General features: G+C 39.6%; 2 protein-coding genes across 30 annotated transcripts; both read right to left on the bottom strand.

Moving 5' to 3' along the window:
* Window positions 1–26,639: 26,639 nt before the first annotated feature.
* PARVA (parvin alpha) lies at window positions 26,640–92,926 on the bottom strand. Of its 2 annotated transcripts, none has more exons than XM_068685384.1 (14): window positions 92,908–92,926; window positions 92,361–92,570; window positions 51,256–51,345; window positions 51,086–51,156; window positions 50,347–50,449; window positions 47,978–48,118; window positions 45,884–45,999; window positions 40,337–40,395; window positions 39,268–39,287; window positions 37,840–37,901; window positions 37,071–37,139; window positions 35,178–35,279; window positions 34,329–34,401; window positions 26,640–31,599 (listed from the first exon to the last, which is right to left on the bottom strand). In XM_068685384.1, exons 1-14 carry the CDS (start codon window positions 92,909–92,911, stop codon window positions 31,523–31,525), a joined length of 1,197 nt encoding a protein of 398 aa, XP_068541485.1. In that variant the 5' UTR covers window positions 92,912–92,926; the 3' UTR covers window positions 26,640–31,522. The 2 variants fall into 2 exon arrangements, with proteins under 2 accessions (XP_068541485.1, XP_068541486.1); XM_068685385.1 differs by lacking the exon at window positions 92,908–92,926 and adding an exon at window positions 92,800–92,818.
* A 4,716-nt stretch (window positions 92,927–97,642) lies between these two features.
* MICAL2 (microtubule associated monooxygenase, calponin and LIM domain containing 2) lies at window positions 97,643–221,914 on the bottom strand. 28 transcript variants are annotated; one of them, XM_068685356.1, is made up of 39 exons: window positions 221,746–221,766; window positions 220,965–221,075; window positions 220,395–220,476; window positions 201,126–201,159; window positions 198,920–199,276; window positions 180,548–180,755; window positions 179,760–179,876; window positions 178,542–178,643; window positions 176,737–176,892; window positions 175,767–175,867; window positions 173,892–174,149; window positions 172,940–173,055; window positions 171,581–171,707; window positions 171,271–171,361; window positions 171,031–171,178; window positions 168,660–168,859; window positions 168,153–168,265; window positions 163,921–163,992; window positions 163,185–163,334; window positions 161,905–162,009; window positions 160,227–160,445; window positions 159,907–160,008; window positions 159,170–159,301; window positions 152,599–152,706; window positions 152,084–152,164; window positions 150,459–150,645; window positions 149,306–149,394; window positions 148,963–149,062; window positions 131,522–131,708; window positions 128,930–129,102; window positions 126,876–126,950; window positions 121,479–121,576; window positions 117,926–119,291; window positions 112,377–112,471; window positions 109,851–109,943; window positions 107,886–107,979; window positions 102,959–103,061; window positions 101,997–102,070; window positions 97,643–100,966 (listed from the first exon to the last, which is right to left on the bottom strand). In XM_068685356.1, exons 5-39 carry the CDS (start codon window positions 199,181–199,183, stop codon window positions 100,782–100,784), a joined length of 5,889 nt encoding a protein of 1,962 aa, XP_068541457.1. In that variant the 5' UTR covers window positions 199,184–199,276; window positions 201,126–201,159; window positions 220,395–220,476; window positions 220,965–221,075; window positions 221,746–221,766; the 3' UTR covers window positions 97,643–100,781. The 28 variants fall into 28 exon arrangements, 27 of the variants coding, with proteins under 27 accessions (XP_068541457.1, XP_068541454.1, XP_068541464.1 ...); XM_068685353.1 differs by lacking the exon at window positions 220,965–221,075 and having other exon boundaries at window positions 221,746–221,900; XM_068685363.1 differs by lacking the exons at window positions 201,126–201,159; window positions 220,965–221,075 and having other exon boundaries at window positions 117,926–118,711; window positions 119,006–119,291; window positions 221,746–221,899.
* Window positions 221,915–222,168: the final 254 nt, after the last annotated feature.

Raw genomic sequence — 222,168 nt, 5'->3', positions numbered from 1 at the left:
GCCAGTGAGCCCCAGGAAAAAAAAAAATAATAATAATAATAATAAAAAAAAAAACTTCTGAAAACTGAGAAAGGGAAACCGACAAGTATTGATCTTTCTTGCAAGAGGCTCATAGGCTCATATATCCTATGGGCTGTGATGTGATTCATTATCACATCAGACTGACAAACTTAAAAAAAATACATACCTGGAATCACAGTGAATTTCCAACAGAAAGAAATTGTGTACTGGGGAGATGGAGTTCTGCGTATTTTGACAGGTGAGGACTGTGGGAAGACAGCATCAGTATCGTCCAGCCCCTGCCTTTGTGCAAGCATAGGCTTCTTTGGAGGCTCTGTGGATGAAGGAGGAAGGGACACTGGAGGCACATTCGCACATAGTGAGCTTGCTCTGATGAGCTGCCTGCTTGGTGTTTATTGATGAATGGCTTTATCAGGCACACAGGTGCGCTGAGAATTAGAAAAGCTGAAGTAAACGAAGGGACATGGGGACGAGTCTGGACAGGGGCTTTTCCTAGGGACAAATGCTTATCTCAGCTAGAAAGGAGAATTACAAGTGTGGAATAGGGGAGCATAGAGTAAGACAGAGAAAGCATGAGATTCAAGAGGACACCAATCAAAAGACTTAAAGGAGAGAGGCTGAATAAAGAGAAGAGACACAGAAAAGATGAGAGAAGGGAGTGGGAGAGAAATATTTGTTATTACTGAAGGAAGGCAGGAAGGATAAAAAGAAAGTAAAAATAAAAAGGATAAAATGGAGAAAGGGAAACCTGCAGAAATAAAGGAATAAATAGAACAGAAAGAACAACTGAGGGGAAAGCCCTTGGACAACAGGGGTGACTGTAGTTAGGAGACGAAAAATAAGTATCAGAAATAGGAGATGGCAGTGAGGAAATGGGAGTAGTTTAACAATGGATGGAATAAGGTAAGGAAGGGTAGAATATGCCATTAGAGAACAAAGGTCTGTAATACTACCAAGTTTTGCACTTGTCGGTGAAATACTTGAGAGTGAGCCCTATTGAGAGTTGGGAGGAGACAAGTGTGAACATACATGTACTTAGAGATAAGATGGATGCTGTATTGCGGCATACATATAGGAACCGCTTTTACCTTCATTAATGAGACCACCGATAGTGGAGCCTAATGGAAGAGTTGTAGTTTGCTTCCTCCTTGCCATTAGGTGTGCTGGGTTCAGGACATATAACTTGCATTTCCCATCCCAGCCACCCAGATGATGCTTTTAAGTCTCCAAGAGATGAAATAGTATCCAAAGTTACAGGGTTAACAGAATAATTTACTTATTCCTGGAGTAATTAACTGGCAGGTGAAAACAAGATGGACTTTGCAAACATTAGATCCAGAGCCTCTTTTGGACTCGGAATGAATGTCAAAGTTCGACAATGCTTGGATACAGCATTTTGGTTACGAGCACTGAAATTATTTTAAAACTTTGTATTTGGATTGCAGTTCAGGTTAGGAAAATTGCTAACCTCAGGAACTGCTTAAAAGCAGCACATAGATTTGGGTTAATCTATAGTGTGCAAGGAATTAAATACCCAAATCAGTGCATTGTTGAACACGCCAACAAAAATGCTATGGGTGAGCTGTAATGTAATGAAAAATAGCTCTCCATATTATAAATCTAGCTGCTGAGATTTGTAAAGCAGCAGACAGTGCAAAGAATGAAAACAAGTAACAGTTTAATAATGAATTACAATAATTGAGTCAAGAGGAAGCCAGGACATTGACTACGGTTTCAGAGCCCAACTGAGTTAAAATAGTACAGAGAGTGGAAATATGTAATTTCAGACAAATCTGGTTGCTTATTTCTAAAGGTGAACTGAGAGCTTTTTAAAATTGCATGACCAGAGTCCAGGGTTGTCTATTTCTTTCACTGATGAAATCACTAACATCAAAATGGTGTGGCTCTTGTCCTGCTTTAGAGCAAACAATATAAGCACGGCAGCCTATTCCTTCTACTGATAGCAATAATTCTTAGCACCACTGATTGAAACAAATTACTGTGAGTACCAGTTGGGTGGCTGGGCTTTTAAAAAATAATTTGCACTACAAATTTTGTAGTGTTACAGGTATTTCCTGGTGGGGAAAAAAAAAAGGAGAAAAATCCTATTCAAATTCCCATGGAATCTCTTTCTTGATTCATCAAAATTTCAGGTATCTGAGCACTTCTTAGCCTACTTAATATGTAAATGGCCTATTTTATTCCTTCTCTTCACCTTGCCCCAGGTTTCTAATGGTATTTAGATGCCTGAAGATAGGCATAGGTGGTTTTTATCCTTCACTGTAACTAAGTGTCTAATTCCCTTTGATTTCAATGTTTTTAGGTAGGTAAATAGTCTGGGAAATCTCAATACTTATCCAGACAACCTAAATAATACTAGTAATAGTAATAACATAATAATAATAATAATAATGGTAATAACAATAAGAATAAAAGGCACCTTAATATTTATCCTAACCACCTAAGTGCTTTTATAGGTTTCCTTTGGATGGTGCTCAAAATCTACATCTAAGGAATATTTCAAAACACTTAAAAGCACCACCTGCTGTGAGATCTGTTACACAAGGCTATTCACAAACATTCATTCATCTCACCAAAATGACTCCACAGGTGATTTCTACGGGGAGAGGAGGGAGCCAGACTTCTTTCATTCAAAAATGAATGATTTCTAGGTAGAACTTCTGCTGTCACCAAGATAGACACACAAACACCATTCATGACATCAGTTTGTCCCAGCACACCCCGTAGCAGCCCAACCAGACCTTCCCTACCTGTGTGTGGTTTGGAAGCACCTTTCACAGACAGGCCTTGCCCTTGTCCCTTGTGATGTTACTGCTTCCAAATTATCTCGTGGCCATCTTGTCATCAATTCAAAGGGTCCCACAGCTCTAGCTCCCATAGGCCTGGCCTGGACATCTGTCCACACTATTTGTATGGAAAGAAGCATGTTGTGTGATGGTATAGTTATTAGTCAACCTGACATTTCCTATTATACTCATTTGAGTATAAGGTAATGCATTCCTTCTTGCAACTTATGCTTGAAGGCCAAGCTTACATGGCTTTTCAGTGAGAATTTTACAGAGTAATTCATAGCTGGTTGGGTAATGAAAAAAAAATTACCTAAAGCTGCTGGGAAATCATAAATGGTGCATGGGTACATAGTTGGATGAGAACTACTGAATGAAGTTTCTGGAATGATCATTACAGAATTTGTAGCAGTAAATATCACCATGTAAATCCCAACCTTTTTTCATCCTTCCCAGGGGAACTACAAATACTTTTTATCTAGCCTGTATTTAGGAAGACAGTTTTGGAAACAGGAGAAGGAAAAGTCATCTGGAGATGAGGAGCCACTGAGGCTAGTGAGTGCTCTAGTCTGGTCAGAATAGCAACCCCATTGTTAATTTTAACAAAGGACAGTCTTTTCTCTCACTGCTTTTTCTCTACCGTGTTTCAGCAATGGCAAACAGTAACTGAACTGACAGTGTTAGTTATTTGAAATTAAAACAACTGTTTAACACTCTTAAAATTCAGAGTTCTGCAGCTTTCCAAGGTCCATCAGATGGACTGGCTGCTGTGAAGCTTAATCCTGACTGCAAATGCTCTCTTTGTTCTGGGTTTTCCGCTCATATGCCCATGATGCATTATGCCCCACAGAGAGCTAGTCAGGAAGCATTGCCAGTGTCTGAAGTGCTCTGTGGAAAGGACAGACCACCTCACACAGCTGTGCTGCAAGACAAGAAATGCCTTCCAAAGGTGGGGAAAAAGAAGTGCACTAGTTTCATTTCATAACTGCACAGACTTAATAAATAGACAGTGACGATGGCAAGTCAGCCTAGACAGTGAATGCACAGCTCAGGGCTGTGTGCTGTACAACACACAGGACACACAAGGACACACACTCTGCCCACGGTGTATGTGACTGGTAAGGAGGACACGCAAGTAAATCTGAAATGCAGGTCCTCTAAATGGCCACTAAATAATTGTGTAGAAGCATGTCAAACAATGAGATGATGTAATAGACAAATGCTTATCATCAATGTAGAGAATCCTAACCTCATTTCACATGTGATTTCATCTTAGGTGACTTCACAAATACAATTACCCTACCACCTGCACAGCTTTGTATGTTTATGTGCCTCTTTTACCCCCCCAAATCCTGAAGAAATTAGCTAATTTGTTATTCTTCTTGATCAGTCCCAGATGGATAGTGTCTGTCAGAATTTTCTGATTTACATAACACTTATCATGTTCAAGTCACTTTATAAACACTAAGCAGTTGATCTTCACACCACCCCTGTGTCCTAAGCATTAGTACTTCCTTTTTACTGACTGGAAATTGTTACAGGAAGTCAAAGCAATACTCACAGTAGCTAAAGTAACACCAGAACTCAGTACCATCCATTATTTTAACTACTCCTTACACCTCTAGCACATCACACTTTCCTGATGCAAACACATCTACCACACTACCCTTCACTATTTCTTTTTTTCTGTCCCAATGCATGAGAAAAGGCAGGTACCTGAGATTAAGATTTCACCACAGGAAAATTTGGGATGTGTAGAACTAGATAAAAATGAGAGTTAGAGGTCTGCCCCATCAGCATGGAGACACTTTGTTTGGCATAGCAGGAGGTATCCTTCTCCTGCAATTCAAGCCCCAGCTACCACCACTGAGGGTACTTCTGCTGCTGCTTTTCAAAGTTGCAGCTGGCCTCCCTGCTTTACAGTGACTAGATGAGGAAGATAGCACTGCTGTTCACTGCCCTTCCCTAGTATAAAGGTATATAAGCTTTAGTGCTTCTCATCAAGGCTGAAGGAATTTGTGTTTAATGTCCTCCTCTGAGATAAACAATCCTCCAAGCCCCACAGAGAAAGCACTGCCTAGTAGCAGGAGGTGTCTCTGATGCAGAGAAGGGGGTTCTCCATTCATTGCATTTTACTGTACTCCTTGCAGAAAAAAAGCATTGGGTCAGTTCTAGCTTTTCTGGGCAAGATGCTACTGGAGGTAGCCCCCAGAACTGGGAACTGAAACAGCACACAATCTCTCCTTCCCTCAAGACCAGGAGCACGGACACCAGTACACCTTTTCAAACAGAGAAGTGAGATTCATCATTTTTGTGGCCTAAGTGTAGCCCAAGCAAAAATTTTTTGTTGGCTTCATCTGAACTAGAATTAGCCATTAACGCCTCTCTACCTTACACTTCCTGCTCATTCTGCTCCTTTTTGCAATAAAAGAAATGAAAGCTGAAAATGGGCCAGAGGAAAAGGGAAATACCTAAAGCCATTTGGTAGGGCCACCTGCTCAGGAGTGTTACCTGACTTTACATTTTGTATCAGGCATGCAGGTTCCTTCTGACTATGCATTATAGCAAAATGTTAGGGAAAATAAACTTGTGTAGAATCAAGTTTTTATTAACATGCAAATATTAACAACCTACATATATTAAATATCGTCCCTACCTTTTCGGTTTTCTCTTTGAGTGACTGTTGACTAACCTGTAGGTGTCTGAAGGAATCAGGTCAGTGGAAAACCACAAGTAAAAATGTTTGAGATATGGGTTTGTTCTGTTACCCACGTTTGAAAGGAATGAGATATTAGCTACATTTCATTCAATAATTAGCTCAGACGCACAAGCCAGATACAGTGGCATAGCAAGGCAATGCATATCAGCAGAGCTATGACTGTTCAGTTACATCAGAGCTCTTCATAGTATATATGTGAATCCTACATAAAGAAATTAGGCATCTAGGCTGCAGTACTGAGAAGGAAGTTTACTCCTGCCTACAAAGTTTTAATCTCCAAAAACATGAAAGGAAACATTATAATGTGAAATAGGAATGACTGGGTGGCACGTGTTGTGCTTCTATGGCACCACCATTAACAACTAATGGCTTAAGTTATTGGTCAGGAGAGTTAAACTATTAAAAGGCTAATTTACATCTCTTTCTTCACTGTGTGACTCAAACCAGTTTTGCAATCTGTTACAGGTTAACTAGCCAGGGTTAGGCAGGGTGGGGCCTGTAGCAGATTGTGAAACTGGTTTATTCAATTTACAGAGTGAGAAAAAAATCCCTAAAATAGGCATTCTAGAAGAAGACTGGATACCTTCCTGTCAATTATGGCACATCATGCAACAAAACAGGTTTTCAGGCCCCTCAGCTTTTGCTGCTGCACAGAGTGAGACACCACATGCAGGTCACATGCAGTCAAAGGCCATCCAGCACTGTGCTGCAGCTGAAGAGCATGCCTTTCTTTTAGCCTGGGGCAACGCTCAGAGGCATACCCTCACCTGCAGCCTCTCTCTTCACCTCCATAATTCTGTGCCAAGTGCAGCTGGATCACAGATCAGGCACACCAGCTGCTTCAAACATATGGGGTCGTGGAGGAGGGGAGCCTGGAGGGCTGCTCTTCAAATGGGTGATACGCAGGCCTGGAGCTGTCTGGAGATCAACAAGTGATTTCAAGTCGGGAAGCAAAGGAAAAGAGCTGTACTGTTTTCAGCAAGAGAGAAAGGGAATGCTGTCTCCTGCAGAGCTTTGCTCTCTCTGAGACAGTAGGATGAAATGCAGATGATGAGAGTTGCAGGCAATCCTCGTGGGGTAGGGCTTGTACAAATCACCATGGACATGTCACTACCACACAAGGTGGTGACACGGGTGTATTTGAAAGCTCTCTTTAGATCGTGAGCTGTGGAAGGTGCAATACAGAAAGCACTGGAAAGAACTATTAAATTCTGTCAAAAGACTATTGTATTAAAGTGTTAAAACGTGACAGATGGTTTCAGAATCTTGTACCCTCTCTTGGCATCAGTGCACAATTCTTTTTATTGCAGACAATTCATATTTTGGCACTGTGCAACACAATCAGAGAAGGGATGGAACATATATACTTTTCTTAATGCAGCCTTTATCATCATTGTCCTTGGGAGTTTTCCTAGACTACAGCCACAGAAAGATCATCAGAAACCAAGTGCCTCACTTTAGCTTACATTAGTGGACCCTTCATATTGCTCTGGCAATATAAAAGGGTCTTAAAGTTTACATTAAACCTAATGGGAATCTCACTTGAGAAACCCTTTATGTTGTCATGGCAGTGTAAATTTGTCCCTATATAAATGTAACAGAGCCATGTTCTGAATCTTTATGTTATTTTGCACTATATTGATGAGACCAACTGGGGAGGCACAGGAGCTTCCCTTCAGTGGAAGTTTTTGAGAAGCTAAGATAGTCATGTCAGGGTGGTCTGGGAGTATTTGATCCTGCCTCAGTGAAGGGTTAGACTGAATGATCTTCTGAAAGCTCTCACAGTTCTGCAGTTCTAAAGGTCTATGTTTCCTAAAAAGACAATTTCTTTGTGTGTCAGTCAGTGTAGTCTAGCCTTATCCCCAGAACATTACTCCAGATTTTTGCAAACGTTATCAGTTTACCCATCATTGTAGTGAAAATTAAAAAACTACATTCCTGAAATTGGCCTGTTTCCCAACAACATACCAAAGAAAAGCAAACAGAAAAGGTATCACGGATGATTTAGTTAAGTTTGCTTCTTTTGTGTTTGCTACAGTGTAAAAATATATTCCCTCCTTGTTCTCCCAAACTAGATTGTTAACTGTGACTCAAAGGACATTCAATTATTGTGCTTTTTAAAAACATAACTAAAATTGCCCCCTTTCATTTTTAAGTTCCCCCAAAGTGTTTCATGTCCTGCTCTCTCTAGAAGGAAGGCTATTTTTCCCCCCTCAAATACATCAATTTTAAATTGAAGCTGCTACCCTGGTAGACCCTATTTGTTTCTCAGCAACAGTTGGGAAGGGACCTTCATGATTCCTCTCCCCGAACCTCCAGATTTAAGGGTTATAACATCTAGAACCAAAAGTAACATTCATGTCAAGTGTTCATCCACAGCCCTCCTGTCCCCTTCTCCATGGAAGTGGCTAGTTTCAACCCCAAATTCTTTGAATTTCTTCATTCTGCTCTACAGAACAGGCATGTGAATACCTCCACGGCAACCTACAGTGCAGCAAAGAGCCAAGAAAGCAATTTGGCTTGGGTAACAAGAGTCACTTCACTGTCGTTCCACAAAGCTGCTGCACTGTAGGATAACTGGCCCTTGTGGTATTTTAGATTGCCGTGGCAGGGCTGCCTGTGGTACTCAAACAAGCTCTGTCATCCCCTGCAAGCTTGGGTACCTCTACAGTGCCAATGTAACCCTGCTACCAAGTTTGAGTGATGAAAAAGAAACTTCAGTTTGCATGTGCATTAATGGCACGTTTTTGTAGTGTCACATTCATGACAAGGACAACAGCCCCAAAGGAACTAGACTAGAGCTAGTATTTCCCTTTCCCAGAGTCAATGAAGCAGCTGTTGGTCAGAGCTGCGGTCTGGCTGACTGGTGTAACGAGGGCCTGCAGTCCATAATTTTGCACTGTGTATTTCCTCCCTAAGGAGTCGCATGGCTGGTTTATTGAAATCACACACAAAGAGGTCTTAGTGAATTTCTTAGTAGTTTATATCAGAAGAAAACTCAGATAGCCTAATTGTGAAATATGCTACTGTGACCTGCAGAAACCTGGGCTTTATTTCTGGCTTTTGACCAGTCTGAGGACTGACTTCAAACAAATCTTTTAACCCCTTTGTGTTTCAATTCCCCTCACCTGTAGAAGAGGGATGCACACCCCTCCTTGCTAACACTATGTGCTGGTGTGGGCTGAGCACATTCTGGGAGCAAGATTGGGCAAGCCTGTCCTGCTGCTGACCTCCAGCACCTGTTCTCTGGATAACTCTAGAGCTTCAGCTCCTGTGGCAGCCAACTAAGGACCTTTACCAGCACTCTACTCACTAAACAAACATGTCTTTTTATTATGTTGTTATTATTGCAGTTGGTTGACAGAAACCCCATAAAACTTGATGTTGTAAAAAATAATAAAAACATTTAACATTACAGAAAAGTGATTTTGGTACTAAACACCAAGTTGGCCTGACTAACAGCATAGCATCACACATGACAAAGCTACCAATGCTTCTTCCATTCAACAACAGGCTTAGGCCACTCTGGCCAGACTTCTTGGATCCCAACATCCCCTCACCACACACTGTCCAGGAGAAACCCTCAGCAGACCATTCACCTGCTTTCACTGGAGCTACTTCAGTAGTGGCTCTGGGCTGTGCTGCTCGACTCATGCTCTGGACCATGAGAATACCTAGCGGCAACACAGATGTCGCCTCTGTCCCTGTAATGGCTCTATCTGTTCAATCAGTGCAAACCATTTTGCACGCTGAGCTCCTAACTTTTAAAATGCTGTGCTGCATTTGATCTGCAGTTATTTCTTACCTTGGGAAAATCTGTGATAGCATGTAAAATATTTTGAAAATGAGCAATTTTGTGGGGCAATACAAATTTGCATTTGAGATACTTTAAAGTAAATACTTAAGAAAAATATAAATGTTATGTAAAGTTTAGTTTATCTTAACTTTTATGATTCTGGATGTCAGGACAGCTGTATTAACTGAATAAAATATATTTTTCAGGGTTAGAAATATATAGCCATCTGTTCAGTTCATAACATGTGTTAATGGGTATCTCAAATTTCAATTCAAGAAGTAACCGTCTTAATAAATAACATAACAGCAGGAAACCTAGGTTAACTAATGGAGACTTAGCCATAATGGTACTACATCTGTGTAACTTAGTCATTACAGAAATATTTAAACCAAAGTACTTGGTTTAAATCGGACCTTTAGCTAAAAAAAAATAATAATCAGAAAACCGCATTTCCTGGAAGTTTGGGACTACAACTAGGAAGACACCTTAGCCAAAAGATTTCCAGCTTTATGCTGACACTCTCATACATTTTACAGAGATGAGATCTTTACTAACAATGTACACACCCAAGTCTCATAAATTTCTCCTAAGGACTTGGTGTGCCAGAGATGACCCTTACAGGTAACTTCAGACCTGCCTGGATTTGAAGTTCAGACAGCTAGCTCTAGAGAATGAAAACCACCCATGCAAAATGCCTTAGTTAAGACCACCACTAAATTAATCTCCAGTTGTGCAGCCCTTGTAGAACAGCATCCTACTTAAACGGTCTCACTCTAGATAATGGTCAGCTCTAAATTTCATCTGAAAGGTGAGTTACTAGCGGACGATAGTACCTTATATTTGCATGTGTATCCATAAAGAAAGACAAATTACAAAATAAAGTAAAAGTTTGATCTTTTCATTTCCTTTCTGCTCCAAAATAACAGGCAGTATAAAAGGCTGTAACTCTACATCTTTGATTGCCAAGATGATGAAAATGTCACCCTCAAGCAGATGGTACTCCTGATGCAGAAGGTCACAGACTTGGAAATTCATTTATACAGCCCAAAACAAAACCAAGGGAATGATAGGGATAGTCCATTATTATCTTTGAACATTTAAAGGAGGGATGAAGATGCTCAGCAAAGAAACAAAAAAAAAGAAAAAAAAAGTTTTTCCTTGGGTTATTTATAGAAAATGCGTGTTTTTGTTTTTAAATAAAAGAACTAGAGGGAAACATAAGCCACTACATGAAATCATGGTCAGAGCCTTGGAATGGAGGAAGATGAGGATCTTATTTGAGTATGAGAGACCACAGAGGATGAAGCATTGCCATAATCAATGATCCTTCTGTCATTTCTCACTGTAGGGACACATTCCACTCCCCCACCAACTAACTGGATGCTGGAGCATTATAGTTGATGCTGTTACTGGTTCAGCCCTGAATTTAAAGACTGAGAAGCACAGACAACACTTGACATCCTCCTCTCCCATCTCCAGTTATCTTTCAACTGAAGGCTTTTAGCAGAATATTTAGAATATTGGCTCTTCCAGCTCAGCAGACTAGTGAAATCTGATCCTTTGTGGCTAGAAAGGGGCAGATGTCATATGCAGAAATTATAAGAGAAGGTTTGTGTGTGTGTGTGTGTGTGTGTGTGTGTGTGAAGTTATACTTCTCAGGAGTTGGAGGACTAACACTGCAGAAGTTATAAGAATATGACTGATTTCAAGAACATTCACAGGAACTAACTAGGGGGTAACTTACTAATCAAGAAACCTCCATGTTATGAATGAAATGTTAGTTGCTGTGCCAAGTGACTTGCATCAACAATTATAGTCATAAATGTTCCAGTTAAGAGCACACTTAATAGGACCCTTTCACAGGCTGTGCAGTCTCTATCACAGGAACAATTTAGTGTTTACTTTGTTTGTGCCAGCTACAGAAGGGCCTGGAAGATCGGTGATCTCTATTCAACTGTGACATGAACATGCACACACACAATCTTTCCTATTCATTAATCAATCCCCTCCCCAACATTTTAGCTCTTATGGCTGCGGACAAAATGTAATTCAAGCATATTTTGAAGCAGCAAGATCTGAGTTTTTGGAGAGCCTAATAAAATGCTTGTGAAGTGCCCTATTCGTATTAATCAGTACCTTCATGGATCTCACAGTCATGGAACTGATAATTTTTCAACAACATATTAAAATTCATTGAATTCTTCAGTTGGGCTTTGCCACAGTCAGAAGATATTTTACTTTGTCTCTGTGCTCTGATGGAATCTCTCAGCAGCTATTTCTATCCCAGCACCCTTCCCTACAAGCAGGAAATCTGTGGGATTATGGTACATCACTCCCACTCTTTCCACTCAGTTAGGCAGCTGCGTAACTCATCTTTGGCTCAGTCCATGGTAGTGTGGCCATGCTGAAATTACACCAATAATCTGGATCCCACACCAAAGCTGCATCCCCCAGCACACACATTATGCCTCTGTGTCTTTAAGCTTGCTTATGTATTGGTATTATCACATGATAAATTGACAAACCATCTACCTATGAAAGGAAAAAACAATCCGCATGTTGTATTTTTTCATGAACTCCTTATCACTAGCACAACTCACGAATATCTAAGCAGCTTTAAACAGCTGCACACAAGAGCATGCAAATCTCAAACACTTTCAAAAATGCACAGCCCCAAACACAGACATGATTCCTGCACAAATAGTCTTGTGTAGATCATCAGCAGGATTTGATAATTCTTGCAGACAATAAAAATCATGGAATTGGACCGGAAAGAACAGCTTTCCACCTTAATTTTAAAATACAGTAAAAAGCATTTTTATTTTCCATTCTTGGCTCTCTCTCAAAGACTGCATGGGAAGGGAAGGGAAGAGGAAGGGGAAGGGGAAGGGAGGGGGAAGGGGAAGGGGAAGGGGAAGGGGCATACACTTACCTTACAGCTTCCTAAAAAAATAAACTAGCTATTCGTGTGATATTTCCTACATGGTAATATTCAAGAACATCCAAAATATGATTAAAATATTATGAACTGCTTTTATGAGAGCTAAGTCATGCAAGGAGATTTATACAGCCCATTGCAACCTTCCTATCAACTGTAACTTTGCTTAAGGCTACTGTTCATCCTTTCAGAAAATACTGGAGATATCTAAGGTCTATGGCACCAGAGAAAAAGCAAAGGGAGACAAGCATCTGTCATGGTACATAGAAAATGAATCCTTCTGGCAACTCCTGCCCAGCCCCAGATTAATATGGATTTACAATTAACATCATCAGTGAATCAAGTAGCATTATAATTGTTTTTGCAGCTATTCCAAAACTTTCTTTTGCACAGACATAACCTAATTCTAACTTTGTCAGACAGAACAGCTTGACACATTTGTTATCTAAAGTCCACTTCAGCCAAAGAACATACTGAAAAAGCATGGGAACTTGACTCAGAAGCAAAGGCTCTTCTTTAATACTTGTTCCAAAAATAAATTAAAAAAAAAAAAAAAAAGCCTCTCCCCACTACATCCCTCATTATTTTTTATTCTTGAAACTCTAATTTTGCCCCAAGGACTGCTTTAAAAATACATTCTCTTTGATAGGATTGCTTAATACTGCCCTGTCAAGTAGGATTAGAGCCTTCTGAAGGAAAGAACATATTTCTTATTCATTTTTATGTCTAATTAGTAAAATGACTTTTGGAACCCTCCATTGTAGAAGTATCACTCACCTCTTCTTAACAGTGGGGAGGATTAATAAGCGGCGTGCATTCTGCTTGATGCCCAATAGCAGTTCTGCAGACGCCAGCCCGGAGCTTCAGGGGGGTGGCTACGGCTGCAGTCTTCATGCAGCAGCTCAGGTCCCACACGTGGCAGGAGCAAAGCTGGTAGACTCCTACTCAGTCCAATATGACAGTATCAAAGGCCTACTACAGTGAGTAGCCTGCTACAGGAGAATAACCAAGAGTAACCCTGTTCTGGAGTCATTCTTCCAAGTAGTCTTTAGCGAGAGAGATTTGAGTGAATGTTCTGCTTATGTACCACTTGAGGGTAGGGAATAAATCTGTGCCCCAACTTCTGGAAGTAAAATGACAGGAAGATGAGCGGGTACAGAGTAGACATGGCGAAGATTCATGTCACAAAGCAAATCTCATGTCCTTCCTTCTCCATGCTATGGCCAGGCAGAGCCAGTCTTATAAATATTCTGCTAAAAGCCTTTAAGTTTCTTCCCTTAAGCTGAATGAATTTGCAGAGACACACAAAGTAAACAGAAGGTCCCTGAATCACAATAAGCTCTTGGAAGCTGCTTCCATAGTTTGTTCAGCTATGGAGTTTAAGAAAAAACAACAACTATCACTAAGTGTGGTGCAACATTCTCACCGTGTATTACACCATCAATACACAATGGTATTGCTCCTTGTAACCATTTCCAGTAAGGGTGACACAAGATAAAAGCATAACCAAGGATCTAAAGAGCTCACTAATCAAAAGCATGATTGTTGTTGACATGCAAACAAAATAATAATTCAGACCTTAAAAATCCCAGATGTTGCTACATTTTATATATATATATATTTATTTAAACACTATTTAGAATTCTTTACATGGGTCCAAGCGTATGGATGGGACATTGCATTTGCTACTGTTGATTTGCTTGAGTGTTTTTATGGTCTGGTACCTAAAACTGTCTTCTCTTCTACATGATGTAGAAAAAACTACTGGCTTTGGGAAAGAGCATAAGATCAAACTGAAATGAACTTCTCAGCAAAGGCACAAGGGGGTTTTCTGCCAGCTGAGCCCTGCTGGAATAGCTGGGCTTCAAACAGCCTCCCAGATGTCTCACTGAGCCAAGAGGCCACAAACCTTCTCTTGACTTCCTCTGAAAACTGTATCTCTAACTTCACAGTAGAGCAGTTAATAAAATCTACTCCTCTATGGCAAAATGGGACCTGATCATATATTTTTATTGCTTATTTCTCTTTTCTGAAGCTCTGTCCTGAAAAACGTCTTCTGAGCTTGATAATAATATTGGTTCTGCTTGATAATATTTCAGTACTTTTGCAAAAACCCCTCAACTAGAGCTGAGCTATGAAAATTATAATTTTTCCAAAAACGCAGCAGAGTATGATGTGTTGCCATGTCCACCAACTGTGAACATGATTTTTCACCAGCTATACGGATTGATTTAATATTGCTGCAACTATGAAACTGAAAAGCACAATGGGACCTTCAGGACTCTGCAAGCCTCCACGATGCTTCAAGAGAAGCACCCTATGTCCAGATTTCTCTCTTAGTACTAAATCCACCACAAGAGGCCAAAAGGGATCTGTGAAAGCTTCAGAGCAATTCTGTTCCTGAACCAAGGTGCTGGCTCCAAAAAGGTGAGAGGAACAGGAGTTATTCCCTGATTTCAACATGCACAGCCATGACCACATCTGCAGAACAAGCATAGGGCAGAGCACCAGGCATAGATGCTACACATACCCCATACCCAACATGTTCAGCAGACGAGTCCCTTCGCCTGTCTTGCTTCACCAATGTTTTGGAACAGCAGTGAGGTGAGAAACACTGAGCTTGGGAGAGAGGTGGCTTTAAGGATATTTCTAGACAGGACTCTAAAGCCCTTTTCTTAGCCATGCCTCCATGGAAGTCAGTGAAGACTACTCTGAACAGTCAGTCATAATCATCCATCCATCCTAGGGGGCTGTTGGCAGGCCCTGGTTCTTCATGCGTGTATTAGACTAACTCAGGTGCATGTGGAGGGTGATGAAAGGGCAAGGATTTTGCAGAACACCTTATGAACATCATGAGGAGTTAAATGTTAGTGTGTGGAAATTCACAGGGCTTGAAGCCCATAGATGCTAAAGGGACAATCTAGAGGGCTATGAAGGAATGAAGGCTTAGTCCTCCCCAATTATTGGGCACCTACATACTTATTAGCAAGCATTAGGCCTTTGAGGATGTACGACAACAGTTCAGATTCACTGAGTCCAGTGCCCACCACAGTCTTAATGCTTCAAGTTTCTGGTTGACTAAGCCCCAGAACAAGGCAATAAGGAATGCCTTGCACTGGCAATCAGGTGGACGTACCTGACAAGTCCAAGTAAATTAACCATGGTCATTGTAGAAACAGAGTGATAATTTAGAGAAAAAAGTCATCTTATTGCCAGTGACATGGTTCCATGTCTTCACTATCTGCTGTGTTTCATTTCTGAAGTCACAAGTGGTGCTAACTGATGGACATAACCAATGCAATACTTCTCAGAATATTTCACTGATAATAATGTATCTATCTGGTTTGTTGCTGCAGCCAGAAGCAGACCTGTATAAGACTAATAATACGATGAATGGGTGGTACAAAATAAAGTTACAATGGTAATTAAACACACAGATAGATTTAGCTGTGCAGGTTTGGTTATTAATCTTCCAGGTAAGAGGCAGTTAAACTTCTGTATTTTGAATTTGATCTTGGTTTGCAATGGAATGAATTTGAAAGTTCCATTGGTGGCGTTTATCAAAAAACTTCCAGTCTGAAGTACATGATTAGCATAGGGCAAATGTTCTACATTGATATGCATTTGTGATTGCACCAAAGATTTTCTTTAAATCAAGATGCATTTATGCCCACACATTCTCTGTCTAGCCAATGAGAACCAGTCCTGTGGAGTCAGGTAAGTAACTTTGAGCTATCATATAGCAGAACAGTTTAATCTGTATTACAGCAAACTGCCAGGCTTTAGCGAAAAGCGGTTCTACCATGATGCATCCTGAACTACAGATATGCCTCAAATGATCTCTACAGATGTCAAAGCATGAGTAGCCTGATTCAGATATCCCATCTGTCCAAAAGTCTACAACATTTCTTCAGATCTTTGCGTCCATTTAAAAACATCTCTTTTGTTGCCTCTTTTCCCCTCCTCATCCTTCTCCTCCAACATATCTTCTTTAGCATGTAATGCCCACAAGTAAGTTCAGGACAGCTTTTACAAAGGAATCCAATACTGAATGCTGTTCTGACTCACCATAGAAATAATATTTCTCTCCCCTCCTTGCATGGTAGTTTGCACTCTTTATTTTGTAATGCAAAAGTCCTGAGCCAAATCCATCCCTAATGTAACTCTGCTGAAATAGATGAAATGATTCCAATGATTGGTTTGTCTCTCAGTTTGAATATCCAAAAAGCTCCTCATCCAGCATAAAGTAGAAACTTGGTACACACTTCTCAGTGTGTTAGGCAGCCTAGTTATTGCAGCACTGTATTTGCTTTTGAATAGATTTATTAACCATATCTGTGTTACCTCAAATCTGGATATTGCGTTTGCTATGCCAAGAAAATTAATTTTACTACTCGAGACAGTGAGTGCTGAGACAGCTGAGTTTCAGCATATGATAATAGTATGACTGTCCTCATTTAAAGAGATAGTCAAACCTCTAATCATTTTTTTGTTTTTAAAAATTTCCTCTACTAAAATACATGTAACTACCATGTACCATTGCCATCTAGTGGAAAGGTAAGTAAGAACGCAGGTTTCCTTCAATGTAATAGTTCAGACTTCCTACCCATGATGATCATTGATGATTATTTTAGGTAACTTGTAAAACCTCTAGAAGGCATGTTGTAAAGTCCATACATCTCTCAATTCCCTGCTCTCAGGGAAATCAACAGCTTCCCATCTAATTTATCTCTTGGTATGGTAAAAAGAAGTGTTTGATTTCTGTTAACAATCTTACTGATACAGTATGTTTCTTCAGAAAGAGAGGAAACTTAGTTTGTCTTCTTATCTTTGACTAAATACAACATTCACTAAATTTTAATATAGCATGATATAGCATGTTGGTGGATCGTATAATCATAAACTTGTATTTCGAGACATTTGCTGTGAAAGGGCAGTACAGCAGAAACAGAAATAATTCTGTATTAATGCATCTTCTCCTTGCCTTGTCTAAAACATAAAATTAACACAGCTTTTTGCAATTAAAAGCATATGCAAGATTTGGGCAGGCTGACAGATTAAGCATTAAATTGAGGAGCCTCTACACAAAAAACTCTGGTCAGGCTAAAAGACTTATTTCTTGTAGCCATTTGTTTAATGAGCTTACATCTGCTGTAACATCCAAAGAAGTCAGTAGAGCTCAAGTGTTTGACAGCAGCTGCTCTTACAAAAAAAAAAAAAAAAAAAAAAAAAAAAAAAAAAAGAGGATGCGCTTTGCTCATCTTCCTCACAGAGTTTAGATATGAGTGAGAAATGTTGCAGAGATTCCCTGAAAAGCCTCAAAGGCAAAATATACGATACCTAGTTTTACTAGATTCTTGATCATTTACAGTTCACCCTAAAACTCCCACACATTTGTTTCTTAATGTCCCTCATGCTCCGTTAAACCTCACTGCAGCAATGTTCCCATAGGAATGTGGCCACTTGCCAGACTCTCTCATGAACATTTCATTAATCTTCTTGGCTCTCATACAAACTACAAAACATTATTTGTTAGCAATTTAACTGTTTTGCTCCCAAATGTGCCAGAAATGTGATCTTTGCTATGCTTTCATTCAAGAAAACATGTGGATAATTATATAGTAAATGAAATGATTTTTTAATTATTATTATTATTATTTTTACATTTAGCAAGACACAATACCAAGAAAGGTAAGCTGATTATATCTCGTTCCTGGAATTAATTCTTATGCTATCCTAACCCTCCAAATCATTCTCAAATGTTAAGATCTAACTCACGTTTAGTAAAACACATTTTAAGTACAGGTTTATTTTAATATATTATACTATGATCTCTGAATTCTTTAATTATCCAGACCACATAATCTGCGTACTTCAGATAATAACTTAAGAGAAAATGCCAAACACTTCTATTTTCTGGAAGTCTGGCCTGATCCAGGTCCAGTGATGTTGAGATAACACTACCACTAGCTTTGCAATAAATATGAAGAGTCAGCATGTAATGCTTTGAAATCACACAAGTTACTAGAGAGGAGGAAAACAGTGATTTATAGAAACACAACTTCATCCTCTGCAGAGCAGGGAGGACTTCATTCTAAATATACTGATACATGACTTTCATTTCACAAGAGGAAGCTTCTGAGTGGTGACAGTGCCTAAAGCTGTCCTCAGGTACATACAGCACTAATAGTAAAGAAGCAGATTTTATCAATCCATTTCATTTGGGCTTCCAAGAAAACTGCATCATATGGAGAGACATGCAGATGCAATTCAGCTTCATGTGAGAAGTGCAATCTCTTCATTTTCCAATTTTGCAGCATATGCAAGTAATAACCATAATTAATATATACCAACTCCATGTTGGTGGGTTTTGGCATCTAATCTTTAAATTCAGTTAATTCCTCAAATCCCATTTTCACATCGCAACAATGTGATTATTTTCAACAATGTGCTTCCATGGCACATGCAAAGTGATATGCATGTGCAACTCTGGGCTGAAATGAAAAGTAAAGAGTGAATAAAGACTGTAACAATTTAAAAGGAGAGCATCACAGAACTAAAGGGAGAGAAATGAACAATAGCACATTTAGAGGTCTTTCTGTTTTCTCTTCTGACTTCTGTAAATGCACAGAAGAAACGAAAACACTTGGGATGTATCCAAACTCAGACACTTTTGAGGTTTTCCCAGCACTCTTCTGTCTTAATACTGTTCTGCAATGTAACAGGCAGAGAAATGTTCTCCATATTGTGCAGTCACTAAATTGCAGTCTGGGTGAACAGACACATATTTGACCAGCAATGAATGAAGCAATGGCCACAGGCTGTTTGCTGGGTCAAAATTTGTATTTTTTTTTTTCTTATAACAACCCTTAGAGGAGAAGAAAAGGCTTTGTAAATTTATATTGCAGAATATGCTGGATTATGGCAAAACCTGACTGATAAAACCTCACCAACTGTGGCAAAACCTGACCTGATTCATTCAGTCCTACCTTTTAAAATCATAGCAGAGAAAGAGTGGGTCTGTGTTTCAAGTGTGTTCACAGAACATGAGGTTGAGAACTTGGATGCTGGGTTGATCAAAAACATAACCAGGAAGAAGGAGCACCTTAAAGATGAGGTAGGTCATAAGGTACGGTCAGATGACAGAAGGTTTGGGAGCTGGGCATTTCTGGCAGGTTAAAGTAGGTAGGAAAAATGTGGTGGAAAGGCTCATATAAAATTTCATGACAGTCAGTGAAGGAAGAAATAACCAACGGAGGGGGTAAGACACCCAGGAAAGTATCTGTTGTTCTTTGACAGAGATGAGAGCTGATGCAACTCTTCTAGCATTGGGCTGCATGCACTCAACTACAGTGTTTCAAGAGTTAAAACCAGTTCAGAGACAAGCACATATGTAATTTGCCATTTGGAATGAGCATTCCCAATTTAGCTTTCAACTGGTAGCAAATCGTGTCATAGAGTGAGATGCCAAATATTAATTTAGGCAAAGCTACACTACTATACAGTCTTGGAAGCTGTATGATTAGATGTCAATAGAGTATAACTGACCTAATTTCTTATTTTCATTTCATAACTAAAAACAACTCAAGGGAACCCTGAACACAGAAACTTGCTCAACCCACACCATAATTGGACTGGTCGACTGAACTAGCTGGTTGGCTAAAATTGAATCCTAGTTAAAATGTAAGACTTCTTTTCCAAATGGCAAAGCTCTTCTCCCTGTAATTCTTGAGTCCCGTCCGAGAATTACAGTGTATAGAGAATACCAGACTGTGCACAGTATCAGATAGCCTCTGTTGTTCCCCCAAGTTATAAATAAATATAGGATACTTACAATGCTCTGTACTAGACAAAGACAAGATCAAGGCCAAGTGTCACAGTCCTCCCTGAAAAGAATTGCAGCATGCAATGTAATCCTACATACTCAAGCAATATGTAGTCTAAATAGAAACAAACAGGACAGCACGGGATTGCGGGTGGTAGAACTGTACCAGACACTGGGAATTTTATGTTAATTAAGAAACACTGATTAATAGAGAATGGGAAGTTTTAATAAGCCAGCAATAAAAGAGAGATTGTGTTTAAATTACAGGCGTGTCTTGATTCCCTGGAACAAATCTTATGATTTTTAATCAGGGGAATTCACCTAATGGAAAATTTTGCCAGACTTAAGCCAGCATGTTTTCTGTTGGTGTTACTCACTGTGGTTTAACTCCCAATTCCTGAGGTCTGCCTGGGTAGCTGGGCCATTGGGAAAGGGGACTAAAAAGTAGCAGAAGTTACAGTCTCAATGCCAAAACTACTGGGTAAAGTTGAGTCCTACTAGAGGACAGAAGAGAAGATCAGAAGACTTCTGGACCTTAATTCTCAAGGTATGTGCGAAAGACCTAGCAACACAAGATAGTCAAGCTTATTTCCTGAAAATGCTCAGAAGGACAGCCAAGGGTCTGCTAGCAAATGGAATACTACAGGGGCTGGGACTACGGTGCCCAAGTGAGATCCATCCTGTTTCTTGCATCAGGGTACAATTGCATTCAGCTTCAGCTTCAGGGGAACGCCAGGGGAGTTTTAGGTTAGATGTTAGGAAGAACTTCTTTACTGAAAGGGTTGTTAGGCACTGGAACAGGCTGCCCAGGGAGGTGGTGGAGTCACCATCCCTGGAAGTCTTTAAAAGACGTTTAGATGTAGAGCTTAGGGATATGGTTTAGTGGGGACTGTTAGTGTTAGGTTAGAGGTTGGACTCGATGATCTTGAGGTCTCTTCCAACCTAGAAATTCTGATTCTGTGATTCAGGGTACAATTGCATTCAGCTTCTTCCTGCTTCCAGTAGTACAACTACACCTAATTTCCTTAAGGAGGTACTGAGAGAAACTGACCGAGAGAAACTTGGCCATTATTATCCTATATTCACATTGTGCTCTGCATCCTGGTTGATCATACAAGACTTTGTCTACAGATTACATAAAGCAGCTCTGTTCAATGGGGAAATGTAATTGTATGCATAAAACAGCTATCCATCCAGTTTTGGTAACTGGACCTCAAAACAATATGGGCATAGAGAAACTACCATCTCAAATGAAGAATGAAAAGCAAAGTCTAGCTATCAGCAATGGAATTAAAAAAAATTAACACTCAAAACTTTCAATTGAGGAATATGTACGTTCTGAAAAGCAGGGTAACTGTTTAAAACATCAGTAGCTAAGTCTGTGCCCTAAATCTGCCTACTACCAACTTGTTAATTTCCCATAGTGATCTGAAAGTGTGTACTGTAGCAAATTTACTGCCAGGCTGTCTTTCTTGCACAGGGTGATAACATCCTTCCAAGACAGAAAAATCTCTGATCTGGACATAGAGCTCTGGCTAAATGAAACTGAGTCTGATACGTGCCTCAAATTTCTTTGCTTTGATGGAAGTCCTAATGTCACCACTTAGGCAATGAGAAGCCCAGTTAGGGCTTTATCAGGACTAACTGGTGGCAGGCAGAGTTGAAGGCATATCTTGATTAAGTGCTCTAACCAACCGGAATTAAACTGTGGGACTGCAGAGTCTAGGAAGTAGTGGTCCACATGCAAGTTTTCATTTCAGAGCCACTCGAACTAAGCCCCTTTTAAAAATCTGACCTTTTCCCTCCAGCTCTTTTCTTCATGCTACAAGTAAACCCATGGAACCTGCCAAAGTAGAAAACTAACTTATTAGTCACAGGACAGTTGGTAGCACATGGAGCATACTCCCGATTAATTTATCTGTCTAGGTTATCTAGGTTATTTTATGGCCACCTGGCCCACCCTTACTGTGTTATATGAGGATTCTGCAAACTATAAAGTATTTGTGCAAAGATATTTCTTTCTCTTCCCCTTACCCTCTGCTTTTATTCTGAGTTTATTTCTTTAGAGATAGATAGTGTTCTTGTGGGAAGGCTCCACCAAGTACCTGTGTGCCTGCTTCTCGTTTGCATTAAGAGTTCCTACAATGACACAAAGAAGTTAAGATTTAAGTTAAACAAGATTCAGGCCTTGATTTCTGTGAAGGTCAGACAGGCATGGGCTGTTAATGTGTGTTTTTTTTGTTTTGTTTTGTTTTTTAATTATTCCTTTAAAATTGCATAAATGCAGTTTGTACTGCTTCTGTTTTGAAAGGCTGTACTCAGTAATGGCTCAGATTACCCTCTCTGCAATTTACACACGAGAAGTTTATTTGGGTTTGGTATTGCTCTGTTAAGAGAGGGCACAGTGATTCAAATACAAGTACTGATAGGGATCCTGAGCTATTCAACCTTTACATTTGAGAGAAAAAGAATAAAAGTTCCCAGATAGCAAAATTATGAAAATCACAAAGGGAAATGCCATCTAATATTGCACTTCTGGGCTCCTCTGCTGAAAATACAACAACTATAAACATCTTTTCCACTCATCAGAATCAAGACTAGGTCTAATTTTTCAATGTGTTAAATTTGTGCATTTCTTTTTTTGTTTGTTTGTTCTCTTATAGTTTACGTGGTAAACAAACAAGATTAATTACAATATTTTAACAGTCTGTGAAATAAGGCACTTCTGTTGCTTATTTATTAAGGTAATGCATTCATGGGGATATCTTTCTGTAGCATTATCTCATAAAAATACACATGTAAGTTTAGTACAAACCATCATATACTTCATATATGTATCATATACTTCAGCTAATCTGGTATCTTTCATTTACAAGAAGGATTTGGGTGGAGGCCAAGTTAATTAGAACCAGAATAGAAATGCGTTCTATTCATGAGTCATATACCTCTGACTCACAATAGAGTCTGTGCAGCTAATGGGTTAATTTGTTCTGATAACACAAAAAAAAAATAAAGCTAAAGGTTATGACACTGTTTGAACTAAGCGCTGGTTTCAGGCAGTAGATGTAAAAGGTTTTTATGCAATTAAGGATACAGATCTGCTCCAATGATATTGTTTCTGTCTATTCAAGTGCCACTGTAAACAGTTCAGAAAGATCTGGAGGTCCGGAAGGCTTAGAAATCCAGGATTGACACCTTCAGTACTCTATTATTTTAACAATACACATGTTAAAGTGTTTGAGCTACTACCACATACGCAAAAGTCTAACTCACATATATGGACCTTGTAATGCTGTAAATTACCTCCTAGGTGATAGCCCTGCAGTATTTTCATGGGCAAAATTCCTCCCCAAGCAACCTAACAAATGCACATACTTATTTGCTTCAGTGACTTGATGCTGAGCACCTAGATATCTTTACCACAGGCAGTGTGGTAATCTTTTAAGCCTTTGTAACACCTCTTGTCCCTTTTTTCCTAAGGACTGGCATTCCACAAAAGCCTCATTAATAACTTTCTAGCTCCATTTTACACCACAACATAAAGACACACACTGGGTACTGAAAGAGCAACTCGATTCCTAATCCATACCTATCATAATCTTCTGTGTAAAGTACATTTATAGCTTTCCTCCTCCCACATTCCTGCAAGTCTGTGAGCTTTTCAAGTTGAGGACTGTATCATAACATACATTCACAGAACTGCTAGTGCAACAGACCCTGAAGGCATGGATATGAAACAAACAGCAAGCACACCTGAGTTATGTCTGCCTAAAACTTAGTGCCAAGGTTGAAAGCAGACAGCAGCATTCTGCTACTCTGCAACAGATTTAGTTATCTGATCTCCAAGGGCCTCACAAGACAAGACATAAATTATCCTAGTTTTTCAACCCTCATGCAGGTGAATCTCTTAATGAATACAAGAGTGGACAAGAAGCATGTATCTTTTATGAGCTAATTTACAAAGCGGCTGTCAGGGGTCCTTTGAGAAAAGCAGGCCTTAAAGGTAATGGTTTTGAAGGGGTAATTACATAGGATAGTGCTTAGATATGAAGACAATATAATGCAGGCCTCGGTGTAAATGAGACTGGGGCCTCCTACGGTGATACGGATATTTACCCATTTCTAGGCAAAACAGACTCCAAGAAACCACAGAGGACTTTTTTCACATATTTGGAGTAAATTTAGTATTTTCCTGAACTGAGGCTACAGCCTTCAGCACTTTCCAAATTTCAGACTGTGCACAGGAATATAACATACTCACCCCTTACCTAGGTACTGTCATCCAATACAAATAAATAAATGTAAATAAAAACAAATAAAAAAGGTTCTGGACACAGTGATTTCACCCTACCCTTACCCCTTGGACATAATTTAATAGTTCTCATCTGTACAACTAATATAACAGTTATAAGTTTGGCATGTGATCCAATTGACTAATCATTCAGAGACATAACTACAGTCAGTACCATTCATTCTTCCCAGTATCACAAGTCCTAAGCAGTAAATGGTGCTGATTAGTCACAGCTGAAGACTTTAGAGCCCCAACATGCTTGTTTAGTATTAATTTTCACTGACTTGGAATAGTGCAAACATCCAGGAGAGGGAGAAATAGTCAAAAGATGTTTTCAGGCTTGTACCCTATAATATTAAACTGAACCAAGTACGAAACAGTCTGTGCAGTCTGCCACAACATGGAGATCTCAGAAGGAAAGCAGAAGATGCTCTCCCTTGTTTCCCCAGTTCTCCCTTGTGTCCCCAGTTCATGTAAGCGGTGTGGCCCTAGGCAGATTTTCAGCTCCTCACACAGAATACAGGCACTAAAGTTGCGATTCTGGAAAATCTGTTCAAACACCACCTTCCCCTGAAGGCGTCTAAATTTGTATTTGAAAATTTCCTAGAATTTTATCTTTCACATGTTCCGAGCTGACCCAGTCTCAATGGGTCAGCTGAGTAGTTCTAGTTTTAATCTACCTGGAATCCAAAAATGAGATGCAGCACTCAATACAATACTTGCATTCAGAGAAGGCCCAAGAAACCTTAACTGACTTGACAGACAAAATGCAGTCATGTCTGTCAATTTCCTTAAACACAGCTTATGGATGAGGGAAGCAGTGGATGAAATTACTTGCTTTGGTGAGGAAATGCACACCTACCTCAGGCTGCAGGTTGTGCGGGGTAGCAATATCTTCTTGGGGCTGTTTTGCACTCAAAGTAACAGCAGAATCTTGTATGAAAATTCAGCAGTAACTTTCCATTGAAATAGACATGACGTTAGTTCTGGTCCCTCTTCAAAATATTTCAATATTCTATCACCCTTTAATAGTTTAAAATACAGGGGTAAGCTTTAGAGGAGGCTCTGAAGGTATGTTCTTCCCTCAAAACCTTTTCCACCTTTTCAACATAACCACCAGTTATGCTCCCTCTTCTGCACTTTTTCCCTCTTGCAGTTAATGTGGAATTATTTTATATATAAAGGTGCAACTGCAGCTTGGAAGTGAACAATGCCCTGCTACCAACATTAAAAAAAAATTATCACCTTAAATTCATATTGCAGGTTACAGTACTCTTCTAAAGAGGAGAAATTACTCCCGTGGGTGCAGAAAGGCATTGCAATCCATTCCATGTCTTTCACTTTCTAGGTGATTAACAATGAAGAAATTGAGGTACCTAGACCATCACCTTTTTATTGTACTGCAATATATGACTGCAAGTCTACTTGCTCTTCAGGACAAAACCCATAAAATTTGGGACAAAAGCTGGAAGTGCATATGGTGGGGCTTAAGACCGTGGATCCAAAGCAGATATACTTCTTTCCAGCTCTGAGTAATAGTGCTGGGATTGAAGAATGGCATTAAAACTCACCCTGTTGATTGGGCAGCTCTGCTTGGTAGTTTCAGCTTTACAAGCAGACTAAAGATCAAACACCTGCTTCTGGATTCATTCCAGTAATTCAGTGGCTAAAACTGTTGATCTGTGACACTTTAGATGCCTATAGTTTTGACTGGCTCCAAGTTCTGCAATGAAGCTCCTGCATTAAAGGATCACAACAAAAACAAGTTTATATAAAAAAAAATAAATATGTAAAATCTTCCTAAATACAGTTATTTTTTGAAATGGGCAGTTTAATTTTGATAATTTTAACATTTCACTAACATTTTGTTAAATTTTAAATAACAAAATTACCCTGAAGAAAACATTATAACCAGCTGAAAAATCCCCCCAAAGGAGCTCAACATAGCAATATTAAAGCAAAGGCATGCTTTGCCATTTTGAGTCAAATACAAAATTTTCCTGACCTGCTGCTGTTAATCATTTTGAGCATATGCTTACATGTCCGTTTCTGCCAACCCACTTTCAGCTGTCACCAGCCTCCACAGAAAATAATAATAAACACCAAGTACACCCACAAGGAGGTAACTGAGAATGGCTTAGATGAATAGAGAGGTCTGGAACTTCTGAGAACATAAAACCATACAGCCTTCCTAGCTTTTTTTCATATATGTCATATTTTGGCCCAACAACAACATACAGTGTTGAATTTCAGGTGCAAATTTTATTGTGGATCATAACAAAAGTTTCAGAAGAAAAAACACAGGAAAAATCAGCAGTGGAGTGTCACTTACAGAGTACATAAAAGAGATTCTGTGAAAGCTACTAACACTGTAGTTGAAAACAACACAGCTTAATTTAAACTAAGCATTATTTTCAGATACACACCTTAAGAAGTGAATTTTGCAAATATTTTTTTTTCTTGAATTTGATCTTAAGATTTGGAAGCAAGTATTTAAATGACACTAACTGCTGCTGTGTAGCACTAAACTATTAAACAGAAAAAAATAAATCATTATTACTAAAAGAAATAGGCAGACAGAAAATATTGTCAAAATACATAACATTAGCCCTAGTAAATGTCAAATGACTCAAAAAAATCTTTGGAATATCTGTGGTTGTTGAGGTATGCAGATTTTTTTTGAATTTTCACGCTACTATCTCAATTTTTCCTCTGATACAATAAAAATCATACTTAAAACAAATTATAACTTCCTACAATGGATTTATTCTGCCCTTACTTGTACTTCAAAGAGAAAATCCACATTCATTCTCATAGTAAAATGGCAAAGGTAACAGTACAGAAAATCCTGCAAGAGGTCTTTCAAGGCATTGTTCTCTTTTTGGGTGTTTGGCATACACACAGGCCATGGATGGTGGCTGTTACGCTGGGAAGACAAGAGCAAATGAAACTAGACCTAAAGCTAGTATATAGTATATTAAATATCGTAGATATTTTTCTCTAATGAAATGAAACCCATCACTTCTATAAGCCATTCTGTTTTATACTATCGTAAATTGCAGTAAGGTATCTGCAAAATTAAACTAAGATAGGAATTTTAAAACATACTTCATGAAAATGAGTAAGGAAAAAGGTCAACCAGATATCATTTATGTCAATCAATGCAGTTTGCCTGAATGCAAAACATTCTCAAATACTGTAACCCTCTGACAGATGAGGACCTTTTCCAGCACTTGCTGGTCCTGAACTATGTAGCTGCAAGGGCTTCTGCTCCCCCTGTAATAGGGAAATATCTACTGACTAAGAGATGTGAAGAACTACATATCCTGCAGTCAGCTCATTTAGTAGGAGACTCAGCGAGTCAATACTTCATCAGAAACACAGAGGACTACAATTGGGCCTGATGTGTGTGTCTCAGTTAAAATCATGCAAAGATTTCTTTGATACCTTCTTCTAAGGTCTGTTCTTTATGGCGCATAAAAGCCAGTCAGCTTAGAAAGAAACATGGAAGGAGCTGATCTTAAGATTTTGACATCTTTTTGATATACTTTAAGAATCTGTAGCTTCTCTTTGAAAAACTAATTTCTGTGTGGTTGACAGAGCACAAAAGAATCCATCAATAGGGAGATGTTGCCTGTCTCTAAACACAAAATAAACCTGGCTACCACACTACTGCAATGGCAAATAGATGGATTAGAAGTAAGGGAAGCACAGAAAAATGTTCTTTTTGCAGTTCCATAATGCCCCATGAACAGAAATGTTTACTGTCTTTCCGTTCCTCACATAAGGCTAACAACTTCTTGGTTTTCAAGGGTCTCAGCAACCTGTGGGCCTTCAGATGACAGGACACTACAGACACAATGGCTAGGTGCATGAGACCCAGATACCACCATGAGATCTTAAGGCAGCCCAAAGTGCTGAGATAGCACCCTCAAGATCAGAGGCTCCCTCTGAAGTCAGAGAAACAGGCTTCTCCAGGTGACTGTTGATATCTTATATGGGCTAAATCCATTGATTTGGATCTATTTAAGCATTTAAAGTCATTATAAATAAGACCAGGACTGACCTAAAACTTAAACAACTTCTATCCTAACATAAATTGTGAAAGCAATTCTGTAGTCATTTGTACATTGACATATATATACTGTGTAACGAGAATACCAAGCATCATATGTGTGAGCAGAATTTGGCCAACTAATGTAGTGTTTTAGTTCCCTGCAGGAAGGTGCTGGCCTACACTGATTGCTGAAGAGCCAACTACCTACAGTAGTATTCTATATTTCTATAATATTCTGTATCAAAGTAATAAATATTAGATATAATCTGTATATTAGATTTTATATTTATTTTATAGCTATTTAAATCTATACTGTCAAAATATAAGCAGTGAGCCACTCCTACCTGGCAGCATACACTATTTGTGTGAATGTGTTAAAATTATCACATGGGCCTATATTTACATAGGGCACTCTTGATTATATAGCACTTATAATTTACAGAAATTCTTAACATAGGACAGATCTTTGTGTAGAGGTTGGATGTTGTTTAAATGTTTCCATGGTTCTGCATAATTGCATTTCAGCATGAGGATTTCACAATTCTGTGTCAGTTTTATGTTTTTTACAGGTGGAAAATTGAGTCTAAGAGACTTCAAAATCTCCAATAATGTTACACCAATATAACACAGAAATACATGTTTTCAAGTCCAAGTGGAAAACAGTTTCACTGTTCCTAACTTTTTTCTTTTGCATACATAAATCTTCTCTTTAAACAAAGTGCACTCCTGAAAACAAGGACTATCAAAATATTTTGGCATTGCTAAGACTTTAAAGAGCATTTCAGCTGAGCAGGATTTGCAGGAAAAAAAAAAAATCACACATTTGTTAATGAACTACTACAATTACCATAATCTAAGTCTGCAAATGGAAAACTTACATGTCAGACATTGAAATAAGCTGAAATTGCTGCTGGTATACATGAGAAGCTCCATCTTGTTTTGCTCAAAAAATGTTTGGTTAATTCCTATTGTGCAGCTTTTCAGAAAGATCAGTAATATTAAAGATATAACTCATACGTTCATTTTGACAAAGGTCCAGTTATTTACCGATGGTAAAAGGCAAATAATCATTATTTTCTGTACCTCTAACTTCAGAAATGCAGTTAAAAAAACATAGAGGTAAACAAACATTTTAATTAAAATATTTAGAACATATGTGACAGTAACATATCAACTTCTGAGTTCAGAGAATATCCAGATATTATCCTTTGAATTAAATAATGAATTTTCTTTGTAAAAGTTGGTATTTCCTTATTGAGATTTATTTATTACAGAATAATTTCTGTAGCCCCCCAGCAGAAGTCAATATCATCTTGATATTTACGATAGTTGATGTTCACCGAAGACAAATGCAATTGCTTCTTTTCCCTTTATGCTAATGTTGCACTTGAAAGCACTAATTAAAAATAGAAGCCCTAAAAACTGAAAAATACGTTATGCTTTGTATAATAAGTAGCATACAGCTGTTATGTACTGTTCTTACCAGCACTACATTTCTTCAGACCAACAGTGTTAAGAGCTGACTGACAGACTTCCTTTCCCTTTCACCTATACCAGTTTTGCCATAATTGGATGACTATTCAAAAGTCTCTCTCCTACACTAAGCAGTCCAAAGACTTCTAAACAGTAGGCCAGTAATTTCTGCCTAAGAATTTTTTTCCTTACGGTGTAACCCAGGATTCCAAGAATCTGTGATTGCACTGAAACACTTCTATTAGAAAGGTATCTAAAACTAACATCAAGACTTCTAACAAATGATTAATTTACTCTTCAGCTTGTACCAGTGCAGTTTTTAATGATTGGTACTCATGCCAGGCAGTCTCTACAGATTCTTTATGGAAACATAACTGGTGCTTGACAGCAGTCTAAGGGAAGAATCAATTCCCATTTCTCTTTTATGTCTGTTAAAAATAAAAATAAAATTAAAACCAAACAGGTAACAGCTTACGTTTGGTCATGATTAGAAAAAAATATTCTTTATAGCCATATAAAATGACCAAAGAATCTTACACTGTAACAGAATCTTTGCAGATGGGAGTAGTTTTGACCTAAAAACAGTGCTTTTGTATCTGAAAGGCTACAGGAATGTTTCTGGAAAATATATATTATTCTTTATGTTGGACATCATGCAGCAAAATACATTAAACATAATTTCAATCAAAGGAACAGATTCTAAATCTTATTTAGCAATAAATTTAAATTTGAAACCTGGGAATCCTGTGTTCCAACAACTAAAAGAAAAACAAGCCATTCTTTTACTTTCTAATACTACGCTAATACAAATAACATGGGGAAACTATTATACAGGTGTGCTATCCTGAAATGTGTACTTTAGGAAAAAAAAAAGAGAGGACGAGAAAGATATATTCCTTGAACAAAATTAAGTGAACAAGCTGCAAAGTGTATTTCGTGGAATGTTCAATAATACATAGTTAAAGCAGAGTATCACATTATAGTAAGACTGAAAGAATAAGTAGCAACATCAGTTTGTACCCATAAAATTCAAACCTAACTAAATAAATTAATCGGATTAAGTGCTTGAATAAGTCTGTTCTTTTTAGCTGTGATGTGAACAGTATTTAACTGTTTCTCCCCATGCATATTTCTCATAATTAGAATGCAACCATCTTACCATGGACAGCAAATATTCTTCCCCTCCCCAGATTAGAAAAGATACACATAAAAACGTTAAAATAGATGCTTCATACAGAAAGTTCCTATGTTTGACTTCAAAGTCTAACTTGAACTAAAGTTACTAAATCTTTTTTCATTGCTGTTCCACCTATTACAAAACAGTGTGATGATGCAGTTATTATTGAGACATGGATTCTCTGAGAAGATAACCAAGTACCTTCCTTGAAACTTTTTTTTTTTTTTTTCATAATTTGTATTAGTGTTACATAGCCTTAGCTTTAAACCTTCTATGAAAATAGATGTGTGTGAATAGTCAATTAAAGATTCTTCAGATAAATGGTTTAGCTCCTTTTAGGACAAAGATGCAGAGGAATACTGATGAAAAATATGCTAGTTATGATGCTTTCTTTGTTAAGACGTCCCAAATTAATTCTTCACTCCACGTTCCTGTATTTGGTAAACAAGTTGTATAGTACTCTTAGTGTAGATTTCAAGTCACAATTTACAATATCTAGAAAAAGACAAGGAAAAAACTATTAGTAACTTCATAAGCCAAAACATTTTCAGATGAAGTGCCCCTTCTCTATTTCCTCTCTTTGCTCAGATTCATATCCATAAACATTAGAATCACAAAAATAGTAAAAAAGAGTAGAAATATAAGCAAATAACATGTAAACTGTCAACTCAAACATAATTTTCTCAACCACTTTCAGTTAGGAAAATAAATGGCTAATGCTGATGATGTAGAAATGCAACCATCTTGTTTGAAAATTTCCAAAGGTTCTAAAAAGCTAGGTATAAAAGTGCCCCTTGAAGACTTTTCTGAAAACGCTGATGTGCATGGCTGAATCAGTTGTTAGACACTCAACATGTAAGGTAAATGATTTATGTGAAACAAAAAGCTAATGAATACCTGCTGTTTCCAAGGGAAGTTGTTGAGAAAGTCAATATTATTATACAAGAAATCTATAAAACAAACTGACATGTACTACTATAGCAGCCTACATTAGTGCTTCAAGAAATATTCAGTCTCAAATAGGGACTTAGAATTGCCCGTCAGAAAGGCCCCATCTCTTTCTGTTGACTGTATAGGAACTCAGCCTCCTAACTTTGGTCCTTGGAATTGTCCACGAAGGCAGAGGGCAGATGGTGTGCATACTCCCACTGTTCTCAAAGCCTCCAAGTAAACCTAGTAAATTGTGTATGTAATCACCAGGTGATTTTGTCGGTTTTGCCATTATATTTATCTATACCGATGCTTTTCACAGATTGCAAAGGGGTTGTACTTTGAACAATACATCCAGTCAGAGCTATGCATGGTGTCCTAAAGTATGCTAACTGAAGGGCTAAAGATATTAGCCACATGGCACACTGACACCTGTGGACAAAATGAAAACAATCAAACCTAGATGTGATTAAATTATGTATGAAACCATGGTTTTGTGACTTTTAATAAACCAGATCAAAAATGCTTACTATAAAATGGAGAAAAAATGCTAAAAGCTACAGGAAGGGCATGTTGCCCTACAACATCATATTACACTCTGTATGGAACACTGTATATATCTCAGGAAGTTTCCTCTTTGATGCCAACAGCAAGCTGCATAACACCTCAATTTCCTAATACAGAACTTCAAATGAATGAAGAGATAAATTGACAGGTATTTGCCAAGTCACCATAAAATTCCACCACCACAACAGAATTCCACAGAAAGGTCCACACTAAAAAGCAGTATGCTCACAGAGGAAGATGAGTTATTTCCATTGCTAATTGTGTTTGACTAACATAAAGCATTTTACTGGTTGAAATTTTCAAAAAGAGAAACTTAAGTTTGGCTTTTCAAGAAGTAATCTGAAAAAACTCAAACTGCAAATGAATTTGTTATAGACTCAGTAGATTAATGTTCTGGCAATTTTTAAAGTAAGAGGTCATGGAAAGCTTTTTAAAACCCTTTCAATTATATTGCAAACAAGCCAAATAAACTGTTGACCCCATAAAAATCATTGGTTTTCATACTCACTTACTTAACCACATTCTTTTTTCCACTAAATATGTTTTTCATATTCTGAAGCACTTTTCAGCATTTTTTTTTCCCCAAGAACCTCAAAGAAACAGTGCAGGAATTTAAAGAGTATTTAGTGTATACTTCTGGGGTAAGATCCTTTTCAATACTCTTTAGCTCTCTGGAAATTTTAAGTATGGGCACTGTGCCCAATGTAACAACACATAAAACAGATGTGTTTTTCCATTCACATTGGGCAGGAAGTTTCATATTAAGTATTTCAATAATTGCACAAGAAATGTCTTATATATGCTGAAATATCCTTATGGCTTGATTTATACTGGAAAAATTAGCTGTCCCCTAGAGCAATAAATACCTGAAAAATTAAATGCCATAAGAATTTTAAACCTCCATGGGGAGTAAGGGATCACAGGTACTCTGTTTTACTTGGATCCATGGATTTCACTATTTCCCCCTTTTCTTTTTGATGATCTTGGAGGTCTCTTCCAACCTAGATGAATCTGTGGCTCTATCTGTGGTTCTATGACTTTTTCAAACATAAAAATTTGTGACACAGTCACCACTGGTGTAGTTATGCATGATTGTGGATAAGAGTTCAAGCAACCAATGAAAGTGAAAAAATGGGCTGAGTAAATCCAGATTAAATGCACAAGCAGCATAGGCTTAATCCTGAGACAATTTTTGTGTGTGCATGCCTACTGCTGTTAAGATGGAACACTTATAGCAAATCAAGGGTCTTATATCCAGCCTGAAAAGTTGGATTTAAACCTTGCATTTATGTGACTGAGGAGGAGTGGAATCCTGGTCCTGCTAATGTCAGCAACAAAACCTTCACTGAAGACATGCTTTACTTTCAGTTTCTAGCTCTAAATCTGATTTAAAATATGCATGTTTAGGTCCTGCACTCAAAGACAGTTAAGTGAACTTTTTAATTATTTTTTTTCCACAACACCTACATCTTTTAAGAAAATCGTGTACGTTACACTGGAATACATGTACTTGAGGTTTAGCATAAAGATGTGGAACGGGAAAATGGAGCAATTAGAGCAATTCATATTTGCAAGTGACACCGTTCACAATTACGTTCTTCTACTTTCATCTTGCCTTTCTTGTATTACCATTTTAACCTTAATTTATTCATATCACAACCCCATGAGAAAAGGTCTGGATCCAACACAAAGTTCTAGAGAAATACCAGGAAAAGTGGAATAGATACCTTCTGGTCTTGGCTTTGGTTTTTCCAATCCACTATCTTGCATTAGCTCAAATGCAAAGGATACATTGAGGACCTAGTAATGTAATATAAGAAGTCATTAGAATGATCTATAAACAGTATACTATAAATGTTCAAAAAAAAAAAAATGCTTCGAAGGGGAAAAAAAAATAAATATCAGGGCTCCACATATCAATTTAGACAATCCATTGTTGTTGTGTTTTTTTTTTTCTGTGTGGTGATGGTGGTTTCAAAAATACAGAAATAACTGAAAACTAACATCTGAACTAATATTTCACATAGAAAAAAAATACTTAACAATAAGAATAACTCAACTCCCCCAAGTTTAAAAACTGGAACGTGATGGCTCATGACGTGCTTGTCTTGAACAGACATTGGAATTGCTTGGATAGCAACAGACACTGCAGTAACGGTTGGTCTTAAAATGATGCATAGTACATACATGCCTTCATGCTTCCAAAAAACATTAAACCTTTGAAATGTCAAATTCTTTGATTTTTAGACTTAAAAAATCAGTTCTGTCATCAATTCATGTGTATGGTTCTTTACACAATTAATGGACAGTAAGTCTGGCTCAATGACAGCATCACACAATGGTTGCCAAAATCAGTTAATATTTGCTAGACACCCCGTCATTAATATAATTCTCCCTTTTATTCTGAATAACCAGTAACACAGAGATCTGAAAAATGCCTGGAAATGGTTATGAGGATAGCCCTCTTCTGATTTCAGCTATTTACATGAAGCCTGTGCAGGAAAGTTCGTATTATCCTTGTGCTACTAGACATTTTTGTTTCTTTGTTTTTAACAGGAAAAAAAAAATATAATTACCTTTTGTTCAAAACTATCAGGAGTCAAGAAAAAGCTGTGGAGAGGAACAAAATAGCCTTCTAGGAGACCCATTAGCAGGACTAAATACACACCATCTGCAAACTGTAGAAAAGATATTTCTCAATATATTTTCTGAATACACAATAAAGTTCCTGGAGAGAGCAGTGGTCAGTGGCTTTGATCTATGCTTTTGCTTTTTATTCTGCTGGTTGCAGGCAATCAGAAAAGACACCTCTCAATATATCAAATGGCATGCACTCCCTGAGCAGAAGGAAGCAGAATGAAGGTGCAATTTCATGACCACACAGAAATTCAATATGTTGAAGGAAATAAAGGAACAAATAATCATCTTCTATGTTTTATAAGTTTGTGTGAATCTAATTTTCAGTGTACACAATGATGTATAGAAGATAACTAATTGCTATGATACATGTTCATCTCAATCTAAAAATTAGAAACATCTGTAAGACTTTGTTAAAGGCATCTCACTATTAACCTTGTAGCATCAGGTCTATCAGTGCACTGAGATATTCTCATAATCAAAGAAAAAGAAAAAGCACCCTTTAAAAAAAAAAAGATGGAGAGCAACATTTTGCTCAGTCAGATAATGACAGGACAAGAGGGGTGATTTAGATTAGAGGTTAGGAGGAAATTCTTCACCCAGAGTGTGGTGAGGCACCGGAACAAGTTGCCCAGAGAAGCTGTGGATGCCCCATCCCTGGAGTTCAAGGCCAGGTTGGATGGGGCCCTGGGCAACCTGATTTAGTGGGTGGCATCCCTGCCCATGGCCTTTAAGGTCCTAGATGACCTTTAAGGTCCCTTCCAACATGAGTCATTCTGTGATTTGATAATTAGTGATGGACTTGGTGGTGTTATGCTGACAGTTGAACTTGATGATCTCAAGGGTCTTTTCCAACCTAAATGATTCTATGATTTGGCCTTCCTGAGGTAGCTCATTTTCTCTCAATTGATAGAAATACAGTCTCTCATCTTACAGAATGCTGTTTTGGATACATACTTAAGGTGTTTCTCAGCACATTTAAGTAATACATTTTTTTCCAAAGGTAAACAATGCAATGTACAGTCACAGTGATATCTTTCTGAAAACCCTTACACATTCTTTCCATCTAAATCTCAATTTTACCTTTGAATAGTCTCTATTGGAGTGATAGTTATTCAAATTAACCCTATTCATAACAACATGAAACATGACATAAAATAAACTGTCTTGAAAACACCATTTTTTTTCTGATAGTGTGGATGGCATCCTTCCTGTCTGACCTTGTAATTTTCTTATGGTAACTGCTGCAATTGTTCATATAGCGATTTATTAAAACCACAGAATAAATTTTTTCTTTTAGCTTCTTTCCACCCAATTTAGCAGCTTAGAACAAGAAAGAAGACTGTATACCACATTAATTCTGTGGTGCAATCTAGCCTGCAGACCAGCTGTACAGCTGCCTATACACTTGAGCAGGTTTAGTCTCACTAAATAGTCATTGCAATCCCATGGGATTACTGGCATGTGTAAAGGTAGGCAGGAAACAACTGTTCAGACTGAAATTGTATCAAACCAAGCAGACAGAGGCTGACCCAAACAAGCACAGGTTCTCCCAACAGCACTTACCAGCACCCAAGAGGTAGCATCTGTTAAATACATTTTATGCGAATGAAAGTAAAAAACTGCTCTAAGAGTAATTTGGCTGCCCTTATGATTTCTATGCTTAATTGTTGAGGGTTTTACTCATATGAACATATTTAAAATTGAAGGGCTTTCCAGTGAAGTAACATCTTAGAATCCTATCAATAAAAGGTCAATGGAATTTGTCAATAAAGATGGAGTCATAACAGTGCAGGTATCCCTCCCCTTCAACATAGGCTGTAAAATCCTACCTGGGTCTCCAGTTCAGTGACCTCCAAATTCAATTTATTGAGATGCTTGTTCACAAATGTGATGAGAGTCTGAAATGTGAAAATAGTTTAGTGAAGGTCTATTCAATAGGGCAGCAGTTCCATGCACGGAATGAACTCCACTCAGAACAGAACTTGCATGAGCAAAGAGACTGCAGTACAATATTTTTTTTAAGTTTTAAAGCTGAAATACTATATTAAAAAATCTTTTGTTGTTTTTTCTTGTGTTTTTTTTTTTTTTTTTTAAGAATGATGAACAGAAATAAAGTGAACATGATGTATATAAATACAAATTTCACTGTTTTGTAAAAGAGATAATAATAATTAAAAAAAAACTTGTGGCAGAGTGTAGGGAAGTGGGTAATCGGACTCCACTCAAATTAGACAGCAACCAAAATACTCTAGGTCAGACCCCTGGCAGTGATAAACTGTGTAACTCTTTGGCATCAGTGAACTTAATCAACCCAGTTGAGTTTTAATCAACATATACTTTGTGAGAACTCCTTTTTGATGAAAACTTTGATGATAACTGTATCTTTTTCTGCATTCCAAAGTTAATTTCAGGCTGCTAAATATTTACAAAAACTCACATTATATTCATGAATTTGTATTTTTCTTTCCAGCATAAAGCTTAGTGCTATTTAATGTATACAAACTATGTCAATGTTATATTACGTACACACACACACAACATATACTCACACAAGCATGTAGATACATATTATGTATTTTAAAAATAAATACTTCTAACCTTTTTTACTACATTGAGCTTGTCTGGAGCATGGTCAAATAAAGTGTCAAATGCATCTCTTTCTGAAAAAAATCAGAGATGTTAATGTACCTATCAGCAGTTGTCTAGATGCTGGATAAACACTTATTAAAGCACATGCTTATTTGAGACAAGACTCAGCAAAATGTTTCAATATAGTCTCTTTGTATTCCAAGTACCATGCATTTTGCATATTTCTCTCTTGCCCTATGTTGCTATTATTTAGGGAAAGCATGTTTTCAAGTATAACTCAAATTACCTAATTACCTAGGTAATTAGAGGTAACTAGAGTTACCTAGGTAATTTCCTAGGGTGGAATACTTATGCACAAAATCCTGAACAGCCAGATACAGGGAGTTAGGTAACCAGCTTACTTTGTTAAGAAGAACATGGGTTTACTTCTGGAGTCACATCTACAGACGAAAATTTTCCACAAGGGCCACAATACGTGGGTATCATCCAGTGGATTGTATTGTGGAGTGCTACACTGTATTAATCACCTCAGGCAAGCTTACAATTATACAGCTGCAAAACAATCTTTCTTATAGATGTTTTTCGACCATTGTGATAATGCAATTTCGTACATGATTATTAGGACAGGCAACATAGGGCAGAATGACTGCAACAGTACTGTGGTTACCTTCTGAAGGTGAAAAAAGAAAAAAAACAAAAAAACAAAAAAAACCTTTTCAGAGAACTGAGTGATAGAGAACGACTCAGAAAAAGCTACGTTCATATTCCTGAATGAAAACTGCTAAAGTACATCCAAAGGTTATTTGTAGAAGGGTGACTTTAAAGGAAGTAAGACTGCACTGCGATATCATGGGAAAAAGGTCATGCATGTAGCTTTTTAACTCAGCAGTAAAGCAATCGTAGAAACAATGTAAGAAGCAAATGCTACATTCTTGGTAGAACTCCATCTAAACTCCTCATATATGTTTTCTGTTGGCCAGGCGTTTGGCCAGTCTCAATACTAATCATGAAACATTCTAGGTACATGAACCTGCTGAATAACAACCCAAAGTCAGTAAAGTGTAAGTAGGTAACATATGCAAGAATGCCAACAAGTACAGCAGCTTGTTTACCATAAGACATCATTTCATATTATGCTGTGAACTTATGACCATTAATACCATTACAGTAATGCTCTGGATGTTAAACCATAAAGCATCTGCAAATTAACATGTGCTGAAAAGTACTGAAATGCGTTTTAAAGATAGTCAGACTGACTTTAATGCTTTTCTCCCTTTGTTAACTGTCACAACAGTCTGTGGCACATACATTCATATGTTTGTCAGGTCAATTATAAATCCTCTACTTCCTTGCAGGTTGATCAAAATGACCACCCATTGCAAAACTAATGTCTACTCTGGATGCCTTATGAAAAAGTTAACAATCAAATGAACTTACCGTGCCTTCCTGAAAATGCCCTAAGGAGAAAAAAAAAAAAAAAAGTTTACATATATGATTCTCTTGCACACGTCCTGCAAAATAAAACAGCATTATGTGGCCAGATCTTCAGCTTGGTGAAAACTGGTGGAGATTCATGGAATTAAGAAAACCTTCATTAAATTACTCCAGATGAGACTTCGGATTAGTCTGGAGACTAATCAGCATAGTATCTCCTGGCTTCACAAAAGTTTCATGGAAAAGCCAGATCTCAGGTTTCCTACTGCTGAACCAAATCAACACACCTTGCCAGTGAAGAATGCTTTTTCATGTTAATTTTCTGAAAACTTTCCCTTTGCTTTAAAGATGCATTTGTCACATGAGCTGCAATACAAATTGCAGCCAGAACAATACTTGGACTACCTTATTAAGAAGTACAGCATTTTGCTCTAGTTGATCCCTCATATAAATATTACACAAATAAATCCATAAAGGTTAATAAAAAAGTTATTAGTCTGGATCCTCTCCAATCTGTTAGAAACTAGGGTATTCTATGATTGCTTTCTATTGGTTTGGAATAACTTTTCTGTTACAAATGGCTTAATGAGATTGCATGTACAGGGCTTATTACTGTCACTTTACATCCCCAAAGTCCAAACAACTAAAAAATAGTCACATTGTACTCCTTTTTGACAGAATCAAGTTGTTCTCTATCAAATAATTACCAACATAAAAGAGATATATCTTTCTAGTTTGTTTGATGGCATTCTGAATACAATAATAAGAAATGCAATAAATGCAGAAATAAATAATAGTAAATATAAAATACAGACATTTTGAATATCTTCACCCTGTCTTCTCTTTTATCCTGGTCTCCTGCTTTTAATTCCCTAGCTCTGAATTTCCACATCCTTTTGTATTTTTAGATGCATGTTTGTAGCTCTTGCAAGGACTGAAATACAATCACTGGCTGATGCATCATCTTCCTTGGAACCCCAATACCAAAATCTAAATATCAGCAAATGGTTGAATTTCTGAGACACATCTGTATTCAATTACTAAATTGCTGGCAGAAGTGGTGTTGACATACTCAGTGTTACCGGTTATTTCCTCTTGGATTTGACGAGACTGGAGGATTCCTTCTCTTTTCTGGAAAAAAATAAAAAAGTAATATTTTTCTCAGTAAAGTTTAATGTTTAGGGTACAGTAAAAATATATTTGTGATGTGTTTGATTTGTATAAACATAATTAGATATGAAACCTACAAAATAAGAACTTTTTTAAACAAACTTACAGTAATGTATTATTTCTCCTTTCAAGTATTTCAAAAAACTCTCTTGTACAGTAACAAGAAACTTGAAACTCAACCTGTAGAAGGAAGTATTTCTTTTCCTTTTTTTATTGTTCTTAACTCACTTTTCTTTTAAAGACCCCAATTCAGCAAGATATTTGAAACACCTAAACACATATGCAAGTCTTTTAGTAGATGTGTATCCTGGTGAGTCGAATTAAACCTTGTATTTCAATCAATATTGTGGCAGAGGGTGCCCATGCTTCATCTTTGGTGAAATCTTGCCCCTAGGCTACCCGTTCTTTCTGCCCTGTTCATACACTTTTTTTCTTTTTTCTTTTTTTTTTTCTAACCTTAGCATTTTCCTTTTGTGACTTCTCTCAACACAAAAAATGTAGGATAATCCTTTCACTGCATGCTCCAAAGCCAGGCCATCTTTATGTTAACATAACAATGCTCTTCCAATGCAAGAAGCCCTTTGTACGTGGTGGTTAGCAGCCTGTGCATAGAAGTTGTGCACAAAATGGCAGAAGCCAACTCAAATGGTTGCAGTTTGTCACAAAACGAAGGAGTTGAAAAATGTGACATTGTTTCCAGGATGAAGATTATAGTCATATGGTGGTGGTATACATACCACACATATGTTTTGCCTCACTTCGTGTTCTTTCTGTTAATTCTGTTCACTGGAATTAGTAAAATTTTGCAATACAAAAAGAAATGCCAAGCAAATGCTGACGGCTGCATATAAAGTCTAGACATTAGGCAATTATTCATGATTCTTCACTCTGTGTCACACAAGGAAATGAGAAAAATAATTTTATTGTGGTCCTAGATTTGTATTCTTTGTAGAAAAGAGAAAAGCAGAATAGCATTTTGAAAAAGTCCTTCACGGCATGTGAACTGGAGCTACTGTTCTTACCTACTTTGAAGAAGATAATACATCCCTCACCAGAGGTGTGAGGGATGTATGTGAGGGTGTATGAAGTGCTGAGAATTTGGCCAGGCTTGTCTCAATTACTTCAAAAATGCATTAATAAAATATATATATATGGATATATAAGGATCACGCTTACTTTCAGCACGGAAGTCACACATAGCATCCTCTCAGTTACTTCAGAGTGGCACTTAGAACAATCTGAACTGTCCTTTTAGGCAGATGACAGTTTCAGGTGGGTTTCTTAATATTTTTTAAGCCCTGTTACTAAGTATCTAAATATCTAAATATCTAAATATCATATAGTTAAAACACTTTCAAGGAAGAGCTCTAAACATAAAGACAGAGAGGTGTCCTGTGTGTTACATACTGAACGGAGCATAGATCAGCTGCTGAGGCCCCTTCTGTCATATGTCTTGAAAGTCTGAAGAAAATTTGCATCATTTAGGGCTATCTTCATCTTCAGGTTGTGCAGACAACAAATAAGCATTTGTACTTGAAGTTACAGTCTAGTTCAAGTTAAAATTACACTCTGGCTTGTTTGTTTGTTTGTTTTTGTTTTTCTCTTAGCTGCAGGGTGGAGGGAAGATTTTATTCCTTGATGGTGATTCTGATGTGCCAATAATGGATTCTGGAGCAAAAGCCCTATCACTCTGCTCTCCTAGAGGGGGTGAGCATCACAGCAATGGCAATTGTATTTCTCAGTGCTCAGTCTGCTGATATTAGGGAAAAAAAAAGGCTTCTAAAACTCTACCTTCACTCTGCAAATGCCCAACATGGCCTAAAACATTCTCTAGTATCAACATAAAACATATTTCACTTTTTGATAAACTGATATTAATATGAACAGGAATTATGAACCTCTATCCTATTGTCGACAAAAATGGAATTTCCACATTACCCAAACACAACATGCATCTTCTGGACACCAGCATGTGTCAAGACAGACTTTCCTATGCTTTGTACTTGTAAGATGACTGGTGAAAATGTCCCAACAACATGAATCAACCTCAGAAATACTAGTCTAAGTACATTCTCTACGCAGGCTGCTTTCCATATATCTTTTTCACTTTTAAAAACTCTCAAATTCAAAAGTGACCCTAACACTGATGTCACTTGTTGTGAAATTGTTTTAAACTTGACAGAGAATTACACAATATTCCCCAGAATAAAAAGAAATGCTAGTGAGGAGTGAAAGGCTGCTCAGCAAAGTTCCATAAAGATAAAAGGGGCTAGGAACTAAAATAACAAACGATAAAAATGAACAACTACTATTTGAAACATACTGAGAAATAAGGCATGAATTCAAAGATTCCCCGTTAAATGGAAAACCTGGACTCACATTCCAGTGACCACAGAAGACTTTATTTGGATAGGCTTAACATTTTGCTCCCTCATAGCTGAAAGACTGCACACTAAAGGCCAAGATCTTCCTGATCACTTATCATTATAATTTGGCAACTACTCCTAGAATGACAAAAGGAAAAATCTGAAAGCTGGGTAGCATGTCTAGACATGGAAAGGATCTCTTCACCTCTATTTGCATCAACTGCACACCATCAGTTTTCTATAACTGAGGGCCAACTGCTTAGTTTCTCTCACAAAGTCCCACTTGGAAAATCTTCCCAATGTTTGAATGGGTTTTCCCTCTGTACTGTTGCTACGCATTTAATCTGGTGGACCGTGTTTTGTAACTGCCTCACCAAGACGAAGTGCAGAACCATTCTGGAGCTTGACACCATTTGTCATAGGTTCAAAAAAAGATTTCCTGGGAACCTGTAGGCAATGCTGCTCAGAAATGATTCAGACTCGATTTCAGAGAGGCTGTGGGATAAATGTTATCAGACTAAGCTTGTAAAATAGACCTTCCTCTGCTCCCATTATTTTCCTAGCTTTCCTTTACAGTGGTTTGTGCACCCAAGAACTGATTTCCCCAATATTCAGAATATATTGAAGCTACCCTGACTGCTCCACCATTGCGACTTTACACTCTCTGACTTCAGCTCTTGGACAAAATCTGTCATTTAACCATTTGAGGATGGCAAATTAGAAAATCAAGAATAAAAGAGACAAAAATGAAAGCAAGATCCAGCTCTCCACAAAAGCCCTCTCTTGTTTTAGTAGAGAAGTCCAAAGAAAGCCTGGACTTTGCTTAAAGTTATTCATTCTATCAGTATGGAAAGCAAGAAAAGCAATGTAGCAAAACAGCTACAAAAGGTCCAAGTATCATGGTTTTTCATAAACAGCTTAACACACGGATTTCATAGTACTCTCATCACTAACAGCTCTTGTACAAAACAGCCAAAGAAAATAAGCTTTCATAAGACATGTGCTGATTACCTGTTGGGCATCAACACGTTTTTTATTTCAGAAATATCTTTGTATTTCAGTAAACTATGCTCAGCCAACACAGCAAACATTTTTGGCATTTCTAGACCTAACAAAATCACAATATAAATTAAGGCAGACTTCCTGAAAGAATTCCTCAAAATTATTTCTTCTGTTACTTTTCTTTCTCTACCACTCCCTTTCTTAACTGTATAGGACTTAGAAGCAGCTACCAGAGTCTGTTGAGCTTCCCTAGGCATGACCTTACTTTACAGAATTGCGTGAGGGTTTATAATATCAAGTGTGAAAGTTTGAACACTAAATTAGGCTTTAGGTTTTTGATTAAAAGTTTCATTGAGATCAAAGGGTATACATGATGAATAATAAAGAACCAATCCCACAGGATATGAAAGACAGATTTTAAAAAATAAAAATAAAAAAAACACCCTCCATTAAAAAAATGAAAAAAGTCTTAAGCACAGTAATAGCAAGAATACTAGCTCCCATCCTCTGTTAATGGGAATCAGCATAGCCTTGGAGTCCCACTGATTGGCTTTCATCAAGGACTGGGTGAAATCTTCAACAACATAACTTGGATTTTATTCTGGTGCAACTGCTTTCTCTGCAATCCACTGGCGCCTGAGCTACAGCTGTGTAGCTAAGAGGCAAAGCACTGAGCCAGATTCTCCCACTACTTATTGTTTTTAAATCGGTTTATCTTTACTGACTTCAGTGGATTTGCTGTTGAACTACATTAGCTTATTAAACAAGATGAGAATTACGTCCATTGATTTCAATGGGACTTTTGTCTCGACATGTGGACAGAGAGCAGAATGCAAGATCTGTTTTTTTATTTAAGGACTGTGTTGTTGTTCTTTTTTAGGTTCTTATTCCAAAGATGCCCTGACTGGTGCACTCTTTCTTTCTTAAGCTGGTTTTGGTAGAACTTTGACATAAACCAGTGTAATTAATATATTTAAAATATCTAAAGGAAACTGTTTGAGAATTATGTTCCTCTAAAGTCTTAGACACATAACTGCAGATTTTCTGGGGTTGGGGTTATCTCTCATGCCTTGAAAACCACCAAGTAGAATATGACAGTCAGTAAACTGGTTTTCAGATGTCACTGATACGTGTACCAGAAACTCCTTCAAATTTCTCCCCAAAATACAAAACTCGTCTGCTGTGAATGCAGTAAGAAGTGGTTACTTTCTCAGATCTTGCCCACATTTTCAGTCACACAAAATTTGAGTAACAGCTCTTTTCACAAGATACTTACGGATAACACCAGTTAAAAATATAAATAATGACAGTTACAGGGTGAAACAGAAAAGCAAAATTAGTTGGAGAACAAGAAAAGCAAATTAATTGGGAAGAAGCCAAACAAGATAGAGAAAGCACAAATCCAACAAAGTAATATAATAAACAGAATAAATGAAGAGTTTGGATGGCCATGGCTCTAATAAGGAGACTCACTGACAAAAAAATTTAGTTGTAGGGTTTTTTTTGCATGCTTATGAGAAAGCTAACACTGTAATCAGAATAAATTAGCATGCACAAGGCTGAAAAAGAATATTTAGCCACCTAACGTGAATCTGAATGTAATAAACAGTGACAATTCATCGTTCGGTGCCAAGAATGATTTGAACCTCTACACAAGTGAGAAGACCGTCAAAAATGGGAAAAATTGTAATTCAAGATATGTATTGGGTGATAAGAAAATGCATTCCAACAATAATAATGTTTCATATATTTTTCATGTCACAGTCTGGACACTTCACAATCAAAATATGATATCCTGAACCACAGTTCAATTTGACAAAGCATTTCTGCCTTTTTCTGGTTGTAGCATTGTCAGCAGAGAAGACGTATGTGTGTTTCTTGTCAGCCATGGAGAGAGACGCATGCATGTCCAAGCAGAAACTCTAGTCTTTTTTTTTTAAAAAAAAAAAAAAAACGCAACAAAACAACAACAAAAACAACACCAACACCCAAAACAAACAAACAAAACAAACAAAACAAACAAACAAAAAACCTCAGTCAATTTCTCAATGCTGCCAGAAGCTATTTAATATCTCTCTTACCTGCACAACAACAACCTGAATGGACACGTGATCTGGGAGTCTGATTGGTGCTCGAAAATACTGTGATAATGCAACCAGAAGATGAAGTATTGCTACAAGACTTTTAGCATGAACAGCTGAAATAGATATTAAAAGTACAAGTTACAAACTGCAAGCAACTAGTGCACATATTTTTTACTTTTTAGATTGTATGGATTATACAACTCTCCTCTTGCCACCTGGAGCCAGGGGCACTTTTAAGGCACCTCTCCTTTATTTGTCTCCTCCTGTTCAACAGGCCATGTGATAGCTGCCCCGTCAGTAATATACATCAGCACCAAAGCACTAGTTTTTGCAATATGTCTGGATGCCATAGGCTTCACGGAAACCTACAGTTAAACCAAAAGCCAGATTTCATGTACGACACCTTAAGTGATCTCTATGCATTTTCCTTGCCTTTCTTTTTATTCCATTTATTTCAATAAGGATTTATGGACTATCAGAAAGATATTTTTGTATTCATAGCATGCACTTATTCATTTTTAAGTGTCACAAAGTCTGCAGGATGATAAATGAATCTGTTTTGGCAGAAGCCTTAAGCAATAACTTACTAAACTCAATGACTCAAACATTCCTCATGAAGTTGTTATAGTTCTTGTTACTGAAGCCTTTTCACAGCAGGTTTCATATGGGTAGTTAACACTAACATGACTTACAAGATATCAAAAGTCGTACTGTAGGAAATTTTTAATCAAGTATCAAACTACTGGTATCAAAATGAATCATAATTCTAATTCTTATTACGTTTTCTTTTCTTTTTTTTTTTTTTTTGATTTTGCACTCACAGCCTTCCACAGAGTAGTATTCCAAAACAATCTTTGATAGCTACAGTACAGTGAATTTTACATATGAACTAGCCAACAACAAGTACCTTACTTCACTGTACAGCATGATCAGATTCACTAACATATCCTTCCTTCCTAGTTATCGTCCATTGCAAGCCTCAACTACCCAGTAGAGATTTCTCCACCTATCCATACATATAAAATGTGACATCACTGTCAAATTTTTCTGGGGTGCCACTGGTAGGAAAGGAGGTGCCTTAGAAGAATGCTAAAAAGATGTCTGTCTGCCTAGCATCAATGTGTGCTCCAGCTGGCTCCAGCTGCTGCAGCCTATCCTTACTTTAGCTTTAAAAAACATGCAAAACATTAAAAGAAAACTAGAAGTTAAATTATCAGGCTGCTCCAAACACCCTGCATCCAGCTGTGTAACAGAAAATACAAAAAATGAAGGGGGGGAGGGGAGGAGGTTGCAGAGAGAAGGATGCAGAAAACTCAGTGGGACCACACAGAAGCAAATGTCAATGATGCCTAACGTTCATTCTCCCTCCCTGGAACTACTTTTATCCCTATCGTAGATTTGTTGTGGACAGAAAATAAGACACAAAACAGCTCAGCTAAGGACAGGTATAGGGACTGCTATATACTATTCCAGGTATTCAGTAGGGCGAAATGATTCCAGATACCAAACTTAAAACAGATCAAGAGGCCTAATTTTCTATAACTGTTGATAACCTGCTTTCTGCAACACATATCCATTAAAATGCCTTGTGTTGGTCATATCTATGTAGATATTATGATGTTCATTTCTAATAAAATAGAACAGGAAGTGGACAGTCCTAATCGTGATGGGGGTTTTGTAACCAAAATCAGTGGCTCAGATTTAGTCTTAAACGATCAGAAATATTAATAATATCTATGATGTACATCTTAAACAAATGCAGAGTCTGTAAATCTAACTTTCCTTCAGCCTAGTTACTACATTTATGTATGTTCTTACCCCTTTCAGGAAACCAATTTATTAACAGAAAATTTAAGCTGTTATGCATATGGACTTAAAAGTTTATTTAAATTGGAGATTAAGCAGCAGGAAAAAGGGCACAGTGTACTGTATGTGTTCACCCTTTTCTTTACCTCCTACTGAAGAGCAGCTCCTACAATACATACTAGGTTTCAGCTCTCCCATAGCATTGGATATTTACATATTCCAGATTGCAACTACAAACTCTCAGTTACCAACTAACGGGGACAGCATACAAAACAAGCAACTTACAGTCAACGTTCCACTTAATGCTTCTTGGCGGGAGTTTAAGGGTTTCATTGATCTTCTCAAGCACTGTCTGTAGCTTCTGTTTCTGAGCAATTTCAGATTGAGTAACTTCAGCAACATTCAACTTCTCACTTTCAAGTTTCTCTGAAGTGATAATAGAAGTAAAAACAGCTAGTTCATGAGGGACATCCATGAGGAACACAAAAACATTGCATGCAGCCAGATGTACATTCAAGGGGTATCAGACTTCCTAGTTTTAAAATTATCTGCTTTTGCTTCCAAAACCACTTTCCTGAACTCTTCTGAACTTCTAAAGACACAGTCCTTTATTTCCCCATTGCCAAGGGGAAGGCCAAATACTAATTAAGTCCACAGTACAGGCTAATAAAAGTTTTTTGCAAATCCCTTTACGGAACATCAGACTGAGAGGTAAGACCCATCGCTTTTATTAATACTGGAAAAAGAGTATTCTATATGTAACTGACTTGCACAGAAGACAATCAAACCTAGGAGAGACAGATACCAACTTTAAGAAGATCTGTGTCATCAGTCCAAGCCTCATTGGATTTTCGAGATGTAAAAAATTTACCTGGCTCACTTGTGATAGAATTGAACTGGCACCATATTCACACAGGTGAAAGAAGCAACCAAGAAATCTGAAGAAATATTTCTGGAGGAATGAAAGCAACTAAAACCTTGGGCAATTGATTTCTATGTAATCATAGCCCTTTTCTGCACTCAAAATTTGCAGTAGGTTTTAAATTATTTTACAATTTTTTTGTTAATAATTAGTAGAGATTGCTAGGCTTATATAAGCTCAGCCTAGATTGCTTTAACCAGATTTCAGAAAAATTTATAAATGTCTGGCATGAACTGTATCTACACAGTAGCACGTAATGGTTTAGATAGATCAATTGAAAAGTAGTATCTTTTTTAAACTACAGAAAATGTGAGCATGAAAAAGGTTTCAGTTAACTGAAGACAGATTCAGATGTGCAACAAGAAAACCTGTAACCTATTTGCACATGAAAAGGGAAGGATGTGATGTTTGCAATGACTCAGGAGGACACACCCTGCTCCATGGATTTAATGGAAGTATAAGAAGAGAAACAAGCTCCATTATAATGAGTATAAAAGACATTGCCACTGTTCCGTAAAACTGTCAGGTAACTCATAACCATTAATTAGGAAATAATGAAAATTTGGTGGTAAAAGTTTCCTCACAACAACACAGAGACAAAATGCTTGGTCACCTATCAATTTTCTTCTAGAAAATAATATATTATCAGGTTTGGTAAAAGTTGACCTTGCTCTCACTGAAGTCAATTGAATACCTTCCCAAAGACAGTGACTCTGGGCTATCAGCCTATGTATCTTGCCTAAAAAGCTGTGGATTTCTTGTGTCTCCACAGGAATCAGTCTGTGCAGTCTCACAAAACCAAAGCCTTACATATCATAGACCCAATCCATAAGAAATTAAGGATAATTGAAAAGATTCCACTGAAATCAGTAAGTGCTGGATCAGTATATACACATTTAGAGTCAGGCTGAATCAGCTACGCATTTGGGGGGGGAGGTGTTAGGTGAAGTCACTGAAGGTCTGTCTATGACAATCAAATTGCTTCATTCTACCACCTTATATCCAATAGCTTAACCATTCATAAAAGGGAATAGTCTACGTAGTCTTTATTAGAAGTGCTCACGTGATGTTTCAAGATTCATTTAAGATACTGAAAAGAAATTTACTGGAGACTTTACGAGCTGTAATAACTAAGAAAGTGGCTTCCAAGCCAACAGTTAAAAAAGCACATGCCAGCTCTGCATTAGCAGTTTCTTTTCTCCGTTTCTCAACTGAAGTTCAGTCTGCAGTCCGTTGGGTATCATTACCTCAGTAATGTTAAGAGACAGACATCAAATCAGAAAGCAATTCCAACTTTCCAGAGGAACTCCAAGATGTGAATAAACTACAGTATGGAACCAGCGCATATTAAAAACATCCACCATTGTACTGTTGTACTGAAAATACCCTTGCTTTTAAGCTTACTTTCCACTTGTAACATGGCTAAGTTTTGTACAGCACATATGCAGATAATAAAATCAGAGTGAATGTTGTTGCCAAGACAAGAACTCCAGCACTCTCTAGCACCCCAGGTAGGCTTTATGCTGTTCTCATCAACTAGAGCATCACACATTGCATTGTGGCTATGAGGACTGTACATACAGCCTATTGCTCTAGGGTCTCATAATACAATGCTATTTTTATATCACTTAGTGGCATAACTGTAAGATGATACCAAGGCTCCTAAGTAGGAACAAGTGAAACACTTATTGACAAAGTGTCCCGACACCATGCATATATATTTTTTTCTTACCAAATAATTTCTGCAATACTTGTCCATCATACAGGTCTTCAGCCAAGTCTTTCACAATAATCCTCTCTCCTACCAACACATCATTAATCCAGTCAATTAATACCTATACAGGAAACATAAATTTGGCAGAATTATACACTATTCATTTGCAATTTAAAACACATGTCATTTTGTACAATGGTGAAAATATTTAGCAGAAGGAATACCAAAGCTGCAATGCCTCAAAATACAATCAGTCTGAAATGCCATCAGAAGAAAATAAGGAGGACTCGGGAAGGACTTGTCTGAGGTGGCTACATCTATGTACCACACGGTCTAGACCAATTTAAGATTGAAGCATTGCTTTCTGAGGTGAAATCTGTCATTTGATTTCAGTAGTATTTTAACATTTTATTGTGTAGCTAAAGGTTTTGAAGCTGATTCTAATGAAGCTTCCTCCTGTAAGTTGTAGCCCCAGGAATTACAAAGACAATGAGGGAGGTCGATGTGATTTTACACTGCAGGGTGGGATAGGAGTAAGAATCAGAACTCAGGATTTTAATTCAAATCATTATTTTTTTTGTGCCATGTTTAGAGAAAGAGACCCCCAAAACTGACCTGCATTCACTGGGATATATGCACCACGTGGTTTCATTTAATTAATATCTAAACAAAGCTCTGAAGCACTCAAATGAAAGAGGCAGGGACAGCATTAAAAATAGTTTCACTTTCAATAAAGTGTTTATGTGCTTTTCATTACCTTCATTAGTTCTTGTAATTTTGGGTCATTTCTTGAATTTGGATCAACCATTGTTCGGACTTCATTTTCCTCTGGAAGGTTTAAAAGGAAGATATTAGAAGCTATTACAGGCATGACACTTTATTTTACATCAAGCTTTTATGTTGAGATGTAGAATTGTTGTGAATTACCTAGCATAGTGTCCTCAGGGTCTAGTTCGAATGGAATCGGACTGAGAGGTAAGTTAATGGCATTTATTCCTTCCTCCTGTAATTCAGATACTAGGAAATAAAAAAGAAGAGCTTGGTCAAATTTCAATTCGATTTTACTTTTACTATTTCACTCTCACTAAAAGTAGTATTAATTGTATTAATTTCTTTATGAGAACATGAGTCTATTAGATAAGCCACTGGGTGTAATTACAGCAATAAAATACAACTAACAAAAATGGGAGGCCCAGACAACAAAACTTCACTTGTTCAAGCATCATGGATAATGGTACTGGAATCAACATAATTTCCTCAAAGCTTTTTAAGGATAAGGCCCATTGTCCTCAAATTTTAAATGGCTCACTCACATTTTAATGGCCCTGACATTTTAACACTAACGAATCATTTTAGCTGAGGGAAATGATTATTGCTCTCAGCTATGTCACCGTTGCTCTGAAGGTGCTTCAAGTTTAGCTACTTAGAAGAGCCAGGTTTGGCTATATACCCACACGTGAGCTGCCAGGCTGAGTAACTATTTAGGACTGAAGGTGCAGTCACAGCTCGCTGCTCCAGGAACACAACTCCCTCCATTGCTCAGGTCAGAGACTAGAGCAGACTTGTGTCCTCAGGCTTTCTTTTGCAGAAACCACAGCAGCAGGACACAGGGGGAAGATGATGAACCCTCAACAGTACTGCCTTAGCATGGAGTCCAGACACAGGCTGGGAAAGAAGCTGCATGGAACGAGGAGGTAAACCAAAATCCCACAGTTTGGACACCCTCCACAACTGCCAGGAAATATGGACAAGTTCTTACACAGCCAAACTCCCCTAATGCTGCAAAAATCAATGCCTTCATGATGCATGCTCTGAAGACAAAGGAACAGAGAGATCCAGAGAAGAAGTAATCCTGCCATTAGTTCTTTACTGTAATCCGTTTTGGACCTGGTACAGTTCAGAGCAACTTCACTCATGCCTCTGGGTAACCCAATCTTTAATGGGTTCCAAAAAAACTACTCCTTCACTACCCAAAATGTCTCTAGAACAGAAGATAATAAAATCAAACAAGTCAATACACCGATCCTACAGCTATGGAAGGATGCATAGCACCATGCATGGAGGGTGCCCACTTTGGTGATCAGTCAAGTTTGCATCTACTTTGTAACCAAGGAGTCAGTGCAAATTTGACTTACAGAACCAGAAGAGAGGTTCACTGTCTTCTGAATGACACATAACTCAAGTTGCTTTGACCACTCATTCTGCAGTATACAGGTCTCTTCAATAGAACTGGTTGCTAGTATAGCTGATTCAGTCTGAGTTTGAACTTCCTAAATGTGTCCTAAAGACTCAAGTGACTGTACAACAGCCTCTTGACATGAACTGAAATACATTGTTAATGTGCAGATGCAGATTCACTATCTAACATTTTGGTTTTGAAAATGCCACACACGCACAACGGTTTGGAGAAAACAGAAAAGTAGAAAATAACAGTAGAGATCCTATGTTTTGTTCCTAGCCCTAAGACTGCCTAATAAGTAAGCTTTTGGAAAACTGATTTACCTCTCTGCCTTAACATCTCGTGTGCAAGAAGTATAGATCTCAGAACTGTTTACACTTAATGGCATTTTTTTGAAGTACTAGCACTCCTTGGAGAAAATCATGATTAGTTTTATTAACTACTTTGATTTTTTTTTTCATTTTGGTTCAAAATCGTTAGGTACATATGAACATCAGTAGACAGAAAACCTCCAGGGGGAGGTCTTTCTGTTCTGAAATGTTTAGTTCATGAAGGACGTCTGCACAAAGGTTCCCTAGGCAGAAAGCTTTTTTTTACATTGATCCCCAGAGGAAGCACAGTAAATAAAAGCCTTTCAAGCCAGCTGGCTCCACAGAGTTCTCCTATCCCAAATGGCTGGATGCTCTCCTTGGGCAAGAGCTTGGAGGAAGGAGACAACACATTTTCCTGGTGCAGGACTGTGGATGAAGTTTGTGGCTCCTCTCTCAAGGAGAAGAACCACTGGCACTTCTCCAAAGAGACTGAGCAGACCTTTCAGGGCTGAATGTTTTGTAAGGCATTCTTTACAATGTGGTCACCCACGGAAAGCCCCCTATTTTTGCCCTCCAACATGTACAACTACTACATTCTACTTCTAGTAACGTGAACATCATATTATCAGAGTTTCTGATAATAAACAAAAACCCCCACATCTTTGCATGAAAAGGGAATATAAAATACAAGTAAAATTGTCATAAATACATAGGGAACCCTAATACACTGATCTGTTCTAGAATGCATTGCAAGTGCTGCACATATGGTACATACGTGTACTGCTTTGCGGTACACAGGGACGCACAATTGGTGGACTTGTTCCCCTGAAATGCTCACCCTGATTGCAAATGTTTCTCGTGCCTGCCTGTGCTATATGCAGAACCTACCCAACCCAGTGCCAGATGATGAAAGATCCCAGGTAGATTGTTTACCAAACAGGACAGTGATACTCCCAGCTCTTCTCAGACACTGCCCTCTGCGGTGCACAACACATGCCCGAAGCTACCATTAGTCCTGCAAGGAAGACCCCTCCTGCCCTCCTACCCTCTGCAAGCAGAAAACATGATGGAGAAACTCCAACCCCAAGAGCATCTTTTTCATTTCTTTCCCAATACTGAAAACACCACAGATTAAGAGCGCTACTAAAAGAAGCAGGTAAGAACACGTGTATTATATTAAGCTGTACATAATGGGAGAGAAAAAGTATTATGTAACGCAACCTTTCTTTCTAAGAATTTCCATCAAAAAATTTCCATGACAAACCACTATTATACACTTAGGTGTTTATAGAAGAACCACAAAAATGCAACTAAGGTTAAAAGCTTGCATAACACAGTTTCAGCAGAAGAATCACATTTTCAACTGTTTTTCATTAATTTAATTATTTTTCATCAAAATCACTGAATTTACTATTTTAATCATCTCATTTTTTGAAATACTTTGAAGAGTGACTTAGAGCATCAGCAAAACTTCCTCTCTGAGTCTTACAGCATAAAGACTCAGACCCAGAAGGGAGAAGGGGACACAGCTACAGTGGTTCATCTCGACCACACCAGTCACCAGGAGCCAAACCAGCACAGGGGGACGTGGGGCAGCTCTTCTGGAGGAGAGCATCTACAGGGCTGTCCACTTGCCACACTTGCCATCAGGTCTGCTTGGCCACCACATGACCCCAGCAATCAGGAGTGACAGTGCTCTTCTGTTCTCACTGGCCCTGCAGCCCACATGCAGCCCAGTGCATCAGCTACCTTGGGACCAGTTGTGCTACTTAGACTGGCATGATTAGAGGCTTTATATTTGTGGACCTGAGAGGAAAATCCACTTTTTTTTTTTTTTTTAAATGACAGTGCTCAGTGGTTGTACTTTTAAAGCAAGACCCTTAAAAGCAAGGGATTACTCAAGGCTCAGACAAATCTCTGCAGACTGGCAATGGTGAAGGTCCCAGTTTTAACTCTGGATAAGGAATGGACACTTTTCTTCTAAGCCTTCTGATTAACTTCCGTGTGCCAAATCTGTTATGATGTAATCAAGCACGACTCCACTGCTATCAGCTGTCAACAGACTTCCTCATGTCATGTCAGCACCAAATTTGGCCCCAGAGCTGGGGAGCCCACAAGCTTATATCAACAGCAACTATGGCAACTATTTTAAGCTGGATAGAGTTCTTACTGTTTTAGATGCTCTAGGATTACAAGGTCATAAACCTATGCTATCAAATCCACACGGTTGCTCTGAGCCAGACTTTGCCTTTTGATGCACGCATCCAACTGCCATTGAGACCCTTGGAAGCTGAGCACATCTGAAAGTGGAGTACTGCCCATACGGTTTAAATTGGCTTAATTCCTCTAGTACATGCAGCCTGTTGATCCACATTGTATTTATTAGACGGTTTCATTTGGGTTTTTTACTTGTTTATTTTGTGTGCTGAAGGCTTTTTGCTGCCCTGTTTAGTATTCAGGGCTTAATGTTATTCTGATTTGAATAAAAAACATCTTATTATTTAACTGAGCGCAGAAATGCCACATCACCCAACGCACTCTGTGGTTTACATGTATTTTAGCATATCTGCCCAAAGAATCATAAAATAAATACAGCAAGATGCAGTGTTAAATGGCTGAAGCACTCAGAGGAGAGACCATGTCTTTCTCGTTAATTGATTCCATACTTGTAAAACTAAAATTACTCAAGTTCTGCAACACTAACAGATTCTGAAAGTTTGTGATTACCTAGAATTGAACACTAATGTTGAAGGAGCCCAGTGCCATAAGACTTCTAACCTCAATCTTTAAAAATAACAAAAAAAGAGATTTAAATATATGCACCACGTAACTAATTAATATATGCATATACACCACATAACTAATTAATCCCCACTTCTGCAGATCTTTAATTGCCTTATTTTTTTAATATAAAGGTTTTCCATTCAAGATCTTGTCTGCCACTTTTAAGATTGTAAATAGTTTTTTTGTTTGTTTTTTTGGGGCAGGGCGGAGCTGGGGTTTGTTGGTATTCACATTACTCCAGGAACATAAGTTTCATATAAAAAGTCAAAGGACAAACTATCTGATATCATAAACTACTATGACAGACTAACATGACTATGACAGACAGTGCAGTGTCTCTATCTTAAGCTACTTTTTCCTGGAACAAGCACAACTTGGAAGACCAGCTACAGACATCACATTGCCAGAGTAACAGTGGATATTTGCATATATACCCACATTCAAACATGCATGCACATGCTACATACATTTATGTGTCCAGAAATAACAGCCAGTTTAGAAACATGATGATTTTCAATAGGAAGTATCTTTACTGCTCTTGTTCAGAGTGATCTGCTCAATTATAGTTGAGCGAAATTTAGATGAATTGGTTTTGGTTTCATATTCTCTTCACTGGGTACAAGTTTCTGATACATGCTCATGACCTTGATGCCCTGCTTTTGTAACCACTTGTGCAGAAGAGCAGATTTTCTACTGACTTGAGAGTCTGCAACACAGACCTGTGTAAAAGAGTTTATGTGCACAAATTTCTGTGGATTTACCCTTTTTACACTAACTCACTGGCTCAGTGTGATTCCTATTCCCCCTCAACATACTCCAGTTTTATACCCTGATATAATTCCAACAGAGTAATTCTGACTCTGTACAGGCAAATACGAGAAGAGATCCAAATTACCTAAGATAGTCAGAGAGAGAAAAAAAGACAGTGACAACATTTTCAAAAAGTCCAAGTTTAAGCTTTTACAGAATGACACTGTTTTTTTCAAGCAAACTTATGCAATCGCTTTCTGGGCCATCTGAAATGATATTTTCTAATGTTTGTGTGTGTGCATCTTATAAATCCACAAAAGGAAAAGAAAATATTAATCTAAAATGGTACTGCCTAATTTTCTTGAATACATAATTCATCCAATATGGATTTTGGCAGCTCAGCTTTAACTCCGAAACAAAAGAAATCCACACAAAAGACAATAAATCTGCATAACACATGGTACTAAAATGATCCAATGGATTTATAGATGTTTACAAGTTTGCAGAGTGTGACACAACGTCCACCAGAAATTCAATATTCACAGCACAAAACATCATAAACATATGTCTGCAACTACAAAGGAACCTTTTTATGTGGGGATCATTGTTAAAATTGTCTTCAGAACATAAACCTTAAGTTGTAAATGCTACTCCCCATTTATTCTCCAAGACATAACAAATGAGGAAAGAAAAGCAGAGATATGTTTGTAATTGAAAATGTTTCTCAGGAAATGATCTGTACAGGAACATCATTCTCATTCCATTAACTGCTGACTCCAAGCCAACCATTTGTAAAAGTAAATAAATATGCAAACTGGCTGACAACAATGTGCCTGCCTTTAATGTTACTGCATTAGTACCCCATCTCCACAAAAGAATCTATTTTCTTTTCTCATTTCTCCATTAAACCAAACACAGCATATACACAAAAAGAATGGGATAAATGCTCTTCACAAAAAAGAATGGGAAAAATGATCCAATTTAATTTTCATTTGTGCAACACAAATTAAATGCTTATTGCCCTGAACTTCCTTGAAAGTCCAAATCAGCTCCAAAGTACTTCAGTGCCTACTTTGCTTCACCTTCCTTTTAACCAATTATCAGGAAAAGCACCCTCCATAGACTGACAGATCTCTGGCCTGAGTAGGTAAAAAACAACAGAATAGGGAGTTAACCCAATCCTTTTGAAGAGTGCATATGATTTTCTGTGCTTCGTCTCAAGTAGCTTCCTTAAGCCTTACATGCTTTCATATTTCATTTAGGATGAAAGAATTTTCCTGCAGTTTCTAACAAGTGGTGTGGTGTCAAGCTAAAGCAGATGCCGGTCATTCCATTCATTCCTTCAACACATCCTCACAAAACATATTTTAAAATACATAAGCAGCATCTGCAGATGTTTTGTAGCAACTCTCACCCTATAGAAGTTTTTTTAAATACAACTGAAAAAAACCCACAAGACTGCACTGTGAACAAAGGCAGACAGGAGTTCAAATGACTCTGCTTTTCCCCCACTGAATTATACATGTAAGCCATGCCTATAAGAAATGCTCTGACAGTTCCAAGATCTTAGCAGTACATGCTGTGCTAGATCTGATCTCTACCTGAGAACTCCTAAAACAGTCTCAGATACATTTGTAGGGTCCTTGATTCCTGCAAGTTGTTACCTGGTCTGCACCCAGTAACCCTCAATACATTTTTTTTTTTTTATTGAAACAAGTCCTTTGACACCTATGACTTCCAATTTATTGAGATACTGCACATCGCAAAACTATACAAGGTGGTTGGGGTTATATAGAGACAGAAGGGAGCATGTTTGTACCCTCCACACTAACTCAAGTCATTGGTCTATCTGGAGTTATAATAGATCTGCAGCTAGCAACATCCAGAAAAGAGTCAGAGTCCCCCTAACCAAGGGGAGGGGACTGTTCATCCTGTAAATTCACCAGCTTGCTACAACAGTTTTTTCAAACTATGGTGGAGCAGAGAAGCTGATTTTATAGGACTGACTGTTGCCTCATGTTCTCTCAATCATCGACCAGCTAATAGCAGCTCTTCCAACATCAACAAGAGGCGCTCATGCAGAAAAGACACAACCAAAGATCTGTTCCAAGAAGTCTTTCCCAGCTCGACAAGTTCTAGCTATTCCTAAGAGAAAACCCAAAAATAGTCCTTCGGAATGTAAGGGCACACTAGTAGCACGCTGAGGATTTCCTGAATTTCTTCTCTTTTCTTCTTGTGTGTGTAAGCCTCGTTTTTGAGGGAGAAAAACGTATCAGACCCATTGCATCTCACTAACCTAGATGACTACTTTTTCTTGGAAGAATTAAAAAAAAAGACTACATTCACTGAAAAGTTGAAGTTCCTTTCCAAGGACTTTTATAAAAGTTCCAAGGACTTTTATATTCATAAAAAAATGGACTGGATTTGGTGGAGTGCAGAAAAATGAAACCTTAAAATGAAACCTTAAAATGACAGAATTATATCTGATAGCATATACTGAAGAGTGTAGTGTCTCTTGGGGTTCTCGCGACCGGTGTGAAGGTTGGTGTGTATTGACAGCAGAAAAACTGTAGGCTGCTACAGAAAAGACTACAGAAAAGGTAAAGTTGTTTCCGCATCCTTATTTCATTTCAGTGTACATCATCGAGATTGGATCCTTCAGGTGATCCCTTTGACATGCAGAAGCTCTGACGTCTGACAATCCCTGAGAAGACGGAAGTCCTTTGATGACCTTGGTCAGCTTGCTGAGCATTTCACCTGACTGCAATTTAAGAAAATACCACAACCAACACTGGTGTGATCAATAGCATAGTTGTGGCATTCTCCTAAAATGTAGATACACAAAAGTGTGAGATAATCATGCAAAACAAGATTTTGGTAGCACAAACTGGAAATTACATTTCATAGCTTAGGAAAGCACAGGTAGGTAGTTCTCCATTTGCATAGGAAATCAACCAACTCCCACAGTCTAGGTTCAAGACCCATACTCTGAATTAATCAGCTGAATATCCCACCAACAGAAGAAAATAGCCTTATTCCTACTGTACAGCGTGGAAAGCAATGCACTTCTAGATTAAGGGATACACGTCTCCTTTCTAAAGGCACAAATTGCACTTGTAAAATGGAAGCTAGGCACTTCAAAATACAGCCTTAAAAACCCGTTTATAATGTTACAGGAGGCCTGAAGCAGAATGGACACTCATACCCTCTCTCTTGAGATTTCTCTCTACTACTCTTGATTCCCAAAGCCATGCTGTAGCAATGAAGTCACCCTTCCTTTCATAAAACCAGCAGTAATGATTTTCATCCAGCCTTGCCCTTGCCCTTCAAGGGCACTGCCTAGTACCCTCCTGTGCATTCCTGATGCTGCTCATTTCCTTATAAAACTCAAACAGCTGCTCCAACTTCCAAAAGCTCTGCCTTTAAAAACAAACAAACAAACAAACAAAAACCTTCCTGACCTACTCATCTAATTATGGTGTTCACATGTTGTTTATCACAAAAGGAGATGCAAGAGATGTAAGCACCAGCACTGCAAAGGTAAGCACACAGCTCTGAACTGCACATGCATTGAAATCATCTACTTGCTACCACCTGTCAAGCCTGGCAGACAAGAGAAACACATCTATATAGTGCTCCTACCTATGAAATGTATTGCATGGATCCTTGGCATGACCAGGTTATCAATTTTAACATGCAAAACGTTCATACCAGTAGTAGCTCTGGCACAGCATTTCCCACTTCGCATGTGAACACCACAAAAAATGCAATTCAGGAACCCAAATAACCTTCTATGGGTTTTCCTTTATAGCACCAACACATTTCCCATAAATACCATGCAGCCTTCAGTTGTTGATGTCATAAATGATCTTATGTTACTATTCCTATTAAAAAGTGTTTATTATTACAAAATTTTCATTTTATTAAGCACGAGTATTAAACTCACCTAGTGCATGGCACAGCCCACTTGAAAATTCCTATCTCAAACATGCTTTCGACTACAAACGACAATTTTCCCTGGGTGGAAATTCAGCTGATAAAAATCGCTATTTTCACACTGAATCCAGTACTACTTAAGGACTGAATTTGTACCAAACTGAATAGAAAGGCATATTCACATGAAATACCACTAGGCTGAAAGAGTTAATTAAATTACTCTCACATTGCAGAAATATTTTCAGAGAATGGCATTCAAAATGAACAAAATACTATTTTCTTCCTATACTACCCAGGAAAAGTGAAGTCTGACAAGAGCAAGAAGACGATAAACTCACAGTCTTCTATTCAAAATATTATAAAACATAAACAATTATCATTAGCAAAAATATAAAGTCAGAAGTAATTCTCCCTAGGTATCACGGAAACAAAGAAAAAACAGTTCACTGAGTCAGATCTAGTCTCCTACCTTTAGGGCAAAATGCTCCACAGCCCATCATAGGGTTGCCAGGCCACCCTCATAGTGCATCAGAGGGAGAACTGCAGTCTTTCAGGTGCTTGAAGCCACTTGTTCTGCAGGCCCCTTTGCTGCTGCTCTTCAGAGAAGCTGTTTTAGCTTCAGAGCCTGTTTTCTAACGGAATGGTCCAAGCAAATCACAACTCTCAGCTCAGAGCATCGCTTCAAAACAAGTGGCTGACTGCCTATATAATTTAATATGATGCCACATGAGACTCATAGACCATCTGCAAAAGAAGCTAAATCTGCTTTTTGCAGTGTGGTAAGTTGCATTCTGAGTGCTGGGATGCAGCTTTGTGTGCTTTTGTTATCTGTTATATAACTGAACAAAATGATCAAATGGCATGTATCAAGCACACTTTTTTTTACCGATGTTGTACTCAGCTTCTACTGTAGATAACTTGTTATTTACAATTCCCCTTAAAGCACAGGAAAGGTCTGGGCACACAGATGACAATATTGGAAGTGATTTTTTTTATTATTATTTTTTTTTTATTTTTTGAAACAAAGGCTGGTTGAAGACTGAATTCAACAAGAGGTACAGAATCCCTGAATCCTGTTGTTAGAATTGAGATGTGTGCATGAGGTGAGCAAATTCAGGTCCTGATCACAGTACTCTTTTCTCTATAATTACTTCCCTACTAAATACCAAATGATTAGGAGAACTCAGATGGAAGGAGATTAAGCTCTAAAATGGACAAAAACATATGAAAGAAGTGGAGGAAAAGATAGTCACAAGCTATTGAAAGAATAATAAACTACTGGTAAGACATGAACTAGTTTACGGGCTATGAATCCTTCCAAAGAGGAACAGCAATCAAAAGATAATCTAGAGCAATTACTTACTGAGGATAAAAATCAAATTGCTATGAAGTGGTTTACAAACTAAAACTTTTTGGAAGTTGTGAAGCGGTTAAGTGTCTGCTTCAAACTAGAGCCTAGATGAGGAAAGTGACACATCCTGGCTCACTTCTCAGCAGAAAGTGGTTACTTTTCTAGTTGCCAGCATCACTTAAAATACCAGTTGCAAAAGGCAAGTATGGAGAATCATAATATACTTAATCATCCAGGGTTATTCAGCTGTGCTAGACAACAATGCTTCCCCTGGTTTCATTTCACACATGATCCACTGAAAAAAATAAAAATAGATACTGAGCTCTCATCAGGGTCTTGAAACCCCACTGACTGCCGGTTTTGGAGAGTCTCCGATACACACTGATCTGCAGTTACCAGGTCACTCCTAAAAGTGACTTTCCCTCGCCAACAGCCCTATTTTATGTTGCAGTAGTTATGTACTACTCACAAATAGTAATGGGGCTCCCCACTCCTACTCCTGTAGCCCCATTGCTTTTCAGCATTGGGAAACTGGACTGCTGAACTGCTGAATAACAACAGCATTCAATTACAGGACAATACAGAGCTGGCAGTTCTTTACCAAGCTTTTCTTTTACTAATTTCTGAATAGAATCCTAAGTCTCCCACATGCCTCCCAGGCAGAATTGCCATAATAAAGCAAGTACAGTAAGGAAAAGCAAGTTCCACTTGAAACAATCAAGAAGGATGCTGAAGATATAAATATCTGTGTAAGAAATTTTACAGACTCTGAACCAACAGCAGTTTAGTGACTAATTATAAAGTGCCACTTTTTTGCATCAACAAAAATAGCTATTCTTTGAAAAATAGTAAATGGAAGTTGTTTTTTTTTACAAAGAGTTTTTGTACCTACAGTAGTAGCCAAAATACCATGCCCATGTTAACTTGTTTTAATAGGTATAGTTTCAATAGGGTAAGAAAGTTCTGAATTAGCTAAAGGAAAGCTGCTTTCTCGAAGGTCATAACCTGGTGAGAAGTCGACAATAGCAGGTCTGAAGCGCATAGCTTGGGGACACAAACACTGAGGAGAGGAATTTCTGATCACACTCTCTACAATCCATTTTCACTTGCCACAAACATAAATCCAAGTGGGACTTAATTTCTAACTCCTGTAATCTAACAACAACAGCAGCAACACAATCATCATTCCCAAAGTCTGTGCCTCCCCATTCCCTCAGCAGAGATCACTGCAGAGAAAAACAGCACATTGGTAAGATGTTTTGGGCCTAGCATTTCCCAAACTGCTCCTAAGGGTTTACTTTCAACCCCACAATTTTCAGCCTTGTAAAACCAGAAGTATAGCCAGGGAGGACTGAAGTCTTTTTCAAGTGGTTTTGGCCATCAATACAGGAAACAATTCAAAGGCAACATGACACTGATAGCTTAATTTGTGAAAATGGATAAATACCATATCTGCCACATAGCACATTAACCCATGTAACAAATAAATACAGAAATAGCACTGCAATGCTTGGTTAAAAGGTTTTGGTTCACAGAAGAGGAAATTTAATTAAAGCATGTAATGTCAATTACTGTCATTTGTAATTTTATTTTGCTTCCCTAGAAACAGTACAGATGCAGGATTCTAAAGCTACCTGCATGTTTGATGCAAATGGGATAAAATTATCTAGCTTCTGAGAAAATCCAGATAGTAGTAGGAAAAAAATGCATTTTTACCTAACCTCATTCATGGATCTTCTTCAAAGTGTTGATTACATGAGGGCTGACATGCCTCCAATTTAAATGTATAAGCGAACAACCCAGACTGAAACAAGACTTTTATGTTTAAAAAATTGTGTTAAGTCATCAGAAAGGTTGGGAGGAAAGCAGTGGCCTAATTCTCAGCTCCTGTAAATGGGCACAGCCTTACTGAAGACAACAGAAGAGCATTGATTGATATCAGAAGAGAATTTGTCTTACTGTTTTTACCGACTGATTTTAATAGGAAATTACAAGAACAGATCCTTAATGCTTCTGTCTCTTTCACTCTGCTCTATGCAAAAGTGACAGAGACCTAGGAGCTATGCGGAAGACTCCAAGTAGCTCACCACCACAGTAATAAACATTGCCAAACCTCTTCTCAGTCCCTTTTCTCCTTTGCCATATGCAACGTGCTGAAGTGTCAGCATCCACTTCTGCTTTTATACAAGCTGCTTTTCAGCAGTAAAGCACAGGGCTACACAGCAGTATGTTACCATATTCTCTTGAAGTTAGGAAAAAGTACCAGAAAAGGATGAGTGAAACTTACTGTCGGTGAAACATTAGATTTATTTCGACCTTGCAGAATATCATCTGAGCTACCACTAGCATCAGCAGAATATCCACTGTAGAGACCTCCATGTCATTTTCCTTTAAGCAGGACCACATCTAAATATGGCAAGCATACCACCATTCAAAATCCTACTTTCCTCAATAGTGTAGTACTACAGTAAAATGGTGATTAGAATTACAGTAAAGAGCTAACAAAAGAAAGAAGAAAGCAATCAGATACTTTAATATGTCTCCAAATGATACACATAAATTGCGTCTATCAGGTTTCCCCAGGCTATTTTAGGAGTATGCAGAACACAAAATGATGCAGATTTATTACAGAAGTCTAAATCTAATCTACTTGAACTTAAAATGCCAGGAATCACGTACATGAAGGATGAGAAGGCAGAACTCATATGTATAACAACATAAGCAGAAAGAAGAGTCCTACAAACTGGGCATCACATAAAGCGCTCAGTTACTGAGAAATTATGGTTCAGATCTGTTGCAGAACTCTATCAATGTGTAACTCCTGAGAGGGAAATGATATCTCCAAACAGGTTGTCTGCCTTCCCGAGTCCTCACTAAGATGATAAGAGGTTGACATCTGGGACTTCAGGGGTGGCTTTGGGGTATGAGTGACACCATTTTGTCATTGAAGGTCTCAAAGGTCTGCTACAATGTTTGAAATCCAGCTATTGAAGTCTCTGAAATATTCTTTGATTTTCACAGTCCACTTACATGAGGACACGTATGATATAAAACTTCTTGCATGCTGGGTCCACGTTTCACTATGCTGAGGAAATTCTCTGCTGTTCCAGCAGGCCTGCTTTAAGGCCTGTCCACATCACTTTCACAACCAGCACAAAATGCTACAAAATGAAGCCAAGAAGCTGCCCTAGGACAAACAGCCCTCTTTACCAGGGCTAAAATCCAGAAATGATTCACTCCAAAACAGACTGTGTAATGCAGAGGGATATGGAGGGTGAGGGGTCAAATATCTGAGTTGTATCTTTAGATGTGCAAATTATCAAACTGTGTTCCTCCCAGATAACATATGGGAACACCGGCAAATGTCTTTCAAAAGGGCCAAGTCCAGACAGACCTAGGTGACAACCGCAAAAAATTAGACTATTGATAAAAATAAAATACCATTGACATGACGCAGTTCACCTATATTATGACTGATAAACAGATTAAAATATTCTGACAAGCTCTTAGTGGGATAACAGCTCCCCCAGTATGTTACCATTATTTATAATGTACCTTGCAAGGTGTGAGTGTTATTAAGATTTTTCCTTAAAAACACAGGAAAAAGAGAATGATGTTATAGCTATAAATATACACGTCTTTATACCTTGTATCATAGACAGAACTCTTACTACAAACGTGTGCAAAGAAAATCTTATTATTTGGAAGGCCCAAGTAAGACAGCCTCTCTCTCTAAGAGGTTTCATTCCCTGCCATCAGATCAGGTTTTACTCAGGTCTAAAACTTTCACCTGGAGGCAGACTCACTAACTGTTATAAGCTCACATTTTAAACCAAATGCAGGAATTACTTTCCTTTCATTTTCTGTGTGAATTATGCTGGATCGAAATTTGAAGACAACAATGCTACTGAAAACAGAGAAAAGACTTCAAAGTCAGCAAAATTTCAGCACACAAAGCTCTTATGTAAATCATAACTCCTGCTGATTTCTCTCATGACACAAAAATATTACACAGCAAGAGTAATGGCAGCAGAATTAGCTACTGAATAGTTTGCTCAGTGTTATGACGTAGTATTCCCAGTGAAAAACTAGTGAACTGATTTACAAAGATGTCCAAAATCAGCTCAAAACTTGTGCCAGAGCAAGGAAAAAAATCCTTATTTATAGACCTGCATATTAACAAACCACTTTCTTTCTCTTGTCTCTGCCTTCCATTTAAGTCTTCACATTACTTGAGTTGGATTTCCTTTAGGTCTGGGTCCTGTTCACTAAACTGCATTAATACACCAATTCCATCTTGTGATCTCCTTTTCTAGACCGTTGCTAAGCTGGCAATATGGTTCCTGCGAGACTACTTTCCCTGACATGCAGTAAGCTATTTATTGACACACCACTGTTCCCATGCCGTTCTGCACCTAAGCAGTGAACAGGATAGAAGTTCCATATGTTGGAGCTGTTACATTTCTGTGGAAAATTGTATTACTTGGGTAAATAAAAAGGTAGGAGCAGCAGGAAAAATATCATAAAAATGCAGCTGAATTTGTTTCATCCTGCCTCCATCAGCAGTTTTGGTCTATGACCTCTGCATATGAGTCATGCAAGCACTTTAAAACTTGCAGTGATTTTTCTTTTCAGGATAGGAAGTTCAAGGCTTACATTTCAATTCCCCAACCATACATTATTTTTCTCCATACACAATTTCTTGATAATTATCTATGAACTAAAATACATAGGCGTCTTTTTTTGCCTAAGTTGTGGTGCAAATTAACCCAAACCATTCGTCTCAATAACCAGTCTCTGTGTTCTTGGCAGAATATAGCTGATGTGTAGGTTATTCCTGGAACCATACTAGGTAAATGCTCTCATCATAGTTTTAGTCATGGAAACAGGCTTCTACCAGGCACTGTTTGTGAAAAGGGAATTTCCCAGCATATCTGTCAGAAACAAGTAGTAGTACAGTACACCACTTTATAAATAAAAATTTTATGCAGCACTCATAATTTTTAATGCAGACCACAGTGTGTTCTACAAATCAAGTAACGCTTGTTTGAGCACAGGGCTCTTGTCCCACTGCGAAAGCACGTTCTCTATTCACAGTCCCTCTGCAGCATGGCTCCACTCCTCCAGTCCTACATTCACAAACAGATGAAGAGCAACAAGTCAAAATACCATATAGGCACCAGCAAAACAAAGATCTCCTCATCCATCACATGCATACAAACTACTGGATTTCACTCACAGTACCCTAACTTTCAATTAGCTTTGCAGATGAGTGTATCTTGTTAGCATATACCCCACCATTTGGTGCTGTCCTGGCAGTAAGCACCACTGACTCACTTCACTGAGACAATCCCAAATCAAGCAGGATTGTTTCTGGACTTCTGCAGGCCATTACAGAACTGCATGAAGGCATTTGTGAGATGTCTCCAAGAATTCACAGTGCTTCCATTATGTGGGCATACTCTGGAACGGCGAGATAAAAGGTAACTCTACAGCTCACTGTCAGAACTTGGTACTTCTTGTATGTATTTGAAATCTGAATTTTAATCCAAGAATGTTAGTGTCAGTGTTCAAAGCACATGGTCCGTTTGAGGACAATGTGACAGCACTTGGGAGACCTAACACTTCACTGCGTGGTCTCATTGGGCTCCTACTCGGATTCACAGTCTGCTTTGAAGAGACTACTTTTCAGTTTCTCTACACGTTATCTATCAGTTGGGGTGTCAGGTCCACAAACCTGTGTTTTCTGTGTTCTATTTGAGCTCTACCACAACACTTGAAAAACAAGATTAAGAGGAAGACCTCATAGTAAAGGATAAAAATCAAGCTACTACATCAAGATCTGTCATGTTGACTTTGACCTCTTCTTTTAGATTACCCTCTAGGGACTATGTTAGGAATTACTATAGTGGCTATGACTGCAACTAAGCACTCATTGCTTCCTGAAAAATTTAACAAATAATCCCTTCAGTGAGAGAAGATATTAAAAATAAATAAATAAAATATATCACTACAGCTAAATTCTATAGGGCCTGCATGTCCTCAGCATATTCCCCTAGGATATTTTATAACAAAATCAAACAGTCTAGCGTCTAAGTCCTGACTGTATGGGGTGCCACTGTTCTTCCCTTGATCTCTCTTCAGCTGGCCCTGCCTACATAACAAGAATGTTTCCCATCTTACTTCTCTAGAGTACTAACAGCAATCAATATTTCTAGTTTATCTAATGGGCAGGCTCTTGCAAACCACTTGTTTGCAGCTTAATCTAGATGGAAATCTGCGTTCATCCTTAGAAAGCCTTGCTTTAAAATTCCTTTCTGAAATGTACAGACAACCATCTGAGTATTTCTTTCTAGTCTGAAGGAGTTAAAATGCAGGTGAGAATCCCCTGCTGAATCAATGATCAGCTCAAGCACAAAACCTAATCCCTCTGACAGATCTGGACTCAGTTTTGGAACTCTCCTACATCTGTGAACAAATTAATCTTTGCGTTTTTTTTTTTTTCTTTTTTTTTTTTTTCTGTTAGCTCTCCGGATATAACCAGGGACCTGAAAGCTTCTGTTTTTCTTCAAATATGTCCATTTTCATTAGTACTACAGAGTATGTCAGGCAAATGCTGCCCTTCGTTACTTGTGCAGACCAACTGCAATTACCAAGTATGTTATAGTAACCAGGATGGTGTCTAAAGCCTTTTTCCATAGCTGTGCTTGCTCTGTAGCATTAATGGGAAGAAGGTAAAACCTTGCATTTGTCACAGAGGTAAGCGCATCTGTTGACTCCAGGCATAACAAGGGACGACAAATCTATGCTGTTAAAGAAGTACAGTGGCATTACAAGCCTCGTGATATCACTTTGATGTAGATAATGGTCATTATCACTGTTTTATGGATAACAAAACAGACGGAAAGGAGAATTTGCCTGCACCCTCAGAACAGAACCAGGATCAGCACTCCAGGGCTGCTGGCTCCCAAACACAAGCTTAGCCCACTTCAGCATCAGTCAGCTCCCACCTCTGCCTGAATAAGCTTCACCAACATGCCATGGCACCGCTTTCATCTCACCCCCTTTATCCTGATGCAAGCTGGATGCCTCCTGAACACACCTGTCACCTTGTCCATCTGTCCGTCGACCCCACCCCTTGTTTGTTGTCACCTTTCCACTCTCCCACCCCAGTGCTGCTGCTGCCACTTCCTCCCCACCTGTGCTTTTGTGGCTCCCCCTTCTCCACCATACAACTGAAGGCACAGAGCCAGAGCTGATATATCCAACAAATCTCCTTTTCCAGAAGGTTCCACAGGGAGCAGAACCAGAAATTAAACAGCAAAAAACAGTGCCCCGTGCTGCCAATTCAATTGATCAGATTTTGAATGTAGGTATTAAAAAATATTAAAAGGGCTGTTAAGTCCCTCATGCCCCACTTAGTGGCACCTTAAATTGACAAACTTTCTGCCCCAGAAGCCTATTTACTCCTCAAACGGAAGACGCGCTGACCGCTGACTTTACATTAGCAATGACACAGGTTGTGTGGTCCTCAGCATAATCTCAAGCCTCCCATGGTTCCTGTAAAATATCTTTTTCTGACCATTTTTTTTTAAAGTATTAAAAAAGTATTCAAAAGACAACTTGCTTAGTCTTGCTTCTAGAAACCAGTGGTCAGAATTAGGTTCAAAAGTACTGCACTGGCAAGAGAAATACACTTAGATTGATCAAGGCTTGAATGAAGGCTTCTCGTAATAAAGTGAAGATGTCACCTTTAACAGTAAGAGGAATCTACAATTTTGTTGAAGAGTACCCCCAGTTAGCCCATTTTCATGAACAAACATGAGATTTCCAGTTTCTGGGCCCTCATACAGTAAACCTGTTGGTTTATAATTACTACTCTCTTTGCTTTGCCAGGGCAGGGGGAAAAGGGCAGGCGAGATATTGTGCGCTACCACAGCAGCACCTGCATGCAAATGCAGAGATATCAGCTTAGGGGCTCCGAAGGGAGCCACTTGCTCTAAGTAAATGCTGTTTGACAGCAGCTCCTAATAAGAGGAAGGAAATGAGGGAGAGAAAGACAAGTGATAGGAGACAAAAGGACTTTGCAAAACAGGGCTTTATGGCTTTTTGTTTGTAGCATTTTCTCTTTGCTCTGTTTAAGCACAGCACCTTCCAATTCCAGATAGTGCACAAAAGAGATACCTGTCTAAGAAAGTTTATTTCAATCTGGAACTGTCTTGCAAGATGCCTCACAGACTCAGCAGTCCATTATTAGGAGTAACAATGAACTACCTCTAATTAATTTGGCACAGCCTTTGCTTCTGATACCAGTCAAATCAATATTAATGGGGACTTTGTGCTCTCTCATTACAGCACAAAATGGGTACCAATCTTCTCAGGAAGATTTTTGGACAGTAAACTGTGTTTGAGGTCAGTGTAGTTGGCTTCTTCCCACCCACCCCCTAATTTTTTAAACAGGATGGAAAAAATATATAATGATGTGCTATTTAGTACCTGGATAAAAATCTACATTCAGGCTGCCTACAATGAAAAACTGAAAACAGTTCAATAGGAAGAAATCTCAGGCTAAGAAAATAAAGATTTTAGTAGCTCACAGGGCTCAAATTAAACACTTAAATAGGTAACGCTAGATATTTCTCGTGCTGCCTCACATTTCTCTATTTATTTTTATCTGCAGGATCAGGCGTGTTAGAGAGAGAGGCCTGGTAAGAATTGCCTCAGCCATCATTCTTGGTTACTTACATCTGTGGTCAATTTTCCACACTTTCTTCCATAAAAGGTAAACGAGGCACTGTACTTGCAACAGGATAATCTAAACAATATGAACAATGTTACTGTTAAAGACCATCTGGCTCATCAAGCGCAGCTCCAGACTTTTAACTCCTTGAATAAAGTGTGGAACCCTGCAGTGTATTTTTCTTTTTTTTATCTAAAAATCATTTTTAAAACGATAAAAGTAGAGCTCCTGCAGACACATGGGATCCGGAGCGCAGGGAAAATTTATTTTCTTTTTTTATCCCTCTTGTATCCTACATATGCTGCAATCCAGGCTAGAGACAAACATTCAGACGTCACATTTTTCTACAAGAAAAGCTCTCAAGTTTTCTGCAAGAAACTTCTGTGTCTAGCTGGTATGTGTGGGGTTGCATTTCAGAGGGGAGACAAGAGGGTTAAGTATTTCATAATTCACTTCAACTTAATGGCCTGATCCTGCCACTTCTTAAAAGGTAACCAAAGTCAAAGAAGGGTCACCAGAAATTAAAAGAAAGAAAAAAAAATGTGGGAGGGATAAGGGCGAATGCAACCAAAGAAGGCTTTTAATTGTGCACAATTTCTTATATGGTAGATAAATTAACAAGTGGCTGGTCCCTGGGAAAAAAAAAAAGAAAAAAAGAAAAAAAAAGTTAAAGCAACACAGGAAAAAAATACCCTCAAAGAAGGCAAGCTGGCAGAGAGAAAACTTAGGTCCTCCACGAAGACCAAAGCACAGAGAAAGCCGGGGCAAGGAAGTGCTGGAGCTGACTGTACACAGGATACCGGGAAGCTGGGCCATGGCTGTGTGCCTCAGTTTCCCCCAGCCCAGGAGGGTGCTGTCAAGACTCACTCAGCTCTGGGAAGCATCCTGAAACACCAAGAAGCCACGTACCTGGTGCCTTGGAGCAGAACAGCTCCACAGACATGTAGGAGTTAAATATCCATACACATTTAAAAGTCTACACACTTCAAAATGCACTTTTTCAAACTGAACAACAGCTGGAATTAAATCTTGTCATCAGTCTTTGTTCACGTTTCTCTCAGCTCTAGCTCTGTAATTACCGTGCATGGGGTGGGTTAAACAGCTCTGCAGCCCCACATTGCTGGGCTCTATCAGAGGGCAGGGCTTTGGTCCTCAAGAGATTTTTTTCCCCATCCAAAGAAGTTTTAGTGGCTTTATTAAAATGTAACTGTTTTCTTGAAATACTTTAATGCTTTTTATTTATTTCTAAAAATATTTTTAGAAGGCAAAGAAAATGAAATAGATCATAGTTGTTTTTCTTTTAGGGTAAACAACACACAAATTAATTTTCATATTCATTGGTTCCTTACTTTAAATTCTGCATCTTGCTTTAACCAGAAACATCACCCTATCTGGTTTCTAGGTAAAGCGCCCATATGACTGAACCTTCCCCTACAGTCAAAGTTCTTCCAGCCACTCCCAGAAACATGTGCCCACAACCTTTTTTCAAAGTCAGAGTACTCTAATTTGGATCTAATTTTCACTGAAGCTATTTTATCATAAGCCCCCTGCAATATGTACTAAAATACATATGCTAAATTCTTTGCCTAAAAATGTTTTTAAAATGCAGTCAGGGCTTTTTTTTTTTTTTTGATTTTTAAAGAAAACGTATTTAAAATATGATCATGACTCATCAGTTAAAAAAAAAAATGTTACAGTAAGCAAGATAGGTCAGGCAGTTTTATGATTAATAGGGTCAAAAAGCTAGAATTCATATTTAAAACTTCAGCTGCTCATACTGAAAAAAATAACAGTCTAGTAAGCACCGACTACACACCAGCCAAAAAAAAAAAAAAAAAACAAAAGTAAAATTTCAGTGAGAAGCAGTTCTATACAGCAGAATAGTTACTCTGGTTCCTCCCCCCCCCACCAAAAAAAAAAAGAAAAAAGTCTAGATTTCTAGATCGAGAGGTTTTCTGGGCATAATTTTTCCATTTTTATTTTTTCCATTTTTATCCATTCAACATGGATATAAGACATCTTAATGGCTACTTTGCTGCAAAACTGCCTCTTCTCTTTTGTACCAACTCTAAAAACCCTTTCCCGCTACTAAAGCTAATACTAGGATTTCAAAAAAAGAAAACAGAACTCATTTGATCAAAAAGGAATCTCTTGTGAAAACCTCCGTATGTCAGTGATAACATCAGTTACAAAAGCATCTACCAATTATACAGTACTTATGAGGAAAAAAAAATCTTATTTTAAATTTCTTTTTCTGCTAACTTGACTGAGAGCTCATGATAATATGCATAAAATGCACTGTAAGTAACTACTGGACTTTAATAAGGAGCATTCCACAGGAACACTACTAACACGTGCTGCGTGTATATGTGCTAACACTGTTCTGCAAAGCCTTAAATTACACACTTCAATGCATTAGATTTAAATCTAGTAGATATTGGCACCAATTAATGGGATTATAACTCTCAACTAAATCTAGAAGTAGATTACTGGATTTCAAACCATTTCTTTAAGGCACACCTGTCCACTAATCTTCCCACCACATTCACACTCAACCCTTTCAATTTTTCATCTGGAACGCTCAAATGAACTTTCAAATGGAATTCTCAGCATCACTTCTTTTCACCTATCTGGAAACTGAGGCACACCACAATCAAGCATCCAAATCTAATGCAGGAACTTGTGCCATGAAATGACCACTGTTTTGAAAGAGGTAATCGTACCTTGTTCCCAAACTTATTGCTCATTCTCACTGCCACATGCTCATCATTTCTTGCACAAGCATTCGCAGGTCCTTATGGCAAATTACATCAGGAAAGACTTTCAGATTAAAACTAATCAACCAATCAAGAAAAAAAGTTACTTTTAACTTACATCAGTTCCATGATCCCAATCATTCCAGTCACACAAACACTTGAGTTGGATTAAGGCAGGGGACATCTAAGGATTTACAATCAGACAGGAAGACTCTGTGTGAGTGTAACACTAATGTAACTGTAACAGGATGAAAGTGGTCCTGCTTTCTAATGTCCTGCTGTGCACATGAAATCACACATCCTCAGGACCCCCAGAATTCTTCAGTAGAGAAGGTGAACAGGGAATAAATCACTTGAAAAACAATATTCAAAAAGATTACAACCAGCATCAACAGATAGATCTTCAAAAAGAAGTAAAACTGAGAAACTCCTTATGCAGCCCACTGAAGGTGTCAAAAACTTCATGCAGTTAAATGCCAGCTGGGAAAATTCACCCAAAAAAAGTATTTGGAGCGAGTTTTAGTAAATGTACATACAAAGAGTTGCCAATGACAAATTGTTGGAGGCTGGCAAAGCATTCTGAAGAGCTGTCACGTGTTCCCCCTCTGCTCATACTCCTCTCCAGCTGTACCTCTCTGAACAGTAAGTGCTGAGCTACTTTGGCCTTTGTTAACCCATTTTTATGTTAACTAGAGAAAGATAGTTGTTATTTTTTAAAAATGCCAATTAAGTGAAATATTAGATTAACAAAAGGAATCAAAATCTAACATTTCTATTTAGATGACAGCCATCAGAAAAGCACCAAATAATTATACTCATTGGTGTAATTCAGCTTTTCTTTCAAGACCTGGAACAGTAAGATTTTTCTGGAGCCTTTTCCTTCTCTAATGGAATACCCAGGCATTGTACCTGCCTTCAGGTCAGAGGGAACAGAAACCATTATGGGTCAATTCATGTGAATTAATACAGCTGAGTCTGTAGCCATTATTTAGGAGCATGCTCTAGGTGGGCACATCTCAGGTAGGGATTTTTCAGAGCCAAATAGTATACTTAGCAGCAGAATGTTTAAGTGCAGCAAAATTCTCTATTTGGCTTTGAAAATATTTGTCATAATGTTTGCATCTAATTGAAGAAAAAAGAAAGAAGAAAAAAAACCAACCAACAACAAAATAAACAGAAATTGTTTCCTCCACATCCAGGTCTATTCTCTACTTGAAAAAGTGGTTAATTACTGTTCTAAATTATGTTAAGCTTACTCATACTAAATCTCACCAAGAAACATCTGACCAACTTTGTATGAATTTCATATGGTAGTATATGCAAGTTTTCGTAAAACCTCATTCCCATGCTCCAGGCCAAGTCAGAGCTGAACACCTGCATGGCTGCTCTGCAAGGTCGAAATGCAGTGGAGACAAAGGGAGATCTTAGACGTGCGCTTTTACACCTGGAGTACTGTGTCCTGTCCTGGGCCTCCCAGTGCAAGAGAGAGCCCTGTAAAGGGCCACTAAGATGAAGAATAGCCTGGAGCACCTCTCATATGAAGAAAGGCTGAGGGAGCTGGGACCATTTAGCCTAGAAAAGAGAAGGCTCAGGGGAAACATCTGAAGGCATACTGTAATAAGGTTTGAGCCAAACTCTTCTCAGTGGTGTTTACTGGCAGGACAAGAAGCAGTGGGTGCAAACACAGAAGGTGTTCTGTCTGAACATAACAAAATGCTTGTCTACTGTGAGGGTGACCAAGCACTGGCATAGGTTGTCCAGAGAAGTTGTGAGGGCTCCATCAAAAGCCATGGAGACCTGACCCTGGACAGCTGGCTCTAGGTGACCTCCAGAGGTCACTTCCAACCTCACCCATTCTGTGTTTCTGTGACTTCAAGTACACAGTAGCTCAGCAGGGATGCTGGCATGAACAATTGTGAATGAATGGAGACATCACCTGCCTCACGTTACACTGCCTGTATAAGCCCAAAGACCCAAGGCCCACAGTGATTCTACAACTCTGAAATGCTCATGTGGTTCAACTCCTGATAGAAACTGGAGAGCAGTACAGTCACTGCAGGAACAAAGAACTGAGCAAAGAATTCACCAGGATATCCATGCCCTCAGCCATTATTTACATGAACAGACATCAAGTAAAATATCTCACATTAAGGAAATCTAAGCCATATACAAGAACACCTTTTTTTTTTTTTTCTTGAATTCCTACAAAGAGTTAGATTCATTTAGAATCCTGTTACTAAGTAAGAGTGGTGTTACACAAATATTCTCTAGGCATATTTGTTACATGGTGACAAAATACGGAGCACAGTAATGCGGAGCGCAAATATGCTCTGGGCGTATGATTTGTTAAAAACAGAAACTATTAAAAATTATTTCTTTTTCTCTTTTCTCTTACCTAATGTTTGATATCTTTCATTAAGCATGTGAAAATCCTTATGCACACCACAAAGCAAATGACATGGCTCCTTTAAGAAGAAAGCATGAAGCTAACATAGATCACTTCCAAATAAGAAGCAATCCTCTCCTTTTCTGGAGATTGAAGTTACAAAAACGAGTGGCCCACACTCTGTAGTAACTGCTGTGAAGCAAAAAATAAAAATGCTCACGTTGCTGCTTCCTCTGCAAAAGTGTCAATGATGGTTATGACAATGCACACGACACTTCTAAAGCCTGGTAAACTAAAAGACAAGAAGGGCTCTGCTAAACATAGAATCCACTGTAGAGTCTGGATGAAACAAACGAAAAAAACTTCTGTAGCTGATTGTGCTGTCTCTAGATTTTGTCATTCATTATTTAAGTTCAATGGAAACAGTTCAGCCTTGATGTAGACTGACTCATCCACTTTAACTTCCAATTTCCTGAAAACGATCCATTAGTTTTTGGCAAGTTTAGTACTGCACAGTACTTCCACGAAAATGGCAGTTCTCAAACTCCTCTGTTTTCTACAATGCCTTTTGTAGAGTTTTAGTAAAGGCAGAATTTGAAGATACGCATGTCCTTACAAAACTGAATGTAATTCTTACCTGAAGATGTCCAGCACACTAGTACCAAGGGCAAATGAATGACTTTGTTCCTAAATGTTCTCTTCAAACGTACTTGTTGAGACAAATCCTACTGGGCTATGCTATACTCTGCGTAAGAAACAGCAGGCATTTATTAAAGATCAGAAGCTGGGTTTAGATGTGTTAAGTTTTATCTGTCCAAGAAAACACAAAAATATTCGCTTACCTTCACTTCTTCAAAAAGTACAGTGTGTACTCTTGCACTTCTCTGGGTTTACAATGGCTGAAGTGAGCCACATAATAAGTAAATGTTACTTCTGCCGTATGCAACTTCAATTGTTTTTAAGTTTACCATTCCCTCCAAGAATTTTGTCACCGAGTGGTATCTGAAATATGTCAGTAATTCAAAATGGAAAATAACTGTGGCATCTCTAACGCCACCACTTGGTAATCATGGATGAATGTGGTCTAGTAAATGGTGACTAGTAAAATTCTTCTTCTTCTATCCCCAGGATATAATTATTTAAAAATGAGAAAGGAGAGCAAATCATTAATGAATATATGTGAAAGCAGCTTTCAAAGTACTCAGTAGGATTCCAAATCCGTAGGTGCTCTACTTCAGCTGATATAGTAGAAAAGCTTTTCCTCTTAAAATTGTTTTACTTAATTTGTACACCTTGCAGAGTGTGGGGCTGGAATCTTGTGTTTATCCGTGCTCTAAGGATGCTACAGCAAACAGCAGCACAGATTTCCTCACCTCAGCATATCGTATCTCGATCTACACATGGCAATCACGAACAAGTTGCAGTTTCATGTTTGTTCAGCTCCCTAGCCCTCTCTCCTGGGACTGTCAGCAAGCGCAGATAATTAACGGATATTTGCAAGATAGTATCTTTGTAAGAACTATCCTGATCTCATGCACAAAATTTTACTTAAGTGATACATGTACAGCCATCACATATGAATGGATTTTTGGCTGCTATGGGAATATTCAGATGTGACAAACCAGGTGCCTGTATCTCAGCTCATAAAGTCCACCAGGCATCTAATTCTCTAGTGCTGGATGTGAAGACAGCTGCTGAATTCAGACAGACAAACCTGTTTCAGAAAACAGTTGTTTGTTTGCTGGCCTTCTATCTCAAGCCAGTCTTTGCACAAGTATTTCTACTATAAACAAGGCATGCAAAGAAGATGATAGACCAAAATTAAAATAATTACTACCTACCAGAGGTTTCCTTACTTTCTGCACAAGCAAGGCGGTATTAGATATTTCAGAGCAATGCTAGTTTTCCTTATTTTCCTAGTACGTAGGTTACTATTGTTCAGTTCAGAAAGACCTCTCTATCTTGCTGAAATCACTGGGAAGCATCCCCAAAGACTTTTTAAATACTCAAACAACTAACATAACCTAACCCCTTCCTTCCTTTTGGGGCGTGGTGGAGGTAGATTCTAATTTACATATATTGAAAACGTCTCATTTCTTGAAGCTACGCTTAAGGTTCACTGTATCTGACAGATCATCTTCACTCTTTGTAGGACATTTTCAAGCCTTAATATAGTATGTACCTGTCCTTAAGCTCTGTGCTCTCTGGGTTGATTCATATATGCACCTCTTTAAGCACATGAGTAGTTTCTTATCTACTTGACTTGTCTACTTGAACACTTACTATTAAGCAAGGAATTAAGTGGTTTGTCAGACTGATCCCAAGTGCTTAACAACTGAACAGCATGAATTTTTACTCAGTTGGGTAAGAAAACTTTTCCCAGAGCTTCATCTCTATCCATGCTAGCTGCCTACAGAGCAATCTACTTTCCTGACAAAAGAATAAAACACAGACTTTCTTATCTCTCTGATAACTCTTTTTGTTAATGATACTGGAGACCACTGGTTTGAACCGGGGATCAAAATGAAGCAGAGCTGGTATACTAGTCATCTAGGGGTTAAGCTAATTTGTTAGTGCCCTTGCTGTTTCTTGCCATCAGCCACTGTGCATCCACTCTTCAAATTCTGAAAAGAACACCAACCTTTAATCGGTGGTATTAGTTCCTTTGACAAAATGGAAGATTATGTCTTTTTCCCACAAGCCTTCTTGCAAAGCTTAGCCAGCTTCCATCTGGTCTGGCTAATTAAATGTAAGTTAACATTAAGTTAAGAGCCAGCTCCAGCCCACAGACCTTCTATTCTGCGACTGCAGATTTATTAATTGGCCAAACTATCCGAGTATTTAATTCCAATTTTTGATTGCTTCTATTTTCTTTACTCTCTCATGAAAACAGGGAAATGTTTTTAAAGCCATATTTGCATAATTTCAACTAGAAACACAAAACACAAAGACATGCTAATAAGATTCTGAGCAGCCATAAATTTGTCATTATTTTCTCCTCTATTTGACATGTTAAAAAAGCACTGTCATAACAGTGTGAAGGATCTGCCTATTATGCACAAGACCTGGAATCACTGGAGCTGTACACTTTTAAGCTGGCTGTGACCCACAGTCTGGCCCTATATGTACTAAAACTAGGGCTAGTTGTTGTATTCCTTATTCAGTCAAAGCCTTCTTTGACCTTACAGGGCGTTCTGACTGAATGAAGAACAAGGGTTTAGATCTAGTACGGGGAGTTACTAATTGTATTCATGCCCACAGTTAACTTTTGGTAAAATTAATTTGGAAAATTGAAAACACAGAGAAACTAGTAATTCAAAACGATGTTTTGCACTTATTTTTAATATTAACTCTAGGTAGTAAAAGTAATTCTAGGTAACTTCTGTTGGTGTATTTAACATCAGGTTTTAGAGAAGAAAACTACAAGCTTTAAAACTTTTAAAATAAATAATACAGCAATTTGTTAGATACACAAATTTGTTTTAACATCTGACATTACTTCAAGAAAGATTGTTATTAAGTAAAACAGCTTAAACCTCTTAACCAAATCCTTCTCCTTTTTAATAGAGGAAAGAAGCTAATTATAAAGCAACATTTTTTAAATATATTAATCTAATATAATGCCTGCTGCAGCACTATATAAAGCAAATTAATATATATATAACCCAGAAATCTCCTGCCTAGTTCACACACACAAAAAAATTAAACACCAGATGAGCTTGTTTTAAAAAATAAAAAGATACACTTAAAATTTCAGTTTTGTATAAAACTCTAAACCATATCAAGACATGCAATTGAGACTTAAAGAACAACACTATAAAAACAAACAAACTAAAACTAACCACTGAAACTGGGAAATGGGAAGACTGCTCTGTTTCCATTTCTTAACCTTCAGAATATCACATAAGCAAATCGACTCATTTAATCTTTTCCTGCCTCAGTTTCTCCATGCAGACAAGTAGAGATAAAACAAGCACTTCCTCCTTCCTGTTGTCATTCAAAAATTCTCCAATGTTTAGAAAGGCTCAGACAAAAACATTCTATATAAGTAGACTGTCAGGAGACTATCATGCCAGCATGGCAGCAATGGCAATGCAATGGCAAAATAATTCATTTCTAAGAGACTCTGAAACAAAAAATGCTGTTGTTACATAATGCAAGACCATCAAGGGACATAAGATATTTTTTATTAAGTTTGGTCACAATATGGGATTTCTAATCAACTTATTCTGCTCTCTCCCTCACCCATCAGATTTTAATGACCCGCTTGCTAAGAACCTCCCTCATGAAGCTTTGAATCTCTGCTTTATCCTCTGCCTAGCTTATTTCTGTTCCACAACTGTACACACCAGCTCTCATTTCTCTGTAGTTCAGCCCTGGAACGATGGTCTTTACATCATCGTTGTTACCTTTTACTTGGACAAAAGCAATTTAGCTCAGAACATCTGATAAAGTCCACTGGGATAACTAGTTCAAAAATGAAATATGAGAAGGAAAATGCAATCTAAATTCAGTAGTCCTACCCTAGGGCCAGACACGGCCTTCTTCCAAAGACCCCTTAAGATTCAAATCGTATACAAAACAGCAGACCTGCAGTACAGCGAAATGCTGAGCTCGGTCCTGCCCCTCGAAGCTGGCTGCTGTGAGCCATTCGCAGCAGCTCCTCGCTCGCGCCAGCTTTCCTCGTCAACTGGAGCCACCTTGTGCCCTGCAGCGCACCTGCACCCTGACGGCCGCCTAGGAACAGGATCATGGAATAATCGAATACCCCGAGCTGGAAGGGACCCGTAAGGGTCATCAAGTCCAACTCCTGGCACCGCACAGGTCTGCCCAAAAGTTTAGACCATGTGCCTAAGGGCACAGTCCGGTCGCTTCTTAAATTCAGACAGGCTGCTTATTTACAAAACATGCTGGCATCCTGTGCGTGAGACAACTCGCCAAGAATATTCATTCAGATTCTATAAATTGTTTCATTTGGGGGTAACTGCTTCAAGTCAGTTAAACATCAAGAAAATAATAAAGCTGTAAAGCAGCTGGATGCTATTTTTTTTTTTCCAATCCAACACTGCAATAAGTTTTTAAGAAGTCTGCAAGACAGTAAGTCACTTTAAATATCCATGGTATAAAGAGGACCACCACCACTATTTTCCAGTTTATTATCAGTTTTTACCTATAATTCAGAATGACAACAAAGCAGTGACAAGAATCTGAGACCTTGAACTGTTTTGTTGCGTGTCTTATTTTGCAGTAGAACTATAAACTCTCATCTCCACAGTAATGAATTTGAGTATTTGAGTGCACAGCACACAGCCTTTAAATGCTTACAAGTACTACTGTTCAGATTTGGCCTCTAGCCAGAAAATTCAAATCCAGCTTTGAAATATCCCCAAAACTCACAGTTGATTTTTTTTTTTATTATTATTATTTTTTTAATCTACTAAATAGGGATCCCATGCATCAAATAGATCTGGCCTTATTTACAAATGCTACTGGGACTGCATTCTGACTCAAGGCCAAATCTACCATATTCACATTCTTATATGCTACTTCTAATAGGATCAATATCAAAAATGTTGAGGGTATGAGAGTACTAAGATGATACTTATTTCCTTCCCTTCTTAAAGTAAGGATAAATTTTCCTATTCCAAGTGGGGAGGACGGATGTGATCACACCTTCTTGTAAAATTAATACACATTTAAACGCCTGAGACCTGACATTTCTTCTTAAGCCTGAAAGCAAAGGCCACACAAAAACCTGAACTACATAGTTACAACAAAAACTGTTCTGTCTTTTACCATTCTTCTTCTTCATGCACTCTGACGACAAGTTAGGCATATCATCTTTTGAATCCAGTACTGCAATACATTATACTGCATTTACGCTGAGCACTCTGACATTATCATTATCTTCTTTTGTGCCCAACAGCAACTGCAGCTTCTGTAATGCCATTATTGTAATTAAGAACAATCTGAACCATTGACAGCATTGCCTCGTTTGCTCTAGAATCCCCTGCGCATTAGTGTTCTTCTAAACCAATATTTCACTATTAAGAGTTTGCTGCTTTAAAACCGCCTACGGTTACAAGAAAAAAAAATAAATTATTAGGCCTTAGCCTAACTCAATGGTTGAAGAAGAAACTTGTTAAAAAAAAAATAAAATAAATGAAAGGCTATATGCTGGCAAACCGTTATGCTTTTCTTTACACACATTGAAAATGGATTCACACCCTGCCAACCTATTCAGGCCGTTACCCAGGTGAGGAAGCTTATTTTGGCTTGCTTCAAAAGAGCCACCTGTACAGATACAAAAGAAAACATCTCTCTCTTCTCCTGCTAAATGTACCCAAAGTACTTCTCTGCCTAAACTCTCCCTTTCATTAATCCAGCTCACAGTTAGGTAAGTAGGGCACAGCAATTTAGACATTCTTGTCTGAGTAATTCCACCCTTAACACCCACATTTGCTGCATACGCAGTCTCCAGGCTGCCTGTACTCTTGTCCACTTATTATTGGCCAAGTATGATGCCTGCTTGTTTGCTGAGTCCCGAGGTGGTCAACCAGAGCCCTCTGATTGTTCAGTACTCAATTCTTAGCCTGTGTGCAATTCCAGGGAAACAATCAGTCATGAGCTCAAGTAGTGCAGACATAATTGGCAGCACCACGCTGGCACAACATGCAACTGTTAGGAGCTAGGGTCGGGAAGCCTATGGCCAGGCAAGAAGAAGCACCTCACATTGCTCCTCTGGGGTAAACGAGAAGCTAGAGCGTGAAGTCCTCGCATAAAAGAAACCAGCAGTCATGACCTGCACGCTATCTAAAGAGGTCTGTGTTGAAGTCTATATTAAACATCAATGGTAACATTGAGCCCCACAGATTTTTATTAGACCTGAACACAGAAAAGCACTAGCTACTATCTCCAAAGGAGAAAAACACACACAAAAGTATTTCACAGCTCCCTTTCTCCATCCCTTTCCTAGCATAATTAACTCCACCTGTATTAAGCGTTTGCTTGTGCACTGGTGCAGACACGGAAGCCAGGAGGCCAGCTCTAATTAGAGCACTTAAAAGTTTCTTACTCCTCCGGCAGGCAAAAGAGATTCAAGTACTACATGCTGCTTCAGTACAAATATCAGAGCTGTGGGGATGAATTTTTCAGATTGTGAGTATGCATTCTATTAACAAGCAAAAGCACCCTGTACTAAAGAACTATTCAAGAAACTATGATATTTAGAATACATTTAGGATTTGGGATGCTTTCAAAGCTTTTGCAGCACCAGATTCTCTTTTCATGTCTGGGAAATCTTTACCGGTCAGGAGATGGGCAGCTACTCTTCACTCTGCACTCCGCTCAGTTTCTGTTCAGAGCCTTTGAGGGGAAGCACCGATCACTGATAGTTTCTGCACCCCCTCTCAATTCCCTTTATCCAAGTGGAACTTCACAGGTTTCACTACAAGGGAAGGTTAATCTCACCCACCCGTGTGTTAGTGCTACAGACCGTTCTGCCACGCCACACAAAGGGAAGAAGACAGAACCAGCTCTAAGTTAAGCAGAAATCAGAGAAGCCAAAAGGACTTAAATATGGCTACAACTACCAAGAATGACCTGCAGAAATATTATAGGAATTTTCCTTTGCACGAATTATCTAAAAAAACAGTATCAGCAAGATATTTGTCAATAATATGTTGGTTAATACAAACAGCAATAATAAATTGTAAAGAGAAATGCAAAGACTAAAAGAAAAGCAATACTGCTAGCTTATAACCACCATGTTCTCCTGAATTTTATATTAATTCCACATACATGACAAGAATGTTTTACAACACCACATGAAATTATTTCACATGGACTACTACAAAACTAGAAGGAAAGCAGAACGTTTGGGAGACTATAGAGCCTTCTTACTAACCCTGCAAATCTTTAATATTTTGAGTAAGATCATCACTTGGTTGAACAGTGGCACAGCCTAGAGCCAGGTGCAGGATTGGGGTGAACAGATGGTGGCTAATCTTCCTAATACAGCTCTGCCAATACAACTCACTCTTGACCAGTCACATCCCTGTTTTTTTTTGTTTTTTTTTTCTGGTTTCTTGGTTTTCTCTGGCCTGAGCACAGGTTGTCAAGGGATAGTTGCATGGTAGGCTAAGGATTTGCATAAGGCTGTTGATTTGATTTTGCTGTTTGTCTAAGACATCTTTTGTTTGTATTTCAGTCTGGTCACCAATGTGAATTAACTCACTGGCTCACTCAACACAACATACACACCCAATCCCATGAGGGCTAAGGATATTAAAACAAAGCAATATTATCTATTAAGAAGAATTAGCACAGCAAACATAAAATGTATGACAATACCTATAAAGAGAATGGCTCCAAGAGTCCTTTCATAGAGCTGCATAGTGAAGAGCAGCAGGTTAGAAGTCTTCCATTCCCATATGCAGTGATATACTCGAAGCACGGGAGCTTATACGAGCTGGAGAAGGCACAAGGAATATACAGCGAGCACTCAGCCCCACCCCATCCTGCATTTAGAAGAACCGTGTGTGAAGCTGGGAAGTACTGCAAAATAGCTTGCCTTCCAGCTCATCCTCTCTCATGCAAAATGGCATCACACTGCTTCCAGCACAAGGGAAAGCAACAGTGCTTTAGCTACACCTCAAACACTGCTTTTGTAAAGCTTCACTTTATAAGGAACTGCGCCCCTACATCTACTGACTCCATGTTCAGCAACAGCAGAATTTTGCTGAAGACTGCAGAACTCTGTGGATTAAGTTAATAGGAAGCACTTACCTCCGTTGCAGTGAAGTAACAAAAGAATCAACTCCGTAACTTAGTCTCAGTGAGAAAAGCAGAAAGCCCCATTATAAACTATTCAGCCTCCATAGAGGACATAGTTTAATTGTTGCAGAAGGCATAAAGAGAAAGAAAAAAGAAAAAAACACATATCCCAGAGATTCTGTCTAAGGGACGCTCACAGAAGTACAGGCCTGCAGTCACACGAAGCTGGCTTTAGGCTGGAGGGTTTCAAGATGTAGAACCCCACACAGTAGTGATCAAAGCCAGTAAGGACTTTTGTCTTGGTCAGCCTTGGTCTTATCTCTTACCATCAGGACAGATTCCCTGAATGCTAAGGAAAATGCTGCCATTTTAAAACTACAGATTTTCTTAACAGCATGCTCACTTCACTGAGGATGAAAATGAGAATTTTACTGTCTTCTACTGCTTCACCGTGTTATAGCCATATTCTTGTTGAAGACAGAATACATGTTTTTTGTGTGTGTGTGCCTGGTATCAGGGTTAGTACATTTCAAATCTGAAGATGTAAACAAAAAACTAACATTGACATAAAGGCACATCAGGCTGAGCTGGTCTTTAGCCAGCTCTCTTTTCATGGTTCTGCTCTGTAATTTGGAAGCACTGGAAGCTCTTCACCCAGTTGCTTAATGTTGATTTTACTTCACCACTTTAATCTTTTACCTTTCATCTAGATAATTGACATGCATCTAGTCAACTACAGCAGAGACTGAAAAGAACTGACAGAGGATGCTGTCACCATGCCTTCGCCACACCTGGCCAGTCAGAGGCACCGGCTTGGTGAACCAGACCAGTCCCACTTTGCTCAGGTTAGATCCTGAACCATCCAATACCTGAATCTTTAGACGATCTCCAGAGGTCCCTTCCAGCCTCAACCATTTAGTGAGGCTGCAGCCTCTATGCTAGCATGGTCCAACTGGCAGCTCGTGGCCCACCACTCCTTCCCCACAGATGGGAAGCAGCTGCTGCAGCAATAAGCACTGCCGACACACTGAGCACCCCCAGCCATACCTGCTCACAGCACCCTGAAGATCTCAGCAATGACCACTGCTGCGACCAGGGCAGTACAAGGCAAAGGGGGTGCCAAAAAGAGGAGGGGAATGGAGAAGCACAACCACGGGGGCAGATCCACTCCCTCCCCCTGCTCTGTGGCCCCATCCCTCTTCTCAGTCCCACACTCTTCTCAGTCCCGCATCAGCCTCATGCTCCCAGCAGAGAGCAGCTGCTTTCCTTGGCCAGTCCCTGCTCTGATCCTCTCAACAACCCCCATCCTCTAACCTGTTTAGTGCAGATTTAGTTTTGTCCTGTATGAAACCTACAGAATTGCAGAAAATTAAGAAACTGCTGAAATGCAGAAAATAAAGGAAACGCAAGGTGTATTTCTGTAGCAGCTAACTCACCCACATAATCTAAGTCAAACGCAAATAGAGAGTTCAGCAGCTGAACGCCCACGTGCAGGTATTCCAAGACCAACTCAATTAGTGGCCATCACAGCAGCTCAAAGCCCAGGGTCCTGGTCCCTGGCAGTTGTCAGAAAGAGATTCTAAACAACACAAACAGGAAAAGGCAAACCAACAGACCTTTCTGTTGGTATACCTTCCTGATATTCACGGATTTCATGATAGGTTGTAACGATTTCTGAATCTGAAAATGTCTACTATGGCCCATGTGATTTGCACGTAGGCCAGTGCAGACATTTTTTTCTTTTGTTTAGAATCCACCTAACACCATTTCTGTCCCTCCCTACCCCCCCCACCACAAATAGATAAATAAATATATACAGACATTTCTGGCATCCAAACCATCCTGACACAGTGAGTTCAAGAGTCACACATGGCGTAAGCAAAAATCCTGTGTCACTTTTGATATTTCAAAAGCAGCTGGCACAACTTAATGATTGAGGGTGCAACAGGCAGGACAGCCAGGCTCTGCATCCTCTTCACACACACTCACATCACCTGCTGCATGTGCAGATCCTCCCAGCTCCAGCCAGACACTGCCAGGCTGTGTCAGTCTCAACACTGTCAGTGCATTTTACGTAGCCAGTGTTTTGCAGACCTTTGCGATCTAACCCCTTCACTGATGTTTGCACCTGCTAGGGAATACTTGCCTACAAATAAGTTCAGTCCTGCCAGGATAGCAATGCCTCTGGACATAGACTCAATAACCTCTCTGGCAAAAATGCAGATATCTGGGGGACACAAATTCATACTTTGATAGCTGTAGGTGATGCACATGGATCAAGCGTAATTGGATTGGGCCCTACATGAATATCTGGTTAAAGCAATGACATTTTTTAGAACAACTCAGGGATTATCTGTCACTTCTGAATGCATTTCTGAATCTCAGAGGTAATATTTCCACATCTTTCTCTGAACCTCCCAAAGCCTATTAAAAAAAAAAAAAGAAAAAAATCTGAGTCTCTCAAAACCAAACCCAAAGAAAATGCACTAGATAAAACAAAATTCCCAGTGAAATCACGAGTCCTTGCACAACTGAAATGCCAGAACTGTTGAGATGCAGATTATAAGAGGAAAAAAGCTAGTAAAATATGCAAGATATAGAGATAAAGAACTCTTTATTATTATTGTGCACAGGGGCTCTTTCCACTGTTTGTGGAAGTACACTGCCTGAAATAAGACCTGGCCCTCAATTTAGCCACGTATGAACAGTACCAAATGCTTGACAGTGTCTTACAGATAACAGCTAACTGTGCTGACTAGTTTCTGTTTCTTGCAAAGTGCAGTGCTTGTGGAAAGAGGAGGCCTAAGAGGCAGGAAGGCAAGAGAGAGGCAGACCCAAAAGGTACCAGAGGCTACTGCAGTTGCTCTTGCACCTGCACAAACCCAGCAGAGCCCAGTGTGGCTGGTGACACATATAAGCCCATCTGGAGGGCTACTGCTATGGCAGCACAAGCAACAGTTGGCTTTTCTGTCTACACTGACAGAGGCGTTTCAGAGGTCGGGATCTTTCTTTCTACCGGGCAAGCCCTTCAACCATCAGAGCAGAGGCCTCCCAGATAGCCCCTGATAATTTGGTTTCAAAAGATGGAAACAAACACCCAGTGCTCTCCTCCTGAGCAGTTTCTTCCTTTCTTTCCTTTTCTTTCTGAGTACTGCGGATGTGCTTCGAAACGCTCATAGCAATAGAATGACAACCAATAAGCAGGTCAGTCTTCCCTCTATTTTTCTTTCTGCTCCCTACGTTCCTCCCACTTATTAAAAATATTTCATCAGCTTTACAAAATTTGCTCCAAGGCAATAATTATTTCAAGGGCAGTACTAATAGGTTTGTCCAGAATCAGCTATAGGCTACCACGACTGTGGCAGTACAGCCACGGACCCAGGAATATGTAGCACAGTGTAAGAGGAAAGAAGATTATAAGCACATTTCAGTTGCTATGCACTAAGGTTGGAAGTAAAAGCACATTATGTCAGACATCAAAAACAACAGCTATTCTGATGGCACAAGAAAGACTAGGGTTGGTGTACTGATATGCTGCAGTAAAAATGGAAAGTTCAAAAGTACTGATAGAAGAGTGATGATAAAGCCTTCCCCGTGCCTTTTCTTCCTCAAAGAAAATACTACATGCCTCTCTGAAGCAGCAGGATGAAATTAGCACACAGTAGCCCATTTTCTTTATTTGTGCTACATTGATCAATTAATATTGATATTAACAAGCATGACAGTACAACATATCAGCTCTTCCAATCTGCAATTTAAATACAGAATCAAATGAAAGCAGCAGCAAAGAAACACCTACAAAGCACTTAAATTCTCTTTCAAAGCACTTAGAATCTCTCACACAAGAGACAGATGAGCAAAAGAAGTCTACTGATATAAAAGTACCAGTACTACTCAAAAAGTTGCTGAAACAGGTCTAAAGAAAATAATTCAAGTATCTCCATTAAAATTCTGCAGCATACTTCTTGTGTGCTAGGAAATAGATTTGATATTTAAGCACCCACAGCCAGATCAAGGCATGATCTCTTTGTTAGCAAGTCCCAAGGCATTTTAATCATAGATTCCAGAAAGACAAAATTTTTACTTTAAGTACCTCAAAAGCTCTAACACCCTATGCCTAGTCTTAATTTGCATGTTTAATTTGTTCAAATTTTGTATTATTATTTAAACCAAAGATTAAGAAATTGAAGAATACTATCAAGAAATAGTGAAGTCTACAGTATTTTTACACCGTTAACATACTTGTCCCTTGGGCACGCAGAAAAACACAGACTACTGTGACCTCACATACCAAAATGAAATCAAAACAGAACATACAAAAGAAGAAATATCCTGAGTGGAAGCTAGAAGAAAATTCATTCCTTCTCCTGCCCATCAACGCCAAATAAACTAGGAAGAAGACCAGTAAAATTACTGAAATTGATGTCACATCAATTGGAAAATTGACAGAGCCCATACAATAAGCAGTAATTGCTCTCTACTCAATTCATGGGCCCAAGCTGTCTGTTTCCCATCTGCTCTCCTATGCAATTTAAGCAATTCTGAACTTTGCTCTCCATTCCTGAATGTATCACAGATTTATTAGCATGTCAGGGGCCAATTCTTTAGATTCTCTACTAACGTAAGCTATTATAATGAGTGAAATTTTCTGCGCCTGCAATTGCCAAGCCAGGAAAATTCAGGGAGGACAATCACTCATGACCTCACTGAACCTGTCATGTAAAATTCATAAGATAACATAACACACATCTCTACATCTAAAAAATTAGGTCATTCTGTTCTCTCCTTGCAATTGCACAAAGATGTGCTTAACACACAACACAAACTACTATAAGGAGCTTACAAAAACTTGTAATTTGTGGTTGGTTCTGGCTAACACAGTGAGCTCCATCTCACACCTTACCTCCTGCTAGGTAAGGACTGGGATCCTTCAGAGGTATATACGATGTGGCTCAGTCTTTGAATGTTTTTCAGGAATGAAAGGGACCAGAATCTCACTATAAACTACAAACCATTTCTGCATACAACATTTCAGCTACAAACAGGTCATCAAATATTGCAGTAGTATCTCAACAATTTTTCGTAAGACAAAAATCATTAAAATTCAAAAAAAAAAAACAGTTAATCATTTGTAATTTTCATTACTGAAACAAAATTTAAATACGTTCTATAGTTGCAGCTGCTCACACTCCTACAGGAAAGACTAAGCTACAATGTTCTCATTCTTGAATTACAGCAGTGGAGATGAGATACTGTAAACGAAAGCCAAGCTAAGATCTTACATGGCAAGATGATTTGAGCAAATGTAACCCTCAAAGTTTAGATTTTATTAAATATTCTATAATGTTTAATAAAATGCACTTTAATTTACATCTTAATGTACAACTAATGTCTGCTTACATTATCTGTGGTATCTCAAGTAGTGGTAGCTCAGGTTTTGGTCAACAACTTGTACTGCATTATCAAAGAATTTATTCTACTTGTCTAGAATATTCTCACCTCTTATATTGGTGAAATATTTATTGCTTCCAAGAACTTTGAAGTTCATAAGGAAATGCTTGCTATATAAAGAAATACTACTACAGAAAATCCTTTTTATATTGCATTATTAACTACTTTTGCTGCATTTGAAACTATGCAGACTTTATAGTCTGCATTACTCTTCACCATGTCACTTCAGATCTTAATGGATTTGATTCAGTGAAGCATTTCAGGCACTATCTCTGTTGTTGCAAAACATAAAAATATGGTTTTGACAGTGATTAAAAAGCCTGTTGATAGCACAAATGCAAAAACTATATACCTATCATATATCATCTACAACAATTAACTATTTATATAGCACAGATAGTGCTAAAATGCATTAGTATACTCCTTACAACAGATAAAACATTTTTTCATTTTTTTTCCAAATGTCTATGACTTTAACATTTTTTTTAATACATTATGTGTGTTAACAGCTTAATAACCACATTTGTGCCTATGACCAAGACCTGCCTCTGTGGTGGACAGTCACTAGAAAGTTCAATTAAAACAGGAAAACCAAAGAATGTAGTCTAGATCAACAAGCAATCTGACCTCCTATATGAAGTCCATGGTTTGACTTCAAAGGCACCCAAAGCCCTACAAACTGTGGCAGCACAACTTAAAATGGAACCCATGTGTGTCATAGCCTACAAGAAACAAGTGGTCTCATGAACAGCTTGCAAATCTGTATTTAATTCTAGTGGAGGAAAAGTTAGGAAGCATGAAGAGGACAAGCTTCCCAGGAAGGATTCAAAGCCATGTGAATCTACTAAAAGCAAACCAAAAAAAAAAAAAAAGGAAGATAGCATAGTATTGATCTTACTAGTACATGTGCTTCCACTGAAGAAATAAGACAACTACATATATGTGGAAATAAAATAGATATTATTAAACTATAAAATACTTTTTCTTCCATCAGCAAATAAACTCCTCAACAAGTTAAAATTAATTTTCCAAACTACTGTTCGCTTTGAATAAATGTTAGAAAATTGTGAAACACAAAGGACAAGGACAACACCAATGTCATTCCAACTTTTTAAAAGGGCAAACATTAACACAATGAGATAATAAAATAGTAAGTGCAGATTTTAATCAATAAATTTAACACAGAGTACGTCTGAGAAGACATACAATTTCACAGAATACATCTTTTTTTGTAAGATTACAAGACTGTGGATAAAAGTAACTGTGATGCCTCTAACAACTTCCTGGAAAGATACAACTTAATGCTATCTGTCACTGAGGAAAAGGGCCTTGTTTAATATTAATACCACGTATACAAAATTAACTACAAATAGGCTAAATTAAAGATCTCTAAACATACCTACAATATGGCCTCAACACAGATTTTTTTCTATTTCAGTGCCACTAATATTATCAACACTAAAAGGATAACATAAGAAAGTGGACAACTAACGTAGTTTGCCACCATTTACCATTTTATCAACTTAGTCCATCCGCAAAAAAAAAAAAAAAAAAAAAAACAGAAAAAGCCAAATAAAGTGAACAGTCATGCAAAATGCATCTGAGAGAGAAGACATGGTAGTTGCTGAGTAAGGGGCTGTATTGTCCAAAGGGGTATTATCCTTGTCTGTAGCATAGGTGCTACTCTGAAATACTGTGCCTGAAGCAAGGATCTGTTGAGCATAATGCCCTTCTCATTTGCAAGCATGGAACTTGCAAACTTATATAAATAACTGTTTAGAAGTGACTACTACTTTGGTATCTTATTTAAATTAACATCAGCTGTGAAAACGATGGATGAGTAACACTAAATTCCAATTCTCTGTCTCATGGGGTTTTAAACAGGCAGACTCAGAAGGGGGTGGATATTAATTCACATGTATGGACAAATAACCAGACCAGTTGCTCAGTGTTCTTCGGAGCTCCATGATGGTAAGGCGGAGATTTTCAGCACAGCATAATAATAATAATCAGCCCTTATTTTAGCCTTTAAAGGAACGAGCACTATTATTCTGTGTGTGTTATGCTGTTTTCAGAGCAGCACGTTAGAGCATGCTGTATGCCACCATAAACCAACGCCTTGAAAGTCACTGATGCCACACACATCAAGCTTTGCGTGTTTCTTGCACAGCTCCTGGCGGGCTCCGAGGCGCGCAGCGTCCACGATCAGGTCAAACCCCAGGCCCGCAGGCCCTGCAGGCCGCCGCGGCGGGGACACGCTCCGCTCCGCTCCGCTCCGCTCCTGCAGCCTGGGCAGCCTCGGCCGCTCTGCCCCGCGCTCCGAGCTGGGCGCTGCCGCCGCTCGCTGGGACCGAGCTCCGCAGCCCCCCAGGCCCGCAGCGGGAGGGAGGGAGGGAGGCGTCTCCCGCGGCTCCCCTCCGGGACGCGCTGGCACCGGGACACGGCCCCGGGGCCTCCGCCCGGTGGCGGCGGAGCCGGGGGCCCAAGCGCGCTCCTCCCTTCAGCGCCCTCCCCGAGTCGGCCCCTTCCTCCCGCTGCCCCGAGCCCTTTCCTCTCCCCCCCACCCCCCATTTTAAGGTAACTCCGAGGACACGCGCGCCCCTGATTTTTTACCTTCTTTAGCTTTTTTCCTCCTCGCCAGCGTGCCGCCGAGCTTGCCCAGGAAGGAGTCATCTTTCTTTCGGGACGGGGGCGATTTCGGGGTGGGGGACTTAGGGGAAGAAGGGGACTTCTGGGGGGAAGTTGCCATGACGGCCGGGCCGGCGCTGGGGGATGAAGGAGACGGGTCCGAGGCCCCGATGCCGTGGGAGGCTGCTCCCGGCTCTGAACGGAAGCGGAATTATTTCAAGCATTTGAGGCAGCTCCTGCTTCGTTCTCCCGCTCCTGCCCTGCCTCCCGCCCGCCCTCCCTCTCGCTCGCTCGGCGCCCGCCGGGGAGGGCCCGCTCCCCTCACACGGCCTCCGCCGGCACCTGCCTCAGCCCAGCGGCCGCTCCCGCCCGAAGACCCTCGGCGCCCAGCGGCCGCTCGCGCCCAGCGATGCCCCCCGGGCACCTCATTTTATCAGCCTTTTGGGGAGGGCCACTCCCGATTGTCCAAACTGTCCTCACACCACCTCGCAGACGGGTTAGTCACCACCTCAGGCTGCTCTGTCAAACGCACCCATGTATGTGACCTCACAGGTGAAACCATGAGTGGATATCAGAAGTTTCGACACTGCTCCGAGAAGAACTCATGAAGGAATCAAGTGCCACCACATGGTTTTGTGCAACTTCAAGTTAATACATGCAGTTCAGTCTTGAGCACATGCTGCAAAGCAGCCCTGGAGGTTACCACTACATCTGTCATCAGAGGAAGAAGACATGGCGATGTCCATTTCTACACAGAAAAACAACGACAACAACAAACAGTTGTAGTAAGACCATTAAAAAAGCAGTGGGAAAGAAAGATGACCTAGCACAATAGATTGCCTATACCAATCCTTTTATTTGCAGATGGGTAGCTTAAGAGAGAGGCATCTTTAAAACAGCTAATTTGCTCCAACTGGTAGCTAGTTCATGAGGCATCCAGGACTGGAACAGCATTAATGTCATCTGGATGCACTACTTTCACTTACCACTTAATCACTCGATTAACAATTCAGGCAAAAAGCCACACACACTTCATGCAAATATCTAGCTATCCATTAGGCATAATAAGTAAAATGAAATTAACGTGAGGATATTTCTAAATCAGTTAGTAATTGTGTTTTTACAAGCTGGTAACATTGGTAAGCCGATGAGGAGTACACAACAATGAATATTTGTTGTATGCAGTTAGTATATGCCTTGGGGAGAAACTTTGTCTTTACAGACATCAGTTAAAAGCAGGAATGAACCCAAGCCACTACACCACTCTCATGCTTCCTTGCATTTGCACTGGCTCAGAGCAACTACTGCATCTCTGGACTGTTGTCTCTAGGACATGCACCGAATTTCACACATTAGTACTACTCACATACTGTATGGATTAGGATATGAACAGTTTTGAACATTTTTCAAGAAAATAATATAATATGAATAAAAAGATTTTAAAGAATATGTTAAAAGAAAAAGAAACCAACACGTCAAGTAATTTGTTAAATGCAGGTGAATCTGTCACATTTACAAATAGAGAAAAAAAAAACAACTGAATCTCCATGTGGACCCAAATGAATACACACAAATGTCAATATAGGGTTTTGTGGGCACAGCAGGAGAGAGAGCATTTTGGCAAGCATGCATGTGCTTGCTTTTGTACCACTAAATTTTGTGTTAAAGACAGAAAAAACAAACCAGACACACATGAACAGGAATGGGAGCTGGGCTGCACAGCAAAGTCAGAATTCAGCGTGCACTTGCCAGGTCTCACACAAAATAAATAAAAAGACCTAACATCTTTCTTTTACTGTTTCCTATTTCATTACTCTCAGCATATGTAAATTAGATGTCAAATGCAATACTACTTATTTAATAGCCCCATGAGCTATGGGTAAATGCTCATCACAAGGAGAAAGTACATTTCAAATCAAATTTAATGTTTAAAATCATCTCTATCAGATCTGGAAACATGAACACTGCGTGCCTTAAGTAATAATGCTAAGGGATCAGAAAAAGAGACAAACCTAAGTTTACCTTTTTTTTTTTTTAATGGGTTCCTTTCTGATTTTATTTGTAGTTCTCTTAGATGTAATATTGCAAGGTTTTTCTACTTATGATGATTCTACTTACGATGATTGTCTCTGAGGGCAGTTACAACATTTTTTTTTCTGTATCTTATATTTAGAACTACATATGCTACTTTTTCTTTTGATGTGGAAATATATGTGGACATATAATCTTCATTTAATATTGCATTCATCACAAAGGTTCTTATAGATATGCACAAAGTCTAACTTATGGCAGACATGGGAATGTTGATTTTAAATATCTGACTCATCTTTAAATAGTATTTTAACCACAAATAAAAGCTGCAGTAATATGAATTTAGTGGGGATTTTCGTTTGGCTAGATTTTTGTTCTGCTTCCCATCTGACAGTTGGATACTTTCATAATCATGCTCTATGATCCCATGCACAGGACACAACAGCATGAGGCTGCCATTCAGGCTGGCCCTGTTGTATCTGGCACATAGGAATCTGGAGCAGACCACAAGGGCTCTCACTGTGCTCTCTGTCAGCACCTCGTTCCTAAAGATAAGCCAGCCAGTAGCACATACATATTTGCATGTATGTGATCAGGATACAATTAATTGTATCCATACAATAAAAGAAGGCTAAATCACTATACTTCAAATGCATTTTAATTCACCTGCATATCTGTCTATGCACACGTGTTTTTTATTTCTTTCACTGCAGGACTCAGAATGATCAGGAACAGAATCTTGTTTCTGACTGAGGTGGAAGAGATAGGATACATAATAAGTATACCCATGATGGGCTAGGTCGCTAGGGCAAGAAAAAGCACTGTGTCAGCGGAAAGGATATTATACAATCATCATCTGAGAAGGCTGTCTCACAGGAGAGAGGTCAGCACTGATGTTGTATGTGGTTTTTAAAAGTACTCTTTTTATTTTATTTTATTTTAAAATAATGAACACACAAGCTTAAGCTAAGCTGGTTAAGGCCATGCAGTAAATTGTTTGTTTGTCTTGGAGTTCAACATTTGTCTCCTAAGTGTACATTGTGTACATCCGCACTAGCCTTTTAACTGCTTGGTCATTTTTGGTCATTTCAACAGTGGAAGTGGTATTTTCAAAAATGCTCTAGTGACCTAATGCTCTTCCTCTAATTGCTTACAGTGAAGAGCCAAACTCTTCACTGACTTCAGGAAGAACAGAACTAGACCAAAGTCTACCCTTTTTATTTTTTTACATAGTAAAACCCGGCTATCTACTGACCTGCCAATTCTACACAGTTAACTACTGAACATGCCCACCCACCCCTTGGCCCTGTGTAATAGTTAACAGCATTTTAAAAGAGGCTGCTTAGAAGCACAAGAAAGATAATGTATTATATACAACTATGGAGATTAATTATTTGTAAGGTTTCAAAGGAAATAAAGTGGTTTTGAAACTTCTCAGTGATATAAGAATATCATCCTGGCATTTAATGCTTCTGGCAACCTGTGGTTCTGTCAATCAGTTACCTATAAATACAAGTCCAAGTTTATATGCACTTACACCTGACCTTGTTGAGACAGTTTTAGAAAAAATCGGTATCGAATTTTTCTTAATGAGCATCCCTTGTACCACACACTTGTGCCTGTAATTTTGTACATCTGTTACACAAATATTCCAGCAAGAACATTGCTGGCATGCAGGGCCACCACATCTCTTTCAGTAGTTGATTGGAACCAGCAGAAGAAACTACCTGGAAAAAATAAAATTAAAAAAAAAAGTTCATAAATTCTGGGGGCAAAAAGAAATCCAGTCAATATCCTATACATAGGGTATTTGCAAAGATGTAGGTTCATGAGATGCAGCTGCTGTGAAGACTAAGGGGATAGCACTCCCCAGCTAACATGATAAACCCATTGTGCTGGACTATGTAAATAACTGTATGATCCATGCAGTACTCAGCAGAGAAAGCTTTAGGCCTTCTTAACAGTAACAAAACTTTAAAAGATATACAGAATCTCCAATCTACTAAACCACATCCTGGTATGTGCTTAAGCAGAAAATAAATCAGTATTTCTCTCTGGAAAAAGACTGCTAAACTAAAGTGAAAATTTTATTAGAAATCACATAATCCTTAAGCTAAGAATCAAAGATTTCAAGGCACAGGTCCTCAAAGTTTGTTGTGTGGACCCAGAGAAAGCTGTCCAAATAGCCCAAAAATGTGAGGCATTCCTTTATCTTGAGAGCGACCAGATTGATCTTGAGGCAAATAATGGCTTACAAAATCATTTCCCTGAACTTCCTGTCCAATCGGCTTTCTTTAGACCTATGATCTTTTGAAGAGGGGACATAGGGAGATGAATAGCAGTAAATTCCTTTACTGAGGGCATTTCTCCCCACTTCCTGCTCTGCGCCAGCAGGGCCCCCCCCAGCTGATGACCTGCTGACTGTAAAGTCAATGTGTCTGTAAGGTTTTAAACACAGATAAAAGTTTGATGTATTATTTCCAGTAACCCAGCAAGTAGGTAATTCCTGTGCAGTCCTGATAACTTAGAAGTGGTATCATCAGAGAAGTCACTGCCATACCTGTCTGCCTCTCAGGCATACAGGATTGAAGGGAAAGGTTGCGACAAAAGAAGAAAAACCTCAGTTCAAATGTGCCAAAAATTATTTTGAGCTCTGAAGAGAAGCTGCCATCTGTCTGTCATCTGATGAGGAGAGAACTATCAATTAGTTCAGAGTCACTGAGCAGAGGACAACAGCGTAGGTGCCCATATAGGCTGAAATCTTGCCTATCTGCTTCTCTCATCTCAAGCAACACGCTGTCTTGCTCTGTAAGGCTCTTCCACTGGCAGAAAGTAACAGAACAACAAGACCTAACATAAGTAAAGTTAAGATTTAAGTTAAGATCATCAATTCTCAGTGATCCAATCAGGGACACTTTTCCTTCAAGTCTTCATAGGCTGTTATTGTTTGTATGTCAGATCTTAAGAAATTAGGTTGTCAATTCCTGTGTAAGAACATAAGGAAGTCATTGATCTTATGGATTTCACACCTCATGTGTTAAGAGTTGAATACTGTCTAGCTTCAGGGTGTCATTATTTCTAAAATATAGAACGCATCTGTGAACTGCAAGACAGTGTAATTTACTTACCAGTATATGAATTAAGGAACTGATACTTCTTACCCACAGATTTTTCTTAGACGCACATTATTACACTACCAAGGGAGGGAAATTACTATGGAAATGACTGGGACTTCAGAGAGTGAGATACAATTTTATTTCTTCAAATACAAAGTTGCTCACATCTAGTCCATTTAGATATGGCCAATAGGTTCCAGCACATCACATTATACCCAACAATGACAGTGCCAAGGACTGAAAAAAAAAAATCCGTAAATCCATTATACGTTAGTGAGTCAATTTACCGAAAAGATTGAGCAGCAAGAACACTCATAACCAAATACTCTTAAATACATTTATAATAAAGTCAGCCATATTAAATTGACCTATGAACAGTGCACATAACTTTTCTTTTTCCTCCTCTACTCTCACAATACATGAAGATCTGCTTTAAATTGCAGGTGATTATTTATTTATTTATTTATTTTTAAATCACCTGCATAGTTCATTTTTGGATCTAATCTTGTGAGGTACACAGTATCAGTCAGGATAATGGTAGCCCAACAGGTTTTTACATGCAGGAGCAGACACACAAGACTTGCAGTTGTGGATGGAGTGTGTTATGGCACACAGAAAAGTATTTTTTTAGTAAATAATATTTTTGAGGTCCATAAAATGCTGATGGCTCTCAGCTCCTGTTGACTTTAATATTCTCAGCTCTCAATGGCCAAACAAGGATCTGCTATAAGGTGAAGTCTCAGGGCCTGTCTACAATGTGGAGTGACCTGAACCTGGGCATTTGCAGTGTGGCACCTTACCTGGGCAAGAGGATCAGACTTTGGCAGAGTATCTGCCCCTCAGGACAAGGTGCTTCATGTTCTTCTGAGGCTGCCCTTCCTCCCGCTCTTTGTACAGCAGCAACAGGAGGATGAATGGGCTTTTCTGAGAGTAGCAGTGAGGTGAAAAAAAAACAGTCCTTAATTGATATAACTGAGGGCTTCTGTGCTGAATTACCATCCTGTGCAAAGCACTAAGAAAAATGGTTGCTTTAAAACGTTAAAAAATTTTGTTGAAAATACTATGACTCTCAGTTTTCTACAGAGAACAACGATGGATGATCTAGACAGTATTAATCTACTGGACTACATGAGGCTTCTGGGAACAGTGGTAAAATCCAGAAATTTTCTCCACAAAACTGGAAATGCCAGAAGATTTCAACAGAGAAAATTTAAATATTTATTGCTGTCCTGCTTGCTTCTACTTTGTGTCAATCTTAAGTAATAGAGTTGGTTTAAAAAACCACTCACTGCAATCCATTTCAACAAAAAATGTAAACTGAAGATCAAAGTATGCTCAGCATATGAATGACAGCAGGAAAAAAAAACACCAAACCGATAGTAATTTTGACATATATTCAGGGATTCTGCTATTTCTTTCCAAGATGAAATACAAATTATATTGCTAAGGTCCTATATGTTATATTGAAGGGTATCCCACTAAGATATTGCTGTTTAAATCTAAATTCATATTTTATACTAATAATTACCAAATTGATAAAGCTATCTAGTCTACTATCCAGGCCTTTACCTATAAATAACTGTTAGAAATACACTTTTATTTATGGAAATTGCAGACAACATCCAAACTAGAAAATATGAGACACTTATCCTCTTTAAACCGGCTAATAAATAAGTATAAATACATAAATATTGCAGAACACTGCTATGTTCCTTGCACCAATAGAGGTATATTGTAAATCTGTGGTGAACAGTAAAATCTTGCTTTTAATTTTAAAAAGGATATTTTAAATTTCTTACAATACAGAAAAAAAAACATTCATAAATTATTGTGACAGGATTCAGTGTGTCCGTTACCCTACAAGTAGCTACCAAGAGGGTTTTTTTTAGCTCTTTTTTTTTTTTTTTTTTTTTTTTGCAACAAGAATGCTTGTAGCTTTGGCTGCAAGACAGAAAACTCTTGCAAATAAGCACCATTTTTGAAATAATGAGAACATCAAATCTTAGTCAAAGCATGAGGTAAAATGATATTCAAGAATAAACAGGTTTTCAGTTTCTCCTTTTTTTTTTTTTTTTTTTTTTCCGGTTTGAAAATGTAGTGCATCATACATACAGTTGGGAATGTTAGCAATCTTAAATGGCACAATTATCTCAGATTTAAGAAAGTACTTAAAAGTATGCTGAATACTAATGATAATTTCTGCACATCTGCTATGCCAATGTCTGTTTGTACAATGCATGTACAAAAAAATATAGCAGATACCTCCTTTAAGCAAAAAAATCTCCATATATACTTTCGAGCAGCAATATAAACGTAATTTAAGTATACTCACAACATTTTCTATTAAATGTTCCCATTACAAAACAATATTTTTGCAAATGTTTTGATAAATTATTCTAAGGGAGATTTGTAACTGCTACACTACTCATGACACCTATGATAATATTTGTGATATATTTTATGAAACAACTGTAAAATCTACCCTATAGATGCTAATCAGGTCTGGGTTTTAAAATTATCATTCAGCATATTTTAGAAAAGATCTTTATCTGTGCCATACAATAGCTATTTTGAGCCTATAACAGTTTTAAGGATAAGTCACCCATTTGATGATCCCTTACAAAATGCAGGGATTTAATATTGTTTCAACATCTTGTTCAAAAATACACAGTATTCTAAAACTTAGAAATACCTGAAAAATTAATTTCTGACATTGCATTTACAATAGCTTTAATGAGTGCTTATACATAGTTATTAGTCAAAAGACCCTTCCTCCACCAGAAATAAAAACTAATTATTTATTATTAAACAATTTTATACAAGTAACTTGCTTTTTGTCCTTTAAATAGTTCATCATTGCTTGGCTGTGCCAAAATATCCCCAAAACCACATACAGAGTCAGACAAACAGATGGAAAGTAATGCCATCTCAAAAATACTGGATGATGTCATCATGTTTCTCAGGAACTCTATTCTCAGCATTAAAATAAAATTCCAAGAAAACATCAGAGCTCCAATTTCCCTTTTACAGACCGTGATGCCCATCACACAGGTAAATCCAGTCCCGTTCTTTATTCTTGTGACCCTTGAAGCTGACAGTGAATTGACTCACTCGAGTGTAAGCAAAGAAACTGCTTAAGATAACAAGATGACCTTTCCCAAATAAGCTGACTTCAAATTTGGATTCCCTCATATTTCATAAGATAGTACCTCTGTGATTATGAATATTGCTGAAATCATGTTTATTTACATATGGCTGTTTAAATCCCACTCAGCTGATAGCCTCTAGATAAGATAATACTTTCAAAGTGCTGATCTTCTGCTTTTTCTTTCACTCTCTGCTCCTCTAAGGCAGACACAAGTTTGTCCCTTTCTTCAACCGTTTTCATCATCTCAGTAAAAATTTCATCCTCCTCATTTAGATCCATCTCATCTTTAAGGGTGTCTAAAAGACCATAAAACAAGAGGTTAGAATCTAGATCACTATATTGTTATGCTTTGCATTTTAACTGTTGATGTGCAGCATGAATTAATATTAGTCATCAAGAAATGAAGACAATGGCAGTTAATATTTTCTATGTTTGTGTTCAGGGAAAATTTATCCTGCATTTGGGCCATTTAAGGTTGCCCATTAAGGCCCCTAAATTCTATATTAGGACTTTTAGCAAAGCTTAGGCTGTGGAATTAGTAGTAAGAGCACTACGTATTTACAAAAACATTTATAAATGTTGCCTAAACATCACACCATAATTAAAATGTTATATAGCAGAAAGCACTTTACTATATCAGGAAATAAACTATAAGGTAACAACATTTATGTTGGATTTTAAATTGAATTTATAAAATTTTAAAAGCTTAGTTGCAAAATGCAGAATCTAAGTAAATTTATAGGGTTTGTTTGTTTGTTTGTTTTTCCCAGAAAAAAAAATATTGAAAATAACAGTAGTTTGCAATCCAGGTGCTTAGAACACAACAGGATATTTTGGCATATTCAGTGCTTTGCATTCCCCCCCCCCTTCTGCCTGCATTCCTACTCCCCACGCTCCATTTTCTAATAGTGAATGAAAGGACAAACCCAAACTGTAATCCAAAGTACATAAAAATAGTTCCAAAGTACTGCGGCAACTGGTAGCATCAGAGTTAACTGAACCTCTCTTGCATTATGTAGTTGAAGAAATCACTTCCTGTAGCTGCCCATCATCATGTTAGGTGTATGCTGCTGCAGGCACAGCACAATCAGGGGCATTAGGTGTGCTTCTGATCTAATCCAGTTTAAAAATTGGGCAGGTTAGCTCAGCTTTCTTTATTCCAAGTCAGGTGAAAAGATCTTACAAGTTGGATGTTGCTGGCTGAGCTGCACTCACAGAAGAGCACAGGAGGAAGAACATCAGCCCCTCTGCTCCTCAGAGCAAGGAGGGACTCACATGGACACAGTCTATGGCTGCAGGCTGGAACATGCTCCCTGCTTTGCTTACCATCAACAGCCATCTTCTCTCTCAGCTTCTGTTCCAACCTGCTTTGGTGGTCTTCCAGTTCTAGTTCTTGGGCTCTGGATACAATAAAAAGCACATTAAATAGTATATATATATTTAGTAAAGACATACATATATTAGTATTATTTCAACCAAGAGTTTGTGTATTGTTTATCCTCCTAATGGGCAGTCAAAGCTAAAAGCTTAGTCTCTGCACAGCAATGCCAGAAGCACCAATACCACCTTTTGTATTACGTATTGGATTAAGCTCCCTCTTACACCACAACAGTTGGGGCTTTGACCAGCTGTGCCTTGTTGGTGGCACTCAGAACAAGATTCTGGACCCTCCCATGAACTAAGAGCCCTGCCATAAGTGAGTAATGACTGCTGCAGCTCTATTCACCTTCCCACATTGACCAGAGATAGTGGAAAAAATATCTGGCAGTCACCTATGCCTATCTGCTGAACCTGTTTCAAACAAAGCAAGGTGAGGCAACTACAACCAATGTTGTTTCCATCAATCACAAACAGTGGCACTTGAGACAGCTCTTTACTGTCTTGGTGTATATACTTTTTCATCTCTGTAGGAGAAAAGATCAAGGAATTCACTATGTCCAATGAAAACTGAGATAAGCTTGTCAGACTATTTTTCTTCCACAGGACAAAGTGCCCAAGTGTTCATTACACCTACATAATTAGGCCCACACTACATAAAGGCAGAACACCTGTATGCTGTAGTGGTTTAGAGTATCCTATAGGATTGAAATAATTGAGCCACTGTGTGAGGGAAAGATGAGGAGGGCTCAGCTGAAAATCTGTGATCAAAACAGACTGCAGCTACTGCGGATGCATTTATTCTACAACAGTTCCAAACTCCATCACACAGAAGGGTGGGTAGATGTCATGTGAGTACAAGTTCTTGTCTCCCCTTCGCTTCTTTAGTGCTAATGCTCATTCTTACTTACACAATCAAAAGCTCAGACTCGTAACGCATTAATTTATTCTTCTCCAGGACCAGCTCAAACCACTCATGCAGCATCTGAGTTTCATCTTGTGTACCTGAATCTGCTTAAAATAGGAGAGTTGAATATGCATTACTGAGTTTCCTTCCAATGCTTTTGCCACTTAAGGTCACTTTAAATAGTCCTCATTTATAATGCTAGGTGAGCTCAAATGCAGATTTTTTTATTCTTTGTGCAACTAATAACAGTAACATCAAACATAACACATAACATTCCTGTTTATGCCGTTATGCTGTATTTTATTGCAGTTAAAGATGCATTAGCTTTCAAAGCACTATTGCTTTGGAAGTTAGCTTTTTTTGTTGTTTCATATATATATAAATATATACTTTAAATATAGTCACTCACTTTTAGTTCTGCCTTTGATAACATAGTTTCTTTGTTGACAGTGGACTCCAGAACTATATTTAGAAATTGATATCCCACTAACACAGTCAGATTTGGGATGTACTTGCTGGCAGATATCAGCCTAATCCCTGCTTCCAGTGGGCGTCACATGTACAATCTAATCCAGTAGAGATGTCCGTTCCTTTGCCAACTGGCCTCTAAATCTGTATTTGCTTTAATTGGCAGCAAAGGTTGTGGTACACAAAAAATCTATTATTCTAGGGTAGCTTTGGAACAACTGGGGTTAGGGCATCACTGGTAGACATTGTACAGATACAATAATAATACAGATACAATAATAAAATAATGAGATGGTTTCTCTCCCAAAGAGTTCACAGTCTGAGTCTATTTTGCTAAAGAGGATGAATTCCTCTTTCACCAGGTAAAGGCTTTTATTGCTCTAAAACAGAGCAATAAAGAACCCCTGGGTGTTTTTCAATGGCACGTCAGAGGGTGTTAAAGGGTTTGCGCCCTTTCACACGACCCTCCCCAAACATCCTTGTTCAGGTCTGTCCCATATGCTTGCAGTGTTTGTTGCATCAACAGGATGTAGTTACTGGAGGAGATAGTGACTTCCCTACCTATATTAATCAAAAATGGCATATTGATTACATATTGCTCTACTTTTCTTTTGCAAACCTATCTGTGAATGTGTAAGTTCATTTTACCAGCTGTATCTCAATCAAGCCAGTCAAGAGAATATCTAAGCCCAATGATATTCCTAAACAAGTTGAAGCTGTCCACCTTCCGAAGTGGACACAGTTATGGAGTTTTCTCGCAGATTTTAACATGCAACTTACTTCATGCTTTCCATCTTTTTTTTTTTTTAAAAAAAAACAAAACAAAACAAAAGCACTCAGCCACCCTTCAATGTGACCCCAGTACTGATGCAGAATTACAATCAGGCAGTGTCATCTCAGAGAGCCCAGGTCTCCTCATGCCAGCAATAGAATTGTGTGGGCCCCTGTGCCGAGGACAGGAGTCATGGTGGCTTGTACACTGGTGATTTCCCATTGGGATTTGCTTTGTTACTGTGAAACAGGATAGTAAAGCAGCAGGAGAGAAAAAGAGCAAAGAAATCTTGCTCTTATTGCTGAATGATTCCAATAAAGCTTGGCCATAAGGGATGTGTTCCTAAAGGATCTTCCAGGTCAGCAAGTGGTGATAAAAACATCTTCTCAAAGTGACTGCCAGAGCACATCTGGCTGGGATGTGTCAATGGTAGCTTGTCACAGATTCAGCACAGGGATATAGTGGTAGTATTCAGAGCCTTTGGTCTTCATGTGTCATCATCAGAAATTATCATCTGGAACTGATTGTCATAGAGTCATTAAAAACATTGCTATTGCAGGAATGTGTATGTCCTGCACATACAGAGATGACTATTTCCTGTTTGCTGTTTTCTTGATTAGGCAAAAATACATATATATTTTTTAAACATTTCCTCTTTACACTTTAAAACCTCTCTCTCTAATCACAGTGTATTGTAGCTTGATTGAGGTACACAAACAGAAATGTGCTTTGCAAAAACGTCACTCAGTGGAAGCTGAAATAAAAATAGCCTTTGTTTTCTTACTTGTTCATCTCACAGAACACTCCCCTAGTGTTCCCAGGGGCATTTTTCCTTGAGCTTTTCAAATGTTTCTTTCAAATGTTTCGTAATAACACTGTTAATAGTTGAGTCTGATGGACTGCTTTATGCCTTCCAAGGGCAAAACAAGCCACTGAAGCATTTGGCGTAAGGTAGTAAGACAAATATTTTTTAAATGTTAAAGGAAAAAACATTTGAGAGTCTGTTTTGTGAGCTATGCTGGCTTTTTGTTACAGCATTACTAAAGCAAAACTTTCCTTCTGGTTTGCCCAAATCTCTTGTAACCAAAATCCCACTTGAAAGTTCAATGCTCTAATTACATCATAGCCATTTCGATATTAATCGCTTCTGAGGGAAAGAGGCTGTAATGAGCTTTCACTGTCAAACTTTCATTCCACAGAGCAATGTTATGCTGTCCCTATGTACAGCAGTTACACAGTAAGGGGGACCCTGAGAATTTGCACCGCCTTGGGAACTTCTAGACCTCATATTCCTTATTCATCGAAGTTGTCAGCTGATCGCTTTGGACTCTGTTAAAAGTTCTGAGAAACCCTGGATATGATGCTTATAAATCAAAAACTACCCACAATATGTACAGAAGTTTGTTCACCTTCCAAAACACATACGTGCACAAACACACATATTTATTTTGTTTTCTCAACACAGAGTTTCTTCTTCACCACTATTCTTCATGATTTGTTTAGTCAACTGATAGGTTATGTCAGTTTCAGTGGAAAACATGTTAGGAGATTTTTATTTCTGTATCTTCCTGCAGGCAGATCATCTCTATAAGCCTCCACAAATGTCAATGGAAAACAAAGCAGTTGTACATTAATGATTTATTATTTGGTATTTAGAATCAAAATAAAGGGAATAAGGGCCATGAAAAAATACTCATAGAACTGATATTCTTTTTTTTTTTTTTTTAAATGCATGAATTGTTGTCACTACAATTAGAAGATCATCAAAGCCTCATTTTGCTCAACAGTCTTCATGGGAGTTGTTTCACACCCATGCATGTTCTCTTCTAATTCAGCTGAGGAGCTAATGAATAACTCCTCCTAACAAAGGGGCCATTCATCCCCTGCTTACAGAATTATTAGAGAGTTGCGCAAATGTCACTGAAGACTAGTGTTTGCAGACCTGTCTCTAAATTTGGTTATTCACAACCTTTCCAGCTCAATATTATTGCTGAACCGTGATTGTTTTCTAATTACCTTAATAATACCTATTAAACCACTTGAATTACATAAGCACAGACCTACTTAAATACAACTTAACCTAATAAACAGTGGTCATTCATTAAACAATAATGCCCATTATTTTTAAGAAGATTGAATGGAACATTATACTCACTGATTCTTGCATCATTACATGTGTGTTGTTACAAGCAACAAAGCACTCATGTTTTGTTTGGGAAACTTACAGAAACTTCATGCTTTTGCACCAGAATAGTTATTGAGACACAGTAACATCCTATATTTCAGTAGCTGCCCTATTTGTAACTGGCCACCTACACGCAAACAATCAACAGGGAGAAAAAATAGTACTTTCACCTTAATGAGGGCAATCCAATTACTAAGGATGGGAAGAGAATGAGAAGCATCAATCTCTTGGCAGACAGCCTTCTTTAGGAAATGCGATTGTCAAAACAGCAAAACCAAGAAGTAGCTCTAGACCATTTATCCTGGTATTCTGCACGTATCCCATGAGCTAGAAATCTCTTGCCCCCCATATTTTTGATGTCTCCATAAACCACTCACCTGTAAAGAAAAAAGCTAAAACACCAGATCCTCAGTCTCTTTAGGACACTTTCTCATAGGTGGTAAAGTGGGTGTTATTTGATAAATTATGTTTTCATTTAAGGGAAAAAAGATAATGCTAGCCTTTAAAATAACATTTGAAATACATTACCACTATTAGTTATAGGAAATCTGTTAATAAACTTAGAAGGTTGCACAAACACTCTGTTGTTAAACTGGTTAGCTTGGTGTTAGAATAAGAGTGATAACCGCTAAGAAATATGGCATTAAAACAGTCAGCATGTAGAGATTTTGCTGGGTTGTCTAGCTAAGATGACAAGATCAGGTGCCAAAACATACCTATGTTTGCAATGTTGTGCAACTGCCTGTCTCAAAAGCACAAGGTTCAGCTTTCTAAAGCAGAGGTAAATAAAGAGACATTTGCAATAGGTCTGTTGGCTCCCCAGAACCCTTTTGGCACAGAAACATATGCTCCTCTGAAGTCCCTCACACACACAGGCCTTTCCCTCACCCCCTTTGTCCTGTTCCATCCTCCTGCAGGAGGTCTCCCCAGCTTCACCCCACCAGCGTTGGGAGGATGCTGTGGACCAGTGTGTTGGCACAGTTGGTTCAGGTGAGTGAAAGCTTTGTCCCAGTCTGCAACCAGGACAACGTCCCTGCTCCATTCCACCCATCCAGGCGGTGGGACTGCAGGCTGCTATTGCTATATCATGGCCATTGCCCTCATCAGAGTAATGACATTTCACACACTGGGAGAAGTCATTAAGGACTCTGTTACTAGGCATGGTAACTGAAACACAGCTCCTGGGAACAGTATTGGTTCCCTCCCAAAGATGAAATTAAGCTCAATTTTTAAAAAATGGGTCAGGAGAGGGGGGGGGGAGAAATGCAGATTCAGTAGCATGGCAACTACTTCAAAATACGTGACAATCAACAGAATTTTATAATGTTCAGCCTAATGGTTCTTGAACTAACAGAGTTTGAGGAAAAGGGTAAACAAGGATTTTTGTCATTCCAATCACTGTTTCATTTCAAATTTTGCACTGGCACTGAACTCTTTCTATGACAATGATAAAACTCCTCGTATTAAAAAACAAAACCCACCACCAACAAGCACTGTGTCATTTACCTGATTCTCCTCTGAGTTCTCTCTCCAGTTTAACACCAAAAATCTCCAGTGCTCTCTGTCTTTCCTCCAGTTCTTCTAGTTGCCGCTGGACTGCCTGAAAAATTATAAGGTTATAAAAGCTGCAGACATAGCTTAAAAATTCAGAGACAAAAGATGGCCTCAGTGGTTAGAGAAAGAGCTTGAAAAGGTCTCTGAGGAGTTAAGAGATCTGCAAACTCACTGATTGTATTAGGCACATAAGCAATTTCTACTACAATTTCTACAAATTCTACTAGGTATCTATCCACATTTTTGTGTGGATAAGATCTCCGGTACAAAAACAACGTCAGTTCTGAACTCTAGTTTTCCCACTATTGAATGGGAGATGATGATACAATTTCTGTATCTTGCAAGGTGTGAAAACTGAACTCCTTACACATCCAGAGGTGCATATTTTAAGACGCTACAAGATTAACCTCACATAAATATTCAAGGCTTACAGCTAGAAATCTTTGCTAGCTATTTTTTTTGCCCATGTTTTTTTGCTGTTTGTTTTGCTCTTATATTTCACAAGCTTTTGACACAGGCAGGAAAAGGTCCAGTAACTAAGAAGTGATAATCCAGTGGCACAGAAACGACATCTAGATTCAGTGACCCATTCCCTTTGGCATAAGATTTTTTTACAAGTGCCTTATGGATAATGGGCATGAAATGCCTTTAGAAGATTGAATCATCAAGTGTAGATGCTCAGCAGTTTCCACTTCAGGCTGTGATAGGGCATTCCAAACCATACCTTCAGAACAGCCTAACAGACAAGAAAGATTGTTCAAAAAGTCTGGATTTGATTGTTTCCACAAAGCAGTAAAAGAAGAGAATGTTACATCATTTACAGTGCTCAGAATAAAAAAACAAAAATGTTAAGTGTTTTTTTTTTTCTTTGGAGTAGGTACATGGATTTTTTTTTCCTGTCACTGATTTTATAGAAATTGCTAGATACTAGCATTTCTACTGTCTGGTTCAAACAAATAAGTTCTATCCTTTTCAGTAATACATTTTGCCAAAGGAGTGATGTCTACATAAACAGATATCTCAATTTCACATCTGAAAAACAACTCAATAGCTTTCTTTTTTATATTTAGTAGTAGTACAGAAATAGCAAGTAGAAGCTCCATAGCTCTTACTGTCCACCTGGCATAGTAATAAAACAGAGGATGGTGGACAACTTCGCCTTCAAAAAACATTTATTAGACAAAATGCCCTTGCTATTTATTTTACTGCATGGGAAAACACACACACAAAAGTTAAACATCACATTGGAAACAGTGCAGACAACCCAAAGTCATCAGCTGATTTCTTTGGAAAGACAAAACTCTACTCTGCAGTCCCTATGGCATCCATGCTGCAATGCAGAGACTGAGCTAGTTCTGATCACATTAGCTCAGGTATTATTAGCAGCTGAGAAGGAACAAGACAGAAATCAGTGTGGGGTAAATTTTTTCTTGGGTTCAGATCAGGGTCCTACATGAAGTGAAGTGACTTTGCAACATTGAAAAACAAAATGGTTCACTTTCACTTTTATGGCAGAGAGGACAAAAGCCATCATTCTATTTTGCCAGTGTCCTATAGTACACTGGAGTGTTAGCACAGCTTCTTGCATTCTCAGGGGATGATATTTCCCCTTTCTCTCTCTTTCCCTAATGATCAATGTGTTCTACTGCTACTGTCAGTCATTACTATTCTTGGTCTTGCATTAATGCATAATTACAAAATTGTGACTATCAACTGGGGCACACTTGGATTTGTCACACACAGAGATGCAAGACCCTGTCACTAGCATCTTACTGCACCTGACATTTTGGGTGGATTTTAATGAAGAAGTCAGTGAGTCCCAGTGAGGAATGAGAGTGCATGGGCCACATTCACTACCCCCCTCCTCACCAGGCACTCCTGGGAAACAAATGGGGTATTTGCAAGCTACATTGTCACCTGTGCTTTGTGAAGCCTCTTCAGCTCCTCTTGTTTAATCAATTGCTTTGTCTCCTTCTCCAGCTTCCTTCTCCTTCTAAGAGACATTTTTGCCTGCCAAAAATATTAGAAAATGAAAAAAAAAAAAACCAGCAATCAATGTACACGTATGATATTAAATGTTACCACAAGTCTTCCCCAGAATCACAGAACCACTCAGGTTGGAACAGATCTGCAGAGACTGTTTAATCCAAGTCCCCTGCACAAAGCAAGGTGAGCTGCTGCATGCTGCTTTGGGCAACCTCACTGAAATGAAAATATTGATGTAGGAAAGTTTTCACACATTAACCTGTGTTGACTTTGAATCATTACAAGGTCTACTGAAATACTAAGTATACGTGAACCATCTCTATCAATAAAAAGGTCATCAAACCAGTTTAGGAAAACTTAACTCATTACTATTGCTGTAGCTGCTGGAGTAAAATAAAATTGCTTGAATTGTGAATAATTTCTTTGATGTTTAAAATGGGTATTATCCATAGAAATTTGTCTTACAAAAACTAGTTGGTTTGATCATAACGCACACCTGCACAGTAAGGCTGAGGGCAGGAAGGAAGAGCAGCTGGCATCAGCTGTGGTTCCAGTTCAATACCGCCCGGCCTGGCTTTGGGAGAGACCTTCTTCCATTCTGCCTGCTCCAGTTGAGGTCCACCCCCACTTCCAGCAGCAGCTCATCTGGGCTGCTTGTATTATGGAAGAAGGGATGTATCTGAAAGAAATGGCCGCCAAGCACCACTGCCAGGAACAGCAAGGAGCATGTGCTGCGGGGGAATATTTTCATCTAGCTCATGACCTAAACTCTCTAGAAGTGTTGCAAGGCTGTGGTTTTTCCACTCATGAAGAGACAGATTATATGAGTACAGGAGACAAGATGATTGAAAACCGACAAGCCAGGAAGCCATTAGATTTTTTCCCACCCAGTTTTGCCAGTGAAAAACAGTGGTAATGGCAAAAAAAGAGGTACTCAGAGATATCCAAGAGAGAGACAAGGGGGACGAATGTATCAAAAAATGAGCCACTGTAGACACCATGTGTGTCAGCCACTTGCCCACCCTTTTTCTCACCCCTATCCCAGCAGCGCTGCCTGGGCTGCACAATGGGCAGTTGCTCCTCTTCAGTTTTCTCCTGTATCTCATCTCTCCCTTTTCTCTGTCTTTTTTTTTTTTTTTTTTTTTAATTTAATTCACTGTAATATTAACTTATTATAGACCACCTTTCCTGTAACACTTCCCCAGTTAACAAAAAGTCTGTTGTTTTTTTGAATCTTTTGAGCTTGAAAGGACCTAAATATTGATTACTCTATTTTCTCCCACAATTTCAAGCAACTGTATTTCAAACAATACATTTATTTAAAGCATATTATTTGTAGGGTACTGTTCAAAATGGCTAAGCAAATGTAAGACTTACATTTGGCTATGTGGTGGATAGAAGAGAACTAAAAATGCCAATGTGTGACGAAAAATTTATTCTCTGGAGACCTTTTCTTAAAAATAAACTAAAAATGCTCTCGGGTAATGAAAAGATCCACACTTGTCGATAACTTTTCCAAAAATGCTACAGCTGCTCTGCTTCAAAAGGCTTCAGCAACTTCAGCATGTCCTTACCCAGGAGGGCTGGCAGAACATGCAGCCACATGTTCCTGCACTTCCCCCTCTTGGTGCTTCACTTGGTCTGGAGCTGCACAACTGCACTTCCATTCGAAGCCCCACTTAGATCTCAGCTTGGCTTTTCATAGTGTACTGGGCAGCCTCTTGCCTCCCCCCCCAGCCTCCCAAAGCAACAAATCAAAAGGCCACCTTGTACTATTAATTCCACTTACTGATATTCCCTTTATGGGAAAAAGGTAAACATATTTCTGTTGAGCTATTCAGGCAATAAAAGCTCTTCAATTCTCTTCAAATCAGATGGGTATCGAGAGTTCACTGGTGATTTAAACCCACTGCTCCAGTGAGACACATGAGCTGAGTTAGGGCTTAGAGATGTCGGTGTGCAGCAGGCCCTTCCAATGTATGTGATCTGGGTGCGAATTCATAGCTCATGCAGCCATGCTGATTAGGGTAAACACAGCATTTTCCATGCAATCTGCTTGTAGTACCTCACAAATGAAGTTGTATTTCCGTATGGGAAATCTGCATCTGTTTGGTTTAATTTTTTCAATGGTTTGCTTGTTGGACTACATATTAAATCCACTTATGAATGCTGCTTCAGAGTGGTTTCTGTAAAACATGTCTATTTGTCCAATTAAGACCTCCTCTGTCAACACTGGTACAATCAGGGGGAATTACAGATCCAAAGAGGAAAAAGAAATTTTGATATTCATCTGTCATAGTTTTAATCTATTTTTCTATCCAAGACACTTAACCTCTACTAAAAAAAGTTCCAGTCCCCACTTTGAGAAATCATGGTGTGTTTTAGATCTAAGTTTACGATGAATGTTAAATATAGTCCAACTGTGAAAATGTATTTTTGCTTCAGACTAAAGGTTACCTTATGTGTTAATGACGGTTTCAATTCAAATTCATCCTCGGAGGAAGAAGTAGAATACTCAGCAGCCTCTTTTCTGACAGTTGGATGTTCACATCCTAAAATGAAGGAACAAAACTATCAGAGGAAAAAAAACAAAACATAAAAATGTTCTTTAACATATACAGACTCTTTGCACCTGCCCTGAGTTCCACTTTGCAGCACCCAGAGCAATTTGGAAATTTGGTCAACTGTGATAATTAAATTTTGGTCACTGTCAAAAACTCTGCTTGTATATAATTGATTTTTTTTTTCAGGTATTATGGACAAATAAATTAATTCCTTGAGCCCTCTTCATGTAGCATGGTGTTCTGAATGCATTCAACATTCATTAAAATGTATATCTGAAGTTAGCCATATTACCCTAATGATTGTATAAGGCTCACTATACAGTGTAATTGAATGCAAAAAGTCTGAGCCAGCTCTTAAACAAATTACCCTTATGTGGCTTGTAGCATCTGGCACCCATTTTTACTACATGACATCTGCTCAGTGTAAAATAGTTGGCGTCAGAATGTCTGGTCATATAAAAAAATCACAAATGTAATCAGAAGCAAATGGACTAAAAGAACAAGGCTTTATCACACAGCCTCATGCAACATAAATATTTCATTAATTATGTCTAAACAAACGTCACTTATTTTTCTGCTTTAGGAATATTATCACATCATTGAACTGTTGATTAAAATGCCATAATAAGTCAGAAAAATCCATACATCACAACAATGCACTCCATAAGGAAAACTCAAAGGCTGCCTTTGGAAGAAACATGTTTTCAGAATTATAAATTAAATTACATTTAATTGCAGCAATTTCCATCATGCCTGTTTTCCCAGCATCTTGTTTCAACTGTGTGTAAATATTTGAATTTCTTCTTAATTTGTCTAATTCATAGATTCATTCTCTTTATTTAAGAAAATAAAACTGCCTATGCCACATCTGTCTCTATACTTCAACCTGCTACAGGGTTAATGATTAACAGCTGGGCAACATCTTGGAATTGTACATTATTTACAGCTAACAATGCCATTTTTCTTTGTAACTGCTAGGTAATGTTTGGATTTCTATGTGCAAGTTGTATTCAGATTAAAATCACTTCCCATTCTTTCAGTTTAAATGTTTCTTCGTTTCCTTGTACTGGATTGCAGCCCTGAAACAGGACTTCTGTCTTAAATTCTAATTTAAAACCTGGATCCAGGAAACACGTTTATTCCAGGGGGTAAAGCAATGAAAGCAAAATGGAAGTAATTTGTGGTAAGAAAAATATCTGGTTTTAGAAGCACCCAGTCCTCATGCTCAGTGAAGCTGCAAGCTCAAAGGGTCTTTTTGCGGGATGAGCAGGGACGGCCAGGCTCAAAAGCCTTTGCCAGTGCACAAGATGGAGGAAGGCATTGGGGGGTATCACAGTCACTATTTCTTTTGAGGAGTAAACTTACCTGCCTTGTTTCTCCCCATGTAACCAAACATTTGCAGTAAGTACCCTGCAGTCACACCACTGGTGAAATCAAATTCCATAATATGCAATCTGCAAACCTTCCAGGGAGCCCCAGCAGGGCTAGCCACACAAGCAATTACACACTCCCGTTTTTCTCTCAGCTCTGGGAATAAGCGATTGCTTCCCTGTGTCCTCCTCTTTGAGCAATATCAATAATTTAAAGAGCATTACAAGGTCTAGAGGAAAAGCAGCCTTCTGTAACACAAGGGCACCTGCCTCCTCCTTGGGACTGCAACTCAGGAGCTGTGTTCCTTTTTGTTACCGAGAGAGGGCCACTGACTTCTCCAAGGACTTTCAACAAGACCCAACTCACAAGCATGAGGAAGCCAATGTCAGGGCATGGAATTGAGTTATGTCCACAGCCCTGCCAGCGCCTATTGGTTATGGAGAACTAAGCATTAGCAACTTGCTCTGCAGAGAAAAGCCCTTTAAATTGCTCCAAAACAGACTGTTAAGGGATGCTGCACACACATTTCCAGCATACCTGACTCACGGCTGTCAAATCACAGGGAACTGAGCATTGGTATTGAATCCGACAGCATTACAGAATACATTTCAAAGGAGAAAATTGTAAGAAACATCCAATTCTTGATATTGGAGTTTGATATCTTCACATATATATGTCATGTAACATAAATTGCATCTGTAAATTACAGTTCCTCACACCTTGGTAATCTGAGGGTGGGTCTCAAAGACACTTTGCCTTGGTCTAATAGCCCTGGCACTGAATGCCATCAGCAGTAAAACCCTAGCTGCATTCTGTAGGAACAACTGAACCAAAGTCCAGTGCTTTTGCAAATCCTTTTCAACATATAAATCCAGGCTACTGGTTTTCCTAGGAAACTTGAGATCCTCTGAACAGAGAGGGAGGTGTCGTAAGGAAAGGTTTAAAAGGTTACGGCTTCTGTTGGAGGGAAATGCACTCCTGATTGTTCTGGAGATTTATAGGAAAAAACACCACTGGTGAAATGCTGTACATCACAGCTCACCTCTGCTTTCTGGAGTGGTTTTGTGTCACAGTAATGACTGCAGTCTAAATATACAGAAATTCTTGGAACGGGAACTATTTTTATAACAGCATTTTTATAACATGATGTTACATTAATCTGTTGGCTTTGTCTGTAAGTGTCCAGGATTGCATTTTTTTTTATAAGGTTGTTGGCGTTAATCATTGCCTAAGTACTTCAGTGTTTTACAGAAAAGAAAGGTTAAAGGACACATCTCTTAGGGCACTGGTGTCCCAAAACAGACGGGAATTTGCATGAAGTAGGAGATGAAAAGAAAGGCCTGTAGAAATCAATTGTCTATTTGGTTCCACATCTCCGCTTTTCCACAGGTTGTTCATGTGGTCTTAGGCATGCAATTTAATCTTGTAGTGTTTCAGTTCCCTAAAATATAAAATCACTGAAATAAGAGTGTCCTAGGTGACATGAATACTGCAGTCATGAAGACTTTCAATAGTACAAAGAGGCAAAGAGGCAGTAATGGGAAGCAGGTACAAACGTAAAATATTTGCAAGTAATCCCTAAAAGTGCACAAAACCAGCAAAGTGAGATCATGGAACATCTGATTTTCTTATCATCTAAACTGGTAATTCTGCTTAATAAAATGAGCCACGTAAACAACTGCAGTCATAAATCGTCATAACAACTCTCATCTACTCTAAGGAACAATTCTAAAAATGTATTCATATGACTTCAGCTCAGTCAGTGACAAAAAAATATTCCCTCTGTTTCTTCATGAGTGACAAAAAGCAAACCCTGGGTCACAAACAACTACCAATAAATCACCAGCTTCGTGAAACCACCACCTTCAGAAGGTCTGTCTGTGAGTCAAAGCTAACCTAAACCCTGGATCTACTGCTGAGGCTTATTGCAGATGTTACAGCTGGCTACCACGTACACAGAACACTAAGAGAAGGCAGACACTAAGCTGACTGCAACTCTCTCATGCAACCTGGTTTGGTTCTCTTTAAACCATTCCCCCCCTTGTGGTATTAAAGATTTTTAAGACAGCTCTTTGGCATTTTTATTTTTTTAATTTCAAAAGGGCAAGATGGCTTAAGTGAGATCAGTTAGTCATCCAATTGATCAATTTTATTGATCTTTTTTTAGATTCCACCCAAATTTAGATTTAGATTAATCTTTTTTTAGATTTCACCCAAAGGTGGAAACAAGCAACATCAATAAAGCCGCAATGATATTTCTGCAGCAAATCAAAAATCCAGTATTGCACCTACAAACCTCTGTATTGCTGTTTGGGAACACCTGTGTCTTCTACAGGCAAACTTACCTAGGATTTTTTTCAAATTAATCTCTCACTGAAATCAGTGCATGAACCCTCACTGCTTAAGTAAGAGTTGTCCTAGGTCCTGGACGCACAGGCAGTCTGTACAGGCAGATCTCTGCACAGCCCCAAATTTCTAAGCAGCACTGAGCAAAAGCCAAGCATGGGCAAATGGCTAGATCAAAGTTGTATTTTTTAATTTTGCACAGACTTTGCAATGTCCATATTCAATAACTATAATAACTTAATTCCTCTTTTGGCTTGCACATTATTAAATCATCTTTTGTTCATTTTTTTTTAAAATCTAAATAAAGTATAGTATTATTCAAACCTAAGAACATCTTCCACTTTAGTAGGAACAAAACATAACAGTTATTATAATACATTTACTTAAGAGCAAGTCAACTTGGCTTAGTCTATGGGTGATGACTTTTATAGGCTCAGAAAAAGCCTTTCGTTTGAGACCATAGTGTGAAAAGCGTGAACACTAGCAACTCCCTGTGGCTTCAGAGCAGTCCTTCGCATCCTCTGGCTCAACAGGAAGGCCTGGTTTTCCAAGTTGTTAGATAAAGAAGGCTCCAAGAACCTGATCCAAAAGCTCAGGAATAATAGTGGGAGTTATTCTATTTATTTCAATGAGTTTCACATCAAGTTCTGAAGCAGAAAGGTTACAAAAAGGATCTGGCAGCTCAATGTAAGCACTTCAGCAACTTCGTTTATATTCCATTCCTTGTACATGCATTATTTTACACACACATTGTTATTTTAATGCTGAGTTTGGGTCATAATTTAATAAAGTAAGGCATAAACAGGTATGCCAATAAAATTCAATAGGTTATTGAGTTAAAAAGCTGTGACTTTCTGTAGTGGGCTTTTGGAAAGATAGATTATAGAGAAAGACAGGTGAGTGTCTCTCTCATACCTCATATTTTATACCTTAAACTGTGCTGCACTTAATTCTTTCTGAGCCCATGCTCAGATTAATTTGGTTGCTCTTTGTATGACATCAATATTTCTTAGACTCATCTGCAACTTTAATATTAAGCTTGCTCTTGCAAACAAACATGAAAATCAGTACCTTTTAATCACTGCCCAAACAGACTCTCAAATTGGTTAGAGCAGGTTGGTAAGGTGCTAATTCCTTACAAACAAAAGACAAGGGGATATCAGTGACACCACATAGCTCCCAAAAGCATGCCTATATTTCAGTCACTACAGCAGCAGGCAGAACTGAAGAGACACCTGCTGAGAAAGCAGATACACAAAGCAAAGCTTCTTCCTACTGCAGCTTTATTGCTACAATATCTGAACTGGTCATGGAGAGGATAGCAAACATACTCCACATGGCACTGAAGCTTCCAGTGCTCATCCTTCCACTTGCCTGCTTTTCTCCCCTTTTCACAATGCACTTAGAGTCACAGGAACAACTGCTCTGTATCCCTTTCTGCCCCATTGCTCCTTCTACCTCATCAAGTACATTTTTCCTGTCCCGAACACATTTGAATACTAGTAAACAGCAGACCAAATTTGTGTCCAACATGCTGTCTGTGCTCTGCTCTGACAACACCTTTAACTTCTAATTCTTAACCAAAGATACATTTATTAAATCTTCATATGTAGACAGCAACTCTGAGTCAAACATGAAATACAATAGAAATGGGATTTGCATGATGGCACATCAATCTTTTAAATGTTAAATGCTTGCAATAAATAATTGCATTCAGGTCCTCACCTGCAGAAGGAAAATGTAGCCTGTCTTCTGCAGAATGGTCCCTCATGAAAGGCAGAGATGACACAAGGAAATTCCCTTCTCTTTCATGAACCTTACTTCTCAGTCTATCAAAAAGTGACCCAAGACTACTCTTCTGTGTGGAATCATCCAGATTGTCCCTGGGAACGTTCTTGGGTTCCCGAGATGAAGCAAGGAGGTACTTCTTGTTACAGGTAAATATATCACCCCTGGAAGCCACTGGAGGAGTTTCTTTAAACGTAAACTTTTCTAGGAGTCCTGGGACATCCTCCATCCTAGTGCAAGGTGATTTCTGAGGTATACCAGTGGTCTTGGAAGGCCTGCTTTGTGGACTGTAGACTGGGAAGAATAGCTCCTTGGTGTATTCACTTGGAGATATCTCTTCAGAGCTGACAGAAAAATTAGATGGAGTTGAGAGAGAATTGCAAGTTATTCCTAAATATTCTCCAGCCTGCTTCCCAATTTTAAGCTCCTGTGGCCGACTGTTATTTGCTCTGTTGTTATTACTGTTCCTTTGGCTTAGGGAATAGCCAGGAGTACTGGGGAAGCTGAAGTAAGTTTTTTCTGAAGAGGCTTTGGATTTGCTGTCTGAGTCCTGCTTTAGTCCTTCTGTAGATGAGGTTAGAGGCTCCAAAATGGACCTCTTGATTGCATTGGCAATGAGCCTCAGTGGTGATTTTGGCTGGCTGGCTGTAGGCTCCTTGGCAGCTGTATCTGGATTCTTCAGAGCACCTTTCATGTCAACTGACAAAGCCAGTGGTACATCATCTGCAAATAAGAGAGGCAAATGATGAGATTGTTTGAACACACCTTTTCTCCAGTCAGTATCCTTATCCTTCTCTGAAATCCCCAGCACTCCTTTGTTTTGATTCTGCAGCCTGGTTCCACCTAAGCCTACCCCATTTGAATCATACAACATAGGTTGCTGTTCTGTGCAAAGCACCAGCCTCTTTTTTGCCTCCTTTAATTCTTGCTCAAACTTTTCTCCTGGGTGCCTTGTATTTTTCTCATCTTTTTCTTTCAAACACAGACATGGCAGCACTTTGGCATTGCTGTTAAAACCTTGTGATTCAGAGGTATAATTCTGTTTGTTTTCATTCCAGCTCTGGCCCGTACATGTTCCAGTGTGACAATCTATATCTTCAGGCTCCAAAAAATCATCAGTCAGCGTCCCACTTCCACGAGGGATCCGTGGAGAACCTCTGGCCCTGCTCTGAAATGGACAATGAGGCATGTAGAGATGGACATCTTCATGCATCTCTCTGACTTTTTCTTTTCTTTGAGATACTGGGCTGTAGCGTTGGACATGTCCTCTTGTAACTTTTGGTGGATTCTTGTAAGAAGTCAACTGTCAAGTGTAAGGGAAAAAAGTTAACTGGTGTTAGAAAAATATAGTTTACTGTATCTTTTATTCTATATAATATTTCAATCAATTTAAATATTAACATGATACTAGTAATCATAATTTTTTATATATAGATACACACACATACATAGATGACAATACAATAAGAAAAAAAAAAGAAAGCTTTTCTCCCTAAAGGGATAATATTTACCTAGGAGAGGAGATCTAATATTCTATGGGAAGTTTTAATAGTCTGCAAACAACGTAATTCATACTAAGAATCTGTCATATCTTTATGAATCATCTTCAATGTTTTCCTTGGAAAGAAAGAGTCCTATCTACAGGAAAATTCACAAAGTCGATCTGCTCTATTCTCCTGCGTACATTTCAGTTGCATCACATTACAGTTTACAGCAAGCAGAGGAGGCCATAATCCATCCTCTCCAACCACTTTTATAATATTGTATGCTCACATGGTGCAGGTACAAATGAATGAAGTAACCCAGAAATAATTGTAAAATGCAAGATGGTAGTTTAAACAATTCAATTAGTTCTCTTTTATTATTTTTTTTTCCTTTGGTGAAGATTTAAATTAATTACTCCAACCACTAAAACATTCTGCTGTAGACAGTAACAAGAATAAGTGCCCACATTACCTAGCCAACAGACCAAAACTACAGTTTTTTTTTCTTTTTAAAAGGCGGGGCATTTTATCCTCAATGCTATGAGATAACGGATGGCTAGAAGATTTAATTCCTGTTTCCACTTCTATGCCAGATTCCCAAATTCACATGCGTAAAGCCATTAATCTAACTTCTCATTTCCTAGATGCATAGGAAGTCGCATAGGAAGTAAGGTAATAATGATTACTTTCTGCTTCGTAGTTGTATTTGATGACTGAAATTAACACTGGCCAGGATCTCAGATAAAAACATGAGAAACACCAATAAATGAATAAACACCCACTTAATATCTCTTTAGAGTAAGAGAAATGCTGCCAAGCGATATGTGTCAAGTGGAAATCGCAGCATGACGATCATCTCTCCTTGTGTGCAGCATGGCCAGGCAGCATTGTGCTGCTCTGCCCTCCAGGGACACTCCCTTCCTGGCCCTATTGTGCTGGACCGGATTTCAGCTAGCACCATGGATGTTGAAGACTCGATTTTTTTGGAACGCAGACCCTGAGGTCAAGCAATTTTAATCACTTTAACCCAAGGGTGAGGACAACAGGCTAGGACACAGAGGACTTGGCCTGGCTCATAGTCAGGAGGACGGATTGTGCTCTGCTCATGACTGTTGGTCATGACTTCTGCTACAGTGTTATGCTTGCAACAGGCCCACCCTTCCTCATCCTTAAAAAGCAGAAACTACAAAAGGAAGCCTAGGACTTGTAGGAACCTGAAGATGCTCACGAGCTGGGGGAGGTGTAGAGTCAAGAGCTTGCTGTGAATTAGGAAAAGAAGTCTTCTGCCCATCTAATGCTAGTGGTAAACATCAGACATGTACATCTAAGGGCACTAGCAGCCTAAAGTCTCCCCGTCTCCTTTGCTAGGTTTCCTCTGGCCAGTGCTATGCAACTGCTTGACACCTCACCTCAGCTCTCAGATCTGCTCTCTAAGACCAGTGCTGGCACTTGCCTCTCATCCCATAGCACAGCAACAGAGGGAGCATTTAAACCATCTGGATGTGATACCCTCTTACTGCCCCAGTACTGACATGTGTCCGTTTGCCCAACACACACCACCTGAAGACCCACCTCCCATCCAGACCTATGAGCATGTGGCTAGACCAACAGCTAGCTCAGGAGCACCAAGAGCCAGAGATCTGGGGTTTGCTCTCCTTTGAGAAAAAACTGTGGCACAAAGCAAATGCCAGTGGCAGCTAAGCCCTGTGTTGTGAAGGAAGCTTACATATTGGCTGACACAAGAGGTTAGTGTCCAAATCTCAGCATGATCAAAGTCTTAGTCTCACAGAAAGCAAATGTGACTTAGCCACGTGATTTGGGAATGGTTATACCAATCAGAGCAGAATCTCTTCCCTATGTATAACAGCATAACTCCAACTTTTGCTCGTTACTGAGAGTACCAAAACTATGTAAAAGAGCAAAGGATGCTCAGACAATCCTGCTGCAAGCAGGCATGTCCCAACAGTAGTAGCGCTAGTGCTACTCTGATCAATTCTCTTTCATACCTGTGTTTGGAACTGATCCTCTCTGAGATCACTTTGACAGCTGGCTGAGCTCTCCTTCCAGTGTAGCCCAGGTTTCTTGTTAGAAAGCAGAGGGAAATCTGCCAAAAAACACCACCACCACATTTTTACTATCATATTCACATTATTACCTTAAATAAAATTCACAATTAAAGAACGACAATAAAAAGTTAAAGAGTCATCTGGATACAGTTTTACCCTGAAGAGCTGACCTACAGTAATGAAGTTTATAGCCCCACTTGCATATGTATGCACACTATACAAAACACATGCTGACATTTTCAGCAGTGAAGCTGAATTTATTCTACTTTTTGTTTAAATGAAGTGAAGCATCTTGTGAGTTACAGGAAACTTTCTGGAAAAAAAGAAGTCAGCCTCTTTAAAGCACTTTTAGACCTTAAAAATAGAAGCAATAAAAACAACCATATATTTCTGAAGCCTTAGTTCTGAAAAATGAAGAAAAGTGGATGGGTTCTGAGAGGGCTGGCTAAAGAGAAAGAAATGAGAAACATTGGGCCCCTCGCTACAAGAAGGACATCGAGGTGCTTGAGCGGGTCCAAAGAAGGGCGACGAAGCTGGTGAGGGGCCTGGAGAGCAAGTCCTACGAGGAGCGGCTGAGGGAGCTGGGCTTGTTCAGCCTAGAGAAGAGGAGGCTCAGGGGTGACCTTATTGCTCTGTATAAGTACATTAAAGGAGGCTGTAGCGAGGTGGGGGTTGGCCTGTTTTCCCATGTGCCTGGTGACAGGACGAGGGGGAATGGGCTAAAGTTACGCCAGGGGAGTTTTAGGTTAGATGTTAGGAAGAATTTCTTTACTGAAAGGGTTGTGAGGCATTGGAACGGGCTGCCCAGGGAGGTGGTGGAGTCACCATCCCTGGAAGTCTTCAAAAGACGTTTAGATGTAGAGCTTAGGGATATGGTTTAGTGGGGACTGTTAGTTTTAGGTCAGAGGTTGGACTCGATGATCTTGAGGTCTCTTCCAACCTAGAAAATTCTGTGATTCTGTGATAACCATATACACGTAGTAAAAACAGAATTAATTCCCTTCTCTTAAATTGGGCTAAGGGACAGCATGCTGTAGGATCTTCAAGGATGAGGCAAGGTAATTCATTACTGTAGGCCTTAAACCAAAACTTAGTTGCTGGAAGAAAATACAGGTGAATAACTTGCACCTGAATGGAGTCAGCAGAACTCTAATATTTGTGAGAGAGTTGGATATAATAAATAGTCTTTGGATGAAAGAAAAGTACACCTCAGCCAAGACATTACCACATCAAGTTTTGACATGAGAAGTCTACTTATAGCTGAATTATCAACTCCAAATCCCAATTAACAGTTCTGAAACCCACAACGGTTCCCAGTGCAAACTCTGCTTCTTCTATTCAGAGAAAAAAGCTCCAACAGACAAAAAAAGCTCCAACAAAAGCTTCGACAGACAAAAGCAACACATCGGAAAGATAGAATTCAGCTCCTGCACATGGACTTCAGAAAGGGAAGCCAGGGATAGAGTCCCATTTTCCTTTCCTCTCACCGTTTTGTTCCCAATCTTGGTGCAATTTGTTACTCTCAGTCAAGAATTGAGGGAAACGATGAGCTGGAGTTCATTAAGGTACTCCTGTAGCAACTAGCATTGAGGGGTTGAACTGAGAAAAACCCAGCTTTGTCACTCGATTAAAAAGGATGCCACAACTCTGATCTGTTGCTGGTCTTGCTTTCTTTATCTTTTGGCAATGAGTTTTCAGGGAGAGAGCAAGAAAAAGAGCGTGAAAGTAAAAGCACTCTTCATATCATTTCAGACACATTGAGAAAGTCCAGTAATGGTCCTCTAAGAAAACATCATCAAACTTGAGCTCCTCCTTCTTCACTTTCACAGCCTACCTCCCCCTCCCCCGGTTCTCACTTCCACTACCAACACAACTCCTCCCCCTCCCCCCCCCCCCCCAGGCACCTGGTAGTGAGAGTGGGGGGAGAAGCAGCATCCCAGTGTGGCCTTTCCATTACCATGCGTAACAGAGGAAATTACTTTTTTCCTCTGTGCAGCCCCAGGGGTCTGTGGGACAGCAGCACACAGGGGTGCATTGCTGCACAAGGACAGGGCAGCACAAGCAAGAGCAGCACTTAGCACAGCGTCCCAGCTTGTTGCCTTGCACAGAGATTATTGACTTATTCCAGTTGAGGCTCTGAAGCTATATTTGCAGCTTCATGTTAAAAACATGTTACTATGAAAAACAATACAAAAAACAAAAACAAAAAAATCCTTAGGGCATTACCAAAATCTGCTTGGCCTTGGAGCTACTCGTGGTGACCAAGACAACAAATAAGAGCGTGGCGCTGTCTGTGGCTACAGAACAGGAATTACAGATTTTGAAAGGCAATATCCTGCCCTGAATCTTTCAGCCAATATAGAAAGGACACCAATTTCCTTTCTCTGGCTGCATACCTCGTGCTGTTTATGAAACATATGTGTTTTGGGAAATAAGTTTGAAAAGGAGACAGATTTTTCTTTAATGTGACTGATGATCATATGAATTCTTGTAACTAAGTATTAAGTGGATTAAATACAGAAACTAAGACTTAGTGTTCCTCCAGAGAGTAAAAAATGCCTTTATTCTGTTCCCAGTATATGCTGAATATACTTTACACATCATTTAAGAGTATACTTGAGGTTCAGACACATTCATATAGCATGTTGCTTTCCTCTCAAAGACTTCTAGCTCCCTCTAGAGCCCTTCGAAGGCACAAGGAAGGCTTTAATAAAATTATGAGAAAATTAATTGGCAAACAATTAAGTAATACACTTGCTGAGAACAAGCTGAAAATTAATCAAAATTACGAGTTACCCCTGGTCTTTCCTTCCACAGTCTGTCTTTTTTCCCCTCATATCTGGAATAAGCACTATTTTTATTAGATTTTTTTAAGAACTGAGATCAACTAAGGAACAATTTTAAATCTACCCTTTCAGTAAATCCAACACTTGATGTATAAGCCAATCCCCACAGTGTTTCACAGCGCTCAAATACAACACTGAGGCAGACAGATGCCACAAGATTTTTTGAGAGCACCCTGACCAGCTAGCCCATCTGGGGCAGAGGCATCCTCTGGGGTAGGATACCCACCTGGCTGCTCCAGGGAGGTCCTGCAGAGAGCAGCGAGTCCTTCTCTGCACCTTGGAGGTACAGCCAGTCCCAGGGAATGCCACCCCAACGAGGCCTTTCTGCCTGCCCATCTGCCACAGCTGCCTCTCCAAAGACACACGTACATCTAAGGGCAATAGCAGGGTGTGATGGTTTGATGAAGTCCAGCTTGGTGGGAACATCTTCTACAGACTATGAAATAGCTCCATGTATCCTCTACTGATATTTAGTGAGTTATCCCAGACGTGGCAACAGAAGCCTTCAAGGGACCATGAAGTCCGTAGTGAAAGTGCTAGTGTGCAGCTAAGGGCATCTGACTTAGTTGTAAGGCTGGTGCCAAGACAGAGATGCATCTTGCCCCCTTTTTTGAGACATAAAAAAAATCTTCCTGTAATGGATACTTGCAAATAATATTGAAGCTTCTTTTTGCAGTCAAACCAAGCAAGCCAACATACCTCTGCTTGAACATTGGTCCCATAATTAGCACAGGTGTCCTATGAGCTCTGTTCCCACGACAAGAAACTTCTCCAAAGGCAGCTGAGACTGAGGCAGCTGCAGAAATCCCCCACAGAGGGCAGAGTTGCAGAGGGAAGCTGAGGCCTGAGGTGGAGCAACTCTCACCACCAGTTCCCAAAAGCCAGCTGTCTGCATGCTTGGAGACTGTGGTGCTCAGTCACATGTACAAACCCCTTCTTTCCACCGCTATGTATTTATGCTTCATACTTACGGGCTGTCAACAACTCAGTCTAACAAATACAACTGTTTCTAAACAAGTTTTGGGTGGACTTGAGGTGCTGGTAAATGCATCCAGCTCCACACCGATATCAACAATCCTGCAGGTACCAGTGAGTCCCAGGGGACTCAGGAGAGGCACAGCATATAATTGCGGAGGGGCTGTGCTGAGGCAGGCAGGCAGCCCTGCTAAAAGCAACAGAGATGTGACTGGGAACACATCTGGCTCATCTCGGGGACACAGCTCAGGAGGAAGATCACTTTGACATCACCCTGGCTATGAGGAGTGACCACCCTGTGTTTTGCAAGTGAATCACACGCAGACCTGATTGCTATTGAGCTCAGTACATTCCTGTTTGAATCCCTTGGGCAGAGATGGGTCAGCCTAAATCAAGTGAAACTGTCAGAGGAGAAGAACCAGTAATGCTCATGTTGGGAGGGCTGTTAGTATTCTTTCCTCTTCAGCAAACAGAAACATCACCTGTTTTTTTCAGCAAACAGTAGAGGATATACAAATAGACACCTCCAGGAGCATGTCTGGTATGCAGTGCTCAAAATATTAGGCCTATTGATACACTGAACCAAAAGCAATCAGTGCACATAGGTCTAAGGGCAGAATACATGCTCTGTGATATAGGCACACCTTATTGGCTGATAAATTAGAGCTTAGCATACACAATTACGGCAGATATAACTTGCCAGCACTACTCCTTTTGCAGATGCCTATGCAGGACCATGACCAAGAGCACATTCACACAAGGCCCGAGCTGCTGACTTTCACAGCTCCCATTGTGGGAAATAGAATTGAAACGCCACTTCTGAAACCCCACCAGTGCTGAGCTCATCCAACACACACACACAGACTGCACCCACACCGGAGAGGGAACAGGAGCACTTGGCACCCCTAGCTCCTGCAGCCCCAGGCTCCATCCTTCTGGAGGACAGCTGCTGGGGATGAGGTGCCTCCACTCGCCACCTGCCTTTCCTCACCCACTCCATGTGGCCCAAAAGCTTAAGACTGGTTTGGGGCAGGTGTGTTGAAACGGCAGTGTTTGCATAAAAGCGCATATGGACATATATACAGTATTGTGAGGCTTTGTCTCTCCTGTACAAAAGCCTGGATTACATAGAGTTGTTAACTTGTCATAGAGTCATTGGTAGATTTACTTAATGGTTTATTCTCTGGGAGCTATGGTGGTAAAAGAGTAGGAGATATAATAGGAATTAGATATGGACAGATAGATGATATATGGATTACCTTATTAGTCACAAAGATAGGTAATAACCTATCACGTGACTAATAAGCAATCACGTGAAAAAGGAATTTGATCCTTTCAGGACAAGAAAATGAAAAAAAAAAAGAGAAAGATTTGTTGTGTTTTAGCTCTCTTGTCTCCTTACCTCATGAGTCAAAATCACAAAAAATGTTAAAGGAAAGGATAGGAAGAATTTGAGAGAAAAAAAACAGGAGATAGTGCAAGTGGAAGATGCAATCTCTTCTTGGGCTGTACTCACTTGTTTGGATTTTTCTTCTCCAATTCTGATACTTAGTTAACGCAGTGGAGTGAAAGCTGTTGGCTCTCTGTAGTGCTAAACAGAAACCGGAGAGGGATATCGTTAGCTAGCACAGCACAAGCCAGAGAACAAAACCATAGCTCCCCATTCCCTGCCAGGCTGTGCAGTGCCCGAGCAACATGACAGCACCAGAGCATCCCCAGGAGAGGCTCCCCTCATGCTGGTGCTGTTTTCCAACATGCCTGCCCGCTGCTCCTCATGTCAGCAAAGCAGGACAGGAGAAAGCCAGGGCTGGATTGTGGCGGTTCAAAAGTAGCACTCCAGACAGATGTTCCAAAGGGAAGCCTGGCTCTGCCTTTGAAACAAGGCCTCTTTATTCAGAAGTCCATTTAAATCACCTTGTAAAACCCCCCTCTTTTCTGTTCCGATTAGAATGCATATATGGGCTTGGGGTTGGTGGAGGACTGGAAGAAATGAATGCTGATGGCTCTTTATTGGAGCAAAATAATTTCTCAGCTCTTCCATCACTGCGGCACAGCCTGGCAGAAGGCTCCTTGTGCAAGGAAAGAAGCCAGATCCTTACAGCAGCCCTTTCAGTGCTGCCCAAACCTCATGCCAAGGCACTTTGGGTGATGATGAATCAAAGGACTTGGACATTTTAGCACCACCTAAAACCTCTTTTATAAAAATCTGCCAGGAATGCCTAGAACATTGTGGTGTTGAACGTCGCCCCTTTATTTTAAATATGAGATTAAGTCAGTATACCACATTGAAATCCAAGAACTCTATTCATGTCTAACAGTCTTTGGAAACTCACCCCTGTTCAGGCACCAGTGAGATCTGAAATAAAAGCTGGTTTCAACAAAGCCTTTTTCCACAGAAAAGAGGAGTGATAACACCAAATGTAATTAACAAATGCAAAATGCCATGAAGTTTCTCAGGGTCCAGCCATAAGCTGTCAGTGCGTGGGAGGATCTGAGAATGCAGACATAAATCAATGCTGCATGTAAGGCTGTAGGCAAAGAGCTTTTTTGGGGAGAACCCCAAAAAACAGTTTTGCACATCTGCACACACCGTCCAAACAGCTGCTCCCTTGCTCCACCCACATTTTGTATCAGCATGACTGCTCTTGCCCAAAAAGCAGAGAGCAGCTTTAGTGCAGGTCCGTGGCTGTAGCACCACAGCTGCCAGCTCAGGAGGTGCATGCAGGCCCACGCTGCTCTGCCCAGGGGAGAAACCCAGCAGACCATGAGCCTGGCAAAGTTTTGCGGATGCTTTCTGAAGCAGAAGGTTCACCATAGCTTCAACATGTTACCATATAGTCCTAAAACATGGCAGTCCTCACTTCCTGCAGATGCATGTCTTTGGTTGTTTTTAGTCCACCTTTTAGGCCTGACCTCCAGCTCCAGAAAGGAGTTTCCAGTTGGAGGCAGACTGCTCCTAAACCTCTTGCTGCCTCCCTACTAGCTATATCCTTTCCTCGGTATGCTTTCTGTAGACACGAATAGCTCAAGCAGCTACTGATAGAAATATAAACTGATCAAAGCAGAGCACTCCAGTGCTTCCAAAAATCACCCGTAGCCAACGTCACAGGTATTGCACAGGCTGCTAATAACATCCCAGTGTTTTACTGGTGGGAAAGCACCCACCTGGCACTGCAAGCTGGGCAGGAAGCACAGCTCCTCCAGGTTCCTGTGCACCATGACACCGCTGCATCAGCCAACGTGGGCAGAGCAAGGCACTGCTCCGGCAGCTGCCCGTGCCACAGGAGCAAACCACCCAGCGGTGCCTCTGAGCAAACTTTCACTCTGAGCATTTTAGTGCCACCTGCTGCATAAGCGTTTAAGATTCAACCAGTGAGTAAAGAAGAAAGGAGCCTGTAAAATACTGTTACATCACCCAAAAGGCAGAAATCCCCCCAAATGAAGACACTTAAGAGGTAAAACCTAGCCATATTGCTGACAGCTGCCTCCAGTTCAAAACCTCCCCCTCAACACTGACTTCAGCCCCCAGGAGAAGCCACTGGCATTCCCCCAGGCAGGGATACCGCTTACCATCAGCAACTTTGGATGCTTTGTGGCTTTCCTCTGGCACCACAGGGCTCCTGGAGAGTGATGCCCACCGCCGGGGGGGGCTTGGACAGGCAGGGAGCTCCAGCAGTGAGGTCTCTCCTTCACCCACCTCAGAGTTGGAGGAATCACCGTTAAACTCAGACTCCAGCTCAGAGCTACAGGGAAAAGAAGGAGAGATGGGAAGAAAGTGGGACATTTCAGAAGGCACACGTTCCTGTAAAATTTCTGCTACCCAGATTCATACCCATGTTCAGCACAAAACCTGAAGTCAACCTGCCACAAAGAGAGTACTCAGAGTCACACACATTTTGACCTTGCCTCTGGGTGGGACTAATAACCATCTGCAAAGGTTATTCTCCTTTTTTTCGATAATAAGGGATTTTTTTAAAGGCCAAACTGTAAGAAACACGCACTTTTAGGCCTTCTGACGTGACTGCATTCCCAGTATCATAAACAAGTCTGCCACCATATGACTTGGCCCATTTTTAATGAAAAGAGTACTGCTAAACCAATTCATAGATTTATTGAGATGATTAATAGCTCTACTTTGAAAAGAGGAGCTTATGCTCTGAGTAGTCCTGTTCGTGTGGCAGGAGAAAGCTGTGTCACATTTACATAGTGCTGCCTTGTAGAAAGTAAAGATTCGTTGTAACAGCCACAAGACAGAGACAGAACAGGAGGAAAAAGCGCTAAAGGAAAGGCAGTGGTTGGGGACCGCTGCCCACCAGCAGAGGCTGAAATAAAATCTCTCAGGTTAGGCAACAAGTTTCTGATGGTTTGATTTTGTGCCTGGAGCAGGGAGTAACCCTTGACCAGATCAGATACAGGCTGCAGACAGTATAAAGCTAGTGCACATGCCATACACGTAGCACTGACCAGTCCTGTACCTCTGCCTTACCCAGATCAAACTGGTACTGGGAGACCTTGGACTTAGTCTTCTGGTTGTGGCATGTACGTATATGTGTACACATACACACACACACACGCATATATATGAATCCTTTGATAGTTGAGATCACTTCCGGATTGTGAGATATCACACTGAGGTTGGGCAGAGTGCCACACAAAAGAAAAATACATTCCATTAGTGCTGATCGACACATTTCTGTTTTAAAAGAGTAAATGTTTATTTCCCTTGGTTGGCAAGGATGTAAGTGCTGTAGGTTGAGGCTTGTCCTCTGATCGCTGCTTGATAGGCAGTCATTATTCACAAGTACCTAAAGCATGAATTGAAAAGCTATTTTACCGAGCTAGTCATTTTTCCTGCCCTGTGCTCACTCAGACCTTGCAATATCATTTGTCACTTGCTATTTCACTCATCCCCCCCTTGTTAGGCAATGGCTCACCCGCAGGAGCAGCGCAAACACATAGTCCCCAAAAGAAGGCAGTGAGAGAGGCTGGCACATGCTATCCTGGTGACAGCGGCAACGTCAGCTTGGATAGAAAGCAGGGGCCTCTCTGTGAAGTACACAGGACTGTCACAGCTGGAGGGAATGGATCTGATCCCTCAGATCAGGGGGATTAGCTGGCTCCCATCTCTGCACACTGCCCAAGTGCAATGGGCATGAAGAGCCTCAGGGTATTAGTGTGGGTAGGAGCAGGCACTCTGCAGCAAGCCACTATATGGCAGCGAGGTCTCTCCAACAGGCAGGAAACATTTCCCCAAGCTCTCCTTTTCTTGCAGGGGAGGAGCCCCAGCAAAGAGTTATCCTTTCCCCAAAGAATATCCAAATGTGTGGTGGAGCACAAATATTATTTAAAAACTCCCACAGGGAACAGCATAAAGTTTAATTTCCAAAAATGTTACCTTCCACAACCTATACACAACACCATGAATAGGTGTTTGAAGGGCTTCCAGAGTCTATGTGAGTTTCCTCACAGAGTAATAGCTCTCTGTTTCTCTGTTTTCTCTGTTTGCAACAGCTGACTTTGGGTTAGCTTTTTTTTTTTTTTTTTTTTTTTTTTTAAATTCTCAGTAAGGAAAACTACTGTACTTGAAAGACACCGATCTAATCATTATTATGGCTGGAGTGAACTCCCACAGAATCCCACCCAGAAAACTAATATATTCTAAATTTACACAGAGATCAGACTTCCTCAGACAGCTCTCCAAGAGTCACAGGATTTTGGATGTCTTTGGGATGGGCAGGCCATCTAATGTCCAGAGTGGCACTCAGGTTGTGGAGCTGCCCCATGGTACCCAGGTAGCAGGCAACCACACCGCAGGATGCACCTTTGCCACAACACACCCAGTGCCCTAATCCATGAACTGACATTTTTTGGAAAAACAAATAGCTGAACCTAGGTTGATTGGGGTAAACATTTTTTTCTCTGACTCACGCCCCTGTGTGGGATGCAAATGTTTGAAGATTTCCTGCAAAATGAGTCATATGTCTTGGGGGATTTATGATTGTGGTAAAGAAAAATTGTTTTTTGTTTTTTTTTTTTCCTGAGAGGTTTTCCTTTTTTCTCTTCCCTCCCTCAGCTGTATGTGCTATACTTTTCATCAGTGCTGCAGAGAAAAAAAAAATCATTTTTTTTTGTTTTTAAAGGCCTATTAGTATTTTCAACTACCTGCTTGCATCACTGGTAACCATGACTCGAACAGCAAGGAGGTTGTGCTCTGTCATTTCCTCTTCAGGGATGACCCTCACGGTGGTCCACTCTGGAGAAGGTGACCAGTTCTCCAAGTTGTGGCGCTCCAGGATGCTCTTTGCCTTCTTTGGAGAGGTGGGCTCATTGGCCACGGGCTGGCAGCAGCCTAGGAAAAGTACAAGGGTGACAGCAGCATGTTAGGGGTAAGCCAAACTCAGGAAGCCCATGGGGAAAGACCTTGGCCTCTCCTTTGGGTGGTCCTCAGCCACTGGCAGTGGTTTCTGGGAGCATCAGCAGCCCTGCAGAGTGAAACCAGGTCTGAAAGTTGGGTTTTGTGGTACGACCCTGCTGGTGTTCACCAACTGGGACACAGATAGAAATGGAAGCAGCACAGGAAGCTTGGAGCAGCAATTCCCCACCCATCACTGCAGCTCTCCCTGGGCTGCCTCGGGGCAGACACATTGCAACCACACATCCAGCACTACACCCGCTTTGACCCTGGCCAGGTCGCTTGGCCTGTCCCTCACTGTCCCCTCTCTCTGCTGAGCTGTGACACACCAGGTTTCCAAAACAGGCTGTGGCAGCAGGGCTACACTTCGACTTTGCACAATTCAAGCAGCCGCCACTCTGTCCTGCCTCCCCCCACCCTCAGAAAGAAAACTGGTGTACTTAGCTTCTGTTGTGTTTTTTTGTTTGTTTGTTTGTTTTTGGTGCTAGCTCCCTTCTATATACAAAAATAACCACCAGCACCAGAAGCCCAGCTGCTGGTGGTGAGGATGTCTGCTGTACAAGTACCCGTCTTGTTGTGGCTGGCTGAAATTCCCTCGCTTGTGCTCACAGGATGAGCAAAATGGCTTTGCAGTGTTTTGTTTTGTTTTGTTTTTTTAATTTATTATTTATATTACTGTTTTATTGACTATGCTTCTCCCAAGCGCCACAGAGCACTGCACTTTTCAAAAGGCTGTGGTGAGCTCTGGGTTTTCATGCTTCATAAGAGCCAACGTACTTTCTTGGCTTGAAAACTCCTCAAGACTTCACTGCTCACAGGAGGCTCTCTTTAATTCTCCTGCATGGGAGCAGCTGGGCAGGCAGGAGGAGCAGCTCACTGTTGCAACACGATGAGAGGCTCCTGTGCCAAGCCCCCAGGGTGCGGGGGAGCTGCCCCAGAGCTGCTCTCCAGGAAGAAATCCTGCCAGGCAATTTGTAAAATACAGGCCTCCGCACGGCTCAGGGTAACCTTCTCCCTGAAAGCTGCTGCGTTAATGTGAAAATCAGAGCAAACAAAACCTAACAAAAGCTTGCCAGCTGTACCCACGATGGCAATAAGCAATGCCCAAGGTCACAGCAAGTGGCAATGGAGAGGTTTCTCTGTTCCTTCAGCAACCATAGCCTGTTCCATTAATCTCCTGCCAAGAAACCTCTTGCCATTTGCTTGTAGGCTCAGTGTGTGTTCCCTCCCCATCCCCTATATTAACGGTTTTCCCCCACCACAGTACCAGGAAAGAGGATAAAACATTTTTATGACTAATGCGCACAGCTGTAGAACACTAAAACCCATGGACAGACAGACAGACTACCCAAACCAACTACCAGTACAGTTCCTGAATACGTACACATTCCAAGCTAACCAGTCCCTTTGCAACAGCCTGCCACACACCCACGTTTTAAGTGACAAGTGCAACAGACACAGCTGGTGGAGGACCTCAGGCACCGTCACCTCTGCTGAGGGAGGCACATTTCTGTGCCACCTCTTCTAAGGCACCGCAGTGCTCTCCAGTTTGAATTGTGCAGCAGAAGCTGGCTTTATCAGGCATCTGCTAAATGGCTGAGTCCTTTCTGAACACAATAATCTTGCATTTGTAGCTGTACTAATCAGATTTAAGATTAGTCTTAAGAAGAAAAAACACTCCTTACTAATTTATTTAGTCAATGTTTGCACTGTGACATATGAAGCTGAATAAGCTAGGTTGCAGTCAACCCCATAAACCTGGGCTGTCTCAGCGCTTCCATGAACAGGACATCCACTCATGCGCGTTAACCCAAACGCTGGGTTACGAACCCCATGGGACATTTGAAGCAATGAGAGCTGCTGCTGCAGTTTCACATAGCAGGACTGCTCCTTGGGTAACCAATTGTATGAAGGCAAAGGGGCTCCAGATGTCCAAGGGTCGGGGTTCTGTAGGTTCTGATGGCACTACACAATTTTACTGGGCTCTCCTAAAAAGTAGCGCTTGGGCCCTGAACCTTGCCATGAGAAAATGCAGCCGCATGGAGTGCTTGGAGCTCTTGCACAGGGCAGATTTCAGTCCCAGAGAACAAAAAGGAACTGCGTACAAGCGCCAGCAACAAGCTGTTGGTGGATTCGTGTAAACACCATGGAGGGAGCGCAGTGGCCAATTCAAACAAAAGCCTGGACGCTGCACAGACCCAAACCCACATGTTAATTATTACCAGCACTGCCACAGCAACACAAACAAATCAAATGGGCCATCAGCTCCACCACTAAGGAGCTGTTGCTGTCATTAATTTTAAAGGAGTATCATAAAGAAGATGAAAATTATCTGAGACAGATTTTTTTTAGGGGGTTGGGGGGAGAGGTGGAAGAAGGTCTGTGTGAACAAATTTCTCCCAAGTCAGCGCAAAGGCTGAGTATTTACACAAAGGTGAGGCACACACTTGTGTTCCTGAGCAGATGCAAGGTTAGCAGCAGCAGCCCTCCTTGCGGAGCCTCATGGGAGGTTAGCTGTGCTCACTCCAGAGATCAACTGAATTGTTCAGCACTTCTGGGCCTGCAGCAGCCCCCCTTGTGCTCTGGGGAAACTCAAGCTCTTGCAGAAGGACTGAGGTGGACATTCAGCTCCCAATTCCAAAGTGAAAATTCCCACATGCGGCCCTGGATACCTGAATTTGCTAGTACTTAAAATCCTCTCAGAGACCCGCACCTGTACGCGCCACGCTATCCCACTTCTTCACTAGAAGAGATGAAAATGGCCTTACTGCCATTTCCAAATGGGAAGGGGCATGGGGGCAGACTAAGCCCTGTGCCTGGGGCAACTGGTGGGGCTGTGGGACCCCGTGGGCTGCCAGTGCTCCTGCTCAGGGCAGGCTTCCTCCTCAGGGCAGGAGACCTTCTACCAGCAGCTAAAAAATTGAGTCAGAAAAATTGAACTTTATAAGATAAACACACGCAATGCAAAAGCAACAGGGGCATCCGGTCTCCAGGATGGAAAAGGACACAGCCCCCACTTTCCTGCCAATGTCAACTGGTGCCGTGCCACTGACTTGCATTGGCTGCACCAGATGTTATCAGAGAGACAAGTCATCAGGAAACAGACTCTCAAAATAGCATTCACATCAGATCTGACTTCACTTCTATCACACTTACTTCAGATTTCCCAACATCCTTCCTACTATCTTCTGTTTCAGTGTAGCAAAGACCTCTAGCAGTGAGCATGCATTCTCCACAGTCACAGTTTAAGCTGTAGCCCTTACTAGTGCTTTGTCAAAACATTTAAATTTATCCAGGGGGTTACAGGCAAGCTATGCAAATGGAAGATGTTAATCTTGTGCTAGCAGACACCAAAGCAAATGCATCACATGCAGGGACAGACAGGGCACACCACAACCAGCCAGTTATAAGTGGAATTGTTCTACTGACTCATGTTATGCACTTAAGAGTACTTTAGGTGATCAAATTCCCTAAACTAGCCAGTGCAAGCAAGTCAAGGAGCTAATGTGCTATTCTCCAGCCCCTCACATGCCCTTTGGTGTTTATCTGTGAAGGGGCACAGGCAGGCAAGCAAGCGGGGCAGTGCTCCTGCCTCCACTCAGTGAGCAGCAGAAGGTGCTCTGCAGCATGCACAGCTGGACTGTTTGATGCCCTTACACAACAGTAACTTGCTGCCTGAAGGGCTGCTGGCATTGAGAGAATTTAAGTTTATGCTACTTTATGCTACCTTATGCTACTGTCATCCAGGCAGCATTGTCCTGGCACTGTTTTGTGACACCACCATCCTTGTCATTAACAAGGGCAATAGTATTCAGCTGTGCAGTTTTGGAGGCCAGGGACACCTTGGTGGCTTGACAGCCAGTGGTACAGCAGGGACCTGACCCAAAGCAAGGGTTTAGAAGGGCTTTGCTTGCCACAGCAGTGAGAGCAGCTCTGTGGTATCATGAAACCAGCCCACTCACACTTTCCTTTTTTTTAAACAGCAAGATGAAACCATATGCCACAAATTGAGTGGAGCCAGGCTTGGCTGAAGCACTCAGGCTGATGGCTGCAGTTTGCCACCAGCTCACAGCAAACACAGAAGATGAGGCTGTTCTCACCATTTACTGAGGGAATCAACTACTCTATGTGCTGTGGATGGCCATCTATTGGGAAATGTGTTGCCCACCCGGACAAAGACTGGAATGGATTTATTCACTTCAGTACCAAACTGAAGCCCAGCAGAACAAAAGCAATATTTTTGCCACTTCAGGAAAAACCTGACGCTATGCTCAGGTGATATGGATTCAGTTTCTCAGTTTTAAATTTTAGAGGAATTTTCCAAAAGATACAGAAGCCTGAGTCTAACTCAAAACAGTAAAACATCTATTTTAACTTCTCTATCTACTGCTGTCCCTCTTCACTACAACAATCCTCCTTTCCCTGCTTTTCCATGATTGCCAGCACAGAAGGCAGCTGGAGGCTTTGGGAAGTAGTCTTTTATGCTGAGTTACAGCTAGAAGAAACAATGCATTGATCTAAAGCCTTTCTATATGCAAAAGATTTTGCAATGCATTTTATAATGCAGAACAGCACTCAAAACACTGGTATATTAACTTCACCAGTAAGAGCTCCATTCAGATAATAATCCCCACACAGAGATGGCCAATTTTAGCAGCTTTGTGTCCTGGGAGCAGCAGCATCTCCACACACAAGCTCTACCGTTAGTGCCCTCAGTCAAAGCTTTTCTGATCAGAGTTCCTGACTGACTTGCATTGAGAGTAAATAACATGGCTGTAAGGCTGTTGTTGTTTTAAATACAAATGATACAATTTAAATTTTAAATACAAATGGAGACTAGCTGCCTTCAGTTATTTAAACAATAGTAATACAGTCAGCAACTGAAACGGACTAATTCTACATTCATCTGACCCTCCCACTCCAACAGGATGAAAAAATTGGATCAATTTCTCCTTTGTCTGTACTTCAAAACCTACCTCATCATCCCCACACTTGGAGAGAAACAAGTGTTTTCCTTACGGTGAAAGGATTTAGCTAAATTGCATGTCCCCACAGCTTGCTCTGAGGGCTCACAGCCAGACCAGTGCTCACTGGAAGGTCAGGGGTGGTAAAAACAGGCTTGGCCAAACAGTCCATGCAGACCCTATGGACAGATTCAATCTCTTTCCAGAAAACAAAAAAAACACTTCTACTCTCCATTAAGTGTCACGCCAGGTTTTCTCAATTCCATGTTCTTCCAGGCAGCCAAAGGACCAGATCACTCTTGCATTTGAAACAGCCCCATCAGTCTCAAATGAGTCTGAAGTACAGCTGGTGAAGGACAAAGACATCACAGCATCTCTGCAACATTGGAAGGTTTACAAAACGTGGATAGAGGCTTAACTTTAGCTCCACAGGAGTCAAAGGATCAAGGAGTACAAATACTTGTTATTTCCTCACAGCACCTGTAATCCAAACACCACAATCATTTAATAAATGAGAGTAAATTAGTGATAACATTGTGACAGTATGAGTGACCTTCAGAGCTAGTTCAGCCAGCTACTGGCTCCAGGGTGGTGGATTTGCAAGAATTCACCTTTCAGACCAGTGACTGTGGCTGAGCAGTCAGCAGGGCTGGTTCTTTGGTAGTGGCCTGTTTCTAGCTGGTTATCAAATCTGAGGAACAAACTGCAGCTTGCTTATTGCTCAGCAATAATTATGTTCCTCTAATCAGGAACATAACGAAGCTTTCAGAGCTCCCCATATGCAGCAGCACTGAGGAGAGCCATCCTGCCATGCCACAGGAGCAACCTCCCTGCATGCAAGTGCAGCATCACCAGAAGGTCACTGCGACTGTGATTCTCCCCACTACAGGCCTAAAATATTCAGATGCTTACGGAACATCCAGCGATGATGCCAGCACCACATCCTAAGAAACATTTGTGCCTTTTTCAGTTGCTTTTTGTAACAGCCTTCCCAGTGGCCTGGAAGGTTTTTGAAAACTCAAATTTCAGAGCTGTTTACTGCTATTCTGTGAGCAACAAAAAAACTAAGAGGTCCAAACTCAGGCAATCTCCCCTCTGCTACTGTAAAGCAAGTGAACAAGTCACTGTGTTTCTCTTTCCAGTCACAAAGGCTGTACCAACACAGCAGTGATTTCCATGTGGTGAGGGTACTGAGTTACGTGCTGGTGTCTCAACCATGTTGCGTCAATTCAGCTCTGCAGAGAGGCACAGACAACTGTTGCCATTTTATGCCAGCTAATGGTGAAACTGCAGTCTTGCTTCGCTGAGGGAAACACATCAGCCCTGTGACAGGCCCACATACGGAGCCCCTGCAGAAACCTATTGAGAACTATGTGCCACCACACACGGGGCAGAGGAGAAGCCCCAGAGGGGCCATCCGCACCCTCTGTGACTATCATTTATTAAGGTGTCAATCACTCCAGCATCTGAGTGTCCCCACCAACAAAGCCGAGGCCAACAGACTGGCAGCAGCAGCAGTTACAGTAGCACGTCCCATCTGACAGGGCAGCCTCGCTCTCTGCATGAGCTGTTGCTCCTGAGCCACCTGTCAAACTAGCACCAGGCAGAACATGTTACTGCAACCTGACAAGGAGATGACAGGGGCTCAGGGTCCAGCCAAATTTGGGCAGAGCCAAGTACCCGCTGTGGGTAGCTGGGCTGGACAGGCCATTCCCTCTCCCTAAGGACAGGGGGCACATAAATGTGACACTCACAGCAGCACAAAGCCCAAATAACAACCTCCTCCCCACAGACAGCATGGGGCCAGATTCCTCAGCCACCAGCTGGCTGCTAAGTTTTATTGGCTTTGCTTCAGAGCTGCTGCTTTGCATGTGCCTCCGCCTGTGTTGGACAAAAATGGTCAGATGTCCCACTGAACCCATCTGAAAAAAAAATCCAAACCAAGCCAGCTGCAGCAGCCAGCAAATTGAGTCAATGCTTTTGTGTCATAAACAACTGAAAGTGTTCATGTTTACCCGCCCTCCTCACCTTCATTTGGTCTTAAATTGTGAGAGGGAAATTCATTTTTAAGCAAGATACGACGGTATTTCTCAGCTAAAACAAGCCAGACCAAATGAGAGTCATGCACAAGCAGAAAGGGGAAGTAAGCCTTGCTGAGCTAACCGAAGTATAAATATGTCAACTTATACAAACTTGGGAAACATCCCTGAAGGCAGATAAAAAACAAAATACAGAATCAGACAGAAAAACTTTTAAATGGTATCAACCTCTCCTCTGGGGGCACAGAACTCCCAGTTTGCAACCAGCAAAAAAGCTCCTACAGGGAGCCTGGTCCAGAAAACACCTCGTGATTGCCCTGACTGCTCACATCCAGAGCAGTGATATCTTAGAACCCTGCCCATGTTGCGAATCTGCATGAGAACCTTGTTTGGGGGGAGGAAGGAGGAAACCTACTGGAATCAGGCGTCACAACCTGCATTTGGGATATGATGTATTGGCACCTCTGCCACATCACGCATTTGTGACTCACTGAAGCCAGTGGAACAGGAGCAGTACTTACCCAGAGCTGTCACAGCAATTCAGTAATGGCAAAGGGCTTTCAAACCTTCAGATGAAAGGCACCAAAATCCCAGGTGCTGCTGTTGTTATTGTGCCCAAAAGCACGAGCTACTGCTGCACTGTTCTGACAGGGACAAGGTTTGGGCAAGCTCAGCTGCATCACCTTGCCACCTGGTTGCCAGCCCTCCCAAAGCCAGGGCAGTAGTGCTCAGGGAAGAGTCCTTTCTCTCACTGAAGCACAAAGCTAACAGATAAAACACTTCACTGAAGAAGTAACCTGCATTTGCCCACCCCTCCTGCAAAAAGCACCCCATCTCAGCTTGCTCAGTGCTCCCCCTCCCTCCCCCCCTTAGGACCTCAGCCTAGCTTGCTGGCAATCCTGAGGCTTTTAGCCTGCCATTAAATAACTATGTCACCCTATAATTCATCCACAGGATGTGAGGACTCTGCCTGGCCTTGTATGGAGCTGCTGACTAAGGCAATGACATGAATAAATAATTTTGAAGTGGAGTTACTCATAAAAGTAGGCAGCTCCAATGGTGAAAGCAAATACCAGTTGGCACCAAAAACTGACATTAAGAAATTCAGTCAGCAGACCACAAATTGATTTGTAGCACACCCAGCACACATTACTGCCTCTCTAGCTTCTTACTGTATAATATACCCCCCAAAATTATTTATGGATCCTGCTTAGAATACATCAGTGCTTTAAGCAAGCTGCAGGGGCAGAAGGAAGGTGTCTTCAGTACTGTGGAAGCACAATTGAAATGAACTAAGCAAGCACAGGGATGAGATAGAGAAAAAAATAGTCACCAGGGAAGCCCAGCCCACGTGGGACTTTGAGATGAGAACACAACAAACTATGACACCTTCAGCTTGCTCAGGCCTTCATCTTGCTGTAATATGCTGGCTACCAGCCCACACTGGAGCAAAACGCCAGCTCAAACCTATTATAACCTCAGCTGAGCCCTGTTGCCTCTGCTTCAAAACATGCAAGGCTGAATGAGAGCATTGCCCGCATTAGAGCTCAAAACCAGACACATCCCATTGAGGTATTTCAGGTCCACCCTAGAGGGCTATAGGGCTTCTAACAGCACCCCCAAACTCGTGTCCTCTATTTATCAAACTTTGATTTTTCATCACACCCAGGAAAACCACCACCTAAACTTCTGTCCTTGAAAAAGGACTTCAGTAAGAGACATGTCTGACATTTCACAGGTTTCAGTTCTTCCCACCTGTCTATTCCTTTTTACTTGAGCTTGTTTCATTTGTCTATAGAATTCAATTACATGTTATGGCATCTAACAAATGGCAAAAAACAAAGCCAGCCTGCTTTCCTGTTTCTGTGGGGGTGCTTCTCAATAGAAGCGGGGCCAGATTACCTGACTGGCTTCCAATCACCGTTACCTGCAAATGCTTTTGTGCTGCCCCTTCTTCCCCAGGGCCTAGGGATGGGCTTTTCCACCACCCTCTCCTCCTGTCCCCACACCAGCAGTGCATCTTCTCCTCTCCCCCTGTGAGCCCAGCCCAGAACCTACACACGTTCTTCAACAGCAAAGCACTTTTTCAAAGCATCCATTACTTACTTGATGAACAGACACTTCTGAATTCAGGAACAAAATATAACCAGGGAGCTTGAAGAACAAAGCAAGACAGAGCCCAAAGAACACAACTTTTGAATGCATCCAGGATGGTGTGTGTTAACACTAATACAAACTATGCAAAAATGAATACAGAGATAATGGAAAAGGCAACTAACTGAAAACCTATTACATATACTGAATTTTTATATTTATGGAAATTTGCTTAAAAAAAAAAAAACAACAACAAAACACAGCAACACTACTGTGATAAGATTGTCTATAAATTTTAGATCAATTGTATATTTTATCAGAACAATTTGTGTTAGTCTGGTATATTAATGCATGTAATAATTGCAAATTCAGAGTGCAGCCTCAATGGTGTAAGTCTCTGTAGTGATCAGCAATTTAATGCCTGCTAAAATAATACTTTTCTTTACACAAAGATTCCAAACACCAAAAACCTTAGAATAAAATATGAATTAATTCCTGCAGAACAAATACTGAAAGAGCAAATGCAAGAACATAGTAGCATGCAAATTTCTTTGTAATTTCACATTTCAGAAGAACATATTGGAAATTCCAGTCATTTTAAATGAGTTTGGAGCCCACCACCTGATGAGATGAGATCAAAGCTTCTGTTCTTTTTATGTTAACACAGATCATGAAGAAAAGGAAAGAGGCTTGCGGAAATATTTATGACTAATACGTATACTTGGCTCAAGCCTTAATACATAATGTCTTCTGATCTTCAGTGATACGATCTTCTAGGAAAAAAAAATCAACTCATCTGCAAACATGTCATACTTCAAAAATCATAAATATTGATGCAGAATTCAGGGCATTTCAGAACGCATTGTCTTGATTGAAATGTGAGGACTTAGTGATCAAGAAGTGAATTAAAGCCAATTACAGTAACTAATTGCTATAATGTTGTGGGGAAACACAGATTGTAGCCCTTCATTGAGGTTGGAATACATAGAGAAGCAGCTTTCACTGGCCTTTTATTGCTGCAGCAGTCTAGAAGAAGCTGAGAGGAACAGAAATTATTCTTCTTGGTAGAGTTAATGAAAGACTGACATTTGAGTCCAAGTCATTTTAAGAAGGTTTGTCTGTACTTTTTCTCAAATAAAGTATGCTTAAAAATGGCAAGATCTTTTTCATTACAAAGTATTAGTATAATTATAAGAAAGGATAGTTACCTTTACGTAACTCTGGCATGTTTGCTTTTCATTAACTGATACCTAGGCAGGTAATGCTGTGATACTCTATGAATGATTAGTCTAGCTTTTCGAAAAAAGAAAAAAGCACTGCTTTGCATTTATTTCCAAACCAAATGGCCCTGGTGTCAACAGAGAAGTTCAGAACTGATTTGAACCAGTGTAAAGAGGAAAAAGAGTGCAGAATTCCCAAACCTGCCAAATAGAGCAAACGTCATCTCTGCAGTTTTAGCACTACAACAGTATCTATAACAAGTAGGTGTAAAATCTTCAAAAGCATTGACTATGTCAAGAGGCATCAGCATCACCTGTTCCAGACCCATGGTTTTTGGAAAGGACACAGTTCAGTTGCAGCTCAAGATCAGAGGAGCAACGTGTTTGCCCTTCCATCAGGCACAGCTGCCACTTTCAGCTACACACCAGGGCACAGCATTACTGCACTGGGGGTGTGTCTACAACAGCACGTGCTTGCTAGAGACTGGAAGCACCAGAGCTTTCAGAGAGCTCAGCAGAGGGGCAGTAGGAGGAACCAACCCTCCTATTCACAGGGATGAATGGCTGGAGGAGCAGGGGACTCCCAGGAATACCCAAATCTTGAACTAAGTTTGTTAAATTTGCTCGCAACTTAAGCCACCAGCCCCTTCCTCTAGCAGCATTACTAGGAGCAAACCAAAGAATAGTTTTATTGTGTAATGATTTTGACTGAGAATGAAGGAACTAACAGGAGCTTGCTTCCCTCACCTGCTCATTTTGTGAGCTTTATTCCTTTTCTTCCATCCACTGTGTCCTGTCCTTTCTGCTAGTGTTTCAGGGCATGGACTGTTTACAACTAAGTATATCCCACTATAGATAGGATTTGTTAGTGATTTGACTTTTGTGGCCTTCTCCACCACCACAAAAAAAAGACACAGTTACAACAGATCTAGACTCTACTGTTACCCCAATTTCAAGTTATTGTTCTGTTATTTTAGCAGGAATAAGTGAAACCGTTTACGAGCACAGCTTGAACATCTGATGCCTCTCAGAGCTTCAATGCCTAACAAGTAATCAACTTTTGCAGACATAAAAACCTCTTCTGATGTTTCCATGCCACTGCCTCTGCCCAAGATTATCAAGATGGAAAAAAAGATCCTGTCGTGAGACTCTAATTTGTATGAATAGTACATTTACTTTTATCTGAATTGCTTTGTCCATTGCAATTAAGGAAGTGCCAAGTACTGCCTTAAATTACATTTCCTGCACTATGTTTTCATTATGCAAATAATCTCCCCCTGGGACAGCAAACTTTCTACTGTCCATCATGGTTTTTGCTTTGGCAGAACAGACAGAATAGTTCACTGAGAATAACATTTGTTGTTCTTTTGTAATGTTGTCTCTACCAACGCTTTCAAAAAAATTCATTCCTATCATTCAAACATCTCTAGTGAGGCTCAGTTTAAATTGACTTTAAAAAAAACATGACACAATCTTTCCATTAAATAATTTGGACTATTCTTTCTGGCATTTATTTCTCCTTTGATACAAAGGCAGAAATGCTAACTTAAGAACTGCAGGGTGAGCAAAAGAAAGATGATGATGGGGAGCAACAGCTTAGAAAAGCTGTTTTGGAGAACCTGCTGTTTAAGAAGTAGAACACCAGATTTAAAAACTATAAAATTAAAAAAAAAATCATGGCAGAACAAAGGAAAGAAAACTAAGTAAATTAAATAAAAAAAGCAGGGCCACTGTTACCAAATAATAAGTCACCATTAGCTGCAGCTTCCAGGGCTCCAGAAGATAAAGGGAACTTGCAAGCAGCACTCCAGAGTCAGTAACAAATATGGAGTTTTTACCCCCAATTATTAATTGCTTTTCCTGTATGTGATGCAAGATTCCAGATGATTTTAACTTATTAACAAATGTCATAAAAGTCATGCTATGTAAAAAAAAAAAAAAATAAGGGGAAAGTAACATAAGGAAAAGTAATAGAAGGCAAAGAGAAGAGGACTAGTGTTGTTCGTGTATGCAATGCAAGCAGCCTCCACACTCAGCAACACTGATTTATCATTCCCGGGAAGGATAAACCACAGTACCAGGCAACTCCTGGTCTCAAGTAGAATAACTAGTGCAGAATATCATAGTCAAGGAACCCAGTGTGAAGGAACACACTCCTGATTGTAATATCACAGTGAGACCCCCTGGCCTTTGGGTCAGACCAATACAAAGGTACCACAACAGCATCCACCAGAAGAGGAATTTGTAAAACAAGCATGAAGTTACCAGGAATTATTTTTAAAAGGAAGAGATGAAACAAAGAGATTTACAAAGAACTACATTTATTTTTGTTTACAACAAATACCATAAATAAAGCTAAAACAATTTTCACTGTGTGCAAAATACAGAATTTCCATGTGAAAAATTAAACACAGCATTAAAAACTATTTAATAAAAATATTCCATTAAGATTGTAAAGTGAAGTCAAGACAGAAGATTTAGGAGAAGGACAGAATCCTCACTGGCCAGGAAGAGCTAGGAAGACTCTGCAATAGACGGTAAAAAAAACACAGCAATGGAAAGTGGTTTGAAATGGCAGACCTCTACATTACGACCTTCATCTCAAAGCAAGCTGAGCTTAGCAATAAAACATACGAAATCTGTAGGAAGCCATGTCCTAACCATTTTTCCAGGTCGTGATGCTTAGAATAGAGATGCTTCTGTGTGGGCACAGCAAGGAGACTTTCAAAGTCATCAAGACATTTTAGGTTACCCACACAAAGAGATGCTTTAATTGTGCAAGCATACAGGTCAGCAAGATAAGGAGCATTGGGCTCTTGACCTTGCAGCTCTTCTGCATTCCTGACTGAGGTGTTTGAAACAGGACAAGTGACACAGGATGTCTGGCCCTTCCTGCAAGTTGCTACTTAGGACAGTTCCCAATCACCCTTCCCTTTGAAGGGCATCCTCATCAGGAAAGGCTGCCATGGGTCATGACCATATCAAACAAAACCACAGAGCACTTGCTTTTCAGACTAAGCCCTTGGTTCTTCTTTGGATGCATTTCTCCTTTCAGATTATCATGTAGTTAACACATACTGGATCTTACATGCAAAAATACATACAAAATAGCTGCATTTATGAATTTATCATGGAGAGTATTGGCAGCCTCTCATGCAGCAAGACAAATATATTAATCAAAGGGCAAATGGGGCCTCATTAGAGCTGATATTAATCAACAAAGCAGCTCAAACCAAAACACTTTGGTTATTTAAACTTGGCATTTTGACACGGAGGACTAAAAATAGCATCTATTTCTGTTAGCCCTGCCCAGTATGTTATCTGGGATGGAGGAATGGAACTTGTGTTGCTCTGGCTGCTTTGTTCAACAGAACCTTTTTATATCATAATTTTCCTTTATGAAAGCAAAGGAGTACTTAGAGCCACCCTACTTAAACATTGCTTGCTCACTGAATATTTGAGCTCAATGGAAATTTGCTCATTGCGTATTTGAGCACAATGGAAGAAAGTGTTCATGCTAACCAGGAGAATCAACTAGCTCTTCTCCTGACCTTATTTTAAATCTTTCCTTGAAAGAAATAAGGCTTTAACTGTTTCTTTCAAGAATTAATTTACTTGCCTAAGTCGCCTGAAAGGCACAAGAAAGTGTACATGCACAGACACAGAGAGGAAAAACATTCTCTACAGAGAGAGCAGACATTAAGTTTTTTAGAACTATGAACTCAGCAACAGGTTAAATGATCATGCCAAAGCTCACATCCATTAATATACCAGACACACACAGTTTGCTCTAAAATGGTCTTAAAATAATACAACAAAACCCAACACAATTAAATGCTGTCAAACAACAGTGTTAGTTGCACAGTTTGTGAACTGGCAAGCGGAAAAATCACCTGAGAGCAGAAGGGCTTCAGCCAGTGAGCGGGTGCAACACCGGAATGATGAATTGGACTGAAAGTAATGAGGGAGATTGGCAGAGAGCAGAAAAAAACAATACATAACTTAGCTTGGTTATACAGAAAAGCATCAGAAAGATTACAAAGAAGAATTAGCCAAAACGAAAATGCTTTTTTCATTAAATCATGAATAAGGACAAATAGCTATGAATCTTTCTAACAGAATATTAAGATAAAGAGATTACAAACACATCTAACAATTAGATTGTTATATTCAAAAATCACCTGCAAAATTCCAGTGGAATATGTAATATAATTAAGATCCTTCAGGAAAATGGTTTCATTTTGCATATCTCTTTCTGAATTCTGCTGTGGGAATTTAGTGTTGTTTTTTTTTTTCTTCCTCTCCCCATTATATAAATCTATATATAACCATTGCTATCTTTAAAAAAGAAAAAAGAAAAATTTCCTGTAGTGAACAGCAGGAGAAAATTTCAGGAAAAAATGTTCCATGAGACTGCACTATTGACAAGCTGAAATTAAAATTGATGGTGAGTCTAACTTTATCAGTTAGCGGTTTGTTGTGTTGCAGGAGTAACACAGAAAATCACACTGCATTTTTTTTCCTTTTTAGAGTGAAACAACTACTGTCTTTAGCAAATAATTAAAAAGTATAGTGTTCCAAAGTAGAAATTTTAAAATGCTATAGAAGAGGTACAGATAAATTTCCTTGAATATATATAGATGCTTACCACGTTACTATAATGGTCACTGTGTCCAGTCTAGCAAAGTTTTTTTTGTTTGTTTGTTTGTTTTGTTTTTTTTACATGTTTGAGCATTAATGGCAATTGATTTCAAACAAATGCTACCTTATAACTAAACAATTCTTTCAAGCTTTTTTTTTTTTTTTTCCAAGTTCTGTGCACATACTTCACAAATTTTCCCCAGACAATATAAGGACTATAAAAAGTGAAAAGCTTTATCCTTGTAGTTGAAAAAAATTAAGTCAAAGTATCTAGAGGAAAAATCCAGTTGTCATTTATTTTAAACAGAACACACATTTCATTTTAAAACCTATGGAAGAAAACAACTTTAAACTGTCTTTTCCCACATTGTGTTAAAACAACCAAACAAAAAAAAAAAAAAAGAAAGAAAAAAAACAACCTGCCAGCTCATAAGTAGCACAGTTACTTAAGACCACTAAAAAGGTCATCCTCAAACTTTGGTACAAACTCAATGTAAAATTATTTCCTATTATTTAAGCCATATTATTTCAGCTAAAGTACATGCTACAGATATTTTTCATTTTAGGCTGTTCGTATTGTTATATTTATGTTTTTATCAATTTCCTGGTTAACATCTGAACTTTAAAGGACTTGTTAGTGTTAGGTCAGAGGTTGGACTAGGTGATCTTAGAGATCTCTTCCAACCTAGATGATTCTGTGACTCTGTAAACATTCAAGTATTTTTGAGGCATGGAGCCTGCTTACATCATTGGCTAACCAGGCTGAGAAAGGAAGCAGAATTTGGGATGTTCTCAGTGTCTCCTTGCTGTTAAATAGGTGTACTTAACCTGCCCCTGACATCTTTTGATGAAGGAACACCTTGATGAGAGATACTTGAAAAACTTATTAACAACTGCTCCAGATAACAGACTTTAATCTTTTTTGCCATCAGCTTTACACATTGAAATGAATTAAATAGTTGATTAAGAAGTAATATCCTTAAAATAAATTTGTAGGTTTTTGTAGTTTGTTCAAAACTTGTATTTGGAATTCTTTCAGAATACAACAGGACCAGTGCCTGTCTGGAGGCACGATAACCATAATTTCAGTAACATATGAGTATTCCACAACTTGATATTCCTCAAATCAGCTACTTAATGAGGAAGCCTTGAATTGAGGAATAAGGCATGTCTAGTTATACTACCAGTTTCTTTGGCATGCAGTTTCAATCAAGCTTTCACTCAACTGAGATTTGCTCTTTAGATTTATTTCAAAACGTTAAATAAATTAGTATTACAGATTATACCCACTATCAACAAGGGGTATCTATCACGTGAGAAATGTAAAAGGCATGACTAGGAGAAATATGAATTAAGGAATTAAGTACATGGTTTTCTTTTCTTTTTTTTTTTTTTTTTGAAACATTCATGCAAGTTATAAACCTCATAACCCAGAGGAAAGACGAAAACAAGAAGAAAAGGGATGTGCCGTATTCAGGTTTCAAAACCAAGTCATTTTTTTTTCCATAAATATTCCCCAAATATCTGAAAGAACAAAAATTCTTTCTTAGTCCAAAAAAAAAAAGTGAAGCAGGGAGAAGTGGACAAGAAAGGTTTTAAAATGTACCCACCCCCAATGGTCTTATCACAAACAAGACAAAACAGGAAAAGAAAATCTACAAAATATCCTTCATCCATCTCTGAGTTCCGGAAATGTATCTGGACACTGCCCTTCATGCAGTACATACTACATATGTACTCATGCAGTACATAGTACATACATCTAACATACAGTACATTTTATATTGAAAATTTTAATTGCACCTAGCTTGTATCAAAAGGAATCTATTCATTTTAGTTGCACATTAAATTGCAAGAAAAGTTAAAAAAAAAAAATCTTCAGGAAAATAGTGGGGCTGTTAATTTTGAAAATCTGAAAGGCACAACTGAGCAAGACACAGAAAAATTTAAATCCTATAGAACTTTTTTGCCCATTCAAGCACATTTTCAAGTGATAGCTCTGCTTCCCGGTACATATGAGTAAGTACCTCTAGAAGAGCACAGAGGAATGGCACACCAAGGCTCAAGAGTTCATACAAGTAGGTATAGTTATATGCATTGTCCCTGAAATGAAGATTGGTAGCGTGCAGAAAACCATGCATCCAGTTAGACAGGCGTCTGGGAATGTCAAGCAGATCCCTTGTCACCCGAAGGGGCCAACTTAGAGTGCCCCTAAAGAAGGAAGTCAGGATACCTGGGGACCTGTCCTCTGGATTGCTAGCAGTAGTTAAAGTGCTTTCTGTGGTGGTCTCTGTAGATTTGGGTTCTTCTTTCTTCCATGCTTCTGTTGCCTCCTTATAGAAAGCATTAAAAAATATATTAAACATACTTCTAAAAAAAAGTAGAAAATTCAGTTTCTGTTATTGTCTTCAAGTTTTTATATATATATTTTCATTTCCATTTATTCTCAAGTTCAACTTTATTTTACAAAGGAAGACCTCGTTTCATTTGAAAACCAGACTACACATGTATTGCACCCTGCTCCAGATAAAGCTGCCCCCAGTATTTCTTGCATTAGTAACATAACCCATACATACCTTTCCCTGAACCTGTAATGTTGCTCTTCTCTTTCTGTGTTTATTACTGATTTTGCAGTGTGTAAAATGAGGTTTACAGTAAAATTTACCTAAAAGAAAAAAAGTAAATGATGTAACTTTTTACAGTTGCATTTTCAATAGTGCATTGAAAACGCACTATTATGTCTATTAAAGAAAGGAATAGAAAACTGGCCACTGGCTCTGCGCATTGCCTACAGCTTTGAAAGGGTTTATTTTACAGCACGCAGATTTGCACATTTGTTAAATAAGATAAGACCTTTTATTCATCTATCAAACAGGTTTAGGATTAATATATAACACGAGCAAAATTCTATGAATACCAAGCCATAAACCAATGAAAGACATTAAGCAGCAAAGTCATATAACCAGTTCAAGAAAGTCTTTGCTGAAGACTCTCTGGAGTGCAAAAGAACCATCATTGGCCTTGAGATGTTAATCCTTCTGTGGAGGGAGATCAGGTTGATACTCAGATATACTCAAATCATTTGGAAATAGCAAGGGAATTTAGGTACAGTAATATTTTCCCTCTAAAGAAATAAAAGAAGCAACCAAACAAAACTAAATAATCCCCCGTCCACAAGCCCTAGGCTATAGGTGGCATCAGGAGCCCAAGATCTGAACCTCCTGTCCTACAGCTGACTGTAATAAATGGCACTGCTGCTTGGCCACTACTACCGACTTTCACCTCCTGAGCCAGAACATCTTGAAAGAAAGAATATTCACCTGTCTAAGTTTGCTACTGCTCTGACTTCTCTTTATCAAGTCACTTTATTTAATGGCTAGTAATAAGTGAGAGATAAGGATAGCCCTTTATTGTTGGCAGTCAGAGAAAAAACACCTTTCCACCCTACCCCCTGATTTTGACCTGTAATTGGACAAACTGTATTTTTGTCCCTTGACTTATTTTCCACTTCTGATTTCTTCATTTAAAGCTCAGGTCTGTCCCAGCCGGCTTCTTTTGAAAGACTAGAACTGCAAGTACAAGGCCTCAAAGATCGGCATGGACACAAACAACATTACTTGGCAGACCTCCTCCTGACTGAGCTACTTGGCCAGGCCTTTTGCCTCCAGTTCCATTAGAAGTATCAATACTCAGACATTTTAAAATATTCTTAAATAGCTCCTGTATTACCTTCTTCAACATCAAAGGCATAAATTCCTAAACGGAGTGTTGTAGAACATATTTCACACTTAAAGCACTCCCTGTGAAAGAAGTAGCCTTCTGCGCTCAGACGCTCCATAACATATACCCTTTTTTTGCAGAAATAACAGATGTCACTACCCCCAATAGACGGAGGGAATTCTTTTCGCAGAGATCCCTGTTAAAAGATAAAAATAAAAATGCATATGAAGCCATTGCACAACGCCCAGATAGAAATTCTTATTAAAGTGGGTAGCTGCTATAGATGCTTGAAGTTTTATGCAGCCCCCCCACCACACACACAATTAAAATAAGCATCAGTTTTTTATTTTTTTATTACTTTCTGGCTGCAATTCCATAAGTTTACACAGCAACTCATAAATCAGACATCACAAGGACTTGAAGGGGTGAGCTTGCAACTGGAATTGCACCTCATGTTTGTTCAGGTCCAAGAGCAGCATCAGCCCCACACGCTCACCCAGCAACCTGTGCCACACCGTCCCAGGTACTTCCACTCATGGCTGCAGGCTGCAGTGCTTCTCAAACAAAGGCAAAGGCAGACCTCGCTGGTCTTGAACAGAGATTCGTTGAAGCTAAGGAAGCCCTGAAGACTCAGTTCAGCTCAGTAGCACTGAGCTCATACCCCTAATGAAAATGTAGGCTTGTGCTTTAAAGTTAAGAACGAAAAATACGACAGTCTTTGATACTGGTGTCTGAACCACCACGTCCATCACCTGCAGATGTGCTTCCCCCACTCAGCCACGCTTCTTCTGAGACAACAGCCCAAGCTAGGGCTTGGTTTATTTTAAAAATCAGCTTCATTACCACCATGGACTTTCAGCATACTATAAATACATTGGATTTTAAAATATGACCCATATCAACAACATGAAATATTTTCAAAGTTTGTGTTGGATTTGGTCAGTTAACTTGATTTTCTTTTTTTTTTTTTTTTATTGCCACAAACCTTATCTTTTGTGGATAATAATACATGCAAAAGACACAGAAAAATGAATTAAATAGACTAGACACCATTGGGCTTCCCCTTTCTTATTAGAGACAGGTATGAAGAAGTTACTTTGTATTATGCATTCTACTTGTGTATAGGTCAGTACAGATGAGCATCCTGGCTCTACCACAGCTGCCACCACCTCCCTTTCCTGTCCTCACCTCGTGAGGGGTGCCACACTTGGGACAGTGGAGGTGCAAGCTTGGCAGAGCCCACTCACATACAGACACCAGCATGCAGCCCACACAACTCATCTTCAATCTGTCAGTGAAAGAAGGCCTCAGAACAAGTTTTTAATGTTAAGTTTAAGTCACAATTATCAATGTCATGAGTCACACTCTTGTGCTTAAAAACTGAGAATCCTAAACCAAACCTACCTTTAGTAATCTGATTTTGGTGTGCTGGATGATTCTGGAGCATGAACTACACAAAACTTTCCAAATCAACAACCATGCAAGTGAAAAAGCATAGAAATGCATTTTTCAAAATATGATGTTAACAGAACAGGTCAGATAGTTACAGTAAAGTGGAAGCAATCAGAGTTCAGTGCTGGCTAATAAGTAATTATCATCACTGCAACACACCACCTTACTTAGCTTCCCAATACCTGATGTCTCTGAGCAGTGGAGGCAGGAGATGGAGAATAGGGAATGGGGCAAGAATCTGAGGCTCTGTCCAGAGACTGCTTCTGAATTCAACACAGGATAGTGTCAGAGTATAAAAATAGCTTTCTTCAAAATGAAGCATGGTGATTCAGCATTTATATGTTAAAAATGATTGCATAAACATGCACTGTACAAAACTTTTTTAGAAGCCACCTTGATTAATAGCTACCATTTATTATTAGTTGTACCAGTAATTACATTTAATAAAAGTCTCCTGAAGTTTTATTTCATACAGGCAAGTAATAAAAATATAAATATAATATATTGAGAGCAACAATTCCAGCACATCCACATATGCATCAGCATGCTTTGTCAATATGCACTTGATTTCTTAATAAGTGTTAGACTAAGATATAACACTTGAGGTGCTCCACCACCAGGGTCTTAAGTCAGGATGATACTCTCGAAAACACTGTTTTTAAGTCAAGTTGTTGTTTCTTTGTGGATTTAGCCTTACCAGTTCAAGGGGGGGAATTTGTGGCTTAGGTCTATGATCATTCACATATAGATTGACAAGAACTTCTGCCATAGCTCCAATTGCACATGAGACCTTTCCTACAGTCATCTAACCGGAAAAAGGAAGAAGATGAAGAATTGAAGGAAGAGCTTGGTTATTCAAGAATTTAATGAGAAAAAGATGAGAATGAGTTGAAAACGTGCAAATGAATGCAAGCAATGATAGAGACAGGCTCTGAGAAAGAGCAGAGGCAAGTCCAGCAGAGCACAAACACATTCATACACGATCAGCACGGTCGAGCTGGTGGCCACAGGAGACTTCTAGGCAGTCCATACACATTTCTCCTTTCAGATGATGGAGAAATAGCTGCTAGGAGCCACTGCTGCTCCCACAGCACAAGGCTTCCTGCTGCGTCTGCAAAAGGCACACAGCAGCTGAGCTGGGAGCTACGGCCTGGCTATCAGGGATGGACTATTGTGTTAAATTAAAAAACAAATGAAACCACCACCACCACTTTGAATTTTTAAACCTTTGGTGTTATAACTCAGAAAGTTGAGGTGGGCTCAACTTCATAATGACAGACTTCAAACTGGCATTTCAAGAAACATTCTACAAACACCTACTAGAAGTCCCTCGCAGAAACAGTTTGCTGATGCTCAGAGAGGAATCTTTCTCCTCTCCAGTGACTCCTCTTAGCGCTGAGGAAAACTTCAGAAACCGTACTCATGCAGGGAAGACACCTCTTTTAACCTGTTTAGTCATACCATTACAGCCACTATTAAGTTAGGCTGTTTCTAACAAAATTTAACCAACAGGTCTGCAGGAAGATAGCAGTTCCTTATGCTGCGGCTCCAAACACTTCTCAGACAGACCACTGACTGTATGGGCCAGGTTTTCTAGCCACAAATAGGCCTGGGGGTGGAAAAGGAGAAAGCTACATGTACATGTGTGTGTGGCAGGTGGGTACTCTAGTTCTCTTTTCATGAAGAAGAGACTGTGAAGATCTCATAGATTTACATTAAGATTTGCTACCCTAATTCAAGTTTCCTGTAGTGATTTTATTTTTTTAATCAATATCCCACAATCCCTCTGCAAACCCAAAAGCAGCAAGAGCCATCCTGGTATGGCCAGGTATCTGATACTCTGCTTCTAAAGCTAGGACATTTTCCTTCCTACAGGACCCATGATCTCACATCTTACTCTCTATTTGCCTCCCACTGAGCCAAACTTTAAAGTCTCATGCTTCTCAGTGAAATGAGTTTTCTTCTGCCACCACAGTCTTGCTAATGGAGCGTTTTTAAAATGTCATAAAGTCACTCTGAAGAAAGGAGAAAAATATAAAATGCAAAAAAATGTAAATGCAACTGTGGGTATTTTTTCAAAAATTATAGTTAATAAAAATATTCATGCTAATGAAGAATTTAAGTGCAGGGACTTGGAAACATGTCCAGCCCCTTACAGCTCCCCTTATCTTTTGAGTGTTGTATCATAATTAGATTTGTCTTTATATCCAGGCAGATATAAAGGATGTACATGAAGACAACAAAAGCCATTTAAAGGACAAATTTCTGTACTGTTTGGTTTTGCTTAATATAAAAAACTATTAAAATATTATTTAATACCTGCACAACTTGTAGGAAAGTGGCAGAAAAGTATATACCCCAACTCTGTCTTAAGTGGTATATTAATTTAGAAACAGAGAGTAAAAGTGACATTACTTGCTACTATAGGAAAATTAAGTTCTTTTTTATTATTTAAAATCATAGAAGACAAAAACTTCCTTTCTAAAATATGCACCTCTGAACAACTTTTAGGCCACATACAACTTATTACCACAAGCTCCTAGGAAAAAGAAACCATTCAAAGTCTGTTGAAGCAGAAAGATTCCCTTGAGGTAGTGAAATGCTGCAGCATTCATCAGTTAAGCAGTAGGGCTACGCTTAAAGTGCAAGTACTTGCATTTCAGGGAAAGTATCCTGGAGCCTGAACTATACCTTACAATTCGTCAGGTTGGTTAATTTCTGTTCTCCACCCATTGGAGCAATCTGTGTCAACATTAAGGCAGTCAAAACAAGAAAATTGCATGTCTATATATACTGCTAAAAACGTTTTTAAAAGGAAATGTTCATGTAATGACTGTGAATTCACATTCCATGCAAAAGCAAATGGGATTTTAGTTCAATCTAGCAACCAAGATTGCTGTCTGCTCTTGTCTCCTAATCAACAACCACCAACACGAAGATTGTTGGTGCTGACCAGGAGGAAGGGAAGGAAGCAAATAGACTTGAGGACTGATTACATTTTACTTTAGAGAATATGGTTTATAAGGATACATTACTGGGAGAAGATTGCTACTGGTTTTCCTTAATGAATCAGAGAAGTGGGTAGACAAGAGAAGATAATTTACAACAGTTGCAGCACTGCACCTTTTAAGTAGCATTCAATCAGGAAATAAAAAGAGCAGGGCAAGGCAAGAATCTATAGGGGCAGCCCTGTGAGCACCTGCCATGAGCAGAAACCCACTGAGAAGCAGAGGGTCAGGGAGCACCTGACTCTTGCAGTTCTGTCTTGCAAGGCTCATCATCAGCCCTTGTATGACAACAGCATCACCACCAAGCCACCCCATGTCTTCTCTCAACCTCATCCAGCTTATGGACAATTATGGACAAGGACTTTGATGACATCCTCTCCCCTTCAATCACCCAAGCATAAGAACTCCAGTTGCAGAAGAGAAAGTCTGACCTCATATCTACATACCAGGGGCACATTCCTTTAGAGAACTTGTCAACTCTTACACAGCTTAGTTTTCTTCAACTTTCCCTGTTAACTCATAATTTTATACAAAATATGACAGCTGATTAAACTTAGAAGGGAGCTTTGATTATTACTGACTTGCATATACTTCTGTACAGAACTTAATTCTTAATAAGTTCAAAAGACTGTATGTTATGGTGCATATATTTAAAAGAAACTGGAAGAAACAGCATGCATCCATAGAATCACTTTCAAACGCTCCTTTCAGGATTGAGGCTTAACAACATGTCTCTGTAATAAGACAGTAAGTCTCCTCAGACACCATACTTAATACTATGCCAATAAAAACTCATCAGATACAAAGGATTGTCTTGTCTGATAACATAATCATCTCAGTACTCACTTGAGATTGAAATGACACTACTATTTAAATGACAGGAAGGTGCTGATATTTACAGGTCATATCTTATGAAGTCTTACTAAAATCAAACTTCTATTATCTTCTGTTCTTCTGCTGGGAAAAATAGGACACACAGCAACACATGGGAACTCTTCCTGTTGGTTTACGAGTCCTGAGGTCCCTTTCCATACTGAAGTCTACACTTAGCTAGTGATATCTCTCAGAAGAGATCAAGTACAAATTCATAGTCCTACAAACCCATCCTCAAGGTAACATGAACACAGACCATTACTAATATATTGTCACATCACAAAGGTCCAAACACGTTATTAAACTAGCATGCACACTATTTGAAAGTGCAGGCTGTGCACCTGAAATATTATCTTTTATATACATAGTTTTATATATACACACATATCTATGTATATATAATACTGCACATTTAGCTATTGTTTTAAAAAGCACAACAAAACTTTCATGCTCTGAAAACTGCATTCTTAACATACAAAATGCAGGAACATCAACTTAATCATGGAAGAGTACATATAGATTGCCTATTATGAAATCAAGACAGCAGCAGGCGTTCCTTGAAGATTTCATACTCTTACAGGAAAAATAACAGTAATAAATCTGCTTCTTCAAAATATTTTGCTTTAGAATTAACAAAAGGTAAGCCAAAATGTGGCCTGTGTAACTCAAAGAGACACAGAGCTGAAGTTAAGTTGCCAAAGAGGTAAAACTAAAGTAATGGGGTATCATAGGACTGAATTAGTTTCAATAACAGAGGATGAAGAACAACAGCTGGGCACATCCATAAACATCATCATCTGCACATCACTAACACAAAACCAGTCATGGACATAGACCCAAAGGGCTACTGAGTCCCTCCCCCATCCTCATGGCAGGATCAACATTTATTTGTGTAGTGTGAATGCACATTGGCATAACTTGCTCTGAAAGTTGTCCCCCAGCACCCTGCTCCTTACCATTCAAAGGTCCCTTATCTGAACACCCAATCCTGACCCCAATCTCCGTTTTCATGGTGACCCTTTATCATACCTGGCACAGACACGAAGCACAGGTACCCGCTCCTTACCTGCAGCAGCCTTGCCCAGCATCAGGGCTGACTGATCCTGAGCACCCTTCCCACCCCTTTAGTAACCCCTGTAGCAAGGGCAAGACCAGCAACATCACTTGCATTCACTGGCAACCTTGGAAAAAAAAACCTCAAGGGTTGGTGTTTTGTTGCTGCTGCTGTTAAATTACTACTTTTCCCACTAAAATATTTACAATAATCCATCATCAGTTGGGGTTCATTTGGATCAGTTTTCTATTATCACATCTGCCTCAGAGTGGGGGAAAGTAAGTGCTAGCCTGTTAATTACCAGGCTACTTGAAAATTCTCAACTATGCTGTGCTGAATGTGCTATATTTAAACATGTGCGGAGCATACAGTATACAGGAGGACCTGAGACTGTACAAGCCTGTGGAGCAATATACTAAGCATCAGCATGCCCATATGCGTAGGAATGCTACAGAATAAATGTAGTCCTACCTAACCAAGCAACAATGTACCAAATAAGATGAAGGTACATGTACTGTGCTGGTGACAGAACAAGCTTTTCTAGCCTCATATGTGCTTCACCCTGCCAAAAGCAGGGTTATAAGCAAAAACATTGCTTATAATGAGATTAAGAGCCTAGTTCTCATTTGCTAAAGCCTAGTTCACATTGATTTTTACTCTTTTTGTAGTGCCACAATTTTACTCGAGAACAGAAGAGCAACAGACCCCAATATTTTGAAAACCATTACTTTGCTTTAAGTCCATCAAATGTTATACCTCCTAGATCATAAAAAGTAAGAGGTGAATCTAGGCAAAGGAATGATTTTAAGGCTGAAGGGGATTAGAGGATTATAGTAGTTAGGCACCTGCTGGGCTTGCAATGTCCTTGAAGGGCTCGTAGCCTATATTCTCCTGGGGAATGAGAGAGGAAGAGAGTTTTTTCAATATACCTCCATCTAATCCAAGGAACATACTTTTGCAAACCACAGATCAGCTTAATAGCTACCTGCTCAGTTACTGTTGCATCGGTGAGCCCCATTTCCAACTAGCATCAACAATATGGTAGAAGACAACCAAACCAACACAGCAAACACAAAAAATAAACAAAATCCTAAAGTGATCTAGACTAATTCCACTAAATAATACTGCTGAACACCCTTCAGATAGGAAATCATCTTCAGCCTTGACTTACCTGAAGTTTGATAATACTCATGAATATTTCATAAAACTACTGTCATTTAAACACAAGAGCAGGCAGAATGCTTTGGCCTTTGCCCCAGTAAATGGAGACAGTACCTGATTTTGCTGAACAGCACTTCTGTGTGCCAGACAGCAGGGCCACCAGCTCCAGCAGTACCTACGCTGGGTCACAGCAGCCACCTCCAATGCTTCTAGAAACTTGACGTTTCCACCCTGATGTCCGCTCCAAGCCTAATCAATACTGTGGTGTTACCAGCCTGCTGCTACATAATCTGGGTGAAGTAAAAGGAATCTGGGCCTTTACCGTCCCTGAAAAGCCATGAATTATCCAACTTTCCTCAATTAAAATCCTGAAACAGAGGGAATTATCCAACTTTCCTCAATTAAAATCCCGAAACAGAGGAGTTAGAAGCCAACTCATAGATGACATCTCATCTTTCACAGATAAAAGCAACACTGTGTAAGTAGTAAGAGCTGAATACCTCTGATTTAAGTATTACTTAATTGCTTTCATTTCATGCACACTTCCTCTGTGTGAAGCCTGCTGTTACAAAGAACTATGTTCTGGCAATTAATCCTCAGAATAAAATTTAAAGTACAAATAAGCAAACAAAGAAAACAACATTAAAGTCTGCCCATGCCAACAAATGCTCATACAATTCTAACACACATCCTCTATTTAAAATAAGCAGTATGATCCAGGTTCTTCCCTGCAGGCCCAAGTGATAGTATTATGAAAAAGGAAAATAACCCACAGCACAATTAACCAATCCCATAACACGCAGTTATACACACAACATGGAACTCACTCTCTCCTACGTGTATCTGTGGTACTATCCAACAACAGATAATTACTGTTTATAATTTTAACATTGAAATAAGCAGTGATGCAAAAAATTCTGAATTTAGGTAAAAGTTTTCTCAAGTATTTACTCCGTTCTTCAGCTTTATACCCAAACTACTTTTAGTGTTGACTTTCGTCTTACAAACATGCGAAATTAGCAACAGCAAAGAAAGTAAAGTTTAATTTGTATGTGAGATACAAACTATCCAATAGATCCACCATGCAAAGGCAGTACCTTCCATCCAAGCTATTTCTCAAGCAACTTTAGCACAAGTTTGGATTTTACAGGAAAAATCTGTTAATAGAGTACCTGTCTAGAAGGAAGTGCAGGGGAAGTTGAACCTACAGATGACGGAGGACAGGCAGCAGCTGAATCATGAGATGGAAGGCAAGAGGGAGTTGGGGGCTGAGAATGGGATAAGCCTTTAGTAGGTAGCTTATTCTGTGTAGAGCAGAAACAGAGAAGAGTTATCTAACAGAGAGTGACATTAGCACAGGTTAAGACAGTAATTTCACAGTCATGCACCAAAAAAAAAAAGAAAAATAGATAATGACGACAATTTTCCACTGTTCTTTACTTCTTCATAGTGAGGAGCCATGGAAATCATCATGGCAAAACCTTCACATCAAATAGTATTACTGTACTCAATTTTCTTGCAGGCAGCAAGGTAATGTAGTGCTGGGAGAAAGCACAACAAAACTAAATGCCAAATTTTGCTGACTGAGAACTACTGCTTACCAGTTCCTTAGAAACTGCAAGCTACTTGCGTACACTTACACGCAACATGTGGTGTATTTTAAGACATTTCCCTTATACAAAAGTACTCTGACTGGTTTCATGATTTAGATTGTGTTTTACCTCAATTAAATTATGCAATAATATTTAAAGCTTTTTAGCAGTTTTCAGTGGAATCCAAATTACTCTTCAGATCTACCCAGAATGAAAGGAAAATTAAAAAAAAACAACATGGCAATCGTTTTCCCCCAAGGATTCTCAAATATGTCTTCTAACTCAGCAGTTCTGCAGGTGCAAAACCTAATATTCACCTTTGGAAACTCCATGTATCCAAACATTGAGGCAAGATGTGCCGCTTTCTCTTTAATGTTCTTTTTATGGAATTCTCTACTTGCTATGGTCTGAGCTCTTTTCTGCAGTAAGAGAGCAGGAAAGAGAGCAGGAAAGAGAGGGAGATTTCAGTCAATGTTATACATCTCACCAGAATACAGCAAGCATGCAAGAAGCATTTTTATTGTCTTAATATAACCTAAAAATCAACAGAGAAAATGCCAGCATACGCAGGGCAAATACAGTATATAGATTAATATATGTGGTTAAGAGAGAGAAAGGAAAATAATTTGCTTGTCACCTGTTTCATTTTTTCCTCCAGGTTCTGAAGACGCTCAAGCACTCCAGAGAGTACAAATGCAGCGGAACAGGCAGATGCAAGATTTTCAGAGGTTTCTGACAGACTGGGCTGGGTATCTGTTTTTTCTACAGTCTTTGGTCTCCTGGCCATATGATCAGAACCATTTAAAGACTGTTTGGGTTCCCTGACCTCGTGTGCAGTTCTAGCTACCACCTGAAACTGGGAAACACTTGAAGTGAAAAAAATAATCTGCTTTCTGCACTACCATGCAGTATATTCAGCTTTTAAGGATGCTTCCAAAAGCACAGCACAGTCATGCACGGAACAAGAAATGAAATGTTCTCCTGGATCTCATAGCACTCTCTCCACACTATCTACTGCAAGTGTACTACTCATGTCCATGCACTGAAATACATTGGTGCTACATAGCTTATGAAGGTCTTCACATCCTTCTTGAGTTTTGCCTCAGTTTTTAATGAATAAGTCCAGACTGCATTAGTGGAGAAGAACGCGACAACATCTTATTCTAGGGTTTTGTTTGTTTTTAAAGCAAAGTTCTGTTTTAGCATCATATCTACCTGAAACTGGTCAATCAAATTGTAAAAATACCAACAGTAGTCCCTGGCATAATCCTTGATCTAGTGTAGCATGAGTCGAGATAATGCTTTTCAGATTTGAAGCACTTTCTGAGGAGCTCAGAATGGGTCTCCGAATTTTTATCTTTATATATTTTTTGAAGTAAATAAAACAGCCAAACCAGTTCAGCTTTATTAAATTCAGTCTTAAAAATAACCTTCCAGTTGTTTTTTTCACGACAGTTTTCTACTTCATCCCATCGGTCCAAAATCTTCGGAATTAAAATTAAGAAAAACTAATTCTAATCAACTTGCAGTTTGCTCTTTACATTACAGAACAGCACATCTGCCTTTAAAATAATTCTCAAACAGTTCATGAATATGCAGTTTTCATCAAGCTGACCTGGAGATTTCCACATACAATACAAATGCAAGAGTGGTCTGTGGCAAAATTAGAAGACCACTACAGAATATTTACTGCAATTCAAAAATTGTAATTTAAGGTGAATATCAATATTATTTGATATAAAGATTGCTTGCTTTAGAAATGCTAAGAGAAAAATTAAAGTTCTCAAAAATTTTGCCCCAGGTATATGATGCTGCACAATGAAGTAGAAAACCTGGGCATTAATACGAGATTTTCCAATGCTCAAGCCTTTAGCTTAGTCATTTTTCCTTCTTAGAGTGGAAAACTCCTTTTGCCTTATCATTCATTACAACAGCACAAAGCATCAAGTACACACACAGAAAATTGTCAGCTATTGCTGTACTTTTCTTGCACACAAACACAACTTAAACACAACTTGGATACTACATGTGATAACATGGAGATCAACACCTCTAGGTTTTTATGGTTCTTTCTATGCACCTACTGATTCTTGCAAATACTCTTCTCACCTGATTAAGCAGGTATAAAAACCTTTAATGGTTTTTAAGCCTAAACTTTAATGCAGTTTTCACAATTCTCAGCTAAATGTATCTGTTAACTCTGCAGATCATATCCAATTATCATTTTATAGATTCTGTAATTACACAATAACATTGAGTTCCCAGCAGTAAGAGGAATGATATGATCTTGAGGTGTTATCTACATGAGTTCCTACCTGCCTTTTTGGTTGAGGTGAAAGAAGACTTGGATCCTTAGGTTTAGCAAAGCGAGGATTAACAGGAGAATCAGAAGAGACCAGGGCTGGTCTATCTATTTGCTCCTTGTAAAGCATTTTTAAATTATGAAGACAGAGTGGAGAAAAAAGAAAGACGGAAAGACGGTAAATAGGATTCTAAGATCTTCTGAGGCAGAAAGAAATAAAAGCTGTTTTTAAAGAAACAGTATTATAGAGCTTAATCAACATGCTTTGCAGATTTTTGTCCCCTACTCATTTTTATTAACCCTTTTACCATCAAAGATATACTTAAAATTCAAAAAATTCAGTGTTCATAGAGAGGCTATGATCAAAAGGTAATAATGCAACAAGGTTTCATTGAACAAGCAAAGTTCTACTCAGTTATGACATGCACAAATCTCAGAGCAAAGAGAAGTAGCTGGAAAGAGTGCAAACAGCAATGGTTCCTAGACTGGGAAAGTCACTTGACATCTGTAAAGCCTACACCTTTTGAGGACTTAAGAATGTAAACAGAGAAAATCATACAAGCACAAAGAATTAAGAAAGCCACCACCTTTGACAAAACTTTGACACCTTGCAAATCCTTCCTTCAGATCTTTCAGGTGAGAGATCTGAATTCATTTGATTTACCAAGCCATCTCACTGGCTCAAGTGTGATTTGGGGATTATCATTGTTACCATGACAGCACAGGATGATTTTAAAACACCGCCAGCATTAACAACAAACTATGAAAGTGCTGTGAAATGTTCAAACATATTCTACTATGCCTTCCTTAGGAATGGAAATAAAAGCTGTACATATCTTCCAAAAGATTAGGCTCCCTTCCTATGCTTTCTTTAAATGTTCTACAAAGAAAGAGTCTGCAGGGTATTTGGTTACCTTTACTCACAATGCACAGAAAGAAAAAAAAAAGTTATTCTGTAATATCACATACAGCCAACAGACTCCTACACCAAGGAGAAATTCTACAGACTGGTTTACAAGAGATTTCCAGTCTCTGCAATTCCACATGATATTACTATGCACTATAATACAGCATATTGAAATGCAATGATCTATATATTAGTTATATTTGTTCCCACAAAATTAAGAGGAATACCCTTTAATTAGCATAAAGAATTAAAAACAAGGAAAGAAAACCCTATCCAAACATCTAACAGATCCACCCCCCCCCCCCCCCCCCCGAGATCTGCATCACATTCACAAGGAGAGACTACAGCGTAATTTCAGAAATGACTTATTTTCATCAGTGACCTACCTGCCTCCTAAAAATTGTATTTGGAGCATTCTCTTCAAACTTGGCCAACAGCTGAGTTGCCATTGATTTAACCTTATTCTGGTTCATTCCTTCTTTACTATCATTCTGTTCTTTCCCAGCACTTGTTGCTTGGCTTGAAAAGCCTGAAGCCTGCAAGAAAACAACAGACAATGTTTTTCCTCAGGTTTACCTATGACACTTGTAAAGAGAGAAAATGACATCCTTATAAGCCAATGATGAGAGGAAATATAGTCCATAGCATATTAAAAATGACACTGCTTAGCATGCAAAATTCACTGAAAAAATATTTTCTTTGGCCCCAGAGCACAGTAAAAAGGGAACACGCATCAGTACTAGGGATGACAAAGCAGAGAGTCAAAAAGGTAACTAAATCAGAGAGAGCGTATCAGAAAATACAAACTCTTTAAACAGAAATTGTTCAAATAATTGAGTTGGGAGGAATAAAACAAACACACCTATACCTTAAACATTCTTGGGTCAGAAAGAAAACTGGTGTGACTGACATAATGCTCTTATCTCTGCAAAATGATTTCAGTAAGTTTAGCTTGTTTTCCACACAGAGAACAGTGCATTCAAAGTTTGAAGGTGACAGACTTTTTGTTCCTACCAAGCACAAGAGACCAAGCCCCAGTCCCCCAACTTCTGCTGCCTCCTCAGCACTGGTGCTTATCAAAGAACTGGATATGTGTTGACACAGCTCAGGCTCAGCACTAACCTCCTCAAAGGCACCAAAAAGACCTTTTCGACGTCTTTTGTTAGTCTCATTTTCTTCTGTTTTCCCTTCAACCTGAAACAGTAAAGCAAAACTAAGTATATGCATTACTCTAACAGCTACCAAATTTATTCAATCCTTTCTTCCCCAGGCATTAGCTCCACAAGCAGGCAAGTGTGGTCTTGTGGTCTGGCCTCTGTTAAATACCACGACCATGGGTAAGCAGTGCCAGTGCACCCCTCATTAGGTCCCCCAGCTCAGGAGGATTGCTCCTTGCACAAGAAGCCCTGCTGGCAGTAGTCATGTATGTAACAGCAGCCCTGACTGGGAGCTCCTACTGGGCTCTGCTAGGGAAAATCCTGCACTTTGTTCAACAGAGGACCTGCAAGCCTTGTGTTTGCCTATTCCTCCTTAAGTACTGATGACTTTGTAACTCATAAAGCATTAGCACACACTTGAAGAAAAAGGCATTTGAGCATCAGTTATTCTGTGAATTTTAATCTACACTACATTGGTTTCCAGATAAATATGGCAATCCAAGATGACTCACTCTTCCACTATAGCTCTGCATCTTTTTCAACTGCATGCAGACCATGTTTTCATAGTGCAAATGTGTCCCTTTTTTTGGAGCAATTGTTCTCTGCCTCAACAATTTCAGAAATATGTTATCCATCTCCCTTGCAGGGTTCTCCTTCCCAACTCTGGTTTTACACAGTAGTACTTAAGCAAGCAAACAGCCTATTTTGTGCTCAAGCTATACATGAAGCTACGCATGTATGCTGTCATTTTACTGGAAATTACACAAACAATATTTCTCACTCAGTTTGCATGAACTTGCAAAATAGTCAATACTTAAAAATTTGTGTCTTTTCTCATTAAATTCAGTCTTTAAAGGACAGCACAATTTGTGTAGTTATGACATAGGGGCTTTTTGTCTTGTAAATGTCATGTTAGTTTATATTTTATGAACAATAAACCACATTCCACTTATTTGAATTTGCCCACATTGCAGCTCAATGATTGCTCAGCGAATTAAAACAAACAAACAAAAAAGAATAAGGAGACAAAGATCAAAGAATACAGGCTTTCTTTTTACATATACACATTTATAATAAATCATTGTGCAGTGAATAGAAGTAATCTCAAACATATTTTGGGCAAGCACTGAAAGAATCAGAGGACAATATTTTGATTGCTTTGTATGCTTTGGTATACTGCCTTTCAAGCACCAGCTCTCAGTAATCCAGTTTTACACTACCTATAATCATTAGTCTACCAAGAAAAAGTGAACAGCAGAACAGCACAATGTATTCTGCATAATAATCTGTACCACATAAAAGCAGAGTTTGTCTAAGTGGATGAAGTAAAACAGATGTTGCCTTTCAGAAGCAACATAAAAAGACTTCTATTAACTTACTTACAAAGAAGTGAAAAACAAAGCAATTTAATTGCCTAGCAGAACTCCAAGAAAGAGGATTGTGCCCTTTGTTGTGTAAACACCTTGATTCATTTCTTAGTCTGGAGCACAGGAAATCTCAGTTCCTCGCAAACTCTGCTGACACCAGTAGGAAAATGGAAAACATCACCAAGACCTGCAGAGGCTGCCAGGGTGGCTACTGCCACACCAGCTCCAGCCTCTGCTTCCCGGTCTTTCACCAGCTGCACGCAGATAAGGATCCCCTGTCTAGCCAGATAAAAGAACAAACTGTATGGTGCAGAGAGTTCAGTAAGCGACACACGACACTATGTTACCCCATGTGGGTTTGGACTTTTCACAATACACAAATGCTCTCCTACTATCATACCTGGACAACGCTCAACACCACTCTCTGCAGGGCAAAGAACCACAACAACACAGCCACACTTTAACTCAAGCAGTTGCTTTCCAAGGAGCCTCGTTTCCCAGATAGTTTCTGACGGTTATGGCCTTTGCAAATCTCTGTCCCAACTTGAGCAGTGTACTTCTTGCCAAGCTTCATGTCCCGCCCATGACGAGGCTGCAAATCCTCATATAAAGTAAGCGGCCTTGATAGTCTCACTCCCCAAGCTGATTTGCAAAATATTGCTTCCCCTTCTCCTTTCAAACAAGCCCCTTTGGTGTGAAACCAAAGGGGCCCATCAGGCAAATCACCTCATGCTTTCATGTAGTGCCAAGAACTACACCTCCTGTTATGAGACAAGGCATATTTCATGACAGGAGGTTAGTCAGAGGGCTGTATGCCTTAGTAATGGAAAGCTTTCCCCACTACCAGAAGTCTATTTACTTCTGCAAATAGCTGAGAGAAAAATAACAATATTGTGGTGACAAAAAAAAAAAAAAAAGTTTTTCTTCTAAAGAAGTCACCCACAAGAAAATGCAATGTTTATTTTGCCTATTTAGTTTCTCACTGCTTGGTTAGCTGGGAAACATGTCACTTTGTTTTGTGTGTATGTGGGTGGCAGGGAAGAGTTATTTCCTCACAAGGATATATGAGGTTACTGGGCAGCTGACTGTCCACTGGTTTTGAAAATATGTTTGGGGATGGAAAAAATTTGAGATGTAAATTAACTCTAGGAAATATCTGGAAATTCTCAAGTAGTTTTTCAGACGATTGAGAAGAACAAAACACAACAAAAAAAATCAATCCACATTTCTACTACAACTGAAAAGGTAGGATAGCAACAAATTTAAAAAGCAACGTATTAAAAACATTGAGACATGTAGTACATACATGTACACCTGTAAGGACACCAACCACAAAAACAAGTAGGAAAATTGTATTTCTGCAGGCAAAAATTAAGAGTATTTGCACTTGTAAATACTGAGTGAAAGAAACAAAAAAAAAGACAACCACCACCAACCAACCACCCACCACCACCAACAAAAACAACTAATTTAATTTCTACATATCCCAGGAAACTCAAAACCTGGAACAGTTTTGCATTAAGTTGTATTTCAGAAAACACGGAAGTTAAATTCATTCTGGTGGAGGAGTATGGGCTGCTGTCTAACTCATGTTGGTTAATCTGCATCAGTTGGATTAGAGCAGTCTCAGAGAGACACTGCTGCCTCAGAGCCAAGTTTTGCAGACACTCCCCATTTAAAATGAAGTTAAAATGAAGATAGGTTTGGCTGTGAAAGCAAAGCCCCTCCTTAAGGTCTCCCTTCAGCAGAGGCCCAAGTTAATGAATAGACAGAGGGTGAAAGTTTATTACTGAATAATTTCATTACAGTAACTTTTAAATTAAATCATACAAAACTTTTGAAGTTATAATCCATTCAGAAATACAAAAACAATACTCCCACTGCACGCAATCCTATGTCAGACAGTATTAATTCCAGTCTCCATACCCCTTCAAAGCCCTGTAGTCTTTAATTACAACATGTACAGGCATGGATGTGTTTCATACAGGGACATAAACAGGGCATGTCAATAAGTTTTCATTAATATATGACAAGGAGAGAAAAGTATATGGGTATGTATGAATAGATCATTATTCTTGGTCATGTTAGTCAGTCTTGCCCACTGTTTGTCACCCTCGCAGGCTTTACATTTATATGCAGGGTTTGAAGGGCTCTATTTATATAGAAGGGTTTGAAGGGCTCTCAATAGCCATACCCAGGGAACTTGCAGACTTTCTTCCAAAACAACCAAAAAAAAAAAATCCAACCATCCACACAACAAAATATAAAACTTAGCATCTAGCATTACACAAAACCTCCTAAAATGCCTTTTGAAAAAATTCCAGAAAGAAAATACAAGAGACAATACAGGTAAGAGAGCCAAGATCTCCAACATTTTAAATTGAAAACTGCAATTTATAAACACACCAAATAAAACATCCTCCTCCCCTTCCTTTCATTTTTGCTGAAGAAAATTGACATGGAGAATTAATATGATTTCTCCCCAAGTACACACAAATTCTCACTGAGATTAAGTAACTTGCATTTACAGAGAATGCTTAACTGTGTTTATTATTAATACTTCAGCAGTTTGACACTGACAATAATTCAGTTCTATCATTACAAACACCATAATGACTGAGGACTGAGTATTCGTGTGTGTTACTTTAGATTACTCTGGAATCTTATTTTATTTTATTTTATTTTTTTTTTAATATGAACACAAAATCTCCTTCTACAGGTCTTTTAATACTAGGATATATAATCACCCCTTGTTTCTGAACCTGAAAGTTTATTTTTCATCTCTTAAGAAGACAGAAAGATATAGGGCAAGCCTTTCTTCACAGCTTACCTTTGGTACTCGTTTTCTTGGTAAAGTTAAATTGATGTAATTATTAAAGATGAAGTTTGATGATTTTGCTGAACAAAGATCATTATTTTCTCCATTTTGCTTGTCACCAGCTTCTGTTCAGAAAAAAAAAAATCATACAAGGTGTGGGGTGACTTTTTAAAAGAGGAAGAGAAATGCCAAGGAATGGGCATGACTTAGGCAGTCATCCTTACAAGAGAATGACTCTTAATGACCTGATACATTAACTTAATGATTTCAAGCAACAGTTATCCAACTGCTTCTGTTCTCTGAAACCACCAACAACCTCCAAAACCCTGTTCTCCCATCAAGTTTTTCCCCTCTTTCCTTTTCTAAAGGCAAGGTAACTATTGCAGATGCGTTCACGTGCCAGAATCACTCAGCTGGGAAGGGGCTCTTGGCTCAGAAGCAGTGCCTGTGAGCAGCCTGTATGAAGTGCTCCCATTCCCCGTACCTGGGAGAACTCAGAGCCATCTGGATTCAGCTTACCTACTGCCCGCAGAGGTGTGCCCCTGAACAGCTCATAAAACTTGGAGAGGTACATGACCATACTGAGCTTGTCAGGCTCCCCGGCTGATCCCACCTCCTTCCCTGTAGTCACAGGGGGGATCCCAAACTCCCGCTCAGCAACATCAAATGCCAGTTGGTTGTTTTTGACAACGTCTTCTTCATTCAGAGCATCAAAGTCTCTGTAGGGAGAACACACTTGCATCAGTGGCCGTTTGCTGCCTGCTGCCCTTAGAAACACAAAGCACTTCCTTGTGTGTTGGAGGGGTGCAGGACAGCACCACAGGAGAGGGCACGGTCATTTCACCAGGTTAAAGCTACAGAGTCTAAAAGTAAGAGAATCAATATGAGTTTTCTTATGAAAACGCCTAGCTTTGCCAGAAGTGTCATTTAAAGGCTATTTCACAGGACAGGATTTTGACGTAGTCTCAGAAAAAAAAGGACTCCTTTATTTATGAAAAAACGCAATTCTTCCTCCAAAGTGCTAATAAACCTCTTTACTCTCCAAATACAGCTGTGCTACTACAGATTTCACCTGTTGGCAACTGGTTCTTTGGTTTTTTTTAGTTTTATGAAGCACCAAAAGCCACGAGTAGTAAATTTACTCCAGCATTTTAGAAAACAAACGTGATATACACGTGTGCATGCACACAAACGCAGGCACTACATTTCTTTTTAAGGCGTTACACACACAGTTTGAATGAGGAGCTCCTGTCTACGTCAACCAGATTTATTAGTGCACTAAATAAGTGTATCACACATCTGGAACTGCACTACCCATTCTCTAATACATTTTCTATGGGACTTATTCTCAGACTCCAATCCCTTGAATGACTTCCAAAATTCATGATTAAAATAAACACGTGAATAAAGTACAAAGCTCCAGGCAGGGTAGTTTCTCTCTCCTCATAAGGAGTGTGAGCTTTTGAACCCCCCAAAGAATCTGTCTTCCTACCACCCCTCAAGGCCTGCTTCTGGAGCCAGGGAGTGCAGGCAGCCCTCTGCCCCAGCGCTGCCTCCTGCAGGGCCAGCCTGGCTCTCATCTGGCCATGTCCTTCAGCAGTCCTGTCTAACACAAAAAGCCAATGAGACCAAACACAATGTTAATAAAACAGCAGGATGTCTGTTAGCTCAGGAAGATAAATCTATCAGCTTTCTAGAGAGCAGTGCTTAAAAGGCATACTTTCCACATACAAAGATCAGTTTGCTTTCTACACTCTGTCTTCTGTGGCAACAAAACCATTCATAATCCTCATTTTTTAAAAATAACCTGAGGCAAAACAAAAACAACCAAGAAAATTTTCTTACAAGGCTAGCACATCCTCTGGCAAAGCTATACAAAGAAGTACCCTGGGCATCATTCCTTTTTTTTTTTTTTTCCCCCATCCCACACACTATCACACCTCATAAAAAGAGTTCAATAATTTCTTTCATTTATCCACTGTAAAGGGAGGCTGACAATAACTCATCCACAAGTTCTAAATCTGTGGGTGACTAACCCATATAGGAAAGCAAGAAAATGCATCCAGTGCATTTTGGAGACCCAGGACAGGACAGAAGAGTGACCTCACTATAGATATCATCAAGCAGGCCCAGTAACTCACTGCCAGCAATGGCCATTCCTGCCATCTGTCACACACCAACCCTCTTGTATCTAACTGAAAAGCCTTGTAAAATATTCATATATATGAAGTCAGGCCTTGTAGAGTGAGAACCCCTGAATCACAGTAAAAAGTCAGATGATAGCACAGGTTCAATCCCTAAAACAGGGAATTTTCAAGGGCCTGCACAGTACTCTTCTGGACAGAGCTGTGCAAAGCTGCCATCTCCCACAACACCTCTGTGGCCCAGGGTTTGCCTACACCACTATTGTTGCAACCACTACAGCTTGTCGAGGACAACTCATTTAAGACTCATCCAGGTATTTTTGTAACTCCTGACAGTGCCATTATGGCTGTGGTTTTAAGCATACCCTAAAAACCAGTCTTCAGGGACCTAGGAATACAATTCTCACATTCTGCAAGCGTTGCAATTTTTGTTTTAAATAGCCATGTAACTCCCACAAACATGATCAAAAGCCATAAGGTTCAAAGCCTTCCTGTTTTTTTAAAAGCATGTATATTTCATTTTAAATGGCATGCAAGGACATGCACAGAAAAAAAAAAAAGGCAAAACAAAACCAACCTCATTTTCTTGTCCCCCAACACTAGTCACGGTGTGCATTCCCTTGCAAAAAAAACAAGCAACAAAAGGAAACTGTACACTGTCATTGTTGTTCTGGCTGCTCTTACACTATACTTCTTTTAATACTTAATATACACTACACTTAGCAAAATCTACAGATGCCACTTACATGAGGTCAGGTCTGAAGCGATGGATAATTGCACACAGTGCAAGGCCACTTTTCCAGGAGGCAGTCAGGTCTGTGACGTTAACATTACGGTACCCTTCTGTCTGTTTCTGACACCAGGTCAACAGCTTGTTAGGCCGAACATCTGACTCTGCAGTTAGTCGAGATGAAACAATTCAATCATTTTTTTTATGCTCAGAAAACTCCAAATATTAAGCCGCACAAACATGAGACGTCACATACCACGTCTTGAGAGATTCACAGATCTTCTAATGGAGCTTACTCTTTCAAAAGGACATTGCTGTAACTCACTGGTAACATATAACTGTCTCACCTACAAATAGAAGTGATTTGTAACACATCAGAATTGCTGGAGGAAAAAAAGATAATTTATTTTTAGGTTAACTTTATTAACAGATGGATCTGAACTAAGGAGTCTCCCAAAAATCTTGTTTATGCACTACTTGTGGTTGTATATCTCCTGGGAAAAACAAAAACAAACAAACAAACAAAGGCATCTGTGATTTCACAAACAAGCCTTTTAAGCACTGACCTGGTGAGGTCGAACACAGCTTGAGTTCAAGTTTGGGTATCTTGTTCCTGGGTCAATGGTATACTGGTCAAAGTTCTTGTTAATATTTTCAGGTGTAGTCTGAGGCAAGAGTCGATAAATGCTTTCTCTTATAAAGAACAAATATGCAAAAGATAGTGATTATAACATACTTATTATGTTACGAGTATCTTATTTTTTTGCAGTTACCTGAACCTTTATTTTGATTCTGCCAGGACTAGTGCCATGCACTACACATACATGTATAATGCATCCACACCATTTCTTATCCCTGCTCAGCAAGAGAAGGATGCCAGACAGAAAAAGGACAACAAAAAGATGGACTTAGAACTTATATCCATATTTTCCTGAGACAGGAAGAGAGCAAGAAGACCAGAAAGAAAAAAAATTTAAAAGGAGGTTACATCATACAGACATCTGCTTTTGCTTTAACCTCCACCCAAGGAGTAACTTCTTTACCACATAACAGCACTAAATCCCATCATTCTGCAACTCCTATAACCACCACAGCCTTTTTTATTATGCTGTTCCATTTTCCATTTGGGACTATGCCGTGTTTGAGTCATCCCACAGGATTTCATCTTAAAACTCCTCAAAGAACTGTACTTAGTAATGCTCCTACTTGCATTACCACAACCATGACTTTCTACTCTCTATCTGCCCCTAAAACAGCCTGGGTAGCTACAGGAGAGCAGGGCAGCTGCCATAAGGACCCAAGTCAGCAACTTCATCATCTGACCATGGCCCCACCAGGATCACTGGTGTAATTAACAACAAGATTTTGCTCTGTTCAAAATAACATTACACAGAGAAGCTTATGATTTGGCATTACAGCAATTCATCTTTGCCATGTATTTATCAGTCAAAATAAAGAGAGTGCCAATTGCTAAAATGTAAAGTTAAAATCACAGATACCATTTATGAAGGCCATTGGTTTTAAAGTATTTGTTTATACATGTTTCAGGAAAAAACATTTTTTTCTAATTACAAATACAGGTGCTGAGATGGTTGATGGATTAGTGCTTGACAAAAAATAGCTTTGATTTTTTCCAGTCAAGTATCGTACTTAATTCTAGTCGTTCACAGTTTAAATTAGTGATTTAGGCCCACATCACACACACTGCTCAATCTCTGTATCAGTGTTCAGGAGCTTACAAAACAACAGCCTAGAGCCATTGTAAATTGTTAGTAACCTAAACGAAAAGATAATTTCAACCCAATGCCATTGCAGGGAAGCAAAATATTTCTGCTATTGGCATTTCATCTTCCACTGCCTTCTACCAACACTACAACTCCTTAAAATGCTATGAAAGCAATAGAGAAGACAAAAGCAGTACTCACCGTTCGGCAAGGATTTCTAACGGGGGTTTTCCTTGAGCCCAGCTCCGCACCATCCATGCAGTATCAAAAGCAGCTAAGAAGCCTCTTGCACAGCCAGTACCCATTGGCCAGAAGGGCTGTAAGAAGCATTTACATTTTAATTCCTTGTATTTCTTGAAGTCTTATTACAAAAGTAACTTGCCATGTGAATTTGGAGCCTAGGGTTTCATAGTGTCTTAGAAAAGCAGCTCAGAAAGAGTTAAAATAAAATCTAATCAACTCTTTTAGTTTTTAGAGGGTTCTCTCCATGTCTTTTTTAAGAAAATTTAAAAAATATGCTATATTTAAAAACAAATTTCTTAACTTCATAAGGTAAAGGCTGGAAAAAAAAAAGACTTGGAATAATCAAAAATCAGTTAAGCTAAAAAAAAAATAAAGGGGGGGGAAGGAAGGGAGAATGCCTTTCTTTTCATCTCCTAATTTCGATTTTAACTGATCTTTTCAAACACTTCAGGCTGTCAATGTTAGTAAAAGAAAAAAATAACTATATATATATATACACACACATTAGCTGTAACATACACTTTTCACTTCAGAAAGAGAACATATTGAGGCAAAAAGACTGCAGTAAAGTTTGGATTAAGTTTTTCCCTCTGATTAAAGTCGGGAGAGTTATGCCATGCACCCAAGCTGAGGACACACAGCTCATAGTTTTCAGACAGAAATAAAACTTGCATAAAGCAAAAAAGAATCTCAGCCAGAGACTGCCAGCCAAACATTAGTTACGTTTAACTAATTAAACATTAAACATGTTAACTACAGCAAAGAGAAGAGAAAGCCTATTCCAAAGAAGGTACCATTGTTTCAGAACATGTAAGAGAAAATAAACTTTATTTTGGAAGAAAGACAGAATGGCTAGATTTTAAAAACAGATAAAGGAAAAACACTATTTGGAAGATATCCCTAAATATACCTCAAGTAAACTATCTCCAACAAGCGCCACCAGGAGCTGATGTCTGTGTCTCTCTCTCACCAGTGCAGCATTCTCAGATGCGTACATACAGGTAAAATCAAACATTGCCACATCTGGTTGCCCATAATGATTAATTGCAAAATCCAAGGATGGCAGCTGGTAGTTGGTTGCAAAGTCAGCAGCTTCTCGGGCATAGGACAGCAAATTGCTCTGGTTCACATTTTCTCCACAGAGGAGCAATTCAGTATCAATATAGTCCTGCAAAACAGAGGCATGCTGAATTAGATACTCCAACCATCCTCTCTGAATTGCAGCATTGAAGTCTCGTAGCATAAGAGTGGCAACTGTACATCTCCTGGTATAGAGAACCATGGGAAATTTGTTACCATCTCTGAGAAGTCAGTACACAAACACAGGTTATTGTAGTACCCCAAACAGGAACTCTCTATGCCAACATTCAAAAGCACCTTTATTTACAATAAAAGATGATAGAACCTCCCAGCTCCTTGACTACAGGTTATTTTCACAACTTCTGTGCTATCAAGAGATGTTATCACCATCACCACAGTGCTTTTCCTATGTGTGTGCACCCCGTGTATGAAACCACATGGGAGCAGAAATACCTACATACTGATGTAATAACATGCTGGTCTCAGCCTGAAGGCTTGACTTGATGTTTCAGTAACAACAAATTTTAACGTGGACTATGGAAGTTTTTCTGCTCTTCTATTTGGGGCTGATTTTTTTATTATTATTATTATTATTTTTCCAGACAGTGTGGTAAAGGACCCTGCCTTTACAGGTCATTCTATTTAAAGCCAACAATTATTAATAAGGCAGTTTCTATTTCAGATTAATTGTGGACAAGACCTTAATCACAGGGGTGATGCCACAGAATTGCTATTAGCCCAACTGTCTTTAGGCAGATTGTTTTCTTCACTCACACATGAGTGACTCATGGAAACAACTTGCCAGGCCACAGCCCTTCCTCTCCAAACTCCTCACAACTCTTGTGAAGCTGTGCCTACAGGCACCAGCCCCTCAACCCCAAAGGCCACTTACTGCTCTCCCATCACCTCTGGGGTGGCCACCCTTCATCTCTCCCAGCCTGGCTGCTCTATCCTGGAAGCTGGCATCCTCCAAATATAACTTAGTTGCCACAATTTTCATTAAGTGGTCCCAACAGAAAGAAACATTTTGATAGCTCCCTACAAGCACTTCCTTTGGGAAATTATACTTGACTGTTTTGGCAACATCTAACTTTGCAAGAAAAATTGACTACTACTACATTTCCTGAAAGAGAAATTTAAACAGTGCCAAAACACTTTCTAGAAACAAAAGAAAACAACCTCCCCATCTTAGAGAAAAGGAAAAAGGAAAAAAAATGCTTTCCAAAAGGCCTCAGAAATTCCCAAGTACTTTTGAAAGTTAAGAACATTATATTTATGGACTCTTTTTATGATGTTTCATCAACTTTGGAATTGGCATTTTAGCCTTGGGTAGATCTTAACACTTCCTTGTTTGCCTCATGAAAACTGGACACAGCTGTGCTAGGTTAACCTTTAAATAAATTATTTTTTTATTTTCTGGTGTGATGAACACACCATGCATTTCCAAGATCCCATTTTGGTGAGTTTCAGAACTAATAAATTTAGGAAGTATCATTTTCATTTCTCTACAGAAATTTCGTGCTGCCTGAAGGGAAAAAAAAAAAAAACATCACTCAGAGTAAGATCTAAGTGATCTGAGCTTAATTAAAGTGACCCAGTAAGTCTACAAACACCTTCTACAACATGGAGCAACATTTATGCATATGTTCACACTTAGTTTGTGCCAAGTAACTAAAGTAAGATTTTACCCAGAATTTTTACATACGTTCATAATCACTCCTTTGTCCAGAAGACTCTGTTTTTTTGCTGTCATCACAAAATAATGAGTGCTATCTTTGTAGTAAACAATATTCTCTAGGTCAATTCCTGAAATATAACACATTTGTTATGAAGTACAATGCATTTTCTGTGACATTTACTAACAATGTGATTGATGCCCACAAATTCCTTCTTGGGATACATTCATTTTACCAAGGAAATTGGTCTTAACCCCCAGGAGTTTGCTCCCACATAATTTAAAGGTATCTGGCATCCTACTAAGAAATAGCCAGTTAACTGCAGCCTTACTAATCTTCTGAGGTAGAAAAGGGGAGTAAAGGGAACAACATGCTTTGTAGGTTGCTAGAGCTTTGGCTCTAACTAGGAATTTGAGTGTCGGTTGTAACAACAAAACTAACAAACAGTTGTAAATCAAGAATGGAGTTGCTTGTACTGCCAGTAGGTACATCTGTTCTGAAACCCCTTTTCATACAGCTGTATTTCACAGTTTATATTTTAAGTATTTATGGCAGACTCCCATCTAGTTCTTTCCAGTTTATCAGACTTACACATCAAAAACCAAGAACAAACTCCTCCCAGAAGGGCAAAGCCCTTTTCACAGGATTTAAGCTGTTCAGCATGTAAACAGATACAAACAAAACAAACTATGTCTTAAGGGAAAACTGTGGTCACTGAAAACGCTCTTCTGAAGTTGGACATAGCTGACATTTTTACAGTTGAGAAGAATTTAAACATTATAACAAGCTATGATGTGGCAATACCCAAGCTAAAAAAAATGCTACTGTACCATAAATGGACACCTCCCTTAGCAGCATTCTGACATCACTTGCTTTTAAATAAAATATATCCAAATTTATGTTAATAGGAATGGGAGGGTGGCCCTGCAGATAAAGACTTCCTCTACTGCCTCTTGTATTTATTTGTCAAAAAAAAAAAAAAAAAGAGGATCCACCCACCTGTTTCCTCTTTAAGGTCCTGGAAGAACTTCTGATTGAAGATGAAAGCAACACCACTGATTTCTTCTACCTTGGCTTCTGCAGTTGTATTTCTGTTTATAAAATTGGCAGTGATAGCTATAGCCAGCTTTCCACGAAACTCCTTTCTCCTAAAACCTGGTAAGAAAATAAAATAATTAAAAACACTGGAAACTTCACATCAGACTTTGAGGCAGTGTCAGCTGAAGGCAACTCAGTCTACTCCAACACTTAAACAGCATACAGTCAGCACATTTTGTTTTATTTCTAAATTCCCTTGAATGCAGAGTCTTTTCTCCCCAACTCCAGCTGCAAAAGTAGAGCTGTACCATATTGAAGATAGTCTCATTTAAAAAACAAACAAACAAACAAAAAAACAACCACTGAGGTTGGGAGGGGAACTATGGGAAGAAGTTGAACATGAGAAGTTAAGTACAAATGATGAGTAAAAAAAAAACAAACTAGAAATAGTGAAGTAAATTTAATAAGGGGAACATTTACATGCTAAATAACAAGTAGATTTTTTGTTAGATGGGTGGAAAAGTTTATGAAAAAACATGCAAGAAAACAGTAGTTAAAAGCAGCAGAGAAAAATCTGAAAAAATAGAAACCTCTGTAACAGTGCTTAGCTGCAACATGCTACTAACTAATGTGGCTTTTCAAAGATTGAGGGTTGAAAATTATTCAGTGCCTTAACTTTTATTTCTTATGCAAGCAGTTCAATGTGAAATTACGTGCATTCTCACTCCATCCTAGTTAGCTTCCCTTTCCAAAAAGGCCTGGTAAGCAGTAATCTTGCAATTTCACATTCAGTTTTTCCCTCTGTGTATTCTCCTTATCCTTAAGTAAATTGTGAAGTAGAACAGGTCTTTAGAGTATTTTTAGCCAATTGCAAATGGCTTTTCAGAGAATATGTACATTTTCTAATATGAAATCAATCACCTATAAAAATTTCTCTTTGTGCTTTTTTGGTAGGTTTTTGTTATTTCATTGGGATAAATTTAACATGAAAATACCGGCTTCTGTATGTAAAAAATCTTTAGTGCACCAAATAGGATATTGTGTTTGGCAGACATAAGAATAAACAGACAAACTATGAAGCTAACAAAAAAGGGAAATGGTGTATTTAGTGACCTGAAACTAACATGGATATAATTAAGGAAGGTGTATAATTAGATAAACAGGTTTGTTCATGTGATACAAGAGCAGTTTAACCAGTGTCTCACTAACAAAGACAGTTCAGGCAGTCCAGATTCTCAGCAATGTCTCAAGCTTATGGGGGACATGTTTTTTTTTTTGTTCTCCCCCCCGCCCCCCCCCGCTTACAGTAATTTATTATCTTTGCAAATTGTTTCCAAAGTAGCTGTTTCTGAGATTAAATCATCTTTACACAAGACTAATACCTCTGATGCCTTCATTAAATACCCAATTGTCACCTTTTGGTCTTTAGATCGAACATGTAGTAGAAATTTATGGCACAATAGTAAAGATAATGCATTTTGTCAGCCCCCTTCAAGTTAAATCATCGTGTAATTACTTAACATTGAAGCAAGCCCAATGGCATCATGATACATTTTCAAGGCAATGCAGATACAGATAGTTCTGAGGATCAGTAATGATATTTAGGTGATTATTCTGAAGAGAAGGTAGCACATTAAAAATTAGTTTTCATAGATATTGGTGTATTGAAAGGCAGCCTGTTACTTTTCATTCTCCTCTGACTTTCAGGTCTTCCAATGTACCCTACAAGAAAAAATTAGTATGGCTAAAAGCACACATTCACATACCCTCTAATGTGTTCCTGCGGCCATCTGCACCAATAACAACATCAAATTCATACTCTGACAAAGGGTGATCCACAGGGAGAAATTCAGCCCTCCAACCTATCTCTAAAAACACAAAACACAAAGAATAATATTTATTCATTCTTCGGGAATACAGTAGAGAAGTGTTTTCAGAGTTTGAAGAATAGGCATTGGGATAAATGGTCCATTTCTATTCAAACGGACTTGTATTCTGCCTCAGATCAGTGCAGGGAAGTTCTGCTGCACTCAAAGCTATTTTCATGCTGTATTAAGCAAGGTGTCAAGCTCATAAGCTGATAACAAAAAAAAAAGAAGCCCTTATTTGGATCACCTAATGCACTAAACTTCCTTTAAGACTGACATTACAAGACTACACATAAAATACTTCTCACAGAATGACCCCCACAATGACCCTATTAGGACTGTAAACATGTATAAACAACAGGAAGAACTGGGCTTTAAAAGAAGAAAAAGAGCATCCTATTCTTAATACTTTTAATTCTGTCTTCTAAACGCAAATTAACAAAAACATACCAATGCAGCTAAATTTAATCTTTGCATTAACACAAAACATTGTCTGAAAATGTTTGTATTGCCCTATTTTTTTTTAAAAAGCTATATAATATGCTTTAACTCCTTATAACATTTTGTTTGTTCTACCATTGCTACATGAACATTTACAGAGAAATAGCGGAGTATTTTAATGAATTAATTAAAAAATAAATCTGTTGCTACTACTCCCTAAGTTCTAAGTGAGAGAGATTTTTCTTTATTTCATAAAAAAATCTGCATAAGATAGCTGATAAGACTGTGCTCCAGTGGGACTACATTGAATGTGAAAGCAAAATGAGGCCCTGAGAGCTTAATCCATTTTCAACAATTATATTATCAATCAAAAATAGTTTTTTCAAGAAGATACCAGAAAACCACACCAGACTCCCTACAAAGCCTCAAACACTTGCCAGAAAGCATAATGGAAAACCTCAACTTTTCAAGCTGGATCGTATTTTAAGAATTATCAGAGCACTGTCACAATGATACTTATCACGCCTACAATTGCACGTAGCAAACTTTGCTAAATAAGAAGGGCAAAAGACTCCCATTTCTTTAAGCAGAATTCAACTATCTTGAGTGACTTCACATGAGACCTGACATAAAAAGAAGTTACTGTGTACAGAATCACATTATGATAATCAATACTTTGATTTTCTTGATCTTCAGGAGGTTCCAGGACTTTCACAAATTCTAGATTCACATGAATTTCAACTCCTAAAATAAGTGCAACTTTGAAGAGGATAAGTTGAAGTTGTCGAATACCTGCAGACAGTGAGAAGCAAAGATGTATTTAATATAGAAGCAAGCACAGCTCATCAAGTTGATACTCATTGTTAAGAAAAGTATATAGCATTATTATTTTCTATATTGTGATGAATTCAAGTATAGCGATTGCCACAAGATGTTCTCTTCTTTCTCAGTTTCCTCTTCTAACACAGTCTTATAGGTAATAAAACACTTCTGTGATTTTCATAAGCTTTTTTTGTTTAGAGCTTGCCTTCTTAATGATACTTAGAGGATCTGCATACCCAATACATTAACCATTTTAAGACTGAAAATTTTTACAGCACATAAAAATATTTCCCTGTAAAATATCACACTTCTTTCCTCATTACATTAAGGGGTGCATCTATCTTTAACATACTAGAATGAATATCAAGATTCTTCATACAGTGATAAAAAAAAAAAACTATTGCTTAGCAATTCCAGTCTAACAAGCTGCTCCGTAAGATTGTCATTTGTCCTACTGCCATTTTGCTTGAGACTTTTTTACTTTAACGAGTAAAAAAAGTCTCCTTTTTTTTTCCTCCTCTTTTTTCAATGTGCATACATGTTTAAGGCAGACGAGCTTTCTGACAATTCATGAAAGTTTCCATTAATCTGATCTCTGTGCTCATCTTATCTGAACGGGGTCCATACCCTCAAATACTTACTGATGTGATCAATAGATCCTGCACAGAATTTCCCATAAAATTTCTTTGCTCCCAGTCCCCGGAGGTCATGGATTGTAAATGGCCAGAGATGCAACACATTGTTTCTTGAAAAAGTGTCCCGCTTCTCCACAACGACAACTTTGGCTCCAAGGAAGGCAAGTTCTATGGCAGTCCGCAAGCCACATGGGCCACCTCCAATAATTAAACACTACCAAAGAAAAGAGGGAGTTTTACACAAAGTTTAGTACTGATTTCCAAATAACTTCTCACTTACTTTATTCGTATGACTTGGTATTCAATCGGACTCATGCTACTAAGAGTGTCTTCAACTATTTAAATCAATAAACATCCAAATTTGTTCAACAAAAAGATATAACAAACAACACTACAGAAAGCCAAACATCTTTTAGCATCTGCTTGTACATTTCTAACTCAGTTTTAGCATTTCAGAAGTGCTTGCAGTGAACAGGATTACATCTACATAAAAGGGAACGGAAATAAGTGATCTTGGTGCAGGCTTTATTAATTTCTTTTAAAGAGGGAATTGGTGCACAATTGCTAGAGTTGCTAGATAAGCCAGCAGTTTTATGGCATTAGTTACTCTCTCCTTAGAGCGAGGGAGCATCCTGAATTTAAGAGCCTAGTTCAGCCACTGCTGTAAGGCATGGCATGTCAAGAGAAGTCAGTAGACTTCACCAGAAGCGAAGAACTCAGCATGCCATTTCACACAGTGGCTCTTTACCTTCAGGAAGATCATGTTTGTTTTATAAGCTTAAATCTACGTTTGGGCATCCTCAGAAGAACAACTTAAACTACTACAGAGAATTCTCACTTAAGTTTTAGCTGAGAACTGTGACTTTTCATTGATTAATAAGCAAATGATTTCCAGAAAGCAACTAATTTAAATTGAAACATATATAATGTTTACATTTTCCTGACTGATCACTAAAAATTTAGTAGAAATAGTCTTAAAAGATGGACAACACCCGCTCCCCCTCCCCATTCCCCATAAAGCACACAGGCTACACAAAACCTACACCCATTCCAGTAACAGGCTTGGGCCAGGGAGAGACAAGGTGGGCACAAGCTGAGGGGTGAGCTCTGGCTACGAGACTAAGCCATGCTGCGTTATAAATCTGAGGCCGTAATCTCAGAGCCCAGACATGCTCCTGCACACCCTGCACACAAAGCCAGACAACGATTACAGTTTCCAAGCAAGCACAGACTGTATCTGGAGGCTTGTTAGATACAAGTCTGGTTCCCACTGCATTTCTTTCATAAAATGTGATCATTTATTTATATTGGTTTGTTCATTTGTTTTCAAGTTTAATATCTTAAAAATTATCTGGTACTGACTTTTGTCCAACCAAATTGTAAAAGCCTTGAATTAAAAATGTTTTTTTAATTCAATAATGTAAAGAACTCAAGTTCCTGATGAAAGAAAAGCTTCTGCAAGGTGTTTTTGTTGTGCTTTAAGCAAGTGTTTCGTTAGCTAGTTATTAAATAAGTCAAAGCCAGGTCGTCACATTAGCTATGTCCTTGGCTTTCTTCCTCTTAAAAGAGCATATTTGATTCATAATTCCAGAAGACTTCTCACTGCATGCTAAGTAGTAAGGAAACATCAACAGATACAATTATATAAAGGAAGAAAATAGAGTGCAGATGTTACCCTGACTGAAGAAGAGGATTGCTGGTGGAGCCTGGGTAAGCTCCTTCTAAACATACTTATCATGATTAACATGGGAACTTCGAGTTCTGACAAGTGACTGCCTTCACAGCTACACAAATTTCCAGCAATGTTTAGCAAGCACTTGGAAACATTTTAAAAATAAAAATCATACGTGGCTTGATAAGGTTTTTTTTTTTTTTTTTTTTTTGCCAAGTTTCTTGACATTCCTGTCACCATTTGCAGGTCAGTTGTCTTTTAATGGTGCCAGATCACCTCCTAAAAAGGTAAAGGTTAACTTGACTTTTCAAACTGTCTTCTGCAAATTAATCACAGTAACAGTGGATGATGGGAACTGATGAGGAGCTTTTGTATATTCCTAGTATGAACATGAAATAAAGAGAGAAAGACTTGTATAGATTACAGGGCATCTTTTCCCAGAATGAGCTGACAACCAGACTTCCGTGACCTGCCTGAAAAAATGAGTATCACATTGGATGTTAAATACTGCAATGCTACTTAGAGTATGTCATGTAGTACAAGGTAACAGTAGTGGCAGAAGACCGATACGCTATGAAGTTTCAGGGAGAAAACTGTTGATTTTCTGCTTGCAAATGTATGGAAATACTCCCTATGAAATGAGAAGCTTCATTAAATTTAATATCTTCCCCAAGAACAGGGCTTACATTAGAAGACAAGAGCAGGTGAAGGTGCAGAAAGAACAAATGAGAAGGAAGAAAACAATATGGTTACCCATTATGCAACAGATTAAATAACTGATTTAAAAATGCCTAGTTTCCTCCTTTATCCTGTATGAAAATAATGTATCCTCTGCACGTATTTCTCTCAAAGATCTGATAAATGCTTAAAATATTGAACACAGCCTCTTGAAGAGGAAATGCATGCACTGAGAAAAGGAGTCAGCCGCAACAAGGACCCCAGCCTTGCCACAGCCCAACACCGTGCCCAGGGGTTCCCAGCCCAAGGGAGGAAAGGTAGGCACCACACACACCCTGCGCACGCTGTGGCAGTGGCTCCCCCTGTTCAGTCACCCCAGCACCTTGCCTGCAGCAGGAGTGGGTAGAGTTACGTGTATTGGATTCCCTGCACCAGCTAGCTAGCCCAGGCACACAGTAGCTGTCTGCATGGAACAGACTACCCGTAAGCACTAACTCCGGAAGTCAACCATCAACACACGGCTTTTCATGACAATTTGATACGAGCTAAACTCACCTACAGTTCTTACAGATATCCTGGGTATTAATTATACAGATTACTGATATGACAAATGCAACAATTCACATCATAATCGTAAAACGTTCATTATCAAACCAGCACGCCCATTTACTTATGAGTTAAATTTCTACTAGAGCATTTTTAGAGTACTGGTTACAAAATTTCCTCTGAAGAGCTCTAATACAAATTTACAGACCAGTAACAGCTGCTTGGTGACAAACTTAGGCCTATTTCAGTTTAAAATTATAAATTTTAAGTAAGCCATGGAAATTCTTTTATTTAATAATAAAACACTAGTAAGCACATGTTTATTTTATAAAACTTGACTACGTAAGCTGCTGAGTTTCTATAGTACTGTTAAAAAGTACTGCACTTTTCTGTAAAGCATAAAGCATGGATTGTTTTCCAGGCTCCGTTAAAAGATATCAGAAAGTTTCCCATATAATAGAAACACATACAGGATGTATAATCAAGTTTGATTCTCCTCAAAGAAGGTCAGTCTGACAATTAGGGATGCTGCTTGCTCTGTGTGTTTTAGGATGACGGTACCTGGAAAGCCTCCAACAGATGTTTCAACACTGTGTAAGAACACATAGTGCTAAGCCTAATGACAGCATGAGTTACCTCTTCAAAGGCAGAACGACTTGTGTGCCAGGCACAGGTTTTCAGTTTTCAGTATGATCTCCCATATATTATGTACAAAATAATGACTTAGGAAATGGGAGGGGAAGAAGCGGAAAGAGGAAGGATGAGGAGTAGGGGCCTCTTGCAGCCCCTCCCATCCCCCACTACTAAATCCTCAGCCTGAGAATCCAGGCACCTATATCCCATTCTGGAAAAACCATATGCAGCTCAACAGCTGAGAATTTGCAGAATGCCTCCCTCCATCAGTTTTCACGCTGTTGTGGTTTAACCCAGCCGGCAGCTAAACACCACACAGCCATTCGCTCACCCTCCCCCCTCCCTCTTTGGGATGGGGGAGAGAAACAGGAAAGTGAAGCCTGTGAGTTGAGATAAAGACAGTTTGTTAAGACAGAAAAATAATAATGACAATAATAACAACAACAATAATGATGATAATAGTACTACTACTACTAATGTGTATGAAACAAGTGATGCACAATGCAATTGCTCGCCACCCACTGACTGATGCCCAGCCTAACCCCAAGCAGCTGGCCAGCCCCACCCCAGCCAGCCACCCCTATATATTGTTCAGCATGACCCCAGATGGGATGGAATACCCCTTTGGCCAGTTTGGGTCCGCTCTCCTGGGTCTGTTCCCTCCCAGCTCTTGCTGCACCCCCAGCCTGCCCGCTGGCAGGACAGAGCAAGAAGCTGAGACGTCCTTGGCTTGGTGTAAGCACTGCTCTGCAACAATTAAAACATCAGGGTGTTATCAGCACTCTTCTCATCCTAATCCAAAACACAGCACCCTACCAGCTACTAGGAGGAAAATTAGCTCTTTCCTAACTGAAACCAGGACACACGCAGTAAAGCGAGCTTAAAGAAACAATGTAGATTTTGAGAGAAAGGAAGGAGAGAGCAAGAATAGTAATGTTATGTTCAAAAACAAAAACTACACCAACACTATCTATCCAGTCACAAAAATCTCCCCCACATCAATCTACGAAGTTCAATCAAGGAATCTACCAGTTGGTAGCAGTATGTGGGTGGGGAAACACAACCAAACAGCACCTCTTTACACAGTTAAGAACAGACAGAACCCATTGTAGCTCGATACATTACATTCATATTGTCCAATTCCAAATCCCTCATTCCTCTCCTGCCTGAGGTACCCGAACATTAAATTAGTTCTGGAAAATAAACCAGTGTTTCATTATAACCCCTCTCCTACCCTTCCTGAATGTATTCCTGAGAAAAAGATGGAAGTTATAGTCACCCCAGGAACTCAGGATTTTCTCATTTCTACCTTTCAGCTGGTCAGAAGTGAAAAATAGGAGATTAATTTGGGCATGAGTTCAACTGCAGCTTGATAGACACAGAGAGTCCTTTTGTTCCAAGGTACAACAGTCAGAAGCACCACTTCCACTCTTCAGTAGAAATGTACACAAATGGTAGCGAGAAACTACTGAAAATCTTCCACCTAAATTATTTAACTTCTTGTAACTTATCTGTAATATTTACCCAAATCACCATTTGGAAAGCAAAACCCGTAGGGAAAGACCTTGCTGCTAGAAATGGGCACCAAGGGGGGCCTTTCCCCACACACGTTGAAGGCGCTGGCTGGTGCCACAGGTGCCCCCAGCAGCCATGGCCCCCACGCAGTGAATGGAGGCTCTGCCCGCACCCCAGTGGGGTCTCAGGTGCATTCATTGCTGCTGAGAGCAGGTCTGGGACCTCACATGGCCCTGGCCTTCGCGCAACATCAACAGTGCCAGGGATGCAGAGGATTACTTTGACTGACTCCCCAGGATTACATGCTACATGGATTTGAACAAGTGTTTATTCATGATAGAGCTAAATGGGATGTAACACAAGATAGCCATGAAATTTAATGAAACAACACATTTTCTGGATCAGCAATGACTGTTTCCTTGGAAAGGCTCCAAAGAAAAACAGCTGCATAAGCATCTAAGGCAGTCGGCTACCAGAAGCTGCAGCAGGAAGCTCTCTCCACCACAACGCTTTTCACTTCGCCCCCTTCACTAGATAGAAAAATGCTTCAGGCAAAAATAGGCCTGCTCAGTAGGACATTCCTGACTTACAGTTCATCTCACATTTGTAGTCTCAGATTTTATCACATAAATTTGTTGACAGACACTGGATACGAAAGTGCAGTCAAACATACCCTGAATCTACTGAATAGTCAATAGAGTTCTTAAAATTTGAGACATTATAATTCAAGTCACTTAAAATTTTATATGCTACTTCAGACAATGTTAAGAGTCGAGAACTAAAGCTTTATGAAAAACAAACAGGTTAAGCTCACTTAGGTATGATGCATATATGCATGATGTGTTTTTTCGGTCTAAACCATTGAGCCCAGTCTCACTGCAGCCCCAGTCAACCAAAGCATTTCAAAACGTGGTTGCTTCCCTAAATCCAACAACCCTATTCAATTCCTCACTGTTTCTCTAGACAAAGACCCCCACACAAAATGCTTGCCATCTCCCCTTCTACATGCCAGCCCAGACACCAGCACCAACAAAGGCCACGCTGCTGTAGAGGCTCAGGTACCAGGTGCATTCCAGCAATGCAAGTGTGGAGCTCTCAGCATTCCCATGCCCTGCATTGCATGAGATGCTTGCACTTGTTGCCTGTTGCTCAACTTGTGGAACACCGCCATACCTATACAACTGGTTTTACTAAAAGGTAACAGAACATGACCCTATCAATAACAGCAATGGTAACTGTAGATAAAGATGACTGATTTGGAAAGCGTAGATTGGACTAGATATATAGCCTATAGTCCTATGTGTATATATATATAGGGAGAGAGAGAGAGTGCTATATACAGAAGATGACAGTGCAAAGATAATTATTTTATTTGTTTCTGGTGTTTGTTTGTTTTTTTTTTTTTTTGAGAAACAGACAGATATCAAAACCCAAAATTCTGTGATTTATAGATCTACACTACACACAAACATTAAAGGAAAAAAAAAATCACTCTTCCATCAAAGTAAATGGGGGGAAGAAGTGGAGGAGCTAATTCAACCTGCCCTACAAAAATTAATGTTAACCTTACTAATGTTATAAGGAACTTGTAAAACATAGCATGATAAAGGAAAATATGCTTTTAAAGACTTTTTCATTTTACAAAAATAATATTTAGGTACATGTACTTTAATGACAGCTCCTAATTCTCCAAAGGGTTATGTGAACGCTATATTTAAATGCACTACGGATATTTCCAAAATCTACCTTAAAATACTGTTGAGACTAGCTGGATCTTGCGGAACAGACATTTCTAGACACCACAGAAATACCACTGTTGGGGAAGTTCAAAGGCAGCTAGGAACAGCAAGGCTTGTGCACCTCTGATTGCAACCAACCCCAGCAACAAAACCCCTGCCTGGCCCAGGAAGCCCAACATGACTATCCATTTCTGCTTTTGATCCCCCCAGTATTTTATTCTCTTTAACCTGAGCTGAGCACTCCACAAATCCACAGTTTTGACTACTCTTGCCAAAAGCACTTGTATCAGTCAGTAACTGGCAAAAATGGAGATGCTGCTATCTTTTTCCTTAAAAGACTGCGATGTGGATTGGAAGCTACCTGATCAAGGCTGATTTGGGGCAGAGCTCTTTCCCTCAGCACTGCGCCCTGCAATTGCTGCACTTGCAGTTGGACATGGTACAGCCCAGGGATCAGAAGAACTATCTTGATTGCTCAACTTTTTTCTTTGTACAAAATGCCAGACATGAAACAGTAGAACATTTATTGCATTCATTTGGCTCATCTTTACTAGGATTTTTGAAAGATAAGCTTCTGCATGGAAAAAAAAAACACATGCCTTCATTTTTCCTGGACAAATTCAGACATGCTTGTCCATCCACCCTGTCTCTAGGATATATGTACTAATATTAGATTTGTGCATAAAAACGTTTTCATAGTTTGAAATTAAAACAATGGCATGAAAAACATCTGAAACTTATAGCCTGCTATGCAACGCACTACTGAGTCTACATGTATTCAGTTTACTGGAATTTCAAAAGTTGCTTCACTGATGCATCGAAGCTGACAGGACTTTGTTTTATGGAGCTATTCTGAAGAGCTCTCTCGGGAGGCCTTGGTTGTATTTAAGTATGTTGACTTTATCTCAGAGATTTTATAACAATTTACAAAAAATAAATTAAAAAACAAATGCAGCTGTTGACATGACACAAAAAAGTATCTCTAGAAACTTTCACTTCCCCACCAAGACACTTAGAGTTTCAGAAGAAAACCTGCATAGCATCTGACAAGAAACCTTATACTGTTTTTAATAAAAGGATTGCATACCAGAAGTCAGGCAAGTGTTTTAATCTGAAAATCTCCTCAGAATTTTGCACAAAATAAACCCCTAACATCCTTCGGAATTAAGAGTGTATTTACTGTTTTCTCACCTGTATTTCTCTGTAATCAAAACAGGGGAAAAAAAAGGAAAAAAAATAAAAAGAGGAAGAGGTTGCTTTCCTTCCTTTTCTGGCAACTTTGGCTAGTCGCTTAAGCAATTAAAATGAAAACAAGATAAACCTTGCAGAAAGAATGTTGCCTGACTATCCTGGACGCGAATACAGTTCACAGCATTTACGTGCCTTGCCATTTTTGTAGGCTTACGCCTGTAACATTGAGATAATACTTTAAAGCTATCTTTAAAAATGTCAGAAAAAAAAATATGAATCCAGAAACAGAGAACTGGAGAACACAGATAAGAAGTGGAGGCACCAACAGCCGCACTCCTGTGCACAGCAAAGACTTCAGCAGAGACCAATGCTTCGAGTCCTGCGAGCCTTGTGGACACAGACACTAGTGAGATTGATAGCAAAATAAAATGAATCCTTTACATGGTTTCAGAGTTGGGGCTTAATGTCCAGCCACTAGATGACTTGTCTACAGACCTAGAGGAATGAACTTCTCATGCTTGATGGCATCCAAAGCATGCACAGAAGTTGGTCAGCAACCATGTAGCTTTACTGCAGGATGGTTGGCAATACACTTAACAGACAAGCACACAGACAAGCACTACAGTCTCATTTGTCTACAGAGCTGAAATATATATATATAGGTTCAGTGCAATTTTTTTTTTATTTTTTTTTTTTTTTAACTAAACAACAACTGCAACAATCTATGAAATCAGCTAAGCTTCAGCTTCAAAAATGGCTTCTTGATGCAAGTGGTAAGCCAAGTTATTTCACAGAATATTTTAAAATACGTTCTAAAATGCATTTTTATATTAGGCAAGTTATTGACCAAAACCCAATTAAGACCTGGCTTTCAGAAGCCAGGACTGGGTAAATAAGCTCACAAATGAACCATTAGGTCTGGGTCAGAATCCACATTTGCATTTAAATGATACAGACCTTTAAAAATAAGTAAATAATTCCATCATTTCTAACTTTCATAAGCAGAGCGACTGTACAGCACTGTACGGCAGCTCCAGGCAAGCACAAAATGTAAAGCTCTAAAAGCAGCCAGCAATTCTGGGTTCCTGGAGCCTATTTTCTTTCAAGTCATCATCATGCAGTCTTCAAAGACCTTCATTTTCCAGTGCTAGATCTCACAGCCACTTAATTAGTAAAACTAAATGCTGCTTTAACCAGTCACTTGCAAATGCCAATTTATCATAGGTAGACAATGCTTTTATTTTTTATGTTTTTATTTACAATTTTGGAATTTATCTACCACCAGCAATGCTTAGCACTATCTTACCTGATGGTGTTGACAAGGCAGATGGACTGGAACAGTTTGTGGAATTAGAAAATCCACCCTTACCGTAACAACTTTTAGGAGAGTTTCCAATAGCACAGAACATTGACAGCACTTTCACAGAAGCTACTAACCACCCTGGTGGCAGGATATACAACACAAAAATTAGGTTTTGCCACCCCTAGTTCTCATTTCCAGAACGTCTTCAGCTGAAACCAAAGGCCCATAACAGGGCTTATTACTGAAGGAAGGAGCCCTGAAGTATAAAATATTAAAAAGGTGAAAAAATATGAACAGGTATAGGCCTTGAAGCAAGGGGCAGAGTTGAAGATATAACAATTGGCAGCAAAAGTCTGTTTTACACCAGCAGCCAGTGCAACAGAAGGGGGATCAACACACAGAGCAGACTGGTGTTTGCTTACATGGCTACTTATTAATAACTGTTTTCATACTTGAGCCTGGATGATATGCAGACAGCAGCACCTTTCTGACCAGCTTCGCTTGTTCCGCCGCTCCCTGGTGCTGCCCAGCCACGGCCTGCCTGCACCAGCCACCACGACCCTGCCATCACAGCAGTCCACCCTTGTTGGGAAAGGCTTCCTGCCACCCGCAGCTATTTCCCATCCCACTGAGAACAGAAAAACCAAAAATGACCTGCAAGAAACGCCTTTGCCTTCTACCCAGCACTCACTGATCAGCATCACTTGTTATGAATTGTTTGGGTGTGCAGCCCTGGGCAAAAAGTTCAGTGCCACCCCCTGGCATGTTTTCTAATCTCAGCTCAGTTTCCCGCGGGGCTTTGTTTTATCTGCACTGTAAATCCAGCAGGGGTGGCAGGGAGTACAGGCAGGAAGGACAGTGGGCACTGCCCACAGAGGGGAGCATTTGCTGTTGCACAGGTCCTTTTAGAGCTGCTCTTGTAACCCATTCAAGAGGCAGTTGAAGTCAGCAACGTGACACTAATTCTAAGTGTGGCATAACCATGTTCCCTTCTAAATTTGGATCTTAGTCAAATGAACAAATCCAGTGAGTAATGCAAGATGAGCCAGGCAGTATCTCTTGGTCGGTTTCTTTGGCAGAAACAGGCATAACCCTGGGAAATACAAACTGTTCTCCAGTACTGAAATAGGAGCAGCAAACATCCAGGGCAAAAAGCAAGTTTTGCAAAACCAATCTGAATTGATCTAGAAGCATTAACTGTACTACTAGAGAAGGTGAGTCACGTAACACTTCACTTGTGCCCTAAGTAACTGTAGCGGCATGCTTCAGGTCTTCTTTAACACAGGTAAGTGAAGGTAGCTAAGCTACCAGGCCACGTCCTCTAAGCCCGAACTGTTACTGCTCTAGTTTATCTGCCTCTTACCTACAACACATACTCCAAATTGGGCAAAATATTTTAGCTGGGGGTTGACCTGCACCACTTAGAGGGGAAGGAAACCAGCCTAGCTCCTGACATACCACTGGCACCCAAGGTCAGCTCTCAGTGTGTTGGCACTACCCAACGGACCATCCTCAGTGTGGTACTGTAAGCAGCAGGTCCTTTTCTGCCCCATACACCCACCTTTAGCTGGCTGCTCCGTTCCTTTCCTAGTAGGGTCACAGTTCTACAATGGCTTTTAGAACTTGTATCCACCTGATCACAGATAATTTCAACTTTCCAAACTCTTAAAATTTTGATTCTGACTTTTAAAGCACCTACAGCCCATTCCATCTTGGCCACATCAGTACCCCCTCAATTCAGCACTGAAATTTTTATTAAGTAAGACTAATACTAATCAAAAATAGGAATCATTGAAATGACCCTTAATGCATTTCCCCAGTCTGTCAGCAAACTCTTGCTAGCATCGGTGTAAAACTGGTTCTCTAAACAGACATGGGAACCTCAGAAAGGACCTGAGCCACAGGAGACAGGAAATTGCTTTATTGTCTGAGCTCTGGGTTTTAGCAGCCAAGTGTTTAATCACTTCCTGGTAGCAAAAGTTATGCATTTCCTCACTGATCAGTACACAAACATTGCCAGAGCAGAGCTGGAAGCGTCGCTAACAACAAACCCGTAACAACCAAACCTGGCACCTGGGGCCCTCTCCAGAGCCAGGAGTTTCTGGGACCTGACCCAGCATGGAGGGGCTTGGGGGGCTGTGTGGGAGTACCCCTCGCCCAGCACACATCCCTACCTGGTGGGTGCACATGGTACGGCTGTTTCACACATGCAGATCCAAAAGTACTACAAAGCCCCAGCTGTGGGAACACGCCTGCCATCTGGCCTTTTGTTTCATTTAAACTTAATTAAGCCACTTGCAGTGACAACTGCTGTGTTTTGTGTAAAAGTAACTGGGTGCCACTCCCAGTGGGAATCTTTACAAAAATATCTAGGAAATCAGGTCAGGGTGGGACAATTCCCTTCTGTCAGTTCCTTTCAAAACCATTAGCAAGCGACAGAGGAATAGCATGCTGCTGTTAAGGGACAGATGTAAAGCTACTGTTATCCTGCAAGCAAAAAATCTTTAAATTCCCAAATGCCAGAAAAAATCTTATTTAGGCTGTCTGACTATGTTACTTTGGCCAGAGTTTACTGTTTTTCATGACTGATTAAGCTGAAAAACCGTGTGTTTGTGGAAGCGTCTGTAGGATAATAAAGTGATTTCATTACCAAATCACATGCCAAACATTTGCCTTTGCTGACGCAATTTGGCCCAATCTGACAGTTTAAAACACTGTTCAAGGAGTCAAATATTTTGGTTTGTTTTCAAAGAACGCTGTCTGCTGTGTCCTGTCATCACCCGAGCTTCCACTTCCGCTCTCTAAAAATCCTGAGAAACAAAGAATGTGTAGATAGTGTTCAACAACTGGTTTCGCTGAACAGCCAAAGGTGGTTTTCTGATTTTAGCCCCCACCTCAAACCAATCTTCCTTACCTCTTATATTCACATTACTCCCATATCTTCCACTACTTTGAAATATCTATAAAAGTTGCTTGTTAAAATTTCTAAAAACAAATTTACACTGGAGATCCAGTGCTAAACTTTAGGTGCCCTGTCCTAAAAGCCAAAAAGCAAAGAAGCACAATTACCAAAATAAGTAGCTTATCTTAGTATACCAAACACCCGAGTGCCACTTCAAGGCAGCAGAATACATGGCACTTAATATCCCCAACTGCTCAATAGTCCTGGATTCTAGTCTCTAAGCACTATGCATTTATACCCTGGTAAGGTTTAATACAGAAAAATCAAAATAACAACTGCCAGAAGACATAAGGCATAAAGGTGAGGAGGTTGCAGCTGAATGTGGTTTTGTGATAAATCACAAACTTTCATTCACTAAACTTCCTATAAATATGGTACTCAACTTCTAGTTTCAAGTTCTATGACCTTCAGAGGAATGCATTTTTATTACGATAAGGGAGTTAGCGATGCTACCTAATAAATCTTAGATAAGTTTGGTGCGTTCATTATGAACCCTAATTATCAGGTTTGGAAATCTCCCCATTTAAATTATTATTCTGAAGAGACTAGTATGTACAGCAAAAGGGATGTACCATCTGGATCTTTGTTCTTTAAAAGAATAAACAGGTTAATGTTTTCATTATAAGGATATTTTTGAGTTGAAGCACAGCTGGCACTCCCTTCTTTCATCTTACAGTTCAACGATGCTTTTCAGAAAGAAAAAAAAAACAAAACAGTATTTATTGCAAGGGCCACAATCACAATGTTTGAGCACACAACCTCATTGGATTCTCTACCACTATGTATAGCACAGGAGAAACCTGGCTGAAAATACGAGTTACTTCTGAAGGATTAACAAATGCCCATGCTTCAGGAAAAAATGTAGGAAGCCACACTACCAGCAGCTTTACACATGCTGGGTGATTTGATTAATGAAGAGAAGAGTATTTGTTTGGCACTTCAGAAGAAGTCGGAGAGAGGGGAGAGGAAGACATCCAGAAGCCAACCTGGTTCATTCACTACCAGTAACAAGACTACCAATTAGGATGTTTGTAAACTGAGGACTTACAGGAAGCCAACTTCTACTTAATAACAAGGAGAGAACCTGGTATCCACTCCTCATTCTGCTGCTTAGCCTACAGCTATGTAACATGGCAGCACCCAGCACAGCTTGAACTTACCTTTTGCTTTCTCAACTCTGTGGGAAGGAAAAAAACAGATGAAGAATGCTTTGAGAGTTAATAAAACCTACATTTGACAGTCTTTGGAAATGAGAACAATATGAAAAAGAACGGAAGGGGTTTGGCAGATAAAGACAATCCCATTTTATCATTTGCGCGTGTACCAGTGTGGTTAGTACAGGGAGACAAGGCTCTGAGCTAGCGCTGAGTAACGCACAAAACTTCCCGTCTTCATCTCCATTTCTGTCCCAAGCTTCTTCTCAGCTGACTCACACCCTGGCCCCCAACTCCCCTCAAGCCACAGGCTCTCCTTTCTTAAACCTCCTCACTAAACCAGCACCCCACCAGAGGAGCCCACAAAACCTTCACACACAGCAGAGCTACCAACACCACACCAAGGCTGGGAAGGATGGACAGCACATAGCACTACCTGAGAAGAACTACTGTGGTTTTATGCAAACCCTGGAAATGTAGTCATAAATAATTTTTAAGTCATGCTCTTGCAGTTAATGTCCCAACAACAGTTTTTGGACAGGACTATAATCTATTATAAAACAAGATTTGAAAGACCACATCCAGGAACAAGGGAAACTACTGAAGCCACCAGGGACAGAGTTCAAGATTGTTCCATCTGCTTTGCAGGAATCTGCATGCTATCTAAACACATATCCACACGTATACTTTTAAATGTACTTACATATATATTTACACACACAACACTTAAAAGTTTCTAGCTCAGTTTTATTTACTTGCTTTATGCTAACATTACTTACTTAGGCCTTAAAACCAACAGCTCAAATTGTACCGTCCTCTGCCCAGATAGTGCCAAACGTGGGGTCTGCAGCACTCAGGAGCCCAAAGCTGCACACAGGAGGCTGCTGCTACCCCATCCACATCCACCACCACCCAAAGCCAGGTTCACCCAGAGACAAATGCTACAAGCTACCGAGCCAACTGATAATTACAGAATAGCTCCTTAAACAAGCCTTAGTTCTTCTCAAGTGCAAGCATCTGTTTTGAAAAAACAAAACAAAAAAAAACACAGCATATGTACTTGGAGTAGAGGAAAAAGATACCACCACATCCACATGCTTTAGAGAATCAACACCTCCCTTCAGTGCAAGTCTGGGATGTTTTCACATCTCGGCTCTTCTCAAGCACAAATCTGCAGTCATGGGAGAGCCAGAATTTCAGGCACACAGCATAAACCAGGTCTTGCCCTCCGATACATATGCATACGTATCTCAAACATCAATTGAGGGCCTGCTTTATATGCACATGTTCATATCTGTATCATTTACACAGGTAAACTGCCAGTATATCAAGTGTTTGAAGTAAAGAACCTCCTCCATACCGAGAGGTTCAAAATCAATGTTTAGAGCCCATGTTAAATGTCATATCACTTTAAAAGGCTAGTGAATACACTCTGCAACTAGTTGGATGAACTTTTGCTTCTTACCATATCACTTCTTTCCGTATCATGTTGTATACGTTAAAAAATTTAGAGACATTCGAACTGCTAGCACAGTGAACAATATTTTTTTCCAATTGTCTAGCTATGTTCTACTTCACAAAGAAAGAAATAATAATTACAGATTCTGAATGCATTCCTCTGAATTTACTAGTAAAAGGTGAAAATCATGGAGAAACTTTACCTGGAGAATAAATTTTTGCTCTTTTTCCAGATAGATGTGAAAAATCACAGAAGGATTTCTAGTTTTGGCTACCTAGCACAGATTTCTCTTTTCCAGTAATACTGGCGAACTGTGCAAATGCCAAGTCCAGAAACAGCAATTCAGAACAGTTTCAATTCCCATTCTACACATTTGTCATGGAAGGAAGTAGATCTATGTATGTTAAATGTTCATCAAACAGAAGGATTCCTACAGCCTCAAAAAAAAGTTGCTTTTTGCCACAATTTTCAGCATGCTTTTCTGCATTGCTTTGCTTTTATTTTGGCTTCTTCTACAAAGAAAGAAAGGAAAAATTAAAGTCCACAATAAGTCAGCTCTGAAATAGCAGTGGACTTCTTGGAAATGTGAAGTTCCAAGCAGTGAACTTCTTGGAAATGGTTCAACTGTTTTTACTCATCCAGCTCAAAATCATATCATTGTAGAAACTCTGAAAACTGTATTTGGCAGTGTTCTACAAGAGCAGTTAAGACAATGGGTTCTTGTTATTTAGTTGGAGTGGAACATTCTGTATGTAGGAAACTTGTGTATATTGTTACTCCAATGAGAGTAACCTAAGTGTAGCTGAAGAGTTTACAAGCACCAACTATCAGGAAGTACAGCATTTTGCTCTTCAATACTGTGCAAAAAGTAACAAGCTACTGGGTGAGGCAGCAGGTTCTTGTTTTCTGATTTAAAACTAACAACAACAACAAAAAAAAAAACAGCAGACACACACCACAAGGAGTAGCTTACATTCTGATGCCTCCTTCAAAGATGGGGAAGATTGTAAGAAGTCAGACTGCAAAACCATAGCTAAGAACTGTGAGCTGCTGAATCAGCTACAGCACTCATGGCCCAACCTCACACAAAGCCTTAAAGTATTTTTTTTTTATTTTTAAATGATGACGATTAGCTTGGCTCTGTTTACAGAACTGCAATTGCAAAAAGCTTATTTTGTGATGCTGCTTTAACAATAAAAATTTTTTACTCCAACTCATCACTTCAGCCAGGTCTGGCAACTGGTGAGGTGAGCACTGGGCCCAACTGTCAGGACTTTATCTGCTAAATTTCTGTTTGCCTGCTCCTCTACTAAAAATGGTAACTGGTATAAAATGCAAGGAAAAAAAAAAAAAACTGAAAATCACCAGCTGCACCAAAGGAAAATCATTCTGTGCATACTGTAGCCTGATGTCTTTGCGCTGCTTTTTTGGTTGGGTCTACCAGCATTTCTGAGAATTCCTTATCTGCAAGTGGGGCTGCCAGTGCAATGTTCACAGCAATGTTCAGGGAGTATGCTGCCTTGCAACGTGTCTCCTCTCATTCATGTTGCATAGATAGGCTTTCACAGCAGACTGATTCACGTGTGAGGAATGTTTGCTAGATATCCCCACAGGGCCCACAGACTGTGGTTACTGCTTTCATTTGCAGCAATCTGAAGATTCATGTTTCTCTCATTAAATCAGTGATGACACATTGAATTGCAGGTCCAGGCATAGACCATGTTCACCATGAACATCTATATGCATACTGTTCATACAAAGACATTCTATATTCGTTTGCAATTTGATCATATGTACAGCATAGATATGTCCATTAATTTCTGCAAATATTTACACCATGCCATTAAAAACAAATCTTTACTCTCAAAGGGCAGAAATACCATACTTTCAACACTGCTGGACGTGTTGATTAGCCTCTTACCTGACAACCTTGTAAAGCTTTATACAAGCTGCATTTTATGCACCATGACTTCATGAGTCTTCTCACCATATATAGAAACTAATCACTTGGCTGAAGGACTTTGCAGAACCAGGCCCTGGCTTTGTGATGTTACACTTGATTGAACAGGGTTTCATTTTATACTTCATGTGGATCTTAAAACCGCTTTGTGTTGCAAATACTTCCTCAAGCTAACCATGGAAATTTGGACTTGGGACTGTATATGCAGGTGAGGTGTATGTGGATTATCTCCTATAATTTGTTAAATGCCATACACATTCTCATTCCTCCCCTTTCCTGTTTTTATCACACAGATGCTCAATGACATGTTTAAGCCTTTTCAAAAGGTCAGAAAGGGAGGGAGGAAGCACAGGTCAAAAAGGTAAGTGATGGGAAAAAGGAAAGGAAAAAACAGAGGCAGTCAGGAAAGCAGTGCAAACAGATGTAATGGCATTCTTTGTTTTCTAAAGAAACATGCTGTACACATATTACATTATAAAAAGTTAATAATAGAGAGAGTATTAAAAATGAAACATTTCAATGACTCAAACAAGAGAAATCTTCATCACTGTCTACTGATTCCAGAAAATAATACTTCAGTGATAGTTCAAACTAAGAAGTCCTCCACTGGTTGGTGTCTAGGTACCCCCAAGGGTGCCCTTCCTTTCTCTTATACTGCAATACAGTCACGTAACTTCTTAAAACCAGACCTTCTTGGAGCAACTTGTAGCTATCATTAGATAGTAAATAAGTGAATTGCTGAGACAAAGCTATTAAGAATGATCAGTCACAGAATAGTTGGACTAAGATAGCATGAGCTAAAGTATTTTGTTCAGTTTTAACAAGAGTTATACCAACTTTCAGTGGTCCCCTCTATCAAAATACAGTATTTTCATGCTCTGCTGAAGAGAAGATCATTTCCTGTCCTTCTTTAGTCTCCTAGTGCTCTTTTCACCACCAAGCAGACCACCTCTTTCAGTAACTACCAAGTACCAATCATCCACATTGTGTTTGCTAAAAAGCATTTACATGCAAGTGTTTAAATCCTTAAATAATGCAGGATTTTCTTTTCCTGCTATTTAGCAACTAGAACCAATGCTAGGTGACACAGACAGATCTCCCCAAACTCCACGAAGCAGTTTCCAAAGAACAGTTTAGTGCTGTTGAAACACATTTGACCAGCTCTGGTGTCTTACAGCATGCACCAAACAGCAAATGGGGGAGCCTGCTGACTATGTCATGACTGGCACCTTGCAAAACTGTTTAAATGATGCAAGTAGTTCTTGTGAGCCTGAAATCAATGTACGCTACTGACTTATGAGCTTACATCTCATGGCTGATCGACACTGATGTCTAAAGAAGCACAGAAAAATTGTCTGCTGTGATTGAGGTAGACTATAAAACAGGGTGCTTTTAAGATTGCTCTGACATGCTGTATGCTTCCAGAATAAAAATATCCGAAAGTCTGACAAAATTGGTATCGGTCACAGTTTCAACAAGAATATTAAGGGGAAACCTTGCTTTTGTAGATAATCAAGTTTAAAAGGTTCTAAATTATGAAATCCAGAAATGACCTTTTCCACTTACCTTAGTGTTCATACAAGATTTTCCACGTTTGTACTCTTTGTGACTTGCTCTTTTATCAAGCTTGTTCCACAAAGCTTTGGCCTTCCATGTGGTTACTCTTGACTTCAGTTTGGTGTAAAAGTTTCTGTTGTCCAAAGGATCTAATTCAAGTTGGCGAGTGAGAATATTAAAAGCCTGAATGGTACCTTTGCATGTTGATGCTTGGACAAAGTTTTCAAATATCTGTCCAGCATGACTGTATTTTTCATCATTGTTTTCCTCCATGTTCTGGAAGAAGTGTTCAAAAGGATTAAGCTGGAGCTCTCGTGCTAGGGTACAGGTAACCAACACTAGCAGGTACTTCCAAGCATGTTATTCCTAGAAAATACAAACATCGGTTATGTTAAAGCAGGTTCTGTGAAAATTAAGCCCATGAATTGCATATCCAATGCAAATATAACAACACAGCATATGACTGTTGGACGACAAGGGTATTCAAGATGTGCTAGAAATAAACCTACTTGCACTGTTACGACAAGTACTTCGTGAAGACTGTTACAAAACTCCTACACACAAGTCTACTTCAAAATCAACCTGCTTCACCTGAAGTCTGAGAATTTCCTTAATTTTTATTCAGTGATAAATGTTAACTAACGGATTAAGAAAAAACAAATGATCAGATGCTTTTCCTAACCCGGATTTAAGTCACAGCAAGTACATCTCTAGCAACATTTTGGTCTTTAGAATCCTTAGAAATCTGCAGCCAAATGTCAACGCCATTTTAGGGAATTTTCTCCTGTTGTACAAGCTACGGGCAAGAGCACAGCTTAGCCAGAGCAATTCAGAACTGGCCCCATCACTTACCACAAGCAAATGCACACAACAGGCTAAGCAGAAACATTATCACAAGGTATACCAGAACTGATGAAACAGTATACAAGTAACCACAGAGAACTCCCCTTTTTCTAACTCTTGCCAAAATGAGAAATGGATTGGTGCTGTACTGCATGGAAAGGAATTTCATCTCCACACACTAAAAACTGAAGTTACGTGTTTGGAGTCTTACCCTGTCATGTGCTAATGATATAAAGTAATGATGTTTGGCCCACTAAGCTCCGCTGTCTTTTCCTAGTAATGTGATCACTGTTGAACTGTGCCTCATAGTCCAGATAAATACCCTTACACTTTGTAAAAGCAAAGCTATTCTAAATTAATGTAAGTTCGCAAGAACTAAAATACTTTCATTGGGGTACTCCCTTATCCTTCCTTAACCTTGCTCTCAAGTCTCTAATGGGGAGTGTCACAGAGTCAGACAAGGTCTGAAAGAAAATATCCAAGTGGATTTCACATTTTCCAAGAGAATTATTATAGGTTATGTGTAAACTTGTTCTCAAAAGTGCGTCTACCTGAACTCAAGTCCTGAGATTTGTCATATATTCGTTTTCTTGCTATTAAAGAATTATCTACCAGCCCAAACAATTAAAAAACTAAATCAATGCTTGGCTAACCTTCCACATAATTAGTTATTTTGCTAGGAACATCATCTGTTGGCTGATAGTTTTAGAACAAATAGTTAAAGTGCCTTTGAAGTTACACTTTAATTTAACACTGTTCACAAACTATTCATTCTCTGCTCACATTTCCTTCACAGAAGAAAACAGAAAACATAACCAGTGTATTTAAGTAACGAAGAGACCTACCGTGTCTATCTTACAATCCTCTAATACAGAAAAATATTATGCAACATATTAAAGAGATCCCATGGGGAGATATAAGGAAGCATTTGGAACACTAACATTCCCTGGCTATGCTCAGAATAAATAACCTTTGTGCGCACATCAGTTTGCTGTTGGTTTGTGGGTAAAATAAATTGGCAATGTGAAGAGTTTGTACATTTTCTTAGAACAAATGTCATGATTAAATATATAGTGCCAAGAATAAGTCAGGAAATTTTTGTTTTCCCCTCTGAATACTTCATTTATCAAGTGTTCCGTGCCCTTTTCTGAAGAGTTACATGAAGTACAAACATTTTATATGCCCCAACTTCCAGAAGGTTTAATTTTTCAATAAACTGAGTGCTATGAACTCCCGTTGACTTGAGAGAAGTTGAGGATGTCCAGCACCTCTCCAGGTTCAAGGCCTTGATTAATGAGCACAACTGCATGCTGGCAGGAGACAGCCTGGATACCAGGACACATGGGCATGGGGGTCCAGGTGTGACACTCACCAGTCCTTGGGAAGGCAGAGATACACAGTGACTTCTGGGTATATAGGCACCCCAGGATTTGAGACCAATTAAAAGAAAAAAAAAGATAAAACACTTACTTTATGTAACTTCCATATCTGCTGGAGAGATTTTTAACAAAAAGCCAAAGCATTTTTAATTTCACTTCAAGTAATTACAAATAGCTTCTTGGTGACTGTGGAAGTGTCAGTGAAATGCTGCACTATGGCCAGTTCAGCCAAGCGTGTGGTAGCCAGATTAGGTTTTCTTCATGGCTTTACACTTGCATCATTATTGCCTCAGCACTACAAGACTTCCTCCCCACTCTTTTCAATAGCTCACCACAAGATTGTTATCATGCTCATGTAACACAAATATCTTTAAAACTCCAGCATAATTCATAAGAGTTCAATCACAAACTCTCAAATTTAATTTATTTTCTGCACACAGAAATGAGACTTACAGCCTCAGCTGTTTCCACCCAGCAAGGAAAGGGCCAGGGGGAGCAGGAAGAGTAAAAGCTAAAAAGCAGAGCCATACCTGAAGCAACCTAAAAGCAAAATCAGCAAATGCCAGGGCTGATATGGTAAAGAGGACAGAGCCAGCAGGAGTCACTGTGGGCAAAGTGAAGGGCAGGGAAACATTTCTAGCTCCATGCAAGCTAGTGGAACCATGTGTTGCATAAGTACACAAACGCACACAGCAGGCCTGGGCTTCCCCTGCCTTTCCTCTGGGGGAAGAGAGCAGCCAAGAGACCTTCCCCAGGCTTAAAACTTTCCTCCTTCAACACTGCAAAGCCGCGACTGAGGCTGTTTTTGATGGGCATGAGATTTTCTCCACATGAATTTCCAAAAGGATCCCATCTTGTCCATACTGAGAAGCTGCATCTCAGCAGACATTTGCTCATCAGCTGAGCATTTCTCCTTGCTGCGTCACAGGTCATGTTCTCCAAAAAAAGCCAGTCTGTGGTCAGAAAGGCCAGATGACACAGGAGACTCTAGTTACTGGAGTTTCTGGTTTGCTGGAAATACCACTTTTTTTTTTTTTTTTTTTTTGCATTAAGACTGTGTTGACAGCAGAGAGGAAAATGGTGCTGTAAGGATATGCAACTCATGGAAAAGTATATGCTTTCTTCTGAGGAGTCAGCAGTATTTCACTGCAGTGTTGTGCATAACTCACTAAAAATAATGCAATGAGGACCAGAAGTTGAATGGAGTAATTAACTACAATAAGTTTTGTGTTCTGTAATCAATTCAAAAACCTAAAATGTAATACATAAGATGTTTACCTGTAGTGGGAAAAAGGCCAAACAAACAAACAAAAGCATTTGAGGAAAATACAGGAATTCTTAAAGGACCATCATTCACCCTTTGTCCTCCCTCACCATGTAGATAACTCATGTGATGAAATACAGGTCTGATAATCTCATCAAGGTGAGTATTGAGGCTGAAACCACAACTTATGCTTGTCAAAGTGTCTGTTGAACTTCTTCTGGAAACACAAATCGATAAATATAGTGAAGTTAATTTGAAATTTTACTCAAGTACTGCAATAAAAAATTAGACCACAGAAAAGAAGAGAATTATCAGGAAAAAGAACTGTTTGTTCAGACTATTAAGTCAGAACTGAAACATACACAGGTTTTGGTAGTTTTGGGTTAAATTCACAGCTAACAATACATGTAGGTCCCATGCATGATGCATTAAGTGCATATGAGAATTTGGCTTTCTACAGAGTTTCCCATGCTATTAGGAAGCTCTGGAAGGCTCCCAGACACAAGCTGCAGACACTGGGAAGCAGAAAGGTTGCATTTTTATGCTAAATTATCCCTTTCTGCCTCCAATCAGGGAGGAAACAGGAATGTCACATGAGAGAACTTGACAATTACTGTTCATCCCTGGTGTCTACCCAAGGAGAAAGTTTAAAAAATTGGAGAAAGGACAGAAAGAAAGTGGAAATTAAAGCAATGGTGCATGTACAGACAGGCATTTGCTTTCATAGGTATGAAGTCTTGGCTAATGCTTCCTTTTTGTGGAACAAGCTCTATTGCTACAGATAATTTTGAGAGTAGCAAACAAAGCGTTAGGATAATTTCATGAATTATCACTCCCTAAATTGATGTGCAGAGCAAGGGTCACATCCGCACATGAAACCCTTCAGCATAATACAGCAAACAAAGTTGACATACAGGAGTCATTAAATGAAAACGACTAACTTTTGACAATAATAACATGGTGAAGCACTTGCCAACAGTGTTTTGAGGCAGTCTGCTCTCAAAATTATTTTTTTTTTTGGAGGCTTAGTTGCCCTATTGGAGAGATAATGACCACTAATTTTAAACTTGCAGCACAGTCAAGTCCTTCTTTAGTCTCCTAGTGCTCTTTTTCTAATGTTTGAGAACAAGTTCCTCAGGGAGATTGGAAAGGAATTAAATTCCTAGCATTTCAATACTACTAATCCCAATTCTGTTTTCAATACAGCCCTAATTCTGCTATGTTTACTGAGAGCAAATTCTTTTAAGACTTTAGTTTGGCATGCAGGCTACAATACATTTACTGTTTGCTTAAGGTTAAAAACATCATCAGAAATGAAAAAGTAGATTCCGCAGCATCTGTAGTACTTGTTTACTTTGGCGCTTCTTCATCATCAGTAAAAACTGCAGTATTTCTGCTCTCTTCCCTAATATAATTGTCTAAAACCTCAGCATCATTATGGTAAGTGACATTTGCACATGAAACTGACTGTATTATGGACCACGTAGGCTTTTCCACTTAGTTTCTACTCACACTAGACACTTTGCTCTCATGATGGCCATTTTAAATACAAATATTTCTATCTGGAGGAAACACAGCTTTTTGGTGGTTTGGTTTCTTTGCATGTTTTCCTGGAATTGACATTATGTGATTCTAGTAACAACTGAATCTCTCCCTTGTTTTGCTTATAAAACCAGTTAAAACACAAAAGTACATTTGCCTAAAATACTTGCTTTTTTATTGGTGACAAAGAGAAAACGCATTTCTTGAGATACACAACCCTCACAGAAACATCAATGAACAGAAATCGCTTCTGAACTAAGCCTCATGAACAGACTTTCTATAGAAAGAGCAAAATTCTTTTTCTGTATTTTTTATGAAGAGCTGACTTCCACAGAACTACTGCAAAATAACTTCTCAGGCCAAGTGTGGAATTCAAAACAGTTCCTACCGAGACTCTGCCTGTGAACTTACAAGGTTACCGTACATGCTATCAGCTTGTTTTGCCGAAGTCATACGAGACATTTCAAACAGCCTTCCAAACGTGTGCTGCTGTGCTGATTTAACCTGCTAGATCTGGCACCAGTCTAGAATAAAATAGAGCTGGAAGCATGGGCACGAGCTGTGAATATTTCTGATGCATACACAGGAAGAATAAAACTAAATGATCTACCAGGAGGATTTGATCTGCCACACAGATTAAGTCACACTGCACACATTTTAAAGTTGAAGACTTTAAAAATAGTCCGATTTGTTTCTTGATGTTACTGGTCTGACGTTTCCAGTTTTACAGTGAGAATATGCTACATCATTGACAGAAAAATGAGATCAATCCCTTCAGCCTGCAGCTTGCATGTGCCTCCATTCATGCAAACATACAACGTTGGCATGGACAAGGCGTGTGATGCTGCCTAAGGACTGCATGTGTAATCCCAGAGACGGAAGCTCAAACATCTGCACCCGCACCTCCACCACTTTTGGTGGCTTTGGGGCCAAAGCCACCCTGCATTTGCTCTGTCATACGGCCACTCTTGCAATGCAGAATTCAGACAAAATTAAACAGAAAATTTGCAATTGTGTGGGTTGCACCATTCTGCCGCCTGCACGAGAAGTCCTGTCCTGGAAGCATCACTGAAACCCCCAGGCACTCATTTTGCAGAACATGGGCACAAGTATTTCAAATGAACAACAACACATATTCTTTCAGGTATGTATATGCAGCATGTACTCAAACTACTGATCAGAAATACAGATATATGTAAAACCCATTCCTCAGAAAATAATTATTTTTTTCCTAGCAATGGTGTTATACTACATATACCACCAGAAACTGCAACTCTAAAATTTTAAGTTAAATGGTTTTGAGGGAAAAAGATTCTCTAACCCAATTATTATTCTTTGGTGTTAGCACAACAAAGATGGTGTATTTATTTTACGCAGATTCTGACTTAAATACATTTAAGTGCTGCTTATATCTTTATTATCTGGTTTTAATTCATATTTTACTCAAAATACAGAACAAAACTATGCAATGTAAGTTTTTACTGCTACAGTTACTTTATACAAATGTTTTATGATCAATTCTGTTTCCGTGATATCAATTACTGTTTCATATGGTAAACACCTGCAAAACAGGTTCTGTCCTTCAGCATCTGTTTCATAAACCTTCTTTTTAACTAGAAAAAGAGGCATGTTGAAGCACAACGAAAACTCAGCATATGTAGACGGATCATCTTAAGGCTATTTCAGGCATACTGCCCATATACAAATACTGAGATCTGAACCAAACAATAACCTAAAGAGGTTAAAGAATCCTAAAGAATAGACTAAGGAAGCTTAAAGAATCTAAATTTCCTCAAGTAGGAAAGATGTGTGTCCCAGCTGCAAGCCGCATTGTAACAGTCATTAGCACAAACCTGCTAAAACAAAGGCTGGCATCTTCCATGGAACTCCAGAAACACCAAGCTTTTGTAACAACCTTACAGGGACCATCAGAAATTACAACAGAGCCTAAAACATGATTATGGGAACACTGTTGCTGCTCTTTGGGCACCATTATGGGGCAAAGGTTAAGGTGAGGCCCCCACTGTACAAGCTAGTAGGTGCTCTTTGCTGTAGGAATTTGTTATTTTGATTTGCCCACGTTCGCCCAGAGCTTGTTTGTCTGACATAGGTTCACAGGCTATACCCTGAGGTAGGAAAGCAGAAATTCACATCTTACATCATTTTGGGAAGGATTTAAAAACAAACAACAAAGCAGAACAAAAAACCCCTTGAGCCTGGGTGCATTAAACCTTGGATGCATTTATCTAGCAAGAGCATCCCCATGCATGTGCTTATACACAATGGAGTGCATTCAGATATACTCAAGGTTTTTACATATCATTACAGCTGAAATCAGCTAAACTTAAGCCTAACAGTCATCTGGGCTTGCCACATACCCTAAAGCCTTCAGGCAGGAGTGTGGTCTGGAAAAAAATGTGAACAAGTTCACAGTGATGATACTTATCATGAGCAATAATTTACTGCTGATTCCTTATGATGAGTCATTTCCCGTTAAACTACACATGTGCAAGAAATAAATTCAATGGCTAGTAAACCAGGACCATACATGCAGGTCACTTCATGTATGCATGAGCTGCACTCAAACATGCAACTTCAGTCATTGACTTAGTTTCTTTGCCCAAAAATTATGCTTTCCTAAATAGAGTTAGTAAGCAGGATGGACAGATAATATTTCATGAAACAAAAGTACTAATACAGGACAGGCTGATTTTGCAAGAATTGTTCATTGATCAAAATCAGGTAAAAACCTAATGCTCAGGATCTGGTTCTCTTTTCTTCATACCATCCCCTGCATATTTTCATATGCACCAGTCTCCTTTGTAAGGCACAGTGGAGATTATCAGAATTTTAACAGTCACAGAGAACCATAACATTTGGATGAATATAAATTTCAGAGAATTTAGAATTTAGTTGGCCAAGATTAATGCACACCTAAGGGTCTAATTGCTTCGTGAGTTTTCTAGGCATACAGTTAAACAGAAAAAAGTATTCAACTTGGTGGGTTGTGGTTGTTACTGTTTTGTTTGCTTGTTTTTGAGACAGCAACTCATAGCGAGTATTTAAAAACTGTTATTTCTATGGAGTCATAAAAGGTTTATTAAAGGGTCCCAAGTTTCCATATAGTAAATATACTCACAGAAAACTTTAGGTGATTAAGCCACATTCATTAGGGGGTTAATGTTATACATAAACAAGATACTAAAACCTCACTCTTGTTTAGACTGGTTACAAGAAAACATTTTTCAGTGCTGCTGTAGCAGATTAGAAACACAATATAAACAACAATAGAAAGTTTATGCTGATGTTTTTCCTTGGTCGGGATCACAAGAGAGAAAGAAGAAGTACGCCATACGGAATTTAACATCAGCCAGCAAGTAAGCACACCTCTCAAGAAAAGACACCTGTTATTCAAGTTAAATGATGTTATGAGAGAACTGTCAGTGAAAACAGTTAAGTGGACAAACTTTAAGCTCTTTGCAAATCCTACCTTGTTTTTCCTGTGATGACATGATTTCAAGATCACACACTAGAACAGCTGAGGTATAACAACTTAGCACAGAACAGGCGGTGGGTTGGATGGTTAATCAGCACAAGATTTTTTTACTTTCGGTAGGATGCTAGGAGTCTGACAGCTTCAGACAGCAAGTAACTTTACTGTTCAGCTACTATAGTCACATTCAGAAGGGAGGCGGCAGATCCACGTGTGCTGGGGACGCAGAGACCATGCCACTCGGTGCTGCACAGCCACAGCACCGCACTCCCACTCGCAGCCCCACGTCCTCCTCTCTGCTCCTTACCTCCAAGGCACAGGGAAAACTCTGATAGCACAACTGTGTCTGAGAAGCATGAAAAAATGTATACCCACCAGCTGACAGAGTCAGGTCAGCAAAATCCCTGGTGTAGATGCAGCTATACCAACAAAACTGAGCCACATTTAGAGGCAGTGGTTCCTCTAATAGAGCTTTCCCTTTGTGTGCAAGGAGACATAATTATGGAGGTAAATACACCGCAAATAAAAGAACAAACGCATAGACCAGGAAAAAGCAGACTCTTAGTCAGCAGTCATGGAAATCATCTCACTTTGAGAACAGGGATAATCCAGAAGACGGGGCAGTGAGATGGGCTGTGAGCTTACACAGCAGTGCCCGGGGAGGTGCTGCCGCATGTCCAGCATTTCTCCCAAGCAGAGAGCGTGAGGCAAAGAGGCCACCAGCCTCCACAACTTACTACTTGCTCCTGTGGGAGCCCCATGTACCCAGACACAGCTGTCCCCCCACTGAGCCCAGGGAGCTACAGGGTAGACAACAGCAATCACCACTGCTGCTCAGACTAAATCGCCCAAAGACATTCTCTGGAAAGACCATAAAGTGCCTTGCAGTGAGGGAGCAGGGGATACCAAAGTGAGACTGTCTTTTGTTTCCCCTTGGGATTTCTGTGAGAAAGGACAGGGAAACTGGTTGTTTTATTATTATTTTTTTTAAACCAAAACCATGAAGTGATAGCTATGCTGAAGCAAACTGCCCAGGGTTTGTCTGGGGGAAAAGAGGGAGGAAAAAGAAAGGCACCAACAGAATACCTTCAAAAAGTTCTCAGGAGTACATTGCAGAGTGTGGATCTCTGGTTCATGTATCTTCTAATACATTTCCCTCTCATTACTGGGGCTGTGGCAATTACCCAGGAGCTGAACAGGGGGAAGAAACAGTGCAAGAGCTGCAAGACACCAAGGGCTGCAGGCCTCAGTAATTCGTTTGGCAGAGCTGCCTTCATCTGTAGACATCAGACTTTCAGATCAGTAACCAGGATTAATCCACTGAAAACATAGACGGTACTACACTGCCAATAATAAAAGAAATAAAACATTCTGAGCAATATTTTCATATGTATATATACATCCACTTTTAGGAACCATGTTCAGCTGTTACCATTTGAAAATGCGAGCTAGCACACACTACTTCCTATGGCTTATAAAGGTATTAAGATTATCTGTTGCTCTGAAATATATGGGAACTGCAATTAAGCTAGAGAAAGAAAAAACAAAAACAGCAAAGTAGTTTTGAGTTGCAGCTGATAGGCTCCTTGGCTAGAATACTGTCAGATCACCACCAAATACCAGCCACTGATCAACACTGGAAACTGTGAAGAAGCACCCAGAGAAGTCAGCCAGAGGGTGGTGGAAAATGAGAAAACTTAGGTTGGACACCAAACTATGCTCTAGGGGACGTTTACATGAGAAGACAAAAAAGAAAATTTACTTTGATTGCTTAATTAATGTTTTCTTTTTCTGGTCCTTGTAAGATGGACCCATAGTTACCAGAATAGATTAGAAAAGACACTGCTTCTCAAAGTAGAAGCAAATATTTTTGGAAGAAAATATAAAGTACAATTTCTACCACTTCCCAAAAACTGGGGAAAAACAAAGTACAAACAAACTGACAAAAAAAAAAAAAAAGATCCCAAGAGTTAAAAAAACATCATCCATTTCTGCTGCAGAAAAACCTCAAAACAACAAAACACATCTCAAAACATTATTTGGGAGGAAATCCATCAGAAAAAAAAATAATAGTGGTAATAAAATGTTAGGAAGCAATCCCTTCAAAAAAGCTTTGAGGGCAGAATATAATTAAGCAGTATCAGAAATGATGACGAATATATCATTGTTTTCACAAGGCAAGCTGAGAAATGGTCAGAATTAAATTAGGATTCATCTTCTCCAGTACAGAAAAGTATTACTAGAACATGTGAAACACCAAAAGAGCATTTAGTAGTAATTGTTCATCATATACATTTCAAAGACCCGTTCCAAAGGCCTGGGGTTTTAACTCTGTCCTGTGAACAGTAGTGAAGATCAACAACAGGGGATGCATCTTCTTAGGCTTAAGTATGTAAAAAGATGACTAATGAAGAGTCTGACGATAACATTTGTTATTACAGTTCTTTCATATATAGCTCAAACTACTTTTATATTGCCCAACTTTTAGCAACTAATCAAGAAGAGAGAGAACTGACTGTCAGATAAAAGAGGCAGAGAAACAATTTTGGATATAACATACAAAACAAATATGGTGAAGTTCTTAGCTTTACAAATATGATTAAAAAACACACACACACAAACATATTCAGTACTGAGACTGCAACATTACATTGGCTTGGACTTGTACCTGGTTACACATCAGCATAGATTTCTCCCTCTCTCCTGCATACAGGTAAGCAGTAAGAGTTTTATTTCACCGAAATACGCAAACAGATCTTTATCTAACTAACTGCAAGGCATCATGCTTTAGTTCACTGGTAATAGAGCTAACTAATGCCCCGATACAGTGGGTGCCTTACTATTGGGGTTGAATATTAACATAACCAGTGCCCCAAGAGCAACGTTGCACAAACCAGCATAGACTTTGTTGCAGCATCTTTCAAAAGGACATCACTACACAGGGTTCCGAGTGCTCATAAACCCAGGAGAACAGCACAGACAGCCTTGACTTGTGCTGCACTTTCTTCGCCTTTTAATTACAGACTGCAGTGATCAGTGTTTGGCATCTCACTCTGCCACTGCCATACCAAGCCTACCTTCTGGACTCAGCATCAGCATGCAGGTGGCTGATGATGGAGAGGTGCAGACAGAACAGGGTGGATCCACGTTTGGAGCAGCCCCAATTCTGTTATCCCTCCCTTCACAGCACAACAATGGATGCTGGTGAGGATGGGCAGCTGAAGGACCCCCATTTAACACTACTCACTTCACTACTCTGCTGCAAAGAAAACCCACATTGACAGAAATGCCCCTAAAGATCATTTACCACTTCGTGAAGCATTGATGGACTGGAGGGAATGATATATATAAATAACAAGGAAACTTCAGAGGTACCATCAGACACTTTTTGCTTTCCAGCTTAGACTTTAAAAAAAACAAACAACAAAACACAGATACACAAAATGTTTTGTTCCAAACAGTTGCTTGGCACTGCTGCTTGGATTACTAAAGGCAATGAGCAAGTGATAAACAGCGTGAAGATGCCCTCTGAAATAAAAGCTGAACCATGACGGAATGTAAAATTGCAGCAGTTCCCCTTTCAGTTTTGAACTTTAGTTAAAAACAGGTTTTTCAGTATACACTGCACCCAAAGGCATGTGATCACAATTCTGGTTCAGGTATTGTGCTCTTACTGCATGGGAAGGGGGGGAGCACACACAGTTGGCACACCGGGACCAAATGATATAATTTGCACAGTATGAGCTCACTCCCCTCATAAAAGAGAGTAAACGTACAACCTAAACCTCAAATTAAATTATCTCTGAGGAAGAAGCATAGGACGAGTTTAAAATGAGCTTATATCAGCTCTGAAAGCAGTGTGTTCAGGGAATGGTGCTTCCTTTTCCATCTAAGTCACACTACAGTGGAATACTATCTGAACAAAAACTCTCAAACCAGTAGCCAAAGGAGAAAAATAAAATTTGAAAAGCACAGGAGTATGAAAAAAGCTTGTATAGGAGTCAAGAGACTTCCATAACGCATTTCTACATCAGAAACCCTTGCAAAAAGCAGCCAGGAAGTGACTGCAACGGTCACAAATCCATTTCTTTAAGGTATAGCATGCAAGTTTTCACCCCCGCCCTCCTTCCTGCCCAGCACAGATCAGCATCAACTACATTAAGTTCAAATACGTCAGAACCTCCCCTGTGCACAGATTAACACAGCAAAGTCTTTGAACATCACTGCCTCCTTGGTGGTGTTTCCAGCAGCCAGGAGGATGAGAGGGTTTTCAGACCTCATGTTTCTATCAAAGCTAAACTGAGCTCAAATTCTTCACTGATGCTATCAACTTCAGGGAGCTCCTTTCAAACGAGGTCCATCAGACATACTGCCATCTGCATCAAAGGAAAACTGGCTCCTTTCTGGCCAGACTAACCTGCTACCTTTAACTGCCACATTTAAAACTACTACATGCACACCCAAGGATATATTACAGTGCTTGTGCTTGTGAATGCACATCCCAGGGTTCCTGCTGCTACTAATGATGTGAAGCTTTTCAGGAAACTTGTTTGTCGTATTTCGCACAACGGTGTGTATGTGCTCCGTGACCCAAAGTCCTCCCACCCCATCTCCTGTAGTCAGGGCTTTCTCATCTCTGCCCGTTGCTGACCACCAGTCCTGGCTGTGACCCGTGCACTGCTTCTGGGGGAGCAGCACAAGTACTCCAAGAAAAAATTCAAAACAACCAAGTATTTGCTTATCAGATGCCCTAAAGCTGCAAGTCAATTTGTCCAGAACAGTTTATTCCTAGTTTTTCGTGATCGATATTGAGAACTTCTCAGTTATTTGTATCAGTGGGAAAAATAAGCTTAAGATGCTATACATTTGCATTAAGTAAGGAGACTAAAGGAAACTGTAAAGAAGTTACAGATGCTAAATTACTTCTGTGGCCACTACAATCTCTCCTCTTGTTGCCCATAGAATGTGCACATGAAACGCTGCTTTGAATACATAAAGCTGGTCTGAGAGATTACTGGGGGGAAAAAAGTGCAGAAGGCACTTCATTGGCTTCCTAACATCCAGTGTATCAAATAATTGTGAATCAACTTCTACAGAATACATTTCTCCAAGGCATCATGGCAGCGTACAGCAAGGCACAGACAATTCACCTTGGTGTTTTCAGATCAGATTGTATTCTACATAGGTCAGTACATAAACTGGGCAAAAAGCACCCTTTCTTCCTAAAACCAGAAGTTTTGTGCAGGACCCCAGCAGCCGTCTTCCAGCAGCTGGGGCAGCTGTGCTTACCTGATTACCCCTTTACTTTTGGACAGATCTGTACCAGCAGGGCTGCTCCAGAGCTGCCATGTCTCACAGCACTGTGGCAAAGGTCTATTAATTAAAGGTCTTTTAACCAGCAGGTTAAAAGGTCAGGTTTGAGGACTGGTAAATCTGCTTACAGCACACACCCAACAGGCGGGGCCAGCAATCTTAACCAAACACCTTCAGCACAGCCACTACTAACCTGCCTTCAGTTCTCTGGACCTACAAAATGCCCGAGCAGGTGAGAGAAGTGCACCATGCTTGCAGCTGCTACTTTTACAGAGGAGTCCCTCAGCCCCTGACAGCCTGCCATACCCTAATAGGCACAAATACTTCCCATGGTAAGAGGCACAATAAACCCAGTATGCTTCCAGTTCCCCACAGAAAACCCAGATTGCTAGCAACAGGTACCAACACAACTACAACAGGAGTTCCCAAATGAATTTCTCCACATTTTTGCCTGCAAACTGTTTTTTGATCCCTACACGGTTGCTCACTCACATATCTCATGGCATAAGGCTGAAATTTTACTGCTGGAATTTTTATCCCAAGCGGTAGGAATATAATCTAGAATATAGATTTAGAGGAGAAAAAAATAATGGGAAGAGGAACAGGTAAAGGCAAAAGATCTGAATGAGCAAGTAAAATACACTTTTGGTGGAAGAAAACTATCTTTGGTGCAAGTCTTGCTGCCACTTCCTTGCTTACAGAAAGTTACAGTTGCTGTAACTGACACTGATAAAAACCTTCAGGTCAAAGCACCTTGAGTGAAATTTTTAAACATGTTCTAAAAGAAGAAAGTTCAGCTGTTTCCACCTTCCCTTAGCATTGGTAAGGTTATCATTACGGTGTGCCACTGCTATAAAACGAATGCAGTCATCTACAATTGCACCACAGAGATGGCTCTGCTGAGAACAGGGGAGGGACTGCACCTGCTGGGGTGTGCCAGGTGAAACTCATTGGCATCACAGCATATGACTAAGCAGGTATTCTGGTACATCAGTACTCAACCACTGATGTGAAAATAAAAGGTAATTTCTTCCTATTTCACCCCCGCCCCTAAAATACAACAAAAAAAGTTACCTGTATGAAAAGAGACAGAACACTGGAAATGATGTTTAAGAAAACTTAATAGGAAAAAAAAAAAAAAAAAAAAAAAACACCACCACTCTACTATGTAGAAGTTCCAGTAATTCTCTCTTTCTCACGTGCATTTTCAATAAATTTTGCATGGGGGTTAACATACTGGCTACAGGACAGACAGGTAGATAGATAGAAAAGGAAGGCCTTCACATTCTTTGTTTATCCATTTATTACTTCAGCAGAGCCAATAAAACTGAAAAGATGTCATCTACAGGCTTTGTGATCTAGGAGAGTGAGAAGTTAGTCACAGACCAATATTTACTTCTTGTACGCAAATACAGACCTGCTGCACTATATATGACATTCATTTATTTACCTTAGAAATCAGTGAACTAACAGTGACACTTAAATCATTATATAGCTATTTTCCAGATTATATTGGTAGCTATATTAGCTTGAGGTTTCAAATGAGCCAGAGCACCTTAGGCACAAGTATCCTCTTAAGTCTACGTCAGTCATCTCCCGCTGAACATTTTACTTGTCGAAGAACCCACATCTTTACCTTAAAGAGCAAAAGAGTTTCATATCTACATAATTTTGTAGAACTACCTGCTTTACCTGGCCACCTGAAGGATGCATGTAAACCCATTACAAAAAGCTGAGTCAAGAAGCTGTCAACAAACAGTGCTAATTCATTTGTGTACTTTGCTGCCAGATTGAATGTTGGAGGCACCTTACATAGCAACACACAGAACTGTCTCACCCTCCTCTGAAATAGCTGTGCAACTCCTTTTGTTCCATCCTAATGCATGATGAATACAGTAAATGGGAGACAACATTTTGACTCCATAACTGAGACTGAAGATGCTCCCACACACAAGTTACTGATCATTAAGTCAGGTAGTAGCCAAAGAAGCACCTATACATAGACTCAGTGGTGTGAATTAAAAGGAAGCATAAAAAAGCCTTAACATATGACCAAGTTTCTGCATTTGTCATGAAAAACATTAAATACATTACTGGATCCTCTACACTCATGTACTAAGGAAACAATCACAGCTCCCTCCTCAGCACAAAAGAAAATGCAAAGAAAATAATACTCCACTTTGCATTTTTATATAGGTAAGTATAAGCTGAAGACCTTGCAGATCTCCTTTCCAACAAAAATACGGAGAGGAAAACTCTTCATTGTAGAGTTCCATCCCCAGAAGTAAACCTGACAGCAGCCTTCTGTCCCAAGCAAGGGGCCAGCACCCACCTCTGCTGCCCACACCCAGGCCTCTGCCAAGCTTTTGGGTACACCACGGCTCCCCTCTCCCATTCCAGTACCTGCTGCTTCACATCTCTCACAGCCCCCTTCCTCTTAGGACTGCCATCAGGCTCAGGACACCATAATCCAGCGTCAAAGAGTGCCCAAGTGCCTGCGGTCAGCATCCTGCTGAGTCCACCTGCAGGGGAGAAGCGGTGCTCCTGACAGCACAAAGCCACCCCCCTCTGCGTGCTATTCCATGTTTATCTTCACAACTGGGATGTGAAGTAGTCATTACAATTACTCCCCAGAGAATATTAAAGGTGATTCTCCACTCAGCAGGCACAAAGGCAAGTTGGCCTAGAGCATGTTAACCTATTTTCCTGTCTCCTTATCTAAGTATCAACGTTACAAACAAAATGCAGCTGAGCTGTGGCACTCGTTGTGTCTTACTGTGCTGTGTGGAGCAGCTCCGCAGTATGTGTGGGGGATATTACTCACCACCTCACTGCTGCAGTTTCATCTCAGATACCTACTCCTAAATATATACCAGGTACATGGGACGAGACCCAGCACTGCATCAAATATTTGGCACGCTGTCTCAAATTACCTTTGACACACAGGGTTATTTATACATCATGGCACACTGCATGCCTCTGTGACAAGATAGCATCACATCATACCGTATGTCAGGAATGCAGGCAACAGATTTAAGCCAATCCCTGCTTCAAGACATTTTTACTAGGAAGGCCGTCACAAACTGAGTAATATCCGTTTTATACTCTGAAAAACGTACGCTATTCTTTTGCAGGAAATAAAGTCAACCACCCTAATCCTTCCCCCCTCTTATATACATCCCCATCAGAACAACAGAAAGATGTTTCTTCCGTCTTAATAGGCTCGTTATTGGGACATACTGAGTCCTTTACACAAGTCCTAATGCATTTGCTAGGACACCTAATGTTGACTTGTTGCAAGGGCAATGTTTCGAAGAGTAATTACAGCAAGAGGTATTTGGTTACACATGCTGACTATTGGCTTTGAACATGCACCAATAGTTCATATTTACGGAGCTTGTTTCCAAGCCTTAAACATGTGCACATTTCTGATATTCATTCAACCACATTAATGTTCTGAACACAAACACCAGAGAAGTGTCATCTGTTTTTTTGTGTTTTTTTTTTTTTTTTTAATCCATAGATAGAAATGGAAGGAGTCTACATTTTGCATTCATCTTATGAAGCAACACCATGAAATCTGAAAAATGGCTCCATAATTCAGTATCTGCTATCCCTACAGCTGTGCAATTATCTAAACAATTTTCTGAAGTGATAGCAATAAAGCACATGTGACAACCACAGGAATTCGTAACACTCTCTGGAAAGGGAAAACCTAACACTGAGAGAAGGCCATGAGTTTGGATTTGAGAGAACTCATTCACATATATTCACAAATCTTCTCCTAGTCTGTTCAGACTGCAACTTAAAATTATTCTCCATCTCAGCACAAGGTGACACAGCATGAAGAAAATCCATAATAAAAAGCCTGACAACAAGCACATAGAATAAATACAATAAATGACCCTCTACAAAAGGAAGCTGATACCATGAGTAAGCAGAAAACAAAAACTACCTACTATCTTGTAAAGTTAATTAAGGGTAATGTTTAACAAGAGGAGCTTTTTTTTCAGCTGGAAAGAGTGTCAGCAGAAAAGACTGCATTACACAGCATGATGAACTTCTCTCTTGCATTTAGCAACTGCCTTCAGAGACCACATTTGTTTCTCTAAATCCATCTGTGCTGATCCCTGTGCACAAAGGTCTAAACGACAAAGCTATCGCACATCGCTACCACTGCTAACAGATGGGACTCACCTCAGCCAGTAACATGGTTTACAGTTATTGCAATATACTCAATCATTTAGATACAATAAGAATTTCACTATCTGCCAAACACAAGTCTTCTCAAAGATAGGGGAGAAAACAAGCTTCTCCTGCTCCAGCTTTTGTTATTAATATTATTTTTGAATGGTTAATGATTTGTAGCTGGACTCCTTCATTTGAATTTGAAGATGGTGGATTACAAAGGAACATCTTGGTAGATCTAAAAACCTTCTAACTGGCTACTGGAATTGACTATTCAAGTAAGACAACAGCAAAATATGTTATCTAAACTAAAAACTGCACATTTTATGGATATGTGATACAATTATAGTAAGACTATTTAAAGTTAGTTAAAAACATACCCTTGTATTCCCAACAAAAACAAAAAATCACATGGCTTTGGAAATTCTATTTTGATGCTTGGCTATGTCAGTCACACAGAAGGATAAACTGTAACACTCCCCCAGTCATTACTGCAGTCTACACAGGCAATAAGCTGCAAGCTTAAAAGGTCTGAGAAGGGTTTATCATGGACTAACAGATCTGAAGAACCTGCTTTTTAAGAAGCCAAAACCCTGTAACACACATTTAGAGTAATTTTAAAATCTGCATCGATGAAAGCCACTTGACTGAATGTAGCAAGTAAAGTAACCACTAGCATTGGTTTGGACAAATAATGCCAATGTTGGTGATAAGAACAAAAATTTAAATCTAATCCTAATATTCCCAATACAATACAATTAAACCATCTGTCTGAAGGAGTCAGACCCCAAATAGCAAGCTTTTGAAGACCAATTAACAAAATGTAGCAAGGTTCCAGGTGTAGGAAAAGTGTAGCAAAGAGCCAGGCAGGTCATCTCTGAAGACATGGGTTGTCTGCAGAATGATTCCTTTCTCAAAAGGTCTTACCATTACATCTCTAAGACAGGGAAAAATAAATAAATAAATAAATAAATGAAAACAAGTTCAGACTTTCCTCCAACATCTGAATTACTTGGACACTGAAATAAACACAATCAGAACTTGAACTGAACATGAGCTAGGGCAGTAACGTCCATCATAATTTGTGTTGTGGTAGGATCCACCTTTCTGACAAGGAACTGGGCTTCCTCCCCCGTCTCACATGTTAGATGGCCCCCAAACAGAGGGGAAAACAAAACAAAATCCCTCACTGAACAGCAGTCTGAAGCAGGAAAAGGGCTTGACAGCATACACAGCTCAGATTTAAACCCAAGGCAGAATTTTTTTCCTTTCATGGAACTAAGAGTCTAAATATGACTAAAGATCATTTTAGGGATGTTTTCACTTGCTTGTAAATGCAACTATGCATAGATGAAAGAGTTATTCTTAGTCATCTTCTCTACGTCAAAAATAAACCCAGCAATTTCCAGAATGTGTCACAGTACAATATTAACTGGGTATCTGCAGTCACTGAACCAGTGGATACTTAAAAGCCTTAATTTAGAATATCTCTTTATTTTCTGGAAACAGGCTAGTGTGTGGTGCTGGAATACCCCGAACTACTAATACCACTTCTGAAGGAGTCAATCTGGCAGCATAAACACCTCTAAAACTGGTTCTAGTGACAAGCACACCAAACAGCATGCCCTCCCTTAGCAGCCAGGGTGCCAGACACAGAGCAGAGGCTGCATTTTTCAAATTTATGGCAAGTACACAAGGACTCTTCAAACAGAAAGCTTGAAAAGGTGCATCAAAGAAACAATTTGCTCACATATGCTGTAAATGTATATTATACAAGTACACATGTATTATACATACATATGCGTGCCAGGCTGCCTGTACAGACACACAGAGTGACCCCTCAGCCTTCCTGTAGCTCACTCACCCTGGATGCAAGACACAAGGAAGCTGAGAAAACAGAAGTACCATACAGGAAGGCAGACCTAAATTTCAGTCACCTGACATTGGTATCAATTTTAAGGGAAACAAAATGCACCTTTCTCCTCAGAAGCAAAGCCTCTTCACTAGAAAGCTGGTTTTCCTGCTGACACCAGGAGAGTCAAACTGAGAGGAAGGGCTCCTGAGGAACAGATACACGTTACCAAGGGCTCACAACAAATGTTACAGCCACATGGAAGAGTCCCAGTGGGAAATATATAGCATTTGAAAGTTTTCCCTTGAGTTTTCAAGATACTAATTATAAAATACCAGAGCAGTGAGACAGCTGGAGCAGATACAAGGTACGTGCTAAAAGAGGTGAAAGACTTAGAGCATATTCACAGAGAAACCAGATAGCAACCACCTCTCATTTTATGGGTTTCTTACACTTAAATAAAAATAAAATAAAATAATAAAATCTTTTCACACAACACCTACTTCTAGATCCTTCACAAAACCAAAGAAAATCTGAAAACTCCTCACAAACAGCAGTGCAACCACCACCCAGCACTAAGCTTACCACACTGCTGTACAACTTTAGGGCAACAGTAAGGCAATGAAGAACAAAAAAAAAAAAAAAGAAAAAAAAAAGAATCAGTTTAAAACAAAGATGACTTCTCATTTCCAAACACTTAGCAAGCCAGTAAAGAACTTGCCCACTTTCACAGATAAACCAGAAGTCAGGCCACTTGCTGCCAGCCACACAGAAAGAGGAATTTTACTGCAGCATCCTTCAGTTTTCTACTGGAGTTTCATTTCTCAGCTGCACATTATAAGCCACAATTTCAATACCTTTTTCACATAATATGAAGATAAGAGCAGCAGCCAATATCAAGCAGCGTTTTACAGCCTTCTTGCATCAGGTATTAACTTGATAGGTTTATCTAATGTGGGGAATAATACATGTTTTGCTAAAAAGCAGGACTGAATAAAATGCACCAGTTGAATGTTACAGAACAGCCTGCCAGGATGCAGTCTTGCTGTGTGAAGAAATGAAGATGCAGGAAAAAGCCCCAAAATTTCTAAACCTGAGGCTTTAGGTGAAAAGAGGCTGTTACACATGTGTGACACAAAGGTGCACACTCACAACACTCACAGGTGACACAACAGTTGATTCAGAGAATATTGATGTCCTGTGGCATGTGCTGCTGGTGACCCCAGCTCTGCATTACTTCCACTGCAGGCTCTGCTATCTGCCCAAGGGGGGAGGCAGAAGCGATAAGGAGGAGGTGGGGTAAGATTCCAGTCGGGAGTAAGTGGCTCATTACTACTCCAGGCAGCAAGTAAAATGGTTACAGAGATAAAAACACCACTTGTATTTTTAAAGACAACTTCTATTTTCAAACAGAGAATGGTAAATTTATTGTACTTTGTTTCAGATTTTAAAGTGAAACATGACAAAACACAAGACTGAACATAAGATTTCATCTGGGTAAGACTCAGATCAAGGATATGTAGAGGGTGAAGTGAATGAGTATAATTTCAATTCTCAAAGCTTTAACTAGCCTCATAATATGCGGGGGGGGAGGGGGGGGGGGAACTTACACTATCTCCAGAGCCAGGAGAAAAAGTCTGCTGATACTTCAGTACAATTCTTTACAACTGAAGTTTCCATACGATCCGTTCCCTGGAAGTGATGAAAAATGCTGTGTTTAGTGAAATAGCCAGATTCTTCAAAGTAATCATACGTGGACAAACACTTATACACAAGAGTGCTTGTGTAAATGAGAAGAGACATGAATTCCAGTTTGGTCGTTGGATGATCTGTTTTCCACCCACGTAATATGGACAGATTGTAATAAAAAAAGCAACCAACAAAGAATGGGGGAAGCAAGATGCCCTCTTTTCTCCCACATGAAGGTACTTCGTGAACATCAATTAGATGTTAATGTCCCTGGGCGGCAAGTGTGACAAGCCCTATTAGGCCAGTTTGAAGATCAGGACACTGAGTCACACAGTGAGATTAAGAACTTCCTCAAAACCGACAGCAGAGCCAGAAAGGGGGCAACTACACCCCAGCTGGGCATTGCAGCAGGAGGCTGCTGTGCTCTGCATTATTACAAGACGTGGAGTCTTTAGAGAGAAAAGAAAAAAAGGGAAACGAAAAGAAAAAACCTGCTTATATGAAGTTTTCTGGCCATGCCGACGTGCCTCAGTTTTGACCTGCAGGGACCATCCTTAGATGCAAGAATGCAGTTCGGTTTCCACGCTCGGATCGCATTTTGGCTGAAAGTGCCAGCAAGGTTGCCAATTGTAAACGGTTTTTAAAATCGGCAGAGACCTCCAGATCTTTCCCGATAAGCTAGTTAAGGAGAGAACTGAAAGCTTTTTCACACCGGTTCAACCGTGTAAGCCTAGGGGCAAATAAATCTACACTCGCCAGTCTTGAAACCAGCCCTTTGCCAGCTATCTGCATTTAAGTCACACGTTGAATTTGCACACACACAAAAACGGAGCGAACACGACAATTACTCTCGTAGGCTAAGACATACTTCAAAGCCCAAAGAAAAGCCCAGCAGATGCCACGTCCAATTAGCCCGGAAGGTGAGCAGAGCAGGGTGTCACACTCATTAACGCGCTCATTAAGACGCGTCCAACCTAATGGCCCCCTTCGGTGTCGCAGGGCGCTCTCCCGGGGCGCTACCAGGGTCTCCCGACACCGAGGGCTCCCGCTCCTTTTCCTACCTCGCCCCAAACCGCCCGCCCGGCCACGGCCCCGGGCCGGCACCGCTGGGGGAGCGCCGCGGCCCCGCTCGGGGAGCACAGCGGCCCCGGCCCGCCCAACGCCGCCCTCGCCCACAGCCTCCGCCGAGGGACGGGGACGACCCCGACCCCGACCCCGACCCCGACCCCGGCCCCGGCCCCGGCCCCGACCCCGGCCCCGCTCCTGCCGCACCTGCTCCGCCCGCAGCAACGCGACCCTACCGGCGGCGGCGGCGGCGCTCCGCATGCTGCCCGCGGCTCGGCTCGGCGCGGCGCGGCGCGGCGCGGCGCGGCTCGGGGCGGGGCCGGCGGCCGGGGCGGGCCGGGGCGGGCGGCCCGGCCGCCCCAGCCTCATGCGGGCCGCCCCGGGCGCCCGCGGGCTGGCAGCAAGGTGCGCGGCCCCGCCGAGCGGCTCTTCGCTGCGCCCCCTCGCGGCCCGGGGGCGCCGCGGAGGGTCCCGGCGGTGCTCCCCGAAGCCCCCCCGGCGGCACTGCCCCGCTTCAGAGGCAGCGGCCCGTCCGTCACCGCGTCTGTCACACCGCATCCTAACACTTTTTAAAAACCTCAGCAGGCCTACCATTTATTTAAGTGACTGAAAACAGTCAAATATTTTGAC

This window comes from Anas acuta, chromosome 5 (assembly GCF_963932015.1).
Source record: "Anas acuta chromosome 5, bAnaAcu1.1, whole genome shotgun sequence".
Taxonomy (NCBI): Eukaryota; Metazoa; Chordata; class Aves; order Anseriformes; family Anatidae; genus Anas; species Anas acuta.
Note: the sequence above shows the minus strand (reverse complement) of the source record. Positions and strands in the feature narration are given on the sequence as shown.

Excerpts from the sequence above, each read along its gene's own strand:
- MICAL2 (XM_068685350.1), bottom strand. The coding sequence starts at position 199,183 with ATGGAGGAAAACAATGATGAAAAATACAGTCATGCTGGACAGATATTT. Across the intron at positions 180,756-198,919 it reads AATCTTGTATGAACACTAAG|TGTTTAATTATTGGAGGTGG; the intron begins GTAAGTGGAAAA and ends TTTCTTTGGTAG. Across the intron at positions 163,335-163,920 it reads TTTTTGGTGCCTTTGAGGAG|GCTTCAGGCTTTTCAAGCCA; the intron begins GTTAGTGCTGAG and ends GTTTTCTTGCAG.
- PARVA (XM_068685384.1), bottom strand. Across the intron at positions 37,902-39,267 it reads GGCATTTTCAGGAAGGCACG|AAAGAGATGCATTTGACACT; the intron begins GTAAGTTCATTT and ends GATTTTTTTCAG. Across the intron at positions 34,402-35,177 it reads CTGATAGTTTTGAACAAAAG|GTCCTCAATGTATCCTTTGC; the intron begins GTAATTATATTT and ends TTACATTACTAG.